This window comes from Crassostrea angulata, chromosome 2, assembly GCF_025612915.1.
Source record: "Crassostrea angulata isolate pt1a10 chromosome 2, ASM2561291v2, whole genome shotgun sequence".
NCBI lineage: Eukaryota > Metazoa > Mollusca > Bivalvia > Ostreida > Ostreidae > Magallana > Magallana angulata.
In genome coordinates, this window is record NC_069112.1 from 11003031 (window position 1) to 11256058 (window position 253028).

At 33.1% G+C, this 253028-nt stretch overlaps 5 protein-coding genes, 1 long non-coding RNA gene and 2 pseudogenes across 6 annotated transcripts; 2 read left to right on the plus strand and 6 right to left on the minus strand.

The window, feature by feature from the left end:
• The first annotated feature begins 2124 nt into the window (after positions 1 to 2124).
• Positions 2125 to 5858, plus strand: LOC128172986 (uncharacterized). The gene is made up of 4 exons (XM_052838735.1): positions 2125 to 2874; positions 3599 to 3751; positions 4512 to 4624; positions 5103 to 5858. Exons 1-4 carry the CDS (start codon positions 2277 to 2279, stop codon positions 5856 to 5858), a joined length of 1620 nt encoding a protein of 539 aa, XP_052694695.1. The 5' UTR covers positions 2125 to 2276.
• Positions 5859 to 5926: 68 nt separating this feature from the next.
• Positions 5927 to 9208, minus strand: LOC128172984 (uncharacterized). Its single transcript, XM_052838731.1, has 4 exons — positions 8559 to 9208; positions 7862 to 8023; positions 7442 to 7559; positions 5927 to 6824 (listed from the first exon to the last, which is right to left on the minus strand). The coding sequence occupies exons 1-4, from the start codon at positions 9101 to 9103 to the stop codon at positions 5937 to 5939; spliced, it is 1713 nt and encodes a 570-aa protein (XP_052694691.1). The 5' UTR covers positions 9104 to 9208; the 3' UTR covers positions 5927 to 5936.
• A 55443-nt stretch (positions 9209 to 64651) lies between these two features.
• Positions 64652 to 84706, minus strand: LOC128173889 (multiple epidermal growth factor-like domains protein 10). Its single transcript, XM_052839565.1, has 7 exons — positions 84571 to 84706; positions 81468 to 81710; positions 79437 to 79574; positions 75554 to 75694; positions 65856 to 65996; positions 64795 to 64929; positions 64652 to 64683 (listed from the first exon to the last, which is right to left on the minus strand). Exons 1-7 carry the CDS (start codon positions 84689 to 84691, stop codon positions 64652 to 64654), a joined length of 951 nt encoding a protein of 316 aa, XP_052695525.1. The 5' UTR covers positions 84692 to 84706.
• A 19081-nt stretch (positions 84707 to 103787) lies between these two features.
• Positions 103788 to 116770, minus strand: LOC128173035 (multiple epidermal growth factor-like domains protein 10). Its single transcript, XM_052838787.1, has 13 exons — positions 116669 to 116770; positions 110385 to 110603; positions 109422 to 109664; positions 109030 to 109167; positions 108381 to 108521; positions 108042 to 108182; positions 106419 to 106565; positions 106106 to 106243; positions 105410 to 105526; positions 105207 to 105332; positions 104538 to 104663; positions 104290 to 104428; positions 103788 to 104127 (listed from the first exon to the last, which is right to left on the minus strand). The coding sequence occupies exons 1-13, from the start codon at positions 116724 to 116726 to the stop codon at positions 103965 to 103967; spliced, it is 1896 nt and encodes a 631-aa protein (XP_052694747.1). The 5' UTR covers positions 116727 to 116770; the 3' UTR covers positions 103788 to 103964.
• Positions 116771 to 124228: 7458 nt separating this feature from the next.
• Positions 124229 to 237863, minus strand: LOC128172969 (receptor-type tyrosine-protein phosphatase epsilon-like; annotated as a pseudogene).
• Positions 127010 to 129138, plus strand: LOC128173058 (uncharacterized). The gene is made up of 2 exons (XR_008242422.1): positions 127010 to 127188; positions 128820 to 129138. It is a non-coding gene; the product is annotated as an uncharacterized LOC128173058 (long non-coding RNA).
• On the minus strand, positions 143577 to 154476 carry LOC128172996 (scavenger receptor class F member 1-like). The gene is made up of 8 exons (XM_052838746.1): positions 154419 to 154476; positions 150804 to 151022; positions 148253 to 148492; positions 147028 to 147165; positions 146758 to 146898; positions 144624 to 144764; positions 144327 to 144467; positions 143577 to 143787 (listed from the first exon to the last, which is right to left on the minus strand). The coding sequence occupies exons 1-8, from the start codon at positions 154474 to 154476 to the stop codon at positions 143642 to 143644; spliced, it is 1224 nt and encodes a 407-aa protein (XP_052694706.1). The 3' UTR covers positions 143577 to 143641.
• A 2284-nt stretch (positions 237864 to 240147) lies between the features above and the next one.
• On the minus strand, positions 240148 to 242287 carry LOC128173890 (uncharacterized; annotated as a pseudogene).
• Between the last annotated feature and the right edge of the window lie 10741 nt (positions 242288 to 253028).

Sequence of the window (253028 nt, forward strand, 5' to 3'; positions counted from 1 at the left end):
AACAATTTTATCTTTGGCATGTTTTTATTCACAGGTATTTTACACATCAAATGAGACTGAATTTTAAGCTCTAAAATACCCATTTGCAGTAAAAAAAAAAATCCCATTTCACTGAAGAAAGTGAAAAATATTCGTTAAATAATTAAAAGATGATATTGGCATATGTTTTGTATTTCAATCATTAAAAGTTTCTTTATCGATTCATCAAATAAAAATATTGCAGGTGTGATGAGGACATTAGGTATGTTAGATTTTGCATTCTCATCGATCATCTGTCTTATAAACTAAACTCAAAGAACATTGAAAGTTTATATATAGTTGATAAAGTCTTTCAATGATTCCTACTTTTTTTCCATAACCATTTTTTATCTTTTGTTCCTTTATCTTTCCTTACTGTGTGTTTGTGAATCAAAACTTCGTAAGAACTAAGATCAACATTCTTTTAAAGTTGTTTGAATTTATGGATCTTTGATCCCGATCACTTGGATCCCGATATGTGAGTAATTGATGTCGGGATCGAAATTCCTCCAAAAAACCCACAAAACTAGTCAATAAACATATTTCCAGATAATTTAACTATGATAAACTTATCCTGTTAATTTCTTTCTTTTTTTGAATACTTCTTTTAATAAAAAATGATTTAAACAATTTAGAATCTGCACTATCTTAGAATGATTGCATAGTTATCTCACAAACTGTAGCATTGTAATTCTTAAAAAGAAGAGTTTAAAAACATTTTCCCATTATATAAGTCTATGTTTAACTTTGAACATTTTTTAGAGCCGTACGTAGTATCAGTCCGGGGATCACGGTTTTCACAATTTAGAATCTACACTATCTTAGGGTACTTGTATAGTAATCTCACTAATTTTAGCATTGTAGGCCTTGAGAATACATTTTTAAAAACATTTTCCCCCATATATTTCTGTTTAATTTGTCTTTTTTTAATCAACTTTGGACCCCTCTTTTGACCCCTGTATTGACCCGGGGATCAATTGTTACAATTTAGAATCTTCACTATATATACAAGCTTTGGTGTAAATATTGGCATATCTTGTGCAGTGGTTCTTAAGAAGAAGATTTTTTAAGACACCCACCCAATTTTCGCAATTGTCTCCCATTTAAAAAGGGTTGTGCCCTTTATTTTAACAATTAAGAATCCCCTTCCCATAAGGATGCTTTGTACCAAGTTTGTACCTTCGGTTCAGGTGAGCTAAAAACTATTCTCTGTTTTAGAATTCTGCTTTTGCTCATGTAATCAAATGAAGTTTATCTTTGAGTGCAATAAGATGTGGTTAATGTAATGATAATCCATTAACGAAATTATATATTTGTTAACAGTTTAACCATGTACCTAGAAGTGCTTGACTTTTTGTTGGTTGGAGAAGGAGAAATTCAATGCTCCTCTCTCCATAAATATTGTTATGTTCTTCATGTTTGTTAATAATATGTTTAATTATCTTGTATTAATATGGTCGTGTTGTAGAAATATCATAGCACTTCTTATCTTTCAAAGCGTTCCATGTTTAAAAATGTCTGAGAAATTAAAGTTTTTATACACAGATTGTAAATAATTATATATTTTATTAAACATTTTGCAGCAAATTCAAGTTTTGGTCACTATTATATATCTACAGTTTTCCTTTTAACTGGCTTGTATTCTACACTAATTCCCCATGAATTGAATACTAAGATGTTCTGTACTGTAAGGTATATACACAGTTATTGTAACACTTCCTAAAATCTGATTTGTTTTGTTATGAAAAAAAGCCTTTTTTAACTCCAAAATTGTGTTTTATGCAATTTTTGGTTAATATTATGTTTATATATGATATATGTCATTGTATTGTAATTGTTAAATTATTTATTAATTGTGATATTATTTTAAAAATTGTAAAAATATAAAGAAATTTCAGAAATCTGTGATAATTTGACATTTTTTTTTTTTTATACTTTTGCCCTCAAAATAACTATATGGTGATTTTTCAATAAAAGTATTGCTGAAATTGGATATACAAATGATATCTTACTAAAAAATAACTATAAAATGTTTTTTTTGCAATGGGCAGATTTTGGGTCTTATTGCCCCTTGTTCTTTGCGTAAGTTTATCTTTTGTTCCAATAGACGATTTCCGAGATATCGTTTCGTTTAACGAAATCTTAAAAATTGTTTAACATGTCACGTGACTACGGACAATTTGACGTTTCAGCGGTAAGTTTGAAATACACTATTTCAGAACGATTTCACTGAATACGATAGGTGACTGAGCTCGAAAATGGTCGTTAAACATTGTGCGTGGGGTGATTGTCGCAGTGACAATAGATATTCTTTTAAAGAAAATATGCAAGGCGTTGATTTTGTCAAATTTCCAAGTAAACATACGGATGTAGACCGCTGTAAAAAGTGGGTCAAAGCCTGTGGTCGTGCTAATTTCACTTTGGACAAAGTGACAAGAGACACATACATTTGTACGAAGCATTTTTACAGCGGAAATGGGACTTTTAAGTATCCAGACCCTGTGCCGTACGGTATCACAGGCCCAGAGATGGAACACTTCGTCTTCAAAAACAAGAAAAGACGAGGCCCCTTGCCAAGAACTACAGCTGGGCGTTTCATACAAACGGAAACAGAAGAACTTGTAAGTGAACCAAAACAGAAGCAAAACCCAACAGCTTTACATGATCATAACATGTACACATCCCATGTAAAAGACTGTGGAAGCGGAGATGGCCTGAAGGTGGGTGTGGCTAGTGACACTAGTAGCGTACAAACATCGATGGAGTCTGAGATGGAGTTGTTGACATTAGAAACGGATACTCTGGAGATTGAAATCACTACAGATGAAAACAATACAATGCATGATGTACATAATGGTAAGTATGAAATAAATATATTATGTCATTTTTTATACATATGCACATGGATATGTAGGTCAGACATTGTATTACAATAGCTTATAATATAATTTAATGGTACAGGTACCTGCGTCAGGTGTATATAATTATATTAAGCTATATGTGTAATGGTGTTAAACAGGTTATAGCTTGAATCAGCTGATCTTTTTACAGAGATTGGCAAATATTTGAAGTTAGATAAAATGTCACAGATAGATTAATTGTATATAAATATAATTCATCGAGGTTATTAATTGAGACTTGTATGGCACAATTAAGTGTGGTTGTATATTAAAAAGACAGTAAACATAAATATACATATTACTATGAGATGTTTCATGCAGTACAATTAACAGTTAAAATTTTTTATGTCATATAATGGTCTAGCTTGTGAGATCCATTAATTTTTTTTAAAAGGAAGTCTTTTTAATTGAACGCCTCAGTGTAATTTAAGGCCTACAAGATGCTGTATCAGTTATTTCATGTACTAAGTGAATTGGAAATTCACCAAGGAAATAAATTTTAATGTTTTATACAGCTGTCACCACTGAACACACTTAAGCTGACCCTTGAGATCAACATTTAAATTTATCTATTCTCACGTTTTAAAAAACCCTCATTATGATTATTGTATAATTTAAAAATACAGTTAATCAGTTTCAGTATTATATGGCTATTAAGTTATTAATTTGTAATTTTGTAGGTAGAGTCATGACAGACATGGCAGTGCAGACAGATTTGACATTTAATGATCTTAAGGACTGCACTGACCAAGATCTTCAAGGGGGAAGTCTGAGCCGTACCATCTTTGTGAAGAATGTTACCAAGGATGACACATCCTGTAAATTCTATACAGGTACATATTATATGTCAATTAATTTATATTTCACATCTCAGATTTAATACTTCAAGTCTGTTTGTACCCTATATACACTGAAGGACAGCTAGCTAGAATACCAGAAAATAGTGCAGTAAGTATGAGCTAATGAGTCACTTAACTTTGCATAGCTACTTTCCCTTTGGGAATTAGAAAATGTATCTGCAAGCCTCTAGCTCCCAAAAACTTATGAATGTACATGTCACAGTAGTCAAACATTTATATCCTTTTGATTTAACCCCTATATAACCATTCTTATATATATGGTCCTTGGTGATATTGAACATTTCAAAAATATTAAATCTATACAAAAGCTAGCTAGTATACATGTAATTTAGTCCATGCAGTAATTATAACATTTTAAACATATGCATTGCATGGTTACCAAATGTGTATCTTTTTTTTAAGGTCACTCTATTGTCATAGACCCTTGTCAACTTTAAAAAGCTGTCCTTTACCAATTAATCTACATATTAACTTTTTAATTTGTGAGCCAAACTTGCCTAAATTTGGTTTTTAATCAAACAATAGAAGAGGAGAATGTAATTGTGAAATTCATGATCCCTCCAAAACCCCCTCCCCCCCCCCTCCCAGGAGATAATTTAATTGATTTGTTCCTGTGTGCTTCTCAGCTTTTTATTCAAGAGTCAATACATGTATTTTGGTAATTAAAATATAAAAAAATCTGCATATGTATATGTTTAAATTTGCACTTTAAAATTTGGTCAATGAATTACAGGTGTGACATTGGCCACTCTGATGTTGATCTTTGATGTAATCCGAAGCAAGGCAGAGAGAATGAGATACTGGCAGGGAAGTGCAAGAGACCTACCTGATGCCCCAAATGGAAATGTAAAGAATTTGCTTGAATTTAATACTGAACGATTATGGTAATTTGCAAGAACAAATTTAAAAGTAGCTAAATATAAAAAATGTTCATTGCATGCATGGTGCTTATATGGCCCAAGCAGGTGGTCCACTGTAAACTAAGGTCAAGGTAATAAATAATAGACTTTAAATATGTTAAGCATGTATTAATGTCAATCAATTAGCTGTGTCTTTAGCAAAATATAAAAGGACATCCATATCAAAAGCATGGTTGCTTATATGGTGTAGTTGAAATTTAATTATACAAAAATGAAACAAATTTTTGATTACTGATTAACACAAACAACTGAAACTAATTGACATGCTCTATCATGTGTTTAAGAGTCTTGGTTATTGCCAGTCTTTTTTTAATACATTTGTCAGTGAGAGAGAGAGAGAGAGATCTCTCTCTCTCTGTCTCTCTCTCCATAGCAATTTATAATTTTCTTTTTCATTCAATTAGAAAAGAGGACCTGTACGTGTACTATCCTCCTTTGAAGAATTTCTGCTAACCCTTGTAAGAATCAGAAGAGGCCTTGATGTTGAGGTATTGGCTGACATCTTCGCCATATCTTGCTCGAGTATAAGCCGCATATTTATAACCTGGATTAATTTGTTACAACTAGAACTCAAGTTTTTAATCCAATGGCCGACCAGAGATCAAATTTGTCTGAAATTACCTAAAGTGTTCAAGTGCTTTCCAAGAACTAGAGCTGTGATTGACTGCACTGAGTTTTTTATTCAACGACCAAGCCTACCATCTAGCCAGCGTGTGACATGGAGTTCATACAAACACCATAACACTGTTAAACTATTGGTTTCTATTTCCCCATCAGGCTCATTTACATTTATTTCAAAACTTTGGGCTGGTTCTGCATCAGATAAAAAGATAGTTGAAGAATCTGGGTTTCTGAATAACTTAGAGTATGGTGATGATATAATGGCTGATAGGGGTTTTATGATAAGTGGTGCTCTCGCTCTTAAAGGTTGCACTTTAAATATACCACCCTTTACATGTGGAAAACAGCTGAGCAGCAGAGCAACAACTAAGACTAGGAGAATAGCAAGAGCCAGAATACATGTGGAAAGAGCTATAGGGGACTTGAAAAGTTTTAAGATTCTTCAAGGTATTATTCCATTGAAAATTAAACCCTATTTAGATCATATTGTATGCATATGTACTGCTCTTTGCAATCTAAACAACAGAAGAGTAAAGTAGGATTCACATTGTATTGTAAATTTAAGTTACAATATTACAGTATATGGATTTGTACCACATGTACCATGTACAGTAGTTTTAAGACTCTTGAGCAATTGCTTTTTTTACATCACCTGTTATCAACTCTTGTAATACATTTGAAACATAGAACTTTTTTAACTTTGAAACCATCATCTGAAAGAAATTGTCATCATAATACACAGGTATTACTACATATCCTTTAGTTGTATAGATAATCAAGTCACATTGCTGCAAGCCATAGATACCAAGCTGGCCTTGAATCTGGTGGTAATAAGGTCCATCTGCTGTTACATGCCATGTTCCATTCTCCAGAATGCATCCTTTCATTTGCGCTGCTTCCTTCGGGTGCTTGTTCCGCAATGAAAACGGACACTTAATTTCAATAAGTTTGTTAGAATGACATAAGCAAGACACTAGTCCATCAATGCTACAAGCAATAAATGGGTGTTGCTCAGAAATTTTAAGTCCATGCTCAAAGATTTTGAGTTTTTTATGTTTTCTACATTCACTGATTTTATACAGTTTGCGCACTTTAGGTTCCATTTTCAGTCCCCAGTCACAACACATTGTACTGAATTTGTTTGAAGGTTTTTGGACATAACCCATCAGTTCAGCTAGCAAGCTATCATTATAAGATTTACTGGTACATATTTTTTCAAAATTTGATGCTGTCAGGAGACCTTTCCTCATTTCAAACCAACATTTGTTTTCACTTTGGCCCAAAGTCATTTCCTGTATGTTGGATATTTCCTCACACGAAAACTTCAAATTTTCAAACAATTTAGAAGAAAGCTCATCAGTATTAGAGATGTCGGGATTTTCTTTCAGGAAGTTATTCGCTTTTGTTATAATGTTAAGTGGCACTGCTGATTTGTTAACTTTTTCGTTTACATCTTGTATTTCTGGAAGAGGGAGGAATTCAAGAGCACAAGCATCTGGGTTAATCTGAAATTAGAAAACAATATTGTATGACCATAATTAATACCGTACATTAATTATATTTTGTAATTGGTAAAAGTTTCATTTAATTATACTCTTTTCTTATCAGTCATACATGTAATTCATATGTATGTAATATAATGATGATGATCAAACTATGATTTTTTATACCCCTGCTTTCGAAGGAGAGAGGGGTTTACTGTTTTGCCCTTGTGTTTGTCTGTCCGTCCGTCTGTCTGTAAACAAAATTTCTGTCACATTTTTCCTAGAAACTATAAATTGAAGGTGCTTGCATTTTTAACATACGTACTCTTTGTTTAGGCATGCCATAAAATGGGATCCATTTGTGTACCTGTTTCACTGTGTTAAATGACGACTTTGTTTATATTTAAAACCTTAATTTTCAAACAATTTTTTGTCAAAGATTTTTCAGCAGCTATTAATTGCAGATACTTGAAATTTTAACACACTCTTTGTTCAGGGATTCATTTTTTAATCAATTGGACATCAACTTATATTAAATGTCTACTTTGATTTTTTAGCCTAAATTTTCAAATTTTGTCAAAGATTTTTCAGCAACTAATAATATACCAATCGCAGATTCTGGAAATTTTATGTTTTACCTGATGGAGTTTACGGGCAAAGTCAGTTTTGTCTTCCTCGCTAATGGGGGCTCTGTCATTTAAATGTCGAGGATCAAAGAAGGCATTTTTTCCTTCCTCAATTGGCGCATTCCTGTCACTGAAATACAATTGACATAACATATCATTCAACTCTTAATGATTAGATTGCTTCAACATATATTTATTTTTATAAAATGGTTATATATGTTGTCAATATGTTAAATACTTTCAGTTAATTAATTTCATTGTCAATCAATAGAACATTACAAATCAAAATTGAGGTTTATATTTGTTAAGTAAAAATAATTGTACTAAATTACAATTTTTAAATGTAAAATCTGATAACATATCTTGTTTTGGTACATGTACATGCATTTCCATGTTCAAGGTTTCTATGATTAAATACTGTATTGTTTATACCTGTAGCTTGCCTTGTGGATCTTTAGTTTGCTTATTTCTACTGGCTGATCATGTGCTTGTGGCCTTTTTTTCCATTGGCATGGACCATCCGTGACGGATTTCTGCTCATAACTTTCCAGTTCATACAAACTTGCACCGATATGTCTACAAGCTCCGTCTGCTCTAAAATAAGTTTATAAAACTGATATAAGATACTTAATTCCAAAATTTACAAAACTTTATTGTGTGGGCAGATATTGCAAGCACATAGCATAAGGGGGATTCTTAAATTACTGTGGAATCATCATGTTTGTTTGTTTTCAAGAATTTTTGCATGAGTTTGCCTGCCCCCCCCCCCCCCTTTCAAAAACGATGCTACATGCCTGTAATAAACCACATGTATGCAGTTTGGAATTAAAAATATTAATGGTTTATCACTGCAAAGCTTTATAAACACCCATAGACAGTGTATATGTTTATGTAGATGGTTAAAATCATTTTGAAATTTGCATAATCAATAGCATATTGAAGTTTGCTTTTTTGTGGTTATAAAAATGATATTTTTTTTACATGCGCTATATATATTAAACCAGCTAACATAAATACTCATAAATAGCTTGTACTGCAGAATAATTGCTTTTAAAAATGTGGAATTTGATATCAAGGCAAAGTAGAAAAACATACGAAATGCAAGTAGCTCATAGGCTATTCAACTTACCCTCCGGGACATTCACAGTATGCAGCCAAAACTTCCCCAGTGGCATTTGAAATGATAAACCAAGATTCATAGTATTTCTTTTGATCGAATGTCTTGTCCCTCTGAGTAGGTTTTACTCTTGTCTTGAAAACAAACGTTTGTCCATTACGCACACATTCTAAATGTTCCACATGCCCGTCATAGTACAGTCTATAATCTTCTGCGCTTTTGAAAGCTTTGAGCTTCTTTTTGTCATAATCAGCCCGGTGTAAAAGCAGATAATTGAATATATCATAAAGAGTAAAGTTTGGAATATTGGAAAGGTCTGAAGTGAAGCCAGTAAGTTTAAAAGGGTTTACATCGCAGCCTGCTGTTTTATATCTCTCTTTGATGACCTTCTCTGTGTTATCGCCAGTAAAATCAGGATCTGTAGGGCATTTAAAGTTGAAAATAAATTCTGCTATTTTAACCAACACATTCTTTTTATACCCAGCAACTGAAATCCCCTTTGTTTTGAGAAACTCGTGCAATTGTGGAACTGTTTTTTCGCTGAAGGCAGCCGACATTTACGAGATTGTTTACGTGCGCTAAGCAACTTCTTGTCCGTAGTCACGTGATTCCGCGTATAAAAATGAGATTCATTGATTTGACGAAACGAAACTCGGAAATGGTCTATTGAAATAAAGAGATAGGACAAGTGGATGTATATTTACAAGCCATAGACATCTGACTACGACGGCATATTAGACAAAGCGTCTTATATAACGATACTTTCTCATTAAGCCCAAATGAAACGCATAAGTACCTTAAACTTTTATACAATAAAATCAACCACATTCAGGTGACCGGTAATAACGCATTTTACAATTCAGTATACTAAGTATATAAAAACAAAACACGTTTTCTTGTCCTTTTTTAGTCTTGCAATGTTTCCAGTTCTTTAATGTAAAAATGGTATTGTCAAAACTTTAAAAAAATGAAACACGCTTAAAATTCAAGGCAGTTACGTATATGTTTACATGCAAATGAGTCGAATATGTTTTGTTAAGGTGGAGTAACACATCATCACAAAATGGCCGACCTCTAATCAAAACATTTTGTTTTATTACAAGGATGTACGCAGTGGACAAAGTGATCGGCTTGTGATCTGTACATCCTGAGTTCGAATCCAGCTGGGGCTTTTGTTGTTACCTAAATTGATTTTTTTTTAGATATTCATTATGTATCGCTAAACGGCAATTATTTCGCTTATTTGACATTCGTACAGTTTATTTCTTATTTTAACTTTCATAATCAAATAATCATTTGATAATTTGAGTGTCTTTTTCCAGGTGTGTTATTCCACCTTAACAAATAATATTACCGGTCACATACAAGTTTTGCATTAAATATTAGGATGTTATTGAAAAAAATTACATGTAATGAGCCAGCCCCTTCTAAAAATATTTCCTCTTTGTCAATAAAAAGACTCGCCTTATTAAAACTTTAAAAATAAAGTCAATCCGTGTAACAGTCGTAGACTAACCTTAAACTGTTCCTATGCAAACAGGTTTAAAATTTTGATCTACAACATTTTGCTTATTTATACAAGTTTTTAATACGTTTATTATAACTTTGGTCCTGCTACCCTGACGTAAGCCTAACCTTTACTATAATTATTGTGTTTTGTGTTTTAGTTATTGTGTCAAAAATGTTTTAAAATATCCTATCACTAAGTTTCTCGACTATTTTGATAATAAAAATTACTAAAAATATATACACATACAATTAGTTTATAAATAAGGAGGAGTTAAGTGAGGTTGTCCGTAAATGAATTTATGAAGTACATGTATATAATATTCGCCCTTTTAGATTCTTCAGTAGATTTATATAGTATAAGCAAGTTACATTCTGACAGCATTCTTATGACGTTTTGTAGACACATAATATATAATAAAATTGAAGTCAACATTGTGACGTGAAAAGTGTTTACAATGCCATTAGGCACTTGAATATATCAATAGTTCTAAGAATAATCCTAAGTTCACCAAGTTAAGATGTGCATTTCAGGAAAGATTGCATAAACACATGCACACACTATATAATTATTGTATATATGATATACAATGTATATCATATTAACAGCTGTGTATTAACTTGCTTTTCGTAACTGTTTATTAAGGTCTTCCGCTTCCTAGCGGAAAACCTTACTATTATTCTGAAAAAAATTCAGATTTCTTATTTTATTTCTTTGATCCTTAATATCTCGCTAGTTTGTTCACCGATTGTTTTGAAATTTTAAGGTCTGATAACATGCCGCGCGATGTTGTCGTTTCATATTTTACTCATCCGCTTTTGAATTATTCCCCTTTTAGTAAAATTTAACGAATTTTGTCAGATAGGTTTAGCTTTAACGATGACTGGCAGAGTCTCAAAGATGGGCTGGTTTGGAAGCTGATACATTGAATGGGTGCATGACATATTTCACTTGTTATTTTAATGCAAAAAAAGGAGTAGTATAGGTGTTGAAACAAAGGTTAGAAAAAAAGGAACAAAATTCACGTATTTTCCGTTTTAGTGTTCCACCTGATAATAATTTGTTATGAGATGTATTTTAAAAGTTTTTGGTCTTACCTAGACCTTTCATTCGGTATACAGAAGAAGGGGCTAGTCCCTCTATTTAGTGAGTTAGAGGCGTCAAATGTTTTTTTATCAATAACTTGTAAAGGAATTAAAATTTCTAATGCATTACTCAGTATTGAAGCAAAGTTGTAAAGAAATTAATTTTTCCATAGTATTCACTTTGATGGTTTCGTAATTTATAGTCAGTATTTGCAGAAACAATTTTTATCAGTTCGGTCAATTTTTGTCGGAGTGTGCACGTTTAGGAAGTTATGAAAGGGCTTATTGTAATGCACTAACTGAAACATACAGCGCGTAAAGATGATTCCAAATAAAAATCCCAAATGTTTTAATTCATATCTACATTTTCATTTCATAAAGATGAACCTCTTTGACCTTATTGTTGTTTCTTTCATAACTGTGTCCTTTTCTATATTTAAATGCATTACGAGCTAACCGATCGATAGCAGATTCGCAAGCTGTATTCAGGCCGTCGCCCAGACGACAGTGCATGTGCTTGTAGAGCTGGACGTACACATGTTTAACGCCCCGCTGTTTTACTGTAACAAGACATCTTGAAGTGTTTCAGTACAGGGAGATGTGTTAATAAAATGGTTCCAATGCATGGTAATTAAACTCAACTTTTCTACAATACACGGCCGTCCTATAAAGCATAATGTGTATTACTTATATGACAAATGTACGCTGGCAATTTAAACAAACACATGATGCTTTGAATAGAACATTTCTTTTAAAGCAGAACAATGTACTGATATACGATGAATATTATATAATCATCGTAGAGAAGATTATTAGGAATATTAATAATGACTTGCTCCGCATTTCACCTTTTCAGTTTCACATGTTATATGTAAGTCTTTCCGTCATTTTCAAGTAATGATAAAAAGGACTCTCAAAATAAGAAAATAGACGCAAAGTAAACTGCATTCACGGTACATGTTCACATTGTATGATGTGTCTCAACAGTTTCTATTTTGGACTTGTCCACTATAACTGCGAAAACATTAATGAAAGAGACATTCTGGCGCGGAGTCTTGTAAATAAAATTTCCATCGGTCAGAATGGAATCTTCCGTAAGGGTCGGGGTAGTTATAAAAACCAAATTAATCGTTTAAAGTTTGGAATTATTAATAACGATATATCAGATTGAATGTTTTAGAACGACTTATAAATCCAAATTACAGTAATTTTTAATGGGTTGACGTGTGAGCATGTGTACTTAGTAGGCGGGCATCCTTACATCCTATTAATTTTAGACGAATGAAATAGTCCAGCAGAAAGAGAAAACAAAACTCCCTGGCATTTTAGTTCTTCCAGTGAACTTTCAAGACTGCATATTATATAAATTTATGATTTTGTTTGTTAATAATAATTCAAAATCAATTATTAATTAACAGTGTACACTCTAGTACGCTAGTACACAATCTTGTTGCGATGACACCCCCCGCCCTCTCCCAGGCCATGATACCTTTTTTTTTTATCAGAATTACACACGTGCTTGCATGTGGCAGAAGACAAGCTGGAACTTAACTGTTAACTATAAGTTACCGATATCATCTCTTTGGAAATGTATTTCTCTTTAAGTAAGTACGTGTAGTAACTCATATATGTAATTGTTAAAAACATAGAGGAATGCATGATCTGCGCATAATAACTGCTTGACACAATTATTCTTTTTTCCAACATCCTTTAAGTAAATGATAATAAGAAAATATATGCCTGACTTCATATCGGAAATTACTCATTTTCTTCATTCCCATTCTCAATAAACAAAACAAAACAACAAATAAAATTTATCCAGATAAATATAATTTTAAAAAATAACCTTCAAAAACAAACTACGCATTCATCCTTCACCCACAATATTGCCTTTTTGATATTTGTCATTGTTGTAGACCCGTGTAACAATCTATTATGTAGGTGCTTGCACGACATAGAACCCCTTGTTGATCAACGTTTTCATTAACGCTTATAAAGAACAACAATATTTTTTCTTGATTTTATTTATGCAAACAAGAGGAAATTAATTATCAGTCTCTGTTTATGCTTGTTTGTTAGCGGTTAATCTAAGTTCAATTTGCACATCGTTTGTAATTTTAAAAAATGGGATGTAAATCTTTTTTTCATGCAATATTTCGGATAAGGCAATGGAAGGTAGTATCTTGAAACTTCCTACAACATTTTATTAAACCATGAAATTGTAAAATGCTAACATTGAGAATTGTGCCCAATTTATTTCTTTTTTTCAAGGTTAAACTTTATTGATTAAAAAAAAATGATTCTTTGAGACAAAATAAATTGACATAATCAATAAAAGTTTGCCAATCTTTAACTGCAGGTCTGTAGCTCTGAAAAAGAATCAGAGGAATGACCCAGGACCAAGACTGACCATCGGAATTTCTTGAATATTGCCATTTCTTTCGTACGGGGACGCATGTTGGCCAAATACTCACCGAAAATAAATGGTTCGTATAATAAGTTTTAACTGCATTTAAAGAAAATATTGGCATTCCATTAATTTTGAAAATGATTAGTTAAAAAAAATTAATTTAAATTTCCGTGAAATTACCGGCATCGGTGTTCCCAATGCACGGATTAAGAAGAGAAGGGGGAGGGTTCCAGACCCCACCACATCTCCACCCGAAAAAACTACATTTAAATTACCCAAAATATGCCTCGGACATCCCCTGGCAAATTTAAATAACCGTCAGATCCTCAACCCCCACCCCGGAAAAATGTTCTGATCCGCGCATGCTCCCCTCCTCGAAAAACAAAGTTATTCTTCCAAACCCCCTGTAAAATTTTCAGGATCTCTGCATATTTACTAGAAGACTTTTACACGTGCGTGAACGGGTTGACATTATGATATCAGACATTTACCTGTTCATCGATACACCGTATTGTTCACATTGCTACTAATTTCACTGCACGCTGCTTAGTTAGAAAAATCTAAGTGTGTCTTGGGACAGGTCTTTACCACGGTTAAAATGCCCCCATATACCTGTAATGTAGCAGAATCGCTCCAAAACGGTTTTGGAGAAAATTGAATATGAAGTTGCATTGCAAAAAACAATCAAATTCTTCATAACAAACCATTTTTAGGCTGTAAATACCTTTCATCTAAAAATTGAATTAATATTGTTGAAGAATTAAACACTTTTTTTCAAATTTACACACCATGTTGACATTTGGGACTCTCTAGATTTTTTATTGTAAATGCACTGTGTTAGAGTTATCTCCCGTATTTTCTTTGATGAATAGAATACCTAGCAAATTCCCGATGAAAATGTACACGTATTTGTATAACCGTTTCTGAGTTTATCCATGCCAATGTGATATTGTGAAAATATAAACTTAAAAGCCTCCCGTGATATAGCGTGATTGTAATACGCATGTGCAAGATTGTAAAATCCAAAAAATCCAGATGATTTCCGAAATTTTTTGAGAAATATTTGTTGATTATTAATTAATCAGGCTTGATTGAGAAAAAATGAAAACAAATTGGTAATCTTCCAGTACCAATTATGTATTTTATATATTTATATATATATATATATATATATATATATATATATATATATATATATATATATATATATATATATATATATATATATATATATATATATATAAAACAGAAGACAGTACTCTTCCGATTTAACGGTATTAAAGCCCAAACAATTCGATTCTATTATTTTAATATAGCAGTATAGTTTCATTGGCACTTGCGTTCGATAAAAAATCTGTGTAACATGTTTGGTCTTTTAACCTTCATACCGGGCATACCCACTGTGTGAATATAATCGTCGTCCATATTCTGTCTAAAGTATAAGTCAATTATGATGATTAAATAAGCTTCTCAAAATAAAATGCACATGCAAAAAACAACATGCGGAGAATCAAACTATATACTACTTTTAAAGAACTGTATTTGCTTATGTACATGTAGTAAAGTACTTTGTTTCTTTTACTCAGTGTTTATACATCTAACATTGTACCATGGTCAGGTATATTTTTTTTGTATTACGTCACAAGTATGACGCAGCTACAACGGGAGACCTAATTGTTGCTTGCAACGAGCTCGTCTCTAGTTTTCCTGTATAATTTTATGAAACGGACAAAACATAAAGTTTTATGTTGCCACGTGTGTCAAAATGACCCCAAAATGGTGTATGTCTTATTGTCCGATTTTTGATTTGCTGCTTGTTTACGCAAACATAGTTTTGTCCCTCTTTGTATATGATTTTCACAGAATGAAGGGCACGTCATACTTTTAATTGGATATTTTGATTTGCAGGTTATAGATAAATTTCCATTAACATGCATTCCGTTTTTCTAGTGGCCTGATTGTATGAATTCACAAACTTCTCGCATTTTAAGACAGCTGGTTTTTCTGCAACAGAGCTGAATTTGGCTTTAGTGAGAACCCTCTTCAAATTTGGTGGTCGACACCTGCATTAGGGTATATCTCTCGGCTTGATCTGTTTAATTTTCTGATCGTTGAAGGAATGAGAATACACACTAGATGCTATCATTAGACAGTAATACCCGCACTAAGTGTTTGCCCCTAAATAACACTCTTTCGTACCAGTTTAATTAAAAATGAAGGCCACATGCAAGTTCCGGTAATACATTCAAAAATTATAATTTTCATAACTGAAGAATGAGATCCCTTCCCATATGATAATAACACATGAGCAGCACTGTATGTGCACTTTGGGGTTGAACTCTTTGCATGTGCATTTTAAGTTAATCAATAATTTTAACTTTTCATGTCATAGAAAGTATACTGGTCTATATAATTATTACAAACAAAATTCAATTATGCCCATCTCCGTGGCGGTTGCCGGCTTTAGATTTGCTTCTGTAGGCCTACGTATACATAATCGAGTGCACGGATTTAGAAAAGGGGTGGGAGAAATGAGAAATGGGTCCAGACCCCCCCCCCCCCCCCTCCCCAATGAAAATTCATTTAAAGCAATAGTAAAATTACCAAAAATACACCTCGGACTCCAATGCCCTTACAGACATGTAACTGCTCTAACCCGTAAGGTAACATTATTTTGGGGGGAAATATTATATTTATACTTTATTGTTTATTTCAATAGGAAGAATACATCACAATATGCAGGTGTCATGCACCACCTTAAAGCTGTTATTTTCCTCATAAAATAGTGCAAGGGGTTTTAAAGAATAGGTCATAAAAATATATGCATGTTATAAATAACTGATCTTAAGTTATGTACACAGTAATTTAACACAGGTCTACAGGTCTCAATTGCGGATACTAGTTTTACCCAGCTCTTCGATTATATGGGTTTCAGGTGGTATACATACATGTATGTGTTTTTCATATGCAGGGAAAAGGTTTTGAAGAATAGGTCATAAAAATACATGCATGTTACAAATAACTGATCGTTGTCTGAAGTTATGTACACAACACAGGTCTACAGGTCTCAATTGCTGGTATTAGTTTTACCCAGCTCTTCGATTAGATGTAAATACATGTATGTGTTTTTCAAATGCAGAAAAGGATTAGTTAACATGCATTAACATTTCTTTTGTGGTGATCAGCTAAAGGGATTCATATTGTGCTCTAATTGGATTATCTTTATGATGTTGACCAATATAGGTAAGCATAATACATGTAAAGTGAGTATTATAGTAGCACAATATTATGTCAGACACCGGTATGTACATAAGTATTACTTTCACTTTCTAAATAAGTGATCTCCCTTTGCTAGCATACTGTATCATCATCTTTTAATATTTAGATAAGTTTGTCATCGTCACCTATCCTATTGCATTTGTAAAGTTTCTATCATTTTAATTGCAAAAGTTATTTTTTCATGTGTCAGACTTACAGTATTCAGTTGACCCCATATTGACCCTATAACAATTTCGTATTAAATTTGTGAATTTCATGTATAAGTCTATAGACTTATCATTTTTATATGAGTTATCATAGGAAGGAAGGGGTCTTTCTTTCTTAACGTATTACAATGCATCAAATTCAATGTAGGCCATGACCCTATGGGATTGTTCTGACCCCATGAAATAGAAAAATACAAAATATCTTCTTATGTCATTATGATGCATCAAATGTTGTAAAGTACATGACCCCCAGGTGTTGTCTTTAACCCCCCCCCCCCCTTATGAAATAGGAAATGATAATACACTGAATATTTTGATAACTTCTGAGATCCTCATCCCTAAACCATATAATTTTATTCTTGCTCTTTGTGTCATTTCACATCAAATTGTATTTATAGGTTATGCCCCCTTGGAGACACCCTGCCGTTCTAGAAATAATAAAGAATTTTATCTTATTCATATGTAGTGTTTGATCCATGTGGGTAATTCCTAGCCGATGACACAGCTTTGTTTAGGAGACTTAACAATTGCTCCAAATAGGCGAATACACATGCAAATAACATTTTATTTATAAATCTCAAAAATTAAATTAAGCAATTTCATAAATGTTAATGTGCATTAGGAGAGAAAATGCAATCAAGAAATGATTTAAAATTTACAACTGTACACATGTAAGAATGTAAGGAGACTGAATCGTTAGAACCAGGTTTGATTGGGGGGTGTGTGGATGTGGAGTATAAATATTTATGATTTGAATCATTTATTGTTATTAATTTAACCTGTTGATGAATATTAGTTATTGATCCCAAGGTAGAAATATGACTTCTGATCATATCTCAATAGATAATTTGTCAATTATGCAAGGTGTAATGTGTTGTTTTTTTAAGAATAACATTTTTTACCAGTTTATAAAACTTTTTAGACCCCAAATTATATTTTGATTTTAATAGATCATTCAGAAATGAAGAATAGTGTAAATGTAAGGTTATTTTCATTTTAAGCATAAATAAATGAGTTTGTTTGGGGGTGGTGGTTCCAAGTCATATATTTGACAAGTTTTTGATGTAATTTAAAATAAGTAAGCCATACTACAGTCATGAACATGAATAGTATAGAACAAACCACAAACTAATACATGTATTTATATACATACATAGGACGTATTACAAAACATAGAGGATAGATCTATATCTGGGTTCTTAAATTGAATCATATATCATGTACATACATTGTTTCTTTGTTCAAGCATTTCAGATGGTATGTAGGTCATGATCCCAAGTGCTCTTCCTGAAATTATCAAATATCATAAAACCATAGAGATGCCCACCTTAATCCAAAGATGTTATTCCTCCTCTGGTCATGGTGCATCAGATTATTATGGTATATAAGTCATGACCCAAAGGGGTCATCCTGACCCCTTTAGATTCAGAAATTGTCAATTATCTTAAAATTATTGATGTTTGATGATCCCATCTCTATTTAATCTTTATTGTTTTTTGTACGGTTCTTATTACATGTATCATTATTCTTTTTCTTCTTTCCCGCTCTGAACTTGTTTCTCGGAGATGGCTGAACATAATTGTACAAAACCCAAGGATACAATAGGCCTGCATATCTAGTTGTGCACCCTAGTTTGATTTTTAGAAAACCACTTTTCGGTGGGGGGGGGGGGGGGGTCAAAAGGGTGTGGTGTCTAACATTGAACCTTATGGGAAGAATCGTAGACTCTATTGAAAACGGACAAAGATAATAATAAAGGGGTTTTCATAATCATATATTGACTGTTATTGGCAATATATAAGGTTTATTAGATCTGACCCCTGGGGTCATCCCCATCCCCCAGGAATTGGAAATTACCATATATCTCAGAAACTGTTATAATCATGACCCCTAAACCATATATATTCTTGTTCCTTATATCAAGGGGCATCAAATGTCATGTAGGTCATGGGCCCTGTGGGTGGTCCTGATCCCCCTCGAACAGCAAATCCCTTAATATCTTCCAAACAGTCGAGATCCCCACCCTTAAACCATATATATTCTTGTCCCTTGTGTCAATGAGCATCAAACGGTATGTAGGTCATGGGCCTCGGGGGATTGTCGTGACCCCCCTCAAACAGGAAGTGCACAAATATCTCGAAAACGGTTGAGATCCCCACCCCTTAACCATATATATTCTTGATCCTTTAAGGTAAAGGGCATCAAACGGTATGTAGGTAATAGGTCTCAGGGTTAAATTTAATTTTTCAAAACCGTAATGCACTATAGAACAGTCACTATCATATCCCAAGATATGATGTGTCTATCCATTAAATCATAAGAGGAGTTCTAGGATCTATGGGGTTTGTTTTAGTGATACACGTCAATTTTATGCTACTATTTGTCTCCCTGGATGAAATTCAATTTTTTAAAACCTTACTACACATCTATAGAGCAGTCCCTATCATATCCCAAGATATGATGTGTCTATCTATTAAATCATAAGAGGAGTTCTGGGATCTATGGGTTTTTTTGAGTGATAAACGTCAATTTTGTGCTACTATTTGACTCCCTGGATGAAATCTAAATTTTAAAAACCTTATTGCACATCTATAGGACAGCCCCAACTATATCCCAAGAGATGACGTAGCTACTCCAAAAGTTGTAAGAGGAGTTCTGGGAACCAATTTTTTTTGTAAAAAAACGTAATTTTTTGTTGCCCACTGATCCTTGTAATAAAAAAAAAATTCTTGAACCTGATCACACTTCAATATGACACTACCAATCATATTCTAGAAGATCAATTGGCTACTGCCAAAATAAAATGACGTTTTTGAAACCAGTTTTTTGTAAAAAAAAAAACAAAAAAAAAAACACACTGTCAGATTGTTTTTACCAAAATTTACGGTTGGAAATTAAAAATGCTCACACTTTACGCTTATATAAATATCTAAACTTGCCTATATGCATCACGCAGACTATCTAAATCACATATTATAAGATAAGCATAGGAAAGCCTAAAAGCTGACATGAATTCATAAATACGTATTATTTCCCTTCATTCCCCGACTACCGCCATATTAGTTGTCGATTTTTATTGTTCTGCTCATCGCTACACATCCCCTATAAAAGGCCAAGAGCACTTTTCATTCCTATACCGCATTCAGGAATTTCATCAACCCAAACACGTTTCCTTTCGATGAAAAGTCGTGTAGAAACGCGGTTTAAACAAAATAATACGACAACCACTGCACTGGCAATATATATCCAATAACGACGAAACAAGACCAGCTGAAATCCAGGCGCAGATACTTAAAAATTCCTTGACAATTGTAGACCGTTTTCCTGTGTATGTTATATCATCGCACATGCGCAAACCACACACTGTGGCAGATCAGGCAATGTCAATTATCACATGGATTTTAGAAACGGACGTTTTTGTAGGACCGGATGGAAACGTTGTTACTTTCTTGGATTTACTATCATTTAGCTACTGTATTAGATGTAGTGTCGCCGGGGTTTTCAAGAAGATGCAGACATTATGCACTCTGTATGAACGACACACGTGTTCGATGTGCATGCAAAGTAAGGCAGCACTGTTTGTGCAAAATAATACGGATACCTTGGACATACTTTCAAAGAATAAATATATTTTGTATTTCATTGATTGTTGTTTTCTTTATTCTTTATTACTACAATGTGTAGTTCATGCATTTAGAAGTCCGTGCAACCTGAATGCCTCGATCGAGAAGCAACCGACCGTAACTTTCTCAACCGGTATATATACCCCAGTGGCAGTAGAGGAGCGATCGAAACTAATATGGCGACCAAATGCTTTTATGAATTCATGTCAGCTTTAACTTGACAGACTTGGGAAAAAGTCATAAGGGGTGTTTAAACAACATATTACATTATTGTGAAGCATTACCGAGCATCCAGACCTGAGGACGTGTGTGTATATACAAATACACGTGTGTATGTCACCTCATTGTTCTCAATCTCGCTACCGTGCACTGCAAATTGTCAATATTATATCAGTATATAGTTATTGTATAATCACTGACCGACCATTCGGATGGAAACGTTGTTACTTTCTTGAATTTACTATCATTTAGCTACTGTGTTGGATAAAGTGCGGCCGGGGTTTTCAAGAAGATGCAGTCGTTATGCACTCTGTATGAACAACACACGTGTTCAATGTGCATGCGAAGTAAGGAGCACTGTCTGTGCAAAATAATACGGATACCTTTGAAATCCTTTCAAAGAATAAATATATTTTGTATTTTATTGATTGTTGCTTTCGTTATTCTTTATTACAACATTTTACTACAATGTGTAGTTCATGCATTTAAAAGTCCGTGCAACGCAAATGCCTCGATCGGAAAGCAACGGACCTTAACTTTCTCAACCAGTATATATACCCAAGTGGCAGCAGAGGTGCGATCGAAACTAATATGGCGACCAAATGCGTAAATGAATTCATGTCAGGTTAAAGGTTTATGTAGACCTAGATTATCTTTACATCGTCAGTGGCGTCTACCAATCGAATCGATATGATAAAAAATGTCCTATTAATGAAACGAAATGTATATATTGTAATTCAAATGATGTCGAACATGAATACCATTTTATTTTGGTGTGTGATTTTTACACGGAGTTAAGGCATGTAAGCTTTTTGAAAAATTCAGCTCGGCTCTTCAATGAATCCTTGAAACAAAATTCTCTGTTATACATTGCGTGCGCATCCTCGACGATTTTGTTTTCCTAAGTGAACCCCACTCGTCACATAAAAATATTACAGTGCTCTGCTTGCCTTTTATCCAAAGACATTGGCCCTTTACTCTGAGTTTGCTCCAGAATAGTTGAAGTGCCATATTTCAGTTAGGGAATTTTTACCTATTGTCATTGCGTTGGAATTATGGGTACCTCTTCTAAAAAACTGTACTGTTGTGTTACATTCTCACAATATAGCAGTTGTGCATGTTATAAACAAAAATACATCAGAAGACCCTAACCTTATGCAATTGATGAGGCGTTTAATGATTCTTTCATTGCAACACAACATTCATTTCCATGCCAAACATATTCAAGGAATATCTCATACAGCCGCTGATTTACTCTCTCGCTTACAGGTGAAAGAATTCAAAGCCCGCTTCCCACATATGGACAACAAGCCAACTCCAGTTCCTTCAGCATTAGTGCGGATTTGACTGAACAGCCAACCTTTTAGTCCGCAGCTCTCTGTCCGAATCAACATTATCAGCTTACAAATCAGCTTTTTTATCCTACAAGTGTTTAATTGAACAATCCTTTGAACACCATGCATCCCCTCTACCACCCTGTGTCCATCACCTGTTAGCATTTATTGCGCATTGCTACCTGAAAGGATTTGCTGCATCCACAACTTCAACACTGATTTCGTAACTTAGTTTCATTTTCCAACTTGGTACTACACAGATATTACACAACATTTCACCATTCGTAAAATGCTTCATGGATTCCGGTATATACCACTTGTATACTTCAATAAATGACCTATTTTATTCTTTACCAAAGAGTTAAGTTTTCCATGTAATAGTATAGATGTGAGCAGGCATAAAACACATTTATGTCCATAAATAGTTTATGCATGTTGATCACTTTATTTGTATGTTTTTGTTTACCTAGTGGTATTTTTTCCACTATTGCGTATTTTTAGTTTAGACATGCGCACTGGCAAGTTATGCATATTAGCTAGTCTGCACATGCGTAGTCAGTGTTCATTTTGTAAACATTACATAAATAGTACCTGTTTGGGAGGGTAACAGTTGAAATTAACACCCCGAGAAAACCATTGTCAACCGACGCGAAGCGGAGGTTGACAATGGTTTTTGAGGGGTGTCAATTTCAACTGTTGTCCTCCCAAACAGGCACTTTATTTTGTTATACTGAATGGCTTAATTTTAATGAAAACATCACTGCTTTAAGATAAAAATAACGTGAATTCTAAGGCGAACCGTACGCGCATGATTTTCGCGCATGTAACAATTCGTAATGTTACCCGTTCCTAAGTGCGTTGCTAACGCTGAGGGTAATAGAACAGATTATGAACTGCGTATTAACCAATCAGATTTCAGTATTTAACATGAAAGTATAATTATATTATTGTCCACTGTTTGCCACCACCCTCCCTTCCACCTTTTTACTGTACAGCATTTGTAAGGCGATGACACTCCATATCTTTACTTATATAGCAAGTACTTTATAATATACCTGTCAAGGGTCTAAAACTTTGCTGCATAATAATTTACTAGTCACAATCTCAGGATACTGTATATTATATTTATAAGGTTTTTTTGTATGAATATTGTTCTTTAAGTTAAATGTAATTTATTGGAGGAAATGCCTATTTTCTACTTGTCACACCACATCACACATTCTTCATTTTGTATTATATTATGTTGTGACTTTGACGATATGCAACTTTTATGCCATGTATTCTTCAATAAATGACCTTTTTTATTCTTTACGAAAGAGTTGAGTTTTCCATGTGATAGCATAGATGTGAGCAGGCAAGCATAAAAATGTTTATTTTTATTTTATTTAAATAGTTACTTATTAATTTAAAATATCAGCATTTAAACACTGTTTTAAAGGTACTGTATGAAGAAAAAATATCGTCCAACAAAAATGCATTGAAAAGTAACAATATCACGTTTTTTACTGCAAAAAGGTCTTACAATTTAATTTTTGTTAAAAAAAAATTTTCTTTGGGAATAATCACTTTTAATATATGTTAAATAAATACAAGGGTTTTGTATGTTTGAACTTTCATTAATTGGACTATATATATGTAGGCACCTTTCATTTACTAGATCTTGACCTTAAATATATCAACACTTCGTATAATCTTCAGCGGTCATGATCAAACGGTCATTTTAAAAAAAATTTGTAAACATTTTATGGATATAATATATAATCTCGGATAAATTAGCAGTTGAATTTCGGATTAAAAAAAGTATTACGACTCGGAGGAATTTAGCAGTTGAATTTCGGATTAAAAAAGGTATTACGACTCGGAGATAGTTTTCCTTCACCTTTCGGAATTGTTCATTTTCCTCTTTCATTTCATAAAACGGAAAAAAAAAATTGCCATTGCCGCATTAGTCCAAATCCCCCGTACATGGAATATTTCTTATTGCAGGATCTTTGATTTGCAGCTTGAGAACGCGAACACGGTCTGCATATTTTCTCCTGCAATTTTTCTATTAAATCTAATTGCTTTTAGAGACATAAGTGCATTTTTGTTGTGTTATTAAATATTTGTATTCACGCATTTTTGGCCTGTTCTTTCAACAATTTTTTGTTCTTTATAATAAATGGACATTAAGAGAATCTATGCTTGTCATCTTGGAGTATTCTGATAGGTGCTATCAGATAGATTGAGTTCTTGATAAGTTGAACCCTCGTCATTTTTCACATATGTATTTTGGTAAACAGACTTCTCCCAGCAAGACAGTAGGCTACAGGACACTGTAACACCTTTTGATTTATTTTTCCTACAAAAAAAAATGTAACGCTGTTCACAAAAAGGCTCATGACTAAATCCGATCTCATTACGTACAAATTAAAGATTAAACCTTTTAGTCCAATTAAAATCCCTAATTACGTCATAAATGGGTGTGTTTTCGTTTTGAACAAACTTTGATAATGTAATGCATTACAAAAACAGTGTGATCGTTTTAAGTCTTTAGGTCACCTGAGTCACTCAATTGGTCTTCGTCCGTCGTCGTGCGTTAACAATTTTACATTTTTATTTTTTTCTTGAAAACTACTAGGCCAATCCTTACCATTTTTAATGTGAAGCATCTCTATGGTATGACAAATCTAAATTATGAAATTCATGGCTCTACCACCCCTGGAGTGCCAAGGGCGGGGCCAAATATGCTGGATAAGACACATTTTCAAAAATCTTCTCTACTTCCACAAATGTGAGGAAAAAACTGAATGCATGGTTATGATGTCCATGAAGCATTCTACCAAAATTATGACAGGACTGCGAACGATAGCATTGTCTAGCAGCCTAACTAAAAGTCATTTTTTGAAAGTTGTCTAATTAAAGTCAATTTTTTATAATAATGTAAACATTTATGTATATTTTCATTAGATATAAATGATTTTGTCAAACAAAGCGAGATAACTTTGTATTTTGGGTTAAAATAACTCATTTCATAATAGAAAATAACGGAAAACAGAAATGTTTTTTTTAAAACATCCCCCCCCCCCCCCCCGTGAAACAGAAATTCCTTTTGAGGGGTTTTAATTATTGTTATTTAGCATATTTTTACCAAAGGGTTTGTTGTTTCACGGGGGATGGTTGAGTCGATTTCGCTCAAATTTTCAATATTAACGTGTTTTAATCTAAAGCTGATACATATTTTTTTAATTTTTGAAAATACACTTCCGGTCAGAAGTTATCGTCCGTTTCCGATTTTAAAAAGTCATTAACATATAGAATATAAAATTAGGAGTCGTTCTAAAAATTGATAAAAGCGATATTATTCCAAATCAGAAACATCTCAAATGTAAATCAATGGTGAATTTTTAACTCTGAAATGTTCTAAAAATTATACTAATAATGTTTTAGATAAACAACGAAACACCACAAGGATTAAACCTTAAAATGATGATCACCCCTCGCATATAGCCAAGGAGATCCTGCGCGAGTTGACAAGTGATCTGCGGTAGCTTCGTGTTCTTCTACATGTACGTTATCACACGTGCATGTTTATTGATATTTTGTAGGATCTAAACTACTGTGGTTTCATTAATTTTCGTGGGCATCAATTTTCGTGGATTTTCTGAAAACCACAGTTTCAAGGATACGTAATTTCGTTGCCAATGACCATATCATTACAAAATGTTAGTTGAAATTGAACCTTAATGAACATTTAATTTCGTGGATCAACTTAACAACGAAATCAACGAAAATTGATATTCAACGAATATTGATGAAACCATAGTATTTGTTTATTCGAGATTTTGACCAGTACATGTAAGATTGACTTGTGTTTCTACTTAATTTTTTTTTATTTACCCACGAATATTTCCGCTTAATACTTCTGCGGTTTTACAGATACCGTAGAAAGTAGTTGACGTTTTCATAGGGTTGCACAAAAATGAGAGAGAGAGAGAGAGAGAGAGAGAGAGAGAGAGAGAGAGAGAGAGAGAGAGAGATCAAAATTGGAAGCAGAATTTAGAAAATAAAACACTCTCCAAGCGTTCAAGGCAGGATAAAAAATCAAATATCGAATTAACACATGCGATAGAGGCTGACACGGTAAAAGAGTTATCTGGATTGAGGGATTCAGTGATTATTTTAAGAATGTTCACATGAGTTTTTAAACAAGTTTTGTTTAGATTTTATCGGACACATGATCACTGTGCAAGGGCTTTATTTTTTTCAAAATGTGGTGAAAATCAATTTTTGGGGACTACTTTACATGTATACTCCTTAATGTGTGTCACTTTCCCACCCATGTGTTTATTCGGACAGTCTATGCTAATTCAATCCGCTCCACGTGCGACCAAAAATCTCAGCTCAGAATATTGCCCCCGGCCTGCAGATCAGCAATTGTTAAATAATTGAGTAACATATGGAAAGGTGCTTTCACTGCAGTGGTCAATTGTTAAACAAACAAGTATTTAAATATTGGATGTCAATCATCGTCACATTAAAGGTATGATATTGTATTCTGAGAATGTAGCTAAAAATTAACCTGTTGAACACGCTAAACTTCTATAGTTATGAACAGAATAAAATATATCAACATTATTATCAGAGACATAAATAACTTAATAAGTTATTTATGTCTCTGATATTATAAGTTAAAAGTTTCAAATAAAATTTGTTCTTAGAATTCGACTACATTATGCAATGAAGTCGGTCGTCATAGAAATCATCAGAGTACTGCAAGTGTCGACAGTTTGTTATTTCTTTGAAAGACCATAGTTCAATTGACTTGCAGACTATTATATAGCGACTTTTTTGCCTCCCAAAAATGCATGCACTTAATTGCTATAGATAAGTGTTCCTGGGGATTATACTAACTGTTATATGCACACTGATAAAAAAAATCATAAAAGTTGTGTAGTATGAGGTTGTAATGCAAATTAATTGACTTAATACTCAGCTGAATGTTTTATTTTAAATATGGCTTGTCAAAAAGGGCGATTGTTAACTTGTAGCTTGTTAAATCTGAAAAACTCTAGAAGAGAAGAAATAAAGTCTTTATGGCTTTCGCAACATCTTCTTAATTATGTGAGTACATAAAGCTATTTTAGATTTTGATTCACTATATAAAAAGTGTTGTTTTTCTTAACCTAAAATTTAGATTTATAGAAATTCAGTATCTAACTTCTCAAAAGCTTTGATACCTTACCACTTGGAAATCATTTAGTGATGCAAATTGACAAATGCCAATGAAAAGACATCATTGGAACCCAAGGGTTTCCTATCCTTTCCGACGATGATGAGAAGAACTCAAATGAGCATACAAATCATACATTTACATGAATATTTATATGTGATATGATAGAAATAATTGAAAAAATATAGGTGGTTTTTGTGCCGCACAAAACGGGCGAAAAGGATTTTTGTACTCCACGAAAATTAATTGGGGGGGGGGGTAAAATAAAAATCACCTTGTCCGTCCTTCCGTCTGTCTGTGCAAATTTCGTGTCCGGTCTATATCTTTCTGATGGAGAAACATTAGAGATTGTTACTTCATAAAAATAATACTAATTACCTGACGAAGCGTCATGACCTTAACCCAAAGTCATTTGGACAAAGGACAAGGTCACTGGCAGGAAAAGTGCAAAATTTGTTTCCGGTCCACTTCGGAATTTTTTACTTCACACAAAGATTGCTTATGACCTGAGAGTGTATAATGATTTGTCATATAAATAAAAGATTCCTAATGACTGATGATGTGTCATGAACTTGATCCAGGGTCAGTTGTGCAAGTTCATATTAAAAAATCCTTAATTCCTGTCTGTGTCATATCTTGTATTAATGAACATGAGAAAAAGCGAAAGTTTTACATAAAAATTGCTTGTGACCTGTAAATATACCATGTCTTGTCTACTCACATAAGAAAAAGAAGCATCCATTATTCTCTAATTAAGAAATACCTGAGTTATGATTTTTTTCTAAGCGGGGGTATCATTTGTGGGCTTGCTAACAGCACCTTTTAGATGGTCTAGTGGGAGCACTGCCCCCGCCACTTTCTCGCAACCAAAATTTCCCTTAAGTTAACGTTTAGAAAACTGATTTTTGGGTCACCCCCCCCCCCCGCCACACACACACTTTTATCATAATTAAATTAATTATATACATGTACATATATGATGTTCTTTTTAAAGTTATCCTAAACGTGAAGTAAATTAAACGAAGAACTTGCCTGGTATAAAAATAATACTTTGAAATTGAGTCTCGTTTTCGATTTTTTGAACTTACTATTATTATATTGATAATCCAGTCTCATGAAAACCATTTCCCTTTTCCTTACACTCGTCAGGGTCTGATAGACCTGTATAAAAAACAGATCATTTCCACTTGACCTCCACATTTGCATACAATCTAAATATACTTCTATTTACCGAAGATATGCCTTTATCTGTTTAATGAGTGGTGCAACTTTTCAATACTCAGTCTAGAGCTTACATAGAAAACAGGCATGAATTAATTTCTTTGTCTCCATTTGAAGAGTTCCAATCACTTTCCTAAAGCTCTAATTGGTAAGAAAAAATGGTTGTGTAAAGATGACGTTTTATCAATACAGGGTCTGTCAGGCTCTGACAAGTGTGAGAAGGAGGTGGTTTTAATCAGAAATTCCTTTCGTGACACGAAGTTGCGACGGAAGACCTACTCGTTGCTTTGCAACTAGCTCGGCTCTAGTTTTAATTACATTAGCAAGAGAGACACATTGAATGAAGTTTTCTTTCAAATGAGAATACAATAGGCATTTATCTCTGGTACATTGTATACACATTTGGAAGGAATTCAATATTTTTAGACGCTTTAAAATTTAGAATAAATAAAATCAAATCAATTAATAACCATAAATTTCTAAGATATGGGAGCTTTTCTCATTACATTTCGTCCGTCGTCCTTCTTTAAACTTTTTTACATACACTTCTCAAAAACTGCTTGGCCAATTTAAACCAAATTTAACAAAAAAGCAGCCTTATGGGAAGACAAATATCAATTGCAAAAATGAAAGACCGACCTTTTTTCACGGCGGAGAAAACCTCGAAACTGTAGAAAAAGTGTGTGTGTGTGGGGGGGGGGGGTGCTTTTTAAAAAAAATCTTCATCTTAAGAACTACTGAGTCAAATTCAACGCCATTGTGCACAAATAATCCTTACGGGAAGGAAAATATAAATTGCAAAAATTATCGGCGAATTGTGTTTCAAATTTGAGTAAATAAAGAAATAATCGCCGTCATTCTGTTTACAACTTGGGGTTCGGTATTCCATATAGAAAACAAAAGTTCATTGTATAAGGCAGCCATGTTTGAATGTTAACGCATGACAAACGGGTCAAACTGACAAAGATGAAGTTGCTTGTTTTGCAACAGTTTACTTGCGAAGGGATACTTGAAACATGCTTAATATATTTGTGCCGATTTCGTGAAGTGAATTAAGGTAAATCTTACAATGCGTTGACATTTTTGACTCGTTACCATAATTTTGGTACGTTGTTTTGAATTTCGTTTATGCATTCTAACTTGAAGGAAAATATCGCTTGTATTTTTGAATTTTTACGTATCGAATCAAAAATAGACTTCAGTAAATCAAACAGATAGTTGTTTACCTGCGCAAGATGAGCAAAATCTGATCCACTAACAACATATTATATTATAAATACTATACATTCTATTGGTAATTCGGTACGATCTCTATGTTATGGTTGATTATAATGCAACGTGTTTTGTGAAGATGCTCTGCATTTTCAGTCTAAACGGAGATTGTTTTTGCTGCTAGAAATATATATATATATATATATATATATATATATATATATATATATATATATATATATATATATATATATTATGCTCTTTCTTTGTTTTACACATGTTTCTTCTGTGTTAATTGTTTACAATTTTCTCTTTACTAACCATATTCAGCTGTGTCAAGTTTCGGATTATAAGCAAGATACAGAGCTTTGTTCATAGAACTGAGGTCATGCTTTTGTTCATTGTTCATTCTGAATAGGAAATATCAAGTTTAAAAATCTGAAGTTGAATGTAACTAACTCTTGTGAAGAAAAAAATTACTGAAAAGAAGCAGAATTGTGAGTTCTGTATTTTGCTTATAATTCTACGATTGACGCTGAAATGTTGATTTATCACTAGAAATGTCTCACTAAACGTTAAATATTTGTACAGAAAAATTAAAAGGATGATATACAGTAACAACTTTTTGGGGCCTCGTTCTTATACGATGAATCTACACTAACTTTGTTGGTTTTTCAGACTCAATTAAATAAGAACGACATCTTTAAAACATTTGAAAACATTACTGTTACGGGGATTAATGTATTATCGCTATTCTTAAGAAAAAAACACAGCGGAAATTATTTTGATTTGTAGCCATTTGTTAACGTTGATTTTGAATATATGTTTTTAATTTGAGCACCTTGAGGTACAATGTTCCTCTTTCACTTATAGGAATTTTTTTTAAATAAAATACAATAACTAGCTAGTACAATGTAGTTGAAGATGAATATGTATCTATATGCATATTCTCATATATATTTTAATCGTTTTATAAAGTGAGGGGCAGAACTAAAGTACATGTAAAGAGAATTGGAAGTTAAGAGTGTACACCTGCCCATATTTATATGTTGCATAGGATCTTATTTTTGGTAAAAATGGTATTTTATAGGATGACAATGTCAAGGATTAAGTTTAGGAAAATAAGTGTAAAATTTGGATACAGTTTATTTCATTCCTTTTTTGTTTTTCTACCGTGGGGTCATATGGCACAATATCCTTTAAACACCCATATAAAGCCATTGTTGCTCAGGTGAGCGATGTGGACCCATGGGCCTCTTTTTATTCATATTAAATTATCAATGTCGAACGATCTACAAGTGCAGTCTGGAGCTAAATTCAAAGTAAAGTGGCCTGCCATTAATTAAAACTCCCGACCCGGCGAATTTAATTTCCGCAATGAGAACACATTGACGTCGACATGGCTATGAAGCATTACAATTTTTTTTTATCTTTGTCTTCATTTCCATCTCAATTTAATTATAACACCTAGACATGATTTACAATCGGAATTTTTTGTGTGTTTTTTTTATGTTTAAAATGGTTAACATGCTCATTATGAATAATTGACCAAAATTTGAATGTTTATAGTCAAGTTATAAGAGAGATACAGAGGTAAGAAATCGCTGTTACAGTCAGTTCAAGCATATCTTTTACAACATACACCATAGCATAGCATAGCATTGAAATCTCATAGCATAGCATTGGAATCTCATAGCATAGCATTGGAATCTCATACCATAGCATACAATCACATAGAATCGCATTCGTCATATCATACCATAGCATACCATAGCATAGCATACAACATTGTTTTAACTCGGTTTTAAATGTTTTTATTTGAAAAAATAAATGTTTACATTATAGATTTGTGGTAAACTTTGGCCTCTTATTATTTCACTTCGAAATGTGTTGAACTCTTCTGTGTATGGAGGCGTTTTTGTTCAAATCTCATAGCATACCATAGCATAGGATAGCATACCATATCATTAAGCCCTTCATTTCAATTTCTCATAGCATAGATACAAATCTCATAGCATAGCATACAAATCTCATAGCATATCATTAAAATCGCATACCATAGCATAGCATTATATTGTAAAAGATATGCATGGAATGACTGTATGTAAACAAAGCTTCGAGACTTATATTTGTTTACAAATACTTAAAAGTATTGAATTACCATTTATTTGACAAAATGACTCATGAAAAACAAGGTGAGTTGATTTAATGTGTTTATAAATAATATTTTCAATAGAAGAAAGCAACATTTAATTGAAACTTACACCAATAAAAGAAATATGTAAACACTATCAAGACTCGAGTTTTGTTTACAAAACAAGGATTTCAACCTCTATATCTTGCTTTTAATTCAAATCATTAAAATACCCATATTAACCATTCTAAACATTAAAATTTTAAAAATAGAATTTAATTCTTTTCAGCTTAAACCGTGTCTAAGTCCCTTCAAAACATATAAAACAATAGTTCAAACTCTATATTTTTTTAAGGTGAATAGCAAAAAGTAATAAAACTTGCAAAGTTCAAAGTGGTTAATAATATATCACAATATATCATAATTTACTGTTCAATTCATTTTACAAATGTGAGGTCACGCTATTTTATGTGTACACAATACAAAAAAGAGACAGTTAATAATCTAAAGACAACAAGTGTAAGCCCCGATACACTTTCGTCAAACATACCTGCACAGAAATATTCCACAGCCAATAAGGATAAGATTAATCAATAAAGAGATCGACAATGCAATGGCAAGAGTAATGCAACTCGGCATATCTTCTTTCATCAATGGATCTGTTCTGCCTGTAATAGCAAGAACAAAACCCTAAACAAATTTTCTATGGAAACCATGTTTGTTTAACGATTTTATTTGACAAAGCTACATTTTTAGTATTATCGAGGAATATCTTCAATGATTTTTTTTTTCAAAGGTTCAGATTAAAAAAAAACGTGGTGAGTAAAAACATATCTTTGAGTGAGATGTTCGAAATAAGAAATGAGTAGAAAGAATTGTGATATGTACGTGTTTTTTTAGTTTTATCAACGAATCATAGTTATCAAAATGTACTTTCTTTTTGTTTTCCCTTTACCAAAACTACAACTACAACTATCGCAGTTTTTATTACTTGAGGATGACGTTTACTCAGAATGAAAAAAAATTAAACTGATGATAATGAAAAACCACCTATTGTGTGTTATAGACATAACATGGTAGTGTTATTCTTCATTTTCAAAAAAGTAGGTCAATGATCTTTCTGTTTTTTGCTGCCATTTTTTCTGCCGAAATAAACATAAAAACTTAATTAATTAATGATAAAAACATTTACGTAGAACATATGTACCAGTTATGCTTGATTATGCTTTAATGTTGATTTAATTAATTTAATAATAAACTGGTTTTAGGTTGACATTTGTCGACTAAAAACTGTTATTTCCGATAAGTAATAAAGAAAGGCTCGGTAAGATGAAACATACTCTATAAATGGTACAATGATCGTTATGTCACGTTTTAGCTGACTGAAAAAATGACTAAGATTCCATTTCTTATTGTTCCGGTAACTTTTGTGTACGGTTAACAAAATTAAAAAAAATACATATCATACAATTATAATCAATGACAGAGTTTACTTCTTATAGATACATGTACATAATGTACATAAAAAGCTAGTAATTACATGAATCTTTCATTTAATATGATTCTGTAACACATTTGCAAAGTAAACACCCCAAACATCAAGTTTAACCTAAAACATGCATAGTAACCCCGCCGGTCAAGCAGTATACTAGTATGGAGTCTATCGACCAAGGCTGATTTAGGAACTTCACCAAGGTATTAGTGGTATAAATATTTGGTATAAATTTAATGAAAATCCGTCAAAATTTGTAGGCATAAGTGCGCTTACAAGGTCAATTTTTGGATAAAACGGAGTCATTATTGTGGTCAAAGTCCCATAACTCCAATAAAAGTATCGACCAATGCTGATTTTCGAACTTGACCAAAGAACTAGTGGTATAAACATTTGGTATAAATTTAATGAAAATCCGACAAAATTTGTAGGCATGAGAGCGCTTACAAGGTCAATTTTTGGATAAAATGGAGTCATTATTGTGGTCAAAGTCCCATATTCTCAAAAAAAAAGTATCGACCAATGCTGATTTTCGAACTTGACCAAGGTAATAGTGGTATAAACATTTGGTATAAATTTGATTAAAATCCGTCAAAATTTGTAGGCTTGAGAGCGCTTACAAAAAAATGTGACGGACGGACGCACTGACACACGGACGCACGGACACACGGACACACGGACCCACGGACACACGGACGGACGCCCGGCATTCCTATGTCCCCGCTCTGCGTTGCGGCGGGGGACAAAAATACATATCTTTGCTAGAATCATTTTTATATCATAAATCAAAAAGTTTACGCGGTTAGGTTAAGGCAACTACGAGTTTAATGACCGTCAAAATTCTGATCAAAATAAAAACTGTTTACTTATATGAAAACAGTGCTGATTAATAATACCTAGTGAATGTATTCACCAAGATATTATTTTCCTACATCGCAATCGACTCGATTTTTGAAGATGCCATGCCACATGACAGTTAAAAATAGATTTTTTTTTTACCTTAACAAAAAATCAAAAAGTGTAACACTACCCCCGAAGTTCATTTGTATATATGATATAATAATTCGATCGGCAATTAGTTCATGTTTATTAGTATTACTACTAGAATCCTATTGTTAATCGCATAAAATAAATATTTTCAATATCTATCGGAAACCCCCTCTATTTCATTGCAAATACTACGTATTTTTCATTAACAATAAAGCACAGGATTCTAGCAGCACTTTTCGAGTAGTTTAGGTCATATACTGTTGATATTTACAAAAGTTGTTTTTTTTATAATATCCGCGGGAGTGTTGCACTTTTGTCATTTTGTGTACACACTGACAGAGGAAAGGCTGGCCAAGCTACATCAATGTCGATCTGCTTGCCTTTTAACACCTGCTGATAAAACAAAATATCCATGCCTGTATTATCCTGATTTAATCATAACCCTCATCTAAATCGTAGGTATCTGTACTAAATAAGTCTTATATCGACATTGTTGACACCGCATTCCGCTGATTTGTCTCCCGCCATGATTTTCTCTATTAATCATGCTTGTGACGGCATCAATGATTATTATACGTAATACAGAGAATTCGAAGATATATTCAGTTAGAAGAGTTTTTAGTGATATTTTACGCCTGTAGTTTTTATTATTTAAACCAGAGAAAGTTAAAATCGACATGTTTCTGAGTAAAAAAATGACATTATGCTGCTTATTGTGACGTCTTAATGATCAGAGGAATTTTTACTCAATCGATCGCTGAGAGTTGCCTTATGATACTCGCTAAGAAGTTCAAATTTCGGAAATAAAGTAACTTTATTATTATAAAATCAAATGGTCTAATTGTGTTAATTTTATTGTAAATGATTATAATTAATATATTTACCATTGATTCATATTTTGTAATCAAATCTTATTTCAGTCATTCTTTTCTTGACTATTTCAATTAAATCATGTTAAGTGATAGACAAACACAGTTTTGTTTAAAACTATAAACAAGTTCTGAAAAATATGTGATTTTTATCTTTTAGAGATTTGTTTCTAAGTTTAAATTATTCTTTCTTTTATGAATATGATAATATGTCTCGTCAGCTGGCTTTATGCATAATTGATTAAGTTTGAACTTGATTGTGGAATAGTATATTGTTTATATACCCCAGCCTCTACCAGTAAACGATGATGTGAGGTAAGCATTTTTAAGAATGTGTGTTCGCTACTGAAAGACATTCCTTTTATTTTTGTCTTAAAAACACAACTGATGCGTGTAAGTCGGTCTACATGATTTAATTTGATCTCCAACCGGTTTCATGAGTAAAATAATCAGGCTAAGTTATTGCCTATAAATCTCCAAGCTGTCCAATCTGCTTAGAGTAAAATAAAATCACTGAAATAGAGGTATACAGCTTGTGTAATAAAAAAAACCAACTCAGTTTAAGGAAAAGGAAAAAAAATACTTTTTGCCTCAATGACACATTAATTCTATGTTTTTAACTTGCCATGTGAGGAAAGTGACTTAAGCGTAGCAGAATAAAACTTTGATTTATTTTCTACTCGAGACTAGTTCCATTAAGGGAATGCCTATTTGTTATGAAACTTCACATTATTTGGAACACAGGAAAAATATTTGTTTTTGCTCTAATCTTATTGCTGGGCAATTGCTCCCAGAGCATTGGGTCCTTGTTAAATTTGTTCAAGCCCTGATATACAAGACTATAGTCTGTCTCAAGTAACTCTATCATTCACACTTTGACGGTTTTAAACGAAAAACACACAGCTAAAAAAAATACAATCAAACTAATTCGTTTAAACGCCATCTCGTTTTAACTCGGAGTTTTATAGGCTCATAGGGTGCCCTTATTGTACGGATAACTCCTCCTACAATTTTCAAGATAGGAAGTTGTTTTGTTTTTTTTTGCAGATCAGTTGGACGAATATCAGAGGTTTGCATATATTAGAATTTTGACTTCTGATAATCTACAATGTATTTATAAAAAAATTTCAGCTGTTGAGTTATTTTGTGGCAACGTATTGAATATAGAGATTATCCCATTTCCGTGGATAGGTAGTGGTTGACAAATGGATGATAAATAATGTTCCCACAAAAGAAAGCCCGGTTTGCAATAACTTCGACAGATTTTCTCCTGTCGAAATTTATGCTCAAGAATGAAATTCAGCAAAAACCTATTACTCTTTTATGGATAAAGCTAATAGTAAGGTTGAGAGGCAGAATAGATTTCTTGTGAAAAGGAAACAAAAAACATTTGCAGAGTTAGAAAAAGAACTGGAAGGAGGCATGGCAACCGTATCTGTTGATGCACCGATCAGCATCTCATTCAGTTTCTTGAATCAATCCAGCGGAGTTGATGTTCGGAAGGTAGATTCGAACCAAAATACCGCAACTGTTTGACTTTCACATTTAAGATATTGGAGTTCGCGGCAGAGGTTCAGAGATCCAGCGACATGAAACAAGGAGGTACCGAATTTGATATCTCACCTGGAGATAAAGTTCTTGTGAGACAATTGCAAAACCGTGACTCCAAAATATTGATCAGAAGCGTTGATTGTGAAGGTCAACAAGGGAACAGTTTAACTCTTGACGCAGATGGAGTTGAATACAGGCGACACATTACTCATGTTAAGACGTTCTTCGGTGGACAGTATGATGACCCACATGATTCAACCAAAACGATGTGGAATCCAAACAAACTTCAGAGGATCGAAATGCAGCCGAGTGATACCGAGGCTTGTAACCTGAACATGACATTGAGACTTCAAGCGGACCGCAACAAACGCGAAATATACTTTTGCGTTTCTAGGAGTATTTGAAGGAAAAACTACAGTTGTGTAAAGATTTTCTTGACTGTAAAATGATGATCATTTTGATTCATGGTTCATAAGATTAATGGAGGTTTAACCAAAACTTGAAAAAGACCAATTTTATTTTGTAAAATGAATACGGTGTTATTCTTTTCAATTGTGAATCAAGTAACTGAGTTACAGTCAGTTCAAGTATATCTTTTATAGCATATACCATAGCATGACATAACATTAAAATCCCATATGGCCTTGACATATCATGAATTATGGAATACGAGTCTTGGTAAAAAGGGTAGGCATGGCCGGGCCAAGGCAAAACAGACGATTGACAGTTATTAATCTGCCAATCTCATTAAAATTTCAAGATATTTAATGACCAGTATATTTGTATTGGCTGTAAATATTGCTGCAAAATAATGCGTAATTGGAATTGACAAGTGACGATCTGCCCCGGCTTTTATTTCGCCCCGGCCCGGGTTTGCTTGCCCATTTTAACAAGACTCGTATTCCATAATTCTAAAACGAGGTTCTTTGTTTCAAGCAGCCATGACACTATATGATAAACGGGTTGATCTGACAATGATGAATTTGTTTGTTGTGCAACAGTTCGTGTACGAAGGGAATCTTTGAAACATGCAAAATACATTGGTGCCGATTTTGTGAAGTAAATTGAGGCTAAATATTTGTTTTCACATATGACGGTGGTGTTAGCTTGTTGTGATTTTCGTTTCGTTTTCATTTATGCTTTGCGTTAACCTGGGAACTGTCGCTTGTATTTCCTGATTTTTACGTATCAAATCAAACATAGACTTTGGTAAATCAAACACTTTACTGTTTACCTGCGCAAATTAAGCAACATCTATTAAGAAAGAACTAAAATGCAATTCATTCAGGCTATCGGTAATTCGGTATCATCTTTTGCGTTATGGTAGAATGCAATATGTTTTGTTGAGATGCTCGGTATTTTCTCGAGTTTATTCAGTTTAAATAGAGTTTAATATCGCTGACGGAAATATGTAGGTATATACATGTTTATGACTCATTTTGAAAAAAAAATTGTGTTCTTTATTTGTTATAGTGCATGTTTCTTGTGTTTAATTGTTTACAATTTCTATTTTATAACCATATTTGAGTGTTAAGCTTCGAATTATAAGCAAGATACAGAGATTTGCACACAATTCTGTTTGTACACAGATTTGAGGCCATTTATTTTTTTCCATTTTAAATGCCGAATAGGAAATACCAAGTTAAAAATCTTAAGTTGAATGTAATAAACTCATGTGAACAAAATATGACTCAAACCTAGCAAAATGTTGAGCTCATCTTGCTTATAATTCTACGATTGACGCTGAAATTTTGGTTGATCATTAGAAATTCTATATGAGTAAGAGTATGTTAAATACGTGTACACAAAAAAAATTAAAGAATGATATGCTGTATATAACTACTCTCTAGGGCCCCCTCTTAATATAATGAATAGCGTGAAATGTGAGTAAATAAAAACGACATCGTTAAAACAGTTTCCATAGTTCTGACACATTTCTGTTGCGGGGATAAAAGAATTATCGCTATTCCTAAGAAAATATTACAGCGGAAAATTATCCTGGTTTGTAGCCATTTGTTATTTCTGAAATGAAAACTAGAACTGTCCTTATGGGACTAATACCCCCGCAGGGCTCATTTTAAATGGGGCAACCTTTAAATATCGAGGCACATTAAAATTTGATGATATATATTTGTAATATTGATTGGAATGCACCAGTATTTAAAGTTTGTATGTTTGCTCTACAAAAATGAACAATCTCAATAATAGCAAGATTTGTAATATGTTTGTGAGCATTATTAAATTTGGTGCTTCATTTTCTTTAGCTATGTCAATATGTCACAAAATCATGAGTTTCACATTTTAATTATAAACACAAAAAATGAGACAGTATAGTTCAGTGAAGACAATTACATAATATGAAATAGTTTTGAACACATAAAATTAAGTACATACATGTAAATTTTAAATAAAGTTTTGAATGAAATTACTACCTACTGGGCAAGGATGGACATTACGTTTCATACTGTTTACCCCTATAACATATAGGGTGGGTGCGCGCATTTAGAAATGTTAACGCATTTTAATCTAACTTGAAAAGTTTCATTGGTAAAATTGAGTCCAGGGAACAGCAAGTGAGAGAAACATATGGTCTGTGTAGTATTTAGGTATGACGTCTAAGAGGGGGTGAACAAAATGTTTGTAAATATATTGTCAAGATGTCCTCCTTGTCTGTGAGTTGGCTCCGATACACAGGGGCGGAATCCATAGTATTTCATAAGATTCTGGAGGTGTTTGGCAGAGGTAGTATTCAATGACAGATCAATGTTAAAATCTCCAAGCAGAAAAGAAGGAAGACCTTGAGGACAATGAGATAAAATAACTTCCAGATCTTCAAGAAACTTTGTAACTGTCATTGTTCTTTTAGGGTTGTGATACAACAGCACTGCACATATCCTGAGTGAAGGATCTTGTTTTGGTGCCAGTAAAAGAATGTTGTGTTCCGTTCTGACTTCTACTTTAAAGTATTTCAAAAGATGCAGATTGTGATGAATATAAGATAACAATCCACCATTCTGTGTTGTTGATTGCTGTCTGCCCTGAGTTGACTGTAGTCTCTTGTGACTGAAATCTCATCTGTTGATCTTAACCATGTTTCAACAAGGCATGTGATGTGTGAGGACATTGTAAGGCAATCTTTGTTAAAAGATTTCTCATGGGGCAGGAAAGAGTTAATGTTCAAACAATGAATGATGAAAAATGAATCCATAGTAACAGCTAATGCAGTTGTTTGTAGCTGGCATGGCTGGAAAAGTGAGGACTCTTTCATTCTCCTGATTTCTTCTAAAGCTTTTGTGTTTACTTTAACTTTATTTGATGTAACATCGCCCAACATGAGCAATCCTTTAAGTTCCTTTGTTCTGCTTACTGCTGTGTAGAATTGTCCGGCATGAAAAGTTCCTTTACAGGACACAACCAGCTGATCCTCTGTTTTGCCCTGTTCCTTATGAATGGTTACTGCCCATGCCAGACATAAAGGAAACTGGGTTCTCTTTGCTGTTACTTTTGAATGTTTTCCGAAACGAATCTGTGTTTTAACTTGAGGGATTGGTGTTGAAATTTCATCTATCAAAATTCTTGAAGATTGTAATCTGTTTCTTTTTCCAACTCTCTCATCATTAAATTTCACAAAGATGTATTTTGGCTTGAATGTATCCCTGTCTTGATCATATGCTGGTTGTGGATAAAACCCAGTAACAACACCAGATGCAGAGTTTACTAGTCCATCCTGAACATCTAAGTTTTTTGTCAGCATCACTTTGGCACCAACAGCAATTGAAATTGTTTTAGCAAGACCACCAGCCATTTCTTTCAGATTTGTTGTTTCCACCAAAACAGTTTCACCATCTTTTTTAGAGTCTTCTGCAGTAAAGGTGAACTTAGATGTTTGTATAGACTCTAACCTCTGCATGTTATGTTGATATACATCTTTGTTGTATGCAAAGATGTGTGTCGCATCTTTTGGATAGTCTTCATAACTTTCATTAATTGCTCTTTGTTGAAGCACCTTAATGTCCTCATCAGTATGCGTCCAAGACCTGATCCTATTTAACAGTAAAGCAAAAGTACTATCATTCTTTTGTCGCTGAATTTCATGTAGTTCGGCAATCTGAAAATGTTGCCATAAAGATCCATAAATAGCAGCCATCTCATCAGATGGACATGAAAATACTGGCTTCTGAGCAACAGGTGGCAACTGTAACAGGTCTCCAACTGCTAAAATAGATATCCCCCCAAATGGTTGGTGATTTCCCATTACATCACATAATCTGCGATGCACCGTAAGAAGCATATCTGACCCAACCATAGATATCTCATCAATGATTAAAACTTTGATGTTTCCAATGGATTCCTTTTACGAAGCAAGTCTTTCTACTGACAAAGGTATGTAGTCATCACTGCTCTTCACGTTCACTGGGAGGAGAAATGCAGCATGAAGTGTGTACCCAGAGATATTATAGGCAGCTGCTCCGGTAGGTGCACATACCATCACATGCATATCTTGTACTTGATTGTTTCGTTGAAAAAAATGATTTATTGTTTGCACAATCGCTCTGACGAGATGACTTTTTCCTACTCCAGCCCCACCCGTTAGAAAAATATGAAAGGGATCTGGTGTTCTGCATTTGTGTGACAACAACATCTTTGTGCACCAATGAACAATAAAATCATGAACTTGTGATTGTAGTGTGTTTAGTGAAAGCAAATGGTTATACCCATTCAAATTTTGTCATTCTTTCATTGGAAACTCAACTTCATATGGAACTAGTCCCAGGTCATGATTTACAGATGAACTGCTGTTATGATCAAATACATTGCTAATTGTTGGTACTTCAGTGGTTCCTGTGCGTCTATCCTCACACTGCATTTGTTCTGCTTGAGGAGCCAAAATGTTCCAACATTCCTCTGCAATTCCAAACTCTTCTATGTTTTCTACAGCACGTTCAATTTCGCTGGAATGATATTCATATGACTTTCTGTTTTCTTCAATTAGTTCTTTATTTGCATTATACGTTTCTTCATAGGAACTGTAACATAGATCATTCTTTTCATCTCTCCAAGGACAATACAAAAGTAACTGGGAATGATAGTACTGTGAAGGTTGCTTCTTCTCAGACCACTGATGGTACCTTATAATTGCTGGAGTACCTCTCTGACTCATTACACCAAAGCCTCCCTGAAGCTGAATTTTTTTTTTCGTCACTTTTATCCAGTGTTTTGTTGGACGACTTTTTGTACTTTGAGGCAAACTCTGCAAGTGTCATCTCAGAAAGCTTACTAGGTCGAGCTGCCAGTATACCTGTCTAAAAACAAATATACTTTTTAATTATGATAACATTTAAAACACAATGTAAAAAATTTGATCAATACTGCATCAAAATGGTTTTATCAACATATATATTACATACCATGAAAACATCTGCATCATCATCTTCCAACATCTGAAAAAGTTTTAGGGGCTTGAAAAGTCGTGTTCTTTGCTCTGGGAGATCTGTTGGTACAAAGACAATCTGCCGTGATCCTTGCACAAGCGGTAAAAACATCAATCTATAAATAGCTTCTTGCGCACTGACCTCCCGATGTGTTAAGAATTTCTTTGCAACACTTTTCATGGACGTTTTGGGGCCTAAGTGTTCTCCAGATGCACTAACTGCTTTGAGTATATCTCCAAGTGTATTCTCTGGTTTTGATACATATGATGCCACATACATAACACAAGCATATGTATTTGACACAAATTGTACATCTAGGTTGGCCTGCCAAGCCAACATGAGATGTCTGTTGTAATTATTGATATTCACTTCAGCTGGAGTTCTTTTTAAAAGTACAGCAGGTTGACCATTCTTTGTTGAAATCCAAATCAAGGCTTTCTCATACAAAGTTTCACTAACAGATGCTCTCTGAAGAAGTTCATCCAAAGAAATTTTCTCATCAGGCTTGAGCTTTGCCAACTCTTCTTGAACAGCTGTTAATACTGCTGAGTATTGTTCTTGCACAGAAGCTGGTGGAGGCTCACTTGGAGGTTTGGCAACAATAGTCTGCTTCAGAGGCGGCCGAGGAAAATGAAATCTGCATTTCTGCCCATGCTTTTTGCAAGCCACAGAGTGGGTATGCTTCTGAACAGTACAAAGAAGTCTGTGCAAGTGATCATCATTCTCCGGAAGTTCACAGGATATGTGATTCTCTATGAACATTTTCACTTCTTGCAAGCTGTTATTCTCAATGGATGGTGCATTGTCTACCCATGCCACCATGTGCACATGTGGTGAACCGCGCTGTTGAAATTCAATTCGGTATTTATAATCTGTAATGTTTCCCAATGGATTCAGCTGTTTATTTAGCAGAATGTATTTAAGAAAAAGCTGAACTCTGTTGTCAAAGTGCCTAGCTGCAGTAACTGGATTAGATCTTAAGAAGTCACATCGTTCTTCCCATGACAGATTTTCAATGTCTTCATCTGAAAGGTCATTCCCCTGCTGCTGAGCAAGAACTTTAATTGTGTCAGTCCACTTCAGATCTGCAGCAGATAAAGTTAGAAACCACGTGCATGGACCAAGCTGTCTTATCATTCCAAGCAAATCATAAAACATCTTATTGAAATATGCTGGAGATCCACGAACTTTTTGTAGAAAATGAATACCCAGATCACCTCGCACAAAATTGTTCAATTTTTCTCTTACATCTCCGGCCGTGATTTCTGTTTGTCTACCTTTCCGTAAAGCAATTGAAAGGCAACTTTTGACATCTTCTGCTTCACAGCGATATTGGCATAAAAAAATATACTCTATACTCTTGGCAAATCTCCCATCTGCATTGAGAAGCCTGGACTGGAAGTATTTCTTTATTGAAATCTTTTTTTCTCTTGACATTGTATATCCAAACATTCCAGTTGAAAAAAGATGTGGAAAACTAAGTTGCTCTGAGAACTTATCATCATCAAAACCTTTTGGTTTCTTTCCTTCTCCTGGTGCTATTGAGGGTATGATGTTGTCTTCAGAGCTTAAATCTTTAGGTTGAATGCATGTATTGTATGGAATACCACTTAGACGGCTTCTTTCATTTTCTTCTTCATTCTCATCATAGTCATATTCTGCTGTATTCCCTGTAGATGTTGAAGGGTGTATGACAGGAGTGGTTAGTGGTATAACATTCACAGATGATGATTCTTGTGATGATTTTTCCAATGGAGATGAGAGAGAATCCCACAATTCAGGTGAGTCAAGGGAGCTATTTTGCATCCACTCAGGATCCACGGTAATGTCACTATACAAAGGATTTATTGACCGCAAAGTATGCAATGCATGAAGTACCCTCTGAGGTTGAATATTTTGCAAGATGTCCTCTGTAATGTAGTTTTCTTTTTAATTTGACCATTATCATTGATGCTGAGGATGGAACTCGAGGTAAAACAGACACAGTTTGCTCTGGTTCTACAGGGATATTTACGACACAACCATGTACTGACTTCTTCTTTCCTCTTGGCAATGCTAATAACTTCATAAATGGAATTCTTTTGGCAACAAACGATACTTCTAAAGCATTTAGATCTTTCAGAACCTGAGGAGTGTCATCTAGTTGTAGATTGTTGCACACAGCTAATGATGGAAGTTCATTTTTCTTCAGAAATCTCTTACAGAAAAAACATATATATTTATTCATATCAAAAGAAATTTTGCTGGTTCTACATTTAGAGAGGAGATCTTCATCAGTGTTTGAAAATTCGTCTTCATTAAAAAGAGAGAGAGATGATCTATATAAAAGTCTATGACAACATGTACAAGTGAAAACAGGTCCTTCTTGAATCCTAGATAAAAAAGTTTCAACAGCCATATCTGCATTAAACTGAGAGTTGCGATGATGGTATCGTTGAGGGGTCTCCCTTGCATTTTCATGGTCTTTTATCCCTGGCTGATCCCTATAATTTTTCCTGCGTTCTTTGTCCTGTTGAGCCTCTGTTTCTCTGTACAATGGGTCATTTCTTTTTTGTCTTTTACATGGTGTTTCTCTTGCATTTTTAAGATCTCTTATACCTGGCTGATCTCTATAATTTTTCTTGTGTTTTTTGTCCTGTTGAGCCTCTGTTTCTCTGTACAATGGGTCATTTCTTTTCTGTCTTTTACATGGTGTTTCTCTCGCATTTTCATGGTCCTTTATCCCTGGCTGATCTCTATAATTTTTCCTGCGTTTTTTGTTCTGTTGAGCCTCTGTTTCTCTGAACGATGGGTCATTTCTTTTCTGTCTTTTACATGGTGTTTCTCTCGCATTTTCATGGTCTTTTATCCCTGGCTGATCTCTATAATTTTTCCTGCGTTTTTTGTCCTGTTGAGCCTCTGTTTCTCTGAACGATGGGTCATTTCTTTTCTGTCTTTTACATGGTGTTTCTCTCGCATTTTCATGGTCTTTTATCCCTGGCTGATCCCTGTAATTTTTCCTGCGTTCTTTATCCTGTTGAGCCTCTGTTTCTCTGTACAATGGGTTTTTTTCTTTTTAGCTTTTTACATGGTGTTTCTCTAGCATTTTCTAAATACTTCTTACTGGGCTGCTTTCTGTATTTTTTCTACGTTCTTTGTCCTTTTTGGCTTCAGCATACCCTTTCCAGGGATTACTTCTTTCAATTCTTTTTCTTTCCCTATTTTCGATCTGTTCTCTTTTTGCATACAAAGAATCATTTCTTCTCTTCAATATATATCTTTGCTTTTGTTCTTTTCTCTTTCTTTGGTCTTCAAAATACTTGTGAACTTGTACTCCTATTCTGCAATTACAATTGTTTCTTAGCATGTACAACTATTCAAAAATAGTAATCGGTGAACTTTCAAATTTAAAAAATTTATCAGAGGAAATGAAGAAATTTTTTTTATCCAGATTTTATAATTTTATAATTATCCTTGTGTATAATTTTAGACTAAAAATTAGGAAAAATATTTTTTATACAGGTTATTTTTTCATACACAATGAACTTTTTTTTCAATAATTGGAAAGTTTTGCAGAAAATAATTGTAAAGCAGAAAAAAAGGAAATTTGAGTTACTGCCCTTTTCTTAGGATCAATTATAGTTTCAGTGTTAAGTGGAGGTTCCTGATACGCACCCATCATCCAATTGAAATGAAGTTTCTGCACAATCTACAGATGTAGACTCTGCAGTGATGATTTCTTCTGGAACTCTACTATCAGTGCTAATATAAAAAAAATATATATTCATTATGATACACATACTTTTACATGTATTATCTGATTCAGTATAGTGAAGGGAAAAAACAAACCTACTTAATTAGTTTATGTACCTGTTATGATTGACTGGGTTGATGTTGGCAAATGATGACACACTGCAGCATTTGATATCCGGTTTATTATTTCTATAAGTATGAAAAAGACAATATTTATTAATTAATTATATTTTTAAAATAATTATCACTTAAAGTATACAATAAATGCGGTGCTTTAAAAAGGAAATGTTATCAACCTTTTTATCTGTTTTTTCTGTCTCTCTAATTCACGTTTTTTTCGTTCATTTGGTTTCTTCTTAGGTGGCATTATCTAGATCCCACCAGAGTATCTGAAATTATGTTTTATAAAATTTAAAACATTTCAAATACAACCTCATTAAATTAATTGGCACCCACATCAAGTTTGATATTGTGATTATATATATAAAACTCTATAACATCTACTGTTACAGTAACCTTTTATTACTTCCTGACAATACTGTCATTATGAACTTTATAGTTATTTTGAAATAAGTCTGTTTGCTCATGCATTTAATTAAATTACTCTATAGATATAATCATTGACAACAATTTGATAAAGCAAAGCTGTAAAAGTCATAATTGTACTGTAATTACTTGTAAAGAAATACAGCAATATACCGATATAGAGTAATTAACAGACCAGAACCGGCCTTCTCCTGTCCATTCCCAAGAGATTTGGGGGAACTAAGCAAGAGATTCTACAGAACTGATTAATGGTCCCAATGGAATTCTAACAGATTATTTAGATTCTTTCTAAGCTTTTTAAAAGATTACTAAGAAAATCATTGTTAAATAGTTATTTAAAATATATCATCCTATGTAAGTAAAATTGAATAAAATGATCATTAAATAACAAGTACAAAAATATTTATGTTGAATTTAAGAGCATAATCATTCAGGCCTAGTTTTATCTATAAAAGTATGCCATATCAGACCTATAAAATTGTAGGCTTGGTTTTGGGTAGCAATGGCTATTGCTAAACATACGTGGCTATAAAGATTCATGGCCCTCTCATTGTAAAAAAGGGGGGTCATATTTCTTGATACATGTAGTTTGTGGAAATGAAAAAAAGAGAATTGTTTTTTAAACATTGGTCAAATATTAATGTTCAATATTAATTAAATATATAGTACATTTTAATTTCAGAGGTACAAAAATACCCATACATCCCAAAAAACTAATTAAGCCATCAAGTTTATTAATGACTCCATAGAATAAATGATAAAATGTGGACAGGGCAATACTTTTTGCTCTATTTCATGAAATAAACAAAATGGAGAAAATATGTTTCACATTTTAATGATTCAGAAAACAATTACAGCACAACTTTCCAATTTAATCTAGTTTTTTTTCTTCTTATAAAACATGAAAAGATGCAGACAAAGCAGACACATGTCCAGTTAAAGGAAGAATGACCGAATTACATACATGTATAGCACAAGTAAAATACACCAAATACGTCCAAATTAGCTTTATTGTATCTTTTGTCATGTTCTATACACTTTCAGTTGGTTGGCTGACCATAACTTCATCCTCATCGTTAGATGCTGGCTGGCTTGTATCAAGTTCTGATACAATTGACTCAAAATCTTGCAAATCTTGCAGTTCTTTGCTCACAGTAGAAAGCTCTTCCTGGAGTTTCTTTTTTTCTTTTCTTAGGCTGGCCACCATGTCTTGATATCGTTTCATTTCCACTTTTTCCTTTGTAATTTCTTTGTGATAAATTTCAGATTTTTTCTGCAACACAACTAGCTTTCTTCTCACTTTTTCAATAATACTCAGAGCATTCTTCATCTGTCCGATTGTTATGTCATAACAAGCAGCCTTCAACTCAACATCGATCTCCGAAATGATTTCTTGTAAGAAGGACTGAAGGTCTTTAGTAATATTGGACGCCATTTCTTTAGAATCTACAACCCCAAAATTTTGTTATTAATAAAAATCAAAAAGAAAATGATTTCACAATTGAAAATTAAGCAATCAATTTATTTCATGTTATCATTTTAACTAGTTGTTTAATAGTTTTTCTAAATAAAAAAAAAAAAGTGGGGTCAATAATACAATAATTTTTTTTTTAAATTTAATTCATACAAATTTATATATATTACTTTAAATAGTAATAACACCCACTCTTATTCCACATCCAAAAAATTAAAAATGTAACATATAGAAATTCTTCTTTTTTTTTTTTTAAATCTGTTTGAATGCTAACTTTTAAAGACTAATGAATACTGATAATATATTTTTGCTGATTTCAATCACATGATTCTAGTTACAATTTTATTTTTCAATTCTTTTAAGTTTTTAGTCTTTTATAAGGTCTTGAGAGACAAATGTAAAAAAAGTGGCTTATTTGTATATTACCATAATATTTTTCAATCAGTTAATCATTTATTTTAATCTACATGTTGTATATTCCAGAAACAGCACTGATGAATTTTATTAAAAAAAAAAGAAATAAAATAATATTCTCAGTAATAATCAATGTACCAGTAAGTAATTATTAATGTCTCAAACATTTAATCGACTCTAAATCAAATATCTCTTATATGTTATCAGTGTCCCAAACATTTTCACCAATCCTCTCTATTAAATTAAATATTTTTCTATGTTATCAAAAGTGCTTAAAAATGTATAAATAGTAAATCATAATGATTAAGTTAGTTCGCTGAGAGATTAATTAATACCCGGTACATAATAAAAGTATTCTGCCTTACCTGTAAAATTTTAAGTCCTCTTCCTTTATTTCTTCAGAGTTGTTTCTTCGTCAGTTTGATCACAGAATGAATTAGCGTAAATCAGTGTTTATGATTATCAATTCTTTCTTTTATCCTGTTTAATGCTCCTTAATTGGGAAGGGCAACACTTTCATGTATCAAATACAAGCATTTTGATTTTATCTTAATTACACATATCATATCAAGATCTTTAGTAAAGCATTCAGTCCTCAAAATAATTGACATAAATAATGATTTCTGTAAAGTTCCACCTTGTTTCAAAGCAAAGGATTCACTCACATTTATCTTGAACTCCCTTTAATTTGATAACACCAGATATTGCTGTATTTATTTCATTTAAAAAATCTGTCAATGTATTTTTCACTTAATTGATTTCATCTCTAATTCCACAATTCTGCTATTTTACATCAAATTGATAGTAAAAATATAAAATTGCAAAATGATTGAAAATAAAATTGTAAAAACAGAATTTTTATCATGATTTAAATTCATATAGCTCTCGTCTCTCAGAAAACCGAATGCTAGATCTAAAATGACATCTTCTTGCAATTTTACATTTCCTTATGTTGACATATAGCAAATTACAGTATCTACATTTTCTACCACATCATATATATACATGTGTATATATATACATAAACCAATATGTTCTTTTAATAGATTGATAAATAAATGTATCAATGAAAGTTAATACTTACCATGCTCATAATGAATATCTTCAATATTGCTCCTCAGTCTTGAAGATCTTCATTTCACAGACACAAATGGAAATGCTTTAATTATTGGAGGAATTGTATCCTCAAGGAAATATAGAAGTGTAGGTTAAAAAATTCCTTATAAATGTACACCTCGATCTTAGTACCGGTACATATGTACTTAAAAAGTCCTTGTGTGTATGATATTCTTTCTTCTACAGTGCCCAGTTAAGATTTAATATATCTCACTTGTAGAGATCTGTTTGAAAAAAGAGTTTGAAATTGCAAAGGAAACGTCAAATGACAGGTGTAACCGACTGTAATAATTTTGTGGCATTAAGAAAGCCATTAACCAAGCAAAAGGGAATCATAATTTCTCTACCTCCAAGTTTGATAATTTAATTAATCCTGTGAGAATTCAAAGCCTGGCTGAAACCTGATTGATATAATAGTGTCATCAGAGATAATCTTATAAAATAGGTTTGAATTATCTACTTATTTACCATATATAAAATTTACACATGTACTTATATCATATATACTTATACAAGTAAACATTATAATTATATACTTATTTCTAGATAGTTAAAAAAATCCATTGTAAGGTTAATTCAATCTATATTATACATCTAACTTTGGTTTAAACTGAGAAATATTCCAAAAACATCACCAGAAAAAAATAAAACTATACATTTTCATATACCCAATATATGTTTATATATTTTTTGCAGATCAGTTTGGAATACCAATTGATGAATTAATGTGTATGAAACACATTAGGAAAAGTTTCATCCAAACTAAGGCTCAAATAATAGCTCCATTGGGACACATTAATTCTCCTTCTCTTTTCTTTGATATCAGGACTCTTCATTCAGCAATGAGAAATGTAGCTCACAGAGGATATTAGCAATTACAAAGTTTTCAACATTTTGATTGAAATATAAAGTTTGCAAAAGTATACTTACAAATTGTTTTTATTGTTCATCATGACATAAAAAAAATATATACCGTACATGTATTTTAAAAACATGAAGAATCTAAAAAAAAAAATTGCAGATTACTTCCTTCATTTATATTTTTTAAAAATTTGATATCACTAACAATTTTTAAATTGCCTAAACACTCCAAACATCATGATCAATGATTTTGAATTTTATTTATATTATTTAATGCCGTTTATGGCCACTTCGTCAGTTTATTTGATATCAATATTATAAACAGCTTCTAAGTATCATTTTGCAAAATAATTAATTTCTTTTAAAATGAATTAATTATATAGCTAAGTTACTCTTTTATAATGATAGAAACTTTTGGTTTAACCCACAAATCAATATACCCCCCTAAACTTCGTTTGTGGGGGTATAAAAATAGTTAACTTCTTTATTATAATAATGATATTATTTATTTCCTTATAATGATAGAAACTTTTGGTTTACATGAAACAGTTTTAAAATAGCCCTAAAACCAACGCCCATTTTACAGATTATCAATTTTCCCCAAACACATGCTCCATTTAAACCATGGCTCAGATAATGGCCCCCTTGGGACAAATGAATTCAGCCACACTTGTCTTTGATGTTCTTATTAGCTCCAAAGAATTCATCATTGACAAACAAAAATTTTGCACAGTCAGTTGATAGAATACATATAAAAAATAAATTTAGTTAAGACATAAATACAAAAACCTCCATCTGCATGTATTATATGAATATATTTTAGAGTGTTTTAATACTATTAATTAATTAATAAAATCTGTAAGGATTACCTCCCTTACTTTTCAACATCAGTGTACAATATATAGAATAAGGAAAATGAAAACTGTCATAAAATCATTAAATCTTGTCTGATCTTAAAAAAAATTGCAGGTGCACATCTTCAGATGGTAGTCAACATATCTACAAATTTTCAGACTGTTCCATGCAGTAGTAAAAAATTCTATAGGGGGGACAAAGTTGCGTCTACAGACAGACGGACAGACGGACAGACGGACGGACAGACAGACGGACAGGGTGAAACCAATATACCCCCCTAAACTACGTTTGCGGGGGTATAATAATGGGTGCATAAGCCATAGTAAATTAGAGTGATGTGCCTGTCAATACGGTAACATTGATTTTTATAGCTCTTTAACATGTCACGTGACAACATTTTTCATTCCAGTGTATTCATCAATCAAGTGTGAGTAAAGTTATAAAAGTCACGAGTTTACGCGAGGTAAACAACAGTTATTTAATTATAATGGAGAAGACAAATTAAATTGTTGAATATTTTTAATTTGAGAAATTGAGCGCATTGAGGTGCATTTTTTTTTCTTCACATATATACATGTAGGATTTTTCGGATAAAATACAATAACAACTAGAGCAAAGCTCGTTGCAAAGCAACGAGTGGGTCTTCCGTTAATGTCGGAAGTAAAGCCGGAAGTTCATGTAAGAAGCAGAGCTCTAAAACCAACAACTAAAATAAAAAGATGAAAAAATCGAATTATTCCTGGTACGACTTAACAAAATCAGAATGATTTTAAGTACAAATTAACAAAAACCTTTCTGATTTCAAGAACAACTTAGCAAAAAAAAATTCGAATGTGTTCAAGTACGACTTAACAATTATTTTTGGGACGAATTAATTTTACTTGAAACATTACGCTATTTTTTAAACCAAAGACGCGGAATCAAAATTTCCGGAAAAATTGATGAACACAATTTTAAACCCCCCAGTACATTATAGAATTGATAAATCTATCATTAGTAAAAAATTCAAAGTGATATCTTCAAAATTTACGGAGATTTCTTCCGGACAAAATCACTTTTTTAAAATTTAAAAATGGCCGCCAAATTTGAACAGAAGTGACGTAAATGCTGAAACTTTAATATCTTTTAGGCACGGTAACTTTACAAAAGCTCTGAAAATTTCATTGAAATCAGATGAAAACTAATTGAGATATAATGCTGAGAAGGAGTCAGAAAAAATAAAATAAAATAAAACTAGAGCAAAGCTCGTTGCAAAGCAACGAGTGGGTCTCCCGTTAATGTCGGAAGTAAAGCTGGAAGTTCCTGTAAGAAGCAGAGCTCTTAAACCAGTAACAAGAGAAAGTAAAATAAAAAGATGAAAAAATCGAATTATTCCTGGTACGACTTAACAAAATCCGAATGATTTTAAGTACGACTTAACAAAAACCTTCTTGATTTTAAGAACAACTTAACAAAAAAAAAATCCGAATGTGTCTAAGTAAGACTTAACAATTATTTTTGGTACGAGTTAATTTTACTATTAACATTACGCTTTTTTTTAAACCAAGGACGCGGAATCAAAATTTCCGGAAAAATCAATTTTTAAACCCCAGTTTCGATCAAAATTCTGGACTTTTGGCCCCTAAAAACCCCTAATTACGTAACACATGACAAAATCATTACTTTGCTTGGATACATAACTGTAAGATAAACATATTTGCTTCTATAACCGTTCACAAAATATCCCTCAGTAAAGGGCTACAGATAAAAGACTTTAGAGCCCTTTGGTCCCCTAATTTTAGGGGCCAACCCCTTTTTCTTGATATCAAATAAAAAGTCATTTAAATCTCAACACATTTTGTTCAACAACTGTTTGGAAATTCGTTACCGTTCTTGAGATATATGGGAAAGAACGTTTTAGGGGCTGATCCCTTAACTCTTTTTAGGGGCTGTTTAACAAAATTTTGAAAATTGCATATTATTTAGTACATCATTCTAAGTATCTTTTCTTCTATACTGCTTTTCAAAATATTTTTCCTTTCTGAGATATTGGTGATCAAAATTCTGGACTTTTGGCCCCTAAAAACCCCTAATTACGTAACACATGACAAAATCATTACATTGCTTGGATATATAACTGTAAGATAAACATATTTGCTTCTATAACAGTTCACAAAATATCACTCAGTAAAGGGCTACAGATAAAAGACTTTAAAGCCCTCTTTTCCCCTTATTTTAGGGGCCAGCCCCTTTTTCTTGATATCAAATGAAAGGTCTTGTAATTATACCCTTTTATGCATTACATGCCTAAACAAAATATTTTTTAGAAAAGAGACAAACTAAAAAAAAACATGAAAAATTACGACGTTTTTTTAGTCTAAATTTTCGGGACCAGGCGAGCTTTAACGCCTTTTGAGCATGACAAATATGAATGCCAAATGGCACATCTACAATCTATTGTCTACAATCCCTGAAAGTTTGAACTCAATATCTTTTACCGTTTAGGAGGAGGTCCCTGGACAAGCCGACCCCCTGAAAATCGCTAAAACGTCACTATCTTCAGAACGGAAATGACGTTATCAAAATAAAAAAATGTATATTAAGTTTAGATCAATATCTATTAGATCTGAAAGTTTCATGAAAATCGGCCGAGCCGTTTTTGAGATATCGCGGGCACAAAATTTGTAAGAAAAAAAAAGAAAAATAACTAGAGCAAAGCTCGTTGCAAAGCAACGAGTGGGTTTTCCGCTAATGTCGAAAGTAATGCTAGAAGTACCTCTAAGAAGCAGTGTTGTTAATCTAATGACAAAAGTAACTTAAGTACAAAAAAGATTTTAAAAATCGAATGATTCTTGGTATGACTTAACAAAATCCGAACGGTTTTAAGTACAAATTAACAAAAAAACATAACCATTTCAAGACCGAGTTAACAAAAAAATCCGAATATGTTAAAGGAAGTGAACATGAAAAAAATAATTGTTGCTTAATAAATTATAAAAGCCTTTTGAAACTTAAAAAAAGAGGTCTGTTACCTATTTGTTTATTTCTATCAAGAGATTTTATCAATTTAACACTCTCAGTGAAAGGTTTATGGAGGTAATCCATTATTCCCCAGCATGCATCTGTTCTCTGACGTAGATAAGCCACATTGCTGCTGGTGACTGGGTCAATGTTGGAACTAGGCCAGTGTTTATGTACAGAGTTGATAAAAGTTGAGGAGAAAAATTATGCCTTGATGTGAAGAAAAATTTTGTGTACTGTCATGAGAAGACAAGGATTTAGTACATTTCTATCAATGAACCTCAGATAACTATTTATGATTTGTACAAAAAATGAATATAGATAAATTAATTTGTGAAATATAAGACCATCACATTCCAGATGTTTGTACGGAGATGCATGTGGCAGTCAGTGTTTACATAAATAAAATGCTGTTTTTAGATTTCAATTTAAATTAATATAAAATTATAATTCCATTTTCCATGTGGGGTTTCTTACCGTTACTTTTTATTTAAATGCCCTGGAAATTCTTCTGATTTGTTTTTTTTTATACATAAGATCTTGATGATGTGTACGCCGGTTCTGTTTATGCTGTCAGAAGAATAACAGGACTAAGACACTTTTTAAAAGTCAGGATGCTGTGCAATGCACCTTGTGTGCTCATTTATGTAGCACACATAATGTTCAAACTCATAAACAAGAAATCCCGAGTGCAAGAAAAAATAGGTCACAATAACACTGATCCACGGACATTCCATTCTAGTTACATGTCACATTAACTGCTGGTGGGAATGCATCGTTCTGAGATCCAAAATCTTCCTCCATAAACACTGTTTAAAATGACAACTCTTTACATTCCTTTCAAGTTTCCATTCACATTTTGATGATGGCATTTCATCCCTGTCACTACACGTGTGTAAAAATGCAATGTGTCTCACTGACGGCAGCATCAGTGCTGCCCTCTCTTAGATGCTTAGAGATAACCCAGCAGGGAGGTAATGATTTTAACAATATGGCAGCGCTCATGGATTGCAAGAATTAGTTATTCTAAGTGGTATATCTTTTTATTGAGGAAAGCTCTGTCTAAACGGTTTTCAGATATCATTATACACATCAAACAGACAGATTTGAGCCCTTGATAATTTTTTCATGTTCACTTCCTTTAAGTACGACTTAACAAATTTGACTTCATTTTAGGTAAAAGTTAACTTTACCTGGAACTAACATCTAATTTCTTAACCCAGAATGCAAAATTAAAATTTCCGTAAAAAATCAATTTTGTTTAAAACATAAATCTGAGCAACATTTCCTCTACACTGCTTTTCAAAGGGTTGACCTTTCGTACTATGTGCTTGTTGCATCATCAATTGTCAGAAATTTATCGATGTATAGTTTACTTAATTTTATTATTCCTCTGTGAATATTTTTATTTAAAATTACTATGAACCAGACAACATTGAAATGGTGAACATTTCAAAGGGCCCCGCTGATGTTATTTTAGAGATTTTGGTTTGACCTTGACCTATAACTTGAAATTTTTCCAGCTGGCATAGAACTTCTAATTCAATTTCATTGCCCCTAACATATAGGCATTTTTGTTCAATCTGACCAAGATTAAGCATATCCGGGAAATAATCTACTGTCTAAAACTAATTTTATTAAGATCTGCTATGACCTTCACATTGCTTGGTTCAAGGTCACTGCACGCCATTAACCAATAATCTCTGTTTAGGCAAAATATTAGCCAATTAGGGGCTAAAAGGAAAGTATATATATATGCTCTTAAAATATGGATTTTTGTGTGATCTGATATGACCTTGACACTTGATCTACAAATATCATTCGAGGTCATTGCATATCCTTTGATCAAAGGCATCATGTGGGTGAAGTATGAGCCTGATTGGAGCAAAGGGAGAGAAGATATACTCCAGACAAGGATTTTTTTAATATGATTCTGCTATGACCTTCACAGTTTACCTTGAAAATAGGTTCAAGGTCACTACACACCCTTTACTCAAAAGCTCTGCTTATGTGAAGTCTGAGCCAAATATGGGTTAGTAGAAATTATATATGCTCTGAAAAAAGGATTTTTGCATGATCCGATATGATATTTCACCCTTTACCTAGAAATTTAATGCAAGGTCACTGCACATCGATTAACGATAGAGACAGTCTGTGAGGATTAGCCAGATTGGACCAAAGGGAGAGAAGATATGCCCCAGACAAGGATTTTATGTATGTAATTCTACTATGACCTTAACCTTATACCTAACAACATGGTTCAAGGTCACTGCACATCCTTAACCCAAAGGAACCCTGTGGATGAGGTATGAGCCAGATTGGGCCAAGGGGAGAGAAGCTATGCTCCGGTCAAGCGATCTCGGATGGACAGACAGACAAACTGATCACTAGAAGGCGCCCACACAAACTTGCTTTCTATCTAATTTGAAATAGTACCCATGCTATCTGCCCATGGTGAATAGTCATCAAAACCATTCATCAGCAAAATTTGATTTCCCTCCTTTTTAAACTCGGAACACCTCTGACCTAATCAGATCACCGCATTAAATACAAAGTTTGATAACTCTAATTTGTTTATCATCAAGAAATTCTGCATCGCTGACAAATAAAGTTTTCTTCGGTATAATAATATACCAATTAACTGACTATCTGGACAATAGCAAGTTTATTGTCCCACCCCACAGCAACTATTTCCCTTGGCTTTGCCTCATGAAATAGTTGCTGTCTTGGGGTACAATAAACTTGTTATTGTCCTCATACCCAGTAGATACTAAATAGGCATATAATATCCCATCCACCTCCATTTCATGTTATATAACCTCCCGTTTGTAACTGTTTCTCATGTACTTAAAATTAGGGGCCTTAATATTGCTTAGGCCTAAAAAAAAAAAGTTGTGTGTTTCGGGTAACCCGACCTAACCTACAAAAATGGCCCGATCCTACCATTTTTAGATGCCTGATTTTATCCGACTGTGAATTTTATCTTATTTCCAATAAAAAAATATGTTTTTAAATATGAAACAAACAAACATTCTTAGGATTCAGGCAAAAAAAATAGATAAAATTTAAAAAAAATCCCCACCTACCTAACCTAATTTTTTCATCAGTGTTACCCTAAACACACTATTTTTTTTTTAGGCCTTACCAATTCCAACAAAAGACATCCCATTAACTATTGATAAACATTAAAATTCATTTCATGAATCTACGCAACACTGTTAAATCTTCAAGTACAGTCACTATCAATTTTACAAAAATATTGACGGTTCTTTATCCGAAACTATTCCTTGTACCTTTAACTGCAATTAGTACACTAACATTTTATGAAAAGACGGTTTGTCTTAGAATAAGAAAGCTAATGCAATTCTGAGAAAAAGAATACCACATATTGCAAATTCCATTGAGGTTTAATAAAAATATGGCCATTTAAGTGAACCCCCCCATTTCCAATTTCCATTAGTAAACAAAGATTTACAGGGTTCTCCATAGTAAAACATCTTTACCTGACCTTTTAGAGGTCAATTGTTGTTCAACCACCTTTGAAAAGAAACCTTATTCAATACAACATGCATCTACACTATATAATCATGATAAAAGCTTCACATCACTTAGAAATATCCTTACATGTATACCCCCCCCCCATCTTTTGATTTTCATAGAAAGTCATGGTTAAAAATGTTTTACCTAATTTTATGAAACTTATGGCAATTTCCTTGAGTCATTTCTCACACATATTTGAAAACAATCATCAATGATTCTAAAATTTGATCCTAATTATTTGTTTATTTTATGATTTACACCATTTTAATTAACAAATAGACAGCTGTCCTGCTTGTGATTTCTTGTTTTTATGAAAAAAAGTAAGCTAACAATCATATTTAGTGAATATCTAATCTATTTTTATTTCTAGTCTCCTTCTAACCATGCTAAAACAGTAAGATACAACCTACAAGTTAGACATCTGCCTTAAATTAAAATAAAATTCAAACACCCAGGTAGCTGGAGACAGAGTTGGTGTTCAAAATTTGATGTTTTTCTCCTTTTTTATGCATATATACCTTAAAAAGGTAGAAATATGTTGTTTCTTGTTCATTTCAAAAGTAATTATCATAGCAGATGTTATTTCAAAGTCAAATGTACATTTACATATCCTACATGTAATCTTAATGCAGACAGTTGGATGGGGGGGGGGGGGGTTCAATTATGTAAACACATCTAAATACCTTTATAAAATAAAAAATAAAGGAAACATAATTGCATACTTTTATTGAAAAACAAATTTTCACAACAATTATGAATTTCTTTAGATAGCCTTAATTTTGTTTTTCATAATTTCTTATCAAACACAAACCACAACATGGGATGATGCTTTCATAAAGTTCCATTATTGTTCATGCATTATCTGATTTAATTTGAATTACCAGGAAAAAGTCTGTAGAACACAAGGAATATGCATGTGGATAGAGGTGACAGGTTAATCTCAAGAGCTGACCCACAAGAATCAACAGGTAAAAGCAATGTGGTGCCATGTCGGAACATTTAGAGTCCGTTTTGAGCTGAAATAAAAAAAAAATAATTGGCTGTGTTTACATACATGTACTAGTAATAGCTGTGTTTACATTAACATATGCATATTATTTCTGGAAAAAATACACTGACCATGCAGTGTAATAAGTATTACATATCCCAATACATGACATAACATTTAGGCAGTACAAGATCAAAAATTTGCATATCAAGTCATAATATCACATTAAAAAAATTTCTTAGGTATAGACACTTATTAGATTGAGAGAGAGTTTGAGAGAGAGAGAGAGAGCTAGAGTTTATTTCTTGTAGTGCAACAGTCAAAAATTTCAATTCGAAAATTACAAAGGAATATTACCCATCTGAATAGCGTCAAAGTACATGTATTTCCTTCTGGTATACCATGTTTTATCAATTCTACCGGTTTTTTATTTTGCAAATAAATTTGGCAAGGGTTTTGGTTTCTTTTCTTTTAAATTACATGTTTTAAAAACAATACTATGTGTAATAAGCATAAAACATGTATGAGTAAACTTAATGAAGAATTTTTAATAGATTATTTTTCACAGAATGTGTTACATTACATGTATGTCAATCTTTATAAAAGTAGCGTATATTTCGTGCGTCATAAATTGGAAGTTTTAGTAAATATCATTTACTTGCATGGTAGCTATATATGTCTAACCCAAATTTTCTTCATAAAGCTACAGCTGTATGTACCTAATAATATAAGTTTTGTCACAAGTATACATTTTTTAAAAATACCCAAATTCCAACAGTTGAAAGTAACTCAATGAATTTTTCATTCTCTGATAAGTTCATTGTGTTTTGTGCGTGCATATATTATAAGTCTGCTGCAACAGCAGCCAATCAGCGGTAAGCTGAATCCACTAATAAGAAAGTTTGTGGTTTAGGAGCGGGTAAAATTGTTTATGCATAATGTAGCTGACACTGACTTGAATGCGATGCTGTCAAGAACACCACACCAAATAATATCAAGAGACATAAATATTCACTTAAATGTATTGTGTTGTAAAGTAAAGGTTTTAATACAATTATTGCATCTTGCAAAACATGTGATGACTCTTATAATCATCTGTAATATATCTGATATATATGTACAAGATCGGAAAAATAATGACAGAACAGACTGGGATTCGAACCTTGGCCTCTGAATCTCTAGTCAAGTGCTCTATCAACTGAGCTACATATATCTGGCACCGGTATTCAAACCAGTCTGACAGTCACATCTCCCCCCCCCCCCTTAAATGATCTTCACCCTCAAAGATCACCCCTGGCTCTTCCCCTGGCAGGAGTTAACTTGTCAGTTCCAGGGGTTGGTTACAACACCAATATTGTATAGGGATGGAACGATCCACCGATGCACTGGTGCATCACGGTATTTATTTTGACGATATTTGGATCGTTACATTTACCATTAATACATTACGATACCTATGCGGACTTTTTTTTATTTTCCAAAAATATCTGAGCTTCATATATTGGCTATTTTTAGTCTGCGCGCCTAATATGAAAGTACAAAGATGGCGGAAAACCTCGTTAAGTTGTCAAACCTGTTAGGAAGCTAAATCTGGAGTGTGGACAACTTTTGGATTACTTGTTAATGAAAAAGTAGTGTATATGAGACTTAAGTAATTTGTAAATTGTGCAACGCTCATTTTAAATATATCAAAATAACTAATACATCAACAGATTGAATAAATTTTTAACCCTTATTCATGTTTTCATTTAGTTGCAATGTATCGTGATATGTATCGTATCGCATCTCATGTATCGTGATATGTACCGAATCGGCTAAGTACAGAATCGTCCAAGCCTTTGTTTTTGTCTGTAATTAATCAATATTGGCGTGTGATCAGTTATCATTGAGTACCATTTTTCATCAGTGCATTGTTACGTCATTTTATCAACACATAAAATTATATATGAAAATATGATGTAACATTGCACCAGCGAGAAATGGTCCTCGACAAGAACTGCTGGCATGCCAGTACTGCCAGTAGTCAGATTAAAAAAAGAGAATATAAATGAAAAATTACATTTAAAACATTAACAAGGTCAATTCAAGTACTGTAACACATCAAAACTGCTAAACAAGAAAAATTATGTGAACTGGTAGAGTGGTACGCATAGTTCTAACTTGTAACCTACATGTACAAGTACATGTACCGGGTACCCGTTGGTCTGCTAAACCTCTCTAATGATACACTGATCGACATCATAAAAATATTAAAGACTTTTTAGTCAGGGATGGGGTAATTGAAAAAAGTATTTGTAATTGAGTGTAATTAATTACATTTTTCAAAGTAATTGAAAGTAATTTGTAATTGAGTCTGTCTTCAATTACAAGTAATTGAATGTATTTAAATACATTCCAAAAATATTGTGTATTTTCAATTACTTTTCAATTACATCTCAATTACTTTTTTTCCAAGTTTAAAATATAAAAAAGGTGTCTTATAATGATAAATAGATTTTATACATGTTTGGCATGGACTTTTGTTTATGCAAAAATTAAATGTCCCATAATGTTTCATATGTTTATACAGCATAACACACTGCCCCGGGCAATAGGTAAAGATCTAATTTTGTGGAGGTGTGAACTCCTCTAATACCCAAGACCCCCCCTTGATTTTAGACTTAAGGGAGTCAAAATATCTCATTCTTGTGAATTATAGCAATTATTATTTATATACTGATATGCTGTACTGCCGAAAGTTGTACTTTCTGAATAAACATAGTTTTAATATGTGAATAAAAATTAATTCACTATAGAGAAAATATTATTCAGAACCAAAAATGAACGCAATGGTACTTAATGAATTTGATGTTCAAGAAATTTTTTCTAGAAATTTTAAGAAATCTGAACTGATCTATAAAACTTTTACAAACATAACCGTACATAAAGCTCTTTATATCTTAATGCTGTTAATATATGTATATGTTCTCAAGATTTAAAAAAATAAAACTAAAGTATTTAAAATGTAATTAATTACATTTATCAAAGTAATTGAGAGTAATTAATTACATTTTAAAAAATCAATGTAATTGTAATTGCAAGTAATTGATAAAATTGTCAATGTATTTGAAAGTAAATAATTACTTTTCAAAGTAATTGACCCCAACTCTGTTTTTAGTCATGTTTTAACTCTGAAGTCTGAAATATACAATTTTATTTACTTGATGTTACAGGTATGTCTACAGGGTATTCATGTCTACATTTGGGGTCTTCCGCACAAGAATATGATCATATGTTTCTATAATTAGACCCTGCTTTCAATTTTGAGTTGAAAATTCACATTCTGATTTTTTTTTAAATAGATAAATTCGGTCATCCTTTCCAGTCACCCATGAACCTCGAGCAAGTCTAAACATCCAGTAAACAATGTAAAAATTACACGTTAGTAAACAAACACCCACACCATAACAAAAACATCTAACTCTGTAATTCTTATAAAATTCTTAACCCAGCAGATGTTAAATCATCAAGATATATTTGTAAATTCATACGTGATGCACATAACATAAGAAAATATATGTACAGTACCAACTACATGTATATTTGTATACTGTATGTATGACTTTCGCCACATGTGGATTTTCTCAATAAATTGAATTGTAATTTACACAAAATTCTGGTAAAAAGGAGAAAAAAACAAGTGAAAGGTAAAACATTTGGGATTCAATTCTGTTAAAAGGATTTATATTGTCTGGACTAGAAAAATAACATACATCAGTGACAGTGTGCACGTACTTACATGTACATCTATAGACTAAATGTTAACCAGTTAAAATGTTGACATTTTAACCACTATAGACAAGAAACTTTAAAAGGAATAAAAAGCCTCACCTTCTTCAGTAACATCCACATATATCACGCACTTTAATGTCCATCTTTTCCCCTTTATTACTCGTAGCTTATCAACGGCTGATCAATGGAAACATAAACATCCGTCGACATGGTCGACAGAAGTGTGGCTGTCAGAATTTCCTCGTAAACGATTCACACGAGAATATATCCCTCCTTATACAAATATGTAGTATTGTCCCCTGTGCATGTTCATATGTTTCACAGTAACTTGAAAATGCATGTGTACACCGAAAAATGCACAACTTATCTTCTGCATTACGCTCTCTCTTTTCTACAATGCCGTTCGTTATACTGTTTGCATTCGCGGGTCCGCGACAAACATTGCAAACAATTGTTCTGCGTGGCCGTTTAGAACGTGTTAAATAAGTAGTTGAATTCATAAATGATATAGCCTAGATGAAAAAAAAAATGAAATTGAATCACAACGATTTATCTAAGACGCAACACAATGTAATGCAGTAAATGCCTGGGCCTTAAAACGGCATTTGTTCGCTTATGTCTATGTAGACAAATTAACTCGTTCATGTACGATTCACACATATTTGTTTTATGAAATTTGAAAAAAATAGGGCACATAACTTTTTAAATTTGATACCAAATGACATTATTTATTATTATTAACAATAACTGAATTAATTTTTTTTCATAAAATGATAACGATTTTTGCTATCAGAAAAATACGTGTATGAGCTGCTGACCCCTAATTATAGGGGCCAGCCCTTTTTTCTTAATTTTAAATGAAAGCTCTCGTTATTCTAAACAACTTTTGTTCTATATGTATTAACAAAATATTTTTAGTTTAAAGGTTATTATACAAAAAGCAACAAAATTTCATCCCCGAAAAAATCTTAAACTTTGGCGAAAAATAGCTCAAACACTAACAAAGAAATTACCAAAATTTTCATGCCAGCAAAACTATAAAATGTTACCGACAATTTCGCCAAATTTCATGCATCTATCATCTGTAGTTCCCGAGATCAACTCTGGACAAAAGACCCCCCAATTTTCAATTAAAGGGCAATAACTTATAACCGGAAGTGAATTTTAAAAATTTGAAAAAAACGTCTAGAGATATTAATATCATCTACATACCCTGAAAGTTTCATAGCAATCAGACAAAAAATGTTCGAGAAATCTCGTGCACAAAATTTGCGGGAAAAAAAAAATAATAATAAGAAACAGTAGAATAACAGAAGGGTTTTCCGTTGAAAAACGGAAAACCCTAATAATAATAGGGAAAAAGAAACTGTACGAAAACAATAAGGTCTTCCGTTGGAAAACGGAAGACCTTAATAATAAAAAGAAACATTACAATCACTATAAGGTCTTCCGTTGGAAACGGAAGACCTTAAATATATGTTTAACACCAGTTTTACACATATTGACATTTTTCCTGTTAGGATATTATTCAAATATTGCGTGCCTCATTCACAATATTCATAATATAGGTTTTGATGATATTTAAGCATTGAATCCTTATTTTTTGAAAGATATAGTCTCATAACTGCAACGCTGTGTGCATACAAATTGAATAACGCGCGTTAGCGCGTTATGAAAATTTGTTTGCACACACCGTTGCAGTTATGAGACTATATCTTTCAAAAAATAAGGATTTAATGCTTATATTTACATTTTTTTTTTACAGTCTTGCCTTGTACGCAAATGCGAATTATACCTCAAAATTACTGTACTATCCTATGGGTAAGTTTAAATTAATGGAAGAGCCACTGTAACAGCCACAAGCGTGAACTTTGATTTTCGCTTGTGACGTTGTATTTAGCAGCGTTTAACGTGTGTGACGACACAATTAAAACTCGTCAATTAACCTTTTAGTACCCTTTCTGTGTTATGGTGCAATATCTGCAGTAGCTTTACATGCAAAATATACGTGGAATGTAAATATTCACAGATATTAACACAAGCGTACGTCAATCTGATTATTAGCTATCAAAAAAACAAGCTGTGTCAAACATGGAGATATTGTCCTGGCTTTTACTGATTATAATCAACCGACACAATTCTGTAAAAATAAAAAAAAATGTATGCAAAACGTACCTGTGGTACAGTTATAACCCATCCAACCTGTATCGCAGTTTATACACAACCCATCTGTGTGTCTACATGTGTCAGGGTTACAGTTTGGAGAACAAATCTGTGAACAGTTTCTGCCGAAATATCCTTCTTTACAGGCTATATGTTAAAGATATACAAACAAAACCCAGACCATAAGTGGCATAAAAAATCAAACCTTCAAAACATCCTTCATTACAAAATCTGAGTTAAAAAAAAAAACATGAACAGTTTTCAAGCAACATATTAAAGTACATCTAAAGGCAATTAGATCTAATTATAAATTAAAATTAAAATAGATCTAATTTAAAAAAATGAATAACTTAAAATGTACTTTTTAGTACAGAAGCGACTATCAGGAAAAGCATAAACACTTTTTTTTCTTCTTGGTCGAAACTGTTTGTAAAGGTTATCATAACAATAACTATAGTTTGACTTTTAACCAATTATGCTTTTTCCAAGATAAATTGTACACTAACACAGATTCAATATTGTGACTCCCGAAACACAATATATTTGATTTACACATCAGATATCAGAAAAAAATACATATCTCTGAAAAAATTGACTGATTTGCAACAAATAATTCGCAAAATCAGCTGCCTTCTTATTTTGTTAATTGGGTAATCGTATCTGAAATATTCAAATTCACCTTTACCTTAGACCTCGCTGAGGTCACTACAGCAAATGAATAACGCTTTGGTACATTCAGGACTTATCGTACAAAAAATTACTACGTCTTACTGTCATAACACTGCCCCTCAATATACCCGTCCTGGCATCCATTAGAGCACACTCCACTGACATGATCACATGGCTCATTGTTTGTACAGTGTCCGCTACAACGTTCTCTGCAATCCATTCCAAAATATCCGGAAGAGCACTCTATGCAAAGAAGGAGGAATTAGGCACGTCACAAGTATAATATGAATAAAACTAAATCAATAAGCATATACACTCAAAAGTAAATATTAATTCATTTTAATTATTAACTTAAAAACAAATAAATTTATCAATAGCATATATACATCAATCAGTAAGTGTACCTTTGTGACAATCACCATTAGTATATCCCGGTTTACATCCTTTGTCACACCGCCCAGTCTGTTTGTTACATGGAGAGTCATTCAGACAGTGACCACTACAGTTGTTGGCACAGCAATAGCTATAGGTCCCGTCTTCACATTCTGGATGCATATAGAAAGTAACATTAGGAAAAAAATATGTAATTGTATAATTTTGGACCACTGCCACTTTAATTTGTATTATCCTAGACCAATGCCACAATGACAGAAAAAATTCCATGATATTATAATACAAACAGCATGCACACACATATATATATATATATATATATATATATATATATATATATATATATATATATATATATATATATATATATATATATATATATTGGGGGGGGGCCTTAAACCCCCCCTCTCCCCCTGCAAATTTCAATTTCCTTAAATTGATATTATAAAATTACCAAAATGGCCTTAGACCACCACCCCTGCCAAACTCAAATTACCGTCGGAACCACCCCCCCCCCCCCGGACTTCTTTCTGGATCCGCGCATGAAACGCATCATTTCTAAGTTCAGTCCAGAGTTTGTTCTTTTTTTTAAAGCTATTATAACGTCAGCTCACTTTGGCATTTTAGGTTTTAATATGTGTCGTCTGGTAGGCTTGACATCCCCGAGAATCAAGAGTAAAACTGGCGTAGCATCCACTTTTAAAGGGAGACAACTCTGAATTTAAAATAGTTTTGAATTGAATTATTCAATGGCATTTTATCCTAGATTAAACTAGTTCTGGAGTACTCATACAGTCATGAATCCTAAACCTTAAAGTACGTGTATTGCTTAAAATCGTAGCGTAAAAGTGATGAAGAAGATACAATGTATTTAATATGTATTCAAATTCATTTACTTTTTTGGCATCCATTTGTAACTATATTGTGTGATTTTATATTTGCTTTATCCAACAAGTTGAAATGGTGTATATATTCGCGAGGCTTGCCGAGCGAATATAACCATTTCAACGAGTTGGATAAAGCAAATATAAAATCACACAATTATATATGTTCTATTTATCTCATACAATTTGATTCATATTATGAAGCTTTTTAGACAGTCCCTTATGTGACCCGAATTGTTTTTTTTTTTCAAAGATTAGAAACGATAATGTGACGTTGTGTTATGCGGTTATTGTGACCTTGCGCAATACAATTAAGTACGTCATTCCTGAGATAAATCTAACTGTTTTAATGTAAAGTTTCACTGAAATAAACCTTAAAATATTTTTTTAGCTCTGAATAATTTTTCTTATAGCTTATTCACTTGATTAAATGGAAATTCCGATTAGAAGACTTGAATAATCAAGTTTGTTGACATACACAAAGTTGCGAATGCTCGTTAGTTTGAATGGACTCGAACGAGGAACAGTTGTTGATGTTTAATAAAACAAATGCTAGGCTAGCCTTATGATTCCAAATTTAAAATAGTGAATAAGGATGCTTACTGGTGGTGGAATAAAAGTCTTATGAAACATTATTTCGTAAGTTCGTGCATATAAACACAACCAGAGGGCTCTGTTTTTATCGCGTCGTCAGGATGAACTCCTTGATAGTTAAAGTAATTTGCAGTTTTATAAACTTCACAAAGCAAATTGACAGTTGGAAGTTGGCTAAACTTATCAAAAATCTTGACATACAAGAAAAAAGGGTCTTGTGGTTACGTTTATGAATAACTTTGCAAAAAAGGGCCCCCCCCCCCCACACAAGCCCCCCGGTGTTCCGACGCCTGTGCTTCGCAGTTATGTGTTTTCCTTCATATTTGTAATTTAAATCATTGACAAAATCAATTTTATATTAATTTTTGAAGTAGATATAGTTATGTTGAAAGCACTAGCAAATCTTCGAAAATAGGTCACTTAAGCGTTGAAGCGAGAGGTTGTGTCAAAAATAGTTCGGACTGGAAGTATTTGATAAAGCATCACTCGTTTGATGTAGCAAAGGTTTATCATACGGGTAATATACACCACACGTATGATATATATATATATATATATATATATATATATATATATATATATATATATATATATATATATATATATATATATATATATATATATATATATATATATATATATATATATATATATATATCGCATAGCCCCCTAACTCCGTCACTAACTCCGTCACTACCCCAATTCCGTCACTTTCGGAAAACTCCTCGCCGTTTGAAATCAAGTGCCATTATGACGTCAATTTTAAATGTCAAAAATCTTTAATCAAATGTCAACAATTTGCAACGGTTAAATTTAAGAATGTGTCAAAAAATAACAGAATTAAACCTTGTTCATTTTATGCACCATTAATTGTGTGTAATCAGCTAAAACTTTTTCACGGGTGCACTAAAATATCGATATTTCTGACATGCGGGCCCATTCGATCATTTACGGTGGTCAGCTATTTTTAGAGAGGTCAAGATGAAACATTTCACATGTAATACATTTTTGATTAAGGTAATTAATACATTTTTTTCAATCTGCAATAGCCTTCATGCACTACTCTTGATGATAACGTCAAATCGCTCATGCCGATACTTTCGCCTTATACAGGGTATAGATATATCCGGTATTTCGCTATTTAGAATATGCTTCATTTCTAAAAATGTAATAAATAAATTATATAATAAGTAATATATTAATTAATGATATAAAATATTTAAAATATGTAAGGACATAAATCAAACGGCATCCATACATCTTGAAAAGGCCATTGTGATTTTTGTTACATGGACCTATTTTTTATTCTGGCGATCATTTCATTCCGATGAAATTAAATACAATTTAAATTGCATGCACCATTTTTACTTACTGTAGACGTATTTTTTTTCCACGGGGTCATAATTCCGCGGAATCGCAATATCAATTTAATCCGCGGGTAAAAATTTACGCGGATTCTTTGAATGAAAAAAAAATCATTTGAATAAATATTATTAAATTTAGTTCTGAGCGATTTTCATTACCTAGAATTTGTCCAACTTTGGACTTAAATTGTAAGAACTGTTCACAGTGAACAGTAATTATCGGTTGTGCACTGGTCGGTAGTCATTAGTTAGCCGTCAAGATGTTATGACGCCAGCTAAAATCGTCTTGTGAAACACCACATAATGATTATTTAAATTATGAGTTGATCAGTTTTATCCATTAAAGGTCAGAGCACAAAGGGATCTAAAATTGCAGTAAAAACACGGGTCTTAGCCTCAGTTAATTGGGTCATTGAAAGACAGACCCGCTTGAGGCTATTTGTCGTCTGACACGTGCCGTTATCTCAAACTGGGGGAATTTTAAATTTCATGCAAGTAAATTTACAGAAAATTCAATTCTTTAAGAGATTAAATTATTTATTATGTGAATTCTCAATACAAATTTGTTTGACAGTTTGCATGGATAAAAACGATATACAATGGGTACACGTATATGGAAGTGTTAAATAATGTAGAAACTTCAGATTATCCTTATTCATGTAATGCAATTTCAAAAATTTATTCCAAAATGCACTTTAAGTACACTGGGAAAAAATTCCGCGGAAAATTTGTTCCCGCGTTCATAGCGTAAATTAATACCACGCGGACAAAAGTACGTCTACAGTATTATAACTTGGCCTAGATACAAATGGAGTTTTCACTAATTTGTTAATCTGTCTTCATTCTCTGCCATATCATAGAGCATGTGGGTGACGGAGTTAGGTTCATAAGATAAAATAAGCACGCGTGATAAACGTCGTATTCAGAGGGCTTATTTGAATAAAAATAAAATATTTCTGTTAATAATTTTATAAATTATATTGTTTCAGATTATATTTAGTGATTGCAAATGATAAAAACCACAAACAATAATTTACAGAGAAACGTGGGAGGTTTTCTGCTTATGGTGACGGAGTTTGGGTACTCGGGGATATATATATATATATATATATATATATATATATATATATATATATATATATATATATATATATATATATATATATATATATATATATAAACGAATAAGTCCTTGGTATAGGTCACGATATAGAAAAAAGTTTTCAGTAGACGGTAACACAATAATCCATTCCTCTCAAATTTAATCCAGAGCGCTTTTTCCTGGTCGGCTCTTCAGTGGATTTCAAATTGTAACAGAAATAACAAACATTGACGTCGTTTTTATGACGTCATAAAGTAGGCAACGTCACGAACAGTGTACACAATATCTGGAAATGGCGGCAAATATTTTTTTTACAAACACATGTAAACGTAATGAAATATGTACAAATGATACTGTTTTGAAATAAGAGGTTATTAAAATGAAAGCTAAATAAAGTCAATGCAGAATAAATAATCCAATTATCGATTAAGTTTAGGTTTAAATTTATTTATGAAATATTTTTCTTTTGCTAGTCGCAGCTGATCACTTTTCTCGCGTACTTTGTAAAAATGAAAATTTTCAAACCGGCCTCTATCGCACACATCAAAAGGTTCACCACACAGAGTGTTACGAACAGAAGGATCCCTTATCTGCTGCTTATGTACTCTCACACGGTCGGCTTATTTGGTCCCTGTTTGGCCAATGTTATTTTCTCCGCATCCATCGCAGGTCATGCAATAAATGATGTTTTTGGATTTGCAATTTTTTTTAATTTTTTGTTATTTACCAGACATTAGCATCAGGTTTTAAGTTGTTGCCACTCTCGACTGCTGTATAAATTGCTCAGCTGTTAATGTCAAAAAAATTGTAATAGAGTAAGTAATTACTCGACCTGACCGTTTTTGTTGACAAGGTATGGTCTAAAAATATGCTGTGCAGTTGCGTGTGCTATACGGTATACCGTATAGCACACGCAACTGCACAGCATATTTTAGACCATACCAATGGTTTTCATGCGCGGGACGATATAAATCCAAAAGTGAATAGTTCCTCAGCATCCGGATTTTGCAGACCTAGACCACATAAACAAATGAAATAGAATTCCACAAAGGTTTTTATATTCATCGTGGGATCTCTATGAGAGGCTGTTTAAGAGAACGTGTAACGTTTGAGGTTTTCATGTTGTGATTGTTATTTTTTAGGGTAGCTGTACCTTCTTCAGTTTTTTATAAAGCCCTTCAATAAATTCTGATTGAGTTTTAAATAAAATGCGTTTTTATTTATTCTTCATATTTTATCATTGCCATTGTAAATATAATTGAAATAAGGGACAGTATAATACGAATACTTGCCTGGCGCGGGGGGTGTGAAGGAAGCATATAGGCAATTTAGCGTCTTATTTTGACTGTTATATTCAATTTCGTGAAATTAAATAACTATTTTGAATAATATCAAAAACTTAGTATTATCCTTTAAAATAGATGTAAGTGCAATAAAAGGGTAGTACATTACTGCCACATCGGTGCATTATCACGTGACAACTATAAATAGCTTACGTATATTCCTTAACATAAAATGAGAGAGAACAACACTACCCTGCGGTATCCAAAATAAAAAAAAACATACCAAGTGAAGGCAAAACATATCAATTTAATCAAAACCGCTGCTCGATATATATATGCTCTTCTTAAATAAATAGCTATTCATCCGGCTCTCGTAAAACCTTCCCTACTTTTATAAAGTTTGCACGGAAAACGGTATGTAGCATCAAAACAGCACACAACATGGGATTCTAGCAGCACTTTTCAATTTAAGCATTGATCAAACTAACGATACGTATAAAATTTCAAGTTCAATATATACGGGGTAGTGTTGTTCTAGTCATATTTTTATATCGTAAACAACGAGAGAGGAAAGCCTGGCCGAGAAATAAAAGCAAATTTACATACCTTTTAGCGAATCATTGATAAAAATAACATCTCTCACAGTATTCGTATGTCCAGTTTTCAATAAATCACACCACAATACTTTATTAGAGTTCTTTGATTAGTTATATTTTTAATATGTTTACAGTGCTTTCCAATCTAATTCACACGACATTCAACTTTTAGTCATGACGTCATCAGTGTGTAAATCTACGTAATACAAACTAATTTCTGGAAGAAAAAAAATGTCTTCAGTATCTTTTATTTGTTTTTGGTCTTCGTTTCGTAGCTTCAATATTTGAATATGTACATAATAACTAAGATATGTGATTTCACGGAATGACATGTAATTCAGATTCCATATGCTTCCTTAACACCCCCGCGGGGGCCTTAAAATTTTGACTAGTGTATATATATATATATATATATATATATATATATATATATATATATATATATATATATATATATATATATAAACGCATACACACGCCTCGGCATATTATGTTTTATAGTGTTGTCTGGTAGGCTTTTCTTGTAAAAACTCTCCTCGAAAATCAAGGGACAGAAATACCTAACATTTGCGGAAATCACAGAACCCCTCTTAAAATGGATTTCAGATTTCTGTTATTCAGGTTTGCAGTTATTACAGTTAGAGTTATTTCCCCTTTTTTAAAACACAATTATGACGTCAGAGGTCATGTCTGTTTTGTATTGTCTGGCTTTTCAAAAGTTCGCCTGATTATCTAAATTACGCACAGTATACTGTTTTATTTACCTAAAAAGCATGGCGTACTTAGAATTACACGTTTTATCTAGTTTTCAAAAGTTTTACCTTTACTGTAAAAACGCCATTTGTAATGCCTGGAATTGCATTGTGGGTCGAAATTTACTGACGCCAAAGACTTCTGACGGATCAATGTGCAAGAAAACCATTGTAACGGCGATAACTCCGTTAATCTTTTGTAATGAAATTATGTATATAAGTAAATCCTTGTATGTTATGTCAGCAGTACACTTGCAATGTATGTACCCAGTGGGCATTTCAACGTTGAAACAACGTTGTTTCAACGTCAGGCATCAACGTTGAATCAACGTTGAAATAAGGTTGCATATGAAAGTTGAGGCAACGTTGAAAATGTTATATCGTTGTTCCAACGTCAAAGTTCAACGTTGATTCAACGTAGAAATTGAGTTGAAATCTGGTTTAAAATATATAGATATGACAATGAAAAAAAGTTAAAATTAAGTGATTTTTGTAAAATGTTGTTTATAAACATATCTTTTATTATTACGTTGTGCTGTTTTATGTGTTTTGACACTTTATTAAAAAAAATCCAAATGTACAAAGTCGACCTTTAATTAAATCCTAGAAGTATTTGAGTATATCCTTCGCTAAACAACTAGTCTATAGAGTCCTCGTAATTGCATTTCTCAATGTTTTAAGCAAGGCTGAATACGATCACAAAGAAACCACGCGTACATTCCGCCAAATGGTAGCCATGCTTGTTTTCCATGACATGAAACAAAGGATGTCAACACAAAAATGTAGAATCCACAATAGTCAGTTCATCATTTGCATTCTGCAGACTGTTTAAAAAAATAACTCCCAAGATACTCCAGTGTAAAATATAAAACAGTCACAAATTAACAGAAAAAGCTAAAATCCCGGCATTTTACTGTATATAAAATCTGTGTATTTACTGCACGAGGTGTACCTAAGAATTGACTTTCTTTGTTCACATATAGCGTCTTTAGCGGTCAAGCTGACATAGAGCAGGCTGGTAAATTGCATAACTCCCTAGATCGGCAGTGCTTGCAGTAGTTCTGGGTCTGCGCATCCCCTTCTCACTGACCCAGTTAATTAAAATGCAATTAGCCACTTGCTGTACGCACAGCTCAATCTCAAATTTCTTGTATGAAAACAATCTTTTTTTTTTTTTAATGTAAAGTGAAATATTAATTCAACTTTTCATTTAAAAGAAAATTGATATCTTAATTGGATAAGACAACAATATAATAATTTTATTCGAAAATATATAAGATAAAAATGTATTCAAATTAACATTTAACATTTGTAAAAACACAACATTTAATGCTTCCACTTTACAATATATAAGTAAAACCTAAATTAAACAAATTATAAATAGGCAAAAAGGAAGTTTGAATTTGAAAATATGTGTTCAGTTTCATTTATGTATTAAAACGCTGTTTCAACGTTGAAAAGTGGTTGATGTCTTCAACGTTGAAAATAAGTTGGGCCTTCAACGTGGAATCAACGTTGATTTATGGTTTGGGTTTCAACGTTGAAACTCAACGTTGATTCAACGTTGAATAATGGTTGATCAACGTTGCAACTTGATTTCAACCATTTCTCAACGTTGAAACAACGTTGCGTGCCCACTGGGTACATAGTCTTTATTTATCTTTTTCTTGTTTGTTCTCATGAGAGCGTGAAATGGGAAACCATATTCAAAAGGAACTTCTGGTCTGATAAAAACAGGGCATTACTGGTCTGAGTAACTGACGCCAAAAAAATCTTTAGAATGAATGTGCAACTGGTCCGAATTTGTTTTTCAGACGCATTGCCGGTAGAGCTCGCTTCGTTCGACGGCGCTGCGCACCTGCAAGCTGCGCTTGCTATTAAAACTTGAACCTATTAATTAAATTATTACAAAATATTTTACACTGATTTTTAGGAGTTGATTTTAATCAACTCTCCTATGCAGTTACTCTTGCAAACCGAAAGTGACACAGTGTTTGGACCTAAGCACAAATCATCACCGCCGACAAGACTTAGTTCTTGAAAATAATAGAAAAATTCGATGTAATGTATGCTGAAGGATTTTTTTTAAAAAGGAAACTTATCTATAAACACTTTGAAAATAGTCGGATTTTATATAATACAAACGATTTATATATGTTTGTTGTCTCATGTGTTCCTACGCCAGAGTTTAATAAAGTCTCGTTCAACAAGATGCTCGGTTGTCTCCGTAAATCTCCGACAAGTAGAGAGGCTCTCTTGTTTGTCGGAGATTAACGGAGCCGAGCGTCTGGTTGAACGAGAATAGAGTTCGATATCAATAGTGCTTGGATCCATACGATTTTTAGAATTGTTTCGATTACTAATACACAGTTGGAAATCTATCTTTAAATATTTCATAACATGATTCATATGGGGTTTCTCGAAATTCTTGTCGGAAAAGTCTAAAAATTCATATATTAAAAAAGCGCTTAATTCAAATACAGACTAGAAACTAATTGCCATGCAAGATAAGTTGATTTAAAAAAAGATAATAGATAAAATCAACTCCAGTCAGTACTTCAGTACTTTGATAATGATATGTACATTTTTGAATAAAGTACGAAAGGAAATGAAATAAATACGTTCATTAAGCTATATTGATTTTTAATGTTATTCTTTATCATTATTGAAATGTTTTCTCGGGCGACATTACCAGAATATTTGCCTTCGGCATCAGACTACATACCACTGTATGGCTTTCTTGTCACCTCAGGGCAAATATTACGGTATGTCGCTCGCACCCCCCCCCCCTTCCAATAAAATGCATAATAAGAAAAAAAAGTTAGAAAATACATGTATTTGCGAATAGAATCCTTCCTTTTGTTAAGCTTGAGTGATAATTTTAAGTAATGCAGTGATTAATTACAACTGACAAATGACGAACTAGCATTTCATTTTTTGCGATTATGATTGGAATTTGCGAGAATAGGCAGACGAGCTAAGAGAGAGTGTTAGCCTTTGACAATTGACTATTGTAGACTTTCAATTACGCTTCACTCCAATATTGGAGCAATTGAGACTTTTTTTGAGCAAGGTTATTAAACTTTTTTTGAGCAAGGTTATTAAAAATGATTTTTTAAAAATTCAAGTTCTACCGTTATCACACAATTTTCCAGTCCATCCAGCATCACACCCTTCGTCACATTGACCAGTCACGTGATTACACGAAGTACCATCTTTGCAATAACCTTTGCATTGTTGACGACAGTTATCTCCGTACCACCCTTTTCCACATTCTATTATAAAGAAAATTATCACACTGTCGTTGAAAATAATGATTTCCTAGCTAAACACAATTGAAATGGTACATGAGCAAAAAAAAAACAAACAAACAAACAAATAAAACCATTACTATCAAAACCGCTTTGGTTGACTTTTTCCGATAGCGTCACGATCAAATCTTTCAGCTACGTCAAGCATAAACAATACACTCTGCAGGTGTTAAAAATGCATAATTGGTCAACTTCTAAGCGGAGTTACTTTTAAATACTTAGTATATGTAATGCCAGAGCGCGACATCTCGCAAAACACTTCATTAAAGTGGGATTTAAAAAAACCTGAAGAAATACCGTATGATACATGAATTACAAATGTAATGTAAAGCTTGATGATTATATGCACACGGGAGCGGTTCTTGTGATGAAGTTCATGAGTCGCAAGTTGACATTTAAACAAATGTAAGGGGGGTATATATGCATAACTGCTATTTTTTCGACGAAGCTTTCTTTTTCTACAGAATAAATTAATGTTTACATTTGTGAGAGATAAAAAAAAATACAGACGAATTGACTGATAGTTGATGTAGTCCGTATTTTTGAATATTTACATTTCCAGTGTCTTTGCCTGTGATAACACTACTGATCGACTTAAAGTTTGTACTATATAACCCAATGAATTTCAAATGATGTATAATTGAGGCACCAGCGGGTATTGCTTATTTATATTTAAATATTTAATCGTACAGTGGCTTATTATTATAAAAGTAATAAGGAATCATTCTTTGAATATTATGAGGGAATAATTTCGGTCAGATCGTGTTCAAATCTATCATAAAGCCCTTCGGGCTTTCTGGGATTCGATCACGCCCCGACCAAACTTATCACATCATAATACTCAAAGAATGATTCCTTGTTCCTAAAAAAAGGACGAAGTGTCAGCTGGTGTTATTCCTTTTAATGCCTCGTAAACTGCAACTTTTAATCAAAAATTATTTTCTTTAGTTTGCAAAACACTGCGTCGACGGCGTTGAGGCCAGGGGAATATGTTGGTACATTTGTAGAAAGAAATATTCGATATCTACTGTTGGCAAAAAGTTGCAAAGCTCCCTTTCTGCTCTGTTATGGTGAATTGCTGCGTTATAAGCTATCAAGACACCACCTGGGTGAAAACAGGATCACCCTCGTCTGTAAAGTTTTGTGCGGCTTCTGCAATGAATTAAACATATTCAGTGCCATTTGAAGGTCCATCGAATATCTCTACGGGTTTAACCCTACACATTTAAAATATTCCGTTTATAGTGAAATTTTCATGAAGATATATACATTTACATATATGATGTTCTTTTTAAAGTTATCCTAAACGTGAAGTAAATTAAACGAAGAACTTGCCTGGTATAAAAATAATACTTTGAAATTGAGTCTCGTTTTGGTTTTTTTGAACTTATTATTATCATATTGATAATCCAGTCTCATTAAAACCATTTCCCTTTTCCTTACACTCGTCAGGGTCTGATAGACCTGTATCAATAACAGATCATTTCCACTCGACCTCCACATTTGCATACAATCTAAATATACTTCTAATTACCTAAGATATGCCTTTAAACATTAATGAGTGGTGCAACTTTTCAATACTCAGTCTAGAGGTTACAGAGAAAATAGGCATGAATTAATTTGTTTGTCTCCATTTGAAGAGTTCCAATCACTTTTCTAAAGCTCTAATTGGTAAAAAAAAACTGGTCGTGTTAAGATGACCTTTTATCAATACAGGGTATGTCAGGCTCTGACAAGTGTGAGAAGGAGGTGGTTTTAATCAAACTGATGGACAATCCTTTCGCGACACGAAGTTGCGACGGAAGACGTATTCGTTGTTTTGCAACGAGCTCGGCTCTAGTTTTGTAAATAAATTTGTTCATTGTACAGCAAAACTTGTCTAATCCGGCAGAGGGTGGTTCTAAAACAAATGGCCGGATTAGGCTACGTCCGGTTTAGAGGACATTTTTGCAAATTAATTATAGTATTAAATGCGGTAGGTCTTGATCGGCATATTCTTGGAAAGTTTTCAATTCCTCTGATATATATAAGATTTCATCGATTTTATTTACGGTAGCAATTTCCATTTTAATTTTTTTTTTGGAAAACCCAGGCAATAAATCAATAACGGAATATATACAATGGAAATACTTTTTCAATCAAATCATCGTTATTGATAATTTTTAAAACATCCGACTAACCTGAAAAGTGCATGCTTAACCGGAACTTGTTAAACAAAGATAGCTTAAAGGTGCTGAATGGTAGCTTAAAGACGATCTTTAAGCCACCGTTAAGCTATATGTGTTGCTTAAAGGTGGCTTAAAGAAAGCATAAATATGGCTTAAAGGCAGCTTAAAGACTATCTTTAAGCCACCTTAAAGCCACCTTTAAGGACAACTGATAGGTCCTTATTGTCCAAACTTCTTTAAGCTACCTTTAAGCCACCTTTAAGCCATTAAAAATCATTTAATTCAATATTGTGCTTAATTTACCAACAAAATATATTAACTATATAGTAATGATAGAAAAGGTATTAAAAACTGTTTGTTCTAGAAAATAAAAGGGAAAAAAATTAATCAAAACGCCCAAAGAGGAGAATTGAACCCGGGACCCTTCGTTTATCAGCATCACCTCACTTCCTGTGCGCCACGGCAACTTGCATATTTTATGTGGTTTTTATATCCTATATATCCGTGGATATTGAATCAATGTATTGAATGTGTATTTTTTACTTTAAAAGATGTTGACTTCCATTCAGATGGTACAATCAATTATCTTAATTTATAAATCACATGCATGCATGCATTTAGAATGAAATACGGAACTTGGTCTTCAGTGAAAAAAAAATATTATACCTAAATGGAAATCGTTAGGCTTATTAGTAGGTCTACATAGTTATTAAATTTAAACCGAGTGGATATACAGTCATCTAACTCATAGCTAAATGAAATGCATAGAAATCATTTCTTTTTTTAAATGCATTGAAACTATATGGGAAATAGTTCTACGCAATTTCCCGGTTTTCATGATCACGGCGCCGTTCCAGTTTGTTTCAATATTTCATTGTATACATGATTTTTAGACTATCAATTCTATAACAAATAATATTACCAACTAGAGCAAAGCTCGTTGCAGAGCAACGAGTGGGTCTTCCGTTAATGTCGGGAGTAAAGCTAGATGTTCCTGTAAGAAGCAGAGTTCTAAAACCTATAACAAGGGTAACTTAAACAGAAAAGAAATAAAAAATCGAATTTTTCTCGGTACGACTTAACAAAAAACAATTTCAAGAACGACATTACAAAAAAATCAGAACGAGTCAAAGTAAGACTTAACAAAAATCGAATTATTTTTGGTACGAGTTAATTTCACTTTGAACTTTACGCTATTTTTTTTTTTAAACAGAGAACGCGGAATCAAAATTTCCGAACAAATCGATTTTAAATCAACAATATATCTGCATCGTCCGATCTAAAAAAAAAAATCAGATTAAAATTCACCATCCTAATCAGGCTAAAATTGCATTTTAGGTGCAAAAATATCAAATTAAGTTGGTATGCTCAAGCAGCCAATCAGCAGTAAGCTGATTCGACCAATAAGAATGTTTGGGTTGAGGGGCATAATTTTGTTTATACTAGTTGCAGTTGTCAAAACTGATCGTGACGCTATCTGAAAAACTCAACTAAAGCGAAAAACTTGACTAAAAAAAAACAAACTGTAATGATCTTACTTGTGTTACAATGTATTCCAATCCAACCAGGTGTACATGTAAAGCACGTTCCGTTTTGTATGTGACACGTGCTGTCTTTACAATTTGTGGGACAAGGTGTGTCACAGTTACTGCCGTAGAAACTGGTATTATCACACCCTGTATTAATGTATCAAATCGAGATAAATTACGCAAGATATATAAAGTTGTAAGATCATATTAACACCCAAACCCATCCCACTTAAAACAATTATATCTAAAAAAAAAAAACAAACAACAATATTAGATCCTAATCTTTCCAATTGTACATTTGCAAAAAAACTACAAAATGCCTGCACCAGAGTACTTGCTTACACCTTTGGTATTTCATGCGTGATGATATCCGTAAGGTATAAAGTTAATTTTAATTGAGTTATTATTGTGAAATTAATCAAAAACCTACTTTCATTTTCGATTAACAAGCCCGACGTAGTAAAAATGAGAGTAAGGTGGTGGACACGCTTTGGCAGATCCAAGTCAGGGATTGTTTGCATCAAAATCAAAATATATACTTGCAATGAAATGATAATGTTTGATTACGTAATGAGTGAAGATATTCACTGTGAGCCTATTTAAAGAATACATAAAAGTTGAGATTTAACAAATGTTGTATATTCGCTTGACAACATTCCAGAACGGTGTAACCAACAACACAGATTGACTATTTAACGAAAAGTGTAGGACGAGTTCACCATACATTGCGGGCAGATACCTTGGATCGGACTTCTACTAATACAAAAAGCTAATAAATTAAATGGAGCAATTAATGGGATTTTAGTATTAATTCAGAGAACTTTCCAGAACGGGTTGCCCAAAAACGAGTTGACTAATTAAAATAATGGTGGAAAGTGTGGGGCGAGTTAACCATCGGCCAAATACTTTGGATCTGACAACTTTGGTTTAAAATATGCATTCAAATAGATAATAACGTAAAACCTAGTATGTTTTAATTTAATACTTTTTATACCATTACAGATTAGTGGTAAACCTTCGACATTAATTTGTAAACATTTATGAACAGAACAGATTATTGTATTCTACGGGTGATGCCCCCTCCATATTGTTTTTTTTTTTCAAAACAATCTTTTATCTAAAATTCTTATTTAGGAGAAAAATACAAATTATATTGAAAAATTGACCAAAAAAACAACTTTAGAGAGAAATACAAAAAATACCCATTCACTGATTTGATATAAATACAATATTTTTTTTTCAGTCAGTTGCAACATACGGGATTAAGGCCACGTACATGTACATGTATATAATTATTATCCATTTCACCTTAGATTTTTCATCCCTGTCCTCTCCTCTAAATATCCAACAATGCAGTTTGTTTTTTATTTCAAATTTAAAGAATATGTTAGGAAAAATCGGACAAAGTATAAACAAAAACTGAACAAAAATATGGTTCAACACATTAAGCATTATATCAAAATGTGTAAAGTGTTAATTTCCGCGCTTGCGCGGGGTCTCATCTAGTATGTAATATATTAACAAACTCATTATATACATTAGACGTGTCCGACTTATCACAAAGCTATTTTTAGTATCATTGGAGAATGTTTTAAAAATGCGAATTCCTTTAATTTTCCTCACAATAAAAGGTCAACTTACAAGTAAACGTTGTCCCAAATATAAATGTAATCGACCGGATAGTTTATCTGCTTACCCTGCTTAAATTTTTCAAATGTGTGGTTTAAATGGAATGGACGCAAAAATAAACCTGCCATTTCATTGTGTACAGCTTTGAATATTCACAGGACAAACATTGGTACAATTAATAATGTGGTATTTTCCATGGCGACAATAGGCATCACTTAAAAAACATTTATACGAGCTCAAAGTGGTACAACACAATGAATCTGTTTCAAATGAAGGCATAATCTTGAGATGTTGTTTTTGGTGGTGTTTTAAGCAATTCAAGTTGGTATCACATAAAATTGTTTATTTGTTTGTTTTGCTATAGTATATTCATATTCATATTTTAATAAAAATGTTTTAATATGTGTATACCTTGTACTTTGACTTCACATAGCTCTGTAATGACACTGGTAACTTCATAGCCAGTAGGATAGGTGACTCCGTCCAACCGTTCGTTGTAAAATATTACATAGCGTCCGGATTCTGTACATGTTGTCGTAAAGTTCAGGGGCGGTAACCGAGTTCCGTCCTTGTAACACAGACTGGAGCCTTGTATATTTTCAGTGTTTGATACGTACAGAGAAAATCCAGCAAATCGTCCTCTTTGACGTTCGTCTGCATAAACAATGTAACGGAGTTACACAGTGGTCCAATTGATATTAAAAAATTCAAGTTGGCTATTTTACAAATAGAACTCACTAACAAAGCCAGGTCTAATTTGTTCTGCCTTAGATTTTTTAATATTTTTTTTTTTTTTTACAAAAATGTCTACCAATATAATTATTATTTTTAAAAATCAGACATTTACATATAGCACATCGTCGTTTAGGGAGTCATCTCAAAGTTTGTCAATTTGTAAGAAAGGAAACTATTGGATTTTGCATGAAATATATTAATTTCGCTCATTTTTTAAACTTCTGCCCTATGGATTTTCAATGTTCTACAAATGAAAATTGCTTAAAAGCATCAAATTACCAAATAAAAAAAACCTTTTTACCTCCTGGTTTGTTTTAGGAGTCTTATCAAAGTGTTTGTGTATGCCCATTTTCCAGGTTTTGTCAGATAAAGGCTATTTTTTAATTAAAAAGGCGAAAATGGTGACCTTAGTAGTACAGGTAAAACATTCAGACATATTTAAGAGATACTAAACAAAATATATAACGCCTAAGGCAAGTGTTTGTATTTTTAAATATTTTGACCATTACATTGATTAAATCTGAGATATAAATAAAAACACATCATTCGATTAAAAACTCAATCAAAATTTATTTATGGGCGTTATTAAAAAATCAAGAAGGTATAGGTACCCCAAGATATAAATATAAGAACATTAATACCTTATGCGTTTGCCATTGGTCACGATCGATAATTCAAATTCATCAGATTGTTAATTTATTTATTTAAAGTTTGTTATTGGTCTGCGAGGTATATATATTGGGATTTCTGGCAGATTTGGGTCAAGACCTTGGGTTCGTTTCTGTTCTCAAAAACCTATAATCCGTTTCTTATTATTATTAGCAGTTTAAAATAACAGCTGTTATGTGTTTTTTCATATAAAACTTTCAACATGTATATTTTAAATCATTTTGTTGTAATTGAAAAAAAATGTATTTAAAACAACAAAGAAACAGAACACTGTTGGATGATAGTTTTTAGAAAAATGTATAATATCCTGGTAAGAAAAGTAAATACTAATAACGGTAAAATTTGTTTGCATTTGTTTGGATGGTTTCATTAACTAAGGAGCTTATATAATAACTTAATCTCTTTTAAAAGAAGGTCCCTTCACAATTGGCGCACAACAATTATACTTTGTGTTCAAAGGATATCGGATTAATGGATGAGAAATTTTTCTAGAATCTGAAAATAAAATGTACGTGTACTTACTTTAGAACACACATATGTATATTACGTAATTTTGTCAACTTTAACCTGGGCATGTGGTCTTCGACAACTTGATATCGATCGTAAAATTTTCTCCAAATCAGACTTTGGCTTCGGAAATGGGATGCATTTAGCTCCCGTAAGTTTTTCCGGATACCTGCTATCCGATTTAGATGCCCCATGCTTTACCATTATATTGAACTCAATCGGAATATAGCACACAGCTTTACAATTTCAATACGTAAACAAACGCCATTTTCATGTAGCGATGTCCGACCAATGTCCGACCTTATACGCCGCATCTGTTGACATGATCTGATTGGTCACCCCGACACACCCACAAATAAAATGGATCAGTGTATTTAGACGCGCAAGATATATCGCAATATTTATTGCGATTGCATTGCACAGCAGTCGCTTTAGATCTTGCGTATTTCGTATGAATACTTTTTCATATGCGATTAGCTCGGCAACAGTTAACGATCCAATTCTAAATAAGTCGGTCGCACGAGTATCTTGTTGCTTCTGCTCGTGCGCCAATTGTGAAAGGGCCTTAAGCATTTGTTTTGAAATTCTTCAAGTATACGTAAAGCGAAAGAAAATCACACGAAGTTGAATTACATTGATAGCTGCCTTGCTTTTGAACTGCCAATCAAGGTATCACATGTCAATACACATTCCAAACGCCCATTTGATCCCAAAAGGGGAGATAACACTTTTACCGATAATTTCTCTGAAATAGGCGCGCGCGGTGTCATTTTATCGCCCAATGCAAATTTACGATAAGATATATTTTTTTCAGCACATTCTGTACATTGTAATTAAATCATTTTTTTCTGTGTAATTTATTTTTTTTAACAGACATGATGGTTACGATGAATCAATCGCATCTCATAAGTCGAACTTATAGATGTAAACAAAGACAAATGTGTATTATTTGTATAGGTTATTATGAGAGTATATAACGACAGGTACGTGCCTGTATACTGCATATTTTAAAACCTGCGTGGATCACGAATTTTTTTTATGGGAATTGTGATTGGGTGGGAATGTCCAAGGTGACTATAGATCTGCGCATGTATAAGACGTTCCCCTTTTCTCAAGAAATCAACTTAATGCACCCGTGTACTACAAATTTATTATCAACATTCCTTAAAATCTATAGCTATTGATATTAAACAAATGCATTGATATTCACATGCACAAAATAATTTCCAGCGATTTCATATTTTGATTAGTGGAAAAAATGTGTTTAAATCTTGCGAGAAGGGAATCCATTCACTCATTTCTTTTGTTCATATCAATTTATCAATTTAAAATCATATTGAGCTTTCCTATGTGGAGGGATGAAGACCCTCTCCCTCTATTTTTATTTTCAATAGTATACGGCATTTTTCATAAAGATGGAAAAACATGTATTTTTTTCGCTTAATCCATATATTCATTTAACATCATCATGATTTATTTCTTTTTTTTTATACAAGCAAAAAAAATCTCACTGTTTTCTGAACCAGAAGAGTCAGTTGACCAAAAATGATACTAAGTATAAGAAGTAACTGGTTCTTTTACAGTACTTTAACAAAATATATACCAAAGCCAATATATTGCCCGAACAAGATGTTGATACTGTATATGCTATAGATTCCTCCGAGATCCACATTCCACCAAACTGTCTTTTGGGGAGAGTTACGCCCAAAATCTAGCGTCCTCATACACGTAGCAATGTTTCCATCAACTGCGTTACTAGCGCCGTATGTCGGGCCTGTATAGGTACTTGATTGCTTGGCAATTTTGTTGTGTGATATATCATCTAAAGATAAAAATATACATACAGCTGTGATATTTCTGTTACAATGCTTGCTATATGATATTCCGAAGGTAAAATCAAATAATGTTTAATAGATCCATAAAGCATACCCCGTGTTATACAATGTGCTACCCACCCCCTTGGAATGCTATCATCCCCCCAAAAAAAACATTTTTTTTTTTTTTTTAATTTAATGGTTTACTTTTCACAAAAAAAACGCCAGCGAATAAAATAGTTGGTTCGAGTTCTTTTTTATATATATATATATATATATATATATATATATATATATATATATATATATATATATATATATATATATATATATATATATTCAAAGACTTGAAGACGCCGTTAAACTATTATGACGTCATAACAAACGTTACCATGTTAGTATTGTAAAACATCTGAAGAAAATGAAAGCGCTTATGTTTAACTCGATCTTTGTGTTTTCATTTATTTAAGTTTTATATATATTTCACCGACCACTGAGGTTTTTCTTGGATTTATCTATATATATATTTATAATGAAACCGGTAGAGTTTTGAATCGGCTTTCTGTTATTTTTTATTATTTATTACTTGTGTGGATTAACTTTACTCATTTTGGATTATATATATATATATATGTATATATATATATATATATATATATATATATATATATATATATATATATATATATATATATATATATATGTTTCTCCAGAGTCTCTTTTTTAATGAATAATAAAAAACTAAAACACTGTTTCAAAATATTTCGACCGTGTTACCGGTTTTCATCAGTCGGTGTTTATTGTCTATAGCAACACAACGTAGAACATATATTATGACGTCACAATATGAATACAGTCTGGCAAGTGACGTCATACAACAATATTGCGCCAAAAACATATGAAATATAGGTGAGAGTCTATAGAAAGCCCATTTATAGCCGTAATTAGTACATAAACAAATAATAAATGAAAAATGTATAAATAACGGGACATATAATATAGAAAGTGTCTCTACAAACTAGTAATTATGTAGTCTAAAGACATTAATGTTCCCTTTTGTTGATACCAAAAGGCAAATAAGTATTTAATTTTTTCTTCCACAATTTTTTTTCTGAACTTTCTGTAAGTTTCATCTTTGTACAATTTTTCGATACCTATTACAGAATAATCCTCAACTGTATGTTCGTCAGTATAAAAATGCATTGCTACAGGGTCGTTAGTTTCTCTCTTTATCAGTGATAAATTTAAAAGATGTTTTTGATATAAAGTCACCCCCGTGTCCCCAACACATACAATTTTGTTACACCTTCTACAAAACATCCCATAAACAACATTTCTTGACTTGCAATCGATATGATTTTTAACTTGATAAGTTTTGCCCTTATAATCTTGAAAATGGCCAGAACAAATACTATATTTACACATAACACATATTTTTGCACCACACGGCTCGCATAAGTGTTTTTTTTTTTAAAAAGAGGTTATTATGTTTCTTATGGACCAATATGTCTTTCAAACATTTTTGAAACAGTGTTTATATATATGTATCTCATACGTGTGGGTGTATATTACCCGTGTGATAAACCTTTGCTATATCAAACGGGTGATGCTTTATCAAATACTTCCGGTCCGTACTATTTTGGACAAAACCCCTCGCTTCAACGCTTCAGTGACCTATTTTCGAAGATTTGCTAGTACTTTCAACATAACTATATCTATTACAATAATTAATATAAAATTGATTTTGTCAAAGATTTAAATTACAGATATGAAGGAAAACACATAACTGCGTAGCACAGGCGTCGGAACCGGGGGGAGGGGGGGGGGGGGTTAGCTTTGCAAAGTTATTCATAACTCTAACCACAAGACCCTATTTTCTTGTTTGTCAAGAATTTTGATGCGTTTAGCCCACTTCTAACTTTCAATTTGCTTTGTGAAGTTTATAAAACTGCAAATTACGTTAACTATCAAGGAGTTCATCCCGACGATGCGATGAAAACAGAGCGCTCTGGTTGTGTTTATATACAAGAACTTACCGAAATAATGTTTCATAAGACTTTGATTCCATCACCAGTAAGCATCCTAATTCACTTTTTTCAATTTCGAATCATAAGGCTAGCCTAGTGTTTGTTTTATTAAACATCAAGAAATGTTCCTCGTTCGAGTCAATTCAAACTAACGAGCATTCGCAACTTGATTATTCAAGTCTTCTAATCGGAATTTCCATTTAATCAAGTGTATAAGCTCTAAGAAAAATTATTTAGATATAAAAAATTAGATTAAGGTTTATTTCAGTGAAACTTTACATTAGAACAGGTAGATTTATCTCAGGAATGACGTACTAAGTTGTATTGAGCAAGGTCACAATAGCTGCATAACACAACGTTGAATCATCGTTTTGAATCTTTGAAAAAAAAAACAATTCGGGTCACATAACGGACTGTCTCAAAAGCTTCATAATATTAATCAAATTGTATGAGATAAATAGAACATCTATAACAGTAGTACCAAACTAAGGCTCGTCGCACAGACTCGCAGACTCGCGAGTCTTTGGAATGTGTGACGTCACAGGAATGTTTAGTATTTTTAGCACAGACTTGGTCAGTCTGATACGTCACAGATACCCCATGTTATTTTACGCTCAGGAATGCAAAGTATTGCATAGACTGATTCTACTAGGTTTTGCAGACATTTGCATTATGAGTATTTTTAGCTCAGACTTTAAGGAATGTACAATATTTTCATAGCCAATCTAAAACTTTTGAGAGAAAGGAATGCGGTAAAGACTATAAGTACTTGCATGCCACACTTTTTCCGTATCATTTTTACTTGAAATTTTAACGATGGAAGACGCTCACCGAGAGATCCTGAAAAGAAATTATTCAACGTTAGTTCGGGAAATATCTCCTGAATTAGTTGTTGAAGAGCTTTATAGGAAAAGACAGTTCTGCGCCACCCATCCCTCTTATAAGAAAATAGAAGGCATCCCTCACAATCCCTCACATTAAATTATATAGAAGATATCCCTCACTATATAACGAGTATTGAGGGATGACTGATAAGTAGGTCACTGGTCATTTAAATCACCTGTGCAATCAATCGGGTGGAATGTTTGGATAAACCCTGGACAACATGAGAAAGAGAGTAAATGTGGAATTAGTGCACACTAAACGGAGAATGCGTAAGGTGTGTGCCAAACCAAACTTTCAATTCTTTAAGATATTTAATGAAGATTTGGTGGCGGTCAATCTTAGATAATCAAACATTGTCCTTAATCAACACATTTATGCCGGCTTCTGTATACTCGGCCTCGCTAAGCTGCTCATGTTTCAGTTTCATTGTGACTTTATGAAATCCACTTATGGAGATAAAGCTAGTCTTCTTTGTACCGACACAGATAGTCTTTGTTATGAAATTCAAATAAACAATATTTATCAGGACATGTATAAACATCTCTACCTCTTTGATACCAGTAATTTAAACAAAAACCACTTTCTGTATTCCAAAAGGAACTGTAAAGTTCTTAGAAAAATGGAAGATGAATGTGGGGAAGCACCGATACAAGAATTTATTGGACTAAGACCTAAAATGTACAGTTTGTTATACGATGGCCAAGAAAAGAAAAATGCAAAGGGAGTGAAAAAGTCGGTAATTGAAAAAGATCTGAAACACGAATCTTATGAGCAAGCTCTCTTTGATCATAGTTCTATGAAGCATTCAATGAATATGATCAGAAGTGTCAACCACCAATTGCCACCCCATCCCTCTTATAAGAAATTAGAAGGCATCCCTCACCATCCCTCACATTGAATTATATAGAAGATATCCCTCACTATATAACGAGTATTGAGAGATGACTGATAAGTAGGTCACTGGTCATTTTAATCACCTGTGCAATCAATCGGGTGGAATGTTGACCAGGTCACTGCAAACTGCGCGCTGACCATCGAGTTTATTACCCCTTTAAACTGAGGAATGTGAAGTCTGCATTGTATTTAAAGAACATTTGTTACCTTAATAACATGATAAATGAAATTCTAATAAAGTTAAAATAGATATAAAGCAATATGTTCACAATGCAGTTGCATTATTCAAAGTGACCATGAACAGGAAGGAACACCTAAAACATATATATTTTTTAATGTGAAAAATTCCATTAGCTATGCAGGTCCTACGAAAATTTATCATTATTTAAAAAAAGGAAGCTATATATACAGTAGGTTTGAGTGCTATCAAACAATGGCTGCAAGACATGGATGCCTACAGTCTTCAACGTCCACAGAGATATATTTTAAGACGAACAGGGTCATTTCTCTTCCCAGGGTTTAGACTTCATTTAGCTGACGTTTCAACACTTTCAGAAGACAATGATATAATATAAGATATAAAGTATTTATTCATCGCCATCGACGTATTCTCAAGATATGCTTGAGTTAGACCTCTGAAAAACAAACTCCATGGTAGTGTGATAAATGCTTTGAATGACATTTTTTAAAACGGGACGCAAGCCTAAAGAACTGAGAATAGACAAAGGGAGTGAATTAAAAAATCGATGGGTCAAAGATTTTTTCAGAAGACAAGGAGTTGATCATTACGTTACACATAACGTCTCTCATGCCAATTATGCCGAGCGGTTCATTCGAAAGTCATGATGTATCGATATTTCACCCACAATAGAACATACAGATTTACAGACATTCTACAAGACATTGTTCGCAATTATAACAGTCGGCCACACAGATCGTTAAATGGCTTATCACCTTGAGACATAAATAAAACCAATGAAGCGGTGACTTGGAAGAAATTATATGTAGATGTCTTGAAACCCAGTGTTTTCAAAAAGAAAGCGTACTAACCAAGTAAGCGTTTCATATTTAAAATGGGAGACTATGTAAGAATATCAAGCACCAAAAACATTTTCCTGCGGGATTATGAACAGAAGAAGTTTTTATAATACACAGAAGATTCTTAGGTCAAGGGATACCAGTGTACAAAATTACGGATTACGGCAACGATCCCATCGAGGGAACCTTTTATGAATCTGAGCTTCAAAAAGTCAACAAAACCAGAGACGACTTGTGGAAGATTGAGAAGATCTTGAAATGACACAGATGAAGGGGAAATGTAGAAGTCTTAGTAAAATGACAAGGGTATCCAACGAAGTTTAATTCCTGGGTAAATGAGAGACAGCTGCAAGATATATAAAGAGTCTGTTTAACAACTTGCCATCATTTTCAACCCAGCAGTTATGAAGCCTACATCATGCTCTATCTGCCAGAGAGAATTTTCACGCCCTGATAATCTGAGGAGACATTTACGAACTGCTCATGGGAGCAGTTAACCATATCCTCAAATGTCTGAACCGTATCCTCAAATCACTGAACCATATTCTCAAATCACAGAACCGTATTCTCATCAGGATTTCACTCCTCCTCCTCCTCCTCCTCCTCCTCCTCCTCCTCCTCCTCCTCCTCAGGAATTCACTCCTCCTTCTCAGTACCTCACTTCTTTAAACGAGAATATGTTATCAGAAAGCATGGAGGATAAGTTTCAGTTCGTGCATCCCTTCACCATGATCGCTGCGGGACCAACTATGTCGGGAAAATCTACATGGATCAAAAACTTACTACTTTTTAATAAACAGCTCATAATCTCCGCACCTGAAAGAATTTTGTGGATTTATAAGCGATGGCAACCCCTTTATGATGAGCTTAAGTATTGGATTTCAGGTATAAAATTCATTCAAGGGATAACGGAAGACATCAAAACAGACAAGTTTATTAACTCTTGCGAAAGAACGCTGCTGGTTATTGATGACATGATGAAGGATGCCACCCAGGACAAGGAAATTTGTGAACTATTTACGGAGGGTGCTCACCATCGCAACCTAAGTATGATCTGTATTATGCAAAATCTGTTTAACAAAGGAAAGGAAAACCAAACAATGAGTTTAAACAGCCTGTACATAGTTATCTTTAAAAATCCAAGAGATCGACAACAGATTGCAACCCTGGCACGACAAATGTATCCTGGAAATTCAAAGAAGCTGTTGGATGCTTATGAAAATGCAGTGTCTTTTCCCTACGATTCGTTGATTTTGGATTTAAAACAAACAACCCCAGAATCGATGAGATTTCAGACAAACATATTTGAACCCTATATAAGAATGGTAGACAACTCAAATCATCACTTGACAGCAGATCGACAGAGTAATAGGACGTCTGTAAAAACCCGCTCTCCACAGATCTAATCAGCATCCGATTGAAGAGATGGCGTACCAACAACGGCCGGGTACTCAGGAGTATTATTATCCTCCCTCTAATTCTTTGGCTACACCACTAGATACGAGAAATGTACAGACAAGGGAAATCGATGAGAGATATCCATCCTGTTCAGAATGTGGTACCTTGTTTACCAGCACGTATGATTTACAACGACATACTAAAAATGGTTGTCCAATGGAAGAGGAAGAAGATGATGCAAAGTCTGAGGTTAGTGAGGAGGGCGATGACAGTGGATTCACACTCCTAGTCAATGAAATACTGGAAGAAAATCAATCTCAGTTCGACAGAAAATTGGATCAACTTATGGAGGAAAATTCCAAACTCGCTCGGCATGAAGCTCGAGAGGAAGTGAGAGATATGATGCTACCGAAAGACAGAGCTCTGCTTTTACGAAAATACAAACGTATTCTCATGATCACATCTAACCTAAACAAGAGCAAACTGCATCGTGCTATCCGAGAAGAAATATTAGCTGTAATGGAAAATACCGATATAGATGTGGAAACTGCTATTTCTCGCGTTCTTAATAAGCATAAACAAGACTTTGATGAATTACTTGAAATTGAAAATATTACTGATGATGAAGAATCTGATGAAGAATCTGGTGAAGATAAAGAGTCCGGTGAAGAATCAGGTGACGAGGAGCAATTAGAAGACTGAATATAAGTGGCATCCTCAGTAGTTCTAATGGGGAGGAATAAGAACTCAATGCCAAGTTCCATTTTTATTATTGATATCAACAAATATTGTACACATACAAATTGTAAACATTATTTCAATTATGCATATATGGAATAAAAAAAGAAGAAGAAAAAACCCATATATACTAGTATATACACTGTCGTTATTTTTTTTTCAATGTAAACCCATCTATACAATGACAAGTATTTCAGAGGTATCAAATGGCTCTATTTTCTAATTTTTTAATGTCCATGGGCTAAAGTGTGTATACCTGTATCAAGTACATAACGTTTGTCATCATATCGACTTGAGTTGTTTTACGTATTGACACAGAATACAATTGGTGGTCGACACTTCTTCTTTCTCTTTTTTTATATTTACACATTCTGCAGACATACAATGCATGATTAAGATGCTTTAAGTATAATAAATCAGAAGTGCAAAATTTATTTTGAGAGAGAGAGAGGGAGGGAGAAAGAGATAGAGAAGGAAAATTCAAGTAAAAATTGGATTCCAGATGTTCCAATGAGTATCAAAAATCTCATTTTCACCATTTTTGTAAGAAATAAATTTCGGTGTTTCATAGAAGAGCTTTAAAGACGACATTGCATAAGAAACACTCAACTGTTTCTCAGTACACCTTGCTGTGTAAATAAAGTACTTTAACCAAAGAAAAATGATATTAAGGATATATTTGCTTTTACCAAGGATGCCTAGAATGAAAGTTTTCTTGGTAAATGTAACCTGAAAATTGATTTTTTCTTCTAAATAATGTTTAATATTTTCTAAAAAAAAAAGATTGAGCACAATCACAATCCCACAATTTATGTTCTATAGTTTCCTCTTCTCTGTGACAAAAGGTACACATTTTAGAGTTTACTTTTTTAATTTTGAATAAAAAAGAGTTTGTTGCTAAAATGTTGTTAATTATTCTGTATTGGAACCATTGAAGTTTACAGTTTTTTGTTATTACAAAAGGTAGTTTATGGATTAATTTCCATTCCATGTCCTCTATATCTAATAATTCATTCCACCTTCTTTTACCTGTTGTCACAGAGGTATCATTGTTTAAAATATCATAAAATAACTTTGACTTTTTACATTTCATAACTTTATATATGTTTTCTCTAATAAGCGGGTTTGATAATTTTCTTAAAGTTTGGTTTTCACCCAATTTTCTGATGTATGTTTGCCACCTTGATTAACCGCAGATGTTATATTTGTATAAAAAACCTTTACCTGCTGTCTAATAGTGGGACCAAAGTTAAAAAAATCTAAAGTTTGCTGTATAAAAATCCAAGATAAGGTATTAAAATCCTTTTTAAAGTCGATAAGCAATAAAAGACCGTGAATTTCTTCATCTTCGGTATATTGCATTATGTCATATATAAACCTTGTGTTTTCTCCAATATGTCTATTAGACATAAATCCGGTTTGATCTGGATTTATAAGTTTATGTAAATATTTTTTTTAATATAGCTGCAATACACCTAGATGCAATTGTTTACACAGTATCTAATAAAGTTATAGGATGCCAGTTCTTAATATAGTGGTAATAGCTTTGTCACCTTTAGGTAGCAAAGTAATTAGTACAAAGTAATGTATCGGTGCTTCCCCGCATTCATCTTTCATTTTTCCAAGAACTTTACAGTTCCTTATGGAATACAGAAAGTGTTTTTTTTTAATTACTGGTATCAAAGAGGTAGAGATGTTTATACATGTCCTGATAAATATCGTTTATTTGAATTTCATAACAAAGACTGTGTCGGTACAAAGAAGACTAGCTTTATCTCCATAAGTGGATTTCATAAAGTCATAATGAAACTGAAACATGAGCAGCTTAGAGAGGTCGAGTATACAGAAGCCGGCATAAATGGGTCAATTAAGGACAATGTTTGATTTTCTAAGATTGACCACCACCAGTTCTTCATTAAATATCTTAAAGAATTGAAAGTTTGGTTTGGCACACACCTTACGCATTCTCCGTTTAGTGTGCACCAATTCCACATTTACTCTCTTTCTCATGTTTTCCAGGGTTTTTCCAAACATTCCACCCGATCGATTGCACAGGTGATTTAAATGACCAGTGACCTACTTATCAGTCATCCCTCAATACTCGTTATAAAGTGAAGATTTTCAGTGAGCAAAATGATACAGAAGTTAGTTTCATGCATGCAAGCATTCTTTCTCGCATTCCATTCTCTCACATTTTTTTACTAACTATTTTGAAATTGCATTTAAATGTCTGCAAAACCTAGTACAATAAGTTCATAAAATACTCCGCATTCCTAGGCCGAGCTTAAAATACCATGGGGTACCCGGGACGTCATACATTCCACAGACTGACCAAGTCCGCGCTAAAAATAGTTAACATTCCTGTGACGTTACACATTCCAAAGACTAGCGAGTCTGCGAGTCTGTGCGACGAGCCTTAGTTTGGTACTACTTATAACTGTGTTATTTTATATTTGCTTTATCCAACTCGTTGAAATGGTTATATTCGCTCGGCAGGCCGCGCGAATATATACACCATTTCAACTCGTTGGATAAAGCAAATGTAAAATCACACAATATAGATATCATATATATATATATAGAGAGAGAGAGAGAGAGAGAGAGAGAGAGAGAGAGAGAGAGCACTGAAAAAATTCAACAAAAAGTTGCATCTTAACAGTGTTGGATCTTTTATATATATATATATATATATATATATATATATATATATATATATATATATATATATATATATATATATATACACACACACAATCTATACAATTGATATTGTTAAATTTTCGGGACAACCAGTGATGATTCCGCTAGAAAACCGGATCAAAAATAAATTCAAGACCTAGGAATAACTTTAACCAAAAATTATTAAATTTTTAACCGGAAATTATATAGAAGCTTTTATTTTGTAAATAATAATCTACTTTGCGAAATGATTCTACAAAAAAACCAAAACAATTTATATACTGTAGAGATGTAGCATATTTTAAAAACGCAGACCAACTTAACGACAAGACCGGTTTAAAATGAACAAAAGATGTTTGTGAAAAACTTATGCCCCCTGGACCTCCCTTGGAAACGTCTGCAAAGAAAATGAACGAAAAATGCTAATAATTGAATTTTTCTAAGTTGAAGGCCAATTATTGTGTCAGAAAATGCTCGATCGTACCTATAATCGAACCTGATTAAAATATTATTAAAATAAATTTGAATACCAAATTTCATTTCAACAAATGCAACCTCTGCAAATAAAAATTTGAATGCAATCTGCAAATAATTAGACTGTTTTAGGTCCAAGGTCCATAACTCTGACAGAAATTAATGACTCGATCGTACCCATAAACGAAATTGATCTAGATATTATCAGGATCATGATAAGCATGTCATAATTAACACTTTAACTCCTGCACTAGATTTAAGCTGTAATATTTAGAAAATAATATCTATATTACAGGCCTGCTAAAATGTGTACCAAGATTATGTATAGAACATACAAATGTACATACCATATGCAATAACTTCAAGTAATCCAGCCACATAGAGAAGGGAATGATAACAGTTCATGTTTCGGAATAACACTTTACAGTATAAATCCTGAACAACCAGGAAGATTCTGAATCAACCTGTACTTTTATTGTATGGAGTGCAACTGATAAAATAAAAATAGCCGTTGTTTGTATAGCAAGTGTGTTACAATGATTTTGTTTCTATTTTCCATGGTTATTAAAAACGTACTCCGGTTCAAGCAATTTTTTTCAATGTGAAATACAAAAGAAGTGAAAAGCTGTCAATTTGACAGCAAACCTGGTTTTCTTTTATGTGAACTGTATCCATAACCCATGTCAACCCTGAATGGATAAACACGACCTACTGTATCCAGTGAAATAGATTACCCATATGCAATATTTTGCCTAAAAATGACTAAGTTCATAAGCGGTTATTTTTTCATAAATTATCAGAAATCAAAATCCTTACAACATGCACACGTCTAATATATAAACATTGATCGCAAAAAAAAAACCTTCTTATTTTAAAAACTGTAGCAGAAGTTATCCGTACAACGAGGGTACCCTTTGGAAACCACCCACTCGCCCGCCCGCCATTTTCACCATTTTAATAACCGGATTTTTCTGTTGGAAAACCCAGTAAAAAATCAAAATGTCACCGTAACAGTGGACGTATATGTCGTTCTCTTAGCTATGATTATATGTGTTAAATCAAAATACTCATCGTTAGTAGATGATAAATCCGAAATTGTCTGTCTTTTTTCATAATAATTATTAATGTGTATACAGTCTAATTTCTTCACTGATATAATGACGTGCACACCGTACGCTCTATCAGACAACCAATGTCATTTTTTTGCGTAAACTGAAATACAGTTTGCATTTATTCATTTCTTTCCTTTTGATCAGCAATTTTAGTGTCCGTTAAAATAGGTCATATATATTAATATATCTTAGGATACTATAATATTTACATGCTCTTTAAAAACAAGGAAGTATTTGACTATTGAGCCGATGAGACAAACCAGAGTTGATTCTTTCATGACCATGATTCATGCAATATTTGTCTACTGAACAAAAATCACCGATATTGAATGAGCAGGAAGAAAGATTTTCTTTTATCGAAACACAATAAATGTATAGATCTTTAGTGTAAAGGGAAGTATATACTTTATAACGTAATTAAAATGTTCATATTTAATATGGCAAAAAGCTTGGCCAACAACTTTCTTATATTTGTATTTGGAAACGTGATCTTCAAATTGGCGAAGAATATAATCGTACTTTTTTACACAGACTGACCTTTATAATAAAGCTGGTCAAATAATGTGTATTGATGCCTTTCACTTTAAATATAACTGCATATTTTTTTTTTTCATATGTGATTGTGTGTTTGTAAAAGTAAACGGTATCTTACATTACTGATTGAAGCAAACTGTTGCCTTTACTGTTTGGCGTTTTGCTTTATGAAACACGGATGTCCCGATTATTTGGCGGTGTGGTTAAAGCGTCGTTTGATGCAATGTTCAAATTGACAATAATGTTAAGAAACATAATTTAAGAAATAATCGATGTGTATTGTTAATAGGACATCAGCAATGAAAAATTAAGTTTGTATGTTGTCGAAAAGTTTTTACGTTTCATATCATTAACTAGTAACCGAATCGATAGGAAATATTCGGTTATAGTGCTCATTATCGACAACTAAAATACGAGATTAAATTGTTGTAAAACAGCTTCCTCTATGAATCGAACTTGTTTCAAAATATCGTCGATATTTCAGAGACAATCTCTATTTAAGTCGTTCACTCGACTAGAGAGAGAGAGAGAGAGAGAGAGAGAGAGAGAGAGAGAGAGAGATCGGGTTCGATATTCGAGTATTTTGGATCGGTTCGGGTTAGTTTCGGGGGGTATGTTATTTGGGCAGGAGGATAAAACGTACGCTCAACTAGGAACCCAGGTCACCTGCTCATTCACAACTACCAAATCTGTGCACTCCGCTACAAAATGTAGTGCACTGCAACCGCAAAGTGAAAGCAGAATAACTCGTACCACTACTTAGCCTTAAGAAATGTTACACATAAAAAAGAAATGTATTTTTCTTAAGAATAACCCTCTAAAGATTGGAAATAAACTATAGAGGATGAAAAAATCAACATTGACTGTTATTTTTAAGATATACGATATACGTTATATAGACATTAGGTGATCTCTGGTCCCCTTAAGGGTTAATAAAGAACTGGGTACGGTAAACAGCAAAATCGGCCCTGTTTTCAAAATTAATGAAATTTTAAGTGAAATATTTGGAGAATAAACCGGTTTCAAAACAGTTTGATTTTTTTAAAATATCTTGTACGGTTTCCATATAAAAGTTATCTAAACATAGCATTGTTTATAGCTATTCAGTTAACCAATAACGTCATGACGTCATGAAATGTATTGATAACGTTCTTCAAATAATAATTACAGAAAGGATGTGCTGGTATATATTGTAAATAAAGACATATTTTATACATTATTTATTTGCCTTTTGCAGTAAGAAATTAACTATGTTTCATGATATATAAATTTATACATCATCATCATCATCATCATCATCATCATTATAATAGTTTGCATTCTCTCACCAGAGGTCGTGTTACGCAAGTTTCGCTTGCATCTCCGTCAACGCCCAATGTAAAAGATTAATGTACAAACTGACACGATGGGCAAAATGTATTTAAATTAAATGTAGTTTTTTTTTTTTTTAATCTAAAAGCATGATAATAAACAAATCAATTTAAATGTTTTATGCATGTGAACATCTTTCTTGCAAAGTTACTGTAAGAGAGCTTTTTAGCCGAGTTATAAATTAAAAACTGCATGATTACACAAGTAAGAGGGCAATTTTTGACCGCTCCCGATTCATCGCTGGTTTAATAGAAATCAGCAGCAGTGTCAACTCCTCCTATAATCTTAAAAACTTGCCCACAATGTCTTCACAGTTTCTTGCCCTCTCTTTAAGATGATAAGACAGAAAAATGAAAACAGCAATGTGCTTGCCATCCTTGTTTTGAGCATGTGACATGCTATTTCTCTGGTGTTGACAGCAGTGTAAGCTGTACATACAATAACTTTCCAAAAATCTTGCTCGACTAAACAAAATAATTCAAGGGCAACCGTATCTAATGACATGAATTTTAATTTTTGCTGTTGTTCATAAATTCATAAACGGAACTTGCAGATTTAAGTAGAAATTACAGTCTTTTTCTTCGATCTATAGTTTGAGCATGTACGTGTCTATTATTTGAAATTAAAATTTGAAATTAATTTATTTCATTTTTTCATATTTTTTTAAATGTACATGTATCAAATAAATGCATGTAAGCTTGAAAGATAAAGCAGTTAAATTGTATTTGTTATATTAAGATGGAAAATCAAAGGCATTTTTGTCATTTTCAACCAAAGGAAAGTAAGGTTTTTCTTTTTCAAATATTTATAAAGCTGCAAAAAGCTTTATTCTCTTGATCCCGTCCACTTATCGGCACGCAAAAATTATCATTTCATGTGAAGTCATCGCGCGAAGTCCTGGTTTAAAAATTACCTAACACTTAAAGGATGAGATCTCCGATGCTTTGAATAAACCCATTAGGAGGGGGTCAAATGATTTTTTATTTACATCTGTTTTGTAACAACTATCTATACTACTATATTAAAATAATAAACTCGAATTTTTGGCCGTTAATACCGAGAAATCGGAAGAGTACTGTGATTTGTTTTATATATTTCAAACAACATTTGTACCTGAAGATTACCAATTTGTTTTTATTTTTTCTCAATCAAGCTTCGCTTATCAATAATCAACGAAAATTCCTTTAAAAAATCCGGAAATCATCTTAACTTTTAACAATCTTGAGCAAAAAATCCCGAGAGTTCCGATTGTCAATATGGTGTGTAAATATTGAAGGGAGTAAAAAACGTTGGTGAAAAAGTGTTAATTAAATTCGAATAAATTTTTTTAGATTAAAGTATAAGAAAGTAATGCAGCTTCATTAATTTTCTCCAAAATCGTTTCTGAGCAATTCTGCAATTTTTTGCTACATTACGGGTATATGGGAAGCTTAGCTTTAAGTGTTGCGAAGGCCTGTCTCGAAACACAGTTAAATTATTCTAACTAAGCAGAGTGTATTGAAATTAATAGAATATTTTTAGGCTTAAAGCTGGGTTATGTAAATGTCAACAATATGGTGTGTCGATGTATCTATATGGTAAATGTCCGATATCATATGCAATGTCAACCCGTGCACGCACGGGTCAAAGTCTGGTATATATTATACTTTTATAGATTGAATGTTTTAGAAGAAATTTATCGAAGAAACACTATGCACACTTGATTACTAATTGATTAAAGTACATTTAGTAAGACACGCGAGTTATATCTTTTCAAGATGAATGAAATCGATTAATTGATCAAAAATCGGGACACACGCCTGTTCAGCGGTTAAATTTCTCGAGTAAATATTCCAACGAGATGATTATATATTTCACAATGTTTTAATCTGTACTGTTATTTTTTGTTAATAATGATAATCCAACACCAATTATTACATACAGTCTACTGTAATAGATAGTTTAGATCGATCAAGAAATAATTAACGCAAGTATTAATAAGACATCCATGAACGATATAAAAAAGTTTTCAATGTATTTTCTATTATATTATTTATAATTCTATTGTCATTTAAAAAACTAAACAGCTAGATCTATCATTAGTTTTGAATCCCTACATTCTTACGCAAAATGTTTTATTTTTTTGTATAGTACTGTAGAATTGAATTTTACCTTGTAATACTTTCTTCAGCCAAGTTTTAAAAACTTATGTGGTGATTTTGTGTGTATTTAATTAGGTGTATTTATTTATCTATATGTGTCCATGCTTTATCCATACTTCCCCTGGAGTTTTTCCCCCTTTGATTATCACCTGTCCGGGTTAGCTGCGCCCGGGTCTACTGTATAGTACCCTGCCAGGATTTGTTTTTTTTTTTTTAAGTATTTTGAATATTATGAGGTGATACTTTTGGTCGGGTAATCAAATTTAATAAAGCCCAAAGGGCTTTATGATAGATTTCATCACGACTCGACCGTAATATTTAATCACCTTATGATATTCAAAGAATGATTTCTTTTTAATTATATTTATATAATTTTCAGGTTTTGTATGATTAAAAATTTGAATTTAAATAAGCAAACCCCGCTTCCGTCCCAACTATACGTCCTTAGACTTTACTGAACTGTATAGTACAGTTTTCACACTGAAAAAATGTAAATATTATATTATATATATACGCGACTATCCCCTAGACAGTCCCGTTACAGAGACTAATGACATCCATGTACCAGTATATATACTGGGCGCTTTAAATGCATGCACATAGGAATATGATCACTATTACTTTTTCTTGTGAAAATAGTTTTTAAGTTTGATTTTTAAATTACTTGAACGGGATCGGCAAACGTTCAGTGTCTGATTTACTTAAATATATTTATTATAACTTTGTACCAAATAGAATGTATATAGATCTACACAAATGCCGATTGTTGAATCTGACTTCTGATTCGATAATAAAACTGTTTTGAAATTCTTTAGAAACGTATCTGTACAACCTCTCTTTTTTCTCTCTCTCTCTCTGTCTCTCTCTCAGCTTCTTTATGACGTCATTTGTTTACACTTGCTACGTCATTTATATAGAGTACAAAGGCACACATATTACTTCATATTCATTAAATAGCAAATTATAAGAAATGTTTAGGTTTTTCAAAATGATATTTCTTCTTATATCCATCATGAAATCAGTATTGTAGTTGTTTTTACTACAAAACAACGTTGACCATTTTATCTGCAATTCACGGTATGAAATTTTGAGTAATTCAAATACACTGTGTCTAAGGACTAATAAACTAATTAAAATACTCCGATTTCTCCATGGAACCGTTTTATTTTTCTATTATCAACATAAGTCGATTTTTACATGTAAGTATTTATTAAGGCATGGTCATAATCAAGAAACTCATCTTACGTTTAAGCTGACCAATGAAAACATCCATTTTTTTTTTGTTCATCTTGAAAATAGAAAAAATTAAAAAACGAAAGTGGCCGCAGTCTTGTACATAATTTTTTCCGTTTTCATGTTAATAAGCAGTCTAATATTGTGCTATTCTGAAATTTTGGTGTATGTACTCGAATGCGGCCATGTAGAAATTTCAGATCAAACATTACAAAATTTTATATATTTGACAAAATCCGTATACATTGTCCGGTTTCGGAGTTTACAATTACCAAACGCACGTGAATTTTAGCAAACGGAAGTTATTTTCATACAGGGGGTGTCCTACATGAATTATTCCTGCGAACATATTAAAGATATCATGTGTTTGATTTTTCACATTTCGACAGGGCCGATATGTTATGCTTAGCGTACCCAGTTCTTACTTAAGATGACCTCTGGTGTCCATATTTGATACATGCCAAAACAGTTTTGTATGAAAAAATATCTGACAGTTTCGAGGCCGGAATCTTGAGGTGTTATTTCAAGATCTGACGGAAAGACCCGAGGAGTTCCGAAAGCATGTGCAAGTTATTGTCATGTTGAAATGGACGTATTTGAAAAAACTCTGGCAACTGGTGTTTCCTTTTTGAAACCTGAACATCAGAAAGGCTGACTAGTAATATTCAGCGCACAAACTGTACAAATTGTTTTACTGTACTATAGCGCTAACCGATAATGGTCATATATATTATTTGAACAGAAACATCATTGCGCATATTATAAGATAAGGACAATTATCATATTTGACTTTTAGTATGTCAAAAGATGCGTTAAGTATGTAATAAAATCGGCATCGGGATACCAGCCCTCTGGCTGATTTTGATGTCAGGGTAATATAAAGCATTATATGGGGAAAACTGCATTTATTATTGTTATCCCTAAAAAGAACAAAGAAGAGTGTCAGTCTCGGCACGTTTATTTAGCAGGCACACATTTTATTCAGAATGATAATATGTAAGCATTACAAAAACATTGGCCCAATATTAACTTGTCTAGGGGTAAACAAAACAAATTGTTGAAAACATAAATAGTAATGTTGACTAGAATGTTCACAGGTAATTGAATAAACCTGATGTTATGATGGCGTAATGATACTTTGATTTTACCAATTACAAACTGCAACACGTTCTTAAAATGGCAATGTTTACATTATAACGCAAACCGGAAATTCACCGGAAGTGCACACTAAATCTAAAACAAACAACGATCCGCACCTTGGAATTCCGGATAATGAGTAAACAATATTAAAAATTAATACTGCGAGTAATGGGGTAATAATTATAATTATAATAATTATATAATTGTTTATCAGACATATAAAACAAGTATATATCTCATGTTTTTTTTACCAATTGCTCATCAAAGACACAAAGATCATGATGAAGTACATGGGTTTGTTTTGCCAGTGGAGAATGGCTGTAGAAAATTGAAAGAAAGAAAATCAGGAATACAGAGATTGTCAGAGGGTAATCATGCTGGTTACGGTGGTGAAAACAGTGCAGAGCTGGAAGCCATCTACAGACGGGCAATGATTTGTCAAATCATTGTTGACTCACTACCTCAAGGACCTCCGGGATAGGCGTCAAAACGACTAACTATGGGTGGACCTGGCTGGCGACGTCTGTAGATTTAGCAGTGAACCCACTGTTTTAGGTATTACATATAACTGAATGAATAGATACTGATTGTTCTCTGTGTGATTTATTGCAATCACATTTTAATCCTCTGTGTAACACAATCAGTTATACATAGATATTGTTAATTATTATAACATGACTCAGCAAGCAGAAAAAATAAATACTGAAACAACAAATGTTTTGTTAACACTTTTCGGCGGTGGTCATACCAAAAACATAAATAAATTAAAAAAAAAAAACCCAGACAACTCACGGAGTTAATTAAATCAACATTGCGTAAACCAAGAATCATATTTCATTAAACAATAAAAACAGTAGAAAATTTCTCTAAGTTATTAATGTTCATAGGAAATGTTCCTTTCCCCGGTTTCCAGTCATTGGTTTCCTGTGAATGGGACACCAACCACCGCAGGTTCAGTTCCATATACCGGTACCCAGTTTAGCCTAGGTGGACTTGGACACGTACATAAAGTGATTTATCTAATGGCCCAATACACTACCTCAATTAATCATAGTTGGGCTTTAACCGCTTAACTATGATCTCTTAATCATGTACAACATATTTCATACGTACATCTGACCATAATCAACTGGTTTACATGATGTACTACAGATCAGTAATATTTTTCATTTGACACAGTAAGATGTCTTTGTAATATAATAAATGCAAGTGGATTTTTTTTGGTGATTGACAAGGGTACACTGAACAAGTGATTTGAAGGCAGACTTATTTTCTTGATTTTAAAACAAATTAACAAAATGCAAATATACGGGAAAATATTATCATTTTCAGTACCATTAGATAGCATATCAATAAAATAATATTGTTAACAATAGTTTTTATGAACAACAGTGATAATCAATACTAATGGTAAAAAAAAAACTATGCTCAAACAGTTACTGTTTTACTTTGTATCATTAATTATAATACATGCCTGTCACTAAAGTGTATTGATCATCGCACGGTATCTGGTTTATAACTACTTTAGTAGTATCGACTCATATGTGTTTCTTTCTCCATCTGTAACAAGTTCCTGGTAGTTAGACGCCATATTGGATGTACCCGGATGTTCAGTGGTTGTTATTGACGTCAGGCAGGGCTGCTTGTCATCAGTTCTAATTTTCGTCTTTATGGACTTTTTCCTACGTTAAATTGATTATTTTTAAACATTCGCAAACACAAGTCGTAAACGTAAATCAAATGATAAACGAAAATACGTTATTCATTGAAAAATAACAATATTAGTACATTAGATGAATGTACTTTCAACCCAAATTTTAAAATGGAATAAAATATAATTTTACCTTAGTATTGTTAAAATACAGGTGGTAATGATAATAACAACACAGACTCCAAGTGCTACAGATAATCCAATGATCCACAGTGTCAACTGCTTTGAAGATCCAACTAATTCTTCTGTCATAAGACGTAATTTTTCACTATCTTCAAAACAAAATGTATTATGACTCTTAATGTTGGTACTGTTGTGAGTTTCGGCGTGCATTTTTTCATTTAGGTTTGAAAAAATTGCAAACAATTAAGAAAGTCTTACATTTATTGCAATTTTGTTCGTCCGTTCGACCCAACAAACAACTTCCATTGAACCTGTCACATGTTTGGTTTACACAATGTTCACTGCATGCATACCGACAGTTCTCCCCATAGGATTGGTCACATTCTGTTGTTAATGTTTCATGATAACATACAAGTTTATAGCACAGACCCGTTGATTGGGACAAATATTTAATAAATAACAAATCAGTTCACCCTAATTTCAGCGGAAAAAATTGTTTGAAGGAACATTTAAAAAAAAGGATAGTTATTAAAAATGTATTATTGTGTGACTTTCTGAACGACAGATTAAATTACAGATAATAGTTAAGTCCAAACAACAATTAAACTAATAGATAATTGGCTTGGAACATTTATTTTTGAAGTAAGAAGAATTAAAAACTGGTCTACTATTTGAAAAGTAAATACTTTTTTAAAAATTCTGATGAATTATCATTTTTTAAAAGTTGGCTAACACACTCGTATCAAATGAAAACTAATTTTAACTTATGCTGTTCATTATTTATAGAAGCAAATTTAGAGGGATATCTGGCATTCATACCGTTCATCGTTTATACTTAAAAATTCAGAAGGAAAATCTAGCATTTGCTTATATGCACATGTATAATCAAGGCCAAAAAATCATTAAAGAATTTAAAAAAACATATACCTATGGTACAGTTGGGACCCATCCAACCAGTGACACAAGAACACAACCCGTCTGTATTTCGACACGTCTTACAGTTCGGAAAACAAACTTTGGAACAGTTTCCGCCGTAATTCCCTTCTTCACAAGCTAGCATAGAAAGACTTTTATGTATAATACATTTTAAAAAGCATAATATTCGTAAATTCAACCGTGCTCTATCTTACAATTATTACAGCGTGCTGCAGTGTACCCATCCTCACACCCACTTGGACACACTCCACTGACATGGTTACAGGGTTCATTGTTTATACAGTTTCCGCTACACTTATCCCTGCAGTCCACTGTGGACACTCTTTACAAAAAATGTGTTGACTATTTTGATAAAATAAAGAATCTGACACATTTATTGGCAAGTTATTTGGATACAAAGATTTAATCCTCAAATTTGTTCTTAGGATCTTGAAAAATAAAACCAATGTAAGATAAAGAAGCCCTGCATTTTTTTTAGTTTTGCTAGTTTATAAGGGACTATGAAATTTGAGAAATCAGTAATCATAAAATGTTATGCTTTTTAATTGTAATGCAAAAACACCAAAAACTGATAAAACACAAGAACAAAATATATTTGAAAAATATGTTTCGTTAAACGTAAATCGGATTGTATAACACACAACGATGCTATTCTACCCTTAAAGATCAAAGTTTAATTTTTACAGTCAAATCGTTTATGAAAGTCTTTGGTTCTATGGTTAACAAAATATCATTGTAGAGCATACCCGTCCGCATACTTCTTATAATTGTATATCCAGAAATATCAAAACCATTGTGATATAATTAGATGTCAGGTATATGTTTGATACGGCGCATTTGTACAAATTGCTCGTTTTTTCATGACATCTAATCTTCAATCTTCTTTTCACATCGGTATATACCTTTAGTACAATTAAAGCCCAGCCACTCCTCCTTACAAGTGCAGAAGCCGTCAGAGTGTCTACATGTTTCACAATTTCGGGAGCAGTCAAAAGAACAGTTGCGTCCATAATATCCTTCTTCACAAGCTTGATTGATATTATAGAAGTTAAACTATTATCATATGAAAATATTAAATCAGAAAATGACATTTTTTTTTAGCTCAAGGAAAAATATTTTTTTTACATTTGTCTGAAAAAAAAATGACTCATCCGGGGTAAATCAACACGATGATATTATATTTTTAATTAAAAACTTTCTTACAATTGTTACAGTGTGTTCCAATGTAACCATCTTCGCATCCATTTAAACATTCGCCGCCCACATGATCGCAAAGTGTATTGTTTTCTTGTAGGCAATGTTCGTTACAGCTTTCTTTACAGGCACGTCCAAAATGTCCAATCGGACACCCTACAGAAAACATATACCACATCAAACACAAACAAAATAACTTGATTAACATATGTTCAAATTTTGTTTTATGTCATCTAGCTAGACGGAATATCGAGATTATATTCCTTAAGACAAAACCTTTTCATTTTTATTGGACAACATTGATTTTTGTAGACACCTTGGGACAACACAATGTCTCTCAGAAATCATTAAAACAATACATTAGATAATCTAAGTTTTAACAAAGTTTAAATCAACTAGTAGACTAATTGTTCTCGAACAATTAGAAGTCTTTCCACCTCATTGTATTTTATGTTTAAAATAGGATTGCTTCAATAGAAAAAAGTATTTTTTTAATTTGCGTTACTTCAGAAAAAAGTGTCAAAAGATTAAGTAAGCAATTTTTTTTATTGCTTTACCTTGACCTTTGACCTTTATGTCATTTTGATCGGACAATGTAGACGCTTCAATACCAAGTGGTCCGATGTATCTATGATTATTGATTCAAAAGTTATTTGTGTTTTTTCTATTGCTCGAAACTTTCAGGGGCAATAACGGCTAGAAAGGGACTTTGGACCCTTTCGGTATGAATAGATTGAAGAAGCGTCTAAGTGTACTGAATACATTAGTAAAAGTTTCAAGTCTCTATCTCTAACGGTTAATGAGGAGTAGCGATAACAAGCATTTTGTACAATAGGGGCAATTACTCTAGAATTGATTAACGATTAGGGTCAAAGGATTATATTTTGAAATGTCTTATGATGTCCTACTACATCCATGAAAAAGTTTTTCTCTACCACACTAAACAAAAGAGATCTAAAAACTCATTAATTAGGAGATTTCCAAATGACCTTGACCTTTGAACTTTATGTCATTTTGTTCGGCCAAGGTAGACGCTTCCATCCCAAGTGGTCCGAAGTCTCTATGACAAATAATAAAAAAGTTGGAAGCGATTTTATAGAAATGTAAATGCTTTCAGGGGCAATAACTACTAGAAGGGGAGCTCAGATCCTTTCGGTATGAATAGATTGAAGAACCCTCTAAGTGTACTTAAGACATTGGTAAAAGTTGCAAGTTTCTATCTCTTATGGTTTCAGAGGAGTAGCGATAACAAGCTTTTCGTACACAAGGGCAATAACTTTGTAAGTTCTGGGAGTTATCAACCAAAGGGTCATTTGGTACCATAACTTTTAATGGCCAATAACATAAAGAAAAAATTATTTGAATATCTCTTGAAATAAAAAAGCTGTCCCTGGAAAAAAAGAGAAGAAAAAAAAAATAATAATAATAATAATAAAAAACATAAGAAAAACAAAAGGTCTTTCACCTGAAAGGTGGAAAGACCTAATGATGCATCTACACACCGTTAAGAAACTATTCAATGGACTAAATTAAATAGTTTTATTACTGGCAGTTAAAATACTATTTAGATGACTAAATGGTATACAAAATGTGTTTCATATGGTTAATCAGCACGTCAATGTGTAAACTCACGTGTTTTGCAGTCGCTGTCGGTATATCCCGGGTTACATCCATCATCACAATGACCAGTCCTTTTGTTACACGGTAACCCATTCAAACAATTAGTACTGCATTTGTTTGTGCAATCATATCCAAAGGTTCCTTTATCACATTCTGCAATACATTTTACCTGTTGATTAAATGTCACCTAAAAATGATATAATTGCTCATCTATATTGGCACTTCCCGGCATTCTATCGTACAACAGTGTATTCTAAGCGGCTTTATGTCAAGTGAGATGTAAATTGTGTTGTATGAAATACACAAGTTAATATTTTATAAACGGAATGAAGCACAAATAACATCAATTACCATAGTTACACATAGCTCCTCTCCATCCAGTAGTACAACCTTCGTCACATTGACCGGTCACGTGATTACAGGTTTCGTTATTTTTACAATTTCCGGAACATTGCTGGCTACATTTTTCACCGTACAAACCAACCCCGGACTCTACATGTATGTAAGATCAATTCATAGTTTGACACAAGGTATAATTCAGAATACATTAATAAAAAAATTCGTCTAAAAAAATAAATCAAATTAAAGGCATATCGGCATCAAATAAGTTACAATTACTATTTGTTTAAACAACCTTATAACCGCCCTAGCAGAAGTGTATTCTATCAGCAAACGGAACTATAACATTATCTTGTTCTATGAAGAATAAATCAATCTACCTAGCATTTATTTACGAATAATAATAATAATTTATAGTTCCAAAATATTTTTTCTCAAAGTATTACTAACATACTGCCTTATATTAATATTAGATACATTTTATTCGCTTTTCGTCAATTCAATTTTGGTTGACAACAACTGACAATTTATTCAACATATGGTTGAACAAACATACTGTCTAAAAATGGTTGGCAAGTGAACAGATGAGCGCATAATGGACTGATAAAAAATGGACGACTGTTTACTGAATCAATTGAGTTAAGTGATTACAAAATTGTACTTGTTTCACAAGTGTCCCCTTTCCATCCTTGGTTGCATGCAAAACAAGTTCCGTTTAGTATGTGGCAATGGCTATCTTGACAGTTGATTGGGCATCCAGTTACACACCCAGTGCCATAGACGCTGTGGTTTGCACATCCTGATTTGCAAATGATAAACAGAAGATTAAATAAGTATGATTTACGTGTATAAGCACGTTTACTATAGCAGACCATTTTATAAAATTTTATACAATTGAACAGCAATTGACTGTAAACATGGAAATTTACAGTTATAAAAAGGAATACTTTTATCATTAACATTTTATTCACACATCAACTTGTTAGATGTAGACTGATAAAAAAAAAAGGGAAAAAAAGTTTTCTGTCGTCGTTCCGTTATGAAAGAAATTACCTCTAACAATTACTTCACACAGTTCTGTGAATACATTTTGCAGTTGATAACCTTTAGGGTAGGAAGTTTCATCCAGTCTTTCGTTGTAAAATATCACATACCGTCCAGATACCGTACATACTGTTGTAAAATTCAGGGGCGGTAACTGTGGTCCGTCCTTGTAACATAAAGTAGAACCCTCAATACCACTAGTGTTTGCTATATACAGGGAAAACCCTGCAAATCGTCCTCTCTGTCGGGTTTCTATAAAAGTTTAATTAGACCACTTACTGAATATTACATAATTATCATTATCTATAGAAACGTTTTCAAAATATAGTAAATAGTGTACACAAAACAAAACTGATTAAATGATATTTTCGCCAATATTCGTATTATGGTTATCTACTACCTTTATCACTATTATGATGTTTCATTTCATCTTTAAAATAATTAATCCTGATTAGTGTTTTGTAAAATAAAACAATGATAGATCACTTAAACTGATATTTGTAGAATTTTTTTTGATAAAGTAATTAACGCAATTAAATATAAATCTCTAAAAGATTTAAGTATATGGAAATGTATTATGAAAAAAGCATACACTTATATGTTAGTTACACGATGTAAATAACAACATAGTAATGTATGCTTTATAATACATTTTAAGACTAATTTTGACTAGCATGGAACTTTAGTTAATACTTATGATAAATATTAAATTTGTTCTTATTTATAAGCACTTAAATATACTCTGGTAGACATTTATTTTATATAAAAAAATGATTATTACACCTTTCCTAAGAAAAAAAAAATGAAGAAGGCAAATAATGACAATTTAAATTGATCAAATAAATATCTTGGATATAAATTTTCTTTTTTATAATTGATTATCCATTTGATCAAAACCCACGTGACAGTGAAAAACATAGCAAACTGGACCCGTAAAGTGTTAATACGTGAAATAAAAAATATGTACTATACCATAGGTTGTATATTCCCTGAAAAGAATGTTGATGCTATAAATATTGTTTATTCCGCCGAGATCCACTTTCCACCACATGCTGTGGTATGCAGAATTAAGTCCTATTTCTTCTGTCCTCATACATGTTCCGATTTGTCTGTCTAGTGCATTAGTAGCGTCATAGGATATCCCAGGATATATTGGTGTTTGAGTTGCAACCTTATTGTATGACAAATCCTCTTTAAATAAAAAAAAATATTGACCAATCATGTTGGTTATTAATTTTAACTGTGATATGCAAAAGTACAGTACAAATCCCAACTAAATCATTGGTTTCCTCTGGGTTTACTAGAGTGAACCTAAAGTAAACTCAGAGTAAACCAAAGTAGAGTGGATACAGAGAGTAAACCCGGTCAGAGGTATACCCCTGGAAACGCTTACTGTATATTCGATATACACAAAGGGAAGGAATTACAATTGGATGGTTAGAAAAAAGACGGGACTGCTTCACGCTTCAATGCGATCAGTTTACCATAAAAATTATTTCAAAGTAAACCCAAAGTAAACATCGAGTTAACACAAAGTAAACCCCGTGTGGACCCATATTTTCAAAACACGAACACAGAATAAACTCCTAGAAACCCCAAAAGTAAACTAGGGGTTGGAGTTTACAGTCAGTTCAAGCATATCTTTTATAACATACACGATAGCATAGAATTATATTGATATCTCATTGCATATTATTCATGTCATTAGAATCATATACCATTGCAAACAATCTCATTGATTCTCATTCGTCATAACATATTATAGCATACCGTAGCAAAGCATATGTTTAGACGAAAACCAAGAAATCACGTGCGTCCTTTTCTAACCTTTATTCCAGAATTACAGAAAACGTGACGTCATACACACAAGTACACATAAAGGTCACATGGTACACAAACAGCTGATTCAACAGAATATGAATGAAACATCTCCCCCTCCCAGTTAAGAAAATACAATAAATTTCAAACAAGTTCGTTTGGCTAACAATTGACTAGAAGAAATTTAAATGTAAGTACAATGTAACCCTATTTCATAGGACGTATATGGTACACATGAGACACAAATATTACAGTCTTAGAACATTCATACAACACATAGTCATTCAACAACCATAATTGTCCAGGTTCTTTGGGCGTCTGATAGCTAGTCCACTGCGCGTTTGAGTGACTCCAGGCGACTGTGGAACTGTAGGAATATCACTCACGTTTTGTTTTTGCGGTCGCGATTCCTCATCGGTGACCTGTGGATTTAGATCGGCATCTGGGACGAACGTTTCGTAGGGTATTACCAGTTTGCTGTAATTGGAGTGTACAGGTCTGTCGGTTTTCTGGAGATGTCGGCGGTTCCTGCAATACGTTCCTCTGGGAGTTTCAACAGTGTACGATCGCCTTTTTGTATCTGCTTCCTGTACAGTTCATTGAGGATCCATAATTTGTCCTCTGTTTTGATTCTGACTGAATCTCCTGGCTTTAGTTCGGGTAACGGTTGCGTGTTGTAATGTTTGTCATAACCACATTTTTACCGTTCCTTGTATCGTTGATCGCGAAGGAAAACGTCATCACGGTCCATCCATTCTGGGTCTAGCATTTCCGGTATCATGAGAATTGTTGTGCGTAGCTTTCTTCCCATCATAAGTTGGGCTTTTACCCGTCGCATCAATAGGGGTATTGCGGTACGATAGTAATGCTTTGAAGATATTAATCTGGCGGAGAATTCTTTTTGAGATCTTTACAACACTTTATGCTTCCCCGTTGGATTGCGGATAATGAGGACTCGTAAACGTCTGTCAGAATTGCTAATCTTCTGCAAATTCGAGAAAAGCTTTCGAGGTAAATTGGGTACCGTTATCAGATACCAACTCTTATGGTATTCCCCATCGAGCAAATATATTCTTCATTTTTCCGATAACATGTGCACTGGTGACAGACTATAGAAAGCTATCTTAATAAATCTGGAAAATAGTCAATGACAACAATAAAGAGTTTTCCGTTCAACTAACAAAGGTCTGCAGCGACTTTTTGCCATGGTCGACAAGGTAGTGGAGCAAACTTCAATGGTTCTCTTTGTTTCGATTGACGGTGTGTTTGGTAAAATTAGCAAGAATTAACAAAATTGCGAATGTCCTGTGCGATACCAGGCCACCAAGCTGAATCCTGAGCTCGTGCTCTACATTTTTATGTCCATTTTTATGTCCATCATGTATGTTCCTTAGAATTTTGTTCCTTAGTGTCTCAGGTATTGCAATACGATTTCTATACAAAAGTAGTCCTTTCGACTCTAACAGTAAACTGCGTATTGCAAAATAGTTCCACAATTCCCCTCTGTAAATGGATTTCATGTGTGCTGGCCATCCGTTTCGAGTATGGTTGATGGCCTCTTGTAGGCTCTCTAGCGAATCAACGTAACACTGGTCTTCCTTTGCAAAGGTATCCCTCTGGTTTGATCTTCCTATCGGACTTCTTGAAAGTGTGTCCGGAACAATAAGGTGTTTATCTGGAACGTGTTCTGCTTGTAAGCTGTATCGCATGAGCATACGATGACAACGTAAAGGTGCTTTATCCAAGCTTTGAGTATTAATCAAAGAAACCAGGGGTTTGTGGTCTGTGAGCAACTTACATAATTTCAGTCCTACCACATTGCGCGAGAATTTTTCCCAAGCCCAAAGCAACGCCAGGCATTCTTCCTCAATTTGCGCATTCTTCAGTTCAGTTCTAGTTCGTTTACCTGAACAATATGCCACTGGCTTGTATTTGTCTCCTTCCTTTTGAAAGAATGCCGTCCCTAAGCCATAGCTACTAGCATCTGCACTAACGAAAATAGGCTTCTGTGGATCATAGAATGTCAACACTGGAGCACAGGTAAGTAATTTCTTAACACGACTGAATGCAATAGCTTGAGATTGGTCCCCCAACCAGGCATTTCCGGATTTCAGTAGGTCTGTCACTGGGCTGATTACTGAGGCTAGATCAGGCATGAATTGTTCTAGGTAGTACACCATACCAATGTATCTGTGTAGTTCGGTAAGGTTGGTCGGAGTTTCAATCTATCTAATGGCATCAACTCGGCTGCTACTTGGTTAGATACCTTCGAATGAAATGCTGTGTCCAAAGTATTCTATCTGAATCTTACGGAATTCACATTTTCCCCGGTTCAATATTAGTCCTGAATCATGAATTCTGCGCAACACTGTGTCAAGCCTCCTGTCAGGTTCCCTGCGTTTTTTTTCGTGAATAAGGATGTCGTCAATGATAACTTCCACTCCCTCAATTCAACACAGTAAATCAGTCCTCTTGCGCTGGAAGATTTCTGGGACGGATGTAACTCCAAATGGTACTCGTCTAAAGTAGTAACGTCATATCGGGTAATGAATGTTGTCAATTCGCAGTTGTCTGGATGCAAAGGAATTTTACAAAATCCACTTGATGTTTCAAGTTTGGAAAACGATGCTGATCCTGCTAATCTTGGAGAAATATCATCAATATTTGGAAGCATGAAATGTTCTCTTTTCACGGCTTCATTAAGCTTCTTGAGATCTACACGAATCCTCACATTTTCATTCTTCTTTAACACGTGCACCATAGTAGCACACCAATCCGTTGGGTTTTCCACTTTTTCGATGATACCTTCCTTCTCTAATCTGTTTGATTCCGCTTCTACCATTGGCATCAGTGGGAATGCAATACGACGAGCAGTAGTTAAACAGTATGGCTTTGCACCTTATGTTAGCGTGATTCTGACAGGCTCAAACTACCAAACAAACTTGGTTCAATACTGTCAATTTTCTGAATTAATCCAAACTTGTATGCAGCTGATCCTCCTAACAAATTACTTGTTCCTTTGATAACAAGGATTTGAAATACAAAATTTTTACCCTTACAACTGGTCTCAGCTGTAAATACTCCGAGACAGTTGATACGTCCCCCTGATCCGAATAAAGCTGTGTTTGCAGATTCCAGTTTTGGTCGGTTTTAGAATGCACAGTATGTTGGCTCACCCATAACTGAGGTTTCCGCTCCTGAGTCGATCTTAATTGTTACAGTTTTTCCAAAGATTTTCAGATTTATTTTCCACGCTGCTTCATCATCATTACAGGTTGTGGAAGATCCAAAAAATCCTGTTTCCTCATACGGTTCTTGCGTTTCGGTTGCACTATCTCTGCTATGCTATTCTAGAACACACCGCAAAGTAATCATATTGGTGACACCGTCTGCACTGTTTGCCTCCAGCAAAGCAATTACCACGGCTATGTGTATATCTGTGTCTACGACCTCGACCTCTGCATCGGTTGTAATTGCTCTTCAGACTCTGACCTGTAGCGCTGTGCTTGCGAACTACCTCCACATTTGTAGCTGACACACTCTGGACCGTAATCTGTGATTTCACCATTTCTGATTGAGGCGCAGTTGCGACTGCTTTCGCGAGTGTCAGATCTAATCTGAACTGTAGTTTTTCTGAGAGTTCTTGGTACAAAATTCAAATCACCAATCTATCTCGAATTTGCCCTTTCTTGTCAGGAAAGTCACAATGTTCAGAAATTTCTTGGAAAGTTCTAACAAACGTTTCTACTGACTCACCAGGTTGTTGTGCACGCTGTTGAAATCTGGCTCGCCCCTGATAAGTATTTCTCATTGGAACGAAGTACTCGTCAAATTTCTGAAATACTTTTTTGAACTTCTTCTTATACTCTTCATCAGCAAATTGGAAGGACTTAAATGTGTCCAGCCTCCTTACCCATTTCATAGATGAGGGCGCTGATCTGGACCTCCGGGTTGTCCTTGTACAATTTCGACGCCATTCCTTAAGCTCGAAAATCGTTCCCTCCAGTCAAGCCATTCCGTTTGGTTGCTGAAGTTACAATTTACGGGGGGTTGAACATAGGCAAGATCCGTTTTAGCTTGTTCTCAGATTGTAACTGTGGGAGAGCCACTTCTGGCACCATGTTTACAAGAGCGCCAAGAAAATACGTGCGTCCATTTATTACGTTTATTCCAGAACTACAGAAAACGTGACGTCATACTCAAAAGTACACATAAAGGTTACATGGTACACAAACAGCTGATTTAACATAGAATATGAATGAAACATGACTAGCATGCAGCATTCTTTCAACTCGATTTCAAATGCTTTTATTTAAAAGCTTAAATGTTTACATTGCAAATGAGTGGTAATCTTTGGCTTCTTGTCGTTTTAGTTTAAAATGTTTGAAACTCTTCTGTGTTTGGGGGCATTTTTGTCCAATTCTAAAAACTTACCATATCATACCATACCATTAAGCCCTTCATTTCAATTTCTCAAAGCATAGTATACACATATCATTGCATAGTATATAAATCTCATAGCACATCATTACAATTGCATACCACACCATAGCAATAAACTGTAAAGGCCTCGCATGAAATGACTGTATTGACCTACTTTAAGCTTTTTTTGTATCGCCAAGTCATCGTTTAGACAACTTTTAAAGAGAATGTTTTGATCAAGCATTGCCAAAACAAGTTATTTATTGTTTTAAATCTTTATTTTTAATTACAAATGATCAGTTATGGGTATAGACGAAAATGGTTTTTCAGACATTTAAGTTCTGACCTTTAAATTTTAAGATTCAGTTATTTTATATGAAGCAAAGCGCTTAGTTTACCAATGTGGCCCACAAACCCTTTTTTTTCTTTTCTTTGCATTTGTTTCCTTATCCATAATAAAGTAGTTTTATTCAAAATATTAAGATTTATGTTTTGAAATATCAACATAATGTGCGACTTCCGTATTATTGACTATTTATTGAAGGAGTGTATTGACTATACACAATAATGATTACAAAAGAAATGCATAAGCATCTAAATATTAAGATCTCATCTCGTATGTTATTATGCTTCTTTCTTAAAGTCTTGTTATTTACAGTGAAATAAAACACATATAGTTAATATTATAATTCAAATCTAGACAAACAATCTAATAGGGATTATGAAAACAACATATGCTGATAAATATGACAGAATTGTATAAAATGTTTTAGGATTAAGCACAGTGTTAATATTTTAAAAGCTTTTAAATATACAATAAAAGGTGAATTATTTGTGGGATTATGTATCATGTGGGGTGTAGTGGGTTTAAACTGGATTTTTTTTCCTTATATAAACTTATCTAAAAATAGTTACATGCACTTATGTCCAAGTATTTGATTTTGTTTACATCATTTTAAATGTATGTATAATAATAACAGTTAGTATAAAATGTTTATTTTTATTATGCTACTTACCAAACGCAGCAATTATCAAAATCCTTGATAAGCACACAATTAATTTGTGAACGTTCATTTTTGAAATTCAAGGAAGGGGATTTGCCAGTCAAATAGAAAAACCGGGAAAAACATTGTTATGGAACCCTACCAGTGATATGAAGTGGTGCTTAATGTCTACAGTATGACAAGATATAAATACAACACACATCAGTAAAAATAATGAAGTCATTCAGACGAAGTGATATAAACTATTAAAGGGTAAATGAAATAAGCAAAAGTGATCAATACAACTAGTAAAAACATCTTCATTGCGTATGATATTCTTTTTTATATAAAGTACCTTCACTCAGTTCAATAATTTAACACATATTGAGTTTTTAAAAAATGACCTCCTGTCTTTGCTATCATTTTTATATTGATTTGTTTCATAGATCATGAAAGCTTTTAAATAAACAAGAGGTCAATTGGCCTTAACGGTCACCTGAGTAGCATACAACCCATACACAAACTTATCGAGGAGTCTCATATATGCATTTAGTTAGTTTTCATTCTTGAGTAGAAAAATTATAAATCTGTATTGACGACCACCTCCCTGTCTGAAATCTTTCAAAAATAACTATGAAACCTATGATTTTGGTGAAAAACTTAAAGATCTGGTCTACAAAATCATGAATTCAGTTTTCCTTTCAGGTGTGTAGGAGTAAAGAATATCCTTTTTAAACAGTATATGCATTTACACCTATTCATTTATTTTGGCCCTGCCCTACAGTCAAAACCCATACTCCAGGGGACATGAAATTTAAAATTTTAGTAGAGGACTTCCTGGTAAACATAATTATTAAGTCAGTTTTTCATACAGATGTGTGAGAATAGAGAGGAGGATTTTCAAACATTATATGCATTAACACTATATTGCCCCCCCCCATGTCCTAAACCCTTGACCCAGGGGCCATAAATTTCACAATTTTGGTAGAGGATTTAGTGGACATTATAACTATGTATTCGGTTTTTTGCCAACATGTGTGGAAGGAAAGAAGAAGAATTCTAAAGATATAATACATTTTTACTATATGGCCAAATTGGCCCCACCCTAGAGCCTGAACCCCTAATACAGGGGTCATGAATTAAACAATTTTTGTAGAGGGCTTCATGGACATTATAATAATGTATTTAGTTTATAACAAATATATATGAAAGTAGAGAAGAAGATTTTCTAAGATTGAATACATTTTAACTATATGGTCATATTGGCCCCACCCTAGAGCCCGAACCCCTGACCCAGGGGTCATGAATTTCAAAATTTTGGTAGACGGCTACATGGACATTATAATCATGTATTTAGTTTATAACATATTTATATGGAAGTAGAGAAGAAGATTTTCTAATATTTAATACATTTTTACTACATAGCCATCTTGGCCCCACCCCAGAGCCAGAACCTCCTGACCCAAAGGCCATGAATTTGGCTTTTTTTTTTAAATATTTGGCCCACCTGTAATGCCCTTGAGGTGGTAGAACCTTGAAATCAACAATTTAGATTCCTCTTACATATAGATGCCTAACATCATAAATGGTAAGAAATTGTAGTTATTAAGAAGTTAAAAATGTAAAATTGTTAACGCACGAAACATGATGCACGACGACGGACGAAAACGGATAGCAATAGGTCACCTAAAAAACCCCAAAAGAGACTGAAATTATTGATAAAAAGAGGTGAAATAGAGTAAAGACTGTGAAAAGTATTCACACTATAAAGCCGGTCATTCTATTTATCAAACCCACGTGCTGTAAATCAAAAGTATTTTTGAATTTAATTGCTTACATTAATAAATATAATTTTGTATTCCATAAAATGTTATATATACAAACTTTTGTCGTTGTATTGTCAATCTTTTTTTTCAAATCTTCTGAGTTCTCGTTTATTGTCCCTTCTTAATTCCATCGGGATCGAACTTCCAGAAGCTAAAACCTTGCGCTTAAATTGTCTTTTATCACGAGGTGCAAAACTAATGCAGTGAAATAAGAAAGTAGGTTTATATATTGATCTGTGTCTCCATTTTACATGGCAGGGGTGGTTTTCGACTCAGTAAAAACACACGTCTGTCTCCTTGCGCATACGCAGAAGACTGTCTGATTTTATTATCTCTAACCGGAATTTGCTTAACATGCTTAACATGGTTTACGAACATAGGACCTGCACCGAATGATATGGATGATTGGAGAAGCATTAGGAATGTTGTTATTGTGCATTCCCCTTGATAAGTATCACTGTATTAATATTAGTTTGCAACTGCGTTAGTTTATCTCAAATAATTAATGTATGGCCATGCATATTTACGGCCCATTGACAATAAGCGTATAATTAAGGCATATCAAGTTATGCCATGTATGTTATTTACATGAGTCAACTGATTCATGTTGTCTGACCATCATTGATTCTACAAGGTGTACAATGTGGGACACGCACAAAGTTGTTTCCTTTCACCTTCCAAGACTTCTTAGAACATGTCAGGAAGTATGTTATGATATTGTATATATGCTTGATTTCGATTTTATGATCTTACTTTGTGTGGCAACAGGTTTATCTATTTAGCCTTCCAAGACGTTTTGAGGGGTCAGGAAGTATGACAAATATAATTATTGAAGTAATATTATCTGCCTTTGTCTATCTTGTATGACCTATAATTGTGTATTAGATATAACTGACAATGGCTGGTTAAACATAGAATAGATAATGAAACACAGAGTTGGGTTATTTGCACACTAAGGATAGAAAAATTCTGGGTTGTTTATTGTCTTGTCAAATACATCATCTATGCAATTATTGTAGAACATAATGCCACCAAAAAAAAGAAAATCCTCAGCTCCTAAACCCACTCCACCAGCAAAAACATCAAAGAGCTCTACTTGTCGTCTTTCTTTCGTTACCAGTAGTCAGACCATTGCAGATCAGAGTACGTCAATACCAGTTAGCCAGAGTAATACATATTTGAATTCAACCACACCACCAGTAAGCAGTACCAGTAAACCGTCTCATCGACTAGTTGGCAGCAGCCATCCTCAAGTAACAACAACAAGCGACGTCGTCTACAAGCTGCCTCTTTGCTGATACACAACTGCATGTTTCAATTAATAGCATTACTTATATTGATTTGAATAATGCTTATCCACTCAACAACCTTCAACAGCTATTTTCAGGTGAGTCAGTCGCAGATATAGGTGCTAACACTTACTATCCTCATCCTATCCCACTCACAGTTGCAGATGGCATACTTCTTGGATCAACTGTTCCTTTCCGTGTCAAAAATAAAATCTGGAATGATCAATCTATTGATCTCAAATTACATGCTGCCAAATTTCAAACAAGAGGATTTGTCAAAAAGACATTACGATGAGAAATTCCGTAAGCTGCGTCAGTCACAAAAGGTTCCTTGACAAGTACCCATCACGGAGTACATGTTCAAAGCGTTTACTCTCACTCATTCCTTTTGTCCCAAGTAATGCACCCGGTATAGTGCTAGATTACCACGACATTTTTGCTTTAGCTACAACAATGGTAAAAAATGTAAAAACTCACTATGCATTTCAAACTTAAATATATACCAGCTATGCAATGGCCAGCATTTCAAAATCAACTGCAACAACTCAGACAAAAACAAATCAATCTCCTAGAATTTCAGTTCCAACAACATTAAAGCATGAAATTTTGCTTCGAGAACAGCAAGGTTATGACAGAGGGTTGGTAACAGTTCTGGTTAATGGTTTCAAATTTGGATTTAGGCCTGGGTTATCTGAATTTCAGTCAACCTCTGTTTAGAACAACCATTCATCGGTAAGAAAAAGTCTCATGGTGGTAAAAAAAAGTTAGACAAAGAATTAGGTTTCAATTGCATCTCTGGTTTTTATATTTCTAAACTTTTGATATATTTATCTGCTCTCCATTGGGGCTTGTTCCAAAAATGTTAAAGGAAAAAATTAGGATTATACATGATCAATCATTTCCAGACGAAAACTCAGTTAATAAACACATTCTTCGAGATAAGGCATTTGTCCAGTATAAATCTGTTGAAAATGTGATCCAGTTAATTAAGGAATTTGGAATAGGGCCACTAATGGCTAAGCTAGATAATGAAGATAGTTACAGAAACATTACAACTGACTCCCTAGACTATCACTTCTTGAGTTTTGTATGGAACAATCAGTATTTTTTTTCGACAAATGTTTATCTATGGGGGCTAGTTCAGCATGTCAGTAATTTGAGAAATTAAGCACATCCCTGCAGTTGAATAAATACAAGGTCTCGGGTATGTCTCATCTTATTGATGATTTCTTTTTCATAGGCCCACCGTCATCTCAGAAATGTCTCTTTGACGTAAAAAACTTATGTCAAAGAGTTGGAGTGCCCATTAAGCAATCTAAAACTATTCTTACCACAGCTTGTTTGACTATCTATCGGTACATATGATAAGCAGATTACCAGATGATAAACTTGAGACGACTCATTGCAAAGACGGTACATAGAAGAAAAGTACATTTGAAGGAATAACAGACTTTAATCCGCTCACTCAACTTTGCTTGCAAAGTGGTCTCCCCTTGTCGCGCATTTCTTATGTAATTGGGGCACATATCTCTCTAATGAAAAAAAAATGTCTTTTTTTTCCGACAATTTAGCAGTTGTTCAAGTAGTCATTAACAATAAAGCTAAGACTGTGAACGATAGTATTACTCTATAATGCCGGTCATTCTATATATCAAAACCATTTGCCGATAATCAAAAGTATTTTAATATTTAATGGCTTCCATTTATAAATAGGCATATGCATCAAATTGAAGGAAATGTCATTTTCTCGTTCTATCCAAAACACTATGCTGCATAACTTTTTTGTGTAACTTTTTTCCAGGCCTGTTGAAATCACTGCAGTCGTTTTTTTTTATCCAATGGATATTGATTTTATACATATTTTACATTGCAAAGCCTACGTTTTTAAACCGGTCAGATATTTCATTTTGCCTTCTTTAATAATATAATTTGTATGCATCCATTTACTAAGTTCTGTCGATTTCTGAGCTATACCTTTCCTCTCATCGAGTCTGTGAGTTACGGAAATACAGACAACATGTATGATTTTACGTCACTTTTAATTGCGTTGAGTTTTAAAATGAATAGTCGGTAATTGATCGAGTTGTGACAATGCGAAGAAAGACAACCCACATTGAACCATACGACCGTTTTTTTTCTGTCTGATTTTTTCTAATTCTTGAAACATGTTTACCGTTCTGGGTTTTCAAATTAAAAAAAATATGATTAACAGAATTTGGAACGCTTTATATTTGAGACAAATGGTACAACACGCGAGAAATAGACAATTGTCATAAATAGAAGAAAAGAGTAAGACAAAAATAAAGAAAACAATTTGATACAGATATAGAATGACACCAACAGTAACAAAAATAAATAGATGTATAGAGGAAAAATCATGAATGTGTGTATCTTTCAATACATTTCATCAGACTTCAAAATCAACGATAACGCTATATGTTGATTATTCCAATAAAACTCCTTCAAGTATCAGATGCATGTTTTTGTAATTATTGTGTTCTTTCCCATTGCCCTTACTCCTAGATTGGTTGTAAAATGAATACAAACTGAGTATATTGTGAATTATATAATAGCTATTGACAAAGACATATCTTGTTTTTGTATAGTCTTATAAAAACATGAACAGAGTGATAGGTATTGCATAAATATTCACAATACATCAAATTTCAATATATTTTTTTAAGTATGGCTTTTTTAGACAAAATATTGAACAAGGAAAAATCATTCTTTGTTTGATGTATCTAACAGTAAACGATGTGTGCCTCAACAATTCATAAAATAATATATATGATATACAATGTTAAATATGATATACAATGTTAAAGAAAAAGGCATACAAAGCAGTTTCTTTTGATTATAATTCGTAGTAATGTAGGTCATATCCTTTTGAAAATAAGATGGTCAAACACAAATGCGTCTTCGGAATGTTCCTAATGTTTCAAGCACATTTGTCATTTGATATTATGCTTAATTACTGGTACAGAAACTAAATAGATATTAAATATCACGCAATCTATGTAGTTTCAGACTAATATTAACATTTTAACCGTGTATATAGTTTAAAACATGCATATCAATTTATTGAGTGAATTATTTCTCGTTAAACAATCAATTATATATTGACAAATGTATGGAATATTTTTAGTGCCTGTAGATCATTTACAGGTACTTATTTAACAGAATAATTTGATGCAACATTAACTTTAGCGAGACAACAGGAGAACCTATCACAGACATAATTTATTTTTCAAAAACACGCTGTTTTCCCTAATCTTACAGTCACGCTTTTCATTTGTTTACGGGACGTAAAGAAAAAAAGGTTCATGAAAATATGCAACATATATCTGTTTGTTCAGAAATGACCTAATTAATCTCAAAGATAATTAAATAAAATGTCATTGAATAATACTCTAAGCTGGTGGTTTAAGCTCAATTTAAATTCTATCAAGAATATATGTTTTAATAAAATATTTAGCTGACAAACTACTTTATTTGCAGAATAAAACGCCGTAAGTCATGTTTTGCTCATTTTTCATTTTCTGTAATTTGCTTAGTACATTCCATAAACAGGTTATTATCGTCGACCATTTATCTAATGAAAAGAGTGTTTACCAGGTGTTTGTATTGTACTTCTTAAAAAATCTAATATTCCAATGAGAACAAATATTGATTAAAAACGCATCGTGTAGGTAAATAATCATTGCCTACAATAAACTATATCAAAGAATATCAAAAGAAAAACACCAAACTTATCATAAGCATAATTTATTGTAAAAAATAACATTTAAAACTTTAGATAGTTAAAATATTAGCATAATAACAGTTTTGTAAGCCTAATCTGATTAAATTTAGGAACGTTAAAGTAAAACAATAAACACCACACAATCAACATTGTGCTTTAAATTGTACATGTATATTAGAGGAAATATGACGCTTCCGAAACCAATTATATTCACTACAAAAACAAATCTCAATAGTACATGGACACTAAAGTATTGAAATTGAACAATACAATTAAAATCACATTAAAGTCATTATGCCAGACAGTGGAACCTGAATATAATTTATACTTATAACAAACGATATAAACCTAAAAAAATAACTTATATTTGAATGCAAACTAAACAAATTAAAATTCAAAGAGGGCTTCGATAAAGACCTAAAACTTTTTTTTTTACATTCTTAGAATTGATTTGCCTACGTAGAATAATTGTCATAACATCGGAAACCCACAAGAAAAAAATATATTAGTAAAGAGAAAAAAGAATAATCTTTAACAAAATAATCAGAATAAAATTTTGATTTCTTAAACATGTTTTTTTTTAATCAAATTGGTTTTAAAACAAAAAAAATATTGTCTAGTAAAAAATTGCCATTAAAACATTTATAAATTCCTTAAATGAACATATCAGTTAAAATCCAAAACGGTTAGAATCTGTTAACTATTTAACTCTTAAAACAATCATATTCATACAAATTTAAATTCAAATTCAAAACAATCGTTATATCAGCACAAAACCACAATAACAGAAATCAAACAAGAGTGTTACAGTTACACATATACTCTGTAGGAATTCTCCAGTGTTTGTTGTAGGGTTTTACAATGTCTCCTTAACAATTTCCATAAACGCAGTCGTTGAGGAGAAATTCCGCTATGGCGTCGTGGCAAAGTTGGTACTCCTCCTAAAGAAGCAAAAGAATGGTATGAATAATTTATCAGTGATGTTTAGGTAACAAACGAAATCAACTTATTGCGATCCAATTCATTCAACGACAGACTTAATGTGCAGTTAATAATACAACACTGGATGTATAAGCTCATGTTGACTGAACAATTCCAACATCATTTTCGGTAAGGGGTTAATCTTGCAAATATGAATTAATATTTGGCATGGTCCATGGGCCTTAGTTTACAGTTGTCATGACACATTGTACACACCACAGTGGAGACACACTCGGGTCTACGTATCTGGATCTGACGTACAGCTGTAAAGATGTCCACCTCTCTGTCCACGGAGATCTGCTCCAACACGTTGTATACAACAAAGAATGGTCCACAACGTGTAGCTCCGTCTCTAGCAACACATTATAAGCATAAAGTATAAAAAAGAATAAGTTTCCACATTTTTTTCACATGAAAAATGTAAATGTATTCTGTACACTTTTTAAGTTTCGGATACATTTGTTTCTCTAATTATAATTTTTTGAAATAGATAGTTTGAGTCATTTTTTGATTGTAAATGCCGTTTCAATTGCAGTTCTATATCATCTTACAAAATAAGTCACTAAACGTTTTACAATATTCCTGATACAGTGTTATTTTCATAGTCAGAGTCTTTACAAGATCAAATATTAAAGAAAAACAATCCATTATTAGTGCAGTGGATCTCTTTGTCCCTTTTATAGCCAAACTGTGCCAACGAAATGGACATATATTTTTCTTAAATGTGAAACTTTGCACTTTTTGCAAAAATATAAACAATTTCACTACTTTCACAATATAAAAAACATCTTGCATCGCTGTGAATGACTGTTATTTTAGAGTTAATGATTGAAAAAAAATGTTGAAGGAAATTTTATTTTATAGCGGAAGGATAAAATTTTAAAAAAATCCTTATTTATTAGAAATCAAACTGATACGCGTGTCTTTGTAACAATTATTATTTTAAACTTGTTGTTATATTTATCAATTATTTTGCATGATACAAAAGTGTACTTATTATTAATCATTTCTTGAAAACAATGGGTATTCACTGAATACAGGTAGATACAGAAAGAAAGAATGAAGACTGGTTTGATATTGTTTACGTTACCTTGACAGAACGAGCACTCGGCCCTTTTGGTCAGACTTTTCAGTCTTTACTGCCTTAACTACATCCAAAAGTACTCTTTTGTCCCCCTTTTTCAATCTCTCACTCCAAGTCGGGCATTCCAGAAGAGTGATATCCATTTCATTGAATCCCTTAAAATCAGAAATGTACAATTGAGAATAAATAGAAGTGTTATTTGTTTCAAAAATCTTATTAAAGTTTAAATTTCTATTTTTTATAATTATTACTGTTTTTATGTAAAATACTTGATGGGTTTGAATCCAAATGTATTTTCAAAAATAAATACTGAGTAAAAAAAAATTGTGAATTCATTTAGACGTCTGGAACATCCTAATTGCCGTTGATGGGTCAAGTAGGTCTGTTTTGACAAGAGTTGAACCATCCTCTGATTAGATAGGTGAAGTGTTAAATAAAATATTCTTTTACAGTTTTAACAAAAGGCATTGCATTTTTGCAGCTAAGAATGCAAAGATCCATAACTCAATAACTGCACTAAAAATAGTTACTAAGCATTACGGCGTAATGTGTTGGTTTGAATTTTATTTGAATTGAAATAAAGGAAAATGAAACCGTTGGTTGTATGTTGAGTCTGGTCATTTTGACGTTATTGCTCCTTTTTGATGACATATTTTTGACGTAGAAGATCCCGTCGAATTTGTGTTGATTGTCTAGTGGAAACCATTTGGATGTCTGTCAAAAAATTGGAAATAAGAATACACATAGAGTACATTATTAGAAAGAGAAAGACATCACAACCAGACAGACAGTCAGATAAATATATTGATGAAATATTTCGTCCATACCGATTCGATGTCCTTGAGTGGACATAGGAAGACGACAACACGTGCGTCAAAGTCCTTGATCAGTCTGAGAAAGTCCTCGGTGTTGTCTGAAAGAGGATACTGGGCGCTGATCAGGGAGTCCTTCTCCAGATACGACTAAAGAAGATATACATAGAATAATGCAGTGTAAGTGACAAAGAAGTTAGGTAGAGGATACTGGGCACTGACCAGGGGGTCCTTCTCCAGGTACGACTGTATAAAACACACAAATATATTACAATGAAGTCTGAATGAGAGTCTTGGCCTAAGCAGTTCACGATACAAAATGTAACTCATTGATCGACCTTTGATTTTTTCTTTTACAAAATATTTACCATATTAGGTGAAGCAAAAACCGTGTATTTAATTTAGCTTACCTTTGCCTTTGTATAAATGATAAATAATACATAAAAGAATACAGGTTTTCATCTAGGTACGCAGGACAGATAAGGCAACACAATGTTTTGATATGCTAATGAAGGGATAATGAGTTATGACGTCATAATATACGCCCCGCCTCTGTTTTACCATATACATGTATAGAATATATACCGAAAACATTAGTTTAAGCATAAAATACGGCTGATTTAATACTTCATAAGCAAAATATAACTACGAAACACTCATGTGTGTTTTTATAAGTTTACAACAATCAGAATATACGAAGAATTTCCATAACGCATCTGTCGTATGGGTGTGAATCTGCGTCCCAAAAGCGCTCGTCAGACGATGTAAACACGTGTAGCTGGTATTCCCGATGATGGCGATCTTTTGATGATTTATCAGGTATGTAGATTAGATATACAGTGTATTTGTAATATACTAGATAGCTCAATAACTATTTTATTGTGATTTTATACTTTTGATGCATTTCTGATCGACTTAATGTGTTGTTTCGTTCAAAACATGAGGAGAGACTGCATTGTTTACATTTAGGCCTATACAATGTACATTGTACATGTAGCTTTATTGCCAGTCCGTTAAATTGTTGATCATTTTCACCAATCGACACGAATCAGTTCATAGTACTTGTACTGACAATATTTAGCTTTACACGGCTGTTTGTTTTTATTTCAATTTGTAAGTAAACAATACAAAGACTAGACTGTGTGAAAACAGCTGAGTTGATTTTCTAAAAATCAGTACAGTGCAGGCTAAAAGATGCTGATTTCATTTTCTGCTGATCAATAACACCTTTCTACTGTGTTCAAAATTCTTCCATGACAGTTCATTTATATTGTTTACACATTCATCCCGTTGATATATTAAGATGTTTATGCACATTAGTTCTTTATTATTACTATAAAGTTTGTTTTTAGAAATCAGTATATTACTACCATAACACTGTTTGAAATCTTGTCACCTGGGTTTATACTTATGATGCTGTACAATTGGTGATAAAAAACCCCAAATAATAATAAACAAACGACTGCATGTCTCCATCTGATTTTCTGTAAATGAGGAATCTACATTCATGGTCATATATGGTATTGTTTGTGTAGAATGTGCATATGTAACTTTCAAATAAAATTTGAAGTGTTGGTCATTTTACCCATCCATGCATAATATATGTAGACCTTTCACAAAAATGGTCAAAATACTGTTGACATGTCCTTATATGCATGTCAATTAAATTGTATGACTTCTCATAATTATATTTTGTTATTTGCAGAGTAATTTGAAAAGTGTCACTCTGATTTAAAAAAAAAAAGCTGGAAGAAAATGTAAGTAAATAACATACATGTATAAGTTCAATAATTTATCATTGAAATAATGACCAATCTGATTATTCTATGAGACAATTCAATTAGAAAAAGTATTTTCAAGTACGAATGGTTTCATTTAATGTTTTAAAATGATTGATATAAACCTATGTTATTTATAAATCTACAATTTTGAATATTGCTCATCAACAAATCAACAATACATGGTATGTTTTAATTCACACTGACTGCACCAGCATTATATAATATCAATCAATCAAATCAGTTGTGTGTGTGTGTGTGTGTGTGTGTGTGTGTGTGTGTGTGTGTGTGTGTGTGTGTGTGTGTGTGAGAGAGAGAGAGAGAGAGAGAGAGAGAGAGAGAGAGAGAGAGAGAGAGAGAGAGAGAGAGAGAGAGAGAGAGAGAGAGAGAGAGGTGCATTTTTAAGGTCAGGCCGGGTAAAATAAAGGGGTGCAATTAAACTAATATCATGCACAAATCAGGGGTGAGGATGCGAATAATTTCAAATCGATCAAACTGAAAAGCTGTATATGAATTTGTGCAAAATTAAATGCATATCTAAACATAATGAAATGTTTATTAAGATAAATAAATTCCATTGACTATCAAATTGTAGAAAATCCTCCATTTCAGTCTTTCAGCCATTTTGATAACAAGTTAAACTTACTGAATTATATATAATTTTCATTTTAGCTGGTACCTGCTTTGTCTTGAGATTTACATAAATGATGTTCTTATTGGTGATCATTTACCCGCACCCTTATCCTGGTGTCATATACAAGATGAAATGATGGAAAGAAAAACCTGAACTTTAGAAACAGGAAGACTGTGCTTTTGAAGAGAGAAGAGGACCAGAACTAAGAAGTCTTACAATAAACACATTGACATCATAAAAAGAAATTGCAATTTTGAGTTTGCATGCATATGTCAGGTTTAAATGTTGTCACATAATTTTTTTTTCAGAAAGTCCCTTTATCTTCTTGAATTAATAAAACAAATGAACCAAATATAATTGTTTCTAAAATATATAAAATTGTGTTTGAGAAGTGGAAAGGGGATGGTATGTAAATGGGCGGGAGAGAGAGTCTCTCACATAGGAGAATTCAGACTTATTTAAATTCAATATATTGATGTGAACGAACCAAAAATGGCTTTTGATCGCCTTGTTGCAGGATTTACACACTCTCTTTCCTTTCTCGGTAATGAGAAATGAGCGTTTAGAATTTAATTTGTGAATGAATAGATATGCTAACCCTCCCCCTCTCCTTAATTTTAATCATTCTGCATTTGTTGAATAAAAATAAAAGTCAATTTTAATGAGTGTTTAAATTACAAGTGTAACGTGTGTAATACAAAGGTGAATACTGTTGATTGCTTATGGGGGATGGGAAAAGGCTCATACATGGGCGGATCTACATGTATAGTCCCCGTGGCAAATTCTAATTTGATTCACAATTTACATAGTAAAACACAATGGTACCTGGCCCCTGGCAAACAGAATAAAGTTACCCCTTTGAACCCCCTCCCCAGAATAATATTAACAGACCCAAGCAGTGCTATAGAATATGCAGTCATTGGGCAAAGGCTGCACATAAATAATGAAAAAAATACTCCATATCTTATTTTTTAATATATATTATGAGAACAATTTAACAAGGTTAGTTAGTTTATTAATATCAGGGGCTTCATTTGTCTCTGTTGACATCTAATCCCTCAAATAGTTGTGTACAATTAGCTCTTATATATTTTTCTCCCATTACTAAAAAAAATATTAAGAAACTAATAACTCCGCGAATGCGGTTAACCAAGAGAACTGATACACAACGGTTTGTTGTTTACATCCATGATACAACAGAGGTAATGCGGACGATTCATCGTAACCATCTTGTCTCTTTTAAAATAAATAAAACAGAAGCACTATGTTTAAATAACCATTTACATAATGTACTGTTAAAACATATCTTAAAATTAATTCGGATTATGTGATAAAATGACATCGCACCTATATCAAAAGAGTTATCGCTCAAAGAGTTACCTCCCCTTTTGGGATCACTTGTGCGTTTGAAATGTGTATTGATTTGAGAGGAATTCTAGATTGAGAAATTAAATGCAAAAGTTCAAGTGCAAGACGGCTATAGATATTATTAAACTTGGTATGATTTTCTTCCCTTTTACGAGTTCTTTATAAAAACTGATGCTCATTTGTTGAGAGATGAAGGTTTACTTTGTAATTGTAATGAAAATATACAAAAATGCACTATTTTAGGAACAAGTAGCCAGTTTTTAAAGAAATTTACATAACTAGTAAACTTTACAACTGAATGAGCATTGATTTCTATGATTTATGGATAATTTTGAATATGTTGCCATATTACTTACTCTTAAATTTCTTTGCCTTGCCCTTGAACTTTTTGTCTCATTTTAGCATTGACGATTTTTGTCTAAAAGACGCCCACGTGACCCTGAAAAGTCACGTGACCGACAAATTTAGACATGGTCAAGTAAAGGAGACCCATATCTTTACAATAACACCCAAAATAGTTTAGAACTATTAATTATGCAGAAATGAATAGACAAAAGCAAAACGACCTCCTTTTACTGTTGTTTTAAAGCAAAATGTTGCCTTAACTGTCCTGCGTACAAAACTTACGCCTTAATAGCTTTAAAATAATGTTTAAAGACAGGTATATTTTCTACTGAGTGTTTATAGAATGTATATGGTCTTTATGTGACTGCTGTTAACAAAAATACTCTTACACACAAACAAAGGGGAAGGTCTGTACAGTAAATGTATTTATGTGCTATATTTAACCTGAATAAGCACAGCGTTGTAGTAGGTGTTATAGCCCTTCATATAGTACAGATGACACATAAACTCCTCAACTGCAATGAAAAAAGGATAAATTGTAGTATTAAGTAGACTTGAATCTATTGTTATGCGAATTATTATTTTAATGTGATAAACACGATGTAGTGTATCAGATATAGCGCATCTTTAAGCATACAATCTTCAATGACATAAATACAACGTTTATGAAAGTATAGATATAAATATCATGTTACCAGGAAGTACGCTTTCTGTGTAGTTAGCTGATATCTGAGCCCGACCAGACATGTAATCTTGTTGTGTATACTCCTTTCTCAAGGACAGTAACTCCTATGTTATATGTTTCAAATATGAATTATTTATTCAATTATAAATATTTTGTGAAGGATTATTTGTTGTCAATATAAATCACAATTTAGATTAACCTCAAGTTCAGAAGACAGGGATTTCTTCTGTGAAATGTCTCCACAATTTGTATAACAAGTCTGTTCTTGGTATTCTCCTAAAAACTTCTCTGATTCCACACATTTTTTCTGGCCGTAAAAAGCGTCCTTCAGTGCGAGGTAAAGCAATTTGTACTGGTCCTTAAAGTATGTTTTGGTTTGATAAATATAAGTTGTTCGTTAAATTGTAAATGAAAAAATCAATATAATTACATATTATAAATTAACATTTAAATAAATAAAAGGACTATAAATCAAATTGATAAAAATGGTATTTTACTCATTTGATCTAGCAACAAATGACATCATGTATAAGATGGCGACTAACACTTTGTCATTCGCTGTACGATATACATTTGTCATATGAAAAACTGATTTTAAAGCGATTCAATATCGGATATCACCGGAGGAAATAATATAATTATCAAATAGACAAATGCGAAAGGAAGCTTTTGATGATAAATAATTTGGGTTTTTCTTCATAAAGGCAAAAGTGACTTCCTTGATTTCAGATAGGATTTATTATGTCTGTTTTATCACCCAATAAATACCGCCTAAACAACATACCTCTTACACAATGCGTATTTGTACTGTTAACAATAGGAAGTATTTTATAAATTTTGAAATCAAATGATCAATGTATTGTCAATAAGGACATTATTTATAAGGAAATGTTCTATAACAAATCATCGTTTCTTCCGCTAATAGAGCAAAATAAACACATTAAAACTGCTCTTAACACTTTGTTTTAATACGGCTATTCAGTAGAAGACGAGGAGGAAGGAATTATACCCAACTTTTAACTATTTGTTTGCTTCATAGCTTAGTTATATGTGTATTAATTTATTTCAGAGCATAATTTGCAGTAAATATATACTTTATTGTACCATACATTGAAACTGAATCATTTATTCATAACTGATTTCTTTAAAATAAACCTTTCTCTATTAATATGCAACAGGTTCAAAAGCACCTTAAAAAGAATATCTTGATTAAAGATAAAACTTAGATTTGTTGATTAGTTATTTTTCGAGTATAATTATTCATGATCCAGACAAATAAACGTTGATTTTTTTTTTAAATACAGATCATATATTCTGTTTTTTTTAAAAACATTTCTTTTATAAAATTTATCAAAATTTGAAAAGTTTTCTTTTGACTTTTTGAATTAGTTGTAGCTATGAATGATCCTACATCTCCCTGTATCATGTTCATCCGGTCCTTCCTCATTGTTCTGACGTACATCGGGACGTTAATTTTACCACTTTTCTCCCCTTCCCGGTAGAGGGCGTCTAAAGCAATATACGTTCCAGTTCTACCAACTCCTGCACTACAACCAAATCAAACGATGAATAAAAATTAAAATGCTCATAATAACATTTTATTGTTGGTAACTTTCATTGAAAGTTGTTTTCTTAAATCAGAATTATTCCTGTAACAAATTACATAAAATTGGGTCTACCTCGTATGTTTTATATCAATGAGATAATAAATATTTTCACACATTGTTGGTACATAAATTTATGCCAAGTTTCATTTATTGCCCTGAATTCAAAGGTGCTTAAAACTGTTGTAGTTTTATACCGAATTGTTTACTTTTATTTAAAGTACTCAAAAAGGTGTAAAGTATCTCATTTGAATGCGTCAACCGTGTACCTGCAGTGTACTACTGGGTACTTTCCAGCTGAATTAGCAGTGGCTCTGATCACGTGACGATGGAACACGACCAGACTTAAGGGATCGGCAACTCCGTGATCCGACCACGTGGTGTAGTGAAACATCGTCACCTGACGGTCTGTTCTGGTCTAAAAAAATATTATTAACTTTAGTACAAACTAAAGAAATGCTAAATGGAAAGGTGGCCGACGTCAGTTTGCATTGTACATACGTTTGCTCATGAAAATACCCTGTCTTTATATATTGTAAGGAAATAGTTCGATACAATACATATAACTGAACACAAGTTTATGTTATAGCCATTTTTTCCGTTGTAAAACAGGTGAACAATGCCTGTTATAATATACCAAATATATATAACAAATTATTGTCGCAAAACGTTGTAAAAATTGAGACATTGTGTAAATTGACAAATTGACAATTTACATGAAGAATTAAAAAGTGTAGGCTTTGGAAATTTAACACACAGATGTATGCTATTTTAGATGTTGTATATATCTCTAACTTGTTTTGATGGTGCATTGTACAAATATGCCTGTGCATTTTTTAGTATGAATAGCCAAATTTGGTGCATTTTTATATTTTGAATTGACGTCCTATTTAACCTGACTGAAGAATTCTGAGTGTCTTACATATAGTAAAAAGTGAAAATACAAAATTCATTTTAAAATTAAAGAAAAGGTATATTGTAATATATTGCACATTGCTTCGAATAGGTGAAAATAAATTTATTTATTTATAATATATTGTTACAGTAAATGTACCTGCATTTTGAGATGGCCCCTTAAGAGAACCAGATTATAGATTTTTAATGAAACTTCGCAAATATTTTGAGTTGGTGAATATCATACATGGTCAAAATAAGAAGTGTTGCTTTAGCAGTTTTTACACATTAAAACCCAACTCCGACTTCATTATATAAATAGAGCCTGATTGAGAGGATAACAGTATAAATTAACCCCACTAAAAACCATTGTTAACAGACCCAAAGCGAAGGATGACTGTGGTTTTCAAGAGGGGTCGATTTCAAATGTTTCCCTCCCAAATAGGCATTATAGAACCGTACGCGCATAATTTATGTAACAATGCGTTATGTTATCTTTGTCAAATATGTTGCTTACGCTGAGGGTAATAGAATGAATACTAAATTGCGTCGAAACCAATCAGATTTCAGTATTTAATTTGAAAGTATAATAAAATTGAATGACATTACATACTGTGAACCGAAACCTCTTTATCATTTACTATTGTTTTATGCAATATCGTGCTAGTGCACGTTACTTACATTATTAAAAGTGTCGCATGAAAAGAAATCACCATTTTAATATACGAATCTCAAGTTGTAATTTTTACTTTGGTAATTTTTGTATCAGAGTATATTTTTTCTTTATCTCAGCAAAATTATATAACCACGGTCTTCTTCAAACACTGTTACGTTTAGAATTGTTCATAAACGTATATGTATGAATGGTACAAGAGATTTACCTTAAAGTGACAAAACTATGGCGCTTATGATTTGCCCTTAATCATATAAACTTGAATACCAAAAGTGCATTATTTTTATCTAAATTTTGAATTTAAAGGCTTATCATGGGTTGATGATAACTTAACAAGTAATAAATCTTTTGAACTTTAAAAGTATGATAAATCATTAGGTCAGAATTAGTCAACTTAACCGTAGTGCAATGCTACAGACTTTTAAACCCCAGTATATCGATCTTGATAAATTTATGGAGAAAAGTCACATAACGGTCAAAAGATATTACATTTACAACCATTTAAATCTTAAAAATGTAGACTGGAAATTTAAAAAAATATGAATTGCAAATCATCGCATGCAATAAAATTGTATTTAGACAAACACAAATGATAGAGATTGCAAAACAGTCGTGGCGCATGCTCTAAAAAAATAGAGAGCATCTTCATAAATGATGTATCGGTAAGTTTAGGGTAGTGAATGACTTTTTCTTTTACTTCGTACAATCCTTAACTTGTTAACCCAGGCCTTGTATCTTAAATAGTTTTACAACGTAATATGTACGGAAAGATTAACTATCAAATTATAAACCAATTGTTATTCCCCCGAAAACCGATGTTTTAATGTTCTTGTTTAGAGAAACAAACAGAAGGTATACAGCTTCAATAGAAGAAAAACCGTTTACTTTGCAACCGATACTACTCTACATTATCGATCTGTTGCTATATATAGTGACAATAGGGTGTTCGAATATGAATATGGCGTTCCATACCTGACATGAACAAAAATGAGATCTTAATATTTCAATGAAATACCATAAGTAGATATGCAAGGTTTCCTTTGAAAAAAAACCAAAAAAAAAACAAATACATGCATGCAACAACATACGAGGTAAAATAATTAAATAGTTCTAATCATTTTAAACCCATCAGTTAGGGGTTTTGTTTTACCAATTATTAAAAGATGGTTTCCTTAATGCAATCTCATACGTCTCAAAACATTTAACTATAATCATAATACAACTAGTAAAACGATAAATTATATGTAGTATTTGAGATGCAGTAGGAAAGCAGCTTGGCAAAAATTAGCCCAAAACAGTTAACATATGACAACATTTTTACAGGCACATTGTTTTAAATCAGTTTTTGTATATATTGTAATTCAATACAAATGCCACCATATCATATTTAGCTGCGGTTTTTTTACTGTAATAGAGAGGTTGAGATTTAAAACGTGTACGGATACGCGTACGTGTGTTAAAACTACACGTTCACGTTTTTGAAATTTATCAGTTGCGGTTTTTTAATTTGTAGAATATAAACATGTACGTAAATCGACGCAGTTTTGTGACATGAATTTATTTAGGTAATTCCAAATAAATGACAAATTTCATTTCAATATTCATGCAAATGAAGTTTAAAATTCTATATAATGTATCACAAGAATACATTCACTCATCAATAAGATTTCATTGTTGTAAAAAGCTATACGTTTGTACTTTCATGTAGACGACACTCTACAAGTTTAGAGAACGTGTAGAAACCATGTCATCACAAAAATTGATGACGTAATGCGCGAACAATTTACGTGATTCCCCTAGTTCACGTACACGTACCCGTACACGTTTGAAATCTCAACCTCTCTAATAGATTTAATTTCCAATAATGTTGTTCTAGACGGTTCATACAATTTTATGATCAAAGACATTTTTCCACCATTTTGATATTCGTGTTTTTATTTGTTTTCTGAGAGAAATGTAATAGTGTTCCTCAAACATCATATAAAGTAATATATGCAACTCAGGATTCGATTTTGTTTTAATAAAACTATTCAAAATATGTACACATTATAAAACATTTACTTAACTCTGATAAATCAAACATATGTACTTATGAGAGAATCCCGACCTCCTCCGAAATATTTGCTTTAACAAACGGATCGTCTTCCTATGTTTTTGATATAATTAGAATGCTGGATTACACAAAAAAATGATACGTATCTTTTCAAAGCTGATAGACAATGTATCTCTTTTCTATTTTAGGTACAAACTTTTTTCTGATTGGTGTTTTAAGACGTGAGGGGCGTTTTTGGCTTGACTATACTCTTGTCAGTTAAAAAATATTTCGAAAAATAGTATTAACAAACTCATTTGGGGGTGTATACAGACAAGTGCACATTAAAACACATGTTAACCTGTTGTAAATATTATCAACCATGATACATAGGTTTCACCAGTTGCTTGATGCGCGTACCTCCGACAACTTCAGTCTATATATTACAGTAAACACAATTAGCCAAAATATGCTACTACTTGATTGAATTGTTTTTTACGCGTAAAAGGTGGAGTAGGATTACAGAATGGATTCTAACTGAATTCACTGTTTTCAATCAGTAAGTGAAAATATGAAAAAAAATATCTTTGAATTTTTATTGTAAAGGAACTAAACCGCGATAACCTCATTAACAAACGTTAACCACACAATGGAGATCTGTCATTAAGCCTTCACTGAGAGGTCTAGAAATGTAGCAAGGTGGAAGAATTGTGAAATTCATTTACCCTTCAGGTGAGTGGCAGAATCTCGCTCTGTGAATTACTATATTTTACATTTTGTTTAGCATTATGCATATGTTAGTTATGCTTACTTCTAGTGTATTATAACTTTTTTTCTTTACTCAATAATCAATTTATTTAAATGTAAACAAATAAAGTTTAACTAAATGAAAATGGATGTATAATGATCAATATCCTTTAGTACAGCATTGGCTGAATTTTGGGATGTGCCATTTCATTGTTAACAAGAAGTCTACTAAGAATTGCATTGTGAACAGATATGAATAAACATAAGATCTGCTATAAACCTACAAATATCTGGAAGCTTTGATTTTTTCTTTACATATATAAGTTTGTTCCTATAGTTAAATTTTACCGATTTGTTGTGAATCTTGAATCGTCTGATGATGTACTCAGCGTAGGTTTTCTCCCCCAGATGTCTGACAGTCAACGTCCCTCCTTGTAGTTTGTCATTGATATCTGGCCAGTACTGGGCGCACTTATTCTATTATAAATGGAACGATAAAATAAAAGAGAAAGGTAAAAAAAAAAATAAAGTTTTTGTCTTCATTTTTTATTAAACAGCGAATATTTGAAAATGAAAATGTTTGAAATGTTCTACTATCTAATTTTTTTTCGTGAATTAAAAGATTTGTTTATATACAGATTAATCGTTTGTATTCATTTCTATTTCAATGCGAATTTCGAACTTTATTATCAACTATATACATAGGTCTAGTTTTCGATTTGTAAGAATGTTCTTTTGACTTTTTTTTTCTTTTGTGTAAATATGATATACAGGTTTATTCATGTTAACGAAACAATTGCTTTTTTTAGCAATACATGCTAGTATGAAGGTAGCAAACTTTGGAAAAAAAACCATAACCCGCGTTTGCAGTACGTGGTGTTTTAGTTGCTGAGCGTGTCTCCCGGTCAATGAACTGGTTAGAACTGGGTCATATGGATTTAAGCTCTTTCGATTTCTAAAGAGATGTGAATCACAATCGCTTTGCTAAAGATATCAAAGAGGAAATACAATGCTTAGTGAATGTAAATATTATATATTAACCTTTGTGCCCTCAGTTAGATTGGTCAAACAGACAATGTTGCAAACATTGCCAAATCATGTTCCAAAAATCTGCTATTGTTTTTGGCTTTGGACCTTAAAAATACAAAAAATAAAACATTATAATTTATCACAAAGTATAAAATAAGAGTAATAGAAATATTAATGAAATAATTCTTTTGTTAGGTCAGTACCTTGGGTGGCAATATAAGTCCGCCTCTCGCGTGTATCCTATTAATTATATTTGAATAATGTAATATTAAGCTTTTACATTTAAATACAATCGGGAAAAACAGGTTGAGAAGCATATTAACTTGAAATAGCCTGTAATATTTTAAAACAATAACAAAAACGATGCATATCTTTACTTTTTCATGACACTATTTGCTTTTTATATGGATATTCACAATATATAATACTAGATTTTTATATACAAAAAATTGAGGTGAGAGTGTCATTTATGTTAGTCTTTTACGTATTTATTTTATGAACTGTACACTATTCATGAGGTACTTGCCTCAATATAGTTTGCATTGATATACCCCTCATTATTACTGGTCGTAGTCTTTAGAATAACACGTGAGTGGTCATCTACAGTTGACGAAAAAATTATGAAACTTCCAATGAAGTCTCGATGCAGGTGTTATAATTTAATTTCATTTACCGTTATATGATTTAATGTTAGTTTAGATTTTAAATACATACAGGGGAATATGGTTGTGTATCTATTTTTAACTTTATTTTCCTGTTTCTTTCCCTCTAAGCATTGGTAAAGCTCCCCTCGAGGTATGTTCTGTAATGTAAATGAATTTGATACATAAATTCTTCATCTACAGAGATCGTGCTTATAACAACGAAAATCAACAAAAGGAAACAAATCGACACAATATATCTTACGTGGTATTCACTTTTAAAACCAGCGTTTTCATTTAGAGACATGTTTGCAATCTGTGCTTTCATATTCCTGACAGGGATGTTTTTATTGGTTGGAGGACCCCTTTTTGTTTTCTCAGGCAAAGCATATGTTGTCTCTTCTACACCATTTGCAAGAAAAGTTTTTTAATCAAACTTCTACCGTAGCATTATTTTTTGTTAGTTTTGATTTTGGCAATAAGTATGATACTGTATCATCTATCACATAGAATTTCAAGCCAATAAAAATAAAGTTGAAATGATTAGCATTTATAACTTTCAAACATTTCATTATGTGAATTGTGTTGCTTACTTAATAAGTTTGACTGTTCAGTCTTCGGCTCATTTGTACGAAGAGGCTTTGCTTCCAAAATAAATGATTGTCTTTTAGCCATTGTCGTTGATTTTCGTTTTAGTCTGCATGAATTTAACAGCAAAAATTAATGCAAGTAATTGTAGAGAAAGTTGTTATCAGAAAAATTATCTTAAAGTGTATGTTCGTAAACACGTTATATATATATATATATATATATATATATATATATATATATATATATATATATATATATATATATATATATATATATATTTGTTTTCCCTCGGACTGTAATGTCACACTTTCATTGGATTAAACATGGCACGTGATTGCTTCATATATCTCTATGTAGGTTCTTTGAGGATTAATAAATATTAGGCAATATGGCCGTCATTGGCCGCCGCCTCACCTACTCATCTCGATATATCATATTATTTAACACAGAAATCGTGTTCAGTAAGTCCTTAAAATATTTAGAGTAGCTGCCCTTTGGAATTATTTTTAAATTAGAGTAATTGCCCTTTGAATATTGACGTCACATTGCTATGTCTGGAGCAGAGCAAAATGGCAGCGTCGAAATTTGCTCAAATCTCTGCAGAGGTTTAAAATTGAATAGCAACAAAACATTGTAAGTAATATGGGTGAAGCGAAGATTTTTTAAGTGACTTTGAAAGGTGGTATTGATAATTTTTAAGAGTTTAAATGAGTTTAACTGGACGTGATGTAAGGCATCTTGTACATGTACATGGCTTTGCGTAGATCACCGCTATTTGTGAACGAATATGTCGCTTGATAGTCCTCGGGAAAACAAAACACTTATTAGGTTAGTTACTGACTCACGACGAAAATATATTGGGTTGATCAATCTAATAGACGACTCAGCTTCGCCTCGCCATCTATGAGATTGATATATATATATATATATATATATATATATATATATATATATATATATATATATATATATATATATATATATATAAAAACGAATTTGTGTGAAGGCATTAGGAGGCATACCTTATAACAAACAAAGCCAAAATAACTCCGATTATTACAATTACACAGGTGCCAACCGTTCCTCCAACAATGACCGGTAAATTGTCCGATGAAACAATTAATAGTTGAGCATTGTTTGCAGTATCCAAAGAAACTAAAACAGTATATAAATAATGCAGAATAACTTGTAAACTTCAGAAAAGGATACATTACCAAAAATACCGATTTTATACAACTAGGCACATTTTTTCTGAAAAAAGAAATTCTATAAGAAATCGAAATCCAAGTATTATTAGCATACCATAACATTGTTCCCCTTCTGTACAGCCATACAGACAACTACCGTTGATTCTGTCACATGTCTGGTTGATACAGTGAACATCGCACCTATTCTGGCAATTATCTCCATAGGACAACTTGCATTCTGAATATTTCATAATATATATTCTACTGTCATTTCCAGTTATATTATGAATGCTTGATTATTTCTGCATATCATATTTCACGTCGCTTAAGATGCTTTTTCTGCGATGGCTTTTTTTTGGGGGGGGGGTTGCTTTTTGTTTTTTGTTGATTTTTTCTGGATTTTTAGTTTTTTTTTTTTTTGTTTTTTTTTTTTGTTTTTTTGTTTTTTTTTTTGGGATGGGGGGGGGGTGTCTTTTTTGTACATCGAATTTTATGTTCATTTCAGGAAACCGGCAGGGTACTTAACTTTAACACATCTTGCAATAAAACTGTTGGGAAGAAACATATCAATTTAATAAGCGTAATGCACAATCAATGTTTAATATTGAATAGGTATATATCATTCGAGTTATGGACAGTTACATTTATTAATTTATGCTCTTTACATTTTTGAAAATTGATGTATAAGTGCTTAAGAATGACGTTTACTCTGAATGTTCAAATGTAACCGATAATAAAAAAAAATCTCATTCATTGTATGTAATAGAGGTTTTTTTTTATTATTGTGTTTTTTCCACTTTAAAAATCTAGATCAAAATCATACTTATTTAGTTTCTAGATATTGAATATTTTGTGAATAGGAATAGGTAAAAGGAATGTTTTTTTTTTTTAATTTTAGACTTTGACTTGAGATTTGCTTAACTTTGAAAGTATTAGTAATTAATTTACATTTGACAAATGAATCATAGAAGAGTAGTGTAGTTACATAGAAATAAAGAATAAAGTTTTATAGGGACATGATCACGATTTTGGTCAAATTGTATTGTATAATTTTATTGTTTACAATACTTTAAATTCAAGATATGTAACTTGCTTATAAATCAATAACTGACACTCACATTTTGGTTGACTATTAGAAATACCTTACTGAAGCATTGTAAACATTAGAAACTGGAAAATAGATTTTCCCCCAAATCCTTGCCATGCCCTTTGAAGATTTTAAAAATTATGAAGTTCAAAGGACAGTGTTTGGAGCAAAATAGGATTTTTTTTTGACTGGAAAACATCGAACGCATGCTTCCTCAAGTATCAATTTTAACTTTGATGTGTATAATTATATGAAAAAAAAATATATATATTAAAATCGTACTTCAGCAGACCTGTGCTCTTTGTTTTCAATAGCAAAATATAAAGGACAAAATGACTATATTTTAATTTGTTTGCAAAATCGCGGGATGACCCCATTAAAGTGACGTCATAGACGAATAGACCATTGCCAATGATGACTAATATCAATAATAATGTGATGAACAACCTCTTAATAATGTTCTATGAAGATTTAATCTCGATACGACACTATTTATAAACTGTTTAAAATGGGGGTAGATATCTGACCATATCAAATATAGCCCTTCTAGTCTATCTCCGGCTCTACCGATTTGTTTATTTATATTTTAGAAAAACTCCTGAATAATGATATGAATAATTCAATTACTTATATTGACTGACTGTTGAATCATATGATGTCTATGATTCAAAATTGGTATGCTGTTTATCAATAATTATCTTGAATAATTGTTCTTTTTCGCATTTCAGGTCATCGACTATCTAAAGAAAAAGTGAAATAACAACAAAAACTCTGCAAATTTACTCTTACCGATCTAAACTTTTTTCATTATACTGCTGCAGAATATTTTCTAGTTTAATTTTTTTTTTTTTAAATCCGATTTTGAGCTATTTTGCCACCTTTAGCTTCGATAATAGTATGATAAGTCCATTTTTATTCATTTTAAAGATACTAATTCTGTTCAGCACACATATTACTCAGGACTTTGAGTAAAATTCGAATTAGAAAACTTTGAAGATCTTTAAAATAATGCCCGCGATGGAAAAAAAAACAAAAAAACCACACAGTTTGTCTTGTTGTAAATAAGACTGCGTAAATTGAAATAAATGTCGAGTATTGAATAATACTTATCGCAAAGAATCAAATATGAATCATTTTAAAACAAGAAAATCAATATTGTTGATGAAATAATAGCACAAACTACGTCATTCTGCATATCCGTTATAAATCTTGTTTTTTAATTGTTTTGTTAAGAATATTGATGACATCTCCGTCATAATGATGTACATGGCTTACAGTTGTTGATTTGAAATATAATGAACAGTTATAAGTGAAACACGTTTGGCATTCATGATAACCTCTTTTTCCTTTCTCATATAGGTCAACACTCGCAGTAACTATAAAAATAAACAGTAGGGAAAACACATTTTTCTTCGATTTATTGTTTACAAACTTTGTTTGTTTGCATTTTTTTCTTTTGATTGTTTATTGCTTCATTTTTCTACCTCATAATTCAATACAACATAAATAATGTGTTGACATATGATGTCATGTGATACATTTATAATTAAAAAGAGGTATTCATTTACTGGAAGAAAAAAATATTCAAATTGCATTTCTTTAACGCGATCGAAAAAAGGGTTGTAATTTTAAACTTATTGGTAACTGTTGTAAGTTAACAAAAACCTGTTTTTTCATCGCCATACATAAATGACCCAAATAATTACGTCGATAGCTATTAGTAACAAAATTATATTGCTTAGAGGGTGACATACCAGAATATTTGCCCGGAGTTTTATGCCAAAGTGATATATAATAATATAACAGTTTTGGGAGGGCAATTAAACTTTTCTCCTGTAAAATTTACCGTGTCCAGGAGGGCAATATAACTGTTCCGGCATGATTAAGTTTTAAGTTTCAGGGCATATTTCTAAAGTTATCGCGATTAGAAACTTATTCAAAAGTGCTATTTTAGAAATTGGAATAGTGGATTTCCTTTTAAATAGCATTACCTGTAGTACAATCATTACCCATCCAACCTGCAGTACAAGTACATGATCCATTCGCATGTTGACATGTTTCAGGTTTACAGTGAGGTGAACATTTCCTTGAACAGTTTGCGCCGAAATATCCTTCAGCACAAGCTGGGGGAAAAATACACAATATATCATAACCAAAAAAGCGTGCAATTTTGACAGCGTGCAAAACTATCTGACTATGTGGTTTAAAACGAGGAAAATTTTCTCTTATCTTAAATTCATTGTAGCGTTCTTTGTTTTGTTTTTTTATTGGAAATGGAGGGGTTATTGTGTGGTTTTTTCCTTTTGTTTTCAACCGTAACTGTGTCGTAAAGACACTGTTTTGTTTTTTTGTGAATGATAATTATTTGCCAACAAAAATTTTTTAAATTTACAAAGACTCAATTCTTTGTCATTTTGTATACCAAATATCAAATATTATTTACACATAAAAGAGTTTGTATCAAACTTCTTTTCACATATTTACGCAGTTGTGTCATATCTAAAACATTCCTAGAATGACATATTATTCGCAAAATCAGCAGCAATCTAATTATGTCAACTAGGTGACCGTATGTGATCTACCAAAACATTACCTTTGACCTCAGTATGAACAATCCTTTAATAGTTACCAATATGTTACAAAAGAAACACAAAAGTCTTACCGTCAGTACACAGTGCTCCAGTATACCCATCCTGGCACCCACTTGGACACACTCCAATAACATGGTCACATGGTTCATTGTTTATACAGTGTCCGCTACAACGTCCTGTACAATTCATTCCATAATGTTGTGATGGACACTCTATGTAAAGGAAAACTGTTAGGTATGCCACAAGTATAATACTAACTAAAACCATTCAACGTACCATTGTGTAGTAAGTTAGTAATACAATTTAAATTCTAAATCAATAAGAAATAAATATATTCTTATCATATATACATTCATCAGTAATTTTACCTGTGCTACAATCAATGTTAGTATATCCAGGTTTACATCCCCTGTCACAATAACCAGTCTGTTTGTTACACGGAGTATTGTTTAGACAAGGACCATTACAGTTGTTGACACAGTTATAGCCATACGTCCCGTCATCACAACCTATAACCGTTATTAATAAAGATACGTTTTACACATCATATAAAATAAAATGTCATCAAATATATATATTCCCGAAGCCTCTTTTTCTTATCTCTTTAGCTAAGATCTATGCCTGGATGCAAAAAAAATATTCCAGCATTAAATCAAAACATGATGCAGTAACAATCGGTCCCCGTCATCACACTGTGTATTTGTTATTGGTATTCATAATTTTGTTTACTCTGTTTGAAATTAAAGTTCAGCAAGCTCACATTTATTAAGTAGTAAAGCTTTGTTTTTAATTTTTTTTTTTAATTATTTGAGATCATGTTCAAATACAAAACTGTGATGTATTATATTTTAACCTTATACAATATGATAAAAAAACAAAAGGGTAAAACAACTGTATGTGCCTTTACATGAACATACAGCAATGTTATTACCCAAAAAGATTTACACATATTAACTCGAGTACATTAACTTTAGTGATTGTTGTTGATTAAGCTAATATGATATTTTTATTTTTATCTTTTTTTAAGTCATAATACGCTTCATTACAAACAAACATATTTTTCAAGTGCTCAACAATCTGTTAAAAACCCAATATTTCCTCTTTTTAACTAAATGACATAAGCGTGATTCAAATGCTCTATGACAGTGGACATAATTCGCTTTAAACTTTATATATACTGCGCACACGAAAGAGTGATTGGTACGAACATCGAACTTTCCTTTTTACGGCTCAATCAATAAAACTGAATTAAAAAATCGATAATGACGCAAAATTTACCTGTTCTGTGTCATCAATACATACTTTCAGGTGCTTGTAGAGACTTGAACATGTTAATGTTGCTTTTCAACGATTTCTTTACAAACACAAGTTTATTTTGGGAGATGTCAACAGTTTTAAAATATATATATTTATATTTAATATAGTAATTTTAACGATCTACATCGATTAAGTAACATAAATTATATCATGCAGGAAACAAATCAGTAACATCCCCTTCCAATGTTCGTAGTGACAATGACGTAAAACCGTCCCAGTAATGACGTTTAATGTATTTTATCATAAAAATGTATAGTTCACTTATATAGTTCATTAGTTCAAAACATCAACTTTAAAATTACTTTTTTCTAAGTGTTTGCAGGGATCGTTTCATAAAAAAGTAAAAAGGAAAATAACAAGACGCCGTTTTTTTGGTTTGCTCCGTCGTAGACGCGAAGTCCATAAAATAGCTACTAGTACTAGGTAGAACAAAACACACTTGAAACTAATGAAACAATTTCGCAAATGAACATTAAAATGGCTTAATATTTCTTAGAAGTCATTTACAATACATTCCCTACAAAAAATACAAATCATACCCATCATTTGCACAAAGCAGAAAGAATCGATTTAAAGCGTATTCTAATACTTTCGAAACACACATTAACACGATATATGTTTGAACTTTGTGCAATTTAGATTTATATCCTTTTTTGAAAGTGCAATTTTTCTTTCCTGTAAAAAAAAAAAGACATGAAATTCGGATAACTGGTAGCAAGGATTTAGGTTTTATGCAAAACAAATTTCAAGGTAATTTAAAAGGTTAAAGTTTAAATATGATAACTTCATCAAGGATTTGTTAAAGATTGTTATCTATGTCAAGTATGTTTGAATTGCCATTAATCTAAAAGCCATTGTCAAATTGTCAGCCTTATCTGTGCCTCGAAGGCATAGATACCTATCAAATTGTGACACATTTTTCAATGATAAATAGAATTGAAAATTCATTGTTCGGCTTCGGTTGTTTACTGTTAATAATGGGTTGTCAATTTTGCAATTAATAGTATGACCGATTTTTGAGAAAAGGTCGTTGAATTTGTTCGCAATTTCAGAAAAAAAGATAAACTTCACCGAATAATGCATGCATGTTTTTTAATACGCTTCGCTATGATACCAGGACAATTATGAATTTAATCAATAGTTTTAATTAATAATGGTTAATTGAAATTAAAAAAAAAATACTACCTTTATCACAAAGGGCTCCTGTCCACCCTTTATCACACCCTCCGCCACACTGACCTGTGACGTGATTACAAGTAACGTTGTCTCTACAATGTCCTGGACATTGTTGAAGACACTTTGGACCGTACATTCCTTCTATACATTCTGATGATATAAACATAAAACGTGAATGAATTATATAAAATTATATACGGAACATTTAATTAACATAAAAAAAGAACATTAAAACTTATATAAAATCATATTTAACCTTATTTTAAAAATTGCACCTGCCTTTATCACAGAGTGTATCCCTCCATCCTGGTTTACAGCCAAAACAGCTTCCATTTTCAATGTTGCACAAATTGTTTTGACAGTTGTTCGGACAGAGTGTGTTACAGTCTATTCCATATACACCGGTTTTGTTACATCCTTAATCCAGAAAAAATATAACTTAACCATTTTTCTTATTTTCATTGATTGACCAATCTATCGATTGATAGATAGATGATAGTAATAAAGACAGACAGATAGATAGATGGATAGATAGATAGATAGATAAAAAGATGTTTTGCAAATGATTTCTGATATTTTTCCCCACATAGAAAAATTCCAAATAAAAATTATTATACTATTGCATGTATGAGATGTATGATACATTTTATGTTAACAAGATATACATTGTATTTAAAAACTTCGAGAAGCCGATCACTATCTCATTTACATAATGATAAGTGCAAGTCAATAGTGACGATATTAACAGAAAAAATCACTTTGCAAAGAAAAAAAAATGAAACAAAAACCAAATAACTATATATGATATGAGTCAAATTTGGCCCTCATAATTTGCCATTTTTTAAGTGTTTCGGGTACAATAAAATGTTATTTTATTTCTTAGAAGAATTATATAAAAATATTTGTCACCTTATTATTTGATTTATTTGCACTCACTGGCAGAATCTGACGTCAGAAATAACGCTATTTTTATAATTCAATCAAAATCAGTTAAAAGTTGACATTCTTATCTTTTTACGAATGGGAAATATAGAGCGCTTGCTTGAACAAGGAAATTTTTTTGTCACTTATTAGTCTTGGCTAGATAAATCTGTGGTTAGAACATTTTGTTTGTTTAAGAATGCGCTCTATGTTTCCTGAAAGAAAAACTGCTTAAAATCAAGATGCTTTATGCTAAAAATGCAAAAATTGCGGGAAAAGTTGTTTTTAAGATGTCATATTTGTAAATTGTGGGCACTTGAATCAAAATGAACATTATGTAAAAACATCACTATATATATATATATATATATATATATATATATATATATATATATATATATATATATATATATATATATAATCTTCGAGATTTAAAAGATCCAAATGTCATTCTTCCTTTGCGGTGATCAGTGAAATTAAGTAGTGACGGTATTAAAGAGTGAATTTAAAAAAAAAAAAGCATTTGTAAAAAAAATTATAAACAAAAGGATAAAAAGAAGACAGAAAAATGCTATACATATACCTAAAACCACAACTTCACATAGCTCATTAACAGCACTTGTCTGATAATCCATAGGGTAAGTGATCCCATGTTTTCTTTCGTTGTAAAATATGACGTATCGTCCGTGTTGTACACAAGTGGTTGTAAATTCCAGGGGAGGTAACTGGGGTCCGTCCTTGTAACAATGAGTAGAACCCGTTATGTCACCAGTGGTTGATACGTACAGCGAGAATCCAGCTAAACGCCCACGCTGTCGGTCCTCTGTAAAACACAGTTCATCAATGTACACTTTAGGTTTCATTTTCGGAGATATATTCACAATCACTCGGAATGTTTTCCTCTATTTCTTACGAAAATTGATTGTTATTCATACATGCATTGCTGGACAGAAGTATACACAGTCTAAAATTAAACCTTAATTTTGGTTTCAAAATATACACATTTCTCTAATTTTAAAAAAATCACTGTAAAAGATGCATTGTTTAAGTTTTTAAATCTTAAATTAAATTATGTAGCTTTAATTAATGGTTTTATTTTTTCATTGACAATTTCATAATTAAATAGTAATGCAACAACAAAGGATGAAGATCCCATTTAGTCAACTGAATGTTAAAAGAAGGTCTGGAAAGGCTATTTCATTTAGTCACTTTTTAGCTAACTTTCGGTCCCATTTCAGTGGAATTAATGACACAGTTCTATCTATCGTGAATAGGGTAAAAGTTTTCTTGAAATCAATATTTAAAATGAAAGAGGATCAATAAAATAAGTGAATCTTTGGTTTTTTTTAAGTATTCAAAATAATTAATTCAAGTTAATGACTATGATGGATAATGATCAAATTTCAAAATAATATTTCTGCAGCAGGCAATCGACAGTAAGTGCATATTCCATCGGTAGAATATTAAAAAAACCAAAAAAACTTACTCAAGATACACAAAATGCACATAACATGAAAAGATAATGGTAAGCAGAAAACACCAAAGAGCAACAACTTTCTAAACATATTTCTACGTATTCCATTTGCATGTCACTGTTGATTTCGAGCTTATTCCAACATTCAACCAATGTAACAAAATTGCTGATGGTTGATATATATTTTGGTAAGATTATTTATCGACCAATGCCTGCACATTTCTGAGTAAATGTCAGTTGTTACAGTTTATCTAAAGGCGATCTAAGGGAAAAACTTTATATATATATATATATATATATATATATATATATATATATATATATATATATATATATATATATATATATATTTACCAATGCAATGTAATACCCAATTGCAATGGTGTTTAGGGTAATCTGAAAAGTGATAGACTTCTAGAACGAGCTTGCAAAACTGCAATAAGTACAATACATTCATGCCATCTTGTCGGCGTTAATAACTCCAAAATGAACCCAGTTGTATCAGCCATAATTTGTAAAAAATCGTTCTTCCATCTTCTTTTTATTCATGTGAACTTTGGACTCTTCTTCCAAAAAAATACAAAAACTGGAATTTACCCAACGTCATCTCTAAAGAATTGATCAGGGACTCTCGAAATACCCATCTTTTCTATCCTGTAAATCGAATCTTCGCCTGTGGTTAGTAAGAGGATATATAGACAAATGTCGCCTTTTATTTGTCGGTAGAGTAATGAGCTCAGACAAAACCACTGATCACAATAAAGTTTTATGTTTTTATCTTCTGAGGATGTTCATGATAAATGCATTGTTTCTAAGACTATCCAAAAGACAACAATTGAGTATGATTCGTCAAATTCCTTCGATGTATATGGAAACAGTGTTTACGACAAACCTATATCTTTAAAACAGGTAGTAAAAATGTTTTATTGAAGAGGAAATACAATGGAACAATTATTATATAGCTCTCGTAAAATGTCAGTATATAGAAGTACACATTGTAAATTGAAGAAAATTTTTACGGGCAATTGTTAAAGAAAACTCTGGCATAAGAAAATATTTTAATTGTTTTATTGCATTATTGTCAATGAAAACGGTTTCAAAATTGTGTACACAGCATAAAGAACGGAAAACAATTTCACATGCAAATAATGCTCAATTGTTCATTTATTTGAACTAGACAGGCTTTCAGAGGATTTATTAGATACATTTCATATATTTGAATACTTTATTTTTGATTTGCAAGATACCGAAATCTTATAGTTTGCTCTATTATGTTATATATATATATATATATATATATATATATATATATATATATATATATATATATATATATATATATATATATATATATAAAAGCAGCCACTGTGTTTTTAAAACAAACATCGAATTATCTTCTTTAGAGTCTTGTTATACCATGCATCATAATAAAAAAAAAAAAAACCTTGATATTTGTTGTGCCTCTGTTTTTTTATTATCCGTTTTTTGAGCAAGTGGGCGTATCAAATGAATATTCACATTGTTTTAAGCAAAACTAACTGTTTCTTAAAAAAAGATCGTTAATATAGCAAAAACAAAAAATAAAATTTTTCCGAGCTAGCCAAAATTCTAAGTTCAAGAAGTATATTGTTAACATAATTGCATTGCTTAAAATATATACCATGCCCATCATAGGTTTTAAACGAGATGGTTATGCTGTAGATATTGTTAACACCACCGAGATCCACCTTCCACCACACCGTCTCGTGCGGAGAATTTAACCCAATGGCATATTGTCGTGTGCATGTCGCTGTGTTTTCATCAACGGCATTACTAGCGCCCGAGGACGGACCTGGATATGTGAGTGACTGGGTGGCTTTTTTTTTGTAAGATAGCTTATCTTGAAAAAAAAAGAAGAAAACAATAAATTAGTGGTGAAAAAACAGACATAGAATTTGTGGCTTTTTCTAATTGCAGATATTAATCAATCTTGCTTGTTTTTTCAAACTTCCTAAGTAATAATCAAAGTACTGAAGTACTGAAAGCCGGGCTCTTTTGGTGTCTCTTTATGCATATTGTGTAGTAAATCTCTCTCTCTCTCTCTCTCTCTCTCTCTCTTTCTCTCTCTCTCTCTCATGCTTTTAATGTCGGCAAAGCGTAAGAGAGCGACCAAAATTTTGTAAGCGGCTATGAACAAAAATATGTATGTCTAGTAGAAACAAGTTCAACAGTTTCTGCCTTGAATTTTGCAACAAGCGTTTTATATTCAATCCCCATTTCTTCAACGCGCAAAGTAGTTCATGGAAATTCATGCGCATTGTATGTGTCCAAAATGCATAGTCTTGTTTTTAAAACTAGTTATTAATAAGAAAACTAACAAAAAAAAAAGACAATTCTCTCAAAATAAAAAAAAAGAAACCAAATGCCAACACTTTTGACAAAACATAGCTCTTTGTGTAACTATTTGGTATAGCGGAAGCTTTTACTTTGACGCTGTTTGGTTTTTTGTTTACGTTTGAAGTTGTACTATTTAAAGTAACATTGGCGATTTGCCTGCCTACAGCCAGGACTCTGCTTTCAGCAGAGCCCGGCTAAAAAATGATATAAATAGTCATTGTTTTCAATTTAAACTACTTTAAGGATGACGTTTACTCAGAATGAAAAAAAAATTCCACTGATGATAATGAAAAACCAACTATTGTGTGTTATAGACCTTTTATTGTAGTGTTATTTTTCATTTTCCAAAAAGTAGGTCAATGACCTACTTTTTGAGTTAATGGCCATTGTACATTTTTGGAAAATTAAAGGAAAATCACTTAAAATTTTACATTATGATTGAGATTTTCTTAATTGTGAAAATAATACAAATTGCTCAACACTTTTGAAAATGAAATACAATTTATGAATGGCAGTTACACTAAATACGTACAAAGCATTACGTTTTCCTTCACAATATTTATAAATATTCCAGTCCGAATTATCTCTATCATTTTTCAAATTACTACCCATTTTTGATCCAATTTTAAAAAAATTGAATGATGATAATACAAAAACATTTATAGTATTAAACTACTTATATTGATCTTATTCTGTTGGCATATAATTAATATGAGGTCAATGATCAAAATTTTGAGATATGGTGTCTTTTCTCGTTTTTAAGCATATTTCAATATTTTTCAAATTCATGCCATACGGTTATTATAATGAATAAATGAGGAAATATTACCAGAAAATATGCAAAATTATATAGACTAAAATATAAAATCTTAACTTTTAATATTAGAGTACTTCCAAAAATGTTTTAGCAGAAAACAAAATCTGCAAAATTTAGCCCGAATTTCCTCTGTTTGACTAAAAGTCTAGTTTTGTTTTGGCATAATTCCATAATATAGTAGAAATATCGAATGTTATGTCAATAATAATTCATTTCACAGATACTTTTTGTGTTTAGAACAAATTTTACTCATGACATTGAACTTTATAACAATCCGAATTCGAGAACTCAAACCCTGAGTAAACAACTCCCTTAAAATAGAAAGATCATGCAACAATACTTTTAATTTCTGCCTGCGTAAAAAAAAAAATTAAAGGTTGTTTCATTCCCCGAATTTATCCGACACATTTTTAAGAGAAATACCGATGATTTAACCAAATTAAAATGACATTAGAGTAGTCTCACGCTACATTTTCCGCGACAAAGATACAGATACGTGGTCCTGCATGTTATGTTTTATTGAACTTGTACTCGCTATTTCAGTGTTAACCGCGTCGCTATGGCTGAACAGTTTTGTTTGGATATCAGTTGTCTTAGTTAAGAGGATAATACACATTCAAGTTCTATACTAAATTTACCGCAATATGGACAGATGAAACCAAGCTTATATTGTATACGTTAGGAAGTCTACATACAGCCACTTGATTTTTTTTTAATTAATCTAAACAGAAAAAAATTAAATCAATTACTCCTTATACCATCTATTTAGAAAATGCATATACGGTCAAACTTAAAATGGAAATGGGACATAACCAGATTAAAATGGGCTAAATAAGTAGTTAAAACTGAAAAAAAACAAAGAACAAAAAGAGAAATAACATTGACAAACAATTTATTGCATGCAACGTTTATTGATCATTTTTTTTTTTTTTTACATTTGATTGATAAAAGATTACTCAGTGGTAGTTAGTTTATGTATAATAGCCTAGTGTTGAACAGTTTGGAGTTTATGATCATATCTTTTCCAAGTAATATTGCCTGGTGTATTTGTTAAAAAGTAAAGGAATAATAAAACATGTATTTAGTTAAAACAAACAAATGTGTACTCAGTAGTTGACTCACTGTTAGAAGGTTTATATATAATAGCCTTTGGTGAAACAATTTCGAATAAATATGTAATAACTTCGGTTCCGGGCGGGGGTAAACGTATCTAAGGGAAAGCGATGATGCTTTAGGTTAGGGCAAGTCCTTAGAATGTAGTTAACAATGATGAGAAATATATGAACTTTCTTTTGTGCTCGACTAAACAGTCACACTGTGACTGTGAGTGCAAAAGGTAAAAAAAATTGGATATCTTTTTTCATGGAATGCGTATAATAAAAAATTCACAAATTCTTAAAGACACAAAGATCATATAGGAGTAATTTAAGCCAGATTGGGTTATAACAGCAGTGATCGACCAAAGCATGTCCTGGGCAACCATTGTGTTAATTGAAGTAAATACATTTATCGATTTGTAAATAAATTCAACACAGGTCAACACAGTCAATTATATATTAACAGTTTTTTTAATTAATTTATATTATGAAAATTGTGTCTTATTTGAGAGATTAGTTAATGTAGTTTTTTAGAACAAACAAAAAGATATTTACACAACCCAAAAAGATGACTAGAAATAATCGATTGTTTTGTCTCATATCTCAAAATGTAAATGAAAAAAATTGCAAAACTTCCTATTATGATCGTAGAATAAAGACTCCTGTTAAAAATACATCGTTTTTTCATAAACATTAAACTTTTCAACAACGCAAAAAAATAATGATAATAATTAACCCAAACGAATAACGGTAAAGCAATTTAAACTTAGCATTATTTAAAGAAGAAACAATTATCTAATGTAAACGGTTGCAATTACCTTGTTATTTATTACATTTAAAATCCAAAGTAATTGTAAATAAATCAATTACTTTTAAGGGTAATCGGCCCAATCTCTGCTTTATTATGTCAAACAATAATAATGAAAATACATATGATTTTTAACATTTAAAGAATAACACATATTCATTTTGTCATTTTACGTACCATAACTGAATGATAACGGCAATCCTACTAGAAAGAAAAGTATGATTCTCCACTCCATGTTCTCATTGGTTTTACCCGGATCACTGGGCTTATACACCAGGACGTTTTAATGAAAAAATATTTATAATGCTGCCTTGCACAGTGTAAAAGTCCTTAATAACAATCCTGAACCTCCCCGCCTTTGAACTTTTAAATTTAAATTGTTACGGACATCTCACAAATCAATACAAAATTCATACGCACTAAAGGGGGGAATAACTCTTGTAGCTAAAAATGTCAAAGATGTGCGTAGTCATTTATCTCCAATTCCTAACAATAATTCCTTTTAAAATGTATTTCATCGACATTCTATGAAAAAAAAATCAAACATATTTATCTATATTTTCTTAAAGAAACATTATGGTTACGATAATTTGTTGGCATTTACTCTTGTCATTTCCTCTCTCTACCTATATAAACAAAAATATTACTGTGTCAATTTTCTTTGGTTTAGATGCGCGGTTTCAGTACAGGTATTTTTGTTTAGGAAAGAAACATTCCAAATATTATCAAAAAAATATTCAAAGTTTAATGTGGATACTGTATTACATTGTACATGCGTTGATTGTGTGACAGGATTATTTTAAAGTAAATAGTTATATATGCGTTCATTTCATGTTTTCATTTCCCATTCTTCGTTTGTTTTCATTCCACGCAGGTCTTTTGGAAAGAGAAATAAACCCTACAGATACGGAGAATGGGTTATGGGGTCCCAACCAGTTGAAGTTTGGTATGTCTGACATAGGGAGAATGTCACTGAAAATCTATAGTTTTATGTTTATAATTACCGGTTGCTATATGGTTTTCAGAATTGGTGTCCATATTGATCTGAAAATGTCAGAAGACATTTTTTCTCCAGACAGGGGAGAACGTGACAGGATTTATTGTTTTAGATAATTAGTTATCATATTTATTTCAACAGTTCATGTTTTCATTTCTCACTGTTCATTTGTTTACATTCACGCCGCTTCATTCATTTATACTATCATTCATAGTATGATAGTACTACAAGAGGTTAGGTGGTTACGTTTGGCGGGTGGATCAGTGAGTGAATGGGTGTGTTAGACTGGTTTTTCGGGTTTGAGTGAGTGAGTGCTCATGGCCGTTTGTATAATCTCATTTTTAGCATGAACTTTGATTTAATATCACGACGCTACCCAAGACAGACGGTTGATGACTTGGCTTCATAGCTTGTCAACCCGACTAATTATCTATTATTTTATACTGCTGTTATATTTGGTGAGTAATTTTAATCAAATATATGTAATTTAAATATTGTGACCCACGAAAAAATGCACAGGTCGGTCGGTATTCGTTTTACAAAATTTATTGAAACTCCACAAACTTATTACACTATTCCGCGAGGTCGGGAGTCGGTGGTACGAGCGCCTTGACCGTCGCTCTCCAACTGCCGAATAATTGAACATGGCAACCAATTACATAAAGATAACCAAACATTTTTAACAATAGATAATAATAGTAAGTAAATATAGAAAGTTACTTCAATTAACGGATTACTAAGATAAAATGTGAGTCAATTAAGGGTGTCCGGATTAAAGTCACTCAACGCCAGTGACAGGGGAAAAGGTGTCCTTGGAAGGGGAACATTTTACACGGTGATATTTGCCTCTTCCTCTCGATTAACACGTCCCCGTGTCCCCAAGTAGCGCACTGCTATGGAACCTGGTACCTGTTCCTCCTCGGCCCATTCTGGAATTATGTAGATCACATTTCCAATTGCTGGTAGACTCGAACCGTCTGTGAGCATGGGTCGAATTCACCGCAGCTTTACGAAAAATATGTCCCAATGAATCACTCGACTTTGCCTTTTCCTTTAGTTCCTCCTCTCTTCACGTATTATTCTGCTTAGGTGTTGTATTTGTTCTTCCAGCTGCTGAATTTCTTTGTCTCGCTTCTGTATTTAGCCAGCACTACAAAATGGCGGTTTTCGAAGAACTTTGCTTTTGCAGTTTGGTAGTCAATATCTTCACGCAAAACGTTTATTTCTGCTTAGTATCATCCAGTTTATTCTTAGTAAGCTCTTCATTGAATTGAGAGTCTTTAATCCTGGAAAAAAGGAAGTTCCGCAAGGAATAAACGTGTTTCGTTGAAAACTCTGATCCGTTCTCTGTCGCGTTGAAATTTCCTCTCAGATTTTCTTTTTTGTGTTTGTGTCGCGCGATCTGTTCTCTGAGTTTCTATTACTTTAATTTCATGAACGTCACTTCGGCGGTTAAATTTCTGTGTCTTGAACATCCGCGCAAAATGTCCATTCTTTCCGCAGTTAAAACACATAGAAGATCTTGCAACATAATACCCTACATGGTGAACAAGTCCACATCTTCTACAAGCGGGATTCTCCTTGTGTACGAAGTACTGCGTCGGGTAACTCACAGGGGTGGTCCAAGCTGGTCCATACGAGCACTGGTACGAATCCATTTGGGGGAATTTAGATGAGATGTACTTCATGGGATCGTGTATCAAGCTAAAAAGTTGATACGCCGGATTCTAACACCAATTGTGACCTACATTAAATGCACAAGTCGGTCGGTATTCGTTTTACAAAATTTATTAAAACTCCGCAAACTTATTACACTATTCCTCGAGGTCGGGAGTCGGTGGTACGAGCGCCTTTACCGTCGCTCTCCAACTGCCAACTTAAAAATAGATACTCATAGAAAAGTAAATATAGAGAGTTACTTCAATTAACGGATTACTAAGATAAACTTTGAGTCAATTAATGGTGTCTGGATCAAAGTCACTCAACGCCAGTGACAGGGGAAAAGGTGTCATGTCCAAGGGGACCATTTCAAACGGTGATAATATTATTAAACTAACGATACATTTGATGAGTGAATGTAGAGAAGGGGAGTGTTTTAATAATGTTATACTTGTATGATTATAGATCGCCTGTACTTGTGGAAACCATTTATTCGATTATACTAAAATACAACAATAAATACAGCGTTATTTCCACAAAAAGACCTTTCCCAGTGTAGCTAGGAAAGTATTATATATCAGCTATCCCTTGACAATTAATTAAAAGAAATCTCTCAGAAATCAAAACCGTCTTTTAGATACGCTTGTTAGAAAATAATCAGGATATGTATATTGGTACTACCTTTATTATAGGAGGTGGGGTGGGGGCATATACACATTCACTTAATGAATTCCAGTAGCATATGCTGATAAGATGGAACACGAAAAAAAGGTCAGAAAAATTCCGTGAAAGAGGTCGATCCAGACAAACATTTCGTTAAAATCAATAAGTATGCATGGTATAAGTAAAAGTCGACTTTCCTACCTGAGGGGATAAAGGGCGTCTCTCTCTCTCTCTCTCGCCACATAGAATCCATCACACCTTTAGTCCAGAGTATAAACAACAAATCTCTTGAAGAACTAGAATGTTCGTTTATTAAGAAAAAAAATGACAAAAATTATCAAAAATATACAAATGTAAATTTTTAAAACAGTTTTTTAAGATGGGGCTATTGCTGCCACATATCAAAACCGGTGACAGGTGTTGACAAGCCCCTTCAATCACCCGAGCAGTATTTAAAACATATTATAAAATATATTATATTATCGGAGACAGATTGAAAACAAATATATTTTGAAAGCACACACATAGACATGAACCGGAATCCCCTGACTTTAAATTTCGGTGATTTTTCAAATCGCAAATAAGTTAACAGTTGTCAGCGCTAAACAAGAAGCCCCTGTCTATAATGTTCAGCTTGAAGTTTCAACAATTTATATGACACAAAACAAAAAAAATGTAAACAATTAACGATACAACAATATGCTAAGATTATCGAACTACGCATAACATGAAAAGTAGGTAAATTTACAGACTTTACCAGAAACCCCTAATTCCATGGTCTAGTTTTGTCATTGTCACTCAAAATTCCCTGATTGCAGTTTGCTGCAGAATATGTAAGGAGTTACCGTATTAACAATGGAACCCTTATGTATTTTTTAAAAGATTTTGATTTCTATCTGCCCATGGTTTGTATCTGCATCAGTGGCTGTTCCTATGTAAAACTGTAAGATTGGTTTAGCTTTGTGTCTAAGCCAGAAAGAGAAAGGGAATTTTGTAGTTTATCTTTAAAGAATTAGTGAGAACGCGGATTTCCGTCCATAAAAAAGAACAGGGCTTCTTTTGTAAACTCTGCTTTCTGAGCTGCATAAAATGTTGTAGGGCTCTTACCGGGCAGAGTAAAGAAGTTTTGACGAATATGAAGATATGTTGGTCTAATAGAATGTTTGCAATGGGGTATTGGCAGCTGTATTGAATTTTTAGGATTTGGACTGGCTGTAATATTTATATTTTACTAACTATCAAGTAATGCTGGTTTAGCTTCCCCGTTTTATTTATTTCGCCTACTCGAAAGAATGCACTAACGACAAATACGTACATAGCATGCATTAAGGACTTAATAAGAGCTGTTTTAGCTGCATGGGCCCGGAAGAGATAACATTGATTTTTGACAAAACAGCGGGTGTAATAAGTAATATTGCACCCTGTGAAAATTTTGCTTCAGAAAATATAGTTAAATAGTGAGATTTTTCTATAATAAGTGCAGTATTATTTATATTTAGGTATCCATTAAAATTAGTTTACCATTGAAAACCGGAGTTTAATGTTGCAACTGATCTTTTCTGATAACAAAATCTCTCAAATATAAAGTATATAATAAATGAAAACAATTGAAATAGCAAATTACTAATTTCTGTAAAGTCGAAAAAAGGTTCAATGCATAAAGAATAGATCATCTTATCTTAACAGTAACTTGATCCACAGGGACATATTACCTCGAATTAGGTCTGATGATCCACAACTTGCCACAAGACGTGATCCGGTTATTTGGATACTCTTTACATACTGTTATGATGATGCTTATTAAATATGCCCATAGAAAGTAAAATTATAAAAAAAACCGCCATTTCAATCCATTGTACAAAGTTTACATTTCAGGACACCTAATTTTGTTTCGTAAACTTATAAAACACTCTTAAAAGCGAACATTATTTACTTGGTGCTACATGTACGTCCTCTTTAAAAAGTGTGATACGGAAAATCGGGCTACACTCTTAAAAAGTAGGAGCATCAAGAAAAGTAAATGTGATGTGAATTTATATATTTTTTTATCCGTTATTTTAAATTTATAAGTTATAACGAATTATTATTATCACATCACAATTCAATTATCTTTCTATGATGCATGCATATAACACAGTTTGCTATTTATTAGATTAGGAAAGTAACGTGTACTGGCCGCCTTGCATTTCTATGCCATACTCAATTTATCAACCATAGCATATTTTTGTAACGTGTTTCTTGCCGATTGTAGTTTTTCAATCCTTTCAGAACGTTGGATAATCAAAGACAACTATAGCCATAGATTAACAAGCAATTAAAAAAAAGACACTTAGTCAGTGGCTATACATTTATAAAATTTGTAAGTTACTTTCTTTTAAGAAATATTTTTAATATTTTTAATCCATTTTACTCTATACACAAACATTATTAATTGAATGTCGGCAGATACCACTTTTTCCATATGAATGTAACTTGATTTTTCAAATGGTTTAGTAACGAGTTTGAGACGTTTTCTCAGTGGCTGTTTCTTTTTTTTTTTTACGTCAAAACTTAATTTCTTGTATAGGTAAATGTTGGTCTGATTAACGTAATTTTTTAATATTCAAATGCAATAAAGTATGTGCTGATCATCGTGTTGTAGTATTCTGAGAGGCGGTATCAGCTAGATTCAGTTCTTGATAAGTTGAAGATTCTTCAGTTTTTAGGACTATATCTTGGTATATGGACTTCTTATAGCAAGGCAGTAGGTTACCACAGACATCAATCCTGCTTAAATTATTTTTCCTAAAAAGTATTAAATGAACAAAAGAAAATATCTTAACTATAATATTTATATATTCATATTTTTTTTTATTAAAAAAAATAATAGGGAGGAAAACATGATGAATCATTTCAAATTAGATTTTTCATTTTTTAAGACTGTTTAATCATATTGATTAACACTACTTAACATGCATTAAAAAGTACCTGCAGAGTAAAATTCCACAAACAATTAATAAAAGGTTAATCAGCAGAGACACTGACAATCCAAAGGACATCATAATGAAACTCGACATGTTCTGAATTGTCAGCATATTTTCTATAAAAAAAAAAAACGAAGAAAAACCAAAACAAATTAAAATATTTACAGTCGCTTGCAAAGAATCGATATAAAACAAAATTATACAGCCATGCAAAAGAAGCTTTAGGATTTTAATAGTCAGTTAAATGTTACACAACATGTATGTTTGTTATTTTTCTTTTATCTCGTAAAATCTTGTCTAAACGAAATGAAATTCGTCCAACTAAACAATTGCTTCTTCAAAATCATATAATAAAATATGAACATTATTATCCGGCACAGTGTTTATGATTTTATTTTGAAAATAATTCTGTTTTAGGCAGTTTTATAAATTAATCGTGATACCTAACTTTTGCTCTATTTTTTTTTTCAGAATACAATTGTAATTGTATCATCATTCACTGATATAAATAAATGAGACGTGTACAGTCAATGAAACGTCTACTTTTTCCCATCTTCCATTCCCTGAGCGTGCGTTTATCGTTTGCTTATCTTGAATTTACCGTTCACAGTTTTGCTCTCCTCGCACATAGAGTGGGGATAAGAAAGGTCGATATAATGCGCTCAGTGAGCCCAACCCCCACCACTCCTCGAAAACTATCACCGAACTATAAATGTACGATTGTGATATTAGCTTGCAACACCACCACCACGGCACATTATTGAGTGTTTACCACTAGAGCACATCATTAGAAGAAAATTTAACACAAATTCATATCGATAAAATCATTTAACTTGCGTTGACCGTGCGTTCACCGTTAACCTTGTGCTTCCTTTTGCGCTCCGTTTGTGTTCTGTGTGCGCTCATCAGTCACCTAATTCCGTTCAACGGTTTGGTACGTTCACTCACAGTTAGTTCTGCTTTTGCTCAGCGATCGCTTACCGTTCATTTAGGAAAGTAGAACGTTTCAGTGATTGTGACAGTATCAGAATATTTAATATGATATCAGAAAAAACTATTACCTCTTTCACAGAGCTCACCATAAAATCTATTTTTACAGCCAAGGAGGCATCTTCCATTCAGTCGGTCACATGTGTTATTATAACATTGCAGACTGCATGGGTACTGACAATCTTCGCCATAGGACTGGACACAAGCTAAATTAAGAATATAATAGTGAACTGTTTTAAGCAGTTTATGTTTATTTTGGATATTGTCTGTCTATAAAACACCAGGCCGTTCAGAAATATCGAATACTCTGCGTTAAATTTTAATTGATAGCACTATATACGCTTTTAGTCAGATAAGAACACGTCTTATTTAGTTTGCTTTCGCGGCTATAAAGTGCCAGAAACATTTTCGACGAAAGTATTTTTAACGATGAAATAGATTTAGCCCCTTCAAAAGATCGGAAACTAAGAATTTCTCTTTTTTTTCAAAGTGTAAAAGGCACATGTCTGTAAAAAATCATCGGACCAAAACCAAATTCGAATTCAACCAGTATATTACTATGACACATCCATATATCAATCAAAGTACTGAATTACTGACGGGATTTGATGTTCTTATTTTTTTTTAATCTCAAAGATATGTGATCATATATGCATTTTATTTGTAATACGAATTTTTGCACTTTCCCGACAAGAATTCCGAGAGAAATCCCGTATAAATCATGTTGGGTAATATTTAAAGATAACATTTTTAAATTTCATTAAAGTACGTGTCAGTAATCGAACTATTTTAGAGAAATTATATGGATCAAAGCAATATTGAACTCTAGCCTCGTTCAACCAGACCATCGGCTGTCTCCGATAATCTCCGGCAATCAAATGAGAGACTCTCTGTTGACCGGAACTATACGCAGACAGCCGAGCGTCTGGTTGAACCAGACTATATTGAAGTCTGGCGTAAGAATGTATACGACTACAATAATATCTAAATTGTTCGCACGATTTAAAATCTTACTATTTTTAAGGTATTAAAAGAATTATTATATATAAGTTTCAATAAAAAACAATGCTTCAGAATACATTACATCGATTTTATCGATTTTTTTCAAGAACCAATTTTTGTTAGCGGTGATGATTTGTGCTAAGGTCCAAACACCGTTCACTTTCGGTTTGCTAGAGTAACTGCTTAGGAGAGTTGATTAAAATCAACTCCCAAATATGATTTGAATTTGTGCAACAGTTGTTGCGATAGTGATCGGAAAGTGAATAATGAAGGAATAACAGAAGGACGGAATGTAGTAACACTTTAACCATATATCATTGGCAAAAAATGATAAGGTTATTTATTTACTATCAAAAAACTGTCAATTCAGGATTGTTTTAGTTAGTATGTATTGGTATCTACACAATGCCAAGTCCTCGCCGGAAAATACAATTTTGACTTTCGTATGAAATCACTTTTTCAATTAAATAATGACAGGCATAATTTCCTTATTTAAAGCACCAATGATTTAAATTAAAACATATTATAAGATTTTTCATTTCTTTATAGAAAAGTTATAAATCTAAAAAAATTTTCGTTGGATGTTTTTCATATTTATACATTTCACAATGAAAAGGCTACACTCATTTCTTAATGATCACTGATAATTACATTTTGTACAATTATCACCCGTCCATCCTGAACTGCAATTGCAACATCCGTCCGTGTATTGACATGTGTCAGGTTTACAGTAAGGGGAACACTCCCGTAAACAGTTTTTGCCAAAATATCCCTTCGAACATACTAGAAGTCAAAATATACAAAAGAAGATAATAATCGGATAAGTGCAGAATAACAATAGCAAAAGGAAACCCGAGTGATTTAATCTCAAATGTGATTAAACATGAGGAAAACTTTCAAACGTAGTCTTTCTTTTGATCAGGAATTATCTGAAACTCATTGCACCGAGAATTTTATGTTGATCTTTACTGTTTCAAAATATATCAGGGTATGATAAAAAGCAATTAACACCTGTCACGACGCCGCTTACTGACATACATACCATTAAGCGTTACAGTTGCATTGCCTAATGCTATAAATTATAGTCTCCAACTGCTAATGAAATTATCACCGTGAAAATTCACTGTTCAATTAAAACTTTACTCTGGACATTACTTTTAAAATTCAACATCTGTATTGTAATATTTATCACAGTTTATTTCTTACAAAGTTATTCATTTAGTGATTGACACTTTTCGAACTCTATATGTGATTTCAAAGTGACAGAGTGCCATGTCGCAATGACTGCTAATTTCTTAAAACGACATACTCAAATAATTGGTTTTTCAATTCTTGGACATCAAAGACTCATTTAGTTAATTTTATCATTTTTTATCTGTGACCTTTCGCTCAGCTTACTTATTTCATCACCTGTCCCAATTTATACTCATTGTTCAGATTCTAATATACAGTCATTTACAATTGTCAATCTGCTCTCTGGAATACGGCGGCCAGCCTCAGCTACGTCCGACTCACCCAGAGTCTTGAGTCCGGAGGCCACTACAGGCGATATCCGACTTGTTTGTAACATGTCTGTCGGTTACATGTAAATTGTTATAATGTTGCCATCGTTGATTCTCGTCCAATAAATGTGGAATCCTGCATCAATTGCTTGTGTATTTTTCTGGAACTGTGCTTGGTGGACCTTCGGGAATACGACAAACCTACTCTTCGTTTCCACCGTACGGCCTACAGCGCGCCACAACCTTAAATCCCTCGACGCCAACATTCCATCACACAGTTCTTACTGCACACAACGGATGCAGTCTCAGACGAATTCTCTTGCACCGTAAAACTACGCGGACACATTTTATCGACGCTTAAATCATCAGGAGAATGAAATAGACAGAATGAACGGATAAAATATCTACACTCTTAACAGCTATTATAATACATTTTTTTTTATCATTGATTGTTGCAGTATTACAAAGTTGATACAAATTTTCGGTGGGCATTCGGTTGAGAGAGTAGATATTTGCTTGTTTCATTAAGCGTTAGGACAGCTCTGCATTTGCAATGCTTTATGATACAATTTTATCATTAAGCGGCAATATATCATTACTGCTTGGGGATGCAATAATTTATAACATTAGGCGTTGCACTTCCTTGACTTCAGGTCCAATACTCAGGGAAACAAATGACTTTTCCAAGCAATACATAATACCGTGCAATACTACGGAATACTCTTCCAAAAATCACAAAAAGAAACACTCAACTCCAGAAAACTACTACTTACGGTCTAGGTAAACACAAGGGGCAATTGATAATTGGCATTGTCTTGGCATTTGTCTCTACATCATAAATTGCAACGCACTTTGGATAAAAGGAATACCTGCACTCCTCACATTTTTCAATATTTAGCTTTGGATGTCTTGTTTGTGCTATATTGTATTTTTCCAGACTTACTGGCTCTACTCCTAGTCCCCATGTAAGGTCCTCCGCAAACACATTGGCTGGAAATTGTCGGCGGAACTGCAATGTGCTCCGTTGATCTTCTTCAAAATCAACTTCAATGGCTACTTATTGGCACTGGTGTATGTGAGTTAAGCCTTGACTCACTGTTTTGTTCTCTTCAATGATTTGCTTCTGATAGTTACGAGTCACCGAGATGGTTCTGTAGCTTCGCATGTTATCAATCTGTCACCATGCATGACCCGAACCTCTCTGCGGGACTTCTTCCACTCTTTTTCCGCATTGCGCCGCCAATAAACCAAATCTCAAACCCTGAACTTACATGTACGCAGTTTAATGCCAAGTGATCGCTTCCTTGACTTCAGGTCTACTGTGTGATTGCGCCGACCCGAAAGTACGGGAAATGTTAATTATTATGACATTACACAAAACACCAAGTCATCAAAAATGCAAAAAATTAAGTAATTCGCGATTGTTATATGTACAATTACATTTAACTACATTAAAAATTACCTATGCGTGCAGATTTGTTGTGAAAAAAAGCCTGACAAAAGAAATTTTAAACAACTGACTGATCGCCCTGCACGTGTCGCTGTAACGTCATACTGTGTAACGTGTTAGAAATGGCTGATTAATTTACGAACACGGGAAAATGCAAATCATAAATACAGGAACATGATCTTCAAACAAGTAATATAACATGTATTCCTATTTGTGTACAAATGTACTTGTCTTGACTCAGCATGTAAGTATTTGTTAATATGTGTATTTTTTTCTAGAGTGGTTACGTACAAGTTGTAAGTATTTGACAATAGAAGGACTAGATGGATTCACTTTTTAGAAGGGCATGCACTTAACAAAGCAATTGTATTTTTGTATTACGGAAAAGTTCAATTTACTTATTTATTAAAATGTGCTACTGCTTCGGTGATGTTAATATAACTATGAAAATTATTAAGCAAATGTCACAAATTTCAATATCTTTGATATTTATTCGAATAAACTTTGAAGTCTATACAAAGCAGACACACTTTTAAGAATCTAAAAGTGTAGAAGAATCTATTTGTCATTCAATTTTTTATTTAAATCAGGGTATGCCGTTGCTTTATCGAAATTTGTTGATGACCTTCTTTCGGAAGAATTATCAACACATATGACGTGTTTGTCAGGTCAATGGACCACACTTAATGACAAACAAAGTGCTTTTTCATTTTATATGAAATCGTAATAAAAATTGTTAATATAAATATTGTTTAATAATTGATGCAACTCTTTATGAACGTTTAAATCCGTTGACATTTTCATTGTAAGCCTTAACAGTGCTGTAGCTTGCGCTTTCTGCATATTTTGCTCTTATTCCTATATATATACATGTCTATCTTATCCTGCTACCCATTTTGTATAGACGTCAGAGGCGATCTGTACATCAAAGTTGCTGTTACATTCTCCTGTCCCCCCAGCATAAGTCTATTCGGCGCACACCCTGTATGACGATTTATGGTTGACTGCGAAGCCCCAGCAGGTTGACCTAGATATTTGTCCCAAGTTTAAGGTTGACCGTCTATGTTAAAATGTTCGTCCATCTAGGTGCAGCTATAGTACTTTACTTGCTATTACCAGAAGACCTTTAAAGAGTTGTTTTGGCATTATGGATCATCCACATCTCACAAACCTTGAAAAGAGCTCAGTCTCAAAGTTACGACTTTCATCCGAAAAGATCTTGAAATGATACCCAAACCTTGAAAAAACAAAATATTGATAGCTGCCCTTGTTGTAACCTTCGCAGTCTTTGTAAGTGGTGATACACACTCAACCTATTAGAATGCACTCTTTACCCCGCTCCGTGCGAGGTAAAAGATTAGGAAAGTCTAAATGCACCATCTCTATCAGGTTACCTGCTTAATAACTCTTTATTTCGATCTGTTTGGTAAAGATCCCCTCGTGTTCGTCGCAAAGACAGCATATGTCTCGACATACAACAATGTCCTTTACTATTCGACACCAGTAGAACTGCTGCTTTAAAAGCTCGTTTTCTGAATCCCATGGTAATAATATGATGGTATATCTCTGCAGGATCATAAGATGACAAGACGATTCTTCATTGTCACCTTGAGTAAGCTTGCAAATCCGAAGTTCCGTATCTCCAATTTCTGGCTTTAAGCTTGACACGCCATTGACAGCGATCAGAAATCCTAGCACCTCATTGTCACTAACTGTCATAGGCAAATGTTTCAATTCACTTGTCACGATGATCTCACGCCGAGCTGTTGTTTCTGTTCTCAGGTTTAAGGCCACTGTACACCCATTAACCGACGGTACACTGTGGGTGAAATATGATCCAGATTGGAGAGATAATTTCCAGGCAATATGAACTCGAAGGACAGACGGGCAGACAAATCAATATACGGCGCACGCAGAGCAGGGCCCTAGTAAAGTCTAAAAAATCAACATGGCGAATCCACGTGCCTGCGAGGCATATACTCCGCTGAGCACTATGCTCTTAGCTTCATTATAGCATTTCTCCTTATCTTATTACTAATGATCGCTAGTAAGGCCGCAGGGAAACAACACTATAAAAAATTAAGGTTTTTTATTGGAGATACCAACACATTTAGCATGGCAAATGATAGTATAGTATAATGCGTTTTGTCTCTTCGAGGACATACAAGCAAAGGGATGTCACATACGTTACCGCGCATGCAAGTTGAGCCTAGACGGCAGCCACGCAAATCGTGTCTGTTACTGCCAGGGCAACCACATTACCAATATATAGCATGTATGTCCACAAAAAATCTATATTTCTTACCATCAGCACAACGTGTTCCAATATACCCGTCTTTACAACCATTAGTACATGCTCCACTGACGTGGTCACATGGTTCATCACTTATACAATTACCACTACAACGTTCTCTGCAGTCTAATCCAAAATAATGTGATGGACACCCTATGCAAAGTGGGATAATTGTAAATAAATTCAAGTATATATCAATTCAACTAAAACCATTAAACGTATTAAATGAAGACTTAACTGCTAATGCATATAAATCATCATGCTGAAAAGAAGTAAAATGAATTTATGTGCATCATATATACATTGATCTGTAGTTTTACTTTCGTTACAATCTTTTTTAGTATATCCCGGGTTACATCCTCTATCACAATGACCAGTTTGTTTGTTACATGGAGAGTCGTTCAGACAGTGACCACTACAGTTGTTTGTACAGTCGTAACCATAGGTTCTGTCGTCACATCCTGTAACCAATAATAATAACGCTTATGGTATCAATATATATACTGTTTTAACCCCTAACAAAAATAAGTCAAATGCGTTTTCAGAGCGAGGCTCTTTCATTTCTTATTTTTTTTATATTTTATGCAATGCCTTTTACGTTGTGAACAGGAAGGATAATCAGAAAGTGTAGTCGATGCACAAACCAAATCAATGTAGATTTTACGTAATTTGTGAGAGAAGACGGATTATTAACAACCCAGACCCTTTGGCAAATTCTGTACAGGGTATTAAAGACATGTAAGAATTCATTTGAGCAGCTTAATTATAAAATGATTAAGAGAAATTGCATGTATACTTCAGAAAATTCAACAGTATCGAAAAATGTCGGATTTCATACAACTAGTCACATTTTTTTTTTATATGAATGCTTGGTTGTTTCTGCAAATTATATTTTACGTTGCTTGAGATGATTTTTCTGCGATGGCTTTTTTTTTGCGGGGGGATGCTTTTTGTTTTGGTTTTTTTTTTCTGGTGTGTAAGTATTTTTTTTTTTTGGGGGGGGGGGGTGTCTTTTTTGTTCATCGAATTTTATGTTAATTTCTGGAAACCGGTAGGGCACTTTACTTTAACACATAATGCAATAAAACATATCAAGAAACATATCAATTTAGTAAGTGTAATTCACAACTATCAATGTTGAATAGGTATACATCAATTGGGTTATGCACAGTTACATTAATTAATCCCTGTTCTTTACATTTTCGAAAAAAAAATGAAGTATAAGTGCTTTAGAATGACGTTTACTCTGAATGAATAAATGTCCACTGATAATTCAACAAAAGGCCCAAGGGCCACATCGCTCACCTGAGCAACAATGGCTTTATATGGGTGTTCAAAGGATATTGTGCCATATGGCCCCTCGGTAGAAAAACGGTGTATCCAAATTTTACTCTTTTTTTCCTACACTGAATCTTTGACATTTTAGCCTTATTAAATACCATTTTTACCAAAAATAAGATCCATTTCAAGATATAAAACTACATTTTTGGTGGGGGTACACTGTTAACTTCCAATTTTATTTATTTTAGTTCTGACCCCTTACTTTATAAAATGATCAAATTATATGAGAATATGCATATAGGTACATATTCTTCTTCAACTACATTGTACTAGATAGTTATTGTATTTTATTTTAAAAAATTCCTATATGTGAAGGGAGAAAATTGTAACTCAATGCGCCTAAATTAAAAACATTCAAAAATTTAATTGGTCTTCCGCATTATAAACAATTGTTGTTTACCAAGCGTGAACTCGTGCGCCGTTTTATAACCTTACTCATTTGATCGATTAATACACTCGAATGAAAAATGTTGTCATGTGATATGTTAAAGAGCTAATACATGTATAATCAATGCTTAGGCGTTGGAACTGGGTGGAGGGGGGATCCCCCCTTTTTTGGGCAAAGTTAGACATAGCCATACTCAAAATCGTTTTTTTTTTTTGCTTGTCAAGATTTCTGATAAAGTCTAGCCTCCCCCCCCCCCCCCCGCCCCTCTCAATGAGCCTCAGACTGCAATGTATTGACAGGCATATCGCTCTGTTTTACTAAGACCCACCCTTTATTTTCATCTTTATTCAAAATCAACATTAACAAATGGCTACAAATCAAGATGATTTTCCGCTGTAATATTTTCTTAAGAATAGTGATAATACATTTATCCCCGTAACAGTAATGTTTTAAACTGTTTTAAAGAGGTCTTTTTAATTTAATTGTGTCTGAAAAACCAATAAAGTTGGTAAAGTTTCATTTTAAAAGGAGGGGGCCCCAAAAAATTGTTACAGCATATCATCCTTTCAATTTTTCTCTACAAGTATTTAACGTTTAGTGAGACATTTCTAATGATAAATACAAATTTCAGCGTCAATCGTAGAATTATAAGCAAGATACAGACCTCACAATTCTGCTTGGTTTGAGTCAGTTTTTTTAACAAGAGTTAATTACATTCAACTAAAGATTTTTAAACTTGGTATTTCCTATTCAGAATGAACAAAAGTATGGCCTCAGTTCTGTGAGCAAAGCTCTGTATCTTGCATATAATTTCAATCTTGATACAGCTGAATATTGTTAGTAAAGAGAAAATTGTAAACAATTAAAGCAGAGGAAACATGCACTAAAACAAGGAAAGAGCAATAATTATTTTTTATAATATACATTTATACCTATATATTTCTAACAGCAAAAACAATCACCGTTTAGACTGAAAATGCAGAGTATCTTAACAAAACACGTTGCATTATACCGGTAATCAACCATAACGTAGAGATCGTACCGAATTATAAATAGAATGTATAGTATTTATAATATAGGTTGTTAGTGCATCAGATTTTGCTCATTTTGCGCAGGTAAACAATTAACTGTCTGATTTATCGAAGTCTATATTTGATTCGATACGTAAAAATTCCAAAATACAGCCGATATTTCCCCTCTAGCTAAAAAGCATAAACGAAACTCAAAACAACGTAAAACCATGGTCACGAGTGAAAATGTCAACGCACGAAAAGATTTAACCTCAATTCACTTCACGAAATCGGCACAAATATATTCAGCACGTTTCAAGTATCCATTCGCACGTTAACTGTTGCACAATTCATCTTTGTCAGTTTGACCCGTTTGTCAAGCGCGTCAACATTTAAACGTGGCTGCTTTGTACAAAGAACTTTCGTTGTCGATATGGAATACCGAATCCGAAGTTATAAACTGATTGACCGCGATTATCTCTTTATTTTAATTTTCGTAAATTTCTCAAATTTGAAACAGAATTCGCCAATAATTTTTGCAATTTATATTTTCCTTAACATAAGGATTATTTATGCAAAATTATGTTGAATTTGACTCGGTAGTTCTTGAGAAGAAGATTTTTTAAGATGCACCCCACTTTTTCTAAAGTTTCGAGGTTTTCTCTGTTTTAAAATAAGATCGCTCTTTCATTTCTGCAATTTATAATCACCTTTCTATATGATTGCTTTGTGCCAAATTTGGTTGAAATTTGCCAAGTGGTTTTAGAGAAGAAGTTTAAAATGTGAAAAGTTTACAGACAGACGACGGACAAAAGATGATCAGAAAAGCTCACTTGAGCTTTCAGCTCAGGTGAGCTAAAAATTCATTTATTCTATGTAATAGAGTTTTTTCACTTTAAAAATCTGGACCGATATCATACTGTTTTAGGTTGTGGATATGGAATATTATGTGAAAAGGTATGATTTTTTTTTTATTTTAGACTTTTATTAAAGATTTGCTTAAATTTGAAAGTATTAGTAATTAATTAACATTTGACAAATTAATCATAGAAGGCTAGTGTAGCTACACATAAATAAAGAATAAGGTTTTAAAGGGACATGATCACGATTTTTATCAAATTTTATTATCTAATTCTATTGTTAACAATGCTTTAGTAATGCATATCCAATAATCAGCCAAAATGTAAGTGTTAGTCGTAGAGTTATGAACAAATAAAGAGATCACAATTCTTTTCCATGTAAACAAACATGTCCTGTTTTTGTTCACTTGGTTCAAAATACCAGTAAAAGTTCTTTTTAAGCGGGTTTTTCTATCAGCTTATTCGTTTTGGGGCATAAATAAACACTTCCTAGCGTTGGTCATATTAATTTTAGTCTAAAACTTGAGCTTACTTTTCATCATTCAAAATGTAAACAAAAACATGACCTGTGCTTTGTTTACATAACAAAGAATTGAAGATATGTAACTTGCTTTTAACTCAATAACTGACACTCAAATGTTGGTTGACTATTAGAAATACCTTACTGAAGCATTGTAATCATTAAAAACTGCAAAATAGATTTTGCCCCAAAATCCTTGCCATGCCCTTTAAAGATTTTAAAAATAATGAAGTTCAAAAGACTGTGTTTGAAGCAAAATAGGAGTGTTTTTTCGACTGGGAAACATGGAACGCATGATTGCTCATGTGTCAATTTTAACTTTGTTGTGTATAATTACATGTATATGAACAAAAACATATATTAAAATCGTGTTTCGGCAGACCTGCGCTCTTTATTTTCAAAAGCAAAATATTAAGTGAAAAAATGACGATATTTTAATTTGTTCGCATTATCGCGGGATTACCCAATTTATGTGACGTCATAGAAGAATAAAATCGGTATGCTGTTTATCAATAATTATCTTGAAAAAATTGATCTTGTCTCGCATTTCAGGTCATCGACTATCTGAAGAAAAAAGTGAAATAACAACAAAACTCTGCAAAACTCTGACCGATCTAAACTTTTTCAATATAGTACCGCCGAATATTTCCTAGTTGAAAACAAAATAAACGAAGAAAATCCGATTTTCCGCTATTTTGCTATATTTAGCCTTGATAATAGTACGTAAGGTCCATTTTTATTCATATTAAAGATACTAATTCTGTTTATACAAATTTTACTCATGACTTTGAGTAAAATTCGAATTAGACAACATTGAACAATGATTAACATCTTTAGGCACGCGATGGGAAAACAAACAAAAATCAAAACACCCGGATTGTTTTGCTTTTAAATAAGACTGCGTAATTTGAGAGAAATATTGAGTATTAAATTATAATTATTGCAAAGAATTAAAAATGAATCATTTTAAAACAAGAAAATTAATATTGTTTCCAAGAAGGACTCGCATATCTATTCGTAAATTTTAATAAATTAATAGCACAAACAACGTCATTCTGCATACCCATTATAAATCTTGTTTTAAATGTTTTCAATAAGAATATTGATTATATGTCCTTGATAATGATGAACATAGTTTACAGTTGTTGATTTGAAATATAATCAGCAGTTAAAAGTGAAATACGTTTGTCATTCATGATAAACTAACTCGTCTTTTTTTTTTGATAGGACAACACTCGTGGGAACTATAAAATAACCATTAGGGAAAACACATTTTTCATTGGTCTTTTGTTTACAAACTCTGTTTTGGTTTTTTTTTATTTGTTAGTTCTTGTTTAATCAATTATTGCTTCATATGTCTACCTCTTAAATCAATACAACATAACTAACGTGTTGACACATGATGTCATGCGATACATTTATAATCAAACAGAGGCATTTATCTACTGGCAGGGAAAAAAAAAAATATTCAAATTGCATTTCTTTAACGCGATCGAAAAAAGGGTTTCAATTTCAAACTTACGTGTAACTGTTGTCAGTTAACAAAAACATGTTTTCTCATCGCCATTCATAAATGACCCACATAATTACGTCGATAGCTATTAGTAAAAAAATATATTACTTAGACTGTGACATACCAGAATATTTGCCCCGAGGTGAGGGGAAAAATCTTGAGATGTATGCCAGTGATATATAATAAAATAAAAGTTTCGGGAGGCAATTTAACCATTTCCTGTACAAATTACTGTGTCCGGGAGGGCAATGTAACTGTTTTGGCATGATTAAGCGGTTTTCAGGGCTTAGTTATAAAGTTATCTCATTTAAAATCTTATACAAAAATGTTATTTATGAAATTGTAATAGTGGTTTTTTCCGCCTTTTTTGCCTTAACACATTTCAAAACTTTTTCTAAAAATATATCTTTTTAAATAGCTTTACCTGTAGTACAATTATTGCCCATCCAACCTGCAGTACAAGTACAGGATCCATCCGCATGTCGACATGTCTCAGGTTTACAGTGAGGTGAACATTTCCTTGAACAGTTTGCACCGAAATATCCTTCAGCACAAGCTGGGGGATAAAAATACACACAATATATCATAACCAAAAAAGCGTGCAAAACTTACTATGTGGTTAAGAACGAGGACAACTTTCAATCATTTTTTTCTCTTATCTTGAAATCATTGTAGCATTGTTTGTTTTGTGTTGTTGTTTTTTATTGGGGGGTGTTGGGGTTTTTTTTTCAACCGTTACTGTGTCAAAGGACACTGTTTTGTCTTTTAATTAACAATCATTACTTGCCAAGAAAAATGTACATAGACTCAATTTCCCAAGTTAAATTTACATAGACTCAATTCTTCGCACTATTGTATACAAAATTTTAAATATTATTTACACATAAAATAGTTTTTATTAAACTTTTTTTCACATATTCACGCAGTTGTATCTGATATCTAAAAGATTCCTAGAATGACATATTATACGCAAAAACAGCAGCAATCTAATTATGTCAACAAGGTGACCGTAGCTGATCTGCCAAAACATTACCTTTGACCTCAGTCAGGACAACCCTTTAATAGCTACCTATATGTTACCAAAAAAAAATTCTTACCGTCAGTACACAGTGCTCCAGTGTACCCGTCCTGACATCCACTTGGACACACTCCACTGACATGGTCACAGGGTTCTTTGTTTATACAGTGTCCGCTACAACGTCCTGTACAATTCATTCCATAATGTTGTGATGGACACTCTATGTAAAGAAAAACTATTCGGTATGCCACAAGTAGTATACTAACTAAAACCATTCAACGTATCCATTGTGTAGTAAGTTAGTAATACAATTTAAATTTTACTCGAAAAGAAATAAATATATTCATATCATATAAACATTCATCAGTAATTTTACCTTTGCTACAATCAGTGTTAGTATATCCAGGTTTACATCCCCTGTCACAGTGCCCATTCTGTTTGATACATGGAGAGTCGTTCAGACAGTGACCACTACAGTTGTGGAGACAGTCATATCCATAGGTCCCGTCATCACACTCTGTATTTAATAATGATACAGCTTATGATATCAAAAGATATTATGTTTTAACCCCAAACAAAAATAAATCAAGTGCGTTTTAAGAGCAGGGCTCTTTCATTTCTTCTTTTTTTAATATTTCATGCAATGCCTTTAAAAATCGTTTCACGTGGTGAGCAGGAAGGATAATCAGAAAGTGTGGTCAATGCGCAAATCAAATCAACGTAGATTTTACGAAATTTGTCAGAGAAGACGGATTACTGCAACCCAGACCCTTTGCCAAATAAAAATGATAGATTCTTAGCAACGCTTCGCTACTGCACCAGGGTATTAAAAAACATGTAAAAATTCATTTGAGCAGTTCAATTATGAAATGATATAAAATAGATATCGCATGTACTACCTTTATCACACAGTGCTCCTGTCCATCCTTTATCGCAACCTCCGTCACAATGACCTGTCACGTGATTACAAGTAACGTTGTCTCTACAATGTCCTGGACATTGTTGAAGACACTTTAAACCGTACATTCCTTCTATACATTCTAATAATATAAACGTAAAGCATGAGTGAATTATATAAAATTATATTCATTGACTTAAAACAACATTATTAAAAGAAAATCAAATTTAACCTTATCTTAAAGATTGCACCTGCCTTTATCACAGAATGTATCCCTCCATCCTGGTTTACAGCCAAAACAACTTCCATTTTCAATGTTGCACAAATTGTTTTCACAGTTAATCGGACAGAATTTGTTACAGTTCATGCCATATACACCGGTTCTGTTACATCCTTAATCAAAACAAGAGGCCAATTGGCCTTAACGGTCACTGGAGTAGAAAAATTATAAATTTGTAATGACGACCACATTTCAAAAAGAACTGTGAAACCTATAATTTTGGTGAAAAACTAAAAGATCTGGTCTACAAAATCATGAATTCAGTTTTCCTTTCAGGTGTGTGGGAGTAAAGAAGATAATTTTTTAACGTTATAAGCATTAACATCTATACATCCATTTTGGCCCTGCCCCAGAGTCAAAACCTATACCCCAGGAGACATGAAAATTAAAATTTCAGTAGAGGATTTCCTGGTAAACATAATTGATAATCGGTTTTATTAAAACAGATGTGTGAGAATAAAGAAGAAGATTTTTAAAACATTATATGCATTAACACTATATTGCCATATTGCCCTCTCCCCCTCATGTCCTGAACCCCTGACCCAGGGGCCATGAATTTCACAATTTCAGTAAAGGAGATCGTGGATATTATAACCATGTTATTCAGTTTTTTGCCCACATGTGTGGGAGAAGAGAAGAAGGTTTTTTAAGATTTAAAACATGTTTTACTATATAGCCATATTGGCCCCACCCTAGAGCCTAAACACCTGACCAAGGGGTCATGAATTTCACAATTTAGGTAGAGGGCCTCATAGACATCATAACCATGCATTTAGTTGTTAACAAATATATATGGGAGTAGAGAAGAAGATTTTCTCAGATTTAATTCATTTTTACTTTTTGGCCATATTGGCCCCACCCTAGAGCCTGAACCCCTGTCCCAGGGGCCATGAATTTCACAATTAAATTAGAGGGCTTCATGGACATCATAACCATGCATTTAGTTTTTAACAAATACAGATGGAAGTAGAGAAGAAGATTTTCTAAGATTTAATACACTTTTACTATATGGCCATATTGGCACCACCCTAGAGACTGAACCCCTGACCCAGGGGTCATGAATTTCACAATTTTGATAGAGGCCCTCATGGACATCATAATCATGCATTTAGTTTTTAACAAATATATATGGAAGTAGAAAAGAAGATTTTCAAAGATTTAATACATTTTTACTATATGGCAATATTGGCCCCACCCTAGAGCCTGAACCCCTGACCCAGGGGTCCTGAATTTCACAATTTAGGTTATGGGCTTCAAGGACATCATTATCCTGCATTTAGTTTTTAACAAATATATATGGAAGTAGAGAAGAAGATTTTCTAAGATTTAATACATTTTTACTATATGGCCATATTGGCCCCACCCTAGAGCCTGAACCCCTGACCCAGGGGCCATAAATTTCACAATTTTGGTAGAGGGCCTCATGGACATCATTATCATGCAACCAGTTTTTTCTTCACATGTGTGGGAGTAGAGAAGAAGATTTTAGAAAATTTGGCTTTTTTTGCATTTTTGGCCCCGCCCGTGGCACCCCAGGGGTGGTGGAGCCATAAATTTCACAAATTAAGTTTTTCTTACCATAGAGATGCCTCACACCAAAAATGGTAACCATTGGCCTTGTAGTTTTTAAAGAAGTAATTAAAAATGTAAAATTGTAAACGCACGGCGCACGACGACGGACGAAGACCGATTGCAAGAGGTCACCTGAGTGACCTAAAAAAAATTAGTTAGACATTTTGTTATCTTTATAAATTGACCAATTTATAGGTATATAGATAGATAGATAGATAGATAGATTAATAAATAGATAGATAGTTAGATTTTTTCCTTACAGTGACCATTTAAAAACAAAAGTATATACTATTATATTTTAGGATGTTTTTTTCACTACAAGTTTAAACACATTCATACTAGTATCTATGTTACCTATTCATAAACATCGGAATTTAAAAGATCCCAATGTCATTCTGCCTTTGCAGTGATTAGTGAAATTAAGTAGTGACGGCATCAAACAGTAAAAAAAATTGTTAAAAAAATTGTTTTAAAAAAAAGGACAAAAAGAAGAAACAACAAATGTTATACATATACCTAGAACCACAACTTCACATAGCTCATTAACAACACTTGTCTGATAATCCATAGGATAAGTGATCCCATCTTTTCGTTCGTTGTAAAATATGACGTATCGTCCGTGTTGTATACAGGTGGTTGTAAATTTCAGGGGCGGTAACTGCGGTCCGTCCTTGTAACACAGAGTAGAACCCTGTATGTCACCAGTAGTTGATACGTAAAGCCAGAATCCAGCGAAACGCCCACGCTGTCGGTATTCTGCAAAATATATACTAGGAACATGATTTTGATAGATATTGTGCCTTTTAAAAACTGCATCAAGATTTCATTTTCCCAAAGATATTAAATTTTTAAAAAAATTGCATTTTAAAAATTATCAAACATCAACTGTCAAATGCACATTCTGGCATCTGCACAAACCCACTTAAATTGTAGAAAATGTAACATAAATTTAGAATTCACGTTGATAAAATATAGGTTGTAGCGAAAATCAATTAATATATACTTACACACATGATTTGTATCTGTACTTAAAAGTTACATACCATGCCCATCATACGTTTTAAACAATATGGATATACTGTAGATATTGTAAACACTACCGAGATCCACCTTCCACCACACCGTCTCGTGCGGAGAATTTAACCCTATGGCATATTGTCGTGTGCATGTTGCAGTGTTTTCATCAACGGCATTACTAGCGCCCGAGGACGGACTTGCGTATGTGAGTGACTGGGTGGCGAGTTTATTGTAAGATAGATTATCTGTAAAGTTAATGAAATTGTATCCATGGAAGATGAATCTTATCTTAAAATGTATCTCTCAATTTGATTAAAGAACTAAGTATTCGTGTTTTTTTTCTTTGATGACAGAAGCACCTTCCTAAGACAATATAATTTAACACTGTACTTAAATGAGTTGCGCCCTAATAATTATTTATCTAAACATTACTTCTTAGAGAATATAAATAAAAACGCAAAAAATGTGCTAAGAGAGAAGATATTAATCAATTATTTATATTTACTCTAAATCAATATGAAACGACTCAGAAACCATTTGTGTAAAAAAACGACCCCCCCCCTCTAAAAAAAAACAAAATCAAAAAACAAAAACACCAAAACTACGAAAACAAAACTGCAGATAATGTCTAAAACAATAGAACAAATTATGTACATACCATATGTCGAAATGATCGACAGATCTGCGAGTAAGAGAAGTATTTTGGTATAGTACATCCCGATTTTCATGTCAGTCTGATAACTTCCACACACTGGGCTTAAAAATCACCAGTAAGTTTTACCAAAAGCTCTATCTTTTTTGTAGATGTTTCCTATAAAGAAAATTTTTAGGGATGGTAGAGATTCTTTAGATGCCGTGTCTCTCGCATATCCAAACGCCCGCCGTCACTTCCGGTCATCACAAGAAGAAAACAACATTTTTTGTGATTTTTTATGTTTTTATTCGATAGAGACATTTTCATAATTTCAGAATGTGAAATTAGTTTTTAAAATTGATCCACGCATTCTGGAGATCTTGGCTTCAAGAATTGATAATGTTGAATAGCAATAAAAATATTTTTAAAAAAGTTGTAGGCGTGTGCCAAGGCGACCCGGGTTCAGTTTTTGAGTGCCGAATTTTTTTTCATCCCTAATTGTGTTAAGATTAATGATTTTATATTCAAATGATGGATTTTACTTATTTTTCAATTTTATTTCATCCGAAATCACAATAATAGCGACTGTTTGGGTATAATTTAGGTATAATTATGTTTTTCATACTAATTGTTAGACCATATTTAATCCCCTAATTGTCTAATAAGTTTTCTAATTTTTCCAATTACGACAAAGAGCACACGGCGGATGTGTCCGGCCAGCAGAGATTACTCTTCCTAGGCACCTGATCCTACCTCTATCTTTTTAGAGGTCCGTGTTGCTCTATTTTGAATATGTATTTCGTTTTATAGATTTTTGAGATGGTTAACATTTTCTTATTATCATTTTCTATGTCTATTGAAATTCTTTTAGAGGGATAAATGGAATTAGATGAAGAGTTCAGAAATAATTGAAAAGAACATCTACCCATATTGTCATATTTATGGTGCACTCAAATAGAAGACCACTCGTTTTTCGCAACGAGTGTCTAGTTGTTGTTTTTTTTATTTTTTGATATCACGCTGAACTTTCGATGACAATATAGTTGCAACAAAATGAGGTGCTAATAGGGATGCACAATCAAATAAGTATCGTTATTATTCTGGATTTACCCCCTGAGACCAATGTTTTAACCTCGAATCAAGTACTGTAGTGAACTATGCTTAAGCTTTTAAATTACTGTTTCCCAGAAAAATTTCAACCAATCAATCAAGGCTACGACCAATGGATACTGACCACAAAGAGAGATAGTACTTCGGAGATTATAACATTTTACTGAGTTTCAGAATTCATTTTAAATCTATCAAAAAATCAAATTTTTCTTGTCTGTCCACAAACAAAATATTTCTCTAACCGCCTCCAATATCATATCCCTGTGGGTTTTTCTTTTCTTTCCCATTTTATATTTAATTTTTCAGCAATTAAGGAATTGAAGCGAAGTTATGATCTAAATCGAAAATATCCCTTCGGTTCCCTGTGATAGAATTGTGCTGACTAACGTCCGGTTTCATGTACTCATCCCATTCGATCCTCAGCTGGTCACGTGATACCCGAAGGAGAAAAACAGAAGAATCGGAGAGTCTGTGTTCGACGGCCGAGACATCAACACATCGAATCCAAGGAAGAAATTAAGGTTGGTAACCTGTCTATGGTCTTACGTGCCTGTAATAGGCTTTCGAGACTATAGGAGTAAATTTGGATTAATAAATATACAGATTGGCTTGTTAGTACGCTACAGTCCCGGAACAGCGCATGCGCTCCTGTCTCCGAGCAGCGCATAAGCAATAGTAATTCGAAGTGCGTGCGCCACAGAGAGCCGGGGGATATTATATGTACATATTTCAAATTAAAATCTGTGATTGAGGAAATAGATTATTTAATTCACTCTTTGACTTGCTCAGGCAGAGCAGCCGAATCCAATATCGAACTCAGAAACATAAATTTGGTGGCAGCGAGCGATGGGATTCGGCAAATAAAAGTAATAATCACAATTAAAATTAGTTGTTAAAATAGAGTACTGTTTGTTTGTTTCTTTTTTAATTCTTAAATGATGAGCGCAATGGATGAAATGCTGGATGAGGAAATCTCTTTCCTTGAACAGAGTTGTGAGCGATTGCGCCTTGAAATAGAAAAGCAGTCGACACAAGCAGTGAGAAATAGATCGATGGGCGATTCTGGCATTGCTACTATACCCAAGAAAGTTGTAGTTCGGGAATCCTTACCTGAAGGAATTGCGGACGATCAAGTGGTGAGCGTGAATTTAAGGCAAACGGAAACTCTCAGGCGGAGGGTAGTTACATTGACGGTGTTAACTTTAGAAAAACGGCACAACGAAGTCTACTTCTGCTCATAATGCACATAATGAAAGTGCGCAACAGTATCGAGCGGATGCGCCGGTAGGCGTGACTGATAGGCTATCAAACGCATCAAATGCGCATCTACAAACGACTTGTGCGCCGCAAGAAAACCATGTGCATGTGCAACTCTATTTACCACTGCAAGTGCATTCGCTGATACCAGTGCCAACGCAAGCGCAACAACAATTAACTACAGGTGAATTGAGTACAGTTACAGATTATGTGGGCCAGAGACGAAATAACGACTTTGCGCTAAGGAATTTTAACAGTCGTCCGCCTACGCAAATGCCAATCACCACCGACAGGAATGCAAAAAAATGCAATATAAAACCTGCGACTTTTGACGGTAGTCATTCTTGGATTGATTTCAAGTCTCATTTTGACGCTTGTGCGGCCATTAATAACTGGTCTGATAGAGAGAAAGGACTCTATTTAGCCGTATCATTGCGAGGTGCTGCGCAAGAGGTGCTTGGAAATGTCTCCTTAGAGACGGGGCAACAGTATGATCTGTTGGTTGAAGCACTGGAGGAGCGATTTGCGCCGCCGAATCAAACTGAGCTTTCCCGTGCGCAATTGAAAGAGAGTACGGAAACACTGACAGAACTATGTCAAGCAATTAGGAGACTTACTTGTCTGGCTTATCCTTCAGTACTAATGGAAGTAAGAGAAACGCATGGAAAAGAGGCCTTTATAGATGCGCTGGTAGATTCCGACATGCGATTGCGCATAGAGCAAAGTAGACCTGGAAATTTAAATGAAGCAATACGCTTAGCAGTTGAGTTGGACGCATATTACAAGACTGAAAGGAGAAGCCACTTGCACATTGTGAACTTCACAAAACCCACTAGTGAGAATGAACCGCAGTCCAAAGATTTATTTGATATGATGCAGACACTTCAGGATAAGATAGAGTCGTTAGAGAAGCGCATTGAGGAGAAGGGTAGAAGTCAAAGCTTTCCTGAGAAAAACAGACTTCGCAGCAATGTTAAGGCGTCCCGATGCTAAAATACGGCTGGAAAACGATATTATTTGAATCATCGAAAAAATACTTTGACCGGGAGTATATCTTAAAATCTATGTTACATTTATTGACACCGATGTTAAACATTATATTTGATGAATTTTGTGACGTCATATGTTCTTTGTAATCACGTGACGGGCGAATCCTACTATTGCAAATGATCTTTTTAAATCGCATCGGCGCAGGTGATTAAGGACATTAAATCATACATATTTTTAAGAAAATTTCTCTGTTAAGTCATATACTTTGAAGTTCATGCTCGGGAAAGAAATAGATATTTCGTTTATGGAAGATATTGTTGAAACATTCCAGAAAATCATCAAAATAATGCACATTTTTACTAATCAAAAGCGATTTACAAAAAAATTGGGGTTAATCCGTAGGTTTCCGTAGCACGATTCACATTGGTACTTATATTCTCTACCAATTTTACGTAAAATATTCTAAAATTGTGTTGATCTTTCACCTGCGCCAATCTGGTTTTACATGCATCAAAATTTCTTCATTCAGTTGTTTACACGTAGCAGGGAGAGTCTCCAAACCACTAGTTTATAAATAGTCTTTAACCTAACATGAAGCTTTACAACTGCCGATTATTTGATACTGGATTTTAAAATGAATGAATTCTGTACGTCCAGCATTAGCGGCAGCATCTGTGTAAAGGGAACATGCGGATTTATAGTGGTTTGATGTAATTCACTTTTAACGTTGAGATACATTCCCTGAGAACTATCGACAGGAATGCAGATCGTGACGTCAAAGTTAATTATGACGTCATATCGTATGAAGTACAGACAAGTGACTTTCTACACATCGCTGTAAAATCCATCGGGAAGCCTTAACATGCCCGCGTTGTTAATACACAAAGAAGCAGGAAAGTGAAGTGTTACAAATGCTCAGAAGAGGGACACATCCGTAGAAATTCTCCCAAATTGAAAAGAGAGCGCGACAATAGTACTCGACGCAGTAAGCAGCCTAAAGAGGAGAATGCGCGTCGAATCTGCGGTAAGCAGAGGCGAAAAAATCGTAAGAGTTCTAAAGGAAATGTAGCGGCAAGCAACCTATGTGAGAATATCTGACAAACTACCAGACAAGCCCGTGTTAGAGGAGAGTAGACAAGGTATAACGAGTGCCAGTGGCTCAAGACTTTGTCAGTATGGAAAAGCCGATTTCGTTATAAAGATAGGAAGGTCAAGGGAAACGGTGAAACTAATGGTAGCGGATATTAGTGTAGACGGGATACTGGGTCTTGATTTTCTTAGAACATGCAAAGGAGATATAAACTTTGAACGAAGTTCGCTAAAATTGAATAATGAAGAGTGTCGCTTCTCATGGGAAGGTACATTAAGGTGCTATAGGGTAACGGCGGATAAGGATGTGTGCCTGCCACCGAGAAGTGAAGTCGTAATTCAGGCTAAGGTACCGGGAGAAAATACATTTGGTTCCGCAAACTATTTGGTAGAGGCCGAGCCCCAGTTTCTTGAGAGTGGACGCGCATTGGTTGGCCGAGCTTTGGTAAAGGGACATAATATTATGCCAGTTTGTCTCATGAATATCACTGAGAGCGTTCAGCAAATTCATGGTGGTACTTTGATTGCAAAAATGACTGCAGTGGAAGAACAAATTGCTTCCGCCGGTGAGGCTGAAAATAGTCCGAAGGGATTACGCAGTGATTTGCGGGAGTTGTTTGACAGGTGCAAACTTAATCTGTCTCCTGCGCAGTTTTCAAAGGTAGAACTATTTTTGCACGAAAAAGAGGATTTGTTCGCAACATCGAACTATGATTTAGGGCGGACACATTTGTGAAACACAAGAAAAATACTGAACTAGGAACTCGTCCTATCAAACAGGCGCCTCGACGAATCCCTCTACATTTATCTCAAGAGATTGATAAGCAAGTCAATGAAATGGTTGATAAAGGGGTAATTGAAACATCTATTAGCCCGTGGGCATCACCTTGTTGTCCTAGTTCGTAAGAAAGATGGGACAATGCGCTTCTGCGTTGACTAGCGTCGATTAAACGAAGTTACAGTGAAAGATGCATATCCACTTCCAAAGATAGAGGAAGCGTTTGACCATCTTTCGGGGCATGCTATGTTTACTACAATAGATCTCAGCAGTGGGTACTGGCAGGTCGGCATGGAAAAAGCAGACAAGGAGAAGACTGCCTTTGTTACGCGCAAAGGGTTATATCAGTTTAGGGGTTATGCCCTTTGGTTTGTGTTGCGCACCTGCCACCCTCGAACGTCTCATGGAGACAGTGCTTGCAGGCCTTCAATGGGACAAGTGCTTAGTATATCTGGACGATATAATTGTTGTCGGGAAATCGTTTGAAGACATGCTAGAAAATCTCGGAGAGGTGTTCAAGCGTTTGCAACAGGCGGGTCTCAAACTAAAGGCTAAAAAGTGCAACCTTTATGCAAAGAAGGTTTCGTACCTTGGGCATAAAATATCTCACGATGGTATTGCTACTGATCCGGAAAAGGTAAAAGCAGTTGCTAATTGGCCGATACCAAGTAATGTCTCAGAAATTCGTTGGCCTTTGCAGCTACTGCAGGCGCTTCATACGAGACGTTGCTTCTATAGCCAAGCCCCTGCATCGACTCACTGAGAAGGGAATGAAGTTTCAATGGATGAAAGAGACCCAAGAAACTTTTGAGGTGCTGCGTGATCGATTGGTCAGTGCGCCAATTTTAGCATTACCTGATGTAACAAAACAATTTATACTGGATACGGATGCTAGTGGAACGGCAATCGGTGCTCTGCTTTCGCAGATGGGTATATCCCTCTAACTATTTTAAGAATCGGTAGGACAACAAAGTAGTGCCTTTAAGCAAAATAGTCCCTATACTTGCAGAGTGTATATACATTTATTGGGACATTTTAAATCAGAATGCTTGACACATGTCAGAAAAGAGGATTTGCAATTTTTAAAACAAGTGTCAAAATTGAATTATCATTTGAAGAAAAGAATTGAAATTGTTTAATGTACACCCTTTCCAAAACTGAGAAATTCCCTACTTTTACTTTAATTTTCAGAGTTTTTCAATACAGACGCATTTTGCCGGAAAACGAATCTGACTTCAAACCACGAAATTTTAACAGGAAAGAGACAATTTGATGAGCTTTCATTCAAGGGGTCCCTCGTTGCTGAACGAAAATTAGGGCAGGAGCTATGAACCATAACCTTAACATTACCGCCTATGGAAAATGCATTAGTGGACTATACCCAGATAATTGATAATAAAGAACGCGTGATTGCATATGCAAGCCGAACCGTGTCTTAAGCTGAAAAGCGATATTGCGTTACCAGGAGAGAATTATTTGCGGTTGTTCACTTCATCATGCATTTTCGACACTACCTTTATGGATGTCATTTTCTTATCAGGACAGACCACGGATCACTGAGATGGCTGTTACGATTTAAGGATCCGAAAGGTCTAATGGCGAAGTGGCTGGACGTGATCAGTACGTACGACTTTGAGATTGAGCACCGCCCTGGCCGAAAGCATAGTTACGCAGATGCACTCAGTAGAATACCATGTCCCCAGTGTGGTTTCGAACCTGAAACAGTGCAAAAGGTTCGATCTATGTGCGCAGATGCAGACTCGAGCGAAAAAGATGACCTTACTTTGAAAGAAGCACAGAGTGAAAGCAAGGACATTCAGTTGGTTCGTTCTTGGGTTGAAAGTGGGAAAAGACCTTGTAACTCTAAGATAACGCGGCAAGGGTTTTTGGTGAAATCACCCAGGAATCAATTTGATCGCCTGTGCATGAAAGTAGGGCTTTTAATGCAAAAATGGATACTGCTACCCTTAAGCAAGAAAACATTCCAGGCTATTATACCCAATGAAGAGCGTCAGAGAGTACTTAAGATGTGACATGACAGCCATACATCAGGACACTTAGGTGTTACGAAGACTCTGGCCAAAATAAGGCAAAAGTATTACTGGCCTGGGCTTCAGAAAGATGTACATCAGTATATTTCCGGTTGTGAAAAATGCACCATGCGCAAGAATCCAAATCAAAAGCAAAGAGCTCCTATGCAAATTGCTGGTTCCGGTACTCCAATGGAAACAATTCATTGCAACGGATATATTGTGCGAATTGCCAGAGACGGACAAAGGAAATCGCCATATACGTGTAGTGTCCGATTATTTTACAAAGTGGACAGAGGCTTTCGCTCTACAAAGTATGGATGCTGAAACCGTAACAAGCACAATCATGGAACAAGTTATAGCCATTTTTGGCGTACCATCAGTTCTGCATTCTGATTAAGGGCGCCAATACGAGAGCAAGCTGTTTTCTGAAATGTGCCGGTTATTGGGTATTAGAAAAACACGTACCACCACTTATCACCCGAAATCAGATGGTATAGTGGAACGATTTAACTATAGTGGAACGATTTAACCGTACACTGCTCTCGATGCTCAGTACCAATGTTCAAGAAAACCAGCGTGACTGGGATGTGTATCTCCCTTTTTTTATTAATGGCTTACAGGTCCACAGCGCACGAGACAACTAACTTCTCCCCAAACATGTTGATGTTGGGTAGAGAGGCGACTACTCCGTTAGACCTGATGTACGAGATGCCATCTGATATAAAAGACATTCCAACTAATAAGTGGGTATGGATTTTGCGTGAACGCCTGGAAACCGCGCATAAAATTGTTAGAGAACATACGGAAAAAGAGATGCTACGCCAGAAGTAATAGCCTGATGCAAAGGTAGCATGATCAGTATTTGAACCCGTGAAAAGGTCTATATTTATTTTCTGGTTAGAAAAAGCGGCTGTTCGCCAAAACTGACATCATTTTGGAAAGGTCCTTTCTTCATAGAGAAAAAGTTGTCTGATTTTCTTTACATAGTAGCATGCGGATTTCGAGGCAAGAGTGTTGTTATTCATTGCGATCGCATGCGAAAGTGTAAATCTCAGATATTGACAGGTAAAGAACAAGAACTGTCAGTAGAGAGTAATGAAATAGAGTGTGAGGCTGACAACTTGCATGCTATTGATGGCAATGCGCATTTGTGTGATGATGATTTAGAAAGCGCGAGCGCAGACCTTAAAAGTAGACCCCTGCGCCAGAAACGCGCACCTGCTTGGTATGATTTTGTGGTAGAATACAAAATATAGTTCAGTTATAATATCTGTATTGTTTAAATTGTGTAAATAGTGAGCAGAGAGAATTCAATGTTTTGATTTGTTATTTTATTTTGTAGGACATGGTAAACACTAAGACCACTGCTAGGAAAGAGACACACCGATGTCCTATGTGCAATGAGCGTTTTATGGAAGAGAATTCCTGGGAAAAACATGTTACAAAGTGTGGAAGGAAGCGTCGCCAGAAAAGATTTGAGTGTACGCAGTGTGATTATGCCACCAACAAGAATAGTGATATGCAGAGACACGAGAGAACACTGCACGCTGGTAGTTCTGGAACCGTACAAGCGGAAAGCAAGTCTGATCATGAGTGGGAATCATTATATCCTGGGAGTCTCTCTGACGTGGTAGGTGAATCTGACATCCTGCGCACAATCCCTGTTACCCCAGAAGTGACGAAGAGGAAACCCACGAGACCACTTCCAGTTTATGTTCCTAGAGCAAAGGCCATAGTGAGTCCTGATGCCGTTGTTCCAACTGCCCCAGTCCTTTTGCGACTCCGATGATAACTCCACCTGAGCGAGCAGCTTAAGACCTCAACATTACTGCTTCTGCATCCAAACCAAGCACCTTAAGGGACGTTGCTGTTCAAGCTGGTATACTTACATTGGACGCATCTACCCAGACCTTGACTTCAACGCTTAGATCGAGTTCAGAAATCGTATTAAGTTGGTGGAGAATCGGTGATAGAAGTCCATGAAGATGAAGAGTGGTTTTAAGATGACTTTTGGTCAATTTCATGCTAGAGAGCAAAGATATTGCACGTCTGTTACTATAAACCTTTACATGTTTGCTTTGATAGGATGTAGTGCATCTGAAAATATATGTTACTGTCTTAGATAAACGGAAAAAAAATGTATAATGTTGTTTAATCTTGTTCCTTTTAATATTGATTTTTGAGAATGTGGGACGCATTTCTCGGAGGTGTGGGTTGTGAAGCGGAGTTATGATCAAAATCGAAAATATCCCTTCGGTTCATTGAGTAGAATTGTGCTGACTAACTTCCGGTTTCATGTACTCATCTCATTCGATCCTCAGCTGGTCACGTGATACCCGAAGGGTATATAAGCTGAGAAAAACATTACAATCGGAGAGTCTGTGTTCGACGGCCGAGACATCAACACATCGAAACCAGGGAAGAAATTAAGGCTGGTAACCTGTCTATGGTCTTACGTGCCTGTAATCGGCTTTCGAGACATTAGGAGTATATTTGGATTAATAAATATACAGATTGGCTTGTTAGTACGCTACAGTCCCGGAACAGCGCGTGCGCTCCTGTCTCCGAGCAGCGCATAATCAATAATAATTCGAAGTGCGTGCGCCACAGAGAGCCGGGGGATATTATATGTACATGTTTCAAATTAAAATCTGTGATTGAGGAAATAGATTATTTAATTCACTCTTTGACTTGCTCAGGCAGAGCAGCCGAATCCCATATCGAACTCAGAAACGTTACAGAATTATGCACCTACTGACATCGGCAAATTTTTGGCGCAACTTCGAGGTTTTGGAATTCTCTGCAAGAAGCCCGTATGTTAATAATAAGGAAAAATGGCGACGCTATGCAAATGAGTGACTAAGGGGGTAGACTTAAGCAGCCACCATCTACACGAAATAAGAAAATAGATCGAAGAGTAATAGTTGATCATAATTATGTCATTGGAAATATGTGTAACGATTGCAACTGTGAAGAAAGATTGAAATTGCCAGATAATGCAAGTAGAAACAGCTGGAAAGTAAGTCGGCGTGTGATTAAGTTTGACTGTATGTTGTCTGGATTGAAATTCTGTCAAAGCTGTTTATTAGGACCTGTTCCATTGACGTACGACTCGGTGGTCGTTAACTTAAAAAAGGCCTGGAAGGATATTTGTATGTTCTGTGCTCTAATACGGATTTTTAGTACATTAACAAGGTCGCCTATGTAAAAAAAAACACATCAGAAAACGCGACATGCCAAGTTTTTCTGTGAATACAAAGCTAGGGACAGGTAAGGCCAAACAAAAAAAATATGTGTGTTTCCGGTAACATGTCCCCCAGAATAAGGGTAGGTAGGTAAACAATTACTTTTTTTTTTTACTTGACTTTTTATTTTAACTTCATATTATATTTAACTCTTTTTTTAGGTAAACTGTATGTGGAAACTCAGGCCTCTCACACCCATTTTTGGTACTGGGGCCAGGACCAATGGATTGGGAAAAATGCGATGTTTTGATAAAAATTGGGAATTTTTTTCTTACTTTATACGTACAGTCCCCTGAACAGAAAACTAGGGTACCGGTAAACTGATATGATTTTTTAAAAATTAATAAATTTTTTAGAATTATTTTTAAAACTGGGAACATGTGCGTATAACAATAAGAAGGAAAAAAGTTAATTCATAGAGTGTGATACAAATTTCTTAATAAAGATGTAAAATTTCCCAAAAGGTTTTTGTGTAATTACTATATATGACAAATGGCAAAGAAATTTTTAAAAAAGTTATCTTAATTGTATTAATGTAAAATTTTATTTATTTTTGTATTTATACCTTTTACAAATAAATGTTTTTGATTGTGTAAGCTGAATGACAATATTTTATAAAATCAGTCTCTGTACTTCTGTGTATTTGGGGTATTAGTCCAAACCTCTGACCCACTTACTTCCGTTTTGTAGAGGATCAGTTTAGACAAACATTTTTATAATAATTTTAACATTTATTGCAGAATTATAAACTATTAACAGCTTATCAACCAACTGTTATATCAGGATTAAAAGTAATAAACATCGTTTTTCAATTAAACTGTCTCTGAGGAAATTCGGGCCAAGTTACCGATCACAAGAAACAGTTAAAAATGCGGTAGTGTTACACGTCTTCACAGTGTTTTTATGACTGCTGAATATACATGATATATATTTAGAATAAATATGGTTTTTTTTTAGTTACATTATTTATTTTAGTCAATCTACAATTGGGAAAAACACACTAAATTTTGGGAAAAAAGATGCCTTTTCCACTTTGGGAATTGGGCCGAATATCGGCCCCAATCAAAGAGAATTGCGAGGTCTGAAACTCTTATAAGCTCTTCTCCTCCCTCAAGAGACAAAGGAAGAAACATGATAGTGAGACCCAACATGTGTGCCCTGTGTGTTACAAAACATTTTATAATAAATGGGAAATGACTCGTCATCTCAATAGAACTCCTTTAATGCCTCGAACGTCGATCCTTTGGCTTTGCTTGCTTCAAAATTATGAATTTCTCCGTATAAATTCCACACAGTCCAGTGCCCAGAGAAGCTATTTATTGCAATACTTTCGGGTGAATGCAGACATTTTTTAACTTAAACCCCATGACAACATGTGATGGATTGGGGTTGCGATACCCGCCATGTTGTCGAGTATCTGTACATGTGAAATCTTTCAAACGCTTTAAAAGACGTTTTTTATTAATTTGTTACAAGCGTCGTTTAAACTGTGCGTGTTTTGAAGACCGTAGTTTTAGAACAAATTATGGTACATAATCCGGATTTGCAATAAAAAGTGCTAGGGTCGGCGCGTAAAATTAGGGTCGGTCGGGTTACCGGAAACACCTATTTTTTTTTTTGGCCTAAGTAGTTTACATTTATAGTTTACAGATTTTACAGTGTTCTGTATGTGTTTTCTGATTCTTCACCGTATTTTGGATAATCTTAACCAAGATCACATTTTTATTTTCCAAAAACAGTATTCAGTTTAAGATTTTCATACTGATCACACCATAACATTAAATTACAGACAAGTATGTCTTAATGTGTATCAGCATTCAGATATTTCAAGTATCTTTGTAGCATTTTCCTCTTCTGAAGCATCCGTCTTAATACCACTGGTTAAAGCAGCAATTGGCTAGTTGAAGGTCTGTATTGTCAAGTTTTGTGAAGCGTACATTTAACTTTCCTTGTAAGACAAGATCGAGTATGACTGTTGCCGTGGATACAGTTTGTCAAAAGCGCAGCTTTGACAGCCGTACTTGTGAGTATATAACCTGTATGACACATAGAGAGAATAAATTCCTTCTGCCTAATACATTTGCTTGACATTATTTCTTTGATTATTTTATAAGCTAATACTTTATTCATTAGTAAACCAAAGTTTCGTAAAACATGTGGGGTGTGTAAATGGTAGCATAGAAATAGGCAAGGTCGTCCTGTAAGAAAACATAGGAATGTATTCAGGTAGTGCCAGACTCATGGAGAGAACAGGTGGAATAATGGGTGGGAAAGAGCTTGCTGTCCAGGGTACACCTATAGAGTGTATAGAAGAAGATGGTGACAATACTTTAATAGCTTGCAGCAAAGATGAACTCAATATCTCTTCCAAAAAAAAGTTTAATAAGAGTTTGTTCCAGCCTGTAATTGGCCTGGGTTTAAGCCAGCAGTGTAAACGTGCCAATCGAGAAATGATTCACAGGGCACACGAATCTATCCATTATGACCATTCAGAATCACTAGATTTGGTGGTTAAAGCTACTGCTGTGTTCATAAATGAAGATACAGTGACTATATCCCACAGGTTTATTCAATTGTTTGGATTTTTGTTATGTTTATGTTTGGTTAAATTTTGTATTTACGAGGTTCAATAAAAAATACGAAGACAATGTGGCTGTCTATCATATATTTTTTATGAAAGTCATACTCAACAGATTAATCTGTGCACCAGCACTGATGTTACTGATATGCGAAGTTTTAGTCCATTTGATTAAATGGTATTTTTGTTACTCCTTTTGAAAAACAACATGTTTTGTCAACACGGCGCACGGTAACGTTCAAAACATGACGTCAAGATTAAACACGCACAATTTATAGATATACCCCATCTTTATATAATGCTTAATATTTTGTGCCTTGCTCCTTACAATTTAAAATGACACTGAACCACTTAACATCTTATTTGCACACATGTGTTCTAGGATCATAAGTTAGTTCTTCAAAGTTTTCATTTTCGAGCCGTGTATCTCTTAGGTTACAGTAAGGATAACCCTGTACGTCTGTTGACGTTACTTTTTTGACCAAATATTTACAGATATTCTTTTTCGGACTGTTTTATATTCAGAATACAATGACTACCACCCCCACAAAATTTATTATTTTATGCACCTTTAAGCATTTTCTCAGCTTGTATCGTTTTTTTTCCTGAGTTAAATCTATTTTGTTTGTACTTTTCGTTGCGCCGTGACGTACGGCAACGTCGATGTTTTTAGTCAATTCTAAAGAGGACTATCTGTCTTTAATTACTAATATCTGTTCGACAAAACGATATATCCCGTCATTATTTTGGTACATATAATACCATGACTATATTAAATTTGAAGTTTCAAAATTATGTAGCTTTTAGCCCAATTTATAGAGATATTACTTTCAACATTACTTATTGGTAGATGGCCGGCACGTAGCATAAAGGAGGGGGAGGGCAGGCACCCTACTTCTTCTTGTTGGGGGGGGGGGGTCCCCCCATCAGCCCCCCCCCCCCCTATCTGTATCTTTTCTAGGAGCATTATCCATGTAAAAGAATTAAAGTGAATCTGTGAAAATAAGGAATTGAATAGTAAAATCGAAGTTATTATTAAAGGTACACAGTACAGTACGCTACACACCCTCGACCCTCCTTACACACACACAGATTAGGATTTTCATGGTTTATCAAGATTTCTTGGATGACTCCCCCCCCCCCCCCCATTTCTTTCAAAAACGATGCAACAATTAAAAGTGCTAGTGAAATCTCCGTACTGATTTTGCAGTATTACAGCATACTTTAATTGCACAATTGTCTTTTTACATTCACAATTTACATCAGTAACCGATTAAACAAGACAAAAACGTTTATTATAACCATTTGTTTATGTTAGTTAAATAGCGTATACCTGCTTTAATGGAGAGACAACTCGTATTACAAATAATAACTCAAGGTTATGAAAAATGCAAATAATTGGCAAACTTAATCATGAGTAATGAAATACATCAAATATGGTAGAACTCATGGCGATTTCCCTAGGGTATGTTTTATCTAACTTTTCCTAAGTCTAAGGTACGATTTATCCCGACTTCTTGATAGCAGGAATTTGATTGGATTAGTTTTTGACAATGATACAGATTTTTGAATGCTTTACGAGTAAAACAATCAGGTATGTTTATCCTGCATTGAAAAAAACTGTTTTCTCCGGACTGGTTGAATTTTAACAGGACTAAGCTTATTTTAGCTGTCAGCTAGTGTCTAGCTAACTTTCAAACGAGTTTAGAACATCGCAAATAATTTTCTTATCCCAATATTGATGTTTAAGAGTGTAATGACATAGCAAATTTCAAACCGCGAATGACAAAAACGGTTTTTTAATCATGTATGGCAGACCGCTTCATGTACATTTATCACGTATTGCTTTCCATCAACAGTGCTCATATCGGCCTTAAGATTTTGTATGAGAATTAATGGACAACGTATTGAAAGGTAAATGAGTATTTCATTAAAAAACCAATGTTCTAAATAACTAGTATGATTTTGTCGTGTTTCATATCGAAACTAATATGCTGAAATGTGTCCGCTGATCGTTTAAAATATTGTGAATAAATAACATGAAAACATAAAAACATGAAGTTCAACATACCAAATGCACACGTCAAATATAATCCTGCAGCAAAAAGAAGGCTTTGGTTTACATGCATTTTCTCATTTAGCTCGATTTATCCATATGCACGTCAATAATAAAACAAGGAAATATAAACATTTTATTTATCCATATGGTGTTCCAATCTTGTCATTTTTGTATAATTTTAATATTAACCTTTTCAGAATGCACAAAATAAACTGACTGTAAATTTGAGAATTTACAGGAATTTACCGAGAAATCGGAAGAGTACTGTCTTATGTTTTATATATTTTAACATCATTGGTACTTGGTGATTACCAATTTGTTTTTATTTTTTCTTAATTAAGCTTTGCTATTTAATAATCAACGTAAATTCCTTGAAAAAATCCGGAAATCATCTAAATTTTTCGGATTTTACAATTTTGCGCATGCGCATTACATCCACGCTAACTCACTGGGGGATCTTTTGTTTTATGTTTCCAAAATATCACATTTATATGGATAAACTCAAATACGATAATACAACTACGTGTAAATTTTCATCAAACATTTGCTATATATTCTGTTCATGATAGAAAATACGGGAAATAACTTTAAATCAGTGCGTTTAATATGAAAAATTCCGAGAGTTTGGAATTGCAATATGTATCTATTTCGTTAAAGCACGACATAATATGCAATATCGCACGGGTCAAAGTCTAGTTTATATAAAAAAAACATATTCTAAATTTAAAGGAGTATTCTTCATAAATAATGTTATTGTCAATATACTGAAAAAAATGAAAATTAATAGAGAAAAAAGTGTTCAATTTATAACGTTCCGAAAAAATGGCAACATAATACGGCAACTACTGCATATTAATGAATGGCCAAACAAATTGTAACAATACTACTACTAATTCAATTCTTCAAAATAAAGTAATGTCCTTGTTTTTAAATAAGATTTGCAATGTATTTTATATCAGTATTAAGAATATACAGGAACAAAACCCGAATAGCAATAAATAATGTGCTGCCATGAAAATGATGTTATTACAGCATGTTGTTCACTTACATCGAAAAAAATTATGGTGAAACTTGGTTGTAAATTGCAATTGAAGCTTCGAAAATAGCAGTCATTTAAACCTGTACTATTAAATCAATTTTTTATGACAAAATATACCCATAAAAACTCGAACTTACAAAACAAACAGGGAAGTATTTCGTATTTGGGTAAATTTAAACGAATCTGTGTCGATTTCCCTTTAACTATGATACAGGTAAATTTAACAATATTAATGTACAATAAATTGTTCTTAAAACAGGAAACACCGATTGATAACCAAACAAAACCATCTTTTCGCACGTTACTGTAGGTGACATCAACCGAAGTTGTTAAATGTAGTAGTCAAATAAAATCATTACATTTTACTCATAACTTTCATGATCTGTGCTTTCTTATGAATTTTTCAAAGAGGACGCAACCAGTAATAGAGAAGTTTATTTAAATTATTGGCATCTGCCAACATCAATTAATTTGTGGAGCTGATTAATATGTTCTGATAAAAATAACTGTTTTATATACTGTTACTAAAATCACACACACCCCATAAAGCACAATCATGGATGCGTTTATTTAACAAAAAGATGATTTCCCGATACCTATTAGCGTATTCCGTCTATAGAAGTGAAAATGACGTAACATATAGGTTAAAAACATCACATATTGATTTGTTTTTTATTGTATTAATATATTAATTTGTTTATTTAAACCATGATAAAATCAATGCGGATAGAACTATGTCACTCATACAGAGGGGATGTCATTTGGGTTGTTATGGATGATGTAAAGAGATCCGTATATAGATAGTCCCAAAAATGTAGAACTATTCAAAGACTCGGGGAAATTTCCGACAAAAAGCGGTTAGGTAACTTGGTGTTTTATAAATTATCGAATCTGACCATCTTTGCAAAGTTTGTTTAATATAAGGAAAACATATCTATCTATCACGCTCATGTTTAGACACACAGCTCACACACAGGGCCTACAATGTAACAGTTGATCATAATTTACCTTAATATGGGTTTATATTCTTGGACCGGAAAAGAAGTAAATGTTTTCTTTTTCTTTTTGAAATAATTGGGGTTAGGTCATTCCACTGTTCAGGTGAAAAATCATTTGTTTTCTTTATGTTTTTAATTCTTCTTCTCTTTTTATTTCGTTGTGACTTTTTCTTTATTTGGATTATCCAAACAATTTTAACTTTATGTAACTGGTCATTAAAATTAATGGTACCAATTGACTCTGTGTCTGAAAAAACCCCAGAATTTATAGAGTTATTGCCCTTTGACAAGGAAACGCTTGTCATCACTCGGAACTACTCGGATGTCTCGCGCACTCGACATTAACCTCGGACGTCATGCGATGGCATCCATAGCACGCTTTGAATGTTGGGAAAGGAACTACTTTTAACCTAGTTTCGGTTTCACTTTTACTTTTACCGAAGTCACATTTTTTGTTATTCTTATGGAGACTCCGCTAAAACTTATTCCATTAAGTTCCTGTTTGCTATGTGCGTCTTCTGCCAGGAGGCTGCACTCATTTACAAAACAAGGCAAAAAATGAGAACTACCAAAGCACAGTGGAGGATTTCTTAGGTAATATTTTAATTATGAATTGAATTATGAATTGAACAGGTCCAGAATATTGAGAATAATATCTTGATTTAGCTGTTAACTTGAATTAGATATAAAGCTTTTTAAGCTATTGATAATTGCTAGATAAAACTACATATATAAAAAGCTATAGTAGTTAGGTTATTTAAGTTATATAGCTAAATCAAGAGATAGTACGTACTTACCAGGACCTGTTGAATAGATATTGATTATTGTAGCTGGCTTGGTCATCGAATCAAAGAAATAAACTGCATTAATTTAAGGCAAAATCTTTTTATTTAGAATTTACACCCCCATGAAGGAGCCCATATTCTTCGTTTTGACGTTAACAAACTGATATAATTAAACGCTTAAGAGACTCTCTAAATCTTTTGGTATGAATACTTACGCCCTTATATAACCTTAATTACATGAATACAAAGAAATAAACAGTATTAGTCAAATGAAAAATCTTTTTAATAAGAAATTACATCCCCATGAAGGAATCCATAATCTTCATTTTAACGTTAAAAAATGGATATAGTTTAACGCTTAGTAGACCTCTTAAAACTTTTGAGATTATGACTTACACCCTCAATTCTCCTTTAGTGCATTAATACAAAGAAATAATTAGCTTTAGTTTCAGGAAAAATCCTTTTATTGAGAAATAACACCTTCAGAGAAAACCCATAATTTTCATTTTATCGTTAAAAAATCAGTGTAGTAAATCATTTAGGAAACTCCCTAAATCTTTTGTTATGAATACCTACACCCATATTTATTCTTCATTACATGAATACAAAGAAATAAACAGCAATAGTTGAAGGCAAAATCATTTTATTATGAAAAAACAACTCCAAGAAAGACCCAATTTTTTCTATTTTAGCATTAACAAATGGGTATACTGAAACGCTTAAGAGACCCCATAAATGTTTCAGAATTGTTACCTAAACCCTCATTTATCCTTTATTACAATAATACCAAGAATTAAACAGCATTAGGTAAATGAAAAATCATTTAATTAAGAAATTACATCCCCAGGAAAGAACCCATATTCTTCAGTTTAACGTTCATAAATGGATATAGTTAAATGCTTAGTAGACCCCCAAAAACTTTTGGGATTAAGACTTACACCCTCATTTCTCCTTTACTACATAAATACAAAGAAATAATCAGCATTAGTTTCAGGAAAAATTCTTTCATTTAGAAATTATACCCCCCTGAGACAATCCATTATTTTCAATTTATTGTTGAAAATCGGTATAGTTAGTCACTTAAGAAACTCCCTAAATCTTTTGGGATCAATATTTGTTCCCTAATTTATCCTATATCACATCAATAGAAAGTAATAAACACCTTTACCTTTAGGAAAAATCACTTTATTTCGAAATTAAACCCCCATCAGAAAACCCATAATTTTCATTTTATCATTGAAAAATCAGTATCGTTAACCACTAAGTAAACCCCTTTAATCTTAATAGATGTGACAGACAGTATTTATATCCTAATTTATCCTAAGTTACATTGATACAAAGAAGTAATGACCATTAGTTTAGAGGATAATCGTATTATTTTGAACTTACACCCCCTGTAGGAAAGCCATTGTTATGAATTTATCATTTAAAAATCTATATTCTTAATCACTTTGCTTTGGTATTTTTATCTTTTAATCCTCTCTTTTATCTTGATTTATATCTTGAGTACAGTTACCTGAAAGTAGAAACAAGATGAAATTTAATGCATTTAGCTATAAGTTCAGTATCCACCCCTTCAGGTACACTACTGAGATGGTTTTCTCCATATGCTGAAGGATTATCAGCTAAATAAACTTTGAACCGTTTATTTTTTGTTTTTAAGTAGTACAGTTCCATGACTATGCACGAGGGTTCGATTCCCTCCCTAGGCATTATGGAACAGGAAGCTGGTGCAAAGCAGGCAGATAGCCTAGTGGCCCCGCATAGTCAGAGCTGTAATTATAATCATGATAGAATAAATTGATTCAAAAACATTTAAAGTGCTTCTAAGAGAAAATGACACAAAAATAAGAAGTGTTGTGCTTGATAAAAGTTAACCATTAAATTGTACAGGTATTCTTTTTTTCTGTTGATAGAAGGAATTAAACCCACTCATTTTCCTGGTTGATAACATAAAATGTGCTCAAATACATCATATCAGCTTTATTGATGATTACGAAATCTAATTCAGAGAGAAAGAGAGAGATCTTTGTTTGTAAGTGGTTCAGTTCAATGACTATGTACGAGGGTTCGATTCCCTCCCTAGGCATAATGGAACAAGCTGGTGCAAAGCGGGCAGATAGCCTAGTGGCCCTGCATAGTCAGAGCTGTATACATAACGATAAAATTAATTGCTTCTAAAACATTCAAAGTGCTACTTAGAGAAAATGACACAGATAGCTATAAGAACAAGTGTTTTGTTTGATAAAAGTTAACCATTAGATTGTACATGTATCACCTATTTTCTGTTGATAGTGGGAATTGAACCCACTCCTTTTCCTGGGGGGTGACAGGAAATGTGCTCGAATACACCATATCAGCTTTATTGGTGATTATGTAATCTAATTAAGAGAGAGAAAGAGAGAGAGAGAGAGATCTTTGTAAGTAGTTCAGTTTGATGATTATGTACGAGGGTTCGATTCCCTCCCAAATAGATATTGATTATTGTAGCTGGCTTGGTCATCGAATCGAATCAAATCTTTGATACTGATGAATTTTTTTTCAATGTTGGTTTTTCAACATAAGAACTGTAAACTATACAACGTTTATTAGTAATTACATAACAACCATACATTAATTTTATATATTCACTAATCAATGTCAGTAAATAATCAAAATCAGTATCTGAGACTTGACTCGATTTGATGACCAGCTACAGTAAGAACTTGTTCTCCTGACCAAGTCACTAAGTGTTACGATTTGTTTATTGTTCTCGTCAAAACATGTGCACAGAGATGCTGGGCGGAAGTTACATAATACACTAAGTTTTACCCGACCCAAAAATAGAAAAAATTGCCCATCCAGAACTAATTACACGAAATCAATCATACATGCAATAGACAAATTGCAAATAAAGGTTATTTAAACATTTGAAGTTTTGAAATACAATTATTGTATAAACTTGACAACTGCTAAAAGTCAAATATTTGGATATATAGCTTCACCCCGAGTGCGACTTTTAGTACTTATGCCCAATTAAAACAAAAGTATGATTGAGTAGCTAAAAAAAACCTACTTTAGGTAGGTAAATAAAGCTATGTAGGTAAATCAAGCTATGCAGCTAAATCTTGTGATTGTTCCGGACCTGCATATATTTGAGAATCAGAGATAACTTATAAAACTATGAATAAATATCTTCTATGCATGAAGGTTTTTCTGTAGGTCGTCTCAGGTATAATAATAACTATCGATATAGAAATTTATTAGGCTAATGTAAACTTGACAACTTTGGTTCATTGTACAAGCAGTCTCTGGTACAAATCAACACCTACCTTTTGACCGCATCGAAGGTTTTAACACCTGTTCCTTCAATATTAAGATAACAGGCATTTATACCAAGTTTTGATAGCGATCGAACTTGATCCTGCATGATAGAATTTAAAGGCGTGACTATCAAACTAATCATGGGTTGCTGTTGACCGAGTTTCCTCTGAAACAGGAAGGGAAGGAGCTGAAATATAATACTTTTACCAAACCCAGTGGGTAAAACTGCCATTGTATCATGCCCCTCGTATAATGATTTTAATGTCTGTATCTGTTTTTCCTTAAGCTCGAAGTTGATATTTACACATTCTTTTGCAAACTCCAGCGCTTCATCAAAATCACATTGTATACTCGGGGACGTAAATACTAACAGGATGCAGCCATCTTTACTCGTAAAACAACTGAGTAAAAAGGCAGTTTCCGGCGGAGAAATGCATCGATTCGATGCATATTCCTACACCAATCACATCCGAGGTTTGTATGGAGCGTAGCGGAATCAGCCGAGGATTGCCGATTGGCTTGTCATCGCTACTTCTTTGTAACCATAAGAGATAAAGATTTTAAAATTTTACCAGTGTCTACAGTACACTTGACAATTCCTCAATCTATTATACCGAAATGATCTGAGGCCCCCTTCTAACAGTTATTGCCTCTGAAGGTATTTAAATTTCCATAAAGTCTATTTTTTATATTATTATTTACGGCTACTTTTGCCGAACAAAATGACATTAATGTCAAAGATCAAGGTCATTTGAAAAGATGATAATAAATGTTTTTTTAATATCTCTTTTGTTATGGATGATAAAGAAAAAACTTCTTTTCATAGATGTAGTAGGACATCTTAAGACAGTTTAAAAATATAGTCCCTTAATTCCTACCTTTGAATAGTTCCAAAGCTTTTGTCCTATTGGTCACATGCTTGTCGACGATACTCCTCTAAAACCATAAAAGATAGAAATCTGAAACCTTTTCCAATGTCTTCAATGCACTTGAATGATTCTTCAATTTACCATACTGAAAGAATTCGAGTCCCCATTCTAGCAGATATTGCCCCTGAAATTAATATAATTTATATAAAATTTGTTAATTCATGACTTTCCATATCTTTTGAAAAACAGAATTCTTGTAAAGTTTTCAGTCCCTTGCTTGATTGCGCATACATATACGGTATACAATTTGGTCAGCTCAAAAAAACATCCATCCTTTGTCTCATAAAAGTATCAACTATTTGTATGAAATTAAGATGCATGATCAGTAATAATCATTGATTGGTGTTGACGATGACGAGGATGATTGTGGTTGTGATGATAAAGACATCGATTATGTAACATATAAATGTTAATAATAATGTGAAACCCATGATGGTGGTAACAACGACTGGATACATAGTGTCAGTCCTTGGCCCCTATCTAGCCGACAGCAAGAACAATGACGCCAGCTTTTTGAAGCACATGATTTACCATAATGCTGACGAAACTCAGAAACTGGCTTTAAGAGGAGGATGTGTTTGTAGTGGACCGTGGTGTTGGGATAAATTTAGAAATGCCAGCATTTATGAAACGTGGTGACAAGCAGCTCTAGATTTTGATTTATAAATTGATTTAGAAGTGACAAAGATACTATAGTGCATACATATTTTATGACGAACCATTACGTGATTGCATTATAAGGTATGTATTTATCAAATCTGATTGTTAAATATTGTAAGGACTATTATTTTTATACACCTGTTTTTCACCCCCTAGCTGCGATGGGTATTCAAAGAATGTAATAGACGTCTGAAACAGTGGCAGTATTTGGCCAAGACCTTGCAAAACCCCCAGATTTCATTCATGTGTGACTATGTAAGATATGTTGCATCGCTTTGTAACAAGTGTAGGCATCCAATTGTATTTTTCCAAGCAATGAATAGTTAAAACATAAATGTAGGACAATGTTCGACTTTTGTCATTGATTACTGACACTTTTTTTCGCAGAAACGTGTAGAGAGTAAGGTACTGGACAGAGGAGGAATGCGTTAGTCAAAAGTGGATGTGAAGAATGTAACTCCAGCTTTCCCATTATAATGATGAAACTGAATTGCGCAAACTTACTCTTGTGGCCCTTTTCTATGCTTTGAAACACACAGACGCAAAATGTTGATATAAAATTCTCGTCAGTGATGAAATTCCAGGATTGTGCTAAGATTCAAAGCAGAGATATATCAGCAAAACAATATAGATACTTGGGTCGGTTTTGGTGATGGAGTGGTGGATGGGTGGTTCTGCAATAGAAAGCTGGCACTAGAGTTGTTGGGATGTGCGGCTAGGTTAAAAGTTAAAAGTGTTATCTGGTATTTCTCTTTTGGACGCAAAACCGTACTCAGTTCTTTACTTGTTTATGGAAACCTAAAATTCATTAAAATTCAAATTAAACCTTTAGCGACAACACATGTGACTTTTGACAGTTGACGTACGCTTACTTTTTAAAATCAGAGTACTGAACTACTGACAAGAGGTGACTTTATTGATTATTTGTATGCTAAAACCATTATTATATCAATAATTATATTGTTATTTTGCTTGGCAAGGAGTTCCTAAGCTGTATATGAATAATATTGCCCACAATTTTTCTTCTATAAATTTTTAGGCTTTTCCTAAAGGATTTTCGAGATACATGTATAGACGAAAAAATACCATAGGAATCATAGTGTGTAATTTACAAAGATAGAATTAATGCCATCAAACACTACAATAGGTATTTGTTCAGTAATCGAATATTTCTCAATAATTGTATCCAAGCAACATTGAACTCTTGTGTAGGAATACATATGACCACAATATATCTTAAATTGTTCATGCCATTTAAAATCTGACAATTTTCAAAGTATTTATAAAAGTTTCCTTGAAAAACAATGCTTATGAATATATTGTATCGAATTGTATCGAAGTCTTGTCAGCGGTGTTGATTTGTGGTGAGGTCCAAACACTGTTTCAATTCCGGTTTGTCAGAGTAACTGCCAGTGCAACTGATTAAAATCAACTACCAAAAATAAAGAAAAGAAAACAGACATTTTGAAACATTCCGTTAAAAGTATTAAAGAATTAAAGAGGGGGAAATGAAATACATTCATACTTTTCAGTGCAGTTTGTATCATAAAATGATTCAATTTGATACTGTAATATGATTAAAAAACGGAAGCCATGTGCATCGTAGTTCCTAAACAGCATACTAAGGCTGTGAATTTAGTTAGCTGCATCAAGATCTACTTACCGTCAAACATTACTGTATGTACTTCATTCACCTATATCATTTGTCCTTGAACGCGATGTAATATTTATATCAATTGTACCCTTTGCTCCAAAATCGGCAACATACATCGTGCTTGATGATGTCGCAAATGTTTTAAAGAAACTGTATGCCAACATTATAAAGTAATTAATTTGACTGACGACTTAATTGTCTAGCGTTTAAGTTATCATTATCAATTTAGTTTCTGCTTTTTCCTCAATGTTTCTGCGAGTAAACATAGCAAGCGGTTCAATCAATTTTTACGGCTTAAAAAGGGAAACACTTAGTAAACTCTTGATGCATTTTTCCTCAAAAAAGACATTATTCCAGCATGACATTTTAAGACATCGAAATAACTGATGGTGACCTATTATTTTAACGAAGAATTCAAGCTTTGTAATTGTCAGTCATTTAAACATGTTTTATTTAAACCAATTTTTCATAACATTACGATTTTACCAGAACTTAAAAAGATAAGCAGGGAAAAATTTGTTATTGAGTAAAATTAAAGGGGTATGGTAACGATTTTGGTCAAAAATTATCTATCCGATTTTACTGTTTACAATGCTTTTGTAATATGCAACCAAAATTTGAGACACCAGTGTCATTCGTTGAGTTATAAGCGAGTGACATAGGTCACAATTTTTTACTATGTAAACAATGCTCTTTTTTTTTACATTTTGAATGTTGAAGTGAAAAGTCCAATTTTCAGCCTTAAATTTGTCTGTTAAACGTTATGAACTGTTTGTTTATGCTTAAGATGAATAAGAAGAAAGACAATTCAGCTTGAAAAAAATATTTTACTGGTCTACTGAACCTATGTAAACAAAAACATGGCATGGCACGAGCTTTCTTTACATAACAAAGAATTGTTGACTCTGTATCTTGCTTAGAAACTAATGACTGACTCTAAAATTTCATTTGATCATTAGATGTGCACATCTAACACATTGTAAGTAATGAAAACAGAGAAATAAAAATTGACCAAAATCGTGACCATGGCCCTTTTAACGAATCCGTGTTAATTTCAACATAACTGTGACACTGGAAAAGTTATCCAAAAAAATGAATGAAAAGGAATTTAAATGTACAATGGGTTTGTCATATATCAAAAAAACACTAAATAATTGTTCAACAACATTGGCTGATAAAAAAAAAACCCAAAACAAAGTACACGGTTGTACAGTATGTAATATCAACCAAAATTGTAAACATATGATTAGCGAATAACATAAGCTTCACAACATTTAAGTTAACTTTCATTGTTCAAAATGAACGGTTTTCAAATATTTTTTTTGTCCTTGCAAATTGTTTTTTTCTTCGTTTGTTGTTTTTTTTTTAACTTTTATAAAGTGAATGTCCGGGTTTATGTTTGTATTTGTTTTATCCATAAAAACGACCTTCAAGAAAAGCTGTTCTGGATTTTATAAATCTTAGTGTGCGTTTATCAATAGAGGCTATTTTAAGGAGTGTTATTTAGACTAACGCTTACGAAAACCATTATCAATTTATATATGCATTTAAAAATGATACGCAAGTTATGCACAAACTTCAATTAAGAGAAAAATCAAATGTAAGATATAAAAACAATCACGTCCTATTCTAAAAATGAAGCGCATAAATTAAGAAAAAGTATTGAAAGAGGTGTGATGCGGATCCCTATTAATTTTTTACATCTTCATAAGCAATGTACACGTAGGTACAAATGTACTGTATCGACCCTTTTTCTGTTTCATGTATAGTAATATGCAGCATCGCCTAACCAAATTAACCTTTTATTTAATACAATGTATGTAATAAAATATTGCTTTAACGTTACACATACTTAGTTTAACCTGTGAAAAGATATTCTTTCTATACAGTAAAAACATAACGATGTGCCAGGTACGAACGATTTTGATTCCTTATAAACGTAATTCGTTATATACGTTAACTTTACAATAGTTTTCAACCGTATGGGAATGACACTCACTTCAATATAAGCATCAATTCATTTTGGGCGTGGTTTATTGAATTGATTTTGTACCTGACCGATTAAAAAAAACAAAAAACTAATTTGCCATTTTTTATTGGTTATCTTACAAGTCGTTATTGCTAAATTGTTTTTTTTAATGTAGAAGATATCAGATGTAATAGACAATTGTTTTTATATTTTTGGTTCTTGAAAATCCTATTTTTCCATTTATACCGATTAAATCCCACTTTATTAGATAATTTAACATTATTTTATCCGCATTTTGGTTTTTTTACATTTATTAGTGTGTTTCTTTCGTCATTAAACCTTTTACAAAACATTATTTTAAAGGTATAACGTTAATCCAACTAACTTTCTTTGTCCATAAAAACAAGAATTGCTGCATTACATTTTGAAAAGATAAAAAAACGTAATGCTATTTTGCCGTACTTGAATAATAGACACTAGATGTTTAAAAAGTTTAACAAAATATAGAAGTGAAGAATACACTTTTGTTATGTAATAGAAATACAATAAAGAACATAAAACAATTTTTAGGGTAATCTTTTTTTTATTTAAAATGATACTATGAAATACCTTTTAAAGCACGTTCCATAACATTAAAACTTTTATCATGCACTTGATTTTTTGGCTGCAATTTAGTAATAGCACATGTTCATATATTACATAATACAGCAGTTACACTTGATTTATACCAACAAGTCCTTTAAACATGCTGTGTTGCAGCCACTAATGAAATAAATTATTTCAATAGTGGTTGGGATGTATTTCATTAGAAAAATCACTTTGCAACTACTATTGAAATAAAACCACTATTGAAATGATTTATTTGAATAGTGATTGGGGACGTATTCATTAGAAAAATCACTTTGCAGCCACTATTGAAATACAACCAGTATTTAAGTAATGATTATAATAGAGGTTGGGGATGTATTTTATGATAAGAATTATTTTACAGACACCATTAAAGTTCAACTACGATTAAATTATTTTTTTTTATATTAGATGGGAATGACTGACTTTATAAATATATTTATGTTATCACTATTGTAACATATTTGGAAAGAAAGAATTGTATATCATATTTGAAAAACTATTTTGAAATGCAAGAAATCTAACGAATGATATCAAATACACAATTTTGTTACAATTTTCACTGCTGTGTAAAAGTAAATAACCAATTCTCGCAGATAAACATGCATATACATTTGTTTTTATCTATCAAACAATTCAAATACACAATAAAGGTACTAAATACGTAAATATTTTACGGTAATAGTAATCAAGACTATAATATAAATGTACTTATTTTAGGATGTTCACTGTTGTGTAGAAATGACCAATCCTTGCAGATTAACAAATAGAATTGTTTTCATATTTTTTCTTTACCTTGTAATGTGTAAATTACCAGAACTTCTATTCAAAACCCCTGCATATTAAAAAATAATTTATAGCTTATATATCATTATAGATTTATGTAATAATGAATATCACTTTTAAGATAAATACTTTCAATAATGGTTGGAGATCGACTTCATTAAGACCAATATTGAATGAGATAAATTATTTCAATAGTGGTTGGGTATGCGTTTCATTATGACCATATTGAAATAAATTATTTCAATATTGGTTAGACATGCATTTCATTACAATCACTATTGAAATAATTTATTTCAATTGTGGTCAAGGGTACAGTTCATTACAACCATTATTGAAATAAAATATTTCAATATTGGTAGGATGTTATTTTAATGCCTTTCATTCCGACTGTGCATAACACTTTCGGTTCCAGATGACAGGTGGTATGGGAAACATGACCATATAGAGGTAAATCAAAGAACATCATAATCAAAAAGGAATTCATCATCTCATAAGACATACTTCCTTTCTTAAGAAACTCCCCTAGCAGAGAGGAAAGTGTTATAAACAGACATAAAAATAGACATAAAACGGAAAAGCATCATCAACCACGATTGAAATACTTAATTTTAATAGTGGTTGAAATGAAAGGTATCCCCAGCCACTATTGAAATAAATTATTTCAATAGTGCTTGAAATGAATCGCATCCTTATCCACTATTGAAATAATATATTTCAATAGTGGTTGAAATAAAAGGTATCCCCAACCACTATTGAAATAATTTATATTAGCAGTGATATTTATAATAATATTTATCAATAAATAATTATTCAATATACAGAGGGTTTGAATAGAAGTTCTGGCATTTTTACAAGATGTTCACTATTTTGCAAATAATTTACAATATCATAGGACATGATATGTTTATAGAAAGAGGAATGTAAAGAAAAAACTATAGATTTTCAAACTAATTCATTCTAAGCTACGATTGAAAAAATAATTTCAATTGTAGTTGTACTTCAACAGTGTCTGTAAATTGATTTTCAAAATGGAATACATCCCGAAACACTATTTAAATATTTTATTTAAATAGTGGTTGTTTTTCAATAGTGGTTGTAAAGTGATTCTTCAAATGAAATACATTCCCAACCACTATTGATATAATTTATTTCAATAGTGGTTTTATTTCAATAGTGGTTGCAAAGTGATTTTTCAAATAAAATGCATTCCCAACCACTATTGAAATAATTTATTTCAATAGTGGTTTTATTTCAATAGTGGTTGCAACAATGCTGTCAAGGAACAAACATATAATAGAATTCAACAAAATGTTCAGAAGTTTTATGTTTAATATTTGATACGCATGCAAAAAAATATTTTTCGTAAACAAATTAATTTTTGGAAAAAGAATATTATATCATATTGTAAACAAATCTTTATAAAGTTATGTCATCACTGAAAATTTAATAGTTAGTAGTTCCATTTACCCATCCTAAATGCTTTACAAAGACAAATTGTCACTTTTTTTTAAAATCATTTTAATGTGGTGTTGAGACATGTAAGCTCCGTTTTTGATACTTTTTGTAGAAAAATTATACCAAAAACAAAATTAACGAAACGATTTAACTCATATTATCGACTTATATTTTTTGTAATTTGGAAGTGAAATGGCTTTTTTTAAATTTCCGATTTATAGCAGTTCCACTTAAAAAACTGAAGAAAACAGATATTAACACATTTGTTTTCTTTGGACAATAATTAGAACAGGTACACCATGTTCTTTGCAAAATATAAGTAGATATCTTTATTTTTAAGATTTTATCCTGTTATATGTTTTAAGTGAATTAGTTCGTATGTTTTGATAAACAGTAGCAATCTTTATTCCTAAGAGAAACCCGAGTGATACGATTAATATTTATGTTTAAAACGTGGGAAAAGTACTTGTTTATTCCACCACGTACTATTACAATGTACAATTACACTTTTTTGAACCGTGAAGTAGTCAAAGATCAAACTATTCTAAACACACAGAGAAAAACACATTGATTTGCTTTAGATGTAAGATAATAATAATAATTTAAGATATAATTAGACAATATTCCCGTGCCCAATCAATAAAGATAATTACATATTTTCAACAGTGTCTACACATGTACAGACCCTGAAACGTACTACTACACCAAAAAAGCGTGCAACTTTAGTGCGAGAAACGTTTCGTGTAAACCGTTTAGCGTTTCGTGTAAACCGTTTAGCGTTTCGTGTGAATCGTGGAGCGTTTCGTGTAAACCGTTTAGCGTTTCGGGCAAAGCGTGCAGCGTTTCGGGCAAAGCGTGTAAATCGTTTCGGGCAAAGCGTGCGAGAACCGTGTGAAACGTTCATCAGATTTCATTCGAAACTCTCTGACAATTTAATTGTTTCAAAATAGCGCTCGTGTTAAACATTACTTTAAACTGTTTGTGATTGGCAAAACTCCTTTGAGGTATTCTCGTGAAAAAATCTATAAGAAATGATATACTTATCTTTTTACAAAATTGAATTGATTTTTAACAAACAAAAGAAAAGTACGCGTATTGAAGGAAGACTAGTTACTTAGACTATTCGGCTGTGTACAATCAGTACACATAACCTCGGACATCGGGTAAGACCTGCACCTGGCTGAACCTGTCAATCAAACTCTGTGTATTCGTTTTCATTGGATGATCACGCGTCTCTTTTTTTGTCAGTAGCCAATGGAAAATTAATGACTTCAAGTTTATCGGAATCAGTATTTGGTGAAGCACAGAATTTAAATGATAGATTATTTAACATTAATTTGAACAAAATTAAATGTACACATAGAAAGAAAATATATTGTTCATTTCTATGAAATGCAGGAAGTAAATTCTTCTGAATCCCGATTAAAAATATTTCTACAAGTTATTATTTTAATTATTTAAACACTGATAACGGAAAACAACAACAATTAACACACTGAAAATTTCCTTAAATGTAAACATGCAATTAATTATTATGGGAATCTATATGCATGGTACTTAATTCAAATAGATTATGATAGATATATTGTACGCCGTTTTGCGGGGCGCCGGTTATGTATACGAATATTGAGACACAAATCTAAATCATTTTATATTTTTTGTTCTTTCCGAAATCCGAAATAGTAAAGACAACTTTCTTTATTGTTTAATCCATTGATTTTTCTCTGTGATATTATGTACGGAACACTTATATACGCGAATGATTCGACATAAAAAAAATTAATCGGTTGTTTTATAGCATTTTTCTAACTTATGTGACTAATTTTATTTTACACAACTTTCAAAACAAGATATCTGTGAGCCAATGCTCACTAGTGATACCCCCGCTCTGATGTGAATATGCAAAATAAGCAAAGTCGACATTTAACAGAAAGCTGGCATCCGATTGGTACAGAAATATATCCAACAATATGGCATGCCTAAACAAATAGTGTGTTAAAATTTCAAGCATCTGCAATAAACAGCTGCTGAGAAATCTTAGAGGAAAATTTGTTTGAAAATTTTGGCTAAAATAAACAAAGTACTCATTTAACAGGAAGATGACGTCCAATTGGTACAAAAATATATCCCACAATATGGCATGCCTTAACAAACACTGTGTAAAAATTTCAAGCATCTCCGATAAATAGCTGCTGAGAAATCTTTGACGAAAATTTGTTTGAAAATTTTGGCAAAAAATAAACAGTCATTATTTAACAGGATGTTGACGTCCGATAGATACAAAAATATATCCCACGATATGGCATGCCAAAACAAATAGTGTGTTAAAATTTCAAGCATCTGCGAAAAATAGCTGCTGAGAAATCTTTGACAAAAATTTGTTTGAAAATTTTGGCTAAAAATAAACAAAGTCGTCATTTAACAGGAAGTTGACACCCGATTGGTACAGAAATATATCCCACGATATGGCATGCCTATACAAATATTGTGTAAAAATTTCAAGCATCTGCGGTAAATAGTTGCTGAGAAATCTTTGACGAAAATTTGTTTGAAAATTTTGGTTAAAAAATAAGCAAAGTTGTCATTTAACAGGAAGTTGACGTCCAGTTGATACAAAAATATATCCCACAATATGGCAGGCCTAAACAAATAGTGTGTTAAAATTTCAAGCATCTGCGATAAATAGCTGCTGAGAATTCTTTGACGGAAATTTGTTTGAAAATTTTGGCAAAAAATAAACGAAGTCGTCATTTAACAGGAAGTTGACGTTTGATTGGTACAAAAATACATCCCACGATATGGCATGCCTTAACAAACACTGTGTTAAAATTTCAAGCATCTGCAATAAACAGTTGCTGAGAAATCTTTGACGAAAATTTGTTTGAAAATTTTGGTTAAAAAATAAGCAAAGTCGTCATTTAACAGGAAGTTGACGTCCGATTGGTACAAAAATATATCCCACGATATGGCATGCCTTAACAAACACTGTGTTAAAATTTCAAGCATCTGCGATAAATAGTTGCTGAGATAAATGCGACAGAAATTTTTGTTACGGACGGACAGACAGACGGACAGACAGACGGACAGACAGACGGACGGACAGACAGACACACAAGGGTAAAACAGTATACCCCCTCTCCTTCGGAGCGGGGGTATAATTATCAATGTAAATAATAACAGGTTTATTTACAGTTAGTATTTTTACATCGTATTCTCTGAAACCAATAAAAATATTAATGTGAGAAGAAAAAACAAATCCCGCCGAATACTGAAAAACCAAATTATCAATGTAAATAATTACAGGTTTATTTACAGATAGTATTTTTACATCGTATTCTCTGAAACCCAAAAAAATATTAATGTGAGAAGAAAAAACAAATCCCGTCGAATACTGAAAAACCGATTTCAGTTTGTAATCATGCGGATTTTTTTTTTGGTATTGAATATAGTGTTACGGTAACTTTTTTCTCTGGAATTTTTATTATTTACGGGACAAGATAAGAATCATGGATATTTCTTTTGAGCAATAAATTTATTTATAGAAGTAATTATTTTGGCTAATTCTGTGAATAAATAATTTTTTGCTTTAAATATAAGTACCAAATTAATTTAATTTATCAATTAAATATTTTGTACATATATGTTTCTTATATCAGTATCTATTATTTTGTGTTTTCTTAAAATTAATTCCTACTAACAGAGTCAGGGTAAAAATCCGAGAGGACCCGAATCGATCAGGATAAAAGCGTGTCCAAAGCGTGTGAAAAGCGAGCAAATCGTTTCGTGCGAGAATCGTTTCGTGTAAACCGTTTAGCGTTTCGTGTAAATCGTTTAGCGTTTCGGGCAAAGCGTGCAGCGTTTCGTGTAAACCGTTCAGCGTTTCATGTGAATCGTTTAGCGAGCGTGTAGCGAGCCTGCAGCGAGCGTGTGGTGTAGTAGTACGTTTCAGGGTCTGTATAACTGATGACTTACCAGCTAAAGACATGCCATAAAGAAAACAAAACTCATATCATTCGTTGATGTCTCTTTGACCAAAATAACAGTCATATATATACAAGAATAAACAGCAGTCATAGATGGTGTTTAATTTTTTAAACATAACAAAATGAGTAACATAGTGTATATGTCATAAAAAGGCTGTTCTACGACCGATAATTTAATAATTTATAATGCTCGGCAACTATAGTTTAATGTTAAGTGGTTCTTCATGCAAAGTTGTAATGATGAAAAAAAAAACACCGAGACAATTGAAAAGATAAACAGTCATAACAGTCATACACACCTAAAAAGACTGTTGAAATACATTATTTTATAAATTACCTAACCTCGTCCGCCAATGTCGCCGCATCAACAGACATTCAGAGGAATTTAAAATAACACATACATATCAAACAATAAAACAATTGTCAGTATATCTGGTTTAAACAGACCGGTATTGAATGATCAAATTTAATACAAAAAAGGTGACGCGAATTGTAAGGATGTTTTTAATTACTTAATGCTGAACTCAACTTGTAAAATAATTTGTTTCTCTTCTTTTGTTTTAAACTTTATGCATCTCCCAAACTTTTGTTTAATTCCATGATGAAGTTTAAAATTGTGACATGCTTTGATACGGGTTTTCTTGTAGGGCAAAGTTCAATTCTTGATAATTTGACAAGTTTTCATTATTGACGATCTCCTCTGCAGCAGCCGGGGATCTCAAACACATTCTATGTACACTTGTATTACTCATTGTGCGTGATGATCTCTGTCTGTAAAACGTGTAAAATAATTTAATTTTTATTAATTAAAGGAAAAAGAACATATTGCTGTTTTATAATATCAAGTTATTTGAAAATGATCAACATAAACGTTTACCTTAAGACTAATATTGTTATCACAACTCCAATGATTATTAAAATGCATGCGGACATCAAGATTCCGATAGTTATAGGCAGATTATTTGATGAATATATATGTTTCACAATATCTAGAAAATAAAGGGTAAAGAATATGTTTCATAAAATTTATTTGAAACTGAATGAATCGTGTGATGGTAAAATGCAGTGATCGTGATAAATAAGATTGTACGTTGCCGGTCTGCATTACAGAATGTACGTACCTGTGCCACATTTTGCCCCTTCTTTACAATCATACAGACAACTCCCGTTGAATCTGTCACATGTCTGATTAATACAGTTGTCACTGCATTGATACTGGCAATCCTCTCCAAATGACAACATACATTCTGAAAATAGTTTTTCAGATAATTTTTTTTTCACTGGGCCCATTTTGATTTATTTTCCAACTTCAAGTAAAATGTCTACGTATTGTTTAACATGCATAATCTGGTAAATCAGCACACTTTTTTACAAGCATATAACATTTAGATAGAAAAATACGATAATAATTCTTTTATGTCCCCGACATTACACCAGCAGGTGGTAAACTGATTAATAAAAGTAGAAGACGAAACATTCAAATAAAGTAATTTATATCAACAACCTGCGTATATTTTTTTTTCTTTTGGAATTTTTTTTATTAAAAATGTTTTATCAGGTGAGCTTAAAACAATTGAAACATTATTTAAAGGAAGCGTTTGCTTTCAAATGAGTAATATCTTTTTTAAGTAGAAAAAATATTATGAAGAATAACTCTTTTGTTTCATATCTGTAAGTACTCGGTTAAACAGTTTTATTACTCTATGTGAGTAGAATGAGTATTCAGACTATTTAAGATTAAAACTTTAAAATTTCAAAGCAATATATGCTAACGTGAACAAAATATTGTTTTAACTAACAGTAATTTAACCTGGAACAATGGTTGAAAACACGAGAAACTGAATAGTTATCAATTTACCTGTAGTACAATTATAACCTGTCCATCCTGCAGCACACGAAGTACAAAATCCGTCCGTATGTCGACATGTGTTACGTCCACAGTTAGGTGAACACACCCGGGAACAATTTGTTCCAAAATATCCTTTACTACAAGCTAGAGTTTAACATACACCAACAAAATTTGAGCATCATTTAAAAGCAAAGTCTCAAAAATAACCATATTCATGACTTTCAATTAGAAAATTTTAAATTGAGTAAAATTGTGACAACTAATAAACGCCGTCTTGACTCTTAATACTTTACAATTAAAATATTAAAAAATCCATAATAGTCAACGACTATACTTGACTTCTTGTTAATTATTAATTATAAAAAGCAAATCTGAAATAACGTATTTCAAAATAACTTAAAAGATGTCATACAACTGTTACAATATGGTCCATCGAATCCATTTATACAACCCCTTGAACAAACCCCACTGACATGGTCACATGGTTTATTGTTTATACAGTGTCCACTACAACGTTCATTGCAGTCTACTCCATAATGACTAGGTGAACACACTATTCAAAGACGGAAATACTCGGTCAAGTTTTTTAAGAACTATTCAATTAATTTTAGTTTGAAAATAAAAGATAATTTCTGATACGTTTGAAATATCAAACTAAAAACAAATTCATTTATAGCGTAATATAAACATTGATATTTAAATTTACGTTTGTCGCAGTCTCCATTAGTATATCCAGGTTTACATCCCCTATCACAGTGCCCAGTCTGTTTGTTACATGGAGAGTCGTTCAGACAGTGACCACTACAGTTGTTGACACAGTCGTATCCATAGGTCCCGTCATCACAACCTATAACCGTTATTATTATCGATATAGCTTATCAAACAAACCATACAAAATAAGAACCTACTGAAACATTTTTGATTTCATGTTTCACGTAATACCCATGCCAAAATCTAACAAAAACGTTTTGACTTAATGGTTAGAGGTTCGGATTTCTATACTACAATCCAGGTTCAACCCCTTGAAAAAAATATAACAAGTGTCATTTTATGTTTTTGTGCTATGTTTAATACTGACCTAATTATTATCTTATATTACATAGTATGAAGTACATGTATTCGAAAGACAGTGTCGACGAAATCCTACCTGCACACAGAAATAAGTCGCCTTTAGTACGGTGAGGTAAAAATGACACCATCTAAGCAACATTTATGATGTACATTTACGGACAGATACAGCCGTCATCCAATGATAGACAACAACATCGATCGGCACTGCCAACGTACATCCATAAGAGTCAATATGATTTGACATCATAGTTAGTATTGGCCAGTTTTCAAACCATCTCAGATAACTTTGAGCTTCTTTAACAATCATTTGTCCTTTTCACTTTTGCATTTCAATTACTTAGTTGGTCTGCAATTTAATATTATATAAATAGTGCCTGTTTGGGAGGGAACAGTTGAAATTGACACCCCGAGGAAACCATTGTCAACCGACGCGAAGCGGAGGTTGACAACGGTTTACGAGGGGTGTCAGTTTCAACTGTTATTCTCCCAAACAGGTACTATTCATTTTATTATACTGAATGTCTTAATTTTAGAAAAAAAATACTGCTTTTATATAGAAATGGCGTGAATTATACGCCAAACCGTATGCGCATAATTTAAGCACATGTAACAATTCCTTGTGTTACCCGTTGCTAAGTGTGTTGCTAACGCTGAGGTTAATAGAACAGATTATCAACTGCCTCTATTTAACATGAAAGTTTAATAACGTAGATTATCATTTATCTTCAATTCTAGGTTGGACTGTTCTTAAAGATTTAAATGTTAGCCTGTTGACTGTTGGAATCAGCGCCGAAATAGTGTATGAATAAATTCACAAGGGCAAATTAAAATCTATTTCGACGTTGCAAAGGATTTGTTTCGCAACGACAAACAGATGTCGCTTTTTTCTAACAAGTATGATTCTAGAGACATTTAAAAACAAAGCTAACAGTATGAATGATATTGGAATGCATGACTGCGATTTAACAGAGAACTTGCAACATAAGATAAATTGTAAACTGAAAAAAATATCACTTTTGATTTTGAATGGCAATACCATAACAAATATTCTTACTGAAATGCAAGCTATTCAATAATTGCTCATTAATTGTATTTAAAACTATCACGAGTATAATTGTGGCAAGATATGTTAATATTTTTGGAATTTTAGGTAACAAACTTATGCAAATTAAAAGGTTACACACACACACACAGCATATTGATACAAATACCAAATAGCCAGTGCTAACAAGGCACTCAACAACCCTCGAAAAATACCAATTGATTTACATCTTTCGTCAGATTATCAGTACAGAGACTCTAGGTACTACATATAATTAAAAAATTACAGCCAGTAGAAGATCGCAATAATGTTTTTAAAAGGTGTAAAACTTTTACATCGAAGGGCCGGGGACCATTTAATACTGTAGACACACATATTTTCGTTATGTTAAAATTTCGTTGTTTTTAAGCCAACTTTCAACGCAAGGTACTAGTAGCTATTTCAAGATAGTAATTTAAATGTAGCTAACTTACCAGTATCTATATTTCTGTAATTCTTAATACTTATTTCATTAATATTCAAATGCTTTCAACATTCAATGTTAAAAAGTATAACTTAATGTGTCAAAAGGACAATTTAGGCATAATTTGTTTACTGATATGACAACATCATTAAAATGTTCATTAAAAAGTTAAATATCAAATGCATGTACTACCTTTATCACATGTAGACCCCGTCCATCCAGCATCACATCCTCTGTCACATACACCAGTCACGTGGTTACAGGTACTGCCATCTTTACAATGTCCTACACACGGTTGAGTACAGTTATCACCATACCATCCTTCCTTACATTCTGTTTTACAGAAAAGTAGTATATTAACATTTAATTACTGTTGTAATAAAGTGTTTTGATTCATTTGAAAGGGAAACAAATATGAAAATGTGAAGAAAAAATAGAAAATTAAAATAACATTTGTCATCTTACTTGAGTTACAATACATATTACTCCATCCAGGTTTACAACAAGAACATATTCCACTCTGTATGTGACATGTGTTGTCTTTACAGTTGGCAGGACAGGGGATGTCACAATTGATGCCGTAGATACTAGAATTATCACAACCTGTATAAAATGGAACTAATGTACTGAAAACATTGATATTTAATTGATTCTGAAGGTTTGCATTTTCTTTGACTTTGATTTAACCCTAACCTTCCATCTAGAGTGAGACGGTACATCGCTAAACGAAGAAAATTATACGATTATTTCACTCCCAGTAATATAATACAAAAAAACCCACCATATTTATCGTTTTGATTGTCTGGTGAGAATTATGATTAAATAAATGTACATATAAAATGGCGATGTTTCTTAGGTCTCGTCATCACTTGAATTTTCTGGACTAACTATTTCTAACAACAGAGTAAATATATGACTTGGCAGACAACTATGTTTTTTTTTTGTATTATATCACTGGGAGTGAAATAATCGTATAATTTTCTTCGTTTAGCGATGTACTGGCTTTGTATTGAATATAAACGAGGTTCATGTTAATAGTATTATTACCAAGCACTTTCTCAGTTCAACTTACTTCAAGATATCGTGAAGTAACTAAAAACAAAAACACATCATATTGTCGATTGCCATAAAAGAAGTAGATAGTTGTCTGTTAAGGTGTTTATATGATGTATTGCTTTTCAGGTTAAAGGAGATAAACTTTTTCTTAAAACATGTCATTGTGTTCCTCGAGCTTTAACTCATATTTTCTTAATAAATTAAAATTAAAGAAAGTATTCTTTTTGAGATGTTAGTAAAAAAAACTTGATAAAACTATATTTACATTGTTCAGTGTTTTTTCATGTGATACACTACGTATCAATTTGTTCATATTCAGTCCAATAAATTCAAATGACGTTTGCTTATTAATATTCAAATATTTAAGCGTACAATTGCTGTGAATTAAATGAATATAAGTAATAAGGAATCATTCTTTGGATATTATGAGGTGATAATTTCGTTTTGAGCTTTATTGGATTTGACCACACCCCAACCAAAATAATCAACTCATGATACTCGGTCAAAGAATGATTCCTTATTCGTTAAATAATCAATTTCTGATCAATTATATACGAAATATACCATTTTATCAGAGGAAAAAATCATGCTTGTCTAAAGAAATGAACTTAGTCATCAAGTTTTAGTCCCCCTCGTTTGGTTTCATCACGTTTATAAAATGTCGGACAGGAAAGAAAAATTCACCGTCTGTATGTTAAGTTCTTTTTATCTGGCTTTGAATATATCTTTTGCATGCTGTGTAATTGAATGATCCACTATTTTTCAAAAAGATGTATCTTTGGTTGCACACCGATGAAAAGCAAACTGCTCTATGTCTAAAATATAAAAAATGCTATAAATTTAAATTATTTAAACCGTACCATTTGCACAATTTATATTTTAGCATCCAAACCGGAATAATTTATTTATCCAAACCGTACTACTTCTTTAGCAGATGCATGAAGTTATTGCTATTTTTATACATAATAATGTATTAAAAAGACATTGGTTTGATTTTATTTGGTTAATGTAATGTTTAAAATTAATTTTGGCTGCTTCAGATTTTTAGTATGTATTATGTTATGTACGTAATCTAGAAATAGTTCTTAGCTTTAGCGTTTAAATGACACATTAACGATTGATTTTCCTATAAATAAGTTGTTTTTATTAACGATGAACATAAATAAGGTACACTTTTTTCAACTGCAAAACCTTCATAAAAATATGAATGATTATTACGATATTTTAATTAATATTTACCTCGTTGTCGATAGAAAAAAAGACACAACACTCGTTGTTTTTGCAATGGATACGCCATTTTCACGTTATCTAAACATGTCACTACCAGCACTGATACACGACAGTGGTATATATATATATTGTGTGATTTTATATGTTAGGATCATTTTTTTGAAGAAATAATTGCCCTTATTTCCATATTACTTTATACATAGAGTAGGTTGGTAGGATCAGAGGCTCTCAAACTGTTTTTGTGTTATAAACCTTTTCTCAAATATGACGGTTACATACAATTGTACTACTATGGCTGTCAATATCTATGCTGCCAGTGCTCAAAAGTTGCGGACATTTGGGGGGGGGGGGGGTTGGAAAGAAGAAAGCAGCCAGAATTATTAAGCTACGTGAAACTCAAGAATTTACAAAGGAAATTTTAGCTGCTGAAATTCACTTTCGCATAGAAACAATTCAACAGTGGATACAGGAAAACAAATTGTCATTGCTTAAGATACCAATGTCGTTGCTAACCCCCCCCCCCCCCCAAAGAAATATACTAAGTAATGGTTTGCCTGTAGACCAAACGTCATCTGAAATGCACCTTAGTCGATTGGAGACTATTATTTTCCAGCTTGGACAGTCAGTGTAGACAATTGCAAAGGATATGAAATCAACAAGATGATATCAACAAATCGCTAGACGCTATCCCATCAAACGGAATATATCAAACAACCGCAGGAGGAACTTTTCTCAAGGGAACCACAGATGGTAGAGCAAGCTACCAGAAAACTACTGTGGGGTCAATGGCTCCCATAGCTGCTCCTAGTCAAAGCACATCATCCAAGAGAAGAAAGCGACATCGATACAGATCCAGCTCATCTTCATCAGATAATGGTGACTCTGCACCTCGAAGCATCCAATTTGCTGCCAGCACTGGACGTAGTCATGGGTGGCGAAGGGACAGACCAAGAAGCCATTTGAATATTGATATTCCGGAGTTTCGTGACATTCCAGTTAATGTCAGTACTGAGCATGGAAATGAAAGACAGAGAGATGATTCAGAAGCAAAAGCCCAAACATAACAAAAATGGCCACCTTCAAAGGAACTGACTCGCCTAATTGGGAAGCTTTCATTTACCAAAAAAAAAACCAAAACAGTTGGTAGGAGATAGTGGTATGACAGTAAGAAGTTGTGTCAGTTGGTAGACTGCATGGGGTGTTGCATTGGAATATGCCCGTCGAGTTAATGGCTACCATATCCTTAAGAAGTATTCAAAGAGGAGATTCCGTACAAAGGAGACTCAGTTGTAGCTCGCAGACAACTTTTATTCTTAAAACAACATGAAAATGAAACAATGGAAAACTTTTCTCAAAGAGTTCATTCTCTATAATTAGATGCTTATGAGGAATGTGAAGGTGATATCATAGAAGAGATGGCAGAAGAGACTTTCCTTAAAGACTGCAGAGACAAAAGTGCGGCAAGACATGCAATAAATATGGAACCTCGTACCATCCGCAAAGCTTGAAAGTTTGTTTAAACTGCTTTAGCCAATAATAGAGCGCTCTTTTGAGTAAAAGCCAACGCCTACTATCAACGCCAAGTCACATTTCAAGATGATTCAAATAAGACAGCTTGTACAGGTTCCACTGGTAACTTTCAGGTACAAATTGACATTCTTACCAAGGTATTTGAAACTCAGACAAGATCGGTTCAGGTCACCAAGCCAAAATATGAGAGGGAGGAGCCCAAGATGATTTTCAGATGGTCCGCAAGGTAAAAAGCTTTATGATCGGAGCCCTATGCGCCCTCAGTACGGTCAACAAGACAAATCATCCGCAATGTCATACTATCGACAGCACAAGACCCATTGACAGAGTGGGGCACCCTCGCTCTCACCTGTAAGAGTGGGTAGTGCTAAGGATGAGGGTTTAAACACTAAGGACCAGATCAAATGGCCTAGATTTGGTTCACAACAGAAAGGCCTAGTTCTTGAAGCTATGATAATAAAGTCAAAAGGAAAAAAGCGTAGTTGTAGATGCAAAGTTCAAGTCAACGCCATTAAGGGCACTGCAATGTTCATGCTAATGTAAGAACTACATTACAAAGGTTTAGAGAGTACTCTCTAAAAATAAAGCCGAAGAAGTTTGATTTATTTCGTCCCGAGACAGAATTCTTAGGAAAGGCTGTCAGCTCATCTGCAAATTATATCGCCCCTTCCAAAAAAGAAGCAATAAAGGCAGAGCCTCGTCCAATGAACCAGAATGATGTGTTAGCCTTTCTGGGTTTCTTAAACTACCATAGGGATCACCTTAAGGACTTTGCTTCATTGAGTGCATGTTTGTATGATTTAGCATATAGAAAAGGAAATTTCAAATGGGAAGATACACATGAAGAGGCTTTCCTTCGAGCAAAGACTGCATTGGTAACTGTTCCATGCCTACCATACCCACGCCCTGATGGTTTGTTTGTTTGGACACTGATGCCGTCGGCGCAGTACTTTCAAAGGTCCAAAGCGGAAAGGAAACGGTAATCTGCTAAGCTAGTCATGTGCTTTTTAAACCCTAGAGGAAGCACTGCACCCCGAGGAAAGAGCTATTAGCAATGGTAAAATTCTGTCGGCATTTCCGACCCTATCTACTAGCCAGACGATTTATGGTTCATACTGACCACAATAGTCTCGTCTGGCTAATGCGATTTAAGCCCATTTAAGGTCAACTAGCACGCTGGCTAGAGGAACTGGCTCAATTTGACATGGAAATTTAAATCATCCAGGAAATAAACACACTAATGCAGATGCTCTGAGCCGAATTCCAGATGATAGGCCAGTATGTGATTGCTATGCTGCAGGTACATTGCCTGAAAGCCTTCCGTGTGGTGGATGTGGCTACTGTGTAAAGGCCCATAATCAATGGTCAAGATTCGAAACGAATGTAAACGATGTGATCCCTCTGTCAAGGAAATGTGCCCCAGCAGACAACTCTCAGACGGGAAAACCAGATGACGCTTTCAACATCCTTGCAGCCAATTATAAGATGATCCCCACTTGCCAGTATCCTAGATTGAGGGGTACTCTGCAGAAGACATTGCCACCATGCAGCTAGAGGATACAGATATAGGCATCGTCAGGACCTGGCTAGTGAAGGACGAAAACCGCAAAAAGTCGCGACTACATTTGGAAACCCTGCCACTAGGACACTCTGGTTGTTTAGAGAGTTCCTTTACATTAAAAATGGTGTCCTGTATTATGAGTGGATCGACAAAGTTGATAGGAGATATTCTGCTTTGTAGTACCAACATGTCTCAAGAAAACAGTTCTACGTTTTTGTCATGATACCAAGTCTGCAGGACATTTGGGGCAGCAGAAGACATACAACAGGGTTAAGCAGTCCTTCTACTGGCATAATTTATTACAAGATTGTAGAGAGTATGTAAAGGGGTGTACCACCTGCAATCAAAATAAGAAGCCTCATATCAAACCTACAGCTACCCTTAAGTCTTATCATGCAGGATTTCCAATGGAGAGGGTACATTTAAACATTTTGGGTCCGTTTAATACCAGTCAATCTAGAAACAATTATATACTAATGTTGAAAGACCAGTTTTCTAAATGGAAAGAAATAGCAGCTTTACAAAAACAAACAGCGTTTTTGTTGCTCACAACTTTTTTTTCCCACTTTGTCGTCACTTTTGGGTGCCCCTTGGAAGTGCATACTGCCCAAGGTCGCAATTTTGATAGCAACTTGTTTCGAGCACTATGTGATGAGTTACAGATAGCCAAGACCAGAACTACCCCATACCATCTATCATCAGATGGACACGTGGAAAGATATAATACAACAGTCCTCCAGATGATTAGATGTTATACTGAGAAGGACAAGAGAAATTTGGATAAAGATTTACCGCTTCTGCCAATGGCTTTGCATTCCACTGTGCACCGACCAACTGGATACACACCTAACAGACTAATGCTTGGACGAGAAGTGGTACAACCAGTACACCCTATAACCGGCAACATACCAGGACATTTGTCACCACAGACTGCAGATGAATGGATTGCTGATCTAAGCCTTACACTTGCTGATAGCCCGTGCTTAAGCTTGTGCCCGCCAGAATCTGAAATACACACAGCATAGACAGAAACGCGACTATGACTTGCGAGTCGTGGAACATCATTACAGTGTCGGAGATCTGGTGTACAAATTGGACTCTACCACTAAAGTTGGCCAGTCCCAGAAGCTGAGGGCACCCTGGACTGGGTCATACTTAGTTGTTGCCTGTAGACCCCCGCTATACACTATAAGAGACAGAAAGAAAAAGCACATCATTCATCATGACAAATAAAATATGTACCAGGGTCGGGAAATTCCAGTGTGGCTTTGCAGGTTGCAACACCAATATTTTCAGACAGATGACTTCTCTAGTAATCAGGATTTTCCAGAAGACCATGAAGATCCCTCTTCACCAGATCTCGAGGTTGAAACAAGCAACATTGAAATTGGAATTACAACCTTGGAGTATTGATAACAGTCAGTCTTCTCCTGGATATTCTTACAATATTTTTCATAAGACCAGGGCAGGTCGACCGGTCCGGGTTCCTAACAAATACAAAAATTTCTACTTGGAATGCGACCTGCCTTTATGAACAATAACTTTTTTTTAACCTTTTTAACAATCTTAGTTGCGGCTTCATCTTCTTCTGCACGTTTATCATACAGATGTTCATGAGAACTTTTTCTCACATTTCGAAAGAATCCAGTGTCGTTACCTTTATCTACCATTGATATTTGTAATTTTATTGGTTTCCTGTTTGAAAAAAATAATACCGTTCCAGTAGCATTGCATCACATGTATATGCTCTGAATTATATACACAAAATTGTAAATGTGCCTGATCCAACATAAACATTTATTGTTCGAAAACTCCTTAAAGGCTGTCACAAGCTTCTTACTTCCCAAGATGCGAGATTACCAATAACACTGAGCATAATGCACAAAATTATCTCTGCATTAGTTTTTTTTTGGTTCCAAATGCATCAAATCGGGTACTTTTGCAAAGTCCTTTTCTTCTTTGTTTTAACGCCTTTTACGTTTAGAAGAAGTTGTCACAAAAAGGTATCAGATAGAGTACTTCAGGTTCTTTTATGGGAGATAAGAGAACACATTTTCTGTAATTTAAGGGAATTAGAATATTGTTAAGTTATTTAACATTTTGTGTGAACAGTTTTAAGGTCTGATCCCTTTCTATGTTGTTTATATTTTTCTTTACTTTCGTCATTTTTAATAAATGACATATTTCATCATGCAAAAGTGTTGCGTTCATTTATCAGACAGCAGAACAGAGCTGCGGTGAGGTTGTGCAGCATGAGAAAACATAAATCTGTTTGGCAGTGTACACCCCTGAAAGCACAAACTGAAGTACCATACTGAAGAGGCAGCATTAGCCTCTACAACAATTGAAGTTTGATATTAGACTAAAAAAGTGTACAATCAAATGAGTTTAAACATTTTTAAATACCGTTATTTAAGTTCTAACAATCAAAGACATTTTTTGTTGTCATAATTATGTTACTATAAGGTTTTCATTTTCTTTGTGTGTTTTACCTTGAACTTTAACTTCGCATAACTCTGTAAAGACATTGATGATTTCATATCCATTTGGATAATTTACTCCGTCCAACCTTTGGTTGTAAAATATTACATAACGTCCGGATTCTGTACAAATTGTTGTAAAGTTAAGGGGTGGTAACTGAGTCCCGTCCTTATAACACAGAGTGGAATCTTGTAAAGCACCAGTTTTTGATACAAACAGGGAAAATCCTGCAAATCGTCCTCTTTGTCGGATTTCTGCAAAGTATTTAAAGGCACATTAATGTGTTTAATATATTACTCGAATATCTATATAAAAATGACTTTGGTTTATATTAATTATAATATCACATAGTTTACTTTCACTTTTTCCTACCTTTGTGCCACGTAGTTTCATTGTCCAATATAAATTCATTTTTGTCGCTATGTGTAATAGACGAGTTCTTGTGATTCGTGTAATATTTACTTTGTTTTCAATATTTATAAATGAAAATGGTTTGTCCTATAGGGCTTTGTGGTGAGATTAAAAATGCTTGGCCATTTCATTTGGTATTCAATTGAACAACGGTGGCATTAAAATCGTTCAGTTGTGGAAAAAAAAGTGTTAATGATATTTCCCAAACAGAGCCTGATAAGAATTATTCATGTTTGTAGTTTGTTTGAGGTAATTATAGTATTTATTACAGTAATACACACCGACCGATTCGTCGTATTTTTTAAACAAGACATTTATTCTGTAAATGTTGAAAACTCCACCAAGATCCACTTTCCACCACACCGTCTTTTCAGGAGATTGTGTTCCTATTGCTTTTGTTCTCATACATGTCGCTGGGTTTCCATCAACTGCGTCATTGGCGTCGTACTGCTTTGTAGCGACCGTGTCTGCGTAGGTATGTAATTGGGTGGCGATTTTGTTGCGGGATATATCATCTTAAGATAAAAAAGAATATATATATTGTGGGCAGATTTAAAATTTACAATATCTAACTATTAATCAAGTTACGCTTGTTCTTGTGCGCAGGTGGATTGAGTTGGTAAACACTTTCTTTACTTTTCTATTGGCCGTTGTTCCCATTGGCTAATATTATCGAATCAGATAATTTCTATTATTATAAAACCCGGTAACTTTTGATTTTGTTTCACTGTGGGTCCGGCGATTTTGTACACCAACACCTCGCACAAGGTATTTATTGTATTAATTTATATAACATAACTTTTCTTAGTATCTACATAAAGTAAACTAAGATTATAATAAAGTTTGAAGGTTTATTTAAACCATAACGAATTACTGTGTATAAATTGTATATATATATATATATTTATATGTGTTTATATTTATTTACAGAATCACCTTTTTGTACATATAAAACATCCTGAACACAGAACCTTGTCTTTATTATTTACTCGGTCACAAATGGCGTCGCCGGTATCTAAAGTCAATGGTGATTCTTGTGCGAGGAAGAAAATTCTACAAAATCCAGTGAGCAGTCATCGCTGAAAACAACTCACCTGTGAAAAGTCCGGAACGTACCGTTACCTCTTTTGATAGAAATACCTTTAAACGCCGAACCATGACGACAAAGAAATTAAGACAACAAATAAAAACTCTACAAAAAGAACTCGATAGACGCATAGATGAGGACAACGAAGAATACAAATCCAAAACTACTTATCTAAAACCAGTCCGTAATGTGCAGAAATTCAGCGGAAATGAAGATAAAGACGATATTCATGTCGACGACTGGATAGAAGAAGTTGAACATGTCATCAAAAGTCACCGTATGAATAGAGAAGAAAGTACCGACTTCATATACTGTAGACGTATTTTTTTCCACGGGGTCATAATTCCACGTAATCACAATATCAATTTAATTCGCGGGTAAATACGCGGATTCTTTGAATGGAAAAAAATCATTTGAATAAATATTATTAAATTCAGTTCTGAGCGATTTTCATTACCTAGAATTTGTCCAATTTGGACTTAAATTGTAAGAACTGTTCACAGTGAACAGTATTGATCGGTTGTGCACTGGTCGGTAGTCATAAGTTAGCCGTCAAGATGTTACGACAAATATTTAAATCTTTATTAACTGTCAATTTATAGGTTCACATGTCGTTTAAATTATGAGTTGATCAGTTTTATCAATTAAAAGTCAGAGCACAAAGGGATCTAAATATTGCAGTAAAAACACAGGTCTTAGCGTGTAGTTAATTGGGTCGTTGAAAGACAGACCCGCTTGGGGTTATTTGTCTTCTGACACATGCCGTTATTTCAAGCTGGGAGAAGTTTAAATTTCATGCAAGTAAATTTACAGAAAATTCAAATCTTTAGGAGATTAAATTATTTATTATGTGAATTCTCAATACAAAATTGTTTGACAGTTTGCATATATAAAAACGATATACATTGGGTACACGTATAGGCAAGTGTTATATAATGTAATAACTTCCAGTTATCCTTATTCATGTAATGCAATTTCAAAATTTCGTTCCAAAATGCACTTTAAGTATCCTGGGAAAAAATTCTGCGGAAAATTTGTGCCCGCATTCATAGCGTAAATTAATACCACGCGGACAAAGTACGTCAACAGTATTCAAATCTGACTGGATTGGCAAAAAGAAATCAAGTATCGGCCATATGAAGAAAGAAGCAATCCAACAAAAGTGTTGCGTATTTTAAGTGAAAAATTTGGAGACAAAGAAAGAATAACAGTCCTACAGAGAAATTTCTTTGAGCGGAAATAGATGGTGGGGGAGTCTTTACGTGAATACAGTTACGCTCTGATGAACCTCATCAAGAAAATTACGACGAAAAACACCGATATTATTCCAAACCCTGATTTGACCCTGTGTGAACAATTTGCGCAAAATGTGAATGATATCTCATTACGTAGAGAATTAAAACGACTTATTCGTCAACAGCCGGATATACATTTTCTAGACGTTCGGGACGAAGCAACATTGTTTTCAGAGGATGAAGAAAAGAACCGCTGAAAGTGCTCAACAGGCAGACATACTACAGAAAAACAGGCCGCAGAATCTTCACAGAAGTCAGAGAAAACTACTCACAGAATTGACAAAAACTTAAAAGTCAACGGCAGGAACAAAACATCGACAATCTTACAAAGTTACTTTAACGGCAAACTTTATCCAAATCCAAAGAACAATACCTATTACCATATCCGCCGCCGTTGCTGTACATGTAAAAGCCAAAATCATATCCAAAGAAACTGTCCAAGAAATCTCACTTCGGCAAATTACCAATAATCGGAAAAATAGATCCTGCTGATGAGCAGACCGACATCAGTAGGAAATAAAGAGGACTCAACCTGTGTCAATCATATTATTGGTCAGAGCCCTACAGTTAAAATTAAAATGTTTGGTGTAGAAATTAACTGTTTGTTAGACACTGGGTCTATGGTGACTACATTAACGGAAAGTTTTTATAGAAACAACATCGAAACACTCTGTAAGAATACAAAAAATGATGTGAATTTGAATTTAAAAGCAGCAAATGGAATTTCAATCCCTTATATCGGATACATAGAAGCTGATGTTGAATGTATGGGAAACGTTATAGAAGATTGCGGTATCCTGATAAGATACAGAAGATGGGATGACTCGAAAATGTAAACACAATATCCCGGGCATTTTAGGAATGAACATTATTGGACAGTGCAGAGACATTTTTATTCAAAAGCATGGAAATTATTATCACGAGAAAGTGTCTGAAATATCCTGCAATTCGAAAATTAAGTCAGCATTCCGAGTGTGTGATCAAGAGAACAGAACTGTGTATGGTTTTGCTAAAGTGTCTGCGCGACATCCCGTTAGAGTCCCCGCTAGATCTGTGATCCTGATCAACACTACTGGGCCGCCAATACCTGGAAATTACTCAGCCGTGGCAGAACCATTGTCGCATAGCGAGCACCTGAGTGACAGCATTGTTATAGTCCGGACATTCGTTCAAGTGATCAAGGGCCATTTCTATTTGCGGCTTGCGAACATAACCGATTCTGATGTCTGGATTTCACCTCGAACACGCATTGCTATATTATCAAAAGGAGAAGAAGTTGTCAATGAGATTAGTGACCCTGTGCAGTTTTCCAGTTGTGGCACAGTACAGGAAATATTTGTGCAGTGTTATGTGACAGAATCCACTACCGAACGTTCCTGTGATCCAGAGTTCCGTATTCCTGTAAAGTTGGACAAAGTTGACGCGACAGACCAAGAGAAACGAAACATAGAATCACTATTTCACAGACGTATTTTCAAAGTGGGATTTAGACACAGGATTTACAGATTCGGTAAAACATAAAATAACGCTGACGGATGGAGTACCGGTCAATCTACCATATCGACGCATTCCCCCGACGCAATTTGAGGAAGTTAAATAACATATTAGAGAGCTATTACATAGGGATATTATAAGAGAAAGTACCAGTGCGTATGCAGCTATTACATAGGGATATTATAAGAGAAAGTACCAGTGCGTATGCATCACTAATTGTTATTGTTCGCAAGAAGAATGGTGAATTACGTCTGTGCGTTGATTATCGGAAGTTAAACTCTAAGACAATCAAAGACGTATATCCTCTCCTCCGTGTTGAAGAATCATTTGATACACTGTGCGGTTCCCGTTATTTCTCGACCATGGATTTGACTTCAGGATATAACCAAGTTGCAGTAGACGGAACGACAAAAATAAAACAGCATTTACTACACCATTTGGACTATACGAATTTAACACCATGCCGTTCGGTCTGTGTAACGCTTCCGCCACCTTTCAAAGACTTATGCAGCACTGTTTCCGTGATGAAGTTTTCCAGATACTCCTGGTATTCTTAAATGATATTATTGTGTTTTCACGGACTGTCGAAGAATCAATTCAGAGATTGGAAGTAGTATTTCAGAAACTTCGTCAGCATGAACTTAAATTAAAACCATCTCAATGTGATTTTTTCATAGAGGAAGTTAAATATCTGGGGCACATAGTATCAAAGCATGGAATTAACACAGATCCTCAAAAAGTGCAAGCTGTGAGTGACTGGGCAACACCGTCAACACCGTAAACAGTAACGTTCATTTCTTTGATTGGCGTCATATTATAGACGTTTTATTCAGTCTTTTGCGAAAGTTGCTGCGCCATTGTACAATTTAATCAGAAAGTTTCCGAATGCATCTAAGAAATTGTTCGGTGAAAAGTGGAATAGTGAATGTGAAAAATCATTTGTGTTATTAAAAGAATTACTTACCAGTGCACCAATTCTAGGATATGCCGATTACAAAAAAAACATTTGTGCTTAAAGTCGATGCAAGTCTCAACGGTCTCGGAGCGGTACTTTCGCAACTCCAAGATGGTCAATTACATGTTATTGCTTACGCCAGCAGATCACTTCGTCCAAACGGACGGAATGTAAAGAATAACAGTTCGCGGCGTCTGGAACTTTTAGCATTGTATTGGAGTATTACCGACAAATTCGGGGATTATTTAGTGAACTCTTCTTTTACCGTTTATACCGACAATAATCCGCTTGTGTATCTACAGTCTTCTAAATTGAGTGCATACGAACAACGCTGGGTCTCACAGTTGGCTCTCTTCAACTTTGAAATCAAATATCGCAGTGGAAAACACAATTCGAATGCAGATGCTCTTTCACGTAAGTCAGTGAGTGAAGAAGGAATACTTACCCCATCAACCAGTCTAGGAAACCTCTGGTCGTCTGAAATTCCAAAAGATGTTATGTGTGTGGAACAGAGAATGTGTCAAGAATCATTTGATGTGATATGTCAATACAGTCAAAGTGATCTGAAACGCTTACAGTCTCAGGACAAAGACATTCATCAGTTTTTACAGTTCTGGAAACAGGGGGTATATCCAAAGAAAGAAGAAAGGGAAAAACTGTGAAACGGCTGTGAATATTCTTCTCAGACAGTGGAATCGTATGGATAACGGAATACTTTACAGAACTGTGTGTGATCCGGTTAATGGACAAACCAAACAGTATGCTTTACCATCTTCACTGAAACTGGAAATTCTTAAACAGTGTCATGACAACCTTGGTCACCAGGGAATCGAAAGATCATTCAGTGTTATTAAAGACCGGTGTAATTGGCCTAGGATGTTTAGTGATATCAAAGAATATTGCAAGAACTGTGAACGTTGTTGTGTAGCCAAATCAGAAAACCAACAGATTAAACCAGCTATGAACCACTTACTAGCAAACCGACCTCTGCAAATTCTAGCCATTGATTTCACAGTATTGGAATCATCGAAGGGTAAGGAAAATGTATTTGTGATGACAGATGTTTTTACCAAATTCACACAAGCAGTGGCCACCCGTGGTCAGAAAGCTTTTACTGTTGCGTTGTGTTTGATTCAGCAGTGGTTTCATCGCTATGGTGCACCGGAAAAAATTCATAGCGATCGGGGAAGAAACTTTGAGTCGGATATTATTAAACAACTCTGCAAACTCTACGACATACAAAAGTCAAGAACAACAGCTTACCATCCCGAAGGCAATGGACAGACAGAACGTTTTAACCGCACTGTTCACGATTTACGCAGAACTCTACCACCACATAAGAAGAAACTCTGGCCAGATCATTTATCCGATGTTACTTTTGCGTACAATGTGTCTCCAAATTCCAAAACCTAAAATTCCAGTCGATTTTATTGTGTCGTCATGTGATGTGATGTGAATTACGATGAATTCATTCAAGAGCACAGAAATAATGTAAGTGAATTATTCCAGCATGCTCAGAGAAACCTGGAAAGAAATGCATCACGGAGGAAAGATCGCTTCGACGCAAAAATGGTGGATCATCCGATTGGTGTGGGTGACGAAGTTTTCATAAGAAACAGAGGTTTTACAGGAAGACACAAACTTCAAGACCTTTGGAGTACAACAAGATACAGTGTTCAAACAGCCAAAGACAGTGTGTATACAGTTGTTTCAGACACTGGAAAGCAGCGTACCCTTTATAGACGTGATATCAAACGCGTGCCGCCGAAATATATAAGCAGTGACAATTACACCGCACGTGACGTTAAGCCATCCCTATCTCTTCGTCGAGGTTTGCGATTACGCGATAAACAGAAGGGTATGTGGGATTAAGAATCATAGACTGTGAATGTGATACGTATATTGAACATTTGATTTATATATATAGTATTATATTGATTAGTTTGTGTAAGTTTTGATTTTTATCGAGACGATCAATTTAAAGCAGGGGAGTATGTGGGCAGATTTAAAATTTACAATATCTAACTATTAATCAAGTTACGCTTGTTCTTGTGCGCAGGTGGATTGAGTAGGTGAACACTTTCTTTCCTTTTCTATTGACCGTTTTTCCCATTGGCTAATATTAGAGAGGTTAAGCATTTGAACATGTACGTCTACGGGTACGTGTGGAGCTACAAGTATGTTTACACGTACACGTACCAAACTTAAGGGTAGGTTTAATAATCTGTACGTGTAAGCGAACGTGTAAAATCATTAGATTTAATTTGTTCAACATGTTCAGTTTACTCTCGCTGTTTATTAAATAATTCTATGAATTTGATGAAACCAAAACAACAGTCGTCCTCAATTTATCGTCTGCTTTAATTAAAACAATGCTTGATCAACACAAAGTCCATATTTTTATTTTAAAATGCTACAAGTTTTCACCTACGTGTACTTTTGATTCTACACGTTTTGTACAACTTGAAGATTTACGCGGTATGCAGAAATTATGACGTAATACACATATAACTAGGGGATTCCCCTAATTACACGTACTCGTACACGTTCAAATGCTTAACCTCTCTATTATCGAATCAGATCATTTCTATTATTATAAAACCCGGTAACTTGATTTTGTTTCACTGTGGGTCCGGCGATTTTGTACACCAACACCTCGCACAAGGTATTTATTGTATTAATTTATATAACATAACTTTTCTTAGTATCTACATAAAGTAAACTAAGATTATAATAAAGTTAAAAGGTTTATTTAAACCGTAACGAATTACTGTGTATAAGTTGTATATATATTTATATGTGTTTATATTTATTTACAGAATCACCTTTTTGTACATATAAAGCATCCTGAACACAGAGCCTTGTCTTTATTATTTTCTATATATATATATATATATATATATATATATATATATATATATATATATATATATATATATATATATATATATATAATAAAAAATAACAGAAAGCTGATTCAAAACTCTACCGGTTTCATAAAAATCTTCAGGAGTTTTGAACAATCACCATAGATACATAAGATACATACATTTCAAATGATCATTGTGACGTCATATAACATCAAGTATATGTTGCGCTTGAATATATTATATGTTTTTCCCGTACTATTACAAAACGCTTATACTATGACGTCATAATGAACTCTGAAAAGCGCAACATATACTTGATGTTATATGACGTCACAATGATCATTTGAAATGTATGTATCTTATGTATCTATGGTGATTGTTCAAAACTCCGGAAGATTTTAATGAAACTGGTAGAGTTTTGAATTGGCTTTCTGTTATTTTTTATTATTTATTACTTGTGTGGATTAACTTTACTTATTTTGGATTATATATATATATATATATATATATATATATATATATATATATATATATATATATATATATATAATAAATATATATATATAATAAATATATATATATATATATATATATATATATATATATATATAATTCGCCGACCACTGTGTATTCTATTCTGTTTAATAATATTCGCGATGCTTGCCTAGCGAATATAACCATTTCAACGAGTTGGATAAAGCAAATAAAAAAATCACACAATTAAAGATGTTCTAATAATCTCATACAATTTGATTTTTATTATGAAGCTTTTGAGACAGTCCCTTATTTGACCCGAATTGATTTTTTTCAAAGATTAAAAACAATGTGGCAGCTTTGTTATATGCAGTTATTGTGTCCTTGCGCAATACAATTTAGTACGTCATTTCTGAGATAATTCTAACTTTTTTTATGTAAAGTATCACTGAAATAAACCTTGAAATAATTTTTTAGCTCTAACTAATTTTTCTTTGAGCTTATTCACTTGATTATCGCGGCTATGTTAAGGCTGTCTGATTAATTTCACAGCGATATGTAGAAAGTCATTTGTCTGTACTTCATAAGATATGACGTCATAGTTAACTTTGACGTCACGATCTGCATTCCTTTCAATCTTTCTTAGGGAATGTATCGTAACGCAATAAGTAATATTCATTGTGCATAATAAAACCGCTTCACTCCTTTACATAGACACTGTTGTAAATACTAGTGTTAATGAATTCAATATCACCGATATGGAGTATAAAAAAAATCAACAGTTTTAAAGCTTCGCAATAGGTAAATAACTATTCATAAACTAATGGTTTTGAGAACCCCCCCCCCCCTGCTACGTGTGAATGAATGGTGATATATATATGCATATAAAAAAACGGCTTGGCGCAAGTGAAAGATAAAAACAATCTTAGTATATTTTACGCCAAATCAGGAGGGAAAATAAGTACCAATGTGATTTTTGCTGGGGGAAACCTACCGATTGACCAGATTGTGTTTAAATCGAGCCTAAAAGGTAAAAATGTGCCTAATTTCGATGGCGGTGCGAACTGTTTTGACAATATTTGAAATAAACGAAATATTTATATGAACCTCCAGCAAGAACTGCAAAATGCATTACTTATCGAAGGATTTTCATAAAAATATTTTTGATTTAATGTCATTATTCACTTTTAGATTATTTACCGTGTAAGAATACATCCGTCACGTGCTTAAAAAAATATATGACGTCACAAAAATACATCAAATATAGTGTTGAATGTCACTGTTAATTTATGTAATAAAAGTTTAAAGAAACTCGCTCGGTTAAAGTATTTTTCGATAATTAAAATAGTATCAATTTTCGATATATATTTAGCTTCGGACAGCCTTAACATAGCCGCGATGTGGAAACACTGATCAGAAGATTTGAATAATCAAGATTGTTGACATACACAAAGTTGGGAATGCTCGTTGGTTTGAATTGTCTCGAACCAGGAACAGTTGTTGATATTTTATAAAACAAACACTAGCCTTATTTTACGAAATTGAAAATAGTGAATAAGGACGCTTACTGGTGGTGGAATAAAATTCTTGTTGAACACAACCTTCATCGCGTCGTCAGGATGAATTCCTTGATAGTTAACGTAATTTGCAGTTTTATAAACTACACAAAGCAAATTGAAAATTGGAAGGGGCTTAACTTCTCAAAAACTTTGACAAACAAGAAAAAAGGGTCTTTTGGTTACGGTTATGTATAACTTTGCAAAAAAGTGTTCAGCCCCCCCCCCCCCTTCCCCCGGTTCCGACGCCTGTGCTACGAAGTTATGTTTTTCGTCATATTTGTAGTTTAAATCTTTGACAAAATCCATTTCATATCAACTTTTGTGGTATATATATATATATATATATATATATATATATATATATATATATATATATATATATATATATATATATATATACATATATATGTGTGATAGTAGAGTAATATGTCTATGTGTATTTATTCGTTTTGTATTTTCTATTTTTCGTTTTGTTCAATAGAATCTTAAAATTATACCAGTCAAAGTTTTACTGCGCTAGTAAATTGAGTTCTTCCTAGCTGTAATTTCATTGGTTCATAATTTTAACCAATTATTTTGAAGCTAGGTGTATACATAAGTTACCTATAATTCTAATTAAGTTAGAGCAGTATATCGTTTCAAGAAAATACCATCCGGTTGATATCTGTGGCATCTCATGGTATGTAAATTTCATATTCACTTATGTATTACTTATCAGTGTAAATGTTTAGTCTCTGGTTTTATTTTAATTGCATTATCAATACTAAAGTGTATTTTTGTAATTAAAGTACCAATACTTGGAGTGTGTCTGTAAAGTTTAAAGGTTAGCTTTCTTTACAGTACGCACTGTAATTGGTTTTTATGAAACGTATAATGTATTTGTGGTAACTTATAGCTAATGTATTTTCTATCGTTTTGTCAGTTTTCTCATATAATGTATTACTTTGTAGGTCAATGCCTCTATATTCAAAATAAAAATAAAGTCATCAGATACACAGTACACCATCTTCATTTTCCTTGACTGCTAGGTTACATATAGTTATGCTGAAAGTACTAGCAAATCTTCGAAAATGGGTCACTGAAACGTTGAGGCGAGGGGCTGTGTCAAAAATAGTTCGGACCGGAAGTATTTAACAAAGCATTTCCCGTTTGATAAAACAAAGGTTTAACACGGGGGTAATATACACCATATATATAAATAAATAAATAAATAAATATATATATATATATATATATATATATATATATATATATATATATATATATATATATATATATATATATAAATAAATAAATAAATATATATATATATATATATATATATATATATATATATATATATATATATATATATATAATTTTGCAATAAAACAAATAACTATATATATGTATATATATCTCAAAGTACCTGATATATCATTCCATTAAATAAGGGATCATTCTTCATATTCATTTGCAAATAATTTCGTTGTTTAATATTTGAGTACTAAAACACATTTATCAAATAAGTTAAATAACTCAGTAAACTTTCTGTTTTGAGTTTATATGCATATGTTAAAAAACAAAAAAAAAAATGCATACACATCCAAGTTATATCTTCTTGGAGTCTTTCAAAATAAAAAAAATGAAAGTTTAAACTGGAAAATTATGAAAATATCATCATCAAAAATTTTTTTCTTTTATTTAGCGATTGATAACTAAAAGCTCATATGATTTTCTATTTACATTCATTAATCATTACAACTTTTAGAGAGAAATACACTGATGCATTGTGCAATATCTAATGTTTTCACTTTTTCCTGGATAAAATTCATGTTAGTTTATATTTTGATTTGGTCAATATCGGTTAGATAAATAAAGACTCTTATTATTAATAGTTTAATATTGTCCGTCGTATCTTAAAATTTTATGAATAAACGAATAAAACTTACATTTTTGCTGCCTATTAAAAATGTCAAACCAAAGCATTGAATACTTAAAAAAAAATAATAATTCATCACCGGATTTGCTACAAAAATCACACGGCAATTTGGACCGGCAAACAGAGTATGCTCACATGTTCATGGCAAAAGATCCTACCCCTGATTTTTGTAGAGGTCTGTGTTTGCTCCTGTTTTTTTTTTTTTGTTTTTTTTTCTTTTGATTTTGAACACTGTTCGTTTTCAACACAATTCCTTTTAATCGCTAAAATCATGGCATGTAAGCAACAAAAGTATGAAGCTAACCAATTTCCAGACATATCTTAAAATTCATCTTTAGTTTTCTGTATTTTTTTTAACATAATAATGGTAATCTCATTTACATATATCAACATTCTTACATCATTCCAATAATTTAAATTTCTATTATCCTTATTGCGCATAAATTTTCAATGGCATAGGAAAAAAAATCCCTAAATCTTTTATTATGCTGCTTTGCTTATATTCTTTTAAAACCCTTTTTTCTTCCAAACATAACACAACGTTAACCTTCGCTATATGAATAAACTTAAAACTCTTTTCATGTAAATACAAAAAACGATATGTACGTTTATGTGTTCTTTTACTCTTGGAAATTACTATTGGATTTTCTATATGAGTCGATCGCAGCTATGTTTGTATCGTTATCATTCGATTTTTGATAAATACTTGAAAGTACAAAAAGTTAGTAATTGTTCGTCTCTCTGAATCATGAATTCGATTGCCAACGTCAATTATGATTATTATCACTACCCCGTTAAAATCGATTAAAGCGAATTCCAAATGACCATCATTATTTTAGCTACATCCTATCTAGTTATATTTTTTTTAACAAATTCGTAAAAATACGAATAGCATTTCTTATGTATATTTAACTTTACATTGATGCTTATTAAGGCGAAAAATACAACTAATCATTTTCGAAAGCTAAGATAAGTGAATTGTAAATTGAAACGTTTATGTGTTTATATGGGGTTTTTTTTTTTCGTCTCTATTGGACACAATTATCGATTCGCTATATCTGTTTTTTTTAAATTCAAAATTCGTTATAACCGTAATGTTCTGCAATAATATGTCATAATCGTTAAATTTTGTTTGAGAGTCCACAAAATTTCGCTACATCTGAAATTTCACTTTATCATGTTTGTACTAAACCAGTTTTACTGTACTAGCTTGAAGCTGTAATATTAATAAATTAATATCTATAGTTTAAGCTTTCTTTAATGTGTATGAAGATTTTACTTAGAAAAAATATGCTTTGTTTAAGACAAGAATACATACCATATGCAAACGCTACAAGTAATCCAGATACAAAGAAAAGACAGTAATTATTTTTCATGTTTTTGATGTAACACTGTACTGTTCACGCCTTCAGTCCAGAACATAACCAACCAGGACGTTTTAAAGTGAACCCGTAGTTTTATTATATGGTGCAACATTTGTGTTATAAAATTTTCGGCTGTATATATCGTGAGTATTGATGATTCGACATCACATTGATTTTATAAATAAGTGCAATTGTTAAATATAATTGTACCCTATTACATACAACACATAATCATCGTAGTTTCTAAACAGAATGTTTCTTTTTAAAAAGAAAATAAACTCCACCAATATCTACTTTTTACCAAACGGTCTAAAAAATGGTTTTTAAATGGTTTCTAAAGATCCTGTCCTCATATACGTGGCTGTGATTCTGTCAACTACATTATGAGCGGTGTAGCTGGTAAGTGTAAGGTCATTTTGACGTAGATTATATCGTCATAAGATAAAAAAGATATATATCTCACCATATCACATATCTTTATGAAGCAAGTTCGCACTTCAATATTTGTTAACTGTACAAACACTTCAAAAAGTGACACTTGCGTTGTATTCAACAAATGTCAATCAATAGGGAAACCTTGACAAACCCATGAACACGATGTTGATGTATAATAGACTGTTAACACAGGAGAATCGTACACATGACAATTACAGGGAAATATTCTACAATTTAACAAATTTAAACACGGCCTAACAATACTCAAATACAAAAGCGACCTGAATACCTAAATGCACAGAACTATCAGAATCTATACATTAATCACCATGTAACGGACACAATTATTGTATTGGGAAAAATGTTTTCAGTATGCAAATAAATACTTATGCTGTTTCGTTTACCTGTGCATAACAAACTTATTACTTTATCACAAACATGAATATGGCCTTGACATTAAATAATAAATAGCAATATAGCCATTTCTCAAAAAAATAGTGGGGTGTGCCATCAACAAACATGTTGTTAGCAATATTTTGTACAATAGCGACGTTCAAGTGCTGTATTTTTTTTCAAATTTAGTTCGTAAAATCCATCGCAGAGATGTGCAGAGAAATATGCGTTAAAACTAACCTAGAAGATATCAATCCTTAATGACTTGATAAGTGATTTTTGATTTTTACAATTGATTGGACATCAATTCAGTACGCATTAAGCAGTTTATCATTGCGATAGTTTCTTACACATAATGTTAACGTATTTGAGATAAACTTGTCGAATTAATATATATAATTAATTAGATTCTAATGAAAGTTTCAAAAAGTGATTACGACCTCAGTGAACTTACTGTTTGTATTTTAAAAATTATCTTTCTAAACGAATATGCGCAATGGTGCATTTAATAATAAAGTTTTAACAAAGATCCTAATATAAATAAAAAAAAACAAAATTAATATTTGAGCTAAGTTTTAAATACATTTATTGAAGTGGAATTCCATACTTTCTCCTCAGAAGCTGGTTGATAACAATATTTAAAAACTTGGGCAATCTCTCTAGACAGCTAAAGTTCAACAAAACACTTTTAAAATGTAGAGAAAGCCTTCGGTCACATACAAGGGAGATTCCGAAGATTGAGGGATGTTCCTCAGATTGAGGGATGTTCCTCTCCATTACCACAAAGACATGTACAATGATTTACAATGCATTTCACATAACTTGTGTGTACAATACAATGATGATTTAGATGGTTACTTTGACCATGTGAATGATGTTTGTTCAAATAAATTTCAAAACATTTTCCACAATGGTAATGCTAGATTTGTGCGACGACTGCAGCTGGTTAAAATTCCTTTAAGAAATTAAAAGGACTGTATCTGTTGTCATTTATTAAGAGTGTTTTCTTAACATTGCAATATGTTTTAAATTTGCATTAATGATTATCAACGATTTAATACACATACACTTTTTATTCTTCCTGCAATCGAGTCAAAAGTTTTTATTCCTTCAATTTGGGAACTGTATGCCATTAAATGTTTACTCGCTTCTTAAACATAACAGTACAAATGTATATGCACAAACATACATAAAAGTTCCTTATTTTCTTGATCAATATGAACACTTATCAAGACTTTCAATTTTAAACGAACATCATGTCAATCATTTTTGAAATAAAAGAAATAACAGGAAATTTTACTGCACATACCTTATTTGCTTACACAAAATGACAAAATAGTATGATTGTAAAAACCTGTTTAGCAAAACGCAAACAAAAAACATGGGATATTTATGATTTATATTGTTCTTTTAACAAAACAGAACATAAGTACTAAAAGTATATGTATACTCGACTGGACATCTTCGTTTAAAGCTCTCGACTTTTCTTATTCATTGTTTCACTTTCAGTCATTAAAAAACGAAGAAACATTTCTTCTCATGACTTTTCTCGAATATCGAGAAATTTATCTTTTCTTTGCATTTTTGTTTTTATGATAACTTTCAATTTTGGAATGGAATTTATTTTCTCTGATTACTACATTTGCTAGCAGTGATGTAAAACTAGGCAGTTTCCTTTTTAAGGGATGTTGTTTCCCCTTATTTGGTTGACCTTTTTGGGGGTGCGCTGCTAGAACTACTGCTTTAAGGGCTCCTTGGAGTTGAGAGGTTATCGCTTGTTACATTGTCAAGTGTTAGCACTGGCTTTGCTGATGGCTTTGTGTCGAAAACAAAATCAAATTCTTTTTTCAGACAAAAGTCCTTTCGCTCTGTGCTTGTTCCAGCATCTATTATTTCCTTGCATTTTTTTCTCAAAGTTGTTGTATAATCCAAAGCTTGGGTACTTGTATTTTTAATAAGTTTTTTTTTGTTGTTAATTTTCTGCCACAAAACCCCATGATTTATTGATTTTAAAAAGGTCCCCCGGGGTTCATGTCTCAAGTGGACAATTATTTCTTCCTCCTTATCCTTCCAAACATGAACATTGCCTATTGACTCTGATGAGGAGGGAGAATCAGTTTCTGCAGTATCTGACTGGCTGGTGGATGGTGGTGCTGGAGGAGGGTGTTTGTCAAATTGTGGCTCTGGCTTTTGTTGTTTAATCATGTCTTTCATCTTGGGATCTAAAAGTACATGGATTGATATATTTTATATTCAATTACAAATTTCATTAGTTATTCAAGTTGCTGGTTATAGTTCCTTAAAAAAAGAAAAACAGAAAGCCGCCTGATGTTATGATTGTAGTTTCTCCCTAACTCAACTTTAAAGACTTATCAAAAAATCTCAAAAGTCATATTTTTTATATTATTTATATTTTTATTACATAAAAAAGGTAGTTGTTGTTACCAGAGGTACAATTTAAGCCCATCCATCCCGCCGTACAAGTGGAACACCAATCGATGTGTCGGCATGTCTAACAGTCCAGAGCGCATGCTAGGGATTAGTTTTCGCCGTAATAATCCCTGTTACAAGCTAAAATAAACGGCATTGTGTAAAAAGATATGAGTTATGCAGGGGTAATTTGATTGTATTTGAGTACAATTAGTCTTTGGTATAAAGTCAAGGTTTACAATCACTATTGTAAAGACACCTATTTTACATTTTTGCCAATTTTTATTTTAGCCTAAAGACATACTGTTCATCCCATCACTTCAATGTTAAAAATGACATCAAATACATATACGCATGGCAGTTGTCACTTAAGTTTATTTATTCCGATGAATTACTTTCACAGCCATTCTCCTACATACTTTGCAAAATGCATAATAAAAAATATTAAATAATAACACCAATATCACAATACATTCCAAGCCATCCAGGTTTACATTGAATGCACGTTTCGTTTTGTATATGACATGAGCTGTCTCTACAATTACTTGGGCACGGAATCTCACAGTTACTGCCATACATGCCGCGTTTTTCACATCCTATATCAATTATTTAAAGATATTTTGTAAATATTAAAAAAACATTATTCGTCTTTAAATGTAGCGGTTAGTTTTTTTTTTTATTTTAAATCTTAGCAAACGTTTGAAGAACAAATATTAATTAATCAGAACTGGGGTTTTTTTCTGAAATGATATTTTTTAATTTTATTTTATGTCATTCAAAGATTTACTCTTCAACATCATCATTTGAATTGGTTAAAAATACATACCTCAATTATTCATGGTAGACTTTTGAAAATCAACAGTGATATCAATCCATTTTTTTAAATTAAAAGTTTGTGGTTTTAAAGCTATGTACTAGTACCTCGTACAGTGACTTCACAAATGCGCAGATACACTGTATCATTCTTATACCCTGCAGGGTAGATAACATTGCCAAATTTTTCGTTGTAGACAATAACATTACGTCCGTGTACCATGCATGTCTTCGTCATAATAAGGGGTGGTAACTGTGGTCCATCCTTATAACAAAGGTTGGAACATTTTATTTCTCTAGTGGAGGATACGTTGGTCTCTGATACGTACAGAGAAAAAACCTGCAACCTGGCTTATCTCGACCATATCTGTAATGGAGTTTTATTTCCTGAATCCGTCTAAATATAAAACTATTGCTCAGTGATTTTTTTTTAATTGGCTCAACAGATGGTACATAACAATAATATTAAACATTATGCAATAGAAGGGATTTGGTAACACGTCATGTATTATGTACTATCATTGTGTGTAATATTTTTAACTGAAGAGATTGTATACTAGTTTGTGTGCAGCACTGGAAAGGTAATTTGAATATTTATTTTTTTTTTTTTGTAATCAGAAGTAATAGTTTCCAAACTAAAAATGTCCAAACACTTTTAATACAAGGAGTTGAATCCTTGCAGCTGTTGTGTAAAATCCAGTAAATATCTTTGCAAGTTAGCTTACATAAAGGTACAAGCTTGCCCAGAATATTCAAAGTGTAGTTTTTATCCCGTTCACTTTGAGAGAATATGCATTTCCTTTTTCTATTACTCGGAGAAATGCTTCAAGTCTATTAAAAGCCTAATTCAGAGAAGAACATTGAAATTTTACACAAACAAATTGATAATCACGACTCGCAATAGAGATCGACATCTTTCATTATTTAATGCACCAATGTTTTAAAATTGATGCTAAACGAACAGTTTGAACAGGGATTTCTTCCGTGCCTTGGTTACAATTGCGTCGCATTTTAATTGCTGATGATTCTATTTCATAAATATTAACGAGAAAAGGCCTGAATTATTTCCCCGATTCCTGCTTAAATAGTTTTTTAACATAATTTCATTTATGTTATATTATTCATACGTAAATTTGGAAAGTATTGATATTTTTTTTGATTTTATGTTTGTGATTAATAACTGCTAGTGAAAGTTGATTGGTATAGAATAGGAGTGACAATTGCGTCGCAATTTTTTGCTGAGGATTGTATTTAATGAATATTAATGAGAGAAGACCTGAATTACTTCCCCGATTCCTACTTTATTAGCTTTTAAACATAATTCCATTTATATTATATTATTGACACGTAAATTTGGAAAGTATCGGTATTCCTTTGACTTTATGTTTGTGATTTATAACTGCTGGTGAAATATACTTGATATAGAATAGGAGTGACAATATCCAAATCATACACAATACGCTGTCAAAATGTGGCTATTATTTCCTACATAAACTTGAATATGCAGGGTATCTTCAAAGCTCTAATTAAGATTGGTCCCCGACGTCGAGGCGGGTGTGATTGTATTACGATTTTGACATTCGTTAAAAATAAAGTAAGATTTCTATAATGTTCAAAGATAGTCCTTTGTAGAATTTCCATAATCTTTCTGAAGTTTGTTTTGTTTAAAATCGAAGCATAATATGCGGGTTGAATAACCTAATCAATCGGTACGACATCAAACTGTTCCTTTTTCAACCTTGATTATTTCTAATTTTGAGAGGAGATCGATTCTGCTGGTGTAAATTGGCGAAAGTCTATAACTTTCTAAGAAGTATGAAAATGTTTTATACTGTAAATACCAAAATATCTGACCAGGCCGGTTTGAACAAAATTTATGATAATAATTTCAATATATCTCATTTTGATAAAGTTAAAACAACACAAAAAGTATTAGAAATACCGTCGCCGTTAGTATTAAACTGTATGGTAATACTGTAAATGCTGTAAAATCCTCCAAGATCCACTTTCCACCACACATCCTTCCACGGTGACCTCAGTCCAATTTGTTGAGCGTTCGAACAATTTTTTATATCCCTATCAACTGCATTTCTGGTGGCATACTGCGGGTTGGGATGATAGTTGTGCATTTGGGTTGCAACTTTCATGTAGGATAAGTCATCTATTGAAATATTACATATAACGATACATTATCAAGCTACCTTACAATGAGTATTCAGATGGTTCATACTGGTGGGGACTATCGTCTCTATTTTTGTTGCTTGTTTGTTTATTTGTTTTGCTTTTTGTTGTTTCTTAGGCGCATGTAGGAATCGGCATGATGTTTGCCAAATGAAGAAAAGAAGTTTGGTCATCATAAATTCTAATCTTTTGTTACATATATTCTGTAATACATGATTCCCAGATATTTTCTTGACATTTGTTTATTCGAAATACAATTTTTCACCAGAAGTTGCTAAACAATGACCGTCAATAAAATATGAACTAATTGAAAAAAATGATATCTGATTACAAATTGGATTGGTCGTTTTAAATCCAGAGTTATTTTGCATTGAAATAATAAATCTTTGATCGGTTATGTTAGTCGTTAAAGAACTGTGAACATGATAATAATTTTATAATGCGAATTCAAAAATCTTGTTCAAGATATCAAATATAAAACTTTAACAATTCAGGGGAGAAAATACCTTACTATGCAGTGTATTTTCTGCACCGAGAATAATGAAGTCAAGAGTCCTTGATTACATAAAATAGCTTAAAACATACCATAACTTTCTGCTAGGAACAAACCTGCTAATGAAAGAACACTATAAAAAGTGACCATGTTATTGAGTTTTTTTGCACAAGTGTGCAGTATTTCATCACTCATAAGGAAGTTATCTTAAGTCCTTCAATCGCAATTTTATTGGGGGGGGGGGTTCGTCAGCGGAAAAAATAAAATATTGAAAGTACTACGAACTTGTCAATGACACCCCTTCCAAAATAATATTTATAAATATAAATATAGATACATATAGATGTCATGCTGGGGTTTGACCTTAAAGACCATCAATAAACCTCACCTACTCTATACATGAGACAATCAGTAATATTTGGTAAATACGTCAAATTCACGGAAAATGAATATATTTTGAATGAAACTCCGTTACGCAGTCGTAATCTTGAGGTGTTGTTTCAAGTTCTGATGAAAAGACCCGAGACGTTTCGAAAGCATGTTTTTAAATGCTCAAAGAAGCTCTCGCAACTGGTGCTGTCATTTTCCAACCTGAACATTGAAAAAACTGGCTTGTTGTATTCAACGCGCTAACTCATATTGTGTCATTAAAGGAATGAATTTAATTTTGACGTTATACGTGAAGCGGTTTATAAAAAAAAGCGTTAACTGTCCCAAGCTATGTTTTATCGTATAACATACATCACGATTAAATTCATTCCTTATAATTTAATACTTAACTCTCCGTACCATTTTCATGCTTTTGTTTTAACCGTAAATGACATTTTAAAGATCGACTCGGATATTGTGAGTGCTGTGTGAAATGACCGACCATGCTGAAAATGGATTGTTTATATTTTGCCGCTTTACAGTAAGTACATGCACACTAAGAGTTTCGCTCATTTGTTTTCTCTGAGCCACCGAGATTGTAACTGTTAACAGAAGATTCATATTTACAGCTTATGATTTAAAGCATCGATTATTTAATCTGATAGCTCAATCAGATGGAAATCTTCTCGCCAAATGTTTTTACGTAAAGAGGCATCAGAATATTAAAATCACACCAAAATACCACCATAAACCTAGATAGCTTAAAAGTAAAGTGCTCTGAAACCCATTCCAGGTTAAAATATGGTGTTTTGGTAAATAAGGCGCTTATTTTTACTATGATATAAAATTTATTGATATTTGTTTATTCATCCTTTTCATACCTTGAAAAGGATTCAACTCCCCCTCAAGTTTTGTGCTCCGTTTCGTAGAAATTCAATTTTATCCGTCTTGAAGTTGTTTTAGTTCCATTTGTGATATATTTTTAAATCATTTTTCATTTTTTTAAATTTGGAAAGGTTGGAGCATATTTCTTTAACTTATAATACTGCAAATAAAAAGAAATAAACTCGGTCATATTCTATGCATTTACTATCATATACACATGCATGCAAGTGTATATGTAAGGTTTACATGTAAAAAAAAAAATAGTTCCGGATAGATGTTGTCAATTAGGTGTCCCCATTCCAAGGTATGTTATACAATAGAATACATGTCCCTCCATCTGTATCAGCCAATCAAATGAGGCGTTACAACCAAATTTAAATTATTGTAGTATAACACTAATCGATAACGGTTATATATATTATTTGAACAGAAACATCATAGCGCATATTTGTGATTATCACAATATCGACCTTTCTAATATGCATTTTCAAATTTATGCTATAATATACAGACATTTATTGAAATTTGGCGACCGGGGTGTTGAAAGATTTTGTCCGTGTGTTAATATTGTGAAGTATATAATAAAAATCGTAAAACATACACTTTTCCATACTACACCCTGTTTTATCCCTCGATGAACTTTAAGCATTGGGCTTTTAGCCCTCTGGCTGATTTTGATGTCAGGCTGATATAAAGTGTACTATGGAAAAACACATTAATGTTTTCTATATATTTTAGCTGTACATCATTGATACTGTTGCTTACAATCAAATCTTTTGAAAATGGTCCTTATTTGCTATTTATCACATGTTTCGTTTTACAATTGCTCATCAAAGACGTCAAACTCATATAACTGGATGGATAAATTATTATTGTTCTCTGTACGATTTATTGCAATCTTATTCTAATCTTTGCGGTGTATCTCAATCAGTTATATATACACAAATATTGTTAATTATTATAACGTGACTCAACAAGCAAAGAAAGGAGCAACAAATGGTTTGTTAACACAGTTAAAACAGTTAAATATTTCTCAAAGCAATTAATGTGCATGAGATACGTGCTTATTCACAGTTTCCCATGATACTAAAGACATGAAAGTATATGGCTTCCTGGACATCAACCATCGCGAGTACTGTTTCCTAGGTGGACTTAAAAATGTGCCAAAAGTTATTGACAATGACACAATACACAACCTCAATTGACTGGAGTTGATCTTGTGATTTCTGGCCTAATGCCTTGTACCATTCAACTATGTACTACACAAAATATTTCATACGTACATGTACATCTGAATCATGACCAAACTCAACCACTTTACATGATGTACCACAGATCAGTAATATTTTACATCTGACACGGTAAGATAAATTTTGTAATACAATAAATGTAAGCGTATTGTTTTTGGTGATTGATAGGGGAACACTGACCAAGTAATTTGAAGGCGAGCTTATTTTCTCGATCTTTAAACAAATTAACAAAATGCAAATAAACGGGCAATTATTATCACTTTCAATACCATTGGAGGACATATCAAGTAAATAAAATTGTTAGTTATAATTTTCATGAACAACAGTGAGAACATATACAAAGGGTAACCAAACTATGCTAAAACAGCCCCTGGTTTACTTTGTATCAATTATTGATAACACATGCTAGTCACTAAAGTGCAATGATTATCGCACGGTATCTGGTTTGTAACTACTTTGGCAGTATCGACTCATAAGTGTTTCTTTCTCCATCTGTAACAAGTTCCTGATAGTTAGACGCCATATTGGATGTACCCAGATGTTCAGTGGTTGTTGTTGACGTCAGACAGGGCTGCTTGTCATCAATTCTAATTTTCGTCTTTATGGACTTTTTCCTACGTTAAATTGATTATAGTTACATGTAAGCACTCGCAAAATCAAGTTGTTATAAATACGCTATTCATTGAAAAATAACAATATTAGTACATTATATAACTGTACTTTCAAACCAAATTTAAAAATGGAATAAAATATATTTTTACCGCAGTATAGTTAATATACAGGTGGTAATGATAAAAACAACACAGACTCCAAGTGTCACCGAGGACCCAATGATCCACAGTGTCAACTGCTTTGAAGATTCAACAAATTTTTCTGTCATAACACGTACTTTTTCAGTATCTTCAAAACAAAATTTATTATGACTCTTATTTTTGGTACTGCCGTACGTTAAAATTTCTCAATGCATTTTTTTTTCATTATGTTTAAACAGATTGCGCAAGATTAAAAATATCTTACATTTATTGCAATTTTGTTCGTCCGTTCGACCCAACAAACAACTTCCGTTAAATCTGTCGCATGTTTGGTTTACACAATGTTCACTGCATGCATACCGACAGTTCTCCCCATATGATTGGTCACATTCTGTTGTCGTGTTTTATGAAAACATATAAAGTCATAGCACAGACTGGTTTTTTGGGGACAGATATTTAATAAAAAAAAATAGTACACCCTAATTTCAGCACAAAACGTAAGTTTATCTTATTGTTAAGAGGAAAAATTTAGAAAAAGGATAAGAAACTAAAATTTATTTTTTGATGCATTTCTGAACAACAAATTAAATTACATATAATAGGTCAGTCCAAACAACAATTAAACAGTAAAAAAATGCCGCAGATCATTTCTTTCTTGCATTACGAAGAATTAAAAACCCGTTAACTATTTAAAAAAAGGATCTTTAAAATAATCTTGATTAATTATTATTTCTTATAAATTGGTGAACACGCTTTTAATCGAAGGTAATTTTATTGTTAACTGATCATCATTTATACATACAAATTCAGAAGAAACATCTAGCATGAGATTATACGCACATGTATAAATAAGGGCAAAAAATTTATTTAAGAATTTAAAAAAACATATACCTATGGTTCAGTTGGAGCCCATCCACCCAGCAACACAAGAACACAACCCGTCTGTGTTTCGACATGTCTTACAGTTTGGAAAACAAAGTTTGGAACAGTTGCTGCCGTAATATCCTTCTTCACAAGCTATCATACAACGAAATATATGTAATGTACATCTAAAAAAAGCAAAAGCGTAGTATTTGTGAAACCAACCGTGCTTTATCTTACTATTATTACAGCGTGCTCCAGTGTACCCATCCTGACACCCACTTGGACACACTCCACTGATGTGGTCACATGGTTCATTGTTTATACAGTGTCTGCTACAGTTATCCTTGCTGTCCAATCCAAAATGTCCCGGTGGACACTCTTTACGAAAAAAATGTGTTGACTCTTTTGTTCAAATAAACAATCTGACACATTTATTGGCAAGTTATTTTGATACAAAGATTCAGTACTCAAATTCGTTCTTAGGATCTTGAAAAAATTGGTTAAGATCAGCTAAAGGAATTCATTATTGTGTTTTAATTGGAATATTATTATGATGTTGAACAATATGGATAAGCATAATACATGTAGTAGCAGTAGCACAATATAATGAGATGCCAGCACACATGCATAAGTTCTACTTTCACTTTCTAAATGTGATCTCCATTTGACAGCATACTGTATCATCATCTTTTAATATTTAAATAAGCTTATCATCGTTACCTACCCTATCGCATTTGTAAAGTTTCTGTCATTTGAATTGCAAAAGTTTGTTTTTTTTGTCAGACTGTTGAGTTGACCCCATATTGACCCTGTATAAATAATTTCGTATTAAATTTGTGTATTACATGTAAGTAAGTGTAGACACTTATCATTTTTATATCAGTTATAATAGGAAGCATAGGCGTCAGAACCGGGAACCCCCCCCCCCCCCGGATTAGGATTTTCATGATTTGCGGAAAAAATGTTATGGCCGGAAAGATTTTTTGTTTTGGAAGTATAGGATTACACCCCCCCCCCCCCCCCCCGGTTTGGATTTTCATGATTTTGGGAATTAGGGTTTTTTCTCCCAATATTTCTGAAGATCAGCCCCCCCCCCCCCCCTCTTTCAATTTGCTTTCGACGCCAGTGGGATAGAAGGAGCATTTCTTTCTTAATGTATTATAATGCATCAAATACAATCTAGGTCGTGACCTTTTTGGACTGTTCTGACCCCATGAAACACTAAAATACAAAATATCTTCTAATGTCATTATGGTGCATCATATGGTGTAAAGTACATAATGACCCCCAGGTGTTGTCTTACCCCCCCCCCCCCCCCCCCCGCCTTTATGAAATAGGAAATGATGATACACTGCATATTTTGTTAACTTCTGAGATCTGAGATCCTCATCCCTTACCCATATAATTTATTCTTGCTCTTTGTGTCATTGCACGTAAATTGTATATAGATTATGCCCCCTTGGAGACACTCTGACATTCTAGAACTAGAAATAATAAAGTATTTAATCTTATTCATATGTAGTGTTTGATCCATGTGGATAATTCCTAGCCTAATGATGACACAGCTTTGTTTAGGAGACTTTAGCATTGCCCCAAATAGGCGAATGCCCCAAATGTTTCTCAGAGATGGCTGAACAGAATTGTACAAAACTTTACGATATGATAGGCCTGCATATCTAGTTGTGCACCCTTGTTTGATTTTTCTCATTTTGGGTTAGACAACCACTTTTCAAGGGGGGGGGGGGGTCAAAAGGGTGTGGGATCTAACATTGAACCTTGTAGGAAGAATCATAGCTCTATTGTAAATGGTAACTTGAAAACGGACAAAGATAATAATACAGGGTTTTCATAGTTACTGGCAATATATAGGGTTTATTAGATCTGACCCCTGGGGTCATCCCCACCTCCCAGGAATTTGAAATTACCATATATCTGATAAACTGTTATAATCATGACACCTAAACCATATGACTGCCGTCACGAGAAAAGGGCCCTTAAGGTCAAAATTTCACAAACTTACTGTTTTGTCAATTCCGATTTGTCAACTCTTTCTGAATACAAATATATAAAGATATCCAAGATCTTATGTGTTTTAAGCATTTTATGACAATTTTAAGAGGACATGTAAACACGACTTTGACGTAGCTGGTCGAAAACGTCACGACGTCACGAACGTCAAATTTTGTTTTGCATTATTTTTTTTCTACTATGCTTCCCTTTCACACCGTCTTTAATTGTTTGAAGTAGAATTAAATAATAATTTTCTACAATTCTAGATTTCTTACAATTTTAACAGAAGAGAGCAAAACATTTTGAATATCCAGATATATTTTAAGTTCTGCAGCTAATCCAGAAACACTTCCGATAAATCCACATGCACCCCCCACCCCCCAAAAAAAATAAGATAAATAGATAGATAAAGGATATTTAAAGAAAACAAATATCATCTTCTCCCCAACCTTTAAATGCATCAAAGTTATATTAGCTGCAGAGAGGCAAATTAGCAAACATGTAACAAAGATATAGACTGTCAAAATCGATGCCTATGTTTCCACAATTTTGGGGCATACACAAGTTTCTTTTCAAAAAGAGAAATATTTATTCTTTTTTATCAACCTTTTGCACGGAAATGTTATCGCATATTAACCGATATTAAATTTTAAGTATCTTTATAGTTCTGATGCAAGTTTAAAATCAATAGCTGTTTTTGAAACTCGGAAGTTATATGGTGTTAAATTATTTTCCCGATTTCTTTTCTCTTTTGTACGTTACCATTACTTAATTCTTATGAAATTACCGGTGAAAAAATTGCTTTGATTGTCTCGCTGAAAAGTTCCAACTACAAAAAGGTGGAGAAAAGATTTCACAAAAAAATGGCATCTTATATTTATAGATTTAAATTTACATCCACTAAGTATGATTTCCTCTATTTCTTACGAAAATTTATTGTAATTCACAGCTGTATCGAGACTGAAATCTCCTCGGTCAAGTTCTAACCATGCAGTTTATCGATCGGTCGAAATCTTCAGAAACCTAAGAAGAATCACGGATTGCACGAACTAATCATGATGATGTCAAACTCAAATTCCCATATAAGACGCTTGGCTACAGCTTTTATCTAACGCACCGGTGTACATTAGCAATAATTTAGTGACTTTCTTTTACTAATTACGATCAAATCAATTCATTAATTCATTAAAAGAAAGATGTACATATAAACAATAAAATGCTTTTTTGGTGATACATGCGGGCTATAGAGATAGCCACATTACAGAATGCGGGTTACGTTAATCTTTTCGGTATTAATCGCTACCTTTTGTTTATGATTATTGTTTAAACATACTCGTACACACCTAATTAAGTGTATCAAATACGACTGACCCCCCCCCCCCCCACACACACAAAAAACAAAAAAAAAAGTACTGAATCTACAATTTTATTCAATTGCTTTGTTCATGCGTACCGTTGTATTTTTGTGATGCGATTTTTATAAACCATAATCGTTGAAATAATATATTATATATACATTGTAAGCATTATTTACAATCTTTTTCTTCAAAATGCAAGATTACATGTTCAATAAGACTTCAGCATTTATTATGTCCAATTTTTTACACTAATCGATAGTTCAGTGCCGATAGGCGTAGCTTATATTCTCTCTCTCTCTCTCTCTCTCTCTCTCTCTCTCTCTCTCTCTCTCTCTCTCTCTCTCACATTGAATACAAATATCGGCTGAGTGATTATCAATTTAAAAAAAAGATGAAAAATTAAATAAATGTCGTTTATAGAGTGCATACAGTTGCATACGGTATTCCGAAGTTTTAAGAAATATCGCGATTCTCGGATTTTTTTATTGCTGTACATTGTAACATTCATAACGCACACATAAACACTGACTTCAGTATCATCGAAATTTGTTTCTTGTATATAAAAGAAAAGATGAAAAACAATCATCTATGAAGATGAATTGTACGTCCATGCATGCTATGAATTGTTAGTGTCGCACATCTAGTATTTTAATTATATTTATCAATAAACATGAATTGTTTATGTATAAAACGGCAATTTTATCGACTTGATATCAAAAGTATAGTAGTATAATGACTGTATTTACAAACCTTTTAGTTTAAGGAATTTTGAATCATGTACGTTACTGATTTGAGATGAATATTAATAATCATATACAAATGCTAGAAATCCATGAAAATGTGATGAGTTTTCAGGCATGTTGTGATTGATTTTTTTTTCATTTTACCTAAAATAACTCAAAAAGTACATACAACAAGTGAACCTGGGTTATTAAATTGCACAA

What these genes read in the sequence shown, in the direction of transcription:
- LOC128172984 (XM_052838731.1), bottom strand. Translation starts at nt 9,103, where the DNA reads ATGTCGGCTGCCTTCAGCGAAAAAACAGTTCCACAATTGCACGAGTTT. An exon ending in TACTGTGAATGTCCCGGAGG is followed by an intron (nt 8,024 to 8,558) that starts GTAAGTTGAATA and finishes AACTTATTTTAG; the next exon opens with AGCAGACGGAGCTTGTAGAC. An exon ending in ATCCACAAGGCAAGCTACAG is followed by an intron (nt 7,560 to 7,861) that starts GTATAAACAATA and finishes ATTGTATTTCAG; the next exon opens with TGACAGGAATGCGCCAATTG.
- LOC128173035 (XM_052838787.1), bottom strand. Translation starts at nt 116,726, where the DNA reads ATGAACGTTCACAAATTAATTGTGTGCTTATCAAGGATTTTGATAATT. An exon ending in GTGTGAAGTAATTGTTAGAG is followed by an intron (nt 109,168 to 109,421) that starts GTAATTTCTTTC and finishes TTTGCAAATCAG; the next exon opens with GATGTGCAAACCACAGCGTC. An exon ending in TGTATTTTAACAATACTAAG is followed by an intron (nt 104,128 to 104,289) that starts GTAAAATTATAT and finishes AATTTAACGTAG; the next exon opens with GAAAAAGTCCATAAAGACGA.
- LOC128173889 (XM_052839565.1), bottom strand. Translation starts at nt 84,691, where the DNA reads ATGAGGACGCTAGATTTTGGGCGTAACTCTCCCCAAAAGACAGTTTGG. An exon ending in ATGTGAAGTCAAAGTACAAG is followed by an intron (nt 79,575 to 81,467) that starts GTATACACATAT and finishes ACATTAATACAG; the next exon opens with GGTGTGATAATACCAGTTTC. An exon ending in GGGTTATAACTGTACCACAG is followed by an intron (nt 64,684 to 64,794) that starts GTACGTTTTGCA and finishes TTTTTTTGATAG; the next exon opens with CTAATAATCAGATTGACGTA.
- LOC128172996 (XM_052838746.1), bottom strand. Translation starts at nt 154,476, where the DNA reads ATGGAGTGGAGAATCATACTTTTCTTTCTAGTAGGATTGCCGTTATCA. An exon ending in GCCGTTATCATTCAGTTATG is followed by an intron (nt 151,023 to 154,418) that starts GTACGTAAAATG and finishes TTTTTTTTCAAG; the next exon opens with ATAAGCTATCTTACAAAAAA. An exon ending in GGATACACTCTGTGATAAAG is followed by an intron (nt 146,899 to 147,027) that starts GCAGGTGCAATT and finishes TTATATCATCAG; the next exon opens with AATGTATAGAAGGAATGTAC.
- LOC128172986 (XM_052838735.1), top strand. Translation starts at nt 2,277, where the DNA reads ATGGTCGTTAAACATTGTGCGTGGGGTGATTGTCGCAGTGACAATAGA. An exon ending in AATGCATGATGTACATAATG is followed by an intron (nt 2,875 to 3,598) that starts GTAAGTATGAAA and finishes GTAATTTTGTAG; the next exon opens with GTAGAGTCATGACAGACATG. An exon ending in ATCCTGTAAATTCTATACAG is followed by an intron (nt 3,752 to 4,511) that starts GTACATATTATA and finishes AATGAATTACAG; the next exon opens with GTGTGACATTGGCCACTCTG.